We start from the raw sequence: 288,358 nt of genomic DNA, 5'->3' as shown, positions 1-288,358 counted from the left end.
GGACAGGATGTGGTAGAAAAACATTTACAGAAGTTTGGCATGTAAAAACCTGAATGATGGATTAACAGCTTATGCCAGGTATTACCTGCCTTTTATCAGGTAACATTTTTAAAAGCTCAGCAAGTTGCTGCTTGCCTAGAGCTATACTTTTCTTCTCTAGCTGAATGAATCCCAAAGAACTTTGTGCCGTCTTAGGTAGTTCCAAGTTTCTCTGGAATATTGCTTCTTGCCAGTTTCATTGCACTTTAAGGGATGGGAAGAAGAAAAAGAACCCAAAAATGTGAATTTTGTAATATTGAGATCATATTTTTCTGTGGAAAGAAAAATGGATGAGGCAAGAGTTCCACAGAACCTCTGGACAATTGAAAGTGGCCTGAATGTAATCATAAGTCTAGGGAGGCAGGAACTGGATTGCAGAGGATAAAGCAGGATGTAAAACTGTGCAGTGCAATAATTTAAGGTGTGGGAGGTCTCGTCTCATATATAAAAAAGTCCTGTCAGTAAACCAAGCAAGAATCATTAGCCTGCAAAACAGAGCTGCCTTTTGAATCTCTGGTTTCGTTGTTGTATCATGTTCTTGGAAAAGACACATAAAGCAACTCTTTTTTCTAACTGTCCACAATCCAGATTCTGATTGCAAACGGCTACTGTATGTAATGGTAAAAGCCAGGTCTGTCCCACTGTAGCCGAAATAAATGTTCCCTTTTCTGCCTTTTTTGGCATGTCCCATAGTATCTCTCACAGAAATGGAAGTTTATCCTCAGTGTGTTGCCTAATTTCCCCCTACATGACCTTTGTTTTCCCACGGTAAGATTAAGCTATTCTATAGCGGCTACTAGTAGTCATTGAACTTTAAGTGAACTCTAACATCTAGACTCCAGTCATTATATTACCCTAAAAAGTTCGTTGGGTAGCTGAATATTTTAAAATATTAATCTCCTCAGTGAGATCTGCTACTAGTATACACATGCTGAACAGACTGTCATAGGCTGTGTCTAGACTACAGCCCTCTTTCAACAGAGGGATGTAAATTAGACATGTCAAAATTGCAAATGAAGTGGGGATTTAAATATCCTGTGCTTCATTTGCATAATCGCATCATGGCGCTCTTTCGAAAAAGCACCATTTCGAAAGTAAAACCGCGGTCTAGATGCAGTTCTTTCGAAAATTGCAGGCATTTTTGAAAGATACTGTAAACCTCATTTTTTGAACCTGCCGTTTTCGAAAGAACCGCATCTAGACTGCGGTTTTACTTTCAAAACGGCACTTTTTTGAAAGAGCGCCATGACACGATTATGGAAATGAAGCACAGGATATTTAAATCCCTGCTTCATTTGCAAGTTCGATGTGTCTAATTTACATCCCTCTGTCGAAAGAGGGATGTAATCTAGACACAGCCATAGAAGTGGCAATTTCCTCTGAGGACATCCATGTCATGGCTGACTGTTGCGGGGCAGTCTGATTTGTTAATATTATCCCCAAAATAAGCATTACTAATGCATGTAAACCAAAACTCAAGATCCAGATGATCCCCCAACTTTGCAGTATTTCAAATCTGGATCTGATCTAAAATTTGCAGCTTCCCAGCTCCTAGAAAAAGATGAATGGGTGGATAAACAGAATGAAAACCTTTTGGCAGTGTTACGCAGAAGGATTACAGCCACAATTTTGTGGAAAGATTTGCCTATTCCTTATTTGGCCCTTTTCAAATGTTTTCTACCTTCCAAGCAGGTACAACCTGTTTCTCCAAGGTTCACTAAGCTATGCTATTAGCATTATATATATATATATATTTCATTTAAAAAAGAAAAGGCTTCCTAAAAGAGAGCCACTGTGATTCACACCTGCTGACCTGACCATGGATCAGTGATGAGGGCAGTGCAGTAGCCTTCTTTCCTACTCCAGTCATGTCCCATGACCTGGCCAGGGAACTATCTTACTTTATAAATATTTTGAAAAAGTCCAAAACTTAGATAAAGAGACAGAAAGCTAGTTGGGCCTGATCCAAAATCCACTGAAGTCAGTGCTATTCCTTCCATTGACTTCAGTGAGCTTTGGAAGAGACCTATGAACTGCTCCACCTCTATCCAGCTTGTGAATGAAACTTCAATTAAGAATTTCCTGTTCCGTTTGCATGCACTAGTATGGGGGCATTTTATTTGAGCAGATAGCTACATCTCAGTCCAACTGGCTTCAGATGAAAGAAAGACTAGGGTATAGTGTTAAGTACCAGCAAGACTTCGCTTTTGCATTGAAACGTTGACAAAAGATTAACTAACAAAGATTAACTGACAAAATAGCAAAAAGGTCCTTATCATTCCATACCTTTCAAAAAGATATGAGCTGGAGAATTATAACAGTTTGGAAAGTACAATTGTAGAAAACAAAGGAATGTGATAAAGCTCTTCTTGAGACTAAGGGATGAAATCCCTGAACAATTTATTTTAAGACCATAATTTATTATAATAAGGTGGGTGACAGATTCAGCTGGTGAAAGAGACAAGCTTTCAAGCTTACACCGAGATGGTCTTCATAGTCTTACTCTAATATTCTTAATATCATGGGACCAACATGCTTACCACAACCTTGTATACCTTTATTCTCATGACAGGTGTAAGTAATGACATTTCAGCCCCCTTGGTTCCACTTGTGGTATACAATGTAACATGTAATTATAAAGTAACACCAAATGACACATGGGACACGTATTTCTTGCTCCATTTAAACCATGATATCTCCTGCAGGGTCTAGGCCTATGCCCAAGGTATCACAAATCACACCATCTAATGTTCTAAAGGTGAGAAGTGAGCCATAGATGCTGATGCTTCACACCAGATGTAGTAGTGCTGTGGTCTGGATGAGCAAATATCCCATGCCCAGCCTCTGGCTGAGGGGAAAATTCCATTTCCTGCAGTACCCAGGAAAGTTCGCAGCATAAGACTCCTTACATTTGGCCTGGGCAGGGTGGGGATGACATTGCATGAGGTGGGGCTGTTTTGTGAAGAGCAAAACACTGCCACATATTCCAGCCATGTATATGCTTCCTGCACAGAAAAATCTGTCTCTGAACTTTCTCTTCAGGGAGAAATGGACTGTCAGATCTGGTGTTAGTAAGACTAAGAAGAAACTTTTGTTGACAATAGCAAATCCACATGAAAAATTTCCTGATGTTGGAGTTCATTACTCATAGGCTGTGTCTACATTGGCAAGATTTTGCGCAAAAGCAGTCACTTTTGTGCAAAATCTTGCCACCTGTCTACACTGTCCGCGAGTATTTGCACAAGAACACTGATGTTCTAATGTATAAAATCAGTGCTTCTTGCGCAAATATTCTGATACTCCCACTCAGGGATAAGCCCTCTTGTGCAACTGTTCTTGCGCAAGAGGCCAGTGTAGACAGGCAACGTTAATTTCTTGCTCAAGAAAGCTCGATGGTTAAAATGGCCATCGGAGCTTTCTTGTGCAAGAGAGCATCTACACTGGCACAGATGCTTTTGTGCAAAAGCACATCTCTTGTGCAAAAGCACATGCCAGTGTAGACACTCTCTTGTGCAAATGCTTTAACGCAAAAACTCTTGCATTAAAAGTATTTGCGCAAAATCATGCCAGTGTAGACGTAGCTTGACTTTAAGGCCAGAAGTCACCATCGTGATCTTCTTATATTACCTCCTGCACATTGCAGGACACAGAACCTCACCCACCCACTCCCAGATAGACTCCTAACCTCTGGTTGGATTATTGACATCCTCAAATCATGATTTAAAGACTCCAAGTTACAGAGAATCTACCACCTCTTCTAATGTCCCATCTACAACCATTGGGGATATTTGCTGCCAGCAGTTGCAGATTGGCTACATGCCATGAAACTCTAGGGTCCTTGAAAGTTCACCAGGTCTGATCAATATTCCAATTAATCCTTGGTGCACATTCGAGTAACCATGGGACAATTTATAGATTTACACTGAAACAACCTTTTGTGTGCGGTGCTTCATCCTGCTTGCCTTTACAGGGTCGGAAAATGTAGCCAAAATGTCCATCAGTGTCTCATGGAAGTTCTACATTTGACCTCGCATGGGAGTGAAAGCCAAGCAAGCAAATTTCTTCAAAAGTTGCCTCCTTTGTGTTGCTGGCCAGTAGCTGGAAGTGCACAGACCCAAATAGCTTCTCAGCAGGATATGTTGGTGGGCTATTCAAACTTCCTGTACTGTGCAGGGTGGACCATCAAATTTTCCCACACGGTACCATGGTCAAAGGGCCACATTTTTGGGAGGGCACTAAGGAATCTGGGATACAGTTGATTTGACTAGAATCTGTATGTTACAGAGCCAGTGTGGAGGCCCAGGTTCAAACCTGGATTAGAAAATTCTTAACATAGCATTAACAATCAGGGTAGGTGCTTGAGCCTTTGGTTCTATAACTCAGGATCAGCCCACAGGGGGTTCTTTACACTTGATTTGCCCCAGTTGTAAGTGTACTTTCTTGTGGCTCCCAATTGTGTAAATTACATTAACATAGACAGTCTCACTGCTACAGTAGGTGTCAATCGATCTAAGGAAGCCAAGTGTCAAGGAGTCTAAGGGCTTGTCTATAAAGTGGGGTATTAATGTGCCCTGCATATGTATGTGTGTGTGTGTGTGTGTGTGTGTGTGTGTGTGTGTGTGTGTGTGTGATTTCTAAAGCACACAAATATGTTGTGGATTAATTGCTCTGTGTACAGCCAGCTGTAGTGTGGCTTGACAGTACTATGTTAAAGTACACTAGGGACTCTTTAGTGTACATCAGCAGGATCTATAAGTACCAACTAATGCACAAGACATGAGTGCTTTTTAGAAATCACATTCCATAGAGTGCATTATGTGTAGATAAGTCCTAACTTACTTTGAGGAGATCCAAATTACATAATTTATCCATTCCCGTGTATTTGGTACTGAGATTACCAAGTTCTTTTTGCCAGTATTCCCATGTAAATATAGTCAGGCAAATCATTTCAATTAAGGAAAGGTCTGATCGAATGCAACTATAATATAGGACTGCATCACCTAATGCACCTGATGACTTAATTGCACATTGTGACATTGTTACTTACTTCCTATTATGTGCAGGGGAGGCGACAGACTTGCCTCATCCCTGGACAAGGTGAGAGGGCCCAGCTTTGTGCCCCCAGAAGAGGCAGGGCCTTGGGCAGAAGGTGTCGGGTTAGGACTACTAGCCTTCGGCACTGTGCCATGTTGACACCCTCCACTCCCTAGGAAGCCCTCAGAGCTGCCTGGCATGCTCCGGCCATCACTGTTCCTGTGGCAGCGGCAGTGGTGGTGGCTAGGAGTTCTGTGCTCTTTTGAATTGCAGGGCTGTGGGGCAGCTGCCTCCTTTGCCCCTGCCCTGTCAGTGGGCCTGACAATGTGGCCCAGAAAGAAAGACAGGAAATGACTAAGGGTACGTCTACACTAGCTTGCTAATTTGAGCTAGGTAAGCAAATCAGGCAACCGGAGTTGCAAATGAAGCCCAGGATTTAAATATCCCAGGCTTTATTTTCATGTTCCCGTCCGGCCGCCATTTTTAAATCCCCTTAGTTCGAACTGACTGCCCGCGACGACTCGCGGCAGTTTAAAGTTAATCCAAACTAAGTCTTAGTTCGGATTAACTGTTACACCTCATTCCATGAGGTGTAACCGCGGGCAGTCAGTTCGAACTAAGGGGATTTAAAAATGGTGCCCACCTGGGAACATGCAAATGAAGCCCGGGATATTTAAATCCCGGAATTCATTTGCAAGTTCAAATACCTACATTAGCCACCCTAGTTCGAACTAGGGGCTAGTGTAGACATACCCTGATAGAGTTAGTTCACCATACAGAAAACCTTGAGTTGGACAGTAAGGGCCTGATTCACTTCTACATTCCTCCAGTTCTCCAACAGTGTAACTTTGCTGAAAAGAGTGTATAAAACTGGGGCTGTGCAGTGATGACTCAGGCTCAAAGATGAAAGTCAACGGTTTTCCTAGATTTTAAACACACCATTTACAAAACCCCTTTCCAACATGCTAGTTTTAAGTGGTGAGGAAGTATGTTATATATCATGTATGGAACAATTTCTCTTACTGGCCTTGTTTCTCTTACCTTTGTGTGTATCATGGAAATGGCACTGTTTAGAAAGTTATTTAGGGTTTGGTTACTTTAAAACAATGATCAGCCTGACTGACCTTAGGAGGACTTGTTGGGGGTAGAGAGCATGAGTTCCCCTTCTCGAGGATTTTCATTCTCTGATTGGAATGCAGCATACCTCAAAGTTCTACAAAGGGACTCTGATCCTCTACTCTTGATATGCCACCTGTGGAACTTGAAAGCTTGCCATGGCAATCCCGGGAGGGTGGGAGTGGGGCAGGTTGTCAGCACCAGGAGGAAGGGATGAGGCATGAAATGCCAAGGAGACAATATCCGGAACAGGTTGTTTTTAATGCAGATTTAACCTGATTTCCTCCTTTCTGAGAATATCCCTGTTTTTTTAAACAAATGTAACAGTCCTTGTGCCAATATGTCTCCTAAACTTTACAGTTTAGATTAGATAGATAGTAGCATTAAGAATGTTCCTTATTATAATTCATCAGGGAGGTTTCTATGTGGTAGGCATCAAAAAGAAACATTCAAAGGCAACAACAGGAAGATCTCTGCTCCAATTTACTGCTTGTAAAACTTTATTGGAGTTAGAAAGAGCAAGAAAATATATTGTTTTCACAGTGAAATCACAGAGCATTATCTTAGTGTCAAAACAAAAATGTGTTCACATCTACAAAGCCTATCACTTGGTACCAGTTGGTGCAGTATGAGCAGGGTGGATCTTTTCGTTAAAGAATTTCTTTTCTAAATAATAAATGTTGAAACTTACAGACCACCTGTGACTGGAATGCTTGTGCAAAAGTTATAAATAAAGTTATTTGCTAAAAATGTTTCCTGGTGCAAACATAGCAGGTTTTACAAATGTAAATACACTTTGTGTGATCCCATGAACTGTTTTGGTGCTGGTCACTCTGCGGTTCTCTTAACGTTCGCTTAAGATAACAAGGTGTCAGTACACGATTTCTTGCTAACTTTGACTCATACCATGTTTGCACAGTGCCTATCACAAAAGAGCCCCACCCTTAGTTGAATTTAGGTAGTGTCTTCATAAACACGATTAAATATAATAATAGTGGAACAATATTAGAAAGAAAGACATCCTTGAAATTGTTGCTAGTAGCCTGTTTCCTTGTTCATTTATCTATCTTGGTTGTATTTAAACACCTCAGAATCATGAATGAACTCTAGCCTCACAATACCCCTGTGAGGTAGGAAAGGAAATATTGTACAGACTGAAGCACAGGGTAAATTAAGTAGGACTTAAAATTTGCAGATGTCAATTTAGCATGGCTGCTCACACATATTCAGAACACTGGACATTCCAGGACTTCTCGGAACAACATGGGCCCACCCTGCCAATATGTTCTCACAAGCATGGCATGTACGAGGTGTCACAGCTTGGATGACCCTACTTTAAAGAGTGTACCATGCTAATGGAGGTATGATAGCGCACTCTTCAAAATGGTATCCCCCAGTCAGAGGCTACATTTAGACTGCAGGCTTCTTTCAGTAGAAGCTTTTCTGGAAGAGATCTTCCAGAAAACCTTCTTTCAAAAGAGAGCATCCACACAGCAAAAGTGCATTGAAAAAGCAATCTGCTTTTTTGAAAGATAATTGGATGCTATCTTACATTTAAGTTGTGATTACTATGGACAGAGTGGCCAGCGGGGCACCTGTGCTTTTTCCTGGAGGCCTCTTCTTTCAAAAAAACCTCCTCTTCCCTGTCCACACATTCCTTATTCTGAAAGAGCTTTTTCGGAAAAAGGTTTCTTCCTTGTAGAAAGAGGTTTACCGTTGTCAGAAAAACCCCTGCTTTCTTTCAACTTTCTGTCGAAATAACGCAATTGCAGTGTGGACATAAGTATAGTTTTTCCAGAAAAACAGTCGTTTTCCGGAAAAACTCTGCAGTGTAGACATATCCTGAGACTGGACAAAACCAAATCTGATTTTTTTTTCAGTACTGGATAGGGAACAAACCACCCAAAAAGGAGACTATCCAGTTTAAACTGAATGAATGACTTGCCTTTGTGTGTGGCTGATCTGGGAAGTAGACACACATTTCTAGAGGGCCTGTTCCTGTTCCCTGCTAGACTATATTAGGGCCCTCTCAATGGAAGTCTACAGCGTTCATAACAGTTACAGCTACTGGCACTGGTGTACGTGAGAGGGAAGTCAAGCCAACAGTCTCTGCTCTGAAGAGTACACAATCCCGATTAGATAAGAAAAAAATTGTGATAACGTGAGATTAAAGAGCTGGGGAATAAACTATTTGGGGAATACTGTAGGAGTGTTTTTCACAAGGGAAGATCATGTAAGCTGATTTGTTTCATTTGAAGGAATGCATCCAGGCTGCTTATACTGCAGACCTGATGAACACTTGCTAACTATTTGTGAAGAATGATCACTTTCTCTTTCTAGTAGCTAGATGTTTGTCATAAGTAAATTACTTTCCCCTTGTGACCAGTAGCTTGTAATCACGTGTAAAACAACTTGTAATCACTCTCAAAGGTCAAGGTACATGTAACTATTCTATAAGGATGGCAAGAGAGTTTCCATAATGTCTTGCCGAGCTGTAAACCTCTGGCTTCAGTGTGTGGGTTCATGCTTCATCCATAAGAAGTCCCCAATGACTTTGAGGGGTTTCTGCCTAAGCAGAGTCAACTGCAAAAGTAGAGCTTATAAAAGTATTGGAAGCACAAACTAAGGCAATAATCCCCCTAACACTGTCTCCCTTTGTAATCCATGAGGAGCACATGGCAATCTTGCATTTGTTACAATTTTTTTCCCTTCTCCCTAGAATCTGAACATAAGCCTTTGGCCCAACCTCCAAAATCATACAGTCAGATGGGAGGAGTTGCTCATTGAAATGCTTATATTAGCTAATGGAAATCTATTACGTCCTTAAGCAGCACTGTGTTTTCAACCAGGGAGGATTTCATATTTTTTCCCTCAAGTACCAATGATCTTTAAAATATCTTTAGTTTTCTTTATTTTCTTGCACATTCACTAAAACAACCAGAAAGAAATAAACCAATTTTTTAAACAGTAGGGCTGTGTCTACACTGGCACGATCTTGCGCCAAAGCTGCTGCCCTTGCGCAAAAACTTGCTGCCTGTCTACACTGGCCGTGTGTTCTTGCGCAAGAACACTGACATTCTGCTGTATGAAATCAGGGCTTCTTGTGCAAGAATTATGATGCTCCCACTCAGGAATAAGCCCTTTTGCGCAACTGTTCTTGCGCAAGAGGCCAATGTAGACAAGCAACATGAATTTCTTGCGCAAGAAAGCCCTATGGTTAAAATGGCCATCAGAGCTTTCTTGCGCAAGAGAGCATCTACACTGGCATGGATGCTCTTGCGCAAAAGCACGTGCCAGTGTAGATGCTCTCTTGAACAACTACTTTAAAGCAAGAACTCTTGCGCTAAAGATTTTTTGCGTGAGAACGCGCCAGTGTAGACGAAGTAAATGTTGAACCAAGTTAGCTATGGAAGTTTACATCAACTGAGATGTAGGCATTCAGTGCTAAAATTCTTCTTGGCATGTACAACAAAATAAGGAACCAACTGTTCTATTCCAGTCCCTAAATAAATTATTTAATTAATTACATCTGGAGAAATTTTTGTTTTCAGTGATTTGTAACTATTACTCATATACATCGATGACATCTTTATGATCTGGACGTATGGCCAAGAAACACTGGAGATATTTCACAGAGATTTCAACAACCTACACCCCACCATCAACCTCAGCCTGGACCATTCTACATGAGAGATCCACTTCCTGGACACCACAGTACAAATCAACAATGGAAAATTAGACACCACTCTCTACAGAAAACCCACCGACTCATACAGTTACCTACAAGCTTCCAGCTCCCATCCAGAACACACCACACGATCCATCGTCTATAGCCAAGCCCTTCGATACAACCTCATCTGCTCTAATCCCACTGACAGAGACCAGAAGCTTCAGGATCTCTACCAAGCATTTATAAACCTCAACTATCCACCCGGAGAAATAAAAAAGCAAATTGAAAGAGCCAGACGAATACCTAGAAACCATCTACTTCAAGACAGACCCAAGAAAACCAACAATAGAACACCACTTGTCATCACCTACAACACCCAACTTAAACCTGTCCAACACATTATCAATAAACTACAGCTTATACTGGAACAGGATACCATACTCCAAGAAGCTCTAGAGAGACAGACCCATAGTCTCCTATAGACAACCACCTAACCTCAAGATGATTCTTACCAACAACTACAGGACATACCACACTAATACCAACCCTGGTACTTTCCCTTGCAACAAACCCCGTTGCCAGCTTTGTCCACATATTCATTCTGCTGATACCATTATTGGACCTAACCAAGGGTATGTCTACACTACCCCGCTAGTTCGAACAAGCGGGGTAATGTAGGCATACCGCACTTGCAAATGAAGCCCGGGATTTGAATTTCCCGGGCTTCATTTGCAGAAGCGGGGAGCCGCCATTTTCAAAACCCTGCTGGTTCGAACCCCCTGCAGCGCGGCTACACGGGGCTCGAACTAGGTAGTTCAGACTAGGCTTCCAACGAGGTGTACCGGTAGTTCGGAATAGGAAGCCTAGTCCGAACTACCTAGTTCGAGCCCCGTGTAGCCGCGCTGCACGGGGTTCGAACCAGCGGGGTTTTAAAAATGGCGGCTCCCTGCTTATGCAAATGAAGCCCGGGAAATTCAAATCCCGGGCTTCATTTGCAAGTGCGGTATGCCTACATTACCCCTCTAGTTCGAACTAGCGGGGTAGTGTAGACATACCCTCAATGACTTAACCACCTGCATTCTGCTACAAAGACCTTTTACATCTGCACTTGAAAGGGAATCCTCTGAACTGTCATTCATTTTAAAATTCGACACTCTCCAGGAAGGAATGAACAAATACTCAAACTATCTTACCCATTACCAAGATAGCTTCCCCAATTATCACCTCTAATACCATTAGCTCACAGACATCCCACTCTCCCCACCTCTAATATCATCAATTCACAGACACTTACCTTTCTTCCTTCCCCCCCCCCCCCCCCGCATTCCCCTCCTGTTCTGAAATGTGATTTGTCCTTTTCATATGTGTTCATTTTTTTTAATTGTATCCTTTGGTATATATGGTTGTGACTATTTTCTTCCACTATTTGATCTGAGGAAGTGGGTCTGGCCCACGAAAGCTCATCATCTAATAAACCATCTTGTTAGTCTTTAAAGTGCTACATTGTCCTGCATTTTGCTATTACTCATATAATTACTGCAACAAGGAACCATACTCTACCTCAGAACTTTTCCTCTAATTTTGAGTCACTCCTAGCCATTCTGGAGAAGAACTCAGACTCAGGCTACTTCTGCATTACTGAGGTTTTTTAGAAAAACTGCCATTTTTCCCCAAAAAACTTCACTTATGTCCACACTGCAATTGCATTCTTTCGAAAGAAAATTGAAAGAACAGAGGGGTTTTTCCAACATTGGCAAACTTCTTTCTATGAAGAAGAGGAAAGAGGAAAAAGCACAGGTGCCCTGGTGGCTACTCTGTCCATCGTAATCACAGCTTATGTGCGAGATAGTGTCCATCACTTTTTTGATGTGCTTTGGAAGTGTGAATGCTTTCGGAAGAAGTTTTTTCGGAAGATCTCTTCAGGAAAAGCTTCTTCTGTAAGAAGCCTGCAGTCTAGATGTAGCTACAGAGGAAAATTATTGCAGCACACATAAGAACAGCTATACTGGATCAGACCAAAGGTCCATCTAGCACAGTATCCTGTCTTCTGATAGTGGCCAGTGCCAGATGCCTGAGAAGGAATGAACAGAACAGGTAATCAGGTGATCTATCTCCTGTCACCATTTGCAGCTTTTAACAGAGGCTACAGACACCATTCCTGCCCATTCTGGCTAATAGCTATTGATGGACTTATCCGCCATGAATTTATCAAGCTCTTTTTAAAAAACCTGTTATAGTCCTGGCTTTCACAATACACTCTGGCAAGGAGTTCCACAGGCTGACTGTGCATTATGTGGAAAAGGTTCAGAAAAGGGCAACAAAAATGAGTAGGAGTTTGGAATGGGTATAGTATGAAGAGAGATTAAAAAGATGCTTCCTATTAATTTCATTTACTGACCCCTAGTTCTTGTGTTATGGAAACAAGTAAATAACTTTTCCTTATTTACTTTCTCCATACCTGTCATGATTTTAAAAGTCCCAGTCGTATTAATCTCTCCTCATACGGCAACTGTTCCCGCTAATCATTTCAGCTATAGTCAAGGTTAGCAAAATAATCTGAAGATGATTATGGAGCAAATATGTCAGAATTTCCCCCAAAAGCTCAACAAAAAGCTGCAAGAGAATGTAAAATTTCATTTTAATTTTAAGCTTTCTTATGGACAACATTTTCCAGATATATTGAAAATAGAATACAGGCAGTCCCCGGGTTACATACAAGATAGGGACTGTAGGTTTGTTCTTAAGTTGAATTTGTATGTAAGTCGAAACTGGTACATATTGTAGGGGAAACTCTAGCCAAACATTCTCCAGAGCTCAGTTTTATTCTCCCACACCTCACTTCCCTCAGCCCTTTATTCTCAAGCTGAGGGGTCTGCTGAGAAAAGCCGCTCCGCGTCTCCCTGGTCTGCTGGGGGAGGCGCTAGCTTCACGTCTCCCTGGTCTGCTGGGGGGAAGCAGCTAGTGCGGGGTTGCCTCACCCTGTTTGTAAGTAGGGATCCGATGTAAGTCGGATCCATGTTACCCGGGGACTGCCTGTATAGGTTTCAGAGAACTGGAGGGAAAACAGTACAATCCAAATAGCATGTATATAGTATGTGTTTGGAGGTGGGGGTGAGGATGTGTGAACAGATATTTATTTTCCAGTTCAGAAAAGTGCTCAATAATGCTTCCCATATTTGACTTCACATCAGTGGAATTGCACATGATCTGAAATCCCTTGCTGAATCCATGGCAGAGCATGGAAGAGAAACCACATGGGGCATAATTTAGCTCTAAATGTTTAAACAGAAAAGAAGGAGCTCTGAAATAAAATATTTCAACAATTTAACTTAGCCACATTTTCACTCAGCCTCAGACTGTGAATGTATAGGAGCTAACTGTGCTCCGGCACACATATATATTTTAGTAAGTGCTATTGTTATTTTGCATCTGCAGGGCGTGCAGTTGGTTGCCAAACCGACCAGTTATATGTACAAAAGTGGGTATGCAAATATGAAAACCTGATCTGAAAATGAGCTTCACCAAACTGAATTTGGTACCCAGTGTATCACACGGGACAAGACCCTCACCTGAGGCAATCACTGATGCCAAAAGAGTGATATCAGTTTCCATGAAATGAAGATCTAACCTCCATTTTATCTCAGCCATCTCCAGATATGAATCTGATCAAAGGTATTTCTTTTTCATTTGATTGACTATATCAAAGAAAGTTTGGACCAGAGTTGAGTTATAAGCATCCAAATAGAGTAAAAGGTGATTGGATTTTGTAGGGAATTTTAGCCTCTAAAAACAGTATACCTCCTTAGCCATTATAACCCCATTTGGTCAGGAACTCTGGAACTAAAAGCTATGAGTAATTAAGAACTGACGAAAACAAACCCAACTTCTGCTTTGTCTGTTGTCTTCATAGCACTCATATTAATGCTGAGGGAGCTGTTAAAGCTGATATGGTCAATAAGTCACGAACTAATATATTTTCCTCTTCTGAATTGCTCCTTCATGTCAGGAATTTGCATTTTAACAACCCCCCAATTATTTATTTGCTCAGTATGGGCCACTGCATGCAATTTAAGGTGTTTCAACTGTGTGTTTAACTGACTGTGCATAACGGCTATTGGGGAAATGAATGTAATTAGGGAGACTATAAAATGACATGTAAGTAACAGTTGCTGTACTATTTTGGTCTGAGGGTTAGGATTTATATAAAGATAACTCAAAGCTAATCTAATCACAAGAACCCCTACATTTTAAGAAGCTTTAAGTATACAATTTAAACACAGAAAGATCAGGTCCTTCAGAGTTAAACCACTTTGATGTCAGTTTCTCCTATTGTGCATTTTTTTTTATTGCCCATCAGCATGATTGAAGGTTGGAGTGTCAACACAGATTTTCAGCCTCAAATGATTTTTCATGCTATTGTGGTTTTAAGTCAAGCCCTTAATATTACCTTAAACGTACTTTTTGTGGTTGAATTAATGATAGTTGTGAACTCCTTGGCACCTAATACATTTTGCATTAGTGCTTCTTAGTGTCTGAAAATTCCAATTCTTGGCGTCAAGGGGCTAGAAATCACTTCCACCATTTCTGGAAATAGCTGTGACCTGCCTTTCGCACCCTTTCTGTCCTTTCAGGCTAACCTGAGCTGTCTGAATCAGAACATTATTGAAGTAGGTGCCTTTTTAGTATTTACTGCTTGGCAACTTAATTTTTTCTATTTAATTGCAGGTTTCATGTTTACAGTATGAAGAAGGACGTCTTGTAATGCACTTTACTGTATGTGGACAGCCCCTAGAAGTGGGATGGTTGTGGTATCCTTTCCACAGTGGGTGACCATCTGACATTCAGAAATGCCTTGCTGCATAGTTATTAAGTGGAACTGTTGAAAACATACAAGTGACCAACTCCTACTTGGTTTCCTTCAAGTCAGACGCCATTGGGTGTGGGACCAAATGTCAAACTGGACAAAGAAAGCAACTATACAGTGAGATGGGCTATTGTGGAGAAGCAAGAATAAACGCAGTGCAGACAACAGTGGCATTTCTGAAAGTCCAGTGGGTGCAAACTACAGAGCCTTGCTTATTCTTTCTAAAATCTTGCCAAGTAAAAACTAATAGGGGACTGGTTCCAATAGCTAGAGTGGCTGTTACTATAATTGGTGAGCACATGATATTAGTGTACCTCTGGTGGAGAATAGAGCACACACATTCATTTTTAATGTTACCTATCCTTTTATATTGAAAAAAAATACTGTGGCTACGTCTACACTGGCCCCTCTTCCGGAAGGGGCATGTAAATTTCAGCAGTCGTCGTAGGGAAATCCGCGGGGGATTTAAATATCCCCCGCGGCATTTAAATAAAAATGTCCGCCGCTTTTTTCCGGCTTTTAAAAAAGCCGGAAAAGAGCGTCTAGACTGGCCCCGATCCTCCGGAAAAAGTGCCAAAGTAAGAATAAGAGCCTCCGGAAAAGGGCACTTTTTCCGGAGGATCGGGGCCAGTCTAGACGCTCTTTTCCGGCTTTTTTAAAAGCCGGAAAAAAGCGGCGGACATTTTTATTTAAATGCCGCGGGGGATATTTAAATCCCCCGCGGATTTCCCTACGACGACTGCTGAAATTTACATGCCCCTTCCGGAAGAGGGGCCAGTGTAGACGTAGCCCTTATGTCTAACTCGGAAAAGCGATGACTGATTGAAATACATTTGGGTGCATGAGATGGTTATTTCAGATTGAACAAAATCGGCAGCACAATCAAACAAGCTATTCCCAGTGAGAGTCAACATTCTGTAAATCAGTCACTTCATTTGAGTTCTAGACCCGCTTTTTAGCACAAGGTCTCCAAAATGCATTTTGCATTGGCTCGATAATATTCACTTAAGTCATTTGACGTGGTGGGGGAAGAGCACAAAAGCCAATAAACATACAAGACAAGACCTTTCTTAGCTCTACGGGATAGAATTTTCAAGTGTCCAAGGCCTGGTCTTTATCTAACAGTTAGGTTAACCTCATTACGTTACTCAGCAGTGTGAAACGTTCAAATCTCTGGGAGACAGATTTAAGCAAACCTAAGCCCCAGTGTAGACACCTGGGCTGTGTCCAGACTCAGGGTTTTTTTTGAAAAAAGTAGCCTTTTTTCGAAAAAACTTCACCTGCGTCTAGACTGCAGCCGCGTTCTTTCGAAATTAAATCGAAAGAATGCGGCTTTTCTTTCGACGGCGGTAAACCTCATTGCACGAGGAAGAACGCCTTTTTTCGAAAGTGCTCTTTCGAAAAAAGGCGTTCTTGAATGCCAACGGGGCTTTTTACAAAGAGAGTATCCAGACTCACTCGCTGCTTTCTTTCGAAAAAGCGGCTTGCTTTTTCGAAAGTACTGCTTGCAGTCTAGACGCTCTTTTTCGAAAGAGGCTTTTTTGAAAGATACTTTCGAAAAAGCCTCTTTCGAAAGAAGCTTGCATTCTAGACATAGCCCTAGAGGTCAATGGATGAGTTCTTCCATCAATCTCAGTATTGCCTCTCAGAGGGACGGGTTAACTATAGTAAACCTCTTCTGACAGTGAAGCAAGTGTCTACACAGCACTACAGTAGCACAGCTGCAATGCCAGGACTCCACTGCTAAGGCATTTGTTGTGTAGCTTAAGTGATTTACAAAATAAGTAACACTGAAAGCTAATCAGACATGCTCGAAAGTCTCTCAGATGCTTTGCCAAGGTAGACTAGGCCTTGAAGTTCCCTATTGGAGGTCTTGTGGTCCTGTCACATCCCACCCCAGAGAGGTGGAAAGTAGAGAGGTCCCCAGAGCTGCCTCCAGTGATTGTTTAGGAAGCAGCCAATCTGGGGCTAGTAGGTCAATATAAGAAGAGTCACAGGGACAGAGAAAATGCAGCTCCTTGCTAGAGCTGGGGGAAAGCAGTTGGTGCTCTGGGTCTGGCTATGGGACTCCACCGGCTCAAGACTCCGAGGTAAGGGTGAAGAATGTGCTGGAGCCAGGGCCGGATTAAGGCACGGGCTAGCCGGGCAGCTGCCTGGGGCACCAACCTATGGGGGGCGCCTGATGAAAGCTGCACGGGGCACACAGCGCCCCTTATAGCTGCCATCAGGCGCCGCATGCCCGGCTCCCAGATCACGGGCTGCAGCAGCTCCCAGCAGCTACCTTGCAGCGGCCGTCCAGGGCAGGGGCCGCGTTAACCACCGCAACGCCGGCCAGCAGCGCCCTTCCCCCCGTGGCTGCGGGGCCCTGCATGGCCAGGCTCGGACTGCCCTGGGCAGCCCTGGACTGCGCGCCAGCGGTGGTAGTCGGGCTGGACCGGGAACATGCATCCTGCCGCTGCCAGCTCTGCGCGCCCTCCCCCACGTGCTGGCGTGGGGGCGGGGCCGCTCATGCGCCTCCTCCCAACCTGGGGCACAATTAAATTGTCTGCCCGGGATGCTGGAATGGCTCAGTCCAGCCCTGGCTGGAGCCATGGGAACTTGCCCAGGGAATTATAGAAGCAATACAATTATTTAAAGGGACATTGCAGACAGCTGCTATTTAAAGGGTCCATAGTCTGGACCTGAGGGCAGGTCCAGGTCCCGCATCCCCTATTAACCACTGGAGGAAGTGGCCTGGACAGAGAGGCACCCTTGGGTGGAGTGGGGGGGGGGGGGGACTGAAGTATAGTGACCCAGCTGGGGCCAGAAAGGCCCTGAGGGGTGAAAGCCTTGACCTCAGGGAAGGAGCCCTGGGGCATGGCTCTATCCTAGAGTGGAGACAAACTGACAGTCAGCAGAGATCACTAAGAGAGGCTTTGTTTCAGCAGACTGTGTGTGACTCAGCCAGAGAGCTGAGTCACTGAAAAGTTACCACAAACCGAATGAGAGTGCCGGCACACGCACTCAGCCAGTGAGTGCACCCCTTACAAGTGCCTTTATAAATCATGGACCCTGTGGTCCGGTCTTTTCATGTGTTGCTTGGCACCAGCCTCTTCCTGTCTACTTTACAATTTCACAGTGCTCGTCTCATTAAACAGGTAATTTCCCTACTACTGTTTTGGGGGAGCATTGATCTTCATCTGCTGTTTCCCCAGGCCTCTCCATGACTGTCAGGGTGTGTCTAAACTACATGGCTCTGTCAATGGACCCATGTCGATTAGGTAGGACGGCAAAGGGAAATGAAGCAGCGATTTAAATAATCGCCACTTCATTTAAATCAAAATGGCCACCGTGCTGTGCCAATCAGCTGATTATCGGCACAGCGCAGCAGTCTAGACGGGGATCTGCTGTCCCTAGAACCCTTCGTCGGCAGATCCTGTAAGCCTCGTGAAACGACAAAGGGTTCTGGAGTCGGCAGATCCCTGTCTAGACTGCCGCGCTGTGCCGACAATCAGCTGATCGGCACAGTGTGGCGGCCATTTTGATTTAAATGAAGCGGCGATTATTTAAATCACCGCTTCATTTCCCTTTGCCGTCCTGCCTAATCTACATGGCTCCGTCGACGGAGCCATGTAGTTTAGATACACCCTGAGTGTGGGGAATGAGGATGTGCTACTGTGCCTGCCAGTCCTAAGGCGGCACACAGCTGAGCACAATAGGACTGCCTGCTTGACCACTCCACTCATTGTACAAGAGAGTCAACAACCCTGCTCTTATACCCAACCACAATCTCCAGCTGGTCTATGTGCTTGCCTACCTTGTTCCCAGCCTGGATCTTGCCCTGCCCAATCCACTCCAGGTCTGTTTCCCTACTGGCTTTGGCTTTGGACTCCAGCTCCTGCCATTTGACTCTGGCTACTGGCTTCCTGACAGGCTCTGAATCTTGACTCTAGCTCCTGCTCCATTTACTAGGCATTGTGGTCCACAACCCAGTTTGTGGCACTTAGGAGACATCAGGGTTGTGGCTGTTCTCGCCACCTCACAGTAGATCGTGTCCCCTGTAATTTATCTAACTGGATCTCCACCCCTTTGGTCAAAGTCTCTGTGGAGCCATTAAATCATTAAGAGGTACGTAAGTCCAAAGGCTCATGCCAGTCATGCTGTTCTTTTCCAAGTAAAGACTCATCTATACTACAAACACAGTGAAACAAGGGATCCCCTTGTAGCATAGTTGTCACTTAGCCTAGCTACAAAGCACTTAAAGCATGTGGTGGGAATGCGATCTAATCATGTCTCTCATCTGTAAACAATATGATTTCTGTTTATTCCTTCTGAAATCTCTTTAAAAGAAGGTTCCAGAATCCTTTAAAAAAAAAAGGAACATTGTTCCAAATGGAAAACGTTAAGCAAGCTCTTGAGAGTGCTGCTGCTCAGTTTACTGAATGACCCCCGAATCTACTTAATGTACTGTACTGTGCACAATGGAAAGGGATACCTTTTAATTTATGATGCAAATCAGTGGAGATAATATATCTCCCTGTGTTTTCAAGTATGTGACCACAGGGTGTAATACCCAGAGGTCAGTTAGTTTGATGTGTGTAGATACATTTTGGTATGATTTTCTTTTAAGAAATGTAGCAATTTGTTTTATGTATTTTTTAATGTTTTCTTAGGCCCTTTTTAAAAGGCCTAGTGTAAATATGCTGACTTGGGAATGAAAAACATCATCTTTTTTTTTTAAGCGTGGCTTGTTTTCTCCTTACTGTATCACACAATGTTTTATAAGCTAATGGAAAGCAAACAAGAATGACTTTGACTTTACATTGATATAGCACTCTAATTCAGCTGGATCTCAAAGAGCTTCACAAGCTACAACCCAAACCCTGACCTATGTGAGTCATTTGGCTCAGCTGAGAAATTCCATTTCAGTCCCATGAGAACTGTTTACTTGTCTCAAAGATGGGGGCCTATATGTGGGGAATTACTCGTCTCACCATCGCAGTGCAATCATGTTCTGAAATGTGGCTCATCTTTAGATGTGCACGGGAGGAGTAATAGTTTAAGACAGAAAGTAAAGATTTTCCTCAATTATAACTAGATGGGCGTTCTCGGGAAAGTAGAAGGTAGATGACCAAATTTGAATTTGGCCATTTTGCTGCACTTACCCCTTTTAAAAAGCTGCATGTGATTACAAACACACCTGTTGTCAGTTTTACACCTCCTCTGAAAGATGGTATTTCCATTGGCATTTTGTCTCCTATACTCTCAGGCTGTGTCTACAATGGTGCAATCTTGCATCAAAGCAGCCGCTTTTGCGCAAAAACATGCTGCCTGTCTACACTGGCGGGGAGTTCTTGCACAAGTACACTGATGTTCTAATGTATGAAATCAGTGCTTCTTGCACAAGAACTATGATGCTCCCACTCAGGAATAAGCCCTCTTGTGCAATTGTTCTTGCGCAAGAGGCCAATATAGACAGGCAACATAAATTTCTTGCGCAAGAAAGCCCGATGGTTAAAATGGTCATCGGCGCTTTCTTGTGCAAGAGAGCATCTACACTGGCACAGATGCTCTTGTGCAAAAGCACATCTCTTATGCAAGTGTAGATGCACATGCCAGTGTAGATGCTCTCTTGTGCAAATAGTTTAATGCAAGAACTCTTGCATTAAAGAGTATTTGTGCAAGATCATGCCAATGTAGACATAGCCTCATGTTGGGGAATTGGGGGGGGGGGCAGACTTGTTAGGCTCCTGGGCAAGGCAGCGGAGGGGCGGCTCTGTACTCCCAGATGGGGTGGGGCCTCAAACAGAAGGAGAATCATGCCGCTCTGCCCAGGCAGCCCTCAGAGCTTCCCAGAGTGCACTGTGGGGTGCTCTGGTGGGGATTTAAAGGGACCGGGGCTCCAGATGCCATTGCTGCTCCAGTAGTGGCAGCCAGAAGCCCTGGGCCCTTTTGGATCTCTGGGCCCTGGGATAACTGATACCTTTGTGCCCTCCCATCTCCCTCCTATTGGCTGGCCTGGGCATTGGTTCCAGAGGGGGAGATTCACTAGCACCATTCCCAGTGCCATTCCAGATTTTATATGAACCCTCAAGTACAAAGACTTGAGCCAACACTAGCTAGCTGAAAAAAATCACAGGCTGAAGGTGGCAGGCCACGCTGCAATTCCTGATTATTATTACTTTTAGCACTATAATGCCTGGAGTCCCAAACAAAGAGTGGGACCCCATTGTGCTAAGCACTGGGAAGCACTAGCTCTCTCCCTCATGTGGGCTCTGTCTCAAACAGCTTTCAATCTATACAAGGCAAACAAAGGAACGGAAGCAAAAGTGATTTGTTCAAGATCACACAAGAAATCTGTGTCGAGCTGGATACTGAACCCAGCTCTTCCTAGGCACGGTTCAATGCATTAACCACAAAATCACTCTTCCTCCTTCCTAACAAAAAGGTGATTTTGTTACTACACAACTAGGATTTTGAGAGCACGTTTCTGGTTTGTACATAGCATATTAAGTCAAACCAGGTCAAACAGTAAGAGGACAGATGGGGATGTCTTTTCAGATTGACAGACGATAGATTATTTGAAAGCTAGACTTCAGAACTGAAAGTAAATCAAATACGTAGAATATGCAGTCTCCATTTGATACACAAATATTACCATTAGCATTAATATGAGTCATGTAAATCCATCTAGAAGAGTGTATCTATCTATCTGTATGTGTGCATGTTCTCAATACATTCTTCATTTGGTTTATAAAGAATTTGTATTACTGGGAATTCTAAAATTACAAACAAATGAAAAGAACCCCCAACCCTCCTGGAATCATATTTGACTGGGGCCTTTCAGCAGATGTTTAGTCTTTTTTAAAATGTGTGAAATGTACTGTGACTAATGTGACGAGAAGAAAAAAGGAGCCAGAGGCAGTTGTAGAATTTAGGATGGCTGGTTCAGAAGCCATATTATGCCTACTTTAGGTGCTACAGGAAGTAATATTGATGACTTGGGCCCCAATGCTTGAGTGTTTTGATGAATGAACTCAAGTGGTTTGGGGGTTGGATTTAAGTATGTTCTTCAATGATTTCCTGAGTGCAGTTCTTAGCTGGCATTACTCTCCCTTCTTTCAGGGCTGGCCCACAACATTTTGACACCTGAGGCAGGGAGTTCAAATGATGCCCCCTCACGTGGGCCAAAACTTTGGAAGATCTCTTGTGACCTTCTTCCTCCAGCACAGTACTCCACCATCTCTGTGCAGCTAGAGCAGAGAGAATACATATGCACCAGCAGCAGACACAATTTTCTACACTCTGGGTCCTAGTGGCGCTCCCCCACAGTCTGGCACCTGAGGCGGCCACCTCAGTTCACCTCATGGTGAGGCTGGCCCTGCCTTCTTTACATTGTATCAATGTACTAAACATGGGGTTCTCAAACTTCATTGCACCCTGATTCCCTTCTGACAACAAAGTCACTATGGGTATGTCTACATTACCCTCCTAGTTCGAACTAGGAGGGTAATGTAGGCATACCGCACTTGCAAATGAAGCCCGGGATTTGAATTTCCCGGGCTTCATTTGCATAAGCAGGGCGCCGCCATTTTTAAATCCCTGCTTGTTCGAACCCCATGCCGCATGTAGCCACACGGCACGAACTAGGTAGTTCGAACTAGGCTTCCTAGTTCGAACTACCATTACTCCTCGTGGAATGAGGAGTAACGGTAGTTCGAACTAGGAAACCTAGTTTGAACTACCTAGTTCGTGCCGCGTGTAGCCGCGCGGCACGGGGTTCGAATGAGCGGGGATTTAAAAATGGCGGCACCCCGCTTATGCAAATGAAGCCTGGGAAATTCAAATCCCGGGCTTCATTTGCAATTGAGGTATGTCTACATTACCCTCCTATTTCGAAATAGGAGGGTAGTGTAGACATACCCTACATGACTGTGGGGAAAGACAGAGTCCAAGTCTTGTTACCCCAAGTGTGGGGAAAGGAGTCAGAAATTGAGTTGCCACCCACTTTGGGGTCCCAACCAAGTTTAAGAACTGCTGTACTAGACTCCTTACCAACTCTGGTGAGAGCATTGCTAGAGGTGCTGTGTCTTATATGAAATCTGAAATTGAAACTCTACCCATGGACTCAATTAAAAAAAACCCTATCATGATGACTATAATTCTGATTGGGGTCTTGTAGGAAGTTCTTTGAAGATCCATTACCAAGGTTGTTTTGTGGTTCTATTCGCACATGGACTCTATTTTGAAATTGAAGGAATTACAGTGAAATTTCAAGATCCATTGAGATGCTTTAGCTCTTTTTCAGCAACTTCTTGGCATCTGCCCTGGGGACTCTGAATGATGTTAGCACTAAGGAAAATGCTGTTCATCTTCCTTAGCTTCCTTCCTTCACCGCATTTGGTAGAGAAAGGAACCCAATGATCCAAAGGGGAAACTTCACTAAAGAGCTCTGCTATTTATAGTTGTGATAAAACAGTAGTGCTCTTTGCTAAGATAATGATTTCATAGGCCACAAAATGTCAGCCCCGGGCATGTCAAACAGAACCAAAACAATGACAAGGAGCAACACAATAAAGGCCATGAAAAGACAGAATACAGCAGCAGCAACTGCTGTGGAAGGAGAAACATGTCCTGCATCAGTGATCTGTGGTGGAAGTTAGGATCAATGCCTGTGCACATTTTAAAACTGAAATTTGGAGTGATTCACTTCGTTCAGTCCGGTTGCTGGCATTTGATAAGTTATTAAGTAACTCAGTAGAAATCTGTTAAAGGCTGCACATTGCTGCACAAAGAGTGCATTCTTCTACCAGTCTGCTTCCTTTAACCCCTCCCCCCCCCACTTCTCTTCTGTGCATGAGCTCTGCGGAATTGGCAACCAGGGCTTTGCAAACTTGGTGAGAAAACATCTCAATGGGACAAATCATGGCATATAACCCCACCACCACCATCTTCACAGACTTCATTTGTGGGCTTCATTGTTCTCAGTCTAAAGTTTCTTTTCGCTTTCCCGCACAATGTTCATTTATGTTGTGAAATGCTTAGAAATTTCACCGAGAAACAGCCCTAGGATGGAGGGTGTAGGCTTAAGGAAGAAAAAACCTGGTCAGGATACTTTGTACAGTAAAATACTAGTGGAACAGGAAGGGAAAAAGAGAAAAGCAGACTAGGAGAAAGGCATGTTTCAATATTACCACAGGACTTCAGGGAGCGCTTCTCCTCATCACAGTCTAAACAGCAAGGGTATGTCTAGACTACAGGCTTTTGTCTACAAAGGCTTTGTCGACAGATACTGTTGACAAAGCTTCTGTCGACAAAGACCGTCTAGACTACATCCAGTTCTGTCGACAAAGCAAGCTACTTTGTTGACATGAGCGTGTAGACGCAAAGGACAGTGTAGATGCAATAATGCTTTCTTTCAACAGACCTCTGTCGACAAAAGGCATTATTCCTTGTAGAATGAGGTTTACCACTGTCAACAAAACGTTATGTCGACAGAACTTGGCGGTAGTGTAGACGCAGGTATAGTTTTGTCAACAAAACCCTGTAGTCTGGACACACCCCAACAGGCATGAAGACCACACAACAGAAATCTCCAACTTATGTCTCCAAGGTTTTCTCAGGCCCTGCTGATTTCACTGACTTCTGACATCTTCCAACAGAAGTGGAGTTTGAAGGCTTCGAGGTTCTGTATCCTTTCCCTATCGCCAAACAAGGTTTAACATAATTAGAGCTTATGTAGAAACTCAAGAGCAGAGAGACCGGGCTCTATCTTGCCTTCACATATACATATACTCCTCCTGCAAACCCCATAGATGACAACATGTGAAATGTTGCAGCAGAGACTGTTTTTGATACAACTTATGGGTATTTCCCACACATGTATTTTTTTTCTTCCCCATCTGGTTTTGGGTAGAAGGTGTTCTAGTTCTTAGGCTCCAAACAGGCACTCTGGCCCTCTTAAGGGCTTGACCTTCAGGCCAGGTCTGTGCATATCCCAAGACCAAATATTTTCTCCCTCCTCCTTTACCGTCAAAGTAGGCCTTGTGCAAGTTACTCAAGAGATAAGGCATTCACTTGCTTACACTGGTGCCAATAGCATTTAAACTACACCTGTTCAGGGGTGAGTACCTGTAGATGATCTTTTGCAACCTATTTGGGGCAGACTTGACCCATAGCTATTGTTACCTGCTCAGTAGCCTGGCCCAAGGGTGGCAGGTTGTAGAAATGTTGGGGATGCCGAGAATACCCAGTGCTGAAGCACCTCTGCCATCCAAACTCCATCCCTCACCAGCCAAAGGCTCTGGGAGGGAGTTTGTTTAGCAGACTTCCTGCTTCTTATGTACTTAAAAATTGCTATTACTTTTTGAGTTTCTGACTAGCTGTTCTTCAAATTGTTTTTGGGTCTTGCTATTTATATTTTTACATTTCTTTTGCCAGAGTTTAGGCTCCTTCCTATTTTCCTCACTAGGGTTAAACTTATATTTTTTAAACAATGCCTTTCTCACTCCTTCTTTTAATTAGTTGTTTAGCCATGGTGTCACTTTTTTGGTTCTCTGAATATATTTTTTCAATTTGGTTCTCTGAATATATTTTTCTCTATTTGGGGCATTGACTCTATTATGATGTCTTTGAAACATTTCCATGCAGCTTGCAGGGATTCCACTTTTGACATGGTACCTTTCAATTTCTCATCTGATGAAATGGATTTTACCCAGGAAAGCTCATGTTGCTGTGTAGTTTTGTTAGTTTCCAAAGTGCCATAGGACTACTTGTTGCTTTTAATTTCTGTTTAACTGACCTCCTCATTTTGCATAGTTCACCTTTCTGAAATCAAATGCCACAATGTTGGGCTGCTGTGTTGTTTTTCCCACCACAGGGATGTTACATTTAATTAATTTACTATTTCCAAGGAGTCTAGCTATATTCATTTCCTGGACTGGATTCTGGCTCTGCTTAGTACTAACTCAAGAATTGCCTCTCCTCTTGTGGGTTCCAGAATCAGCTATTCCAAGAAGCAGTCATTTAAGGTGTCAAGAAACTTTATCTCTGCATCCCATCCTGAGATGACATGCACCCAGTAAATATGGGGATAGCTGAAACCCCCCAGTATTAACAAGTTTTTTATTTTTACAGTCTCCCACTAATCTCCCTTAGCATTTCACAGTCACTATCACTGTCGGTGGTCGGCAGTATATCTGTATTGCTACATTCTTATTATTAGAGCATGGAATTATTATCTATAGAAAATCTATGGTACAATTTGGTTCTTTTAAGATTTTTACTTCATTTGGTCCTATGCTTTCTTTCACATATAGTACCACTCCCCCACCAGCATGACCTGTTCTGTCCTTCCAATATATTTTGTACCCTAGTACTACTATGTCCCATTAATTATCCTCATGCCACCAAGTTTCTGTCATGCCTATTATATCAATATCCTTCTTTAATATGAGCCAATCTAGTTCACCTGTATTATTATTAATTAGTTTTGTTAATACAGGTTCTGCACTTGACAGGTACTTCTTTTGTGATTATATATCTCTTGGTTTCTGTTATTTCCACTCCAACTCATCTGAGGAAGTGGGTCTTACCCAGAAAAGCTCACAATACTACATATTTTTGTTAGTTTCTAAAGTGCCAAATGACTATCCCTTCTTAAAGTTACAGACTAACATGGCTACTCCTCTGAGACTTTTAATGATCCTTAGTTCTTTTTTTAATGACAATCCTTTTGTTACATTAATCACCCTGCCTCTGTTTATAAACAACTCCCTGCTGCAAAGGTTGTGCCGCTCCCAGCTTCCAAATTCATCACAGTCGTACTCAGACTGAGTTTCAGTAGGGATGTAAGGCTACATCTAGACTGCAAGCCTCTTTCGAAAGAGGCTTTTTTGAAAGATACTTTCAAAAAAGCCTCTTTCGAAAAAGAGCGTCCAGACTGCAAGCAGTACTTTCGAAAAAGCAAGCCGCTTTTTCGAAAGAGAGCACCCAGGCAGTCTGGATGCTCTCTTTCGAAAAAGCTGTGTTTGCATTCAAGAATGCCTTTTTTCAAAAGAGCACTTTCGAAAAAAGGCGTTCTTCCTCGTGAAATGAGGAGTACCGCCGTTGAAAGAAAAGCCGCGTTCTTTCAATTTAATTTCGAAAGAACGCGGCTGTAGTCTAGACGCAGGTGAAGTTTTTTTGAAAAAAGGCTATTTTTTTTTCGAAAAAACCCTGCAGTCTAGACACAGCATAAGTGAGTAGTCAGGTTGATTACTCAGCTACTTGCATCCCCCACCCCCCACTGCCTCTGTACCAGAGGCAGCAAGTGGGGAAGCAGAGGCTGGTGCTGGGGGTAGCTGACTTTAAAGTCAGTCCCCCGTTGTACCATCTCCATGGTGTCGCCTGCCCCCCGCCTGTCCCCTGCCCGTGTTGCTGCCTCTGATAGAGGCAGCAGTGCCAGTGGTGCGAAAGGGGAGGCTGCCATGAAGAAGCCTCTGCCTGAGGTGGGCCCAGGCTCACGGCAAGCAGAGGCTGCTCTGCAACCCGCGAAGCAGCCCCCACAGACAGGGGCTGTTGCCAGAGCAGCCTCTGTTCACGGCCACCCTGCACCACTGCGGAAAGGGGCTTCTTCTGGTTCTTACTACATTTAAACTGCAGAGCTGCAGCAGGGTAGCTCCTGGACCTGGCACAAGCCAAGACTGAATGACTTCCTTTATCAGCTAATCATGTAGTTGATACAAATTGTATCAACTATATGATTAGCCAATTACCCACCTCTTAACATCCTTAAGTTGCAGTTAACATTGCTGGAGCTGATCCCTGGGCACCTTGGGCCCATATAACTCGTGGCCTATGGCCTGCCCTACCCTCTCTCCTAAAATACTTGTCCTAAATCTGATTGCGTATCAGCTTCTGTAACTAAATTAAGGAATGGTAATGGCTAAATGAGTAACAGACAGAGCCTAGCAGTGCATGTAAACAAACAGCTCTGCAGATCATTAACACAAGCAAGCTGCTTGTTTTGACACTCAGTGGCCAAGACTCTTTCCTTTCCCTTTGCTTGTTTAAGCAGCCATAGATGCAACAGGCATTTACAAAGCCCAAATCCAGCACCCAACCCATTTCTTTCTGTTTTGTTTTAGTGAAGAATAACAGCAGCATTAACATCAAGTTCTCAGTTCCACTCTGAAAAGCCAAGTGCATAATATGTGATGGAATTACCAAATAGGACTATTTTTCATGGACACTGAGAAGACTCCAAACTCAGAGCCAGATGTGAATTTCATCAGTGAAGATCCACTGCCATCAATGAAGCTACACAAGTTTGTATCTCCAAAACTTTCACCGAACTCTCTAGTCTCCCAGCAGAAGTGGAGTTTAAAAGCTTCAGGACTCTGTACCATTTCCCTATCCCAACCCAAGGCTTAACATGGAAAATTTAAGGCAGAAAGATCAGGCTATATTTTGCAGCTGGAAGAAGAGAAATTTGATCACAGGACCCAGTAAAATGTGAAAACAGGATGGGAACAGCTGGCTGAGTGAAGTCATGAGCATATTCAGTCATAAGTGTTCAAAATCTTGTTTTGCATGAGAGAGACAGAGAGGATGAAATTAACATTCAGCCAATTTGCTACCCTTTCTTCTTCAGACGAGGTGAAGCTAATCTCAGTATCTTCAGTACATTATGAAGAGGAAGGAGATATCAGAGAAATGTATTTGGCAAGCCATAACAATTACTTAAGAAATGAGATTTGGCCCTGAATAATTTAGCAGTTTGGTCCCTGCATTCATGCAAAATATGTGATTTTGCTTCCAGAAGAAAGAATACCTAATTTGAAATATAAACATAGGTGTCTCTGCCTAATTTATAGGACACTGCATTTCAGAACTCTTTTTTTAGATATAGTATAAATTAATACTTTTACAGCTTTTAAAAATTCATTAATCAGAAAAAGATAAAAAATGTGTACCTGGGAACACCTAAGGTCTAATTGTATCACTAAGGGCACATCTACACAGCAGGGCTAAAGCCAAAATAAGCTACACAACTTGAGATATGTCAATTGTGTAGCTTAAGTCAAAATAGCTTAACTCGACTTTTGGCGCTGTCTACATCGCAGGAAGTCCGAGAAAGAGCACTCTTCCTCCGACTTCCCTTTCTCCTCATAAAATGAAGGTTACAGGAGTCAGAGTAAGAATTCCTCCAGCATAACATTATGTCAAAATAACTGCTTGTAGTGTAGACGCGGACTATGTTATTCCGAAATAACACTGCTGTGTAGACATAGCCTTAGTAAGTCCTCTAGCTGATTGCTTATAAACACCTTCTTAAAGACAACAATATTTGAAGGTCTCTACACATTTTCATTCAAATGTGCTTTCCCCCCCTTATGTGATGAGACAAGAATAATAATTATGCAAGCTCTTGGGTTAGTGCATATTAAAATTAAAGTAAATTAGAAATGATCAGTCTGCAAATGAAAATTAATATTTTTTTACAGAAATGCAGCCAAATTCAACTCTGATGTAACTGGTTGCAACTGCACTGGAGTCAACAGCATTGCCCCAATACTAAATTTGATCCTTACTATCTAATGTAAACTTAAGAAGTAAGCACTGCCACACTTTTGTGTGTTACACTGTTAAGATAATAAAGTTTAACCAACATAATAATGGTTTGATTTTACATTTTAGGTGCTGTAGTGAGCAGGAGTGGCTGTTCACCGATCCTGAGGGGAAAGAAAACCTTCCTTCCCCTGGAAGTCAAGGGGCGGGGTGAGTGGTATAAAAGCCCAGCCCAAAAGCACAGTAGGAGCCCAGCTGCTGGAGGAAGCAGAAGTCTGCCCTGAGCTCCCCAGCGAGGATGACCCTGAACATCTTGCAGAGGCTGCAGGGGCCCTGCTCTGAAGAGCAGACCGTCTACTCTATACCCTCCTTGCAGGAGGAATAATGGTAGTTCAAATTAGGAGCTTTAATTCGAACTACCTAGTCCGTGCCGTGGGTAGCCGCGGGCAGGTAGTTCGAACTACGGGGCATTTAAAAATGGCGGCGCCCGGGAACATGCAAATAAAACCTGGGATATTTAAATCCCGGGCTTCATTTGCAAGTTCGAATGCCTACATTAACCACCCTACTTCAAACTAGGGTGGCAGTGTAGACATACCCAGTGTGTTTTTTAAACAAATAGTGCTATAAATGAGAGAGAAAACCACAAAAGCATAGGAGCATATGATTTGGAGGGATCGCTTTTACTGCAATTCCACATTCTATACATATGATGTTCTTTTACTTTTATTGTGGAAAATATTTACTTCTAAAATAAAGAATGATAAAATAGAGCCTCTTTGTACTGAAAGAATGAATCCTGCTACATTTTTCTCTTGAATGGATTATTTTTAAAGTCTCTTCTTTGAGAGCTTTGTCCCACACTGGGCTCAGTATTTGCACATTGGCAAGTTAAGAGGTAAGCATAGCAAGGTGCCGCGTAGGAAACCCCCCAAGGCAATGTTTAGCACTTATCTAGTGCTTGGTTTTTTTTCTAAATTTTGTTTTGAGGACAAACTAAAGATTTTCTAGTGATAAACAACTGGAACAAACTGCCAAGGGAAGTGATGGGTTCCTGAAGTACTCATCTCAAGACCAGATGCCTTTCTGAAGGAGGTACTTTAGTCAAACACATGTTCTTGAGCTCCATACAGTGATAACTGGCAGAAACTGTATGGCCTGTATTGTATAGAAGGTCAGACTGAGCGCTCTACTGGCCTTAACATCTATGAATCTAAGTACTAATCCTTGCTGAGGGAAAGGACTAAGTGTTCACGTGGGAGAAGAAATTGGGTGAAATCCTGGGAGGTTTCTCCTTGACTTCAGCAGGGAGTGGTAATCACCCACTGTCAGTGTGGAAACAACCAATGCAAAACAAGGAAAGGGTATGTGATACAATCAATACTAGTGAACAAATAGATGGACAATTCAGTGTGGTGCAAAGAGCCTATAAAACAGAAGGAATGTTATCAAGACAGAAATCATATCAAATTCACCTGATCGGTATTATTAATAATCTTAGGCTGTGTCTAGACTGGCAAGTTTTTCCGCAGATGCAGGTGCTTTGCAGGAAAGCTTGCCAGCTGTCTACACTGGCCGCTTGAATTTCCGCAAGAACACTGACTTCCTACTGTCTGAAGTCAGTGCTTCTTGCAGAAATACTATGCTGTTCCCGTTCGGGCAAAAGTCCCTTTTGCGCAAAGCTTTTGCGTAAAAGGGCCAGTGTAGACAGTTCAGATTTGTTTTACGCAAAAAAGCCCCGATCACAAAAATGGCTAGACGTAGCCTTAGATTATTCCAACAGAAGGACTGACTGAAGCAGAAGAGTACATCTCCCTGGCTGCATCTAGACTGGCATGATTTTGCTCAAATACATTTAACGGAAAAGTTTTTCTGTTAAAAGTATTTGCGCAAGAGAGCATCTACATTGGCACGGAGGCTTTTGAGCAGAAGACATCTTTTGCGCAAAAGCATCCGTGCCAGTGTAAGTGCTCTCTTGCGCAAGAAAGCTCCGATGGCCATTTTAGCCATTGGACTTTCTTGCGCAAGAAATTAACTTACCTGTTTATACTGGCCCTCTTGCGCAAGAGTACTTGCGCAAGAGGGCTTATCCCTGAGCAGGAGCATCGGAGTATTTGCGCAAGAACCACTGATTTTGTACAGTACAAAGTCAGTGTTCTTGCACAAATACTCGCGGCCAGTCTAGACAGGCGGCAAGATTTTGTGCAAAAGCGCCTGCTTTTGCGCAAAATCTTGCCAGTCTAGACACACACCCAGAGATAAAGACGTGTTATCATCCCTAGTAGTAATTACAACACAGACTCATTTGCACAGATTCCTCTTCAGTGGTTTTCCATTTCACAAATGCATTGGAGATGCTTGAGGTCATATTCTATGCTTCACTGTCAACAGCTACTCTTCACTGTCAAAATGGTAATCGTCGTACCAAGTGAAAACTTTGCTCCTCCCTTCATAATGCCACATTCTCCATTCTCACTAGAGTGAGGCAGAACATGGAAGTTTGTTGTGTGCAGAATTTAGAAATTTTGAAATCTGGCTGTTTAGAATTGGTACAAAACCAGAAAATAAAAACCTCTATAAGGACATTTTTGACTTTTTCCCCCAGCTGAATGATGTTTCCTTCAGAGTTCAATCTTTTAAAATTTTATATTGCATATATAATGCAAAACAAAAGAAACAAACATTTCAAAACAAAAAGTCACTTCAAAATGAAAAAGCCAAAGGTTTCATTCTGAAAATGTTGAAAGTAGATTTCGATTTGGATAGAACTGCTTTTGCCAATGAAAAATGGTTTTTTCAAAAAAATTTCACACCAGCTATAGTTCTCAGCTTTACATATTGTGAATATATGCAGTACAACAACTTATATATACTACAATCCTCAGGACAGTCAGGGAAGTATATATTTTTAATTACAGGAAACACTAAGGATTTGGCTCTTCCTGAGCATTTTATAGTCGTTTAAATAAAATAGGCTTCCAGCAACCAGGGGCTGACAATGATGTCAGAGATTTCCTTTTCGGAGGAGTTTTAATGAAATTGTGCACCATATTTCTTAGTCCTATTATTCAGTAAAGAAGAAGGGCAGCAGGAAATCATGGCTGAATAAGGAGGAGGAAGACAATGACTAGCTGTCTCTGGTTTTTCTCCCATTATCAGATTGTAACTTCACAGTAGCAGCTTCTATTGCAAATTCCTTGTAACTCTCCAGATTAGCTTTCAAGCTTGCCTCCCTAATGATGGCAAACCTCTGAATGAGTAAGGCAGAGAAGAATGAAAAACCTAAGGCTCTTTCACGTTGGAAATACATGTGTCCTTATTAAATCAATTACCTAAATTGCCCCTCCGGTCTACTAGCACCATTTCTTTTATATCTGTGTCTTCAGGTTATCTTATTCCCTGTTAAAGAGAATGTTTATTGATTTATTTATTACTAAAAGATTTACCCGACATTGCTCAGGTCCTTAACTAAAAAATGTTTGTTTTTCTTCATTTAAATAATTGCTGTGAGGGTGGGGATGAGGGGTTCAGTATGCAGACTGCCTGGGGAGAGCCCAAGTGAGAGAGCCCAGTCCTCTCTTACCACAGCAGTTTGGGGTGAGGTGAGAAATGCCTGTCCATGACTGCTGTAGCTGCAGCGGGCACAGACAGGGGACGGGTGCATGTTCCCTAACTGGGCAGGTCCAGGTTCATCTGCCCCCTGCACTCCCCAGCCAGAGTGAGGAATGCAGCAAACTGTGCACTTTTCCCTCACTCCCTGACAAAGGGGGACAACCAGCAGTGTTCCTGTATGAATTGGGGAGGAGGGGGAGTGTCAGCCTCTCTTTTCTAAAGGGTGCCTGGGGGCGGGGAGAGGCTTGGGACTGGGGAGTCTTTTCTGTACAGTTTTCTGAGAAACAATCCCATTCCAGGCACATCCCATTTTCCTGGCACAACCAAACCCTGACTTTGTTTTAAGTTATGATAAGAGGAAGCTGCATACAAAATTTGGTGGCCCTAGCTCTTAGACTGTGTCTAGACTGGCCAGTTTTTCTGGAAAATCATCTGCTTTTCCGGAAAAACTTGCCAGCTGTCTACACTGGCCACTTGAATTTCCACAAAAGCACTGACTTCCTACTGTAAGAAATCAGTGCTTCTTGCAGAAATTCTATGCTGCTCCCATTCAGGCAAAAGTCCCTTTTGCGCAAAACTTTTGCACAAAAAGGCCAGTGTAGACAGCTGAAATTTGTTTTCTGCAAAAAAGCCCCGATCGCGAAAATAGCGATCGGGGCTTTTTTGCGGAAAAGCGCGTCTAGATTGGTCACGGACGCTTTTCCGCAAAAAGTGCTTTTGCAGAAAAGTGTCCGTGCCAATCTAGACACTCTGTTCCGAAAATGCTTTTAATGGAAAACTTTTCTGTTAAAAGCATTTCTGGAAAATCATGCCAGTCTAGACACAGCCTTACTCTTTAGGAGGAGGTCTTGAACAAACAGAGAGACAGACAGACATATGCTCAGATAGACAAGCTCTCTCAAATATATAGTAGATTTATATTACAGCTGCACATAGAAGCCTCAACAAATATGAGGGTCTCATTGCAAATATTTGATTGCTACCTGCCTGATTGTTTCTGACACCCATGACTTCTAATGCTTTAATTTCAAACAAATTTATCATCAACCCGCACGGAATCATGGTGTACTGAGCTATGTGTATTGTGATATGCATCCCAAATAACTTGGCTGAGCACTTCTTGATGTACATCTGCATGACTGAGATCAGAATTTCTCCATAGAAATGAATGACGTTATTCCGGATATACACCGATTGAATAAAAATGGCAATCTGTCCCGCTGCTGGGATTTGGTTTTTGGTATGTCAGCCATCTAACCTGGCACTTCAACAGTCAAATTGATATTTCCTGATTTAATCCCTCCGTGGGACAATTGATTTTTTCCCCTTGCAGTTCTCAGAGAACTTGACGGGCCCGTGCAGAGTGAATAAAATGGGTGCCAATTGCAGGGCCTCTGCCAGAAAATGTGTAATAAGAAAACCCTGCACCAGCAGGCTCAGACACTGTACGACGTAGAGCACATGCATAGATTTGTCATTTTGCCCTGCTCCTAAACAACATTAGCTCCTTTGTGTATGGTGAGGAAACGAGGTGGGAAAGCCCCTTGGAGCTGAACCATGCACTTATTTGTTCCCAAGTCTCAGAGCAGGCTGGCTGCGGCACACTTCCTTTTGGAAAATGAGGTGAGCATCGGTACCACTTGTTCTGAGAAGTCAGTGCAAATGTTTCATGACACTTGTTGATATGTGACACTCAGGCCAGGTCTACACTAGGGGAGAAAGTTGACCTAAGATATGCAACTCCAGCTACGTGAATAGTGTAACTGGATTTGCCACACCTCTCAATTTCTGTGGTGTTCCTACTGTGGGAGGTTGACAGGAGGAACACCCAAGTGAGATCCCTTACTCCTTGTTTCCCAATGGTGTAGTGGGGTAGATGACAGCACCATCTGTAGTCGATTTAGTGGGTCTTTACTAGACATGCTAAATCAAGTCCCAGGAGATCGATTGCCGCAGCGTCAATCTCCTGGTAAGTGGAGACAAGCCCTTAGACAGGAAGTCTAGCTGTTGCCTGACAGTTGCTATAGGAGAAGCTGTTGACACTTATCCTCCCAAAGCTCAGTGGTTTAAACTGGGTACAGGGCTGAAGGGATGAAAATAGGAGCAAGGGTAGTGGCACTACAGGTAAAATCATGGCATCCTGATAGACTTGAGACCATTTTAAATACCTGTTTTGAACCAAAGATTAGGGGTATTAGTATTTTTACATCAAGGATGGGAACCTCCAGCGCACGCAGTTCATGAAGATCAGACACTTTGTTTACCTGAGCATTTGCAGGCACAGAACCCCACTACTCCAAGTGGCTACAGCTCAATGTTTCTGGCCAATAGGAGCTGTGGGAAGTGGTGGCCCAGCCTGTGCTGGTTCTTGCCTTTCCCATTGGCCAGGAATGGTGAATCGAGGCTACTGGGAGCTGTGGGGCTCTGTCGGAGGATACTCAGGTAAAGAAACTATCTGGCAGCCTGGCAGCGGCTATACCTGATGAACTGCTTGTTCCCATGTGCTGGAGGTTCCCTACCCCCTGCTTTACATGGGACCGTGTCTCTGTTTCAAAGGGAATTGTTTTTAGTGGCTAAACATTGAGGGTCCGTCTACATTATAGGATAAGGTCAAATTAAGCTACGCAACTTCAGCTACATTAATTGCAGAGTGGAAGTCGAAGTACCTTATCTCGACTTTTGGTACTGTCTACCCAGCAAGAAGTCAAAGGGAGCACACTCTCCCTTCGACTTCTCTTAACTCCTCATGAAAGCAAGACTGCTAGCATCGACTAGGGTGCCCCTCTTAGTTTGAGTTAGCGTGTCTTCACTAGATCTGCTCATTCAAATCCTGGAAGATTGACAGCAGCATGTTCAATCTTTGCTGCATGTTTAGCCATCAGTGTGAAGATTCAAGCTCCAGCTGACAGAATTTCTGTGACTTGGGGAAAGAGATGTCTCTGTTGAGTCTGCATCCTTCTCTTTGTTTTGAACACATGCGTAACCATGTTGCAGGGGATATAGTAGAAGACAGTATATAAATGGATTCTGGCCTTGCTACAGTTCACTCTGTTGTAATTACACAAAGCAACACTGGGAACAGGAGCGGCTCGAGGAGAGCTGCCAGCAACTGGCGCCCTAAGTGGAATGCGCGATTAGCGCCCCCGCCTCCATAGCCCTCAAAGGAGTGACGTTATCATTGGGCACTGCGTTAAACACGGTGCCCTAGGCAACTGCCGAGGTTGTCTATATCCACAGGCTGCCCCTGACTGGGAAAGAGGGAGAAAAGAACTGGAGGGCTAAGTGGTTAATTCTTTCTCTCTCAAAGTTGAAATTGTGATTTGTTTTCCATGTACTCCCCACAAGTTACCCAAAATTACAACCTAGAGAGAAATGCCAAGCAAAAAGGACCCGGGGGAAATAAAAGCAGTAGTGTATTTATGCCTTTGTTTATAATACAGCACTACAATGGTGCATGCTTGCATTATTTCCACCCTACGCATGTACTGGAAACAAACCAAGGAGTTTTTAAAGCGCTGTTTTACTTCTCTTTTGTGCTAACAAATAACATCCCCCTTCATCAAGTGGTTTGGGATACCATAATGCAAATATTTGGTGCCATTGAAAAGTAAACTGATTGCTTTCTTGTCCTATACACTCTCCTTTTTTGAGTCTGTTACTTTATTTGAAAAAAGAAAGAAATAGACAAACCCAGAGACTTAAGTTGTCTCTATTTCCTTTTCCCTAACACAGATTGGTAGTGGTTCAAAGTTAGTGACATGGCTGTTTGTGTCCTATGTAAGATAAATTGATGATGAAAGCCCAGTATCCGGAGATAATAGGAACACTAATCTATGAGGCATTCAAAAATCAAAATGCTTCTAAAAAAGGATATCTAGTATCCCTTGGTAAACATGCAGTAAGAGATTGGACAAGCCACTCTTAATCCTGTAAGGTACAAACATATCTATGTCAACTCCTCACATGGTAGGGTATCTGATTCCCTCTGAAAAAATAAAGACACACTCATCTTATATGAATGTTTTGTGTCATCAGCAACTAGTCACATCTAAATGTTAAATAACGGCATAAAAGATGAAAAACATGAGTCATAGGTGTAATTTATTAATGATTAGACAAATCAGTGTATAGTTTTCCCAAAACATTAGCTACTCTGTTTCTTAAGAGTAATCTGCAAAGGAGGAAAACATAGGAGCATGCCTTTTTTGTGGTATACTTTCCCCCATGTGCCTTTTCAATTAAAATTCAGGAATCAGGACTTACTGAACTGGAAGACTACAATGTCTCAAAACTTCAATTTGTAAAGCTCTGATCATGCAGGCTGATCAGCATGAATGGGTCCTTGATCAGCTAGCAGGACGAAGGTCCAATAAAACATATCACTACACAGAAAACCATTTCAATTGCGCTCTACTTAATGCACAAGGAATGTTTAGTCAACCAGTGAAGCTCCTTCTGTAAGACTGTAAGGGTATGTCTACACTACAGCACTAATTCGAACTAACTTACTTCGAATTAGTTAATTTGAACTAAGCTAATTCGAACTAGTGCATCTAGACCTAAAAACTCATTTGAATTAGCGTTTTGCTAATTCGAACTAGCATGTCCACATTGAGTGGACCCTGAACCGAAGTTAAGGCTGGACGGAAGCAGTGCCGGCAGGGCATCAGGTTAGGACTTAGAGTGTGGAGATGCTGTCTCAGGCTAGCCGAGGGCTGTGCTTAAAGGGACCCGACCCCCACCCCGGACAGACAGTTCTCAGGGTTCCCTGCTTGCTTGTCTACCTTGATGAGGGACAGCAAAGCAGTCCTGACTTGGAGTGCCCTGAGTGCCCATACTCAGCATATCACAGCACTTGGCCATCAGCCCGGCTGCACTTGCTGCAGGCTGCCATCCGGGTGGGGGGCTCAATCGGGGGACTGTCAGGATCCAGGAGACCCTGCAGGCAAGCTTCCACCCCGAGGAGCCCGCAGAGCCACCCCAGTCCTCCCCATGGGGGGCTTGTACCCCATTCCTCCATCACCTCCTTCCACTTACCCCTCCGTAGCCCCCCTTCCTGATGTACAAAATAAAGAAAACGTGTGTTCAAAAATAGAAACTCTCTTTATTTAACAAAGCTGAGGGTGGGGGGGGGGGAGGTTAACCTCTGGGGAGACTGGGAAAAGGAGGTGAAAGAGGGGAAGAGAAAGGGTGGGAGAGGGGAGGAGGGAGCTGGAAGGGGGAAGCCAGGGGAAGAAGGAGGAGGGGAAGTATAAAATTATGGTACACCATATCTTCAGTACTGTGTACAGATGTGGTCTCCTCACCTCAAAAGAAATGTTTTGGCCTTGGAAAGGGTTCAGAAAAGGGCAACTACAATGATTAGGGATTTGGAACAGGTCCCATATGAAGAGAGGCTAAAGACACTGGGACTTTTCAGCTTAGAAAAGAGGAGACTGAGGTGGGATATGATAGAGGTCTATAAAATCATGAGTGGTGTGGAGAGGGTGCATAAAGAAAAGTTCTTCATTACTTCCCATAATAGAAGGACTAGAGGACACCAAATGAAATGAATGGGTAGCAGGCTTCAAACTAATAAAAGAAAGTTCTTCTTCACAAAGCAAATATTCAACCTGTGGAACTCCTTGCCACAGGAGGCTGTGAAGGCTAGAACTAGAACAGAGTTTAAAGAGAAGTTAGATAAAGTCATGGAAGTTGGGTCCATGGAGTGGTATTAGCCAGGGGATAGGAACGGTGTCCCTGGCCTCTGTTTGTGGAAGGCTGGAGATGGATGGCATGAGACAAATGGCTTGGTCATTGTCTTCAGTCCATCCCCTCTGGGGTAGCTGGTGTTGACCGCTGTCGGCAGACAGGCTATTGGGCTAGATGGACCTTTGGTCTGACCCAGTACGGCCATTCTTATGTTCTTATGTTCTAAGCTCAGGGCTCAGGGTTGGGGGGCTCACTGGACCAACTTGATTTTCATGCAAACCTGCTCCTGGGTTCACATGTGGCCTTTGGTGGCCAGGCTGGCAGCTATTCTGCCCTAGACGGCCACTTTCCTGTGCCTAGTGCGGAGGTCCTGGACGTTGGAGGCCTCCCCCCAAACCTGGATGAGGTCCACAATCTCCTCACTAGACCAGGCGGGCGCCCACCTTTTGCGGCCCCAGGCAGGCTCCTGGGAGCCACTAGCCTGGTCCCGGGAAGAGGGGAGAGCTGGGGGGCATCGGGTGGCTGGCTCGTGCTGTGCCAGGTGCAGGGTCTGCTGGCTGGGTGCTGGCAGGCTTGCACCTGGCACAAGCACCATAGCCAGCCCGTGCCCTTTTAAGGGCTCTGGGGCCGGGATGGGGGCAGAAGAGTTTCCCTGGTTTGGCCCAGAGTGGCCACCAGGGCAAGCTGGGAAGGGCTAGCCTCCCACTAGTTCGAATTAAGTGGCTACACAGCCCTTAATTCGAGCTACTTAATTCGAACTAGGTGTTAGTCCTCGTAGAATGAGGTTTACCTCGTTTGAATTAAGTGCTCCGCTAGTTCAATTTAAGTTTGAACTAGCAGTTTGTATGTGTAGCGCCTATGAAAGTTAATTTGAACTAACGGCTGTTAGTTCGAATTAACTTTGTAGTGTAGACATACCCTCATTTTTGAACCCCTCTCCCACTTACCTCATAAAATAAGCTGTTTCCAGGGACCTTAGACTTTCAGAATTTCTCACCATCAGGATCATTTGTGTTCCCTGGAAAAAAAAGTAACCTTTCCATTACATGAGAATAAGACTTTCTTTTATTTTTTTTCTTTCAGGTGCCATGTGTCTGCAGAGGGGAATCTGGCTAGCTCTCAACAACTGCCTCTCCTCCAAGACTGCACACTGAGGCAAATTCCCAGTTATGAAAAATAATTTTGTTATTTTGCCATCATTGTTTGTTCTGCTATTCCATAGTGCTTTCCCCCTTTTTTTGTATTTCGTGTCTACTCTTGTAAAACATTTCAGGTGCATCTTTATTTTGCTTTTTTGAATGCCACAGAAATCTCAATCCACCTCCTAGTCTACTCTAGGAATTGTAGGGAACCTAGGTGCCTTAAGAAATAAGGAAGAACCAACTAACGAACAGAGGCCCCTATGCGGCATTCATCCAGTGAAGATAACATTTCCCCCCTTCATGTCTTTGCCTCGTTTTATGACTGCAGGTACTGCTGCCAGTGTTCCTTGCTTTCCAAAGGTAAAACTAATGGAACTGAGGTCCAGAATGTTGACAATAAAACAAAAAGCTGCGCTGAAAGTATGGTGGATTGAACTAACCAGTGTGAGAGAGCTACTGAACTTATAAAGTGACTTGTTTCAAGGTTGTGTATTTTATTATTTTTTTATTATGCTCTGTCCTTTTTATATTTTGGGAGATTTGCCTCCTGCAGAGCAGTAGTGTCTGTGTCAGGTGTTCTTTGGCTATTGGATGGCTGGATTTTATTTAAAAATTAGTGTAAAATGTACTTGTAAAGATTTCCACGGCAAGAAAAAAAAAGCTGATGTGATATTTGGTTGTGAATCTTCAACATAGCACATGCTCTCCCTTCTCCAGCAAACTGGACTGTTACACAGTTGTTTGTAACTTCGGTTAAGGATTTGCACCTGGATTTCATAACTTCCACTTGCTAGTACTGCTTATGTTTTTGAGACTCTAATTGCTTCTTATTTAAAAATTCCAACTCGGCTTCTGAATGTAGACTTTTCAATTCCTCCATGTCTAGCTTGCAACCATCTTTCACCATATCACATATCGGCAGTGCCTGAGGCTAAGATGTCTGAGTAGCACATCCAGTGATACTGTTTGAATAAGGGAATGACACCTCCCAATCATAACACATTCTTATTCTTGTACATAATGCTGTGAACTAAGAGCCTGATTCAATCAGTGACAGTCTTTGGCCTCTCTTAATTATCCAGGCAGCTTTGTTTTTTCATTCTGCATCCATTAAGTCCTCTACATTTTTATTACTCTCTCATAACCCAGCCCCAGAGATGCCCATCAGGCAACTGCTTAACAACACTGATTTGGTAAACTTTTAAACTTATTTGCAGCACTAGAACCTAAGATGGTGCAATGGCCCTGCTTGATCCTAATGGCCTGAATTAATTCAGCCAGGAGCCTGGAATACATGTGATTATGAAAGTAAGAAGAAAAGTGAAAAACAAATCTATTGAGAACCATGATGTCATCCTGATTGCAGCCTATTTCTGGAGTTAAGCTGTGAAACCCATGATTCATTTTGACACATAATTATTGCCAAGTAAAACTGATATATAATTGTTAATACGGTTTCAGCCAACTGGTTTTCAGATAAGGAGTTAAAGAGTTATATACAATATAGTATTTGAGAAACATAGCACCTAGCTGGTTCCATGCTTTCATTGGCTCTAGGATTATTCCCTATCATATTTAAATAAAGAGACTAGATTATTGGGTACTTTTAGAACAATGGCTTGCTTAATGGCTTTACGGCACTTATCTTATGTCAATAGAAAAGTTTTGCGTTCCTAAGGCTATGTCAAGGGCAGTGAAACAAGGGTTACATTCAGTGAAACAGGCATTTATTGGTTTTTTTAAAATGCCCATTTAAGGGCCTGATGTTTGGGTCTTGGACATGATTACACAACTCAGTTAAACTCAGATTAATTTTCAGAAAAGTGTGCCCTTATGGGAAGTTAAATGTGATACACAACATTAAAGGTCATTATGCACAATTTGTCTTAGATAAGAGTAATGGTAAAACTACTTCCTCATCTGTGTGGCATGGCCAAAAAAAAAAAAAAAAGAAATCCCCCATGACAGGATGTATTCTAAATAGAGTTCTATGAGCTTCATCCTTAAATTCTTTACAGAGCTCACTAAAGAAGTCATAGTTGCAGGTGTAGGGAATACCAGAGAAGAAGAAATACTAAGAGGGGCGGAAGAGAATGAAAAGAGACAGGTGCTGCTTTGATTGTAAATGAATAGAGAGTGGTTGTGGCCCAGAGAAAACAGAAGTCTGCTGCAGACAACAAGACCAGCAGACAGGGGAACTGACAGCCATGCCGGGCCCCTGGATAAGGTTGGGGGGTTGGTTCCATGGTCCTGGAAAGGGAGGGGCCTCGGGGAGAATGGGTAGAGTGGTGGCAGCTTTCAGTATCACATGGAGCATGCAATGCTTTGGCGGGAGCCATAAATACAGATCCTCTGAAAGGTGTGTCTTCACAAGCCTAAGTATAGTTCCCACTCTCTGAGTCCTCCTCCACCCACATGGAAGGAAATGTGTGTGAGGTGTTTGGCTTCAGGTATGAGAGAAACAGCTTCTTACAGGGTAAGTGCTGTTTCCACATACAGTGTAAGTGGGAGAGACAGGCTATGTGACTATAAGACTTTGCATAAGATGAGGTGCATATTTTCTTTATCTGACATATCTGTGGTGAGAGGAAGCACCTATAGCTTTTCCTACCCTCGCTGGATTTAGTCCTCAAATAGCGGCTTCATAAATAATAATTGCATGCATCCTGAAGGAGCATCCAGGAGGTGAATGCCTGGCTACGAAGATGGTGTCAGCAGGAGGGCTTTAGCTTTCTTGACCATGGGATGCTTTTCCAAGAAGATAGACTGCTAAGCAGGAATGGGGTTCACCTTTAAAGGAAGGGGAAGAGAGTATTTGGATACAGACTGGCTAACCTAATAAGGAGGGCTTTAAACTAGGTTCAACAGGGGCAGGTAAGCAAAGTCCACAAGTAAGTGAAAAATAATGGAGACCTGGGAGATGAGTCAGAAATGGGAGGGACAAGTCAGAACTAGGGAGCACAATCAAATCAGTATCTAAGATGCTGGTATATAAATGCAAGAAGTATGGGGAACAAGGAGGAAGAACTTGAAGTGCTAGTAAATAAACACAACTATGACACAGTTGGCATCACAAAGGCTTGATGGGATAATACACACGACTGGAATATTGGTATACAAGGGTACAACTTATTCACTCAGGATAGGCAGGAAAAAAGGGAGGAGGCTTTGCCTTACATATTAAAAATGTACACACTTGGACTGAGATTGAGATGGACAGAGAAGAGTCTCTGTATTAGGTTAAAAGGGGGAAAAAACAGAGTGATGTCATGCTAGGAGTCTACAACAGACCACCTACCCAGGCAGAAGAGGTGGGTGAGGCTTTTTTTAGACTATTCACAAAATCATCCAAAGTTCAGGATTTGGTGGTGATGGGGGACTTCAACTATCCAGACATATGTTGGGAAACTAACACAGAACGGCACAGATTATCCAACAAGTACTTGGACTGAATTGGAGACCTTTCAAAAGGTTGAGAAAGGTACTGGGGGAAAGCTGTTCTTGATTTGATTTTAACAAATAGAGAGGAACTGGTTGAAAAATTGAAAGTGGAAGGCACTTGGTAGGAATGGTAGAAGAGAGAACAGCAAAATAAAGACAATGGATTTCAGGAAGGAAGATTTTAGTAAATTCAGAGAGCTGGTAGGTCCCATGGGAAGCAAGACTGAGGGAGAAAACAACGGAAAACAGTTGGCAGTTTTTCAAAGGGACATTTTTAAGGTCCCAAAAGCAAATTGTTTAACTGCGGACAGGTGGCCTGGCCTGTCCGCATTCAGGGGCTGCTCCAGCAGCAGCCCCTGTCTACAGTCAGCTCTGGCTACCACAAATAGGGGATGGTGCCAGAGCAGCCTCTGTCCATGGTGGACAGGGCTGGCCGCAGATAGGGGCTGCAGTTGGAGCAGGTCCTGGTCGCAGCCCGCCCTAGCCGCCATGAACAGAGGCTGCTCTGGGATCAGCCCCTGTTCATGGTGGATAGGGCTGGCCATTGTGAACGGGGGCTGAGGGACTCAGCGTGAGCTGGGACCAAGCAGTCCCCACTCACAGAAGTCCAGGATGCTGCGCCTCTGCATTTTAAATGTAGTAAGAGCCCAACAACTCTTACTATATTTAAAATGCAGAGCTGCAGCGCGGGTGGCTCCCGGAGGTAGCTCAGTCTGGCTCCTGGAGCTACCTCCACTGTAGCTCTGCATAGCGGTCCGGTCCTTATTGACTAGTCGTGTAGTCGGTACAAATTGTATTGACTGCGCGATTAGCCAGATAACCATATTTTAACGTCCTTACACATAAGTACTGCAATTACAATCTGTTTTCTTGTGGGCAGCAATGGTACAGGAGAAAATAATCCGATAAGTCTGCAGAACATTTTTATTGTCATGTCAACAAAATATTTCCTGCCTCCACAGACCATGGAAGTACTTAGCATGCAGCATCCTTTCAGTTTTGGAAAACACTTGAAAACCACTGGCAGAATTTTTGTTATTCCTTTTTTTAGCTCTATAATGAAAAAGCAAACAAGAAATATGCTGATTCTTAAACAGACTTTTTTTTTTAAGCAACTTTATTTCTTAGCTTTGATCTGATACCAGAACCCAAAGGACTTACTGGCTATTTCTAAATAATGAGTCTAATGTTTATGCTCTGAGCCTGAACTTTTCTGGTTTTGGAAAAAATGTGACTTTACATAAAAGTCCTTTTGATGAACAGATCTGCAGTCACAGGAGTTTTCGATACAATAATGAAAGGCCTTTCAGATTGCTAGCTCGAATAGTGCTCAGCACGATATTGCTCAAGAAGAGAAGAAGCTGACAGAACAATCCCGCGATTAGACTTCGCTTTGCCAAGTATGGTGTTAGTCGTGTTCCTGGTGAAAAGTCACAGAAACGGGAATGAGTGGTCCTACATCTTACAGAGTGATGTATGCATCACCAGGGCACCTCAGCTGGGTGGTCTGTGGCACCAGCTCACTCCTTTTTGAAACTTTTCATTGGGATTTTAAGAGCTGATTGCTACTGAGAAGGAAACGGATTCATGTTTCCTGGGATTGTCACTTCAGTCCAAACTTCTCTGCAGCACAGTCTATATAAGGCAGCTGCATGAAGCTCTCATTCAAGAACACGATAGCATGAATCAGAATACTTCCCTCTTATCTCTCCCCCACCCCGGGTCTGCTCAACAAGAATCGCAGGTAAGTTTATCATTTGGCATTATACAGGCCTGCTGACGGGGCGGGGGAGGAGCCAATAGGGCAATTTTCCCGGGGCCTGGCACTTCAAAAGAGTCTGGGGCTCCCAGCCACCTCCGCTGCAGCAGTAGCAGTGGTGACAGCTGAGATCCCCAAACCCTTAAAACAGTTGCTGGAGTGCCATGCGATGCACTCCTCGTGGCTTTGAGGGCTGGTGGGGGAGGTATGCTGCAGCCAGGGCAGTACTGAGGGCTGGCTGCCTGAGGCCCTGCCCCTTCTAGAAGCATGGGGCTGGGCCCTTCCTCCCACTGTGCTCAGGGGCCTGGCGAGGCTGTCAGCTCCCCTGGCATTACATTATCTCAATAAGCATGGCTCAGTGTATAGGGAGGTGGACTAGAAGTCAGAAGAGCTGGGTGCACTCTTGCCAGCTCTGTCATTAATGTGTCCCAGGACAAATTGCAATGTTCCTCAGTTTTCCCATACGTAAAATGGATCTAATGACACTCTCCCTCACTATGAAAAAGCTTATGCAAAGAAAGCACAGTGTGCAATATTGCCATGCTTCATGTGCATAATTAATTAACAACCTCTTTTGTGCAAAAGGGTTTTGTGCAAAAAGGAGCTCTGTAGACGGCTCCTTTTTGCGCAAAACCCACCTCTTGCGCAAGAGCCTTCCTGAAAAAATGAGGAAAAACAGCTCTTGCGCAAGAGGGTTTTTTTGTGCAAAAAGGAGCCATTTGCACAGCTCTTTTTTGCACAAAAGCCTCTTTCGCAAAAGTGGCTGCTAATTAATTATGCAAATGAAGCACGGCAATATTCCATGCTGTGTTTCGTTTGCATAAGCTTTTCCGGAAGAAGGCTACAGTGTAGCTGTAGCCAGTGTGTTTTGAGATCTAAAGGTTAAGTGTTTTTTATTGTTTATGTGGGCTAGACATGTTTCTTTGCCTTGAAACGTCTGGGCCAAATACTAGGACCTCATCTACAAAAAACATTTTACTCATGTGAGAGCTCCTCACTCAATCTTTGGCTCCAGTGGGATTACTTCTTATGGGGAACGTATTCTTGATCTCATTTTATATCACTGAATTATAAAGAAATCCATTGCCTTCAGCTGAGTTGCACCTGTGCAACTGAGATCAGACTTAGGAATGGGAACATTTCTTTAGAGCTTGCATTGTAAAGTTTTCCGGAAGGAAAAAGAGATGTGAAATATATTGCACCTCTCCTTCCAAAGGGCTGTTTCTTCCAGTGCACAATGAAGGTGTCTAAGGAAGATGAGATGTTTTGTGGGTCTTAAGGACAGTGCAGCACATGAGGGGTTAAAACGAGAAAGTACTTCTGCTTTGGAGATTTATTGCTTTCCTCCTGCTATATTTGTGAAGCTCATCATTACAGTCAGACAGCCCACGCAGCTGTCTGTGCATTTTTTGCCCTCGTTCTAGAGTTGTACTTTACTTAGGAAATTATAATTATTAAAACACCCAAGGTCACGCTCTAGATGAACTTGGAAACAGTTCAAATATGTTTCAGGTTTGAAACTATTTAGCAGCTATGGCCAAGTGGTGATTTCAAAACAAAGGAATGGTTAATTTCACACTTCAGATAACATTTCCCCTGGAAAGCAGCAAAGCATGTTGGTACAGAAATTATGAAAGGTCAAAGAGACTGGAGAAACATAATCAGTCATTAGCCCAGATAATTAGATATTAAAGGCAGACTTGTGTGTGTGTGGGGGGGAGAAGGATTCTATTTGAATGAGCTGATGCCTTCACTGTATCATTACATCACCCTTAATATTTTTCCATTTGAGAAAGGTAGCATTTACTTCAGCAGAATTCCTAATGAGGCGTAGCTTGAATGTAATAATAAATATCTGTTTCCACCATTTTAAAATGCTCTGGCCTTGTGTGATTTGACAGACTTTATCATGGCATAACTAGGACTGAAATCCATAGTCTCATACACTAAAATAACACCTCACAAAATGCCCAGCAGTATCTCTCACGGAATGACTTTCCACAGTGCATCATAATTGTCAGAGGAGTTCAGTAAGGGGTGTTTATATCCCTTAAAGCAATCTGGATGCAAATGAACTACTGTCTGTCTCTGTAGAACTGGGAATGGGGTTTTGACAGAAAGTGAATTTTGAAATATCAAATGCCTTTTGTACCAGCAACACTTTGAAATGGGTCTCTCTTTAAACATGTGTGGGATTCATCCTGGTCAAAGCAAATTTTTGTTTATTCAGAGTAAAACAAAACTTCATTAAATTGGATTCCAGGGTCTGAGTAGGCTTATCAGCAAGTTTTCGACTCCCCCCCCCCCCACCCCACACACAACTTAAAAGAGTGTTTCCATGATAAAACAAAACAAAAAAACTAACCCTGCCTTCATGGGCACAGACATTCAGACTTAATATTATGCTTTAAAAATCCTCTCTTTGCAGCCTCCCTTTAGAAACTACACAAGCACAGTCAAGGTCACCCATCCAGCCTTAATTCTGCTTTCATAGTTGTGACCATCTTCAGTCTTCCCAGCTAATCTAAAATCCGAAGAAAATACTTCAGACTTGTGCAGTTTGCAGGGAAGTGTTGAAAATCTGAACCCAGGTAAACTTATTGGATGATTGGTTTTACGAACATGTCTCCAGTGCTCTATGTAATGCTTTGTCATCACACAAACTCTTTTTGTTGCCATGTGACTGCCATAATAGCATGATCTCTGATTAGGACTTTGGATCTGCAGCTATCCTAGCTCTATGACTAATGGAACCTGTCTCTTTGGTGACACACATGCTGTTTGGACCAGTGAGGAGCAGATGCCCTCACTATGCTATTTGTCCAAAAATTATGATTTGGTTCCACACACTGTGCATGGTGATAGAGTCTACACAGTCACTGGGGCCGTGTCCAGACTCACGGGTTCTTTCGAAAAAAGTAGCCTTTTTTCGAAAGAACTTCCCCTGCGTCCAGACTCAAGCCGCGTTCTTTCGAAATTATTTCGAAAGAACGCGGCTTTTCTTTCGATGGCGGTAAACCTCAATTTACGAGGAAGAACGCCTTCTTTCGAAAGTTCCTCTTTCGAAAGAAGGCGTTCTTCAATGTAAAGAGGCCGTCTTCGAAAGAGAGCATCCAGACTCGCTGGGTGCTCTCTTTCGAAAAAGCGGATTTCTCTTTCGAAAGATCCACCTGCAGTCTAGACGCGATCTTTCGAAAGAGGCTCTTTCGAAAGATGCTTTCGAAAGAGCCTCTTTCGAAAGAAGCCCGCAGTCTAGACATAGCCTGGGGGTCAAGTCATAGCTAACTCTTATGGGGATGTGCATGGTGGGGCACACAGAGTCGAAATTTTATTCTGAATTTTTGAACTTTCCCTGGTACTTTTTAAAATTTGAAATGACCTTTTAAAAGCCCTTGTCAAAAAAGATCGGCTGTCGGTTCCTTGCTGTAAATTTTCAACTTTAACTTCACCTTGAAAATATTTTTTCCTTTCTGCTTTAGAATTTTATTAGGCCAGGTCTGCTCTGCACACATAGCTACTGCCTCTACAGGAGGTAGATTAACTAAGATGACAGGAGAGCTCTCTCCCATCTGCTTAGAGCACTTCCTACCTGTGCTGCAGCTGCATCAGTGCAGCTGTACTAGTGCAGTCTTTGCAGTGCAGACCTGCCCTTAGTTATGAAATAATCTCAATACTTGCTCAGTGACAGGGGGCCCCACACTTACCCATAAACACACTTAGGGTATGTCTACACTTGTCCTCCTCGTGCAATGAGGAGTAACAGTTAATTCGAGGGAAGGCTTTTGGATTGGACTACCGTGTCTACACGTGGCGAGTTAATTCAGGCTACCGGAATTTTAAAATGGCGACCGGCCACGAATATGCTAATCAAGCGCAGGATATTTAAATCCTGTGCTTCATTAGCAACTTCAGTATGCTTCATTTGCCTCCCTAGTCCGAACTAGGGGGCAAGTGTAGACATACCCTTACATCTCAACAGCGTGTGCTTGCACAAGTCCATGTTATGCAAAGGCAAACTCGGCAATTCTCATGTCACTTCATCGATGCAGAGGTTGACACATCCACACGTGATCACATGAGCAAACACAAGTGCCCATGTGTGAAATGTTACACCTATATATGCTCATGCACACAGTGACATATTAGCACATATGCTCACAGAAACATACCCAAACATGCTTACAACTCACGTGCAGATCTACATGCACATGCTCATTTGCCCATTCTGGGCTACTCTCACAAAGTGTACTTATGCTTATAAAATCATAGAATTGGAAGGGACCTCGAGAGGTTATTGAGTCTATTCTCTGCCTTCATGGCAGAACCAAGCACCATCTCGATCATCCCTGATAGATGTTCATCCAACCTGCTCTTACATATCTCCAGTGATAGAAATTCCACAGCTTTCCTAAGCAATTTATTCCAGTGTTTAGCCACTGTGACAGGCAGGAAGTTTTTCCTAATGTCCAACCTAAAACTCCCTCACCGCAATTTAAGCCCATTGCTTCTTGTCCTATCCTCAAAGGGCAAGGAGAACAATTTTTCTCCCTCCTCCTCGTAACACCCTTCTAGATATTTGAAAACTGCTATCATGTCCTCTCTCAGTCTTCAATTTTCTAAACTAAACAAGTCCATATTTTCCAGGCTTCTCTCACAGATCATGTTTTCTAGACCTTTAATCATTTTTGTTTTTATTCTCTGGACTGTCTCCAGTTTCTCCACATCTTTCTTGAAATGTGGTGCCCAGAACTGGACACAATACTCCAACTGGGGCCTAATCAGCACAGAGCAGAGCAGAAGAATCTCACCTTATGGGACCTCACTGATGTGAAATACGTGTCCACATGTGAAATATTAAAAACAGTTGCAGAAAAACAATATGCTGTGCAGCAGGACAAACAGAGGGCCCAATCATTTTGACTCTTCCTCAGTCAAGCAGGCACTGAACAAGTCTTTGTGGGTTTGCTCTTTGTATTTCTCACACCCCTTTTTTATTGTTAATATTTGCAGCTTAAATCAGTCTTCTTCCTGCCTCTTTTTTCCCCAAAAAGAAAAGAGAAAAGGAGAGGAACAGAGGCAGAACAAGTCTGTTAATTGGTTTCAGTGGTTCAGAAAGAGCCTGGTTAGATCCCACGCTTGGCTTTTGGAGGGTTGGCGGCTACAAGAGTTCTCCGCAGCTTCCAGATTTTCTTTTCATCCTGAACCTAATGGACGAACGGCAGCAGAGTTCATGAGGTTCTCTCCAAGGAGCTCATAGGAGCTTGTTCATGAAAACCTGGATTTCGGTAGCTCACAATGGCTGTTATTTCCCTGTTTATGGGGGAGTATTTTCTACTCACGCATGATCTGAGCTTCCATCACCACCATGCTGCCCTAATGCTAATTCTACTCTCCTATTTGGCACAGTGTATGAGTTTTAGAGGGACATCTGCCCTTCCCCCGAAAGGTTCCTGGGACTTCCAAGTGGGTCTTCTCTCACTGAATGACAACAAGATCCTACTTGCCTATTTCACTGTAGGGAAAAATCGAGTGTTGTTTCGTAGGTGACTAAATAGAGCTGACACACTAATTGGCAGAAAGACAAGGGTGAAGAACGGTAGATAAGGAATAGAAAATTCGATTACAGGCAAATAAAACTCACAGGAAATCTCACTTAATGGGCTTTAAATCCTAAAGTAAAAAAAAAGGGGGGGGGGGAAGAAGACACATCCTTCACCAGCACATGCCCCTCTAACTCCATTGACTTCTCCTGGAGGGCCATCCGTACCAATCCAGGTACCCTCTGCATCCTGGGCACCGGCACCCCCCTAGGCGTGTGTATGTGACCATTCTGTGGGCAGGGCTATGCTTAAGGGCTATGGTCCTTGGGGGCAAAGAGCTGTGGGGGGCCAGAGCAGGAGGAAGGCTGACAGGAGAGCATGTGGGAGACACAGGTGCCAGATGGGAGCGACAGGAGCTCCAGGCCAAGAATGGAGCAAGGGACAGTCACACAGCCAGCCGGTGACAAGCAGCTGTTTAAGCAGAAACCGCTGGTGAGCAGTGGCTGGCCGTAGCCTGTAGGGAAGAGGGGGCAGCTAGGGAATGAAGCTTGCTGCCAAAGCCTGTCATTGCTTTTGCAGCATGCAGCTACCTAGGGCACCACGAAATTTGGGGTGCTATAGGCAGCTAGGTATTTTGTGTATTGGTAGGGACAGCCTTGTTCACCTGGCAATGACATGTCTGCACCAGGTTTTCTATTTCTCTCATTCAGAATCTTATATCTGATACTTTGTTGTCTGAGTAAATCCGGTTCTTTTAAAAAAAATCTTGTATAAACGCTGGTGCCATTATCTGCAGCACTCATGTCATTGAAGATAAATGTTTTAAAAAGGAACTGCTAAAGGCTGTAGGCTTTGTAAACACCAGTGGACAATGCTATTCATAGTGTGACTGCATTGACCTGAATGGATTCTGGGCAGGAAAGACTTTGGTCCCAGTTTGTCGTTCCCATTTTTGCTCTACCTAACTTTTTACGAGCTTAGAAAGTTGAGGAAGAGGAAGAAGGAGAGAGCTTAGTTCTGATCTGACTTACACTGGTGCAAATCAGGAGTGACTGCATTCAAGTTAATGGTGCTACGCAGGCGTAAATTCAGTTTGGGAGCAGGACCAGCCCCTACAACGTTCGCTGGAGACCTGTTGAAGGCATTTATTTTAAAAAGGACATTGAGCCATATCCTGCCCTAATGTTGCACCTTTCTTGTCCTCCTGACATTAATTGTATGCCATAGGTGTAACTCTTGGGGACAGAATTTGGCCCTTGTTATGTCAGAATAAACTAACTCTATTTATTCTGTCACTTTGGGTGCATCTAGACTGCAGGGTTTATTCGGAAAAACAGCCATTTTTCCGAAAAAACTTCACTTACATCCACACTGCAGTCATGTTCTTTTGAAAGAAAATTGAAAGAACAGAGGGATTTTTCCAGCATTGGTAAACCTTATTCTTCAAGGAACAATGCATTTTCCGACAGAGCTCTTTTGGGAAAAGGCATGTGTGGACACGGAAAAGGAAGTTTTTTTGAAAGAAGAGGCCTTCAGGAAAAAGCACAGGTGCCCTGATGGCCACTCTGTTCATAGTAATCACAGCTTAAATGTGAGATAGCATCCACTCAGCGTGGATGCTATCTTTCAAAAAAGCAGACCTCTTTTTCAACGTGCTTTGGCAGTGTGGATGCTCACTTTCGGAAGAAGCTTTTTTGGTAGATCTCTTCCAGAAAAGCTTCTTCCATCAGAAGCCTACAGTCTAGACGTACGCTTTGTGAAGGCCATGCTGACTCACCACACTGAGTCCCAATCTCTGTCATAGGCAGGGCAGGCAAACAACCACAGGAAGGATGCCAGTCTGCAGACAAATTCAGATACAATTCAAAATGACAAAGTGAATCTCTGCGTCCATACACTTGAAGCTCAGCTCTGCCAACTTTAGATGCGGTGAGAATATCTTAAAGCCCCACGGATGTCATTGGGATGTCTCGGGTGAGTCTACTCAACGTGAACAAAAGAGGCAGAATCAGGCCCTGCTTGGTTACAGAGAGCAGGCCCCGTTCTGATCTCATTTACTCAAGTCTGAATCCAGGTGGATTCACCAATGTACAATTGGCGTGGAATCAGACTCAGGGCCATTTCCTCCCACGTCTGAGAGAGAGATTCAGCAGCCAGTCCCTGTGTCAGGCAAGATCACTTGCTCCTAGATTTCTGGCTCCCTTGGTTGCCAATATCCAACTTCAGAAACGGGCCCCTGTGAATACAGTTCAGTCCAGGACCACCAGCAGTGAGGCCACAGAACTGCTGGGGGGCAGGGCCCCATGGCAAGGTGAGAAGGTGGTTAGCTCCAAGCCCCCAGAAGAGACGGGCCCTCAGGTGGAAGAGGTGGGGCTGGGGGCTAGCCTCCCCCAGGAAAGCCTCAGTGCCTCCCAGAGCAAGTCACATGACACTCCAGCAGTGATTTAAAGGGACCAGGGCGCTGGCTGCTGCTACCACATTAGCAGCAGCAGTAGCCAGGAGCCCTGGATCTTTTTGAATTGCCAAGACCCAGAGCAGTTGCTCCTTTTTCCCTCCCCCAAAGTTGGGCCTGAGAACCAGTGACTGATTGAAGAACATCAAAAGCCCTTGCACCCCTTCACTGTCTCCTCATCTGCTCCACTGCACAAGCTATTAATAGACCAACAGCTAAAGTGCCACGTACACAAATTATATTTCTTGCAGCACATAGTGTGGCTAGCGACCACATCATCCTCAGCCGAACAATCTGCCGCTGACTTGTGAGGGCAAGCACAGAATCTGATGCAAATCCAGACCAATGTTTCAATTCAAGATCCAATGGCTAAATTTTCCCCCTCTGATCTAACTGGGAAGCCCTTGATGGCTCTTCTGCTCTTCATACACATGCAGAATTCCCATTTGATGTTATTGAGGAGTCTGCATACACAGGGAGGGTGGAGCTGAACAGCTTTGAAGGGAACCACCATGTAGATCAGAGAGGAGAATGATGGCTAACTGCCAAATACCAAAGAAGACATCAATGACTGAGGGCCCTCCTCATAGCGTTGCCTCTCTTTAAAGGGGCGGAGGAGGGGGAGAGCAGCTTATGTTCAGGGCCGCCTGGGGGGGGGGGGGCAAGTGGGGCAGTTTGCCCCAGGCCCTGGGCCCCGCTGGGGCCCCCACGAGAATGTCTGAAGTCTGAGGTCTGAGACAGGGAGTGCCAGGAAGGGGCCCCCAAAATTGCTTTGCCCCAGACCCCCTGAATCCTCTGGGCAGCCCTGCTTATGTTCAGTATTCCCAACTATTTCCCCATGGGCTGCAAACATACTCACAAAATACAAGATGTCAATCCAATTCTCATGTTTACATTATTAATGTGCAATTCCTGACTATGGACTCAATGGAGTTAATTAAGCCTTTGTTAAACCAGGGGAAAGGAGAGAAAAAAAATCAGACCCTATATATTTTAGTAGTGGCTACAAAACTACCCATTTGGACAATGATGGTAGATTACTGGTTTGACAGTGAAAACTTTTGGGTGCCATTTAGGCTGGTGAAATATCCATCACATAGCAAATACAATCTACATCCCATGCCAGCTTCTTTAATTCTCATGCAGCATCACTAAGGGAAGGCTGACTGGAGGGACAAAGACCAAAGAGTTATTGGGATTGGTCCTCAGCAGATGTAAATCAGAGTAGTTTCATTAATTTTTCCAAGCACACATCCAAGTAAAATGATTTAATTTCACTGGAGAGATGCTGATTTACCCCTCGAGGATCTGATTCTGGTATTGAGAACATGATCCTCTGCTAGTACTAATAAATGCAGATTTATGCAAATTAATAGTTATGCTGATTCATACCAACTGATGATCTGGCCTCATTCACAGAACTATGGATGAAATCTTGGTCATTAAATTCAGTGGGCATTTGGCCATTGACATAGGGAGACAGGATTTCACCTTATATTCTTAGGTGGGGGTATCAACAAAAGAATGGCCATCTTGGGTCAGACCAAAGGTCATTTAGCCCAGTATCTTGTCTTCTGTCAGGTGCTCCAGAGGGAATGAACAGAACAGGTAATCATCAAATGATCCCATCTCTCTCATCCATTTCCAGCTTCTGACAGAGGCTAGGGACACCATCCCTGCCCACCCTGGCCAATTGATGGACCGCTCCTCCACAAATTGATCTAGCTCTATTTTGATCCCTGTTATAGTCTTGGACTTCACAACATCTTCTGGCAAGGAGTTCCACTGATTAGCTGTGAATTGCATGAAGCAAAACTTCCTTTTGTTTGTTTTTAACCTGATACCTATTGATTTCATTGAGTGGCCCCTAGTTGTCATATTATGGGAAGGAGTAAATAACTCTTCTTTATTCACTTTTTCCACACTAGTCATGATTTTATTGTTACTTTGTAACTCGTGCTTTTAATACTGTTTGAGTTAGTGTTTTCTGCAATATAGCCAGTTTATTGGAAAAAAAACCCTAGTGGAACAAAAACATGTTGCCACTGGACACAAATAAAGTCGAAGTTCCAGCAGGCATGCTGATGATTTCCAAGTCTGTAAGACATTTTGGCAGATGTCAGTCTGCAGCTACTATCAGCCTGCTCTTATGGATGCTAAAGATTTATCCAGTAAACTTTAATTCTCATCTTCAGAGTAAAGAACTTGTGCTAAGTGCTCTGAACTCCATGGTTCCATCCATCATCTTGTCTTCAGGGCTTCGCAGTGTGGAACTGGCTCTTGTTCAGAAGGAGCATAAGCTGCAAGTCTTCAAAAGCAAGATGAAAAGCAGAACTATGGGCTGTCTTGGCTGCGTTCCGATACTAGTACCTCCTTATTTCAAAGCCGGGGGGAATGGGCAAGGAAGCCTGTGCTACTGAATTGAACAATGACATGAAATGGAAGAAGTTATCGAGGCGGAGAGACTGGCTTGGCTTGCGTGTGGCCATGTTTTGAGTTAGAACTTAGCGGCATTAACAACGGATTTTTATTTAGTCTTGGCGTTTTAATCACTTTGTTAATTTTGCATCCTGTACTTGTGTGATTGTGCTTTATGGCCCCTGCAGAAATCAGCACAGGTACTGGTTACTTCCAGTGGAAATAAAATGTAATGCACTATGTGGTTTTGGTGTATTCCTGATCCTAGTCTCTTTCTTTATCACCCCTCTAAATTAAATATCTTTACTCTCAGCAGGGTTACAGCCTTCACGCTGTCTGAAATCATTCTAGTAAAATACAGCCAGGACAAAAAATACAAGAGTAAAGCAAAATTAATAGATATGCAAAAAGGATAAAAGAAAGATACAAACGAGGGAGCTCTTAAAGCCATGTATACCAGCCAATCAGATAAGGTGTTCAGTGAGTTACTGCATGGAGGGGAATGACATAATAACATTGCAGATTGTTACTGATTAATGCTGTTTGATGTGTGAGACATAAGAACATAAGAACGGCCATACAGGGTCAGACTAGTGGTCCATCTAACCATCTAGCCTAGTCTCTGACAGTAGCCAGTATCAAAGCATCTGGGAGAATGTACAGAATAGAGCAGCTGGAATGAATCTCCTCTGCTTTCCTCTCCTGACAATCAGATGTTTAAGGCCCAGACCACCTTGGCTAAAACCCATTTATGGACCAATTTCCCATTAAATTAGCCTCATTTTTTAACCCACTTATACTTTTGGCAACCCATATCCCCTGGTAATTAGTTACACGGGTTAACTGCATTGTGGGGAAAAAGCACCTCCTCTTGCTTATATTAAAGCTGCTGCCTCTTAATTTCATCTGGTGATCCCCGGTTTTGGGTTGGAGAGAAGGGTAAATATTTATTTTTCCCATGTGTAGCAAGGCAGAGTATCTTCCCTCCACATTGGAGGATGAAGGACCACTATACTCCCCTTGGCAGGTGGAACCAAACATGCCCCTTCCCCTCGCTGGAAGTACCAGAGTAGGACAGGAAGTATAAAGGAAGGGCTCCTCAGCTCAGCTGAGCAGTAGCCAGGGAAGGAGACAGATGCCTCCACTCTGCTGCAATGGCATCCCTACAGCTGAACCCGTGCCCTGCAGCTTCCTGCCCCCAGAGGAGATTGGGCCTAAAGAGGAGTTACCGGGACTCACATCCTCTGTGTAACCAGAGGACCTGTGGATTATAGAGGTGCCAAGCCCTAGGGAAGTAGCCCCAGAGGCAGCTCATGACTGTTTGGCTACCTTGCTAACTGACTGTTGGTCAGAATGTTGTGGCTGGATCCCTGATGAGCCACCTGGGGACCCCTCCATCACTCTGAGGGCCCTGGGCTGAGACATGGTGGAGTCAGGTGGGCCTGCATTCTCCTATCACCTACCACCCTTCCCTTGGGGCCGTAGACACACTCCCTAGGCCGGGAGGCATGTGGGGATCTACTGTCTATCATGCTAGATTTGGTTGGTGTTCCTTCCTACTGGAGTCCCTAGATTGCGGAGGTGGCTCCCCCTGCACCTGAGCCCCAAGAGGTATGGATGCTCACTCCTATCTGCACCTCTAGACCATGCTGGCAAAGGCAGCCAGCAAACAACAAGCTGAGGCTAAAGTCTGCTCCCTACTCTGCCCCACTCAAAGGGCTAAAACTCCAGACTGGCTGTTTGCTGTCTGTCTGGGGTAGGAGACTTAGACTACAGGCTGCTCTCTGCTTGGCCCTGCCCAAAGGGCTAGAGTTAAGTATTGGCAGCTCCAGCTGAGGGACTGAGCTAAAGAATACTCAAGGCTCTGCCCTATCTGAGGGTGGGGACAAGAGCAGTAGATTATTATTGTTTGTCTCTGTTAGACAGGCACAGAGCTATAGACCACTTACAACTAGGGCAGAACACCCCACTGCTCAGAAATCTGTGACCCCAGAGTGGTGTCTGACAGAAGCACAATTTGGACTCTACGGCTGTGTCTACACTGGGCCACTTATTCCGGAAAATCAGCCGCTTTTCCGGAATAAGCTGCGAGCTGTCTACACTGGCCCTTGAATTTCCGGAAAAGCAACGACGCTCTACTGTACAAAATCAGCCGCTATTCAGGAAAAACTATTCTGCTCCCGCTCGGGCATAAGTCCTTGTTCTGGAACACTGTTCTGGAAAAGGGCCAATGTAGACAGCCCAGTAGTCTTTTCCGGAAAAAAAGCCCCGATCGCGAAAATGGCAATAGGGGCTCTTTTCTGGAAAAGCGCGTCTACATTGGCCACAGACGCTTTTCCGGAAAAAGGGCTTTTCCGGAAAAGCAGCCTGCCAATATAGACGCTCCTTTTCCGGAAAAACTGAAAACGGAATAGTATACTGTTTTAAGCAGTTCCGGAAATTCATGCCAGTGTAGACACAGCCTACCTGTTTAAAGGGCAGCTGTAAAAGCCAGCAGACTCACCTCTCCTTCCCCACCCGCCAACCATTTCAGCCCTCAGGTATTGTTTCCATGTATGCTGACTATCAGCCTGTTAAATTCGGAAGTTTCACTACAACATTATAGATTTATTTTTCTCTGGATTTTTTTCAAGTGATTTATATTAATTGCTCAGGAAACCCCAGATAAAAAAAGGTCTGTTGCAGTGGCAAGCATACTAGAAATCAGAATGAGTCATTTATGGACATTTACTCAGCTACAACTCAAGTAGCCAATGTCTGAGCATTGAATTCTTTTTATTTAGGGCATCTATCCAGGAACTGAATGTTAAAGGGTTGAGAAATGAAATCCATTGGAGTGAATGATGTGCTATTGTCACTGGAATTGCAGAGAAAGATTTCAGTCAAGATTCCTCCTCAGACACAGAGATCAATTTAACTGATGGCTGTTTTCTTGGACTTGCATTGCATCGAATATTTGAAATGCACACAGCCTTGCCTCTGAAATATAGCATTAGGGTGAAGAATGTACTGTAATTACTACTGCAGCTAGGACCTTTCATTTTACAAGATACACCTCTTGACACTTGGGCCAGCTTTTATACTGGTATAAACTGGCATAGTTCTATCTAGTTCAATGGAGCTATGGCAGTTTCCACCAGTTGAGGATCTGGCCTACAAGGAATGGTCCTTTGAGGTGCTGAGCTCCTTCAGAATTGGGCCCTTCATCAAAGAAAATATGAAATTATGAGATGTGGAAACTTTCAGCTCCAGCTCACTTTTTCAAGTCTGCATTAATACCCAAAATGTACTTACTGTCAGATAGATGCTGAGCGGTTTAGGTAAAATTACTTGGTTGGTCATATTTGTACCCCTAAGAACTTGAGTCAAGGGACAGCTCATTTCATGAAGACCAATGAATTACTATCCAAAGGCTAAGGATGTATGCAAATAAAAATAGCCATACTTGTAGATATCAGGGTACTAAGTTGAGTGCCATATAAAAAAACTGCTTACTGACAGGTAATTCATTTTAAGTGCAATGATGTAGAATTATATTTTATATCCTAGAATACTAGAACTAGAAGGGACCTCGAGAGACCATCAAAGTCCAGTCCCCTACCCTCACAGCAGGAGCAAGAACTCTCTTCATGGGTTCCCAAATTGGGGGACATGCCTCCCTGGGAGAGGGGGGGTGTAGAAATTCCAGGGGGGGGGGCACGAGGCAACCCAGCCACACACATACCTGTCAATCCCACCCCAAGTTTTGCTGCTATTTTTCTGGGAGGGGTGGCATGAGGGTTTCTCAAAAATCAAAAAGGGGGCATGATGCCAAAAAATTTGGGAACCACTTCATCCCTGATAGAGGTTGGCCTAAGCTGCTCTTAAATATCTCCAGTGATGGAGATTCCACAGCCTCCCTAGGCAATTTATTCCAGTGTTTAATGACCCAGACCCAAATGTCCAACCTATACCTCCCGTGCTGCAGTTTAAGCCCATTGATTCTTGTCCTTTCATCAGAAGCCAAGTAGAACAATTCCCTCCACCCCCACTCCCTGTGACACCCTTCTAGATACCCAAAAACTGCTATCATATCCCATTTCAGTCTTCTCCTTTCCAAACTAAACAAGTCCAATCTTTCAGTCTTCCTTCATAGCTCATGTTTTCTAGACTTTTAATCATTTTTGTTGCTCTTCTCTGGACCTTCTCCATTTTCTCCACATCTTTCTTGAAATGTGGTGCCCAGAACTGGACACTATATTCCAACTGAGGCCTAATCAGTGCAGAGTTGAACCAAAGAATGATTTCTCGTGTCTTGCACACACACAACACTCCTGTATTCCTGTTAATGCATCCCAGAATCATGTTTGCTTCTTTTGCAACAGTGTCACACAGTTGACGCATATTTAGCTTGTGGTCCACTATGACCCCTAGATCCCTTTGGGTATGTCTACCATTACTCCTTCTGCAATGAGTAACGGTAGTTCGAATTAGGAGCTTTAATTCGAACTACCTAGTTCGTGCCGCGTATAGCCGCGGGCAGGGAGTTCGAACTACGGGGCCTTTAAAAATGGCAGCACCTGGGAACATGCAAATAAAGCCCGGGATATTTAAATCCTGGGCTTCATTTGCAAGTTCGAATGCCTACATTAGCCACCCTAGTTCAAACTAGGATGGCAGTGTAGACATACCCTTTCTGCACTACTCCTTCCTAGACAGTCAGTTCCCATTCTTTATGTGTGAAACTGATTGGTCCTTCCTAAGTGGAGTACTTTGCATTTGTCTTTATTAAACTTCATCCTATTTACCTCATATCATCAGCATCAGGCCTGGCTAGCATTTGGATGACAGCCCTTCAAGAAAAACGCAAGTGCTATAGGAAATGATATTGCTAATTGCACATGAAGACCCACCCAGCCTTCCATGATGCTAGGTGGCGCTATTATATTGATAGCCCTCTTTTGTATTAGATGCAAATCCAAGTCTTTCATATGTGATGCAGAAGGTAGCATCATGTTTTTCACACAAGTGGGGTATTAATTCTTGGGTGAGTATTGTCCTGTGGGAATTAAATCCTGGCAAATACAACATGAGGGTTAGGATTAATAAGGTTGAATACTATTTAGGGTTAATAAAGGTCTAATACTTATTTAAGCAGATCTTAGGCACTCTGCTTCATACTATGTAATAACTGATTTATGGACTGTGATGGTTGGTCCTACAGACCATACTCTTGTTCTTCGCTTGTATGGTGGCCTTTAAAGATGCAATCATGTCCTGGAAAAATCTGAACAAGAATTGCTATATTCTTTTAGCCTAAAATTTTTTCTGCAGCCAGTTGACTTCTCCTTTCCCCCTACAATTGGAGTGCATTGCCAGTACGACAGAATGGCTATTGCAACAAGGAGTCTGGAGGCACTTTAAAAACTTAAATTTATTAGGGCATAAGCTTTCTTGAGATACAACTCACTTCTTCAGATGCTTGAAAAGAAATGAAAAGAAAAAGGGTGGGGATACAGAGATGGGAGTGCGATATCAGTGCTAATTAAATCGGAGTGGTTGTGGCTTACCTACAACATTGATGAGAAGGTGAGAGTGCCTTATGGGGAAATTCCCTATAGAGATGAGAGAGCTATTTCATGTTTGCCTCACCTTACTCAAGAGGGGGCTGCATTTCAACACTATGATGTTTCTTCAGCACAAAATATTGTATATACACTTGTTATTAATTGTTGGTCAGTGTCTCTGGAAAGAGTAATTGATCAGTGGCACAAATGAAAATTCCATTTAATTTTTTTTGTTTTTTTCTCGCCAAAACAAAACCAATTCATTTCAGGTTGAATGAAACATTTTTCTCAACCCTCAACCAGTGTTTGTTCTGTTTGTTTTGTTTCTGGATATTTTTAAAGCTACATCTCACAATGAAACAATTTCCAAACAAATACATGGACAGGTTTCATTTAGAAAAGGTTAAAACAAAATGTCTTGAAGTTAAAAAGACATAACTTTTTTCGTCTTGAAATTCTTTGCTGAATTTCATCTGAATTGATAAATAGTTGTAGTCAAGCTGAACTATTGTCCTAAAACTTTCACCTAGCTTTACTTAGCACTGACCAGGAGCTTCTGCCTTTATTCATTCATGCCTTGAGTGAAAGAGGAGGCAGGACAGTAGTGCTTTGATGAAATCATGAAAATAAAACTGTTTATCAGCTTGAAGGAAAGCCTGTAAGCAAAATAACTGTCCTTTCTAGAAGTATTGTTACACCACCCCTGCATTTTAAAGCCTTATGCCTTTGTTAGAACTCAAACATTACAGTTCTCTTAGGCTACGTCTATACTGCAAGCCTCTTTTGAAAGAGGCTTTTTCGAAAGATACTTTCGAAAAAGCTTTTTTTGAAAAAGAGCGTCTAGACTGCAAGCAGTACTTTCGAAAAAGCAAGCCGCTTTTTCGAAAGAGAGCACCCAGGAACTCTAGATGCTCTCTTTCAAAAAAGCTCTGTTTGCATTCAAGAATGCCTTTTTTTGAAAGAGCACTTTCGAAAAAAGGCGTTCTTCCTCGTGAAATGAGGAGTACCGCCGTCGAAAGAAAAGCCGCGTTCTTTCAATTTAATTTCGAAAGAACGCGGCTGTAGTCTAGACGCAGGTGAAGTTTTTTCGAAAAAAGGCTACTTTTTTTTAAAAAAAACCCTGCAGTCTAGACATAGCCTGAGAGGGATACAGCAACCATCAGTGAATTCTCATTTCATAGAAACCTGTTCTTTCTGTAATAATATTGGCAGAAAAGAGGTCCAAAAAGTTCTCCAAATCATTAATAGTTCCCAGCCAGATATGGGAGAATGAAAGATGGATTCAGTTTCTATTACAGAAGTTAGAGCAACTGAGGTCTACATGTAGGGAAAACAGAGCTATATCATTCCACACAGCAGCCTGAGCAGTAAAAGCTTATGGAGCTCCTGAGCTTCCAGAAAAATCTTTTGCTTGAAACCTTTAATACTACTGCCACCTCGTGGGGAAATAGAGAAAGGGTTTGTTCCATTGACAAAATGAATGGCCTGGTTCATATCACATTTATTTGGAGGGATTTAAAGGAGGTTACATTTTTAAAAATAACAACATCACTTCTTCCGTTTATTTTGGCTTTCCAAAGCAGGACATGCCTGTGATGGATAGCTCAGGGCAGTAGCCCCACAAAGTTTTTAGTCAGCACATCTATGGTAAGGTTATACAAACAAGTATGTATTTTCAGCAGCATATGTGCGTGCTGATGTCTGGGAAGGGGGAACCTCCAACATTCCTGAGACTTTCCCAGCCTCTTAGTAAATAGCTCAAGCTGTCGGTAATCCCACTTTAGCTAGAGATGTCATGGGTAGCATGCCAACACAATGTGTTTCCGACTGGGGGAACACCCCTAAACTATTTTCCCAAAAGACACAGACAGGCACAGCTAGGAAATGTTACTTTGCTAATTCTCCCTGCCTAATTCCAGGGCATTGGTTTTCAATAAGACTCGAAGGTTTTGCACCCATGTGCTCCAACACCATTTTATGCTACTTGGACAAAAGATTTTGTACGAGAATGACAACATCATGTTAACACGATGCAACCTGAACTGTATAACAATCATTCTGGAGCTGTGGCTTTGGTTGCATCATAGCTTTGCTGCACCAGCTTGTCTATGTGATATGTATAGGCAGAGCATTTCAGGGACATGAATGGCAGTTCAGAGCCTGATTCCTTAATTCCCTGACACAGTGAGCCTAAGTGCATCTGGCCACTCTCGGTACAAGTGTCTCATCTTATGTCAGTTGAGAGAATGAAGACTAGGGAGAGAAGTGATTTCTAAGGTAGTTGGATTCGATCACAGAGATCCCCTTGAGACTGACACTTGATGTGTTGCAATACCACTGTGCCCTCTTACCTGCTTTTCAGAACACCCACCACCCTGTCCTGATGAGCCAGGCCCTCTGACCCCTTCCAGCATGGGCACAGAGATGGAGGTAATAGCTCACAGCAGAGTAGTGCAGACACTGAGATCAGCTCAGCTCAGGGAAGGCTCAGTCAGAGGGTTTTAATGCAGCACGCAGATAAATCCAGGCTCATAAAATGTTCACCCTTTTTATCAGTGGAAGAGAGAGATGCACAGCTGTTCCCCAATCCCGTCAATTATTTACACTGGGTTTATTAATAAAGAAACGTGATTTTATTAAGTGGAGTAGGTCGTGACTCACTGCTGCGGCATCTCTGGCTGGTCTCCTCCAGAATTTGCTCTTCAGCCTCAGAGTGCCCTCTGCTGGCCAGTGTCTCATCCTGTTACCTGTCTTCTGCACTTGTTGGACCCCGAGTCCCTCCCAGACCACAGTGCCTTTCCTCACAGTACTGCCCTGTGGCAGTGCCTCTGTACTCTCGGGTCCTCCCCTCCCAGGGAACCCCAAACCCCTATGCCCACCTGGCTTCAGTGACCCACTGCCAGGCATCATGTAGCCCCTGCCTCAGAGGCAAACTGCAGTCTGAAATGGCCACTTATCATTGGCAAGTGGTGGGCTTGCTGCCTTCTGCTGTCCTAACTGACTCCCTGCAGCCCTAGTACCCTCAAGCCTTGAGATCAAGGCCTCAGCCTGGGAGTCTGCCTGGCCAGAGCTCCCCAGCTTTGCCTGCCCTTCCCCAGCCTGGCTCTGTCTTGGCTACCCTCTCTAGCCTCCCAGCAGCCAGGTCCTTCCTGCTTCACTGCTGGAGCAAGAGTCTCTTTCTCCTTCTCTCCCTATTTATACTACCCCAATTGAGCCCTGATTGGCTGCTACCTGCCTCAGCTGCTTGCTCCATGGACTTAACCCTCTCCTAGGGTTACAGCAATTTGCAGCACTGTAAAGCTCAGTTTAAAATTCGCTACAGTTCTGTGAGCCACACTCCCAAGGCAGTTAGCTCCTCCTCTTGTGGAGGTGGTTTACATAGAGCGCTGAGAGATCTCTCTCCCAGCCCGCTCCTGACAGGGTCACTTTTTCACTCTAAAACACTGAGGCTGTGTCTAGACTGGCAAGTTTTTCCGCAAAAGCAATTGCTTTTGTGGAAAAACTTGCCATCTGTCTACACTGGCCGCTTGAATTTCCACAAAAACACTGACTTCCTACTGTCTGAAATCAGTGCTTCTTGCGGAAATACTATGATGCTCCCGTTTGGGCAAAAGTCCCTTTTGCGCAATAGGGCCAGTGTAGACTGCTCAGTTTTGTTTTCTGCAAAAAAGCCCCGATCGCGACAATGGCGATCGGGGCTTTTTCGTGCTAAAGCGCGTCTAGATTGGCACGGACGCTTTTCCGCAAAAAGGGCTTTTGTGGAAAAGCGTCCGTGCCAATCTAGACACTCTTTTCCGCAAATGCTTTTAACGGAAAATTTTTCCGTTAAAAGCATTTGTGGAAAATCATGCCAGTCTAGACGTAGCCTGAGGGTACGTCTAGACTACATGCCTCTGGCAACAGAGGCATGTAAATTAGACTACCCGACATAGTCAATGAAGCAGGGATTTAAACATCCCCCGCTTCATTAAAATAAAAATGGCCGCTGCGCTGTGCCAGTTCAGCTGATCGTCGGCACAGCGTGACAGTCAAGAAGCAGATTGGTCGACAGGGAATGCCTATGTCTCGTGAAATGAGGTATATAGGAGCAGTCGACAAAGGCGTTCCCTGTCGGCCGATCCGTGTCTTGACTGCCACGCTGTGCTGACAATCAGCTGAGCTGGCACAGCGCAACGGCCATTTTTATTTTAATGAAGCGGGGGATATTTAAATCCTCACTTCATTGACTATGTTGGGTAGTCTAACTTACATGCCTCTGGCAACAGAGGCATGTAGTCTAGACATACCCTGACATGGCTGTGCTTTAAATGTAGAAGTGTAGACAAAGCCTAAGAAACTTGTTACATGCAACATCTTATCCTAAAGGTAGTTCTAATTATTTTTTCTCACAGGCTGGAAAGTCTTCCAGCCTGGGCTAAACCCTTACACCTGCTCAGTCTTAGATGTTTCCAGCAGTCATCTTGGGTAATCAGCTGAGTTGTCTTGACATCTGGCAGTCGCCCCAACTACTTAGTTTCCCATCTTCATATGGATTTTGCCCAAGGTGGGAACTGGTGTTCAGTTTAAACTTTTTCTCCTCTTCAGTGGAAAAGTAGAAGGACCAAGATGGATGCTGGTACCAGGTGACATGGTCACATATCTTTGTAGCACCCCCAGAGCCCATGAGTCAGTAGCAGTGTAGCAGGCCTCAGTTGCTCTTTCTAATGGGCTATTAGCTTTGTGACTGGCTTCTTTGTTGTTGTTCCTGATGGGCTGGTAATAGGTTTTTTCCAACATGAACACATTGATCATAAATCCACAGTCATTCCTAATTTCAGATACAGAAATGAAACATGCATACAAATAGAATATACACTTTCAGCTTTCCAGTGATACCTTATAAGTACTATTTTTCATGAAGCATTTTCCAGTTATGCATATTCATAAGAATATTTTCATAAAGCATAGGGAAGCCCCATTACACAGACAATGTAAGATTGACCAGTCCATGGAAAAGGTGCTGGCGATGTGTCAATAGCTTGCTTTTGTAGGCCTCACTTTTTGACATTGAATACTATAACTATAATGAAGGTGGGTCTAGTTCTGCGCTGAAGCACTGAGCCAAATCCTACTTTTTAAAGTGGAATAGTTTCATTTAGTGCCAGTTTGTATCAGCTAATCTGGTCTGTACCCCAGAATCATTGTGTCTCATGGACAATCTTCTCAGGAAGGAACATTATTAATGAACATAGGGCATGTCCATATTGTGAAACCTCCTCCATAGTCTCAGAGCACAGGTCAGGTGATTTGGGCTCTCAAGCACTGTTCCATCAAATTTTTTTCCATTCAAGTGCAGAATAAATGTTGTTATGTGCACCAAGGCTTGCATGAATGTGCACCACCGATGTTATAGGGTTTTTTAGTCCAGGCTCCAGCCCCATCTTGTATGTCTATGCTGCAATTTTCTTTTAGTGCTGAGCATATATGCTTTCTGTGGCTCTCCCAATTGAAATAAAATTTTTGCTACTTTTTATCAGCTGAATTTAAACAGTTCAATCCATACTTCTTTACCTACACTGTGATTCACACAGTCCCTCCCCCACATATATCTATATCTATATCTATATCTATATCTATATCTATATCTATATCTAAAAACTATGTTAAACTTTAATTAAGAGTGCAACACATATAAAATAATGGGGACTAAATTAGAGAGAGATTTTGGCGTCATTGTTGATTGTTCTCTGAAAATATCCAAACAATATGCAGCAGCATTCAAAAAGCAAACAGAATGTTAGGAATCATTTTTAAAAGAATATCTTATTTCTTCTATAAAAATCCAGGATATGCCCACATCTTGAATACTGCATGCAGACGTAGTCACCTTATCTCAAACAAGATATCTTAGCACTGGAAACAGTTTAGAAAAGGGTAACAAAAATGATTAGGGGTATAGAACAGCTGCCATATGAGGAGAGATTAATAAGACTGGAACTTTTCATCTTAGAGAACAGATAACTAGGAGAGGATATGATAGAGGTTCATAAAATCATGACTGATGTAAAGAAAGTAATTAAGAATAAGTTACGTATTTGTTCCCACAACACAAGAATTAGGGCCCACCAAATGTAATTAATAGCTAGCAGGTTTAAAACAAACAAAAGAAAATATTTCTTCATACAACATACAGCTAACCAGTGGAACTCCTTGCCAGAGGATGTTGTGAAGGACAAGACTTTAACAGTGTTAAAAAAAGAACTAGATAAATTCATGGAGGAAAGGTCCATCAATGGCTATAACCTAGGATGGGCAGGAATGGTGTTCTCAACCTCTGTTTATCAGAAGCTGGAAATGTGGAACAGGGAATGATGATTTGATGATCACCTGTTTTGTTCATCCTCTCTGGGACACCTGGCATTGGCCACTGTCGGGAGGCAGGATATTAGATTAGATGGACTTTGGACTGACCCCGTATGGCTGTTCTTATGTTCTAACACATGCTGTGCCAGGAAAAGCAAAGAAACAGAGAGTTAAAGCTATTACTCTGCTTTAAATTCACTCAATTTATTCCTGGAAGGATGCCAATCCATAGGATTTCTAGAATTGTGCACTTTCATGAGACTTTTCAGCTTAGAAGTAGAGTTAAAAGTAGGGAAGTATTATAAACACTGTTTACTTTGCTTCTCTCTCACCTTCATCTCAGGCTATGATCTAATCAGATCTCATAGCTTAAACAGGGTCAGATATGGCTAGCACATGGTATGGAAACCCTTTCCCTCCAAGGACAGTCTTGGGGGCTTCAGGAGGAGATGCTGGTGACTCAGTAGATGGGGCTCTTAACCTTATTTTGTAATGAGCTAATACCTCAGGAAGTTATTCACTGAGAGTACATCTACACAGCAACATTATTTATGAATAACTAGCGTTATTTCAAAATAATTTAGTCCACGTCTAGACAACTGGCCGTTTTTTCAAATAATGTTGAATTACTGTCAAGCTGAAGGACTTCTTACTCTGACTCCTGTAACCCTCATTGTATGAGGAGTAAGGGAAGTCGAAGAAGAGTGCTCTATTTCGAAATAAGTTCTGTGTAGACGCTCCCAATTTCAATGTCAAAATAAGCTGTGCAATTGACATAGCTCCATTTGCATAGCTTATTTCAAATTAAGCCCTGCTGTGTAGATGCACCCTGAGGCTATATCTACACAGCAGGCTTATTTTGGAATAACTGATGTTATTCCAAAATAATGTAGTGCATGTCTACACTGCCAGAATTTATTTCAAAATAATGTTGAGCTGGAGGACTTCTTACCCTGACTCCTGTAACCTTCATTTCACAAGGAGCAACGGAAGTCAAAGGAAGAGTGTTCTTCCTTCAAATTCCTACTGTGTAGACAGTGTCAAAGCCAAATTAAGCTATTTTGACTTAAGCTACGCAATTGACATAGCTGAAGTTGTGTAGCTTGATTCGACTTTAGCCCTGCTGTGTAGACGTACCTGGACAGTGTGCTGCTGAGTGCTAAAACAGAAGTCCCAGTTGCTGTTGAGTATTGAAGTCTCCCTGGCATTTCTAAAGGAGTTGGTATCTTGAGGGATTACATGCTTCCTACATTCTGCCTAGCTCAGTTCTCCCAGGAGTTTCAGTTGGATGTGGTATTGTCCGTGTTGACCACTCTTGTGATTTTTATTGCCAGTCTTATGATATGTGATGTGTTTCCAAAACCCAGCTCCTGGAATTGTGATTGTGTATAAACTTTAGATTTTAATTGAAAATAAAAGATAAGTTTCTACCCTTTGTGATTGCAAAGTAAAACTTGCAAATGTGATCAAATAGCCCCTAAAGCCTCAGAAACCTAAGAACATAAGAATGCAGGAACATAAGAACAACCATACTGGGCCAGACCAAAGGTTCATCTATCTCAGTATCCTGTCTTCCGACAGTGGCCAATGCCAGATGCCCCAGAGGGAGTGAACAAAAACAGGTAGTCATCAAGTGATCCCTTTCCTGTCATCCATTTCCGGCCCCTGACAAACAAGAGGCTAGGGACACCATTCCTACCCATTCTGGCTAATAAGTACTGATGGACCTAATCTTCATGGGCATGTCTACACAGCAGGGCTAAAGCTGAAATAAGCTATGCAACTTGAGCTATGTCAATTGCGTAGCTTAAGTTGAAATACCTTATTTCGGCATTTGGCACTGACTACACAGAAGGAAGGGTATTCTTCTAAGCTCAAAAGTCTCATCTCGCTCATCCAGGGGCCCCATTAGTTGTTTAGCAGGCTTCCTGCTTCTGATGTACTTAAAAAACATTTTGCTATTACTTTGAGTTTTTGGCTAGCTGGTCTTCAAACTCCTTTTTGGCTTTTCTTATTATATTTTTACTCTTAATTTGACAGAGTTTATGCTCCTTTCTATTTTCTTCACTAGGATTTAACGACCACTTTTTGAATGATGCCGTTTTATCTCTCACTGCTTCTTTTATTTGGTCGTTAAGCCACAGTGGTACTTTTTTGGTTCTCTTTTTTTTGGTTACTCTTTTTTGGTTCTCGTGGTTTTTTTTTTTTAAATTTGGGGGTATTCATTTAAGTAGAAATTAAATTAAAACAAATTAAAAGATCTAACAATGTACTATTTGGAGAATGAGGGATGGAAATCTTAAGATATTAAGGCAAACTCTAACTTTTTTTTAAGCTTCATTCATGAGTTCTGAATGCATGATGTTGACAAAACTGCATTATACTTACCTATCATTCCCAAAGTGTTGCTCATCTCTGTTAAACAGATGACAGTTTCTGCCTCAGAGGTGGCTGCCTTTCAGTAGTGATTCCTAGTTGAAAGTTCTTTGAAAACCCATGATGGAAAAGTGCTAGGAAGTACCTCAGGGCATTTATTTTTTTATTACTCCTCCTTATCATATCTATTTATTTGCAGTTGATCAAAGCTCTTAGTTGTTGAAACTGGATTTATATAAGCAACTTTGGATGAGTAATGTCAATACCTAAAGGCAACCGAATACTTGGGCTACATCTAGACTGCCCCCTCTTGTGAAAGGGAATATGCAAATGATGCAAAGCGGTGAATATCACTGTGCCTCATTTGCATACTTAATGAGCCTCCATTTTTGCACAAAACCACCCTCTTGTGCAAGAGCCATTCTTCCTGAAAAAAAGGAGCAGAACTGCTCTTGCACAAGTGGGGGGATTTGTGCAAAAAGAAGCTGTGTAGATGGCTCCTTTTTGTGCAAAAGCCCCTTGCGCAAAAATGGCAGCTCATTAAGTATGCAAATGAGGTGCAGTGATATTCACCTCTTCTCCTCATTTGCATAATCTCTTGCACAAGAGGGGGCAGTCTAGATATAGCCCAGGAAATTCTGGCTCCTGGGCTGAGTTTCTACAAAATGGTCCCATTCTTTTGTTTTCTGTGCTTTACCTCTAACTACCAGTTTTGCCTTTAGTGTTAGATTTGCAAGAACTAAAATTTCTTTATTGTTATTATTATTCTTGAACATATCAAAAAGGCCATTTTCTTTACTGTTACCTGTTAAAGAGCAAAATGCACTGAAGCCTTGATGATGCTTCTGGTTGGATGAGCAGCACCCTTATTCCCAAGCCTTGGTTCATGAAATAACAGTCTCCAGATTTAAAAAAAAATTGAGTCCAGTTGGAGTTAGAATCCTTCATTGCTTGATACTCCGGGAGAAAGATGCTCCGGTGTAATCAGTATTGTTTTATTTAGTCTGTTTTTTTGCACTAGGGTGAAGCATTTCTAAGTGCGTGCAGGTGGGTGTGATTGCTTTCAGATAAAAAATTATTTCTATCCTTTAATGATTAGTTTAAAAAAAAATCCCTAAAGAAGCTGGTTAGACATAATCTAATTTTCTCACATGAAAGCTCTTGCAGACCGGATGACCCCAAACAATGGAGGAATTTGACACTCTGTTTTCAACAGTTGTTGATTCAGGCAGGTGTCTCTCTAGCTATCCAAGTTGGCAATGGCATCTCTTTGGGCTGTGGATTTAGAGCTATAATCTTCCTGGTCAAACTCCAGCATTGGGAATGAGATTGAGTTAAGGCCAGTAGTGGAAAAAATGTACAGGAAAGAAAGAGATGGTAGGTCAGACTTTTTCACTTGACTAACAACACATCAGAAAGGAAGTCTCATCCAGTGTCTCTTTATCAGCACAGGCTATGCTGCAGGAGAGTTATGTTTCTTCCCTACTGGCTGATTAAATTAAAGATTAATTGAAACATTTTAAAAATAATATTAATTAAGGTAAAATATAAAGCTCTCAGATCACTTAGTGCTTCCCTCTACCCCTTCCTCTGTAGATCCCGGTCCTTGCAGAACTGGCAGAGTTCCTGATGACTGAGATGAGGTATGAGTTAGGACACTGCTGAGGGGTTTTGCTCTCTTTCCTATGCTTAAGAAGGCTTCCGGAGGTCAGGGTGCAGGTGCATTGGGGAAAGACGATTAAATGGTTCCAATGGCTTCTCAATCCTTTGCCTAGGAAATGGAATAGCCATGTCATTTTCTGCAGTCCTGAGGCTATAGTTGCCATCATTGAGGGGGCCCACAATACTCTATCTTCTGGGGACAAGATTCTGAATCCCATGTCTTGTTTAGGCCCAAAAATGACCCCTTAAAACAATACCTTTATAGAGCTGACCATCTAATCTGCCTTCAGTTATCTATCAGGACAGGAAATCTGTCTTGCAAATTCTTGCAACATCACTGACATCTAAATTATGTGGGAAATTCAACTCCCTGCCTTTCTAAATTCAGACCAGTTGTCAGTATTCCACTGATATCAAAAGAATTGTCCCCTCTTACCATTGCCTAATGATCCTAGAGATGTCATCAGCCCTTGAAGAATAAACATAGACTAGGTCTCAGAAAGTTAAAAACTACTAGCATACCTTTGGGCTGTGTTGTAATTCAGATGTTTGTTTTATTTCCTGTTTAATAATTTAGACCAAATATAGGTCTCATCTGTGATCAGTTTATACAATATAATATAGTGATACTCTCTTAAAGCTTCATAACTCCTTTTTGTATTCTCCCTTTCCTTGCAGAAACTTTATTTGTGTTCTTTCTTTATTGATTGATTTGTTCAATCAGAAGTCTACTGTAATGAAAAGTACATATTATGTTCTAAAGGAACATGTAACAGACATTTGTATTAGGGATTGTAGTAAGACTAATGTAGGAGAAAACCCATCATCTTTCATGCTGCTCATTAACTGCACATTTCTTCACAAACAAGGTTCTATTCTTATGAGGGGTTCTACTTGGTCAGTTATCTTTGTTCAACAACTGAACAATCAGTCCAATTCTTTTCTTGCTTATCCCAGTTTTACAGCAGCATAATACCACTGAATTAAATGGTGTTATACTGCATTTATACATTCTGAATGACATCAGACTCAGGTTTATGGATTGTACAGTATTTTGGTCTCTACTGTTTTTATACAAGGGATACAATTTTGTCAATTTAGGATCAAAATATTTTTAGGAAAAATCAATTTTTTTCTTTAGCTGACAGAATCAAGGGTTAGAAACACTGGTTGAAAAAGCTGTGATTTTTCTAAACCAGTGCTCACTCTCATTTAGAAAAATATTAACATTTTGTTGACTTGTTTTAATTATTGAAAATTTTCGACGTAGTTGATAGAAAAAGGGTAATTAAAAACTCTAAACTTAGGAAATTTCAACCTGATTCAGTTCACAGTCATTCTAAAAATCTGACAGGAACACACAATCTCCATCAATTTTCTGTTGTCATCAGGAAATAGAACTGTATTCACATTCACACAGTATTCTACAAACAAAGGAGGATCTTCAATCTTAGTGTAACCGCCCCCCCGCCCTTCCCCGGGAAGGGGGTGGGACGGGGGTCCGGCATCCCTATTCCTTCCCACCCTTTACCCAGTCTTGGGACATCCGGCCCTCTGAAGTCGGGCTACTTAGCCACTTTTTGCTGTCCACTACCGTCACTCGGTCTCCCCACGAGGAGGAGGAGAAAGGGGGGCCCGGACCCACCCTCACTCTCGGGCCCCAGCCCAGGGCCCTAAGGACTCAGACTGCCTGGCAGTCCCAGTCCGGCTGACGGGGTTGCGTCCCTAAATGCGCCAGCCCATGGGCTCGTTCACCGCCCTGCCCTGGGCTGCTTCCTTTCTCTTCCCCTCTCAACCTTACCGATCCTGGGCGACTACCCTCCTCTCTGGCGGGTCCGCCCCTCCTTGTCTGCCCCCTTTCCCCTCCGCTGCCCAGAGGGTTTTGAAACTCCCGCTGCATCGGGATGCTGCCGTACGCCCCGCCCCCTGCGCCGCCCGGCCGGCTGACTTGCCCCTCCCCCTTCCGGCCTCTGCCGTGGCGTTACCCCGCTGTGCCGCGGCGCACGGCCGGTAGACGCTCCCCGGCCGCGTTGCTAGGGCGGTGGCATCCGCTGCGGCGTTCCCCAGCTGTGCTGTGGCACGGGAGCAGCCGGCGCACGTCCTGTAGACACTCCTCGGCCGCGTTGCTAGGGTGCACACCCCTCTGGGCTCAGTGCGGGGTCTCGGCGCCCCGTCACACTTAGTAACCCCAACCCTATCTTTTATTTTTCTTAATATAGTCTCTGCTATACAAACACACAAACAAGAAAGAAGAGAGACTGCTGTAACTGAAGCAAGATCTGGCCTTAACTTCTGTCTGTGGGACAGTAGGAAAAATTATTGAAATTGATGAGGTTCAGATGTCTCTACATTTAACACATATCTCTGAAGTTCACTTTATGTACGTCTTTGTAGTTTTTATGGCAGTCCTTCTAATTAGGATGTTAGTGAACCATATTGTGAGTTTTAATATGATTTCATTTCTTTTGAGAGACACTATCCATGTGAATCAGCAGGACACCTCTAATCTACAGAAAGATTTCAGAGTTGTTGAATTTAGGTATAAAATGCATGGGAACCAGTTGCTGTTATGATGCTCATTATATACTCATTATAATTCTATCATTGAAAGCAACAGCTATTGCGCATTCAATGAGAAGAGTGTGTGTAAGCACATTTAATGTAGATGAAAGTTTTATACACACTAAGAGCTAAAGGGAGGTTGATTTATTATAGCAAAAAGAATCACACTTGCCAATAAAAGGTATTCTGATGTTAACTAGCAATGCATTGGTATGCTGAGTGGGTGTGTGATTGAAAAGTTGATTACATTGCTTCAGATGACCAGAAGGAAGATTTTTCTCCAAGCTTCCAAATGACGCAGCACAAAACTCATACTCTCAGGTGGGGTTGGAAGCTAATGTGTCTTTAAGCCACTTTTGCACCTTCGCTATGATAGGCTTTTCTAGGGGTAAAAGCCGTTTAGTTACCTGTGGAGGGCTAAGTTATGGCAGACTGTTCCCACCTGCCTATGGTCAGCAATGCCACTGGGAATCCCTGCAGCACTATGACCTCCAACAGCCATGCCTGGGTTTGTATCGAGGTCCCCTAGGGCAGCTCAAAATCATGGATGAAGTTTTCTGCTCATGGACTTGAAAGAAATGACATTGAAATAAATGCACCTGTGCCCATTCACATGCGGTGAGAATGTGCTCCCAGGATTCTAGTGTTTTGTCTGGCTTCTCCCATCACACCCATGCAAAGACACCCTTTTTTGGAAGATATCAAAATAAGTACACCCATTTTGCCTATGCTGTGTAGACTGAGATTCTCAACGTCACCTAAAGAATGTGATCTCCTGAGTCCCAGGGGAAATTGGCCACCCAAGTGCCTTCAATGGTTTTGATAACCTCAGCTGTAATTTCCTTACTTGGAAATGCTCAATGCCTGGAAGAGGGTTAGGATGATCTAGAAGTGGATGAACACTCATCTCTTTGTATGTTGCACTATAAGCATTTTGAATAGATTTATACCCACAACTACCTTCAGGAATTTTTTGGGAGGGGGAATTCCTAGCATTCGTAGCAGTGGGAGGGAACCGCTATGACCTTCTACCCTCACAGACGTCATAACAAAACCCATAGCATTATACCCAGAGACTCCTACCTCAAGCCCAAACAATTTATGGCTGTGCCAGAGCTTCTCTCTTTACAGAGATCTCCACTCTTATGGCAAAAATGCCAGACAATACACAATCTACCATGTCCTGGAGTTGTTGTGTAGGAAAAGCTTTGGCGACCTTCAAGCATTTTCAAGCTTTTACTGGTGCTGTTATTGGGGCAGAACTGGCCCTACTACTCATGAGGTGTTTTTCTAAAATTTCCTACATAGATCATGCCTGAAAGGTTTAATTTATTTACTTACCTGGGGACCTGATTCTCATTTACATTAAAGCACTTTTAGACTGCTCTGACAGACTACGTCTACACTACAAGTTTTCTCGGCAAAAAATATGCTAACGAGGGACTCATTTGCATGAGTCACAATCTCATTTGCATATTTTCTGCCGATCTGTTTTTGTGCAAAAACAAGCAGCGTGGACATTTTCTTTATGAGCAAAACCCCCTTTTCCTTTTCTGGAGCATAAGGATCTTTCAGAAAAAGTTTTTTTTTGCACCAAAAGAAAACCTCCACACTGCTTGTTTTTGCACAAAAATGGATCGGCAGAAAATATGCAAATGAGATTGCGACTCATGCAAATGAGTCCCTCGTTAGCATATTTTTTGCCGAGAAAACTTGTAGTGTAGACGTAGCCACAGTTGAAAAGGGACCTACACTCTGGTTATTTACAGTGCCAAATAATGTAAACAGGCCTTAATAAAAGTGAGACGTAGGCCCCTGATGTCAGTCCTTAATAGTCTTTTCTTTCTGTTATTGTTGTTACCAAATCAGTGTATTCTGTTCTGATATAAATTGTGTCATTCTCTTCTCGTCTATGTTTTCATGCCTTCTGATAGTGGCCAATGTCAGGTGTCTGAGAGAGAAGGAACAGAACAGGTTATCATCAAATCATCCAACTTCTGTTGCCCATTCCCAGCTTCTGACAGAGGCTAGGGACACCATTCCTGCCCCTCCTGGCTAATAGCCATTGATAGACCTAACCTCCATAAATTTATATAGCTCTTTTTGGAACCCTGTTATAATCCTGGCCCTCACAACATCCTCTAGCAAGGAGTTCCACAGCTTGACTGTACATTGTATGAGGAAATACTTCATTTCATTTGTTTTAAACCTTCTACCTATTGATTTCATTTGGTGGCCCCTAGTTCTTGTGTTATGGGAAGGAGTAAATAACCATATAAACAGAGAGGCTTTTTAATAGCCCTTAATTTTTTTTAAAATTAATTTAAAATAACAAAGAAACTGCACATTTAATGAAATATTCGAGTAAATGCTGATATGTTCAGGGAAGAACAAAATGTTGCATTTTCCATCTACGATCACATGTACGTCATTGGCAGAAGAATCAGTTGTAAATATTCATTTGCTTTGAAATCAGTGATATATAGCAATCAACATGGAATGAGGTAATCAATCTTTCTATGACTATATAAACAAAACAATCTACTTAATTTGTTTCAAGTTACCAAGTCTCAGAGTCCTAACAGGAACTGAGTGCATTTGTGAATTTATGTAACAACCATATCACTACCAATACCAAATTACATCTCAATCAATGTTAAAAGGCATCTGACATTTCCCTTTGATTTATGGATTAACCTTTACATCTAATACAGTCTAACATTTATTGTTTTCATCAGTTGCTGGTACTGCAGCAACCCCAGAGCTCATTCTAGGGAACTGACTAAATTAATAGCTTTTCCCACCATGATAAAACAGCTAATGAAAAGTCTGTATTACCCAGTTGATGGATGCTAATATTTACACAAATAAATGAAGCCAAAATGAGGAAAAATATAAGTGAGGTGCTGACCCTGCAGCCACTTACGCACATGAATAGCTCCATTGGACTCAATTCATCTATTCACGTGTGTATGTTTACACAAATTGTACAAATTCTTTGCAGGATCTGTCCCTAACTGTGCAAACTGAATTCAGTTCCATTTATATTTGGCATAGCTTTTTAAAAGGAAATGACATGAAAGCAAAATGAGAAGTCTGAAAGGGATCCATTTTTATTCCAGAAATAATTTGCAGAGCAGAAAACAGAAAGTTTACATACCTTCTCGCTTCAGACTTTCTTTCTTTGACATGGAAAAGATGAAAAAAAATCACGTGTAATTCTGCCACGTTCTTGTTCACACCAACAGTGTTCAGATGATGAAGCATCAGAAGTGCAAACTTTAACAAATTATCTACACCATTTTGCAGCTATCATTTAAGGTGGAAAATAGCTTTTTAATTAAAACAACATAGCATTGACTTTAAAATAATCCCCAATGCCTCAAAACTATCCTGATGGATAATTCATTATTTCAAAAAGAAAATCAGGATTTTTTAATTATGTAACAAAAATGGGATTGGTGAAGAAAATCATCCTAGGAAACTGTTGCGGGTTGGTATGCCCATCCCCATTGGGAGGCAGGTGTCAGGCCTCATAAGCCCTGCAAGTGGCACTAAACCCTGTGTGCATACCAACTTGGGGGGCAATGCTTCCCCTCCCAACTATCCCAGTAACTCGTCCTGGCCACCTCAGTCCAAGACCATGCCCATGACAAACCAGCTCTGATTAATAACAACTCCCTCTTTAGTCTGTAACCATGCCCCCCGTTCCCGCGAGGTAAGGTGGCCTAGCAGCCCTAGCCAATAGTGATGCCCTCTTCAGGCAGGGCAGGGTGGCCTAGCAGCCCAAGCCAATAATAACGAAGTGTCGATCCCTACTTGGGGCTGCTGAAGATGGGGTAGGGTGACTGCTTACCCCAACCTCACCCTCTCCACGAGGTCCCAACACAAGGCATGGCAGTGACGGATTTATATGCCACCAGTCATGGGCGTATGGTATGCTAGGCGCGGGAAGGCTTTGCCTTCCAAAACTGCCAGGCATGGTTCTGCCCACACTTAACCCCCAGAACTCCTGCTGTAGGCCTTCAGGAGACTGAGTGTTGCTGCCCCCAGCACCCACCCTCCCCACTGCTCCAGGCCAAAGAAGCTAGGGACATGCACTGCCCACCATCCCTATGTTCTGGGGACTGGGGAGGCGGAGGCTGGTGAAGCTTGGGTTGCGCAGCCTCCTCCCTCTCCAGTGCTCTGGGGGCCGGGGAGACTGGGGCATGCATGCTCTTCCCTTCCCTGTGGTGGGAGGACATGCGTATGCTCGGTGCACTGCCCTGACTCCTCCCCTCCCCCTGGTGGAAGCGGGGCCTCAGCAGAGTGGGTGGGGCTGTAGATGTCTGCCCCAGGGCTGTGGGAGTGTGGCCTCCTCAGCTAAGTGGACAGGGTTAGCCTTCTCAGCCCCAGTGCGTGGTTGGTATGCCCTGTCACAGAAACCTACAAAGACTGATAATTTAGCATGATTCTTCACCCATTGAAGTTAATGGAAAGTTCCCCTTGACTTCTGTCCTGCCAAATCAGCCCCTTAGCAGTCTTATCAAGTAAGACATGATTTGACCACCTTTATAGGGAACAAGTCTCTAGTCAAGCAGCCACAATAGTCTACAACTAAGCTCCCCTTCCATTTTCATCATGATCAGTGTTAGCTGACACTAGGATGTTTGGCTCAGATAAACAGCTTGTTTCTTGAGAACAGCTTGTTTCTTGAGTCTTCCACTATGCCTCATTTTGGCTGAGCTTGAAATCCAACTAGAAGACTAAAGTTCCCAAGCATTTTGGCATTTGTGCTTCCTGATTAAATTAAAACTAGGCAATGTGGACTTACTGGAAAATACATATTTTGTGTTAAGGGTACAGAAGCCTCAAAAAAGTTGGGCTTCATTTTGTCTAAAATCTTATTTTTATTATAACTTGCAGTATATTAATGTCATTAGTGCTTAATGACATCTTGCACTCCAAAGAGACAAAATAGCATTGGTTTTTTATCTCCAAACATTTTATATAATCTTATATAAAGTGATGCCATCAAAATGACTACTTCATTCCTTTTCAGAAGCTGTTGCATTGAAGTGGCAAGTAAGATCTCTAAACACACAATAGGGCTTTGGGATTCAGTATGAATAATGTGTTGTGTACATACATACAGCCACATTTCCAGCAACTTAGATGCACTAGCCACATAGGAAAACTTCCCATAGTTTCTGAAGGCAGGAGAGCAGAGCTCATTAGTAAAAGTCCCCCTCTTACAAATCACACAGGCAAGAAAAAATAGATTTGGTGGTTCAGCGGAAATTTTCTGAAGAGAAGTTTGGCCAGCCAAGAAGCATGACTTCCATGGCAGCTACTGAATCAGGGCTGGCCATGGTTCATTACTTCAGGATGGAGCCACAAACGGGTATGAGAGCAATTACTAAATGAGCTTGCTTTGTTCTGGGAAGATTCTCAAAAGGTAACATTGAAACCTCGTTTCTTCTGGACCTGAATAACTGAACTAATGAATTTTAAGTGCTTCCTGTGCCCTGTTGAGTTGGAAATCCCATATGAAGATGTAGCAACTTACTAGCGGATGATTGCTCTCTTTAAATATATTAGAGTGTTAAATATCAGGGAGGGAGAGGAGTTATTTAAGCTTAATGCCAATGTGGATATAAGAACAAGTGGATATAAACTGGCTATTAGGAAGTGTAGACTTGAAATTAGATGAAGGTTTCTAACCATTAGAGGAGTGAAGTTCTGGAACAGCCTTCCAAGGGAAGTAGTTGGGGCTGTCTTCAAGATTAAGCTAGATGGGTTTATGAAGGAGATGGTTTGATGGGGTAGCATGATCTTGGCAACTAATTGACCTTTCACTATCAGTGGTAAATAGGCCAATGGTGGGATGATGGGAGTTACTACAGAGAACTTTTTCCTGGGTGTCTGGCTGGTGAGTCTTGCCCACATGCTCAGGCTTCAACTGATTACCGTATTTGGGGCTGGGAAGGAATTTTCCTCCAGGGTAGATTGGCAGAGGCCCTGGAGGTTTTTCGCCTTCCTCTGTAACATGGAACACGGATCACTTGCTGGAGGATTCTCCGCATCTTGGGGTCCTTAAACCATTCGAGGACTTCAATATCTGAGATATAGGTGAGAGGATTATTCTAGGAGAGGGTGGGTGAGATTCTGTGGCCTGCACTGTGCAGGGGGTCAGACTAGATGATCATAATGGTCCCTTCTGACCTTAAAGTCTATGAGTCTATGAGCATAGAGTTGGAATCGTCAGGCAGGCCAGACACTGACATGGGAAGCTAATTGGGGCAGTGATACAGTACATTGGGGAGAAAGCCATTTGCGTCTCCTTCAACCACTTCCTGGGTCCAGACTTCTATCTTAGTTGTCTACTTGCCCCTCTATGAGGCAGTTGCTTGAATCAAGAACTTATGGAGAATGGAATGGGTGTGAAATCCTAACCTCATTGAAGTCAATGGCAAAGTTCCCATTCATAGGTTTGCAGATTCTAAAACCAGAAGGGACCACTATGATCATTTCATCTGACTTCCTGCATAACACAGGCAATAAGTACGTCCCCAAAAGATTTCCTTTTTGAAGTGGAGCTGATCTTTTAGAAAATAAAATCCAGTCTTGATTTAAAATTGCTTGTGATACAAAGCCCACCACAACCCTTGCTAAGTTGTTCTAATGGTGAATTATCCTCACTGTTAAATATACGGACAGTGCTTCCAGTCTGAATTTGTCTAGTTTCAGCTTTCAGCTATTGGATCTTGGTGACTTCAATGGAATTAGGATTTCCCCCTGAGTATACTGTCTAGGGGGGAGGAGAAGTACAGGTAAGAAAGCGTCTTTGGCTTAGCTCAGGAAATTAATAGTGTTAACCTCAACTTAAAAATAAAATGAAAGCTACCAGTAATAACAACATAACTGCCAGTTCTTGTGTTTTTGTTATGATTCTCCTGATATTCAGTGTTTTTCAGCCTCATCTCCTAGGGTCAGGAGAAGGATTCTGGTTTTGTTTTTAAAAGTTTCTAGCCTATCCCTCTTTTTGCCCCTCTTTGGTTTTAACTTTGAACAAGTCAAAGTCTTCCTAAATCTCTGTACAGCACCTAGCATTCCTTGTGCTCCACTGCAATAGAATCAGTGATAACGATAAATCTTTCTAGTACCATATTTGTAGAATTTTCCCATTGAGAATCAGGTAGCGCAGAGGATCATGACAATGAAAAATGAAGGGAATTAAATTTGCTTGAACTGCTTTAACCTCAGATGAGGCATGTTTCATAGAATCATAGAATGCGAGAAGTGGAAGGAACCTCAAGAGGTCATCAAGTCCAGTTCCCTGCCCTCATGGAAGGATGAAGTAGCATCTAGACTAGGGCACCACTGCTGTATTTACCTTCAGCTCCACAGGTATGTGTGATTGCAACTCCCATTGGCTGTGGATCACCATTTCTGGCCAATGGGAGCTGCAGGAAGCAGCGTGGATCAGGACACCGCTTTCCGCAGCTCCTATTTTCCAGGAACGGTGATGAACAGCCAATGGGAGCTGCGATTGCCTGTAGTTGTGGAGGTGCAGGTATATATAGCAGTGGCAGTCTGGGGTACTGGATCTGGCCCATGGGCTGATATTTGCCCACCCCTGGTCAAGACCATCCCTGACAGGTGTTTGTCTAATCTCCTCCTAAAAATCTCCAGTGATGGAGATTCCATAACCTTCCTAGGCATCTTATTCCAGTGTTTAGCCACCCTGACAGTTAGGAAGCTTTTCATAACGTCCAACCTAAACCTCCCTTCCTGCAATTTAAGCCGTTGCTTCCTGTCATCAGAGGTTAAGGAGAATAATTTTACTCTCTCCTCTTTGTAACAACCTTTTAGATACTAGAAAGCTGTTATCATACCGCCTCTCAGCCTTCTCTTCTCCAGACTAAAACCTTTTCTAGACTTCAACATCATTTGTTTGAAGGAGTCTCTTCTTTTATCTAAACCCATTCATTAATCCTTGGGATTTTCTGTTTCTTGTCCTCAGCAGTTTATTTAAGACAACAAGAAACATGTGTGATGCATCCGTATTTTATAAAGATTGAAATCAAATGTCTGAATTTACTTCTTGTTATGGGCCTGGAACACAAACCATAGAAATCAATAGAACTCTTTCCCACTGGCTTCTGTGGATTGGGATTGGAACTTTTAGGGAACGTTTATATAGCAGGGCTAAACTCGAAATAAGCTACGCGGTTTGAGCCATGCTAGTTGCATAGCTTAAGTTGAAATAGTTTATTTCAAATTTGGAAATGTCTACACAGAACTTATTTCAAAATAGAGCACTCTTCCACCGACCTCTCTTACTTCTCATGTAATGAGGGCTATCGGAATTGGAGTAAGAAGACCTCTGGCTGGACATTATTTTGACATTATGTCAAAATAACTGCTTGTGTAGACGCGGACTGTGTTATTTCGGAATAATGTCCATTATTCTGAAATAATACCACTGTGTAGACTTACCCTTACTGTGTATGTGTATTAGAAATTAACCTCTTTTCTTTGAAACCATAAGTATTTTTCTCCTGAGTGGCACTACAAACTTAGTAGAAAAAGGAACAGGACCAGGACAGATATTGTCTCTAGAAATGGAAATTCTGCTTAGATCCAGTCAATCTAACTTATGCATCTCGGGGAGGGATAGCTCAGTGGTTTGAACGCTGGCCTGTTAAACCCAGGGTTGTGAGCTCAATCTTTGAGGGGACCATTTAGAAATTGGGGGTAAATCCATCAGGGATGGTTCTGCTCTGATGGTAGCAGACTGGACTCAATGACCTTTAAGGTCCCTTCAAGCTCTATGAGATAGGATAGGATATTTTGTTACCTACTTTTAAATTTGTAGCAGTCTCCCACATACAACATTAATGTTTAAAAATAGACAAGATATTGTCTGGGCTGAATTTGATTAGGAGATGAGCTTTGTTTGAGCTGTCTTTCCCTCCTCAGGCTTCATTAACAATTCTTTAAATGAGATACTGAAATAGAACAAACAGTTCAAAGGCAGGAAAAGCAAGAAGGTTCTTCCGTCTACATATCCTATATCAGTGTCTCCCCGCTGGGCAGCTCCTTTGCTCTTGAGCGTGGCTAAGTAGTGAATTCTTTTTTTCTTCCTTTGACTTGATACAGCATTTTGTCTGAGGCTTGCAAGTCATTTCACATTGGCAAGTCCCTATGAAAACCATTTTGCACATGCATAACTATAGTCACAAAGTATCAGAAGATATGTCTACACAGCAGCATTATTTCAAAAACACTCACGTGATTTTGAAATAATAAAGTGAGCATTTACACAGCAAGCCGGTTATTTCACAATTATTTCAAAAGAACGAACTTCGTATTCCGAATTCTCTAACCCTCATTTCATGAGGAATAACGCCCATTTTGAAATAGTTATATCAAAATAAGGTGTGTGTAGACAGCTCAGCTGTGGTTATTTTGAAATAACTGACCTCCAGGGATTCTCACAGGTGCTCTGGTACCCACTCTGTCCATGCTCATCAGAACACTATAGTTCCCCTTCTCCTGCAGCCTTTAAAGGTTCAGCCTCAGGGGAAAGGGCTTATGGCACACAGAAAGCCCTACTAACCCTGTGCTACACACTAGCAGCCTGCTCTGCCTTCCACACTGCCTTGAGTGTCCCTGTGCTCACACCAAGCCCTCCATAGCTGCAAGGGGAGCGGTAGTCAACTTTGAAGCCCCTGCCTGGGGGAGAAAGTGGAGGGCACCATCCTGGTCTGGTGTGGAGAACCTAGATCTCATTAAGATCTGGGGGGAGAAGGCAAACCTCCAGGATCTCTGCCCCAGGCACAGGAATGCTGACATATACGGATGGATGGCCAACAGCCTGGGCCCAGAGAGCTGCACCCAGGAGCAGGTCAGGATGAAGTTGAAGGAGCTGAGGCAGGCCTATACCAAGGACAGGGAGCACAACTCCCAGTCTTGGGTGGCACCCCACTTCTGCAAGGACTTGGACCAGCTCCACCTCATCCTTGCGGGGGAGGGAGTCAGTCCCTTCCCCCCCACTTTGTTGTGGATTCTGGGTGGGAGTAACCTGTCATCAGCCTTCTGTAGGGTGTGGCTATGGAGATGGAGGAGGAGGTGCAGGAAGAGGAAGACGAGGAGGCCAGCACCGTCACCATGCCTGTCAGTCAAGAGTTCAGCCTGTCCCTGGAGCCGTCACCCCCCACTCCCCTGACCAGGATGTGTCCAGCAGCTCGGACGAGGCAGGGGAAGGTCCATAAGAACATAAGAACGGCCATACTGGGTCAGGACAAAGGTCCATCTATCCCGGTATCCTGTCTGCCGACAGTGGCCAATGCCAGGTGCCCCAGAGGGAGTGAACAGAAAAGGGAATCTTCAAGCAATCCCTCTCCAGTCACACATTCCCAGCCTCTGACAGAGACTAGGGACACCACCACTACCAGAACTGGCATGTGCACTGCATGGAAGGAAGCCGAGCCACCCTGTCACCCCGCTTCAACCTGCGGGCTCCTGGCCTGGCCAGTACCTTCCCATGCTGCTTGTCCCCAGGACATGAGGGTAGTGAGGCTCCCCCCAGTGCCCCCGTAGGGAAGGGCCCATTGTCTAGGTCCCAGATGGCCTTGTTTCTAACACGTCACCTTCATCTGACCTTTCGGTGTCAGCTCAGAGATGAGGGGTGGGCTTCATGCAGCCTGTCTCCTGGGGTAACAGCCTTTCTCTTTGCTCTTCAGAGCTGGACCAGCTGCTCTGTCCCAAGACCACCCCATACCTGATCCCAGTCCCTCTCCTGCTCCTGCCCCTGCCCCTCCAGTGTTTCTCCCTAGCAACCCCCTGGTTGCCAGAGGCCCTGTACACAAGGCGGTGGGACCACCCGAGGCAGACACCAGTCAGAGCTCTATCCCTGAGCCTCATCTCCCTTTTCCTCCCTTTTCCACCTCCCTCCTTCCTCCTCCCAGGCTCTTTCCGCAGTCCCTCCCTTGTTACATTTACCCCCAATTAAAAAAAACCAGAGTTTCTTGTTCCAAAATGAAAAGTGTGGTTTATTGTGTCTGCAAGGAAGAGGAGAGGGAAAGGAAGGGGGGAAGGGAGGGCAGGGGGAGGAATGGCTGGGAAAGGAAAGACACAGAGGGGTAATGCAGAGGCCCCTTGTAGGGAGGCCTAGGGGAGAGTCTCACAGGTGTCCTTGTCTGAAATTCTTCCTTGGGGCCTCCCAGATGCGAATAGCCCCCTGATGGACCTGCCGGATGGCAGCTGTGAATGGCTGTTCAAAGACCCTGGCCAACCACTTGGCCTCTGCCCCTACCCTGGCAGAAATACCTCTCCTTTATTTTCACACAGGTTGTGCAGAACACGGCAGGCTGAGATCACTTGAAGGATGTTCTGCATGCCAAGGACCAGCCGGGTGAGGAGACAGTGGAACCTCCCTTTGAGATAGTCAAAGCCACCCTCCAAAGCAATGTGGGCCCTGCTGAGTCTGGCATGAAAACGTTCCTTGCTGGGGTCCAGGTGTCCTATGTAGGGCTTCATTAGTCAGGAGAGCAAAGGGTAGGCTTCATCCCCCAAAATGCACAGTGGTATGTCCATGGCCCCAACCCGTATGGTGCAGTCGGGGAAAAAAGTGCCAGTGCAGATCTTCTGGAAGAGGCTGGAGTTCCTAAAGATGTGGGTGTTGTGCACTTTCCCTGACTGCTCAAAGTTAATGTCGGTGAACTGGCACTGGTGGTCCATGAGAGCCTGCAGGGCCATGGAAAAATACCCCTTCTGGTTGAGTTAGTCTGCTGCCTGGTGGTTAGAGGCCCAGATGGGGATGTGGGTGCCATCAATGGCACCCCTGCAGTTGGGGAAGCTCCTGGAAGCAAAGCTGGCAACAATGGGGTCTATGTTGCCCAGGATGATGACCCTGCGCAGCAGGATGGTGTTGCTGGCCCTCACCTCCTGTAGAAGGAGATAAACAGAGAATCACAGGGTTGCCAGAACCCTCAGGAGTTCCCTGAGCCCAACCCCCCTTCCCACACACCAGGTCCAACCCCTATCTCACTCCATCTCCTGGCAGCGCTTTGTGAAGGCAGGACTGAAAAACCTTCAAGGGAGAGAGCTTCCCCTTCCACCCCCCACTTCCTTAGGGAACCCCATTCTAGCAGTTCACCACCCTCCTGGGACAATAGTACGAGAGCATCATACCTGCATGACCACAACCTCAATGGTTGATCTCCCCATGTCACACTGGTTCCCAATGTCTCAGAGCCACCTAGACTGAAATACTGAACCATGCTGAGTGCAGGGGGGTTGGACCCGGGTCCTGTGACATGGTAGCTTTTCCACAGGTAGGCAGGACCCAAATCCAGAGATGGGAAAACAGATGAGCAGGTGATAGTAAAGAGCAGAAAATTGAAGTTAATAATAGATGTACCTATAGTGCTTTTTATCTCTAGATCGCAAAATAGTGTCATTACCCCCATGTTACAGATGGGGAAGCTGAGGAACAGAGCAGCACTCTCATCATGCAGTTTAGTGGTACAGACATGAGACCTGAGCCCCAAACTGAGGCTCCAACCAGCAGGGAACACTGCCTCTGCAGAGACAAGGCAGAGGCAAATCAATTCTTTTCTGCTGTTTCAAAGCGTACTCGCATTGCCATTCTTGTTCCCTTACATGAATATGCTATAATCGTAACATGGTTAAACCTAATAAAGGAGTGTGTGTGCCATGAACAGTGATACTCTTTCTGTAATTGCCTCCAGCTATTGCTACTAGTAGTTCAGATTGCAATTTCCTTGTACAGTATGTCAATATTACTAGATCACAGCCGAGAAAACAGGAAGCCTGATAATCAATTTCAGTAGCTTTACGTTCATTTGTCTTGTAAGCCAAGTTGGAAAAAACTTTAAACTCCCACCAGTAACTGCAATCAAGACATACAGCTGAAGTGTCACTTTTGTGCTCCCTTCTCTCCTCCAGATAATAGGGTACAGCAAAATTCATTTGCTTAGAGGAATACCCTTTAGAAATACACATGTACTGTATTCTCTTTCCCTGCACCCATTTGAACATGCATATGGCTCTGCAGTGAAGCCCTTTGAAATGAATACTTGGTAAAAGAATAACAATTATAGCTACAGGTACTACAGTAGCTAGCAGACTAAATCTGTGGCCTTCTCAGGTACTAATGTGGTTCCTGAATGCAGGGAAAGAGTCTGCCACAGAAGGGAAACGGCCCCAAACCTTCAAATTCTTATCTTGGGGAGCAATGGGGAAGCCAAGACCTTGATCCAGCAGACACTTAAGCAAATGTTTATGGGATTTCCTGAATAGGAAAGGGCTCATGCACATGCCTAAAACCAAACATGTACTTAGATGCTTTTCCGAATTGGGTCCAAATCACTCCTCTCTTTCACTGACAGCTTCAGAGCTAGAAGTGGTTTCATGCTAGGGCCATATTGAATTTCTTCCCTAGCTGAACCGTTAGCTCTCTTTTCCTCCCCCACTTTATCAACCCTATTCCAGTGAAAGTTGAGGAGGATGAAAAGATAATAGTTAACAGGATCCTTGAACTGATAGTTAAAACCAACCTGGAACATGGTCTTGCATAATCAGGTTCTCACTGAAGACTATGTCAAAATTCTCTTTGAGCAGAATAGGGAACTGAGTCAGGCGAAAATGTTGTGGCTTGAATGTTAAAGTCTTTCTTTTAATGACATGATTACGTGACCTACCTTTGTTTATTATAAATCAAATACCAGAAGTTTCAGTTCAGCGAGTTCACATTTAATTTGAAAATTTTGTCTGAAGTAGCCTAAAGCTGGTAGAGAAATAATTGCATGGAAGCACATGAGAGCTGCTCAGTTAGAGCAGGTCTACAGTGGAAATAAGCTATTCAACTTGAGCTACATCAATTGCATAGCTTAAGTCGAAATCGCTTATTTCGGCTTTTGGCGCTGTCTACACAACACGACTTAGAGCATTCTTCCTGCAACTTCCCTTCCTCCTCATGAAATGAGGGTTTCAGGAGTCAGAGTAAGAAATCTTCCAGCTTGACATTATTTCAACATTCTGTCGAAATAACTACTTGCTGTGTAGACGCGGGCTATGTTATTTTGGAATAACATTAGCTGAGAAAGGGAATGTGCTGGCCCATTAATGCTCAGGCCCAGCTGCATATCTGTAAATCCCCATTCTCGTTCCACCTGCTAAGTGCTTTTCTTTAGACCTATTAATAAGAAAATTAAGAACGGCCATACTGGGTCAGACCAAAGGTCCATCTAGCCCAGTATCCTGTTGTCCGACAGTGGCCAATGCCAGATGCCCCAGAAGGAGTGAACAGAACAGGTAATCATCAAGTGATCCCTCTCCTGTCACCCATTTCCAGACTCTGACAAATAGAGGTTAGAGACACCATTCCTACCCATCCTGGCTAATAATGATGAACCTAATCTCCATGAATTTATCTAGTTCTTTTCTGAACCTTGTTAAAGTCCTGGTCTTCACAACATCCTTTGACAAGGAGTTCCATAAGTTGGCTGTGTACTGAATGAAGAAAAATTTCCTCTTGTTTGTTTTAAACCTGCTACCTATTCATTTCATTTCGTGATCCTTAGTTCTTATGTTATGGGAACAAGTAAATAACTTTTCCCTTATTCACTTTCTTCATACCTGTCATGATTTTATAGACGTCTATCACATCCCCCATTAGTCTCTTCTTTTCTAAAATGAAAAGTCCCAGTCTTTTTAATCTCTCTTCATATGGCAGCCATTCCAAACCCTCATTATTTTTGTTGCCCTTTTCTGAACCTTTTCCAATGCCGATATATCTTTTTTGATATGAGGTGACCACATTTGTATGCAGTATTCAGTATGTGGGTGTACCATGGATTTATATATAGACAATAAGATATTCTCTGTCTTATTTTCTATCCCTTTTTTTATTTGGAAGCATTATTTAAATAATTTCCTCCTGACAGGCAGAATACTTCCACTTCTTGCTTCCTTTTGGAAATGGTCCTATGTCTTGCTTCACTTTCTTTTCTCATAAGGTAAGAAGGTTTTTGGAGCCCTGGATTCATGACCACAGTGATCAACTGATTCTCCATCATTGAGAGGTGGGACAGAGGCAGCAACAATGTTAGCTATAGCAGCTGTGCCCATAGATGAAGTAGTATTGGCAGCAGGTTTCTGTCCTGTAGCCTTTATGGACCATACCAGTCCATGGACCATTTACCCAGACTGTGTATTAGATCTTCAAGCAATCCTTCTCCAATCACCCATTCCTAGTCCCCGACAGAGGCTAGGGACACCATTGCTACCCATTCTTGCTAATAGCCATTGATGAACCTAACCTCCATGAATTTATCTAGTTTTTATTGAACCCTGTTCAAATCCTGGTCTTTACAAGCTCCTGTGGCAAGGAGTTCCACAGGCTGACTGTGCACTATGTGAAGAAAAACTTCCTTTTGTTTCCATTTACCTAGTCTGTGTATTAGATGTAGGCTGTGACCCTTGCAGAACAATCTTATATTAGCAGGGCAATGAATGGAATAGCCCAACAGATCTTTCTGTGATTCCTTACTTGGGTAAAATCACAATTGACTTCAGTGCATTTTGCCTGAGTTAAAGACTATAGAATCAGAAAATTGCTGATGTTTAAACACGGAACACCTGCAGCCGATAATTAAATATCTTAGTTATAAGATACCTGCTGATTTGGCAAATAGCAGGTCCTGGCAGTACAGAGTGAAATCTTGCCTCCCCTGTCAAAACTCCATTCACTCCAGCAGGGCCAGGACTGCACGGATAAAGGTACTGCCAGATGACATAGGACAGAATGAGGCTGTTGTATAATTACATCCGATGGGCTGACAGTAGCTCCTGTGTTCCTCATTGAAGGAAAGATAGAGACAAAGCAGACAGAGAACATTGCTCATTGCACCACCCTGGCAAGGGAGTCAGTATATTCAAAGCCTCCCACCCATTGCTTATCATGGGAGTTGCTTCTTGTTTCTTGCACTTAAAGAAACACCATAGTGGGAGCGAGAGGACAGGAACAATGGTGCCATTTTAATGTGATATTTACACAGCGTCACACCCTGAGGCAAAGGGATAATGATGTGAAGCAATTATGTTATTAAACTAAATAGCAGAGATGTGAAACCTTAGAAGGGATCTACGGCCACTGTAACCACGCTAGGGGATAATTTCCGATGGACACTGGAAAGCTCATGTTTAAGGTTGTGTCTACACTACAAGGTGGATGTGTGATTCCTCTGTTCATGGACACACATAGGTCTTGTCTACACTAGCAATTTATAGCCCAGTAAATCAGCTCACAGCACTGTAACTCCTGAGGTGTCCACACTGACAAGGCACTGAGTGTGCACTAACTCCATGGTTCCTGTGTAAACCACCTTGAGGAGAGGAGTAGAGCTTTCTGCGCAGTGGCTACAATGCTAGGGGGCCATTTCGGATATCCTGGTGTAGTACAGCACAGTGACAGGCCTCTGGTACCTGTCCCATAATGCCTGTACTCACCACTTCGGTCACCAGTTTGAATTCTACTGCTCTGCCCTCCGGTGACCAACCCTCAGACCTGCCCTTTACATCGCCCTGGAATTTTCAAAGTCCTCTTCCTGTTTTCTCAGCCATGCGTGTTGTGCTGCCAGCCTATGTGTCCAGGTGACCGTGCCTGCTTCGAGCTCCAGGCGATCCCCTACTTGGAGCCGTGTCTAAGTGCTGGACCTCATCAGTGTTTGGGGAAAGGAGGCTGTGCAGTCCCAGCTGCATGCCAGCCATAGAAAGTATGACACCTTTGGGCAGGTATTGAGATGCACGACCAGAACAGGCCATCATGGGAATGCACTGCAGTGCAAGGTAAACATGAAGGAGCTGCAAAATGCCCACCATCAGGTGTGGGAGGCAAACCGCTGCTCTAGTGTTGCACTAGCAATCTGTCGCTTCTACAAAGAGCTGGATGGGATGGGGGGGAGTGACCCCACCTCTACTGCAAAGACCCCCTAGATACTTTGGGGTTATGCTAGAGTGGACTGAGCCAGGACAAAGACACTGTGGATGAGGGTGACAAGCAGGAGGGAGACCAGAGCTAGAAGATGACTCAGTATGTTCAGATGCATGAAGTCAGGAGCTATTTTCTACCCCAGGGATATGTCTAGACTACATGGCTCCGTCGATGGAGCCATGTAAACTAGTTTACCCAGCATAGGCAAAGAAGTGGAGATTTAAATAATCCCCGCTTCATTAAAATAAACATGGCTGCTGTGCTGTGCCAAAGATCAGCTGATCCGGCACAGCGCAGCAGTCTAGAAGTGGATCCCTCACGAGGCATAAGGGATCGGTCAGCAAAGGCTTTCCCAGCCGAATCAGCTGATCGTCGGCACAGCGCGGCGGCCATGTTTATTTTAATGAAGTGGGGATTATTTAAATCCCCACTTCTTTGCCTATGCCGGGTAAACTAGTTTACATGGCTCCGTCGACAGAGCCATGTAGTCTAGGCATACGCCAGAGAAGGTGAGCCAGGTACAGCCTTCAGAGCCTGGGGAAGCACAAACAGCAGAGGATGCACCCGGTAAGTTGCTCTGATTTCTGATAGTGCTGAAATGAGTTGTTGGGGGTGGGAGTGTGGCAGAAAGCCAGCTTGGGTCTGTGTGATGCTTATATCGACACACGGCTCATCACATGCAGAACAGGGTGTTGATGGACGTTCTCACTTCACAGTAATCGGCCTCACAGATCTCACAGAGTCTTGTGCAAATGTTGGGCAATCCACCTCTGCAGGCTCCTTGGCAGAGCAGCTGTGTTCATTGTCCCAGTAAGGGTAACATTCTCATGCCGCTGCCCCATAAGGGAGGAGGGGACCATTGCTGCACACAGACAAGCCGTGTAAGGGGTACGACAGAAGCTGCAGTCTCGCAGAAGACTCTCCTTTGCTTCCCGTCTCACTCTCAGCAGCAAAATATCTTCCAGGATGATATGGGCTGTGGAAACTATGTGGAGATTACAGGGCTCCCAGGCTGTGTTGGCTCTCCCCAAGATGCCCGGCCTACATTATGGCTCTGCACCAATGAATACCCCTGCCCTGAGGCTTAACTCACCATTTAGGGGATCTTGTGTCTTAGGTGCACTCACCCTGGGACAGCCAGACACTGATAAGTATGTGAACAGTGCTTGGGTATAAACGGAGTCATTGCTATGCTCTGTCTAGAGATAACAATGTTCCCTCTGTATAAAGTTGCATTTTGGCTTCACAGGTTTAACGCAGGGATCCCAGCCTTCCTTGTTATCGCTGGGCAGGGCAAGGACAAGGCCTCAGAAAAGTAAAGTTGTCTTGGTCCACGAAGTTATGCTTCAGGCTGCTGTCAAAAAGAAAGAATTGAAGGAGTGGAGGGACAATGAGAGGAGGGAATAGAAGGTGAATACTGAGAGCAGGAGCAAAGCCACATTACGGAGCACCAAGCTGACAAGCTCCAGGTGCTGCTAGCACAGCAGACAGAGCAGCTCTGTAACTGCCTTCTCCTCATAGTCAGTGTCCCCAAACTATTTTCCATGCACCCCCTGTCTCACCACCAACCCATTTTGGCCACCATCCTGTCCCCAGTCAGCACCCATTGCACTCCACACATGCCCCTTCGCCACCCTTCACCACTGTCCTGCAGACTCCCATAGGCACTCAATGCACTCAGCCCCCTACCCCATGCAGTTTAGCTCTGCTGGACCACAGCACCATTGCACAGCACATCAGACAGTAGAGCTGTGTATGATACCTGGACATACCCAAATCTGTAAAGCTACACTGCAGAGTTTTTCTGGAATACCTCAGGTATCCTGGAAACACTCTACTGCATCCAGGGAACACGTCTGCTCTTCTGAAATTTTTTTCAGAAGAGCAGACACGCTTTTTTGGCATCCCTGTAAACCTCATTTTATGAGGAAGAGGGGATGTTCCAAAAAAGGGTTTTTTCCTGACATTTGGCTTAGTGTAGACGGGCCAAATGTCGGAAAAGCCTCTTCTGAAAAAGAAGCAGGAAAAGCTACGCAAATTGCGGTTCTCAATTTGAGTAGCCTTTTCCAGAAGAACAGAGCAGTGTAGACATAACCTAAATGTGCCAAGGCCTCACATATTCATTTCCTTTCCACAAAGTGCAGATGTGTCATGCTGCGTATGTGTCCCATCTTTGTTGTTTTAAATAAATGGCATTCTTGGATTTGAAAACAGTCTTTATTTCATTACATAAAAGTAAGCAAGCATACCCTAGCAAAGTAACAAGCACTTTGGTACTGAGTGCATTATATGGACCAATCACAGTCCCCTTCTAGCATTGCAGCTACTGCACTCCCATGTATGGCAATAAATATTACTGACTTTCAGCACCAAATTGCTGCCTCAAGGAATTCCTGATCCTTATGGTCCTGTACTGTGCTCCTCTAATAGCCCTGGTCTCAGGCTGTTCACACTCAGCCTCTATACACTGAGTCTCAGCAGTCCAAGCTTGAGTGAAGCTTTCATCCTTCCCTTCCCAATTATTATGGAGGGTATGGTACATGCAGGGGCGGCCTGTGACTAAAGGCTGACTTGGCCATCGCCTAGGGCGCCGCCTTCAACGGGGCACCTGGGGCGCCTGATGATGACATCACGAGATGCCTGGGGCACCTGATGATGACATCATTCCATTGACGGTCGTGCAGGCGGGGGTTCTGACCCCAGCTCCCGCAGCCCGCCTGGGGCGCCAGCTCCTGCAGCCCACCTCGGGCCGCTCCTGAGTACATGGCTATAAACATAGAAATGTCATTAGCTACGTCCAGCTTCCCATGCAAACATCACCAGCGGGCTTTTAAATTGCTAAAAGCAGACTCCACTGTCATTCTGCACCTGCTCAGCCTGAGAAATCACTTCTTGGTGCTCTCAAGGTTCCCAGTGTATGGCTTCAAGAGCCATGGCATTAAAGGGTAGGCAGGATCTCCTAGGATCTCAATGGAGATCACAATGGATACTTCCGCTATAGTGATCTAGTCCAAGAAGAAAGTCTCAGCTTGCAGCTTCCTGAACAGGCCAGTGTTTTTGAAAGATACCTGTGCCATACACCTTTCTAGATCAGCCAGTGTTAATGTCCATGAAACACCCACAGTGATCCACAAGCATCTGGAGAACCATGGAGAAATGTCCCTTCTGATTAATGTACTCAGAGGCTAGGTGTTCTGATGTCAGAACTGGAATGTGCTGTATGTCCTCTATTGCCGCTGTGCAGTTAGGTAAGCCCAACTCTACAAAGCCATCCACAATTTCATGCATGTTCCCCAGAGTCATGGTTTTTTTCAGAGGAGGCAATTGATGGCTCTGCAGACTTCCATCAACATGAGTCAAATCGTTGACTTTCCCACTCCAAAGTGATTGGTGACCAATCAGTAGCAATCTGGAGTAACCAGCTTCCACAGTGTGTTTACTACTGGATAGGCAGTTCTCATTCCAGTGTCCTTGCACTGCCAGGTGGGGGCGAGCTTATCACACAGACCAATGAAAGTGGCTTTCCTCATCCGAAAGTTCTGTTTATCATCCCGGACTTGCACGATGATGCAATCCCACCACTCAGTGCTTGTTTCATGAGCCCAAAAGTGGCATTCCACTCTGGTCAGTACCTCCATGAATGCCACAAGAAATCTCGTGTCATAGGTTCTATACATGGCAAGATCAGCTTTACTCCTCATCGTCACTTTGCAGCTCACGGAGTAACTCAAATACTGTAATTGACATGGTAGTGAGACCTATCAGCATTTTCTTCACCAGTTCAGGACCCACTCCTGCAGACCAAGGAGGCAGAGTGCGAAGCACAAAAGCCATTGAAAGATGGTACCAAATGCAGATGGAAGCACATAAGTCTGGGATGCGAAGCAATGCACTGTCGGACATTGGAACAAGACCCAAGACAGCCCACGACCACTCTCTGCCTTCCCACAAGCCTCAGCAGCAGAAGAGGAAGGGGTACTCTGTAGGATTGCTTGCCCATGGTGCACTGCTCTAAATGCTGCAGCAGGTGTCACAGGTACAGTCATGCTACCGCGCTGCCAGCTGACACTGTGGACACACAACAGATGTTCCACTGCTGCGTTCTGGGAGCAGTGCTGTAACTAACAGCGCTTATATGTGCCAGGGTAGACAAAGCTGTAGTCATGCTAGCTCTATGAGCTACAAGCTAGCAGGCGTGCCAATAGCAATATAGCTGCGGTAGCATAGGTAGCAGCAACAGAAGCACAGATGAGCCATGCCAAACACATATCCACTGGTTTCAGGCTGCCGTGCTTCTTCTGTGGCTACATGTGTGACCACAATAACCCTGCTATTTTATACTCATGCTAACTCAGTGAGAGTGAGCCCAAGTACGTGTACATGAGCAGCAGAAATCACACCCCTCATTTGCAGTTTAGACACAGGACAAGTGGGAAGTTAATTTAATTCTAGTGTTTTTTTCTGGATTTCATAGTGTCCCTGTACTAGCAATTATATAGATTCTAGACCTCGGGAGATTGAGTGACTCTCATACCATTTAGTGGGAGAGGCAGTGAGTTTGATTCACAGACCAACCACTTGTTCGGATAAAATATTTAATGTGCTGGGGGGCGGTGAGTGCTGGGAACTAGAAATCAGAGCAGTTGTTTGCTGTGATCATAAAGGTATGATATGGTTATACTATGAAACTTACTTGCTGCTTTAGTCCCCAATATCCATCCTTACTCTACTCAAAGCAGGAAGAGGAATTTTGTACATAGCGTAAACCAAGACTAAGAAAGAGTGGAGGTTTCACCTCTGTTCTTCACCAGCAATAAAATTACTCTGTCCTACAGTCTTCTCTTAACTCTTAGAAATAATGACCACTCAATAGGGACAAGAAGTCTTTCACAGCCCCACGCAGTGAATTTTGCTGCTCTCCCATGAAAATGTGAACACAGAATGGCCCAGAACTAATGGAAAGTTGGTCAGAGCTGTTACATCCTCTGTCCCCTATCGGGGCCGACCGTGTTCTGCGTGTGCTTCTTTTTAGTTTCATGGCTATGGTGAGAAACGTGGCATGTTTTGATTCTAATTTAGAATGTTTATCTTGAAAGATTCCAGGATCTTCATTTGAAAGATAAACTCATTCCTTGTTTTCCCTTTATAGCATGCATTCCATAATAGTAACACCATGTGCCGTACGCCATATCGGGCCAAGGAAGACCATCACAACTATAAATTTAGGACCTTTTGGAACACAAATAACTTCAGGATGGAAACAAGCCAGCTGGCTCATATAGGCAGGTTCATCCTTTAGGGGGGCTGGAACAATTTTTATAGTCGGGGTACTGAGAGTCATCGAACCAGCATCCCTCGTTCTAGCCCTTTAGCCATTCCTTTTAATTAATGGCTGAACATCTCAGTGGGACAAATCCTAAAAGTTCTCTCAGTCAAGGGTTGATTGAAGGACTGATTCCTCTCGAAATGCAATGCCCAGGGAGTAACATGCACAGCTTCATGTATTATTCCACATTAATGCTCTGTATAAAGAAATTAGAATGAATGTTCCTTTGCACTTGGCTCTACCTTGCCTTAAATGTAGTGAAATTGAATAAGCACGAAATGATTATGCTCTTTGAGTGAACTTTGCCTGCATAGGGAGTGTCTGAGGTTCTCCAGGTTTTGGAAGACAGTAATTCATTGGAGTGGGAGCCAGTGGTGCGAAGGGTACGGCAGGACCCCCAAACCTCCATACTAGCACCTGGAGTCCTGGCTACCACTCCGTGCACTAGGTTTTAGGCAGTCAGCCCCACGTGCTTGATTCTTGGCCACTGCCCTTCCCGCCAGGAGCTCTGCTGCCAGCCCCACATGCTGGGGTCCTAGTTAGAGCTCCTGGCATGGACCAGCAGTCAAGAAGCTACTGCCAGCTGCTAGCTCTGTGTGCTGGGGCTTTGCACTCGGCCTCAGGTAGGGGTGGGAGTGGGCAGGGGCAAGGGAGCTCAGCGTGTCCTCTTTAAAAAATGTTTCAGTGTCACTGCAGTAACTCCTCGCGTAACATCCTGGTTAATGTTTTGTTATGTTCCTTATCTAGTAGAGCACATGCTCGTTTAAAGTTACAAAGTGCTCCCAAATAACCTCGTTCAGCTGCCTGCTTTGTCCACTACTTGCAAGATGTTCTGGAAAAGCAGTCTGCCCTTGTGGAGGTTTTGAACCAGGCTGGGCTGGCAGCCGCCATTAGTTCCCCTAAGTTCCTTGTAAAGTTTGCAGCTGGGCAGCAGCAGTTCAGCTGCTACTCCCCACATCACCATGATGCTTCTACCCTCTACCTTGCAGCTGCTCCTGGGAGACCTCCTGTTCGCTGGTGGGGGTGAACCTGGGTACCAAGTTCTGCTCTTGGTTACACAGAGCTAAAACTGGAGTATGGTTGAACCTCTCTAGTCCAGAACTCTCTGATCCAGAAGCATTCATGGTCTGGAATTATTTTAATTAGCCGGATGTTCCCTTTTCATGGGGGTGGCCAAATTTCCCATAGTCCCATAAGGTTGTTTACAGACACCAGTCCTAGCTGTCAGTGTTCTGTGCTGTGGTTTAGCTCTAATTTACCCCTTGATGTTCTCTAACAGCCCAGTAAGCAATGGAAGTGTTGATAATGCTGCTAGACAATATTGACCTCCTGTGGTCCAAAACTTCTCTGGTTTGGAACCAGCCAGGTTCTGAGGATGGCAGACTAGAGAGGTTCAACCTATGTATCCTTTGACTTGTTGGGGGGGGGTCTCTATCACTTTACTTTCTTCTGTAACATGAGGCCTGGGTCATTCGTGCTTTAAACTCTTGGAAATAGTGAATTCTCTGGGACTTGAGGTCAGCCAGGCAGAGGTTATCGGTCTATTACAACAGCAGGTGGGCGAGGTTCTGAGGCTTGCAATGTGCATGTTAAACTAGATGATCAGGATGGTCCCTATGAGTCTATGTACATCATTGACAGGCTGGTGATGGGAGAGCTGAAGCAACAGCATTGGACTGTGTGTGCGGAAAATAACTGGGCATTTTCTCCCTGTGAAAAGGCAATTTACGTAAATGTATCCACAACTAGCATATGGCAATAGCACAAGTTTGTTAATGGAAACCTGGTGATCCATATCACTTGTGTAGGAGACATTTGCTCGGGGGTTAATACAATATTAATGTTAATATCAATGATCGATCAGAGGATTTGCAAGAAAGGCATAAAGTATTTAATTATAATTACATCGAGAATGGCTTTGTAATGGCTACGACATTTGAATAAGGTCACATCTAGCCCTCACCCCTGTTATGTTGTTCTATATTAAATGCCATTCACTTTAAGTGCTGGAAACCTTTTTGAAGTGCTCCGCATAAAATACTCTGGGTAAATTGAAATATGTCTATTCATTTTTAGAAATATGATTGATATCTGTTGCAAAACAAATGTTAACATACATTTGTACACAAATTTCTTTGCTTATATATTAGGGACACTGAAATATATCTGTCTTTCTTAGCAGGCTCCTTGCTGTAAGCAAAGGAAAGGGCTATTTGTGCATATTAATTCAACTTACTGGTAATGGCTTTAGATCACTAATGTAAATCTTTATATTTACATTTCTGTTCTCTGCATTTTTCAACACATTTATCCAAATGTTACTCAGTAAGTTTGATCCTGCCTTCATTGGAAGCAATGACAAATATCCCCTTGTATGCAGTAGGAGCCAGGATTGGGCTCAATCTTTGCTGCAATTTAATGATCTGTTCTTAAAAATGTCACCATGTAACAAAGAATCCATAGCAAGAAGCATGTTTGTGCATTGAGCAGCAGAAAAATATATTTCAAATATACTGTATAGATTTACTGTCACTACAAATTAAACAGCATTGTCACCCTGTTCAAAATTATTAAGAAAAAAAGTTTTGCATATAAAGCAATAATACATAAATGTATGTATAAACATAGAGGTGCACACACACATAACTGAGTGCATACATAAAGATTCCAAGTACAGATATGTCTTTGCATGCCTGCCTATATTCAGGAGTAAATTCTGTTCTCTCTTACGGAGATGGGAATCCATGCCAACTGGCTGCAGTAGCTTTATTCTGTTTTTACATTAGTGTAAAGGAGAGATGAATCTGCCTTCAGAGAGCTGTACAGAATATCCATTGATTCAAAATGATTGACATGCTTCCATCTGAAGGCAGAATTTGGTCTTTGAATTTCTGGATGGCGTACTGCGATGTAACTTCTACATATTTTTGCCATTTTCTCATTTAAAGAAGTATTCAGCTGCGTTCAAGCTATGTGTTTGAAAAAAATCGCTATGTATTGGTCATATATTATTATTGTACATAATTGTAATTATACCCAGTTTTGTATAATCTTATCTCAGTTGCCTTTGTTTACCTGGAATTTGGATACTAAGAAAGACTTTTATCCTTACTTTATATAATTGCCTGTAACACTTACTAATATCGTGGGGGTTTTGTTTGTTATGAAAATGCCTAGGGATTTCAAGTGTTATATTGTTGAAAACAAGTAAATTTATTACCCATTTGTGAGAAATACTATTGCTGGTAAATTGTAGATACATAGCAATACTTTTAACACCAAGAAGATGTACATCATGCATTTTTACAACATTAAGTGCAGTTACATTGCTCCCTTTTTTCTATAAGAATATATAGTATAAATGTACAGTATATATTAGCAACAATGTAAAATAAGTTAGTGAAATGTCAAAGCTTCTGGATAAAAATTCAAGTCATGTCTGAGCGTACCTTTTGCACAATTTTGCGTAATCTTATCATCTCAGCTGTTTTCATTTACCTTTGAATTTATGTTAAGACAGACTTTTGTCCTTACTTTATATAATTTCCTATAACACCAACTAGTATCTTGGGTTTTTTGTTTGTTTGCATGGTTAAGTCAGGCCACAAATAAGGGTTCTGTTGAATCCATTGTTAGGGAATGGAAAATAATTAATTATGCAAAATGTGCTTGAAAAAAAGCATATGTTGGTCATATTGTACATACTTGTAATTTTTGTAAAATACCCTTTTAGACAGTATAGGATAATCAGGCTACTATAATGTTAAATGGAGCACATGATCTTAACGTCAATGTCTCTAAATTATAAATCTCACCAGTTTTGCTGAGATTGTATCAAATACCACTTTGGTGATTGCTTGCAGGAAGAATCAATAAAAATCCACTTAATAGGAAAGTATAAACTTGTCTCAAAGCAGGTAAGGAGACCTTATTTTGTCCCACATTTTGTCAATGAATACAGTTCCTTGCAGGGTTGAACCTTTCTTTATGCTAAGTAAATATGTGCTAGGGCTTTCTTACATCACAGGAAATTTCTGAAAGAGCAAGGGGAAAATAGTTTTAACTAAAGATATTGTGAGTCTACTAGTCTCTGGCATATCCACCATCAAAGTGTATCAGAGTTCAGCAAACCCTGCAATAATACCTTTCATGAAATGAATTGGAATACTAGGTCACTTCCAATGGCTGTGGATTTGAAACAACAAATTCTTATAATCATGCAATGAATACCCATATTTATCAGAGAACATAGTGACTGACCTCTGCTACACACTACCCAAATAATCTGAGCCATAATACTGAATGTAGCAACAAAAAATAATAAATAAATAAACAAGATGAAATAAGCGGTTTTCTTAACCCAATTTAAGAAAGAAACCCACTAGATTCTCAGCTGGTGTGATCCATGGAGCCACACTGGATTTCCAACAGCAGAAGGTCTGGCCTATATAGTGGCCAGATTTACACCAGTGCAAGTGAAGTCACATCTCCTTTGTCGCTAATAAAGTACAAGGTGATAGAAACAAACTGAAAGTAGGTTGATTTAAATGAGAGGATAATCCATGCAATGCAGATACATGCCAGTGATACTTTAGAAAATAAAACTGCAGTTGCACAAGATGTCAAGATCATCAACAGCGTTACTAGTTAGATTTTATAATGATTGCATGGACTATAACCTCAGAAAATAAGTTCTTGTGGTATAAATAGCTTCTCAGCTGGCTGATCAAGTTACTCGTCACCCTTTCTGAGTACTACATGGAAAAAGACAGCCAACTGATGTTACTCAGTGATACCAGGCTGTTGTATAGACTGTATCACAGAATTTGTTACCAGGTATGAATAATATCACATTGTCCAGAGCTGGAGATTTAATTTTTGGGACTCCATGAATTGGTATTTATTATTTTGCATATTAAACTGAGATCTCAGAACAGGCAAAGGATCTGGGGCTGAAAGAATGTAATCGATGCTAAATTTAATTTCAGAGTCAGATTTTCCTAGGGAGGAGTTGTTTAGACTGTGTCTGTTGGAGGTGTTGTTTGGAAAGAACCCATGAGGCTCCAGGAGTCTGGGTCCAGATTCGGTTGGCTCGCATTTCCTTTCATGACAGGAGATGCTGTATAAACCAGAATCCATGGAAGATGAGTCAGGGGAGGAAGGATCTTTCCCTTCATTTGGTCTCTGCTCTGTGTGTTCCCTTTTCATGTTCCTTCTTCTCCGTCTCCGCCTGTAATTCCCATTTTCAAAAAGGTCCAGCATGGATTCACATCCAGATGCAAAGCTCCAATAGTTTCCTTTCCCCTTCTCATTCCCTTCTGTTCTGGGAACCTGTATTCATTTAAAGGCAGTTCAGTGTTTGTATGTGTTACAGATGCAGCTGCTTAACATCTGGGTTCATTTACATTCAAGAGTGGTGTAAACATACATGACAAGCCATTTAAGCCTATTCTCTTTCATTACATTACTTGTAGGCAAAACCCAGCCTCTTCAATTTGCTGTAAATTAACATACATCAGAAAAGAACATACCCATTACTTTCTCAAGTGACAACTTGTAGTCTGCAAAGAGATTTAAAATTATTTGTAGCTTCCCCTCTTTTCTAACATTGCTTTGGGAGACTATTCCTGCACTGAGATATTTTTAGTTGCACTTAATTGAAAATACCCAGTTCTTGCTCTTACCTTTACAAAACAACTGTTCAGTGATAAGTTATGTCGGATGGAGTTCTGCCAGGCTCTTTGATTTGATCTGTAGTAAGGAAATTTCTTCATTATAAAATCATAAATGCCTGACAAGGTTACTTTGTTTGAAGGACTTTGCTGGATGGCCATTGCAATTAAGGCGATGTAGCTGAAAAAGGAAAACTCTGTGTTATGCCATTGTCTTGTATGTGTGTATTTTATAACTAGGATCGCTCTCTCACTCACTCATACATATGTGCAAATATAATTCTTATAGAATTATAACATTCCTCCTTGTCCTACATTTTGGTTGTGTTACTCCTTGACCTGAGATGGCTCTTAGAGACATCAAGCAGTTTGCTCAGAGTCCTTTTGCTTTTGTCTAAGAGCAAGAACTCTGTTTAACTCTCATTGATTGATACAGCATGATACACAGGCATTACTTACAGACAATTGAAACCCAATCTGTCTGCTTGTCCTTCCACTCGGCAGGCAATGCTTAGATTAAAAAACAAAACAAAAACCACACCAAAATCTCAAATCGCTCAAGGAAAGCTTCCCTGAACCATTAGGCTCCCATGCAATGTACCAGACTGTGGGACTCCATCACTTAACTGGCTCTCATAACTTCAGGGCTGGTGAGCTCATCACTGTGGCTAATTAGAGGGTCACTGGATGGTATCTTTCTCCAGACTGACTCCTGAACTCATATTCTGCATCTTTATTCCAGTGGGGGAGAGGAGGAGCAGACACATTTATTTCCTTAATGAGCATCTCACAAATTTGATTAATTTTCCTCTGTGTCCTTAAAAGTGCAGAAGAGGACAACAGAGGTCTGATGACACAAAGGACTCCAGGACATTAAAGGCAGATAATACACTTTCCCTAAAGTGAAGAGGTGAGGAAAGAAGGGGAGAAAAGAGATTTCCTCGAGCGGAAAAAAAAGACACCCCCGCCCACAACCCAAGATTTCTGTGCCTTGAAGAAATCACCCGCAAGGATGCCTGTGCTGGTTATTAGAGGAGGAGAGGATTCCCAATCCATTATCTGACAGTGCAGACAATCTCCCAGGAGAAAGGAAGACTTTGAAAACTTAATCTTACCTGTATGCTGGTCTGGTGAATTTTTTCTCTTCATCAGAACTACAGGTTGGATAGTCATCCCCATCATAATTAAAACAGTTATAGGGGTACTGTGTGTTATCAAACATCTTCCTGCTTTTGGTTCAGCTCCTGCGGAGTGAGAGAGATGGAGTGATGTTTCTCTTTCTCTGTGCCTGGGCTCCCTCCTCCCTTTTTCCCTCCCCTCTGTCTCATTCTCTCTCTCACCACACACACACACACACACACACACTTCCTCAGTGTTGGGGTGGAGATTGTTTTTGTAATTCTTGAGTCCCAGACAGCCAGTCTGTGAGGATATTCCTTTGGTCGGTGGTGTTTTTGCATCCAATCTGCTTATAGGAAAGGCAGCTAATAACTGATTAAATTGGTGAGTTCTCCCATGAACCTTTGAACTTGGGTGTGTACAGCCAGTAGCTTAGCTTCGGCTCTCTGGGTGGTCTGTGCTGGAGAGGGGCCAGCCGTTTTGCCATCTTTACATACACAATGTGACAAAAGCAAACACCATGATGTTAATAAATCATGCTCCAAGGTTTGTTCTTGTAAATTAAACTTTGAGAACAGAGTTTCTCCCCGCCCCTGATTTTTTCTTCTCCCCCTCTTCTCTGCTCAGCAGGGTGGCTTTTTATTTATTTATTTTTAGAACCCAGCATACAATACACAGACATACCAGCCAATAACACATGCTGGCCCTGATCTGTAATCTATAATACAGTATAATAGACATAAATTATATTTCCACGACTAAGGGAAAATGTGTACATTCAAAGGGAGCAGAACAGAGGAATCGGAGGGACCACTGTCAAGCAGGAAAGTAAAAGGAAAATAGCTGTAGGCAGAAGAGCTGCCTGTGTGGGCTTTGATCTGAAGGATGAATTAAACTAATAGCCCTGTATGTTGGCATCCAATACAGTAACAATGTAATAGTATTTCAGTGCTTTGGAGTGTTTTCCAACAAGTGACGTCAACCAAAAACATGACACAATGTTTCAAGGGGAATAGAAAGGTGTATGCTACATGATAATTATATGATTTGAAAATGGCTATTTCCTCAAGAACTACCTCAGGGAGGAGATACAGCCTGGAAGGGAGAAAGCAAACTGGTATACTGACAGTTACCTGGATAGAAATCTAAAAGCAGAACTACTATCGTTACAGTTCAATGCAACTTTTATTTTCTACAGCATCTTTGATACAAAGTCTTTACTGAGTTAAAGTGTACAATTAGGGTGAAATTCACCCAAGTGACAAGGAGAGACTGAAATTGAAGTTTTAAGTGGTGTGTGGGGTTTTGCTCAAGCACTGGGTATTGGAATGAACTTTGCACTCACGGAATTAAACAATAAGCAGATACTGATTTATCTTAAGAGTATCAAGACTGACAGACCAGAGAGGTAAGTATCGAAAGAGGTAAAACCATGACCTTTCTCAGGTATATAACAATTTATAATAGCAGAGGGGGGAGAAAATATGAAGAGAAGTGATGTAGTCCAGAGATCTTTCCATGCAAAACAAGAGAATAAGCATTAGCATTTATACAGAATCATGCACACATCTACCCCAAACTAGAATAATAATCATCAAGTGCATGAGATGCAGATTCCAAAAAGCCCCTTAATGCAAAGACTCACATTCTGCTGTCATAGGATTCCATGGGACTTGTGCTGTTGAGGTAAACAGAAGCAGATTCAGGCACAAAAGCGGATAGCAGATATAGACTTGATTTTAATTTACTCCCATATGAAGAAGGGTGGAAAAGGGCCTTAGTGTAAAGAGAACCAGTTCCATTCATTTCCATGGGTTTTCTCATAAAAGTCAGGCAAGAAGGATTTAAGGCACAAGTAAATGCCCAGTTCAACTTTGAGCAGCACTTTTTCCCTTTCAATATATCTATTTCTGTTAAATTCCATTTCCATTGGCAGAATTACTTCTGATTTTTGCCATGTAAAAGAGAAGAGAGTCAGGCCACAGGGTTCCAAATTTGTGTTTTCGGCTCGTTAGTGTTTAAAATTGAAGAAGGTTTTAATTATAAAAATGGTCTTGGTTAAAAAAAAGTTTAAACAATCTATTTTAATCAAAAGGCTACTTCTCATCTCGTTACTTGAAGTATTTAATAGGTAATGGTTTCTATAAGGGCATTAAGGAAAAGTAGTAAAACTTGATTAGCCTGATAACATTAGGAGCCCTTTTTATTTTTACTTAGTACTTTTTAACAATGTGAAAGCAGGGCTTATGGTCCCTTTGTTTTATAGCTAGGAAGATTGCTGGGAAACTGTTTGAAGGCAATAGATAGCTTGTATAGGTTGAACCTCTCTAGTCCGGCAACATCCGTGGTCCAGCATGATTTTAGTTAGCCAGATGTTCATTTATCATGGGTATGGCCAAATTTCCCACAATCCCATAAAGTTTGTTTACAGATACTAGTTCTCTGGGGCTCTGTGCTGTTATTTAGCTCTAAATGTCTTCTAAAAACCCAGTAAGCAGTAGAAGTGTTGGTTATACTGCTACACAAGATTGACTTCCCGTGGTCTGGCAAATTCTTTGATTCGACACCAGTTAGATCTCAAGGGTGCCAGACTAGAAAGATTCAACCTGTATAAGAAAAGGGATTTTTTTCTAATATAGAAGTGTATAGACTTCAGTTCTGTCTTTGTGTTTGTTTTCTCTGTAACTTGTATGTTTGCTTTCCCTGTTTCATCTTTGAACATGTGTTTTTTCTATTAGGTAACCTTTTAAAAAATGTTTACCCAAGCAGATATGTGGTGTGGTGTGCAAACTGGGTAGGGTGTGTGGAGAGAGAGAGAGAGAGAGAGAGAGAGAGAGAGAGAGAGAGAGAGAGAGAGTGTGAAAGAGAACTGACAGCGGTGGGGCTGGTTTCATGTCTTTGGGGGCAATGAATCCAAGGGGAAAAGTGCTAGTGTCTAGTAGGTAAGAACTCAGAGCACAAATTTGAGGAGACTTGGGACTGGAAGGACTGTTGATATCACCCTAAAAAGAATAATTAGGCTGGCGGAAGCCAGGGTGAGACTGTGCTTGTGGGCAGAGATCTGGACCACAGTTGTCTTGCATAAAGGCCTCCAAGGATATGAGGCAGGTGGTGACACAACCTTCTTACCAGTCTGGATGATCACCAAAATGTCGCTGTGCCTAAACATGGAGTTGGCAGCCTAATTTTAGGAAACCAGTTTTTGAAAATCTAAGTGAAAGAGGACCCAAAAGAATGGATGGCTCAACTTTGGAAAGGGGTCTTTCTCCTCCAGGATGCCAATTTCAATCCAGTCCAGTGAGTAATGACTGGAAGTGATTACCATCTAATTGGTTGTTTGGAATGCCTTAAATTCAAAGAATGGGTGGTTCCAGTCCATCTTCCAAGAGCTCATAATAAGACCCAGCATAGTTGGCATCCTTAACAACATTCTCAACAGGACATAAAAGAAGAACGAACTCCTGTCTCACTTTCCGATGTAGTCAGAATTAAGGAATGTTAGCCAGGCATGTGTGGAAACTGATATCACTGCTGTCTCTTCTGTATTTTTTCTGTTGAATATGTATTTTTATTATTTATTATTTACTGAAAGCTAGATGATTTCAATCTCTGGAGCTGCAAATTGCACCAAGTCTAAATTCACTCAACATATAAGAACAAAGCAATCCATTTTTGAGTCCTAGAAGAGCAAAAAGAAGCATAAATTAAATCTAGTAAACGTCTTTTTAAAATCCAAAAATGTCAAAATAGTTGAATATTTTTCAACAGTATTTTAAGTCCCTACATGCTAACTTTCACCCCCAAGTCAATGTTTATGGCTCAATTATAAATCCTTGAAAATATTGTTTACAAAAGAAATCTTGACTAACCCCTAAATGTGCCATAGCAGAGTTAGCAGGTGCCATGATTATGACAAAACATGTTAACAATGATTTTGTCTTAGCATCTGTATAGACATGAATTGTATTACTAGTGTAACTATAACTTATCCAAGGCGTTATCATAAAACATATTTTAATAGGCTAGTGCTTTCATAAGCTGTATATTTCTAGAATGCCATGCTGTAAACCTTTTGATTTGAGAGATTAAAAAGGCAATAAAAATGTTGCATCATTTACTTGGTTTTTTTAAAACTGACATTGAACATTATTTGATATTTGTTACAATTATTGACACAGAGGAAGGAAATTATGTCTGAAATGGAGATCCTTCATGAATTCAAAGTGGGTCACTTTTACTGATTGTTGCAACATGTCAGAATAGGAGCAGGTATCACTGAAGATTACACAGGCAGATTTCAATCTAGCTGTTGAGAATGATTGTGACTTTAGACCCTGCCCTGAGAAAGGGGAGACACGTAAATTGTACCACCGCAGGGTACCACCAGGAGGCACTAGCAATCAGGCACAGGTCAACTCACAATTCTTATCTTTCAACCTCCTGGAGGTGGGCCAGGTGGAAATATACGGTCTAATCCAAAGACAAATGAAACCAATGAAAAGACTCTCAGTTATGACAATACTTGGAGTCGGGTCTTCTCTGGTGACTTAGGTGTAAAGCTAGGGTGACCAGATGTCCTAATTTTATATGGTTTGTCTTATATAGGTGCCTATTACCTCCATCCCTATCCTGAATTTCACACCTGCTATCTGCTCACCCTATCTATAACAATAGTACCTTACTTCTCCCTCTTTGCTCACTGTACAACTCTAGCCACTGAGAGGGAGGGGCAGAAATGCAGATCTACTATGCCTTGTCCTTTTCTACCCCACTAGCTTTGTGGAGGGGAATAGACAGATATAAGTGGAATTCTCTTTCCTTGGAGGATATGTCTACACAACACGCATATTTCAAAATAAGCTATTTTGGAATAATAACTGTTTCAAAATAGCTTGTCCATACCACAAATGCCCATTGAAATAGTGCAGAATTATGTTAAAATAGCATGGCCACACTGATTGGAGCCTGAATCGCCTTTAAAGCCCTCCGGAAGCACTCAGGGCAGGACATAAGGACAGCAGTCACTTCCTGGAGCTGCTGCCTGAGGCTAGCTGAGGCTCGTGCTTAAAGAGGCTCCCTCTCCAGCCGTGTCTCATTCTCCTCTCCATTGCCTGCCTCCTCGAGGGACCACAAACTCTTCTCACTGCCTGTTCTGGCTGCCCTTGTGGATGCCACAGCACTTCTGCCATGGAGCCAGATTTGCCGCAAATCACTCACCGGCTCTTAGACCTCATGCTGCACCAGCAGCTCACTTTGGGCACCTCCTCACCTCTCTCCATGTGCTGCTCATGCAGCACAACCCCTCCCAACTTCCCCTGCGCACTGGGCACCGCCGCTTCTGTTGACAAGACATCAGTTCCAACTAGTGGGAGTGGATGGTCATGGAGCGGTGGGACGACCAGCAGTGGCTCCAGAACTTCTAATGTGGAAAGGACACCTTCCTGGACAGAAGCGTATTGGCAATCAAAATAGGCCCAGGAAATGGGTTGAGAATGGCCCGCCCCATGATGTCACCCCTGCGTGCCCCTCAAGCCCCACTCCCTGCGTCATGTCCAGCACGCAGTGCAGGTGGCGGGTTGGGCTCTGTGTGCTGCATACAGCGTGGACGCAGAGCCACTCAGAGTGAGGGGCAACGGCGTGTGGACACGACAGCCCACTGGATGATGGCCTACCGGGAAATTCCCGGTATCCCGCTGGGCCAGTCTGCCCCTATTCCTGGAGCTATATGAGTGGCTTGCCCCTTCCCTCAGGCAATAGGACACCCACATATGACCCAACCCCCCCCCCCGGAAGTGGATTGCCATCGCTATTCGGAAGTTTGCCATACCGGACAGCTAACACTCCATTGGGAACCAATTCGGCATGGGGAGATCGACCATCAGGGCTGTGATCATGCAGGTATGACTCTCTTCCTGTTGTTCCAGGAGGGTGGTGAAGTACTGGAATGGGGTTCTCTAGGGGAGGAGGGTTGGTAGACTCTCTCTCCTGGAGGTTTTCAGTCCCACTTTCGCAAAGCCCTGCAGGGATGGGGTATGTGAGGTTGGTCCTGCTGTGGGAAGGGGGATGGATTCAGGGACCTCCTGCAGGCTCTAGCAACCCTGTGGTTCCATGATTCTATCATTCTATAGGTGGCAAGGGCCATCCATGCCATCCTGCTGTGCAAGGCCATCATCCTGGGCGACATGGACCCCATTTTGTCACCTGCTTTGCCGCCATGGGCTTCCCCAACTGCGGGGGGAGGGGCAGGATTGATGTCACACACATCCCCCTCTGGGTCCCTGACCACCAGGCATCAAATGACATCAACTGGAAGGGGGACTTTTCTATGGTGCTGCAGCCCTCGTGGACCACCGAGGCCATTTCACCAACATTAGCATCAGGTGATTGGGAAAGGTGCATGACGCCTGCATCTTTAGGAACTTCAGCCTGTTCCAGAAGTTGCACGCCGGCACTTTTTTCCTCAACTACACTGTCAGGGTTGGGGACATGGACATGCCCATGTGCATCGTGGGCGATGTAGCCTACCTCTTGCTCCTCTGGCTAATAAGGCCCTGCACGGGACCCCTGAACCTCACCAAGGAACAGTTCAACTCCAGGCTCCACAGGGCCTGCATCATGGTATAGGGCCCCTTCAGCCATTTGAAGGGAAGGTTTTGGTGCCTACTCATCTGCCTGGACCTCAGTGAATAGAACACCCCCCCCAGGTGGTGGTGACCTGCTGTGTCCTGCACAACCTGTGTGAGAACCAGAGGGAGCTGTTCCTGCCAGGGTGGGGGAAAGAAGCTGAGCTGGTCACCAGGGCCGTGCACCACTACCATCTGGCAGGCCCATCGGGGACTGTGTGAATCCTGGAGGCCCTGAGGGAGGATCTCAGCCAAGGCCAGCTTGAGACTCTCCCCTGGGCCTCCCTACAAGAGGCCTCTGCATTGCCCCTTTGTGCCTTTCCTCCCACACCCCTCCCTTCCCTCCTCCCCCTTGCAGACCAAATAAACCAGACTTTTTGTTTTTGAACAATCAACTGTCTTTTTTTTTAAAATTTGGAGTAAATATAACCAGGGAGGGACTGAGGAAAGAACCTGGGAGGAGACAAGTGGGGGCAGGGGGGAGAGGGAGGAGGAGGGGCTCAGGGCTGGGGCTGAGTCTGATGCCTGCCTTGGATAGTCCCACCACCTTGTATGAGGGGCCCTCAATAGTCAAGGGGGAGGTGAGGGGAGGAAGCCAGAGGGGCAGGAGTGGGGATTTGGGCAGGAGCTGGAGCAGGAGCAGGTGCAGGGGGGACTTGGGAAGGAGGAAATGTGGGGGTGGGTGGCTATTGGACCACTCGATCCCGGCAAGCAGGCGGTGGACGGCAGCAGTATGTGCTGCACTCTGGGAACAAGCAGAAAAGGGGAAGATTCCGGCCAGGCCTGGAACCTGCAGACAGGAAGGAGGGTGATGGGGTGGCTCGCCTTCCCTCCATGCTGCACACACGCTGGGTCTGGCAGTGGTGGCATCCCACAGAGAGAGGACTTCTATCCCTGACCGCTGGAGGGGGGGAGGATGGAGAGAGTGATGGGGGAGGTGTATGTGGGCAGCAGACCCTGCTTGCGGGGGAGGGTGCTTCTGGGGTCCTCTCCACTTCCTCCCCCTGGCAGGTTCCCTGCAAGAGCTCGGTGTCCTCTGCCTCACCATGCTTGACCAGGAGCAGATGCTGGCCCGAGAGTGCAGGCATGAGCCTGTGCTGTGTGCGGCACTGCTGTGTGTGGCCATGACCCCATCCTCCTTAGTGGTGGCTTGTGGTGGCAAGATGTCCCACCACAGAGCTGGGAGTAAGGCAGGCCTCTCCAGAAACCCTGCAAGCAAGAGCACAAAGTTCCTATGTGGCAGCCTTATTGTGGCTGAGTGCTCTGGACTGGCACTCCATGTGCACCCAACTGCACAGGCTGCTGAGTGATCTCCGGGCTGAGAAGGCCAAGCGAGGAGCATGCAGCCCCTCGCTGCCCACCGCCTCCCACCGCATGTGTCTAGACAAAGTAATAGAACTCACCTGATGGGCCTTCCCCAGCTTCATCTGAACCCTGTGAGACATCCTGGGAGAGTGGGTGCCGGCTCCAGGGACAGGATGACCTCCTGGCTGGTGGACATCATGTCCTGGCTGGCCTCATCTTCCTCCTCCACCTGCTCCTCCTCCTTTTTCTCCTCATGCACAGCCCCACCCTCTGGGATGCACAAGATGGTCATCTCCAGGCTGGAGTCTACAATGCGGGGAGGAGAGGGAACCAACCCCCCCCCCCCAGGATGTGGTGCTGTTGCTCATAAAAGTGACAGGTCTGGGGTGCCACTCCTGAGTGGGAACTACATCCCCTGGCCTTGGTGTAGGCCTGCCTCAGTTCTCTTATTTTCATTTGCACCTGCTCCTGGGTGAACATGTGACCCTTCTGGCCCAGGCTTGCAGCCTTCTAGCCATAGACATCAACGTTCCTGCACCTGGTGCAGAGATCCTAGAGGTTTGCCTCCTCTCCTGAGACCTCAATGAAATCCCGGGTCTCCACACCAGACCATAAAGGGGGCCCCATTTTTCAGCCTCTAGTCAGGGGATTGGGAGCTGGCTGCTGGCTCACTAGCAGTTGTGGGGGGATTGGTGGAAGCACTGGGGTCACTCATGGCAGCACAAATGGGTCCTGCAGTGTGGCACAGGGCTGACAGGGCCTGCTTTGTGTCATGAGACATTTCACCTGTGGCTGCACCATTAAAGGCTGCAGGGGAAGGGAAACTATAGAGTTCTGAGGGATGTGGACAGAGTGGCCACCATGGCAGCTATGAGAAGCACCGGAGGCCAATTATTTCAAAATAGCCACAGCTGCATCGTCCACACACACCCTAATTTGAAATAGGTGCTATTCCTCGTGAAATGAGGATTTATTGTTCCGGAATGAGAAGCCTGTTATTTCAAAATAATTTCAAAATATCGGGCTTGCTGTGTGGATGCTCACCTTTTTAGTTGGAAATAACGCTGCAGTGTAGGTGTCCCCAGAGTGAGCATGTAGCCAGAATCACCTTCTAGCCTGCTGTAAACATCTTAAGAAAGCAATGCTAATGATGTTTTGAAAAGGACAGAGGTGGAGCTGTCTCATGCTGTGGATACCTCTTTTTTCTCTATTTTTCTGTATTGCCTCAACCTTTTTTAAGATCTGCATAATGCTGCAGAACCTCTCTCGTTTTCTGACATTTATGGGCAGATCCACCCCCAGGATCTAACTGAAATAAGTGTCACTGAATTCGTTCACACCATCTGAGGGATCTGGCCTCCGATGCAGGTTCTTGGACTGATCATGATGGAGATGTACCAGGGTGCTTTGACACCTCTGCCACCTGCAGCTCTCCTTTGCTGTTATCTGGTTCGATATTTCCTGTCAGCAACTAATGTTCAGTTCTGTGTTTTGTTTTGTGCAGAACCTTGTTGAGCTGAATGTGCATCCTCAGGTTCCCTGTTGCTATTTTGTGGAGGTGACTCAGGTTTCCTAATTAAATGTACCTCCATCTCTTCCCCATTTTGTACCCAGCCCTTAGCTCTGGAGCTAGGGCTGATAGCATCACTTTGACGTGAGCTATATTTCCCATTGGGCAGGCAAGGAAGTTTTCTTCACACTTATCATCATTCTCATTGGCAAGCCCTGGTGCAGAGATAGGACTGGAATGCAGAATGTCTCCTCACTAATGTTATCTCCAACCAAAAGTAATCAGGAAAGCATTGAGCTTTTTTGCAGTGTTATTATCCTGAGTCCTCCCCGAGGGACTCACTTCAGAGGCTCAGATCCCACCCCACTATAGATGCTGAAGTGTCCCAACTAAGTGAAGTTATCACAGAGGAATGGGCAGGATGGTAGGAGCTTGTAAAGGGGGACCTGCAGCATCGAACACAGCTCCACTGTGGCTAGGGGTACAGCAGCTTAAGGGAGGCTGACTGGGGATAGTATCAGAGGAGCTGCCCCTATGCTGGTCATCATCTTTTTCTCCAAGGTCTCAAAGACTATGGAGGCTACTCTAGCCTTAGGCTAGGGTAGGATTTGTGGCACAGTGACTGCATTAAAAGAGAAGTGCGATAGTTTTACTCTATTAGTTTTCCCAAGATTTTGAGAGCGCCCAATGAAATAATTCCTGGGAAACTTAAATTCTTTCCCCCAGCTCACAAATCTCCCCCATTACAAATCCCTGCTCCTTCTTCTGCATCCTCTCTAAGGCCTTGGCTCTTTCCACCAGCCTGTCAAGACAACAGCAACAGACACTGCAATCCACTTTAAATTTGGGACTGCCCTCCCTCGCCAGAAATCAAGGGAGCAGAGCATTTCAGCCTTGCAGGCATCTGAGAATGATTTTACTACCTACAAAATCCATCTCTGCTCCTATTTACTTTCACCTCTGTTGTTTCATGCATCACAGGAGATCAGAGGGTTGGTGGAAGTTAGGGCTTCTCCAGGACCAATATCAGGGTCGTCCTTAGGATTTATTAGGCCCTATACAGCACTATTAAACTGATGCCCCTATGCCAAATGGTGGAGGAGACTATTTTTTAGAGATATGATTTTATAATCTTCAGCAACATGCTAATGAAATATTTTAAAGCACATTTATAAACTAAGAGTAAATTCAGAAAGAGACAGTATATACCTCGAGTGGGCAAAAGCCTGTTAAATGGCTTCATTACCACTTGAATGGCTCTTTCACAGGTTCAGGCTATGTCTACATTGGCAAGATTTTGCACAAAAGCAGCTGCTTTTGCGCAAAATCTTGCCACCTGTCTACACTGGCCGTGAGTACTTGCGCAAGAACACTGACGTTCTAATGTAGGAAATCAGTGCTTCTTGCACAAATACTATGATGCTCCCACTCAGGAATAAGCCTTCTTGTGCAACTGTACTTGTGCAAGAGGCCAGTGTAGAGAGGCAATGTTAATTTCTTGCGCAAGAAAGCCCAATGGCTAAAATGTCCATCGGAGCTTTCTTGAGCAAGAGAGCGTCTACACTGGCATGGATGCTTTTGCGCAAAAGCACATCTCTTGCGCAAAGGCACATGCCAGTGTAGACACTCTCTTACTCAAATACTCTAATGCAAAAACTCTTGCGTTAAAGAGTATTTGCACAAAATCTTGCCAATATAGACGTAGCCTCAGTGTTCTGCTAATAGCTCTGGCAGGCTTTTTCACTGTTAACTAGATTCTCTGCGGAGGAAGCAGAGCCACAGAACAGGGATCAAAGGCAGAGGGCTCCACACTACCAGAAGGGGTGGGGCCTTGGGATGAAGGGGCGGGGCTAGGGCAGCGAATGTGCCACACAACCGCAGTGCACAACTCCCTCCCAAGCCCTCAGAGCAGGACACAGCCCCGAGGTTCCCCCTCTACCAGCAGCAGGTCTGTGTAGGAGGTGACTATTCTGGACTTTCAATCTATGCATGTGATCAATTTCTCCATGTTTTTCAAGAATAAGATTTTGTACATGCTGAACATCCTGAGAACCCCCGTTTAGAAGAGAAGTTTTATTACCAGAGCTAGATGTCTCAAATTCTTTAGTTTGCTTGGGACCAATGGGGAAGAGATTCAGAATGCACCAGTGTGTTATTTGGGTATAGCTCTGTTAGCAGTGATAGGGGACTATAATGAGCCTGGGACAGCAACATGGCTGCCTGCTGACCCAGAAGAGGAAGCGCCCTCTAAGACCCCTTGGTAGGCAGGCCCAGTCACACCTAGCCCCACTCACAGGAAGCCAGAGGGCGGGTCTAGTAGTGTAAGAGCCACGGCCTCAGTCAGAGCCAGGCAGCCGACCTGAACAGACATCTGGCTCTGGCTCCTGCAGCAAAGGGTTCTGCCATGTTGCCCCCGACTAGAGGACTGGGTTGGGCTGCCAGGACCCCTGCCAACCCTGGAGCCCTGGCCCGGACTGCTGAGACACCAGCCACCACCTGGACCCATGCCGACCCCTCCGTGACCCTTGCTGGGCACCAATGACTGGGCTGGCCCACTGGGACCCCTGCCTGAGCCAGAGCCCATGGACACCCTGCCAACCCCTCCATTTCCTGAAGACCCCCAGAGCAGTGCCAGAGTCTGATAGGCCCGCAGGAGGGATTGGAATGTGGCCCAGGGATAGTCGACCTCAGGCCAACTGAGAACATGGAGGTCAGGTGGGCAGCGTGTTGTGACCTGGACCCCCACTGATCCTCAACCTCAGTGGCGGGTAATGGCCCAGATCCCTGCTGACCTAGTGGCTGCCATTTTCAGGGCCCTGGGCCAGGACACAGTAGAGTGAGTGGGCCTTTGTCCCCCCCGCCACCCTTCCCGTGGAGTGGCAGGTTCACTCTGTGGGGCAAACCCCCCTGCACTTGTTGGCTCTCCCGGAGTGAGGAGACCTGACCTTTGCTCAGCTGGAACCTGGCCGGAGCTTCAAACTGTTCCCGCATTGCTCATCGCCCTGACCCAGGACCGCGTCTCAATCTGTAACCTTAAACTATCTGGCTGTGTCTACACTGGCATGAATTTCCGGAAATGCTTAAAACGGAATACTATTCCGTTTTCAGTTTTTCCGGAAAAGGAGCGTCTACATTGGCAGGCTGCTTTTCCGGAAAAGCCCTTTTTCCGGAAAAGTGTCTGTGGCCAATGTAGACGCGCTTTTCCAGAAAAGAGCCCCGATGGCCATTTTCGCGATCGGGGCTTTTTTCTGGAAAAGACTACTGGGCTGTCTACACTGGCCCTTTTCCGGAACAGTGTTCCGGAATAAGGACTTATGCCCGAGCGGGAGCAGAATAGTTTTTCTGGAATAGCGGCTGATTTTGTACAGTAGAGCATCGTTGCTTTTCCGGAAATTCAAGGGCCAGTGTAGACAGCTCGCAGCTTATTCCGGAAAAGCGGCTGATTTTCCGGAATAAGTGGCCCAATGTAGACACAGCCCCAGTGTTCTCCTGCTGCCTGGTGCCTTGACCCCAGGCTGGGCTGTAAGGGGTTGTCGCTCGGCCAACAGCAAGGCTGAGGCATGCCACACAGACTTGTGGGCACCCTAGGGAGTCAGTGGTGACCTACCTACGGACAAGAGACCCTTTACAGCAACCAAAACACTTTGTGGATTCATAGGATGAAAATTTGTTGTCTCTACGTAAAACTGCCCAAAAAACCTAGGGGCTGCCTCAGTGGCATTGTTCCAGCTCTGTAAAGTTCCCTTGAAGCTTTGGATGGGGAATCTTGGAGGGCGGAATTCTAATTTCTCCTCTTCCCCCAAATTTTGTACTGGGGTCTACTCACCCTAGCTATAGACAGAGCTCTTATCTGCATCACAGAGATATGCAAGGAATTTGGAAGCTGGGAGCAGCACAGCCTTTGAGCCCAGAGTTGGTTTATATACAGAGGAAGGGCATATAACAAAAGGCTTGTCATTAAAGTGAATGAAGGATCATTAGATGATCCTCAAAGCATTGCCAGGCATTCCAGTTAAAAGGGTAGGAATAACTGGAGACAGTGGGGTCTCCCTGGGATCTGTACTGGGACCTGAGTTGTTTAACACATTCATAAATGATCTGGAAAAAGGGTAAATAGAGAGTAGGCAACATTTGCAGATGATACAAAATGCATTCAAAGTAGGTCAGTCCAAAGCAGACTGCAAAGAGTTACAAATGGATTTCACAAAACTGAGGGTATGTCTACACTACAAAGTTAGTTCGAACTAACGGACGTTAGTTCAAACTAACTTTAATAGGTGCTACACTAGCGCTCCGCTAGTTCGAATTTGAATCGAACTAGCGGAGCGCTTAGTTCGAACTAGGTAAACCTCATTTTACGAGGACTAACGCCTAGTTCGAACTAGCTAGTTCGAACTAAGGGCTGTGTAGCCCTTTAGTTCGAACTAGTGGGAGGCTAGCCCTCCCCAGGTTTCCCTGGTGGCCACTCTGGCCAACACCAGGGAAACTCTATGCCCCCCTCCCGGCCCCAGACCCCTTAAAGGGGCACGGGCTGGCTACGGTGCCCGTGCCAGGTGCAAGCCTGCCAGCACCCAGCTAGCAGACCCTGCACCTGGCACGGCACAGAGCCACCCACCCGATGCCCCCCAGCCCACCCTCTCTTGCCGGGACCAGGCTGGCGGCTCCCGGGAGCTTGCCCTGGACCGCAAGAGGCGGGCACCTTCCTGGGCTAGTGCGGACATCGTGGACCTTGTCCACGATCTCCGCACTAGGCACAGGAAAGTGGCCGGCTAGGGCAGGAGAGCTGCCAGCCTGGCCACCCAGGAGCAGGTGTGCATGAAAATCAAGGGGGTCCACTGAGACCCCCGACACTGAGCCCTGAGCTTACAATGGCCGTCCTGGGTCAGACCAAAGGTCCATCTAGCCCAGTAGCCTGTCTGCCAACAGCGGCCAACCCTAGGGACCCTGGAGGGGATGGACCGAAGACAATGACCAAGCCATTTGTCTCGTGCCATCCCTCTCCAGCCTTCCACAAACTTTGGGCAGGGACACCACTCCTACCCTCTGGCTAATAGGACTCCATGGACCCAACCTCCATCACTTTATCTCACTTCCCTTTAAACTCTGTTCTAGTTCTAGCCTTCATAGCCTCCTGCAGCAAGGAGTTCCACAGGTTGACTATTTGCTTTGTCAAGAACAACTTTCTCTTACTAGTTTGAAGCCTGCTACCCATTCCTTTCCTTTGGTGTCCTCTAGTCCTTCTTTATGGGAACTCAGGAAGAACTTTTGTTTATGCACCCTCTCCACCCAACCCCTGCTTTTAGAGACCTCTATCCTGTCCCCCCTCCGTCTCCTCTTTTCTAAGCTGAACAGTCCCAGTCTCTGTAGCCTTTCTTCATCTGGGACCTGTTCCCAACCCCTGATCATGTTAGTTGCCCTCCCCTCTCCCAGCCTTTCTCTTCCCCTCTCCCACCTCCTTTTCCCAGTCTCCCCGAGTTTTTTTCAATAAAGACAGAGTCAATGTTGGAAGAAACGTTATCTTTATTTTGTTCATCAATAAGAAGGGGGGCTAGGGAAGGGTAAGTGGAAGGAGATGAGGGAGGAATGGGGTACGAGCCCCCGATGGGGAGGACTGGGCTGGCTCTGCGGGCTTCTGGGGGTGGAAGCTCTCCTGCAGCCCCCCAATTACTCCCTCTCCGCAGATGGCAGCCTGCGGCAAGTGCAGCCGGGCTGATGGCCGAGTGGTGTGATGTGCCCAGTGTGGGCACTCAGGGCACTCCAAGCCAGAACTTCTTTGCAAGCGGGGCACCCCTTAGAACTGTGTGTCCGGGGTGGGGGTCGGGACCCTTTAAGCGCAGCCCTCGGCTAGCCTGAGACAGCATCTCCATGCTCTAAGTCCTCCTTTTATGCCCTGCCGGCACTGCTTCCGGCCATCCTTAAGCCCTGTTCAGAGTCCACTCAATGTGGACTTACTAGTTCGAACTAGCAAAACGCTAGTTCGAACTAGTTTTTAGTTCTAGATGCGTTAGTTCGAACTAGCTTAGTTCGAATTAACTAATTCGAACTAAGTTAGTTCGAACTAGCGCTGTAGTGTAGACGTACCCTGAGTGACTGGGCAACACAATGGCTGGTGAAATTCAATATAATCTGAAATACACATACAAAATGATGGGGTCTAAATTAGATGAACCCATCATTAAAGAGATCTTGGAGTCAATGTGGATAGTTGTCTGACAATATCTACTTCATGTCTAACGGCAATCAAAAAACCAACAGAATATTGGGGCTCATTAGGAAAAGGATAGACAATAAGTAGAAAATAGCATAGTGCCTCTATGTGAATTCATGGTATGCCTGCTTATTGAATACTATGTGCAGAGTTGATCACCCCATATAAAAAAAGATATACTGGATTTGGAAAAGGTACAGAGAAGGGCCTCTGAAATTATTAGAAGTACTGAATACATTCTATACTGGGAAAGTTTACAAAGACTGGGACTTTACAGTTTGTAAAAGAGTTGAAAAGATATGACAGAGGTCTATAAAATCATGAATGATGTGGAAAATTTGAATGAGGAAGTGTTATTTACTCTTTTAAATAACACAAGAACTAGAACTCACTCAATGAAATTAATAGGCAGCAGAGTTAAAACAAACAAAAGAACATATTTATTCACAGTCAACCCAGGGAACTTTTTGTCAGAGGATGTTGGTGAAGGCCAAGACCATAACAGGGTTCAAAAAAGAACTAGATAATTTCATGGATAATAGGTCCCTCAGTGGCTAGTACCCAGGGTGGGCAGGGATCCAACACCCTGTTTTGCCTGTCCCTCAACTCTGTTTGCCACAGCTGGGAATGGGTGATCAGATGAATCATTGAATGACTGCCTGTTGGGTTCATTCCTTCTGAAGCACCTGGCATTGGCTCCTGTTAGAAGATAAGGTACTAGGCAAGATAGACCTTTGGTCTGACCCAGTATGGCCAATCTGATGTTCTTACATAGAACCCAGACGTATTGGCCCCTGCTGTAACCCATTGAACCCCACTCCCTTCCCAAAGCTGAGAAAGAATCCAGGAGTTCTGACAGGGTCTCTCTGGGTATGTCTACACTACAGCACTAATTCGAACTAACTTAATTAATTAGTTAACTAATTAATTAGTTAATTCGAACTAAGCTAATTCGAACTAGTGCATCTAGATCTAAAAACTAGTTCGAATTAGCATTTTGCTAATTTGAACTAGCATGTCCACATTGAGTGTACCCTGAACCAAGGTTAAGGCTGGCTGGAAGCAGTGCCGGCAGGGCATCAGATTAGGACTTAGAGCATGGAGCTGCTGTCTCAGGCTAGCCGAGGGCTGTGCTTAAAGGGACCCGACCCCCACCCCGGACAGACAGTTCTCAGGGGTTCCCCGCTTGCAAAGCAGTCCTGGCTTGGAGTGCCCTGAGTGCCCACACTTGGCACATCACAGCACTCGGCCATCAGCCCGGCTGCACTTGCCGCAGGCTGCCATCCAGGGGGTCAATCAGCGGGCTGCAGGAGAGTTTCCACCCCGAGGAGCCCGCAGAGCCACTCCAGTCCTCCTCATCGGGGGCTCATACCCCATTCCTCCCTCAGGGTATGTCTACACTACCCCGCTAGTTCGAACTAGCGGGGTAATGTATGCATACCGCACTTGCTAATGAAGCCCGGGATTTGAATTTCCCGGGCTTCATTAGCATAAGCGGGGAGCCGCCATTTTTAAATCCCCGCTGCTTCGAACCCCGTGTAGCACGGCTACACGGGGCTCGAACTAGGTAGTTCGGACTAGGGTCCTATTCCGAACTACCGGTACTCCTCGTGAAACGAGGTGTACCGGTAGTTCGGAATAGGCACCCTAGTCCGAACTACCTAGTTCGAGCCCCGTGTAGCCGCGCTACACGGGGTTCGAAGCAGCGGGGATTTAAAAATGGCGGCTCCCCGCTTATGCTAATGAAGCCCGGGAAATTCAAATCCCGGGCTTCATTAGCAAGTGCGGTATGCATACATTACCCTCCTAGTTCGAACTAGGAGGGTAGTGTAGACATACCCTCACCTCCTTCCACTTACCCCTCCCTAGCCCCCCTTCCTGATGTACAAAATAAAGGACACGTGTGGTCAAAAATAGAAACTCTCTTTATTTAACAAAATTCGGGGAGACTGGGAAAAGGAGGTGGGAGAGGGGAGGGCAACTAAAATGATCAGAGGTTTGGAACAGGTCCCATATGAAGAGAGGCTAAAGAGACTGGGACTTGTCAGTTTAGAAAAGAGGAGTCTGAGGGGGGATATGATAGAGGTCTATAAAAGCATGAGTGGTGTGGAGAGGGTGCATAAACAAAAGTTCTTCATTAGTTCCCATAAAAGAAGGACTAGAGGACACCAAATGAAATGAATGGGTAGCAGCCTTCAAACTAATAACAGAAAGTTCTTCTTGACAAAGCAAATAGTCAACCTGTGGAACTCCTTGCTGCAGGAGGCTGTGAAGGCTAGAACTAGAACAGAGTTTAAAGAGAAGTGAGATCAAGTCATGGAGGTTGGGTCCATGGAGTGGTATTAACCAGGGGGTAGAAATGGTGTCCCTGGCCTCTGTTTGTGGAAGGCTGGAGATGGATGGCATGAGACAAATGGCTTGGTCATTGTTTCGGTCCATCCCCTCCAGGGTACCTAGTGTTGGCCGCTGTCAGCAGACAGGCTACTGGGCTAGATGGACCTTTGGTCTGACCCAGTACGGCCATTCTTATGTTTTTATGTTCTACACTCAGGGCTCAAGGTTGGGGGTCTCACTGGACCACCCTGATTTTCATGCACACCTGCTCCTGGGTGGCCAAGCTGGCAGCTATCCTGCCCTAGACAGCCACTTTTTTGTGCCTAGTGTGGAGGTCATGGATGAGGTCCACGATCTCCGCACTAGACCAGGTGGGCGCCCGCCTCTTGTGGACCTGGGCAGGCTCCCAGGAGCCGCCAGCCTTGTCCTGGGAAGAGGCGGAGGGCTGGGTGGCAGCGGGTGGCTGGTTTGTGCCGTGTCAGGTGCAGGGTCTGCTGGTTGGGTGCTGGCAGGCTTGCACCTGGCAGGGGCACCGCAGCCAGCCCGTGCCCCTTTAAGGGCTCCGGGGCTGGGAGGGGGGCAGACGAGTTTCCCTGGTGGTGCCCAGAGTGGCTAGCCTCCCACTAGTTCAACTGTGTAGTCCCACTACACAGCCCTTAATTTGAACTAGTTAATTTGAACTAGGCGTTAGTCCTCGTGGAATGAGGTTTACCTAGTTCGAATTAAGCGCTCCGCTAGTTCGAATTAAGTTCGAACTAGTGGTTTGTATGTGTAGCGCCTATCAAAGTTAATTCAAACTAACGTCTGTTAGTTCGAATTAACTCTGTAGTGTAGACATACCCTCTCTTCACAGTTAGTAACAAAGTAAGAATATATATTAAAATTCTAAACAGTGTCCTGTGAGTGACTTGCCACAAGATGTCAGAACATATTATTAGAGCTGGGTGGGTCTAATATGTGTGTCTTTCTTTTGTGTAGGAATTAGATACAGGGTTCCTGTCAGCTAACTGCTAAATTATCTGCCAGAAAGCTAGAGTTTTCAAGTGTCTAAGTAGCCCATGGTTAAAGATATGACCCAACCAAAATCTGAAATAGCGTCCTTAGCTCTGCATGCTGGAATGAGGGCAGAGGGCGTGCAGATGGAGGATCAGAAGAGTTATTTGGATATATATCTTTACTAATGGACTGTTTGTCTTCTAAACTAAAAATAGCTAATGATTGGTCCAAGAAACTAGCTCATTGCCTCAGTCTGCATTAAAACTAGCATCACACAATTAAGCACTGATTACTTATAAAATTATTTTGCTGGGAGGATTAATCCAGAGAAAGAACTAAGACAGGTTAGAGAACAGTTTTTCATGCATTGTTAATTATGGAAGCTGGCACAAATTCTGTCATGCTTTCTCTTTCAGACCTATGAATTCTTGTTGCATGGACAAGCAAGATTTGACCCAGGGCTACATGATATTGACACCGGCATGAATGTGGAATAACACCTGGGGCTAAGTCCCCATTACTCTAAAGACCTGGCATTACAACACTCTTGGGGTACGTCTACACTACAGCGCTAATTCGAACTAACTTAGTTCGAATTAGTTAATTCGAACTAAGCTAATTCGAATTAGCGCATCTCGACTTAAAAACTAGTTCGAATTAGCATTTTGCTAATTCGAACTAGCGCGTCCACACTGATTGGATGCTGGGGAGCACTTAAGGGCGGCTGAAACCGGTTCTGGCAGGGCATCAGGTCAGTAGTTGCTTTGTGTGGCTGCTGTCTGAGGCTATCTGAGGCTCGTGCTTAAAGGGACCCCCCTAGACAGCCAGTTGTCAGCTTTTCTGCTTGCTTGCCTACCTTGCTGAGGGACAGCAAAGCGTTTTTGTCTGAGCCCATCTGTGTCGGTGCTTCCCTTCGGGGACGCCGCCGCAGGTGGCAACATGGAGCCAGAGCTTACCCTGCACTTTCTGGTGCAGTTTCTGAACTTGCTGCTGCAAGCCTGCCAGCAATGGCTGGAGACTGCCTGGCACCCTTGGTGCATGTCAGCCCCCTGCCTCTCCGCCGCATCTGGCGTCTGGACACCAGCAGCGACTGGTGGGACCGCATCATCCTGGAGCGCTGGGGAGACAGTGGACCCAGAACTTCAGGATGAAGAGGGCCACCTTCCTGGAGCTCTGCAAGTGGCTCTGCACAGAAGGGACACTCGCATGAGGCCCGCCATCCCCCTCCAGAAGCGTGTGGCCATTGCCCTCTGGAAGCTCTCCACACCGGACAGTTACCGATCCGTCGGGAACCAGTTCGGCGTGGGGAGATCCACCATCGGAGCAGTGCTCATGCAGGTACGGCACTCACCGGCCACTGGGCCGGAGGCGAGGGGGGCTGCAAGGAGGGGATGGGCCGCCCCAGGGAAAACGGAGGGATGGGGAGGAGGAGACAAAAGTGCCCTGCACCGGAGGGGCCAGTCTCTCCCGGCCGTACTACATGCCACCCGGGGCGGTTGCTTCCGGGAGTGGGGCGCGGGGCACTGCCAGGGCACGAACAATCCCAGCCACCAGGGCGCCCCACTGATTCGCGCTTTGCTGTGTCTCTCCGCAGGTGGTCAAGGCCATGAACTGGGTGCTGCTCCGCAGGGTGGTCCGCCTCGCCGACCTGGACGCCGTCATCCGGGAGTTCGGCACCCTCGGCTTCCCCAACTGCGGGGGGGCCATCGACGGGACGCACATCCCCATCCGTGCCCCAGAAAACCAGGCCTCCCAGTATGTGAACCGAAAGGGGTACTTCTTCGTCCTCCTGCAGGCCGTGTGTGACCACCGGGAACAGTTCATGGACATTAATGTGGGCTGGTCCGGCAAGGCACACGACACACGGGTGTACCAGAACTCCTCTATGTGCCAGAGGCTGCAGGCTGGGACCTTCTTCCCTGACCGCCACATCAGGGTCAGGGACGTGGACATGCCCGTGTGCCTGGTGGGGGATGCGGCCTACCCCCTACAGCCCTGGCTGATGAAGCCCTACACGGAGCACCTCAACCCCTCCCGCCAGGCCTTCAATGCGAGGCTGACCAGGGCCTGCATCATCATTGAGGGGGCCTTCAGGCGACTGAAAGCCTGATTTAGATGCCTCCTCACCCGTCTCGACCTCGCAGAGCACAACATCCCTCCCGTGGTGGCAGCATGTTGTGTGCTGCACAATTTGTGCGAGCGACAGGGGGAGGCTTTCCTGCCAGCCTGGATGGCTGAGGCTGACTGCATGGCTGGCCACTATGCTCAGCCCCACACCGCCGCCGTCCGGGAAGCCCAGCGGGGGGCCGTCCGGATCCGGGAAGCCCTGCGGGAGAGCTTCCATGTGGAGGAGGAGGACTGAACTCTCCCTGCATGCCCCACTGGGGCCTTCTTCCACCCTTTCCCCTTCCCAGCCCCCCTTCCTAATGTCAAATAAAGACACCTGTTTTGGCAAAAAAAAATCTCTTTTTATTTTACATAACTGGGGTGGGGGGAGGGAGGAGTGAGGGTGGAAGAGGGGAAGGGAAAACCAGGGAGGAGGGAGCTGGAAGGGGGTGGAAGGGGAGGAAGGGAAGGGAAAGCTCAGGCTTGGGGGTCGGGCTGGCTCTCCCGTCTCGCAGCACTGTAGGTGCGGGGGCGTCGGGGGGTAATGAATGTGGAGGGTGGGACAGGAGGGACGGGGGGGTGCGGAGGAAGCAGGAGGGGGAGCAGGGGCAGCAGGGGTGGGAGGAGGAGCGAGAGCTGGGGCAGCCACAGAAGCTGGAGCAGGAGGAGGCAGGAACCAGTCGACCAAGGTCTGGAGGTGGCCTCTGAGGGCATGGCTCTGCTCCTCCAGCGCCTCCAAACTCTGCTGGTGCAGCCGAAGGTCCTCCCGGACCCAGTGCTCCTGGTTGCAGAGCAGCTGCTCCATGAACCGGAGGTGCCGCCGCTGGTAGTCCTCCTGGTTCCTGGCACGCTTGCTGGCCCGGGCGCGGGTGGCTGTTGCAGGCGGGGTGGTGCGTCCTGCAGTCCCAGGTGCTGCGGCTGTGGTGAAACAAGAGCAGTGGTCAATTCTCCCTGGGGACAAGGTGGGTGAAACCCAGCCCCCCTCTGCAAGGCCAAGGCCCCTGCATGACACCCAGCTGGTGCTCCATGGTGGGCAAGGCCCAGACGCACAGTCCCTGGGCTCCCTCTCGCCCCACCCCTCCGTACACATAAGGGGAGCATGATGGTACTCACATGTGGAGCCCTCCCCGGCCTCGGACGACACAGGTGATGTGGTCTGTGGGGTTCCTCGGGGGTCCTGGGTCCTGGGCAGGCTCCTGGCAGGCTCCTGGCTCGCGGCATCCTCTGGCTCCTCCTCCTCGGTGTCCAGGACCGGTCCCTCTGCCCCGGGGTCTATGACCACCCAGGGGGCATGGATGGCGTGAGCCCCCAGGATGCGGTCCAGGGCCTGAAAGTGGGGACAGGCCTCCGGGTCAGCCCCTGGCTGGCAGGCCTGGGAGTAGGACTGCCACAGGTCCTTGATTTTACAGCGGACCTGCTCCCGGCTCCACTGGTGGCCTCTGACGGCCAGCCTGGTAGCCATGCGGCTGTACACAGCCGCGTTCCTGTGGCTAGTGCGGAGATCGTGGACATTGGAGGCTTCCCCCCAAACCTCGATGAGGTCCACGATCTCCGCACCTGACCAAGCAGGTGCCCGCCTCTTGTGGCACCGGGCAGGCTCCTCGGAGCCGCCAGCCTGGTCCCGGGAAGAGCGGGAGGGCTGGGTGGCATCGGGTGGCTGGATAATGTTGTGGTAGGTGCAGGGTCTTCTGGCTGGGTGCTAGCAGGCTTGCAACTGGCACAAACTGTGTAGCCAGCCCGTGGCCCTTTAAGGGCTCTGGGGCCGGGAGGGGGGCAGAAGAGTTTCCCTGGTGTTGGCCAGAGTGGCCACCAGGGCAAGCTGGGAAGGGCTAGCCTCCCACTAGTTTGAATTAAGTGGCTACACAGCCCTTAATTCGAACTAGTTAATTCGAACTAGGCTTAGTCCTCGTAGAATGAGTTTTACCTAGTTCAAATTAAGTGCTCCGCTAGTTCGAATTAAGTTCGAACTAGCGGATCGCTAGTGTAGCGCCTATCAAAGTTACTTCGAACTAACATCTGTTAGTTCGAATTAACTTTGTAGTGTAGACATACCCTTGTAGATTTCCTCAGGGAATATGTGCTGTGTAATGGGGCTTCCTTACTGTCATAGAACTAACTGACAGAGCAAACCTATGAGCTCCACTCCCGGCATTTAAGAGTTTCTGGGGATCGGAGGGTGTGTGGCCACTGTGCTTCTGCTGTTCTCTGCTTTCCATGGAACTATGGTTAACTAAGGCTGATATAAGTAACAGTGGGGACTGATTGGCCCCTAAACACAGTGTGCCTGCAGATGGCTTATCACTGCCCTCCCCATCTGCTCCTGCACCCAGCAGAGGGACAGATTAATAATCAAGGCCATTGCATATGCTCTGGAGTTCCATTACCGGGAGCACAGTCTGCAGGAGTAGACATATTTCCTCTGACTCACCAACTGCCGGGGCAAACAAGCACAGCGCTGGGTCCTTTCACCAGACTCAACCTGCCTTCTTACCTTGCAGCCCCACGTCTGCATTCCAGGTCCATTCCTGCCTTTCTCCTAGGTAAACTAAATTCCCTGGCTGGCTGCGTATTGCCTCTTTTGCATTGCAGGGAATAGGCTGGCAGCCAGTGGACGCTGACTGAAGACCTGCAGCTCTCTGCTTCACATCTCTCCAGACTTCAACGAACTTTCTCCATTACGAAGCATCATACGTTCACCCCATGGAATACTTAAAATAGACTCGTGTGTCTAACTCTGAGGTCATGGCCACCAACCAGACCATTTGCTGACATGCAGCAACGGTGGTAAGCATGGCAGGACCCCCTCCAGCCAGCTCCTTTGAAAGGCCTAGATGCATGGCTAGTCCAGAGGTAGTTTGTTACAGAGCGCCCTCTGTACTGATTCACAGATGAGCTGGATGTGTCATAGCCAAAGATAAATCACTGTGGCTCGCGCTATCTTGGGTGGAGGGAGGGGGGTTTGTGTGGTTTTTTTTTTTTGCCCTGGAGGTCTCCGGTTCAATCCCCAAGCGGTCAGCCAGAATGGCAACTGTCACACACCCTTCTTCTGCTTGCACCCCAGTTGCATCATTGCACAAATATCTCTATCTGAGGGAAACCTGGCTGAGAGTGAGACGTGAATATATAAGAAAAAAGGAGGCGAGAAACACAGCGAGGACCTGAGACTAGCCACAGACGAAAGGCGAGCATTTTAGTTTCCTTTCTTCAGTGCTGAGTGGAACAGCCTCCAAGCGGGGGTATCAATAACTTCAGTGACTGGGCCCAATTTACCACCCTTTCCCATGGTCACTAGTATTTTCATCCAGAAAAAGACCCTTTCTTTTTAGGGGAACTAATCCTAGACTAAGGAGCCTTTCAGTGAGGCTACCTCTTTTTCTCAGCCCTGCCATTCCTCTAAGACTGAAAGGAAAATTAATTCTCTATGCTCGTTACTTCTAATGCTGCCAGCAAGGGAACCACTGCATGTCACGGATCCAGTAGAAACTGGACAGAAATCAACACATTTCACATAGGCCATTCATAGTAGGTGAGCCTGGTGCGCTTTTTAAACCAAGTCACACAGCGCAAGCACAGGATGGTAGGAAAGTACGAAAGATAAACAATTCCTGCAAATAAGGCTCCCGCATATTGGGGCTGGTTTATTGGAATAGAACCACACTACTAAGAGTTCACCTAGCCTCAAAGGCACAAAAAATTCCTTTCGTGGTCCATAGCTTTCCTGCAACTTTCCCGCTAGTGCCTGCAAAACAGATCTCTCCTGGGCCATTTCCCTCAGATTGGCTAGTATGGAGACAGGCCCACCAATAGGGATAGGGTGGGGAGGAGCAAAAGGGGCATGGTGATTCAAAAAGGCCTGGGGCTCCAGCAGACAGAGCCCCGGGCCCTTTAAATCACTGCTGGAGCACTGCGCCATGTGCTCCTGCCAACTCTGAGGGCTGGGTGGGTGGGCACAGTGCACTTCATGTAGCACGGAAGACTGGCTACCTCCAGCCCCGCCCCTTCTGCATGAGGTCCTGCCCCACCTTGCTTCACACTGATCCCACCCCCTTTGACTGTGCTACAGCCCTGCCTTTTAGCCTACAGTCCTCTCACCTGGCCTCCCTTCCCCCCTTCTCCATACAACAGGCTGCAGGTTGATCATGTCATCCGCCCAGGAGTATCACGAGTTCCAGCATCCCCGTTCATAAAGGGGCTAAACAGTAGAGCAGGCTCTAGCCTCCATGAAAATGGACAGACTGTTATCACCAATTGAACAGCTTTCAGAGGGTAGTGACATTTAACCATTTCCAACCAGCATGGCTGGAAAGGTGGTGATCTTCTATCCCATAGCCACCTCTATTTACCTGTAAATCTAATTTGCTATATTTTTCTTGCAAAAGTTAGCTTATTGAGATTTTTTCATTTTGGACGAGTTTCCTTTGTCGATATTCGTATCAATGGTAGCACTTAGTTTGCTTGCAGTATAAATACTCCGTGGCTGGTATGTCAGGAACATCTCATTAAATTTTCCAATGCCAGACGCTTCAGCCATTCTTCTGTGCCACTGAATTAGAATAATCACTTACAGATAATCATTTATCATCCTTCAGGCATTTGATCGTCTATCAAATGAAAGTGACTCGCAACAGAGAACTCTCTGTTAACTTTGTATTTTGAGGCTGGTACTGGTGTTTCCTTGAAAAAGTTTGTATTCCTTTCTTGTGTAGCCTTTCTTTTGAAGATAAGTGATGTTCCTGCAGGTTTCTGAAGAAAAATAAGATTTATTCTCTGCTTCCTTCAGAGAATGTTCCCATAATTCGTTTAACTGTCATTCAAGAATATGGGTTACGACGTGACTGGTGGAAGATTTTGAAAGGCACAGAGGGCTCTGGGAAAACCAGTGGGAGCTGACTGTCTAATTCCCATTTGTGCTTGTGAAAACGTTGCCTCTAAGGGTGCCTCTGCACAGCAGGGCTTAACTTGAAATAAGCTACGCAAATTGAGCTATGGCAATTGCATAGCTTATTTTGAAATAGGGAGCATCTACACGGCACTTATTTCAAAATAGAGCAAACTTCCTCTGACTTCCCTTACTTTTCGAACAATGAGAGTTATAGGAGTCGGAGTAAAAAGACCTCCAGCTTGACAGTATTTCAGAATTATTTTGAAAAAACTGCCTGTTGTGTAGACAAGGACTAAGTTATTTTGAAATAACACTAGTCATTTCGAATAATGTTGCTGTGTAGATGTACCCTAAAGCTTTACTGGGAGATCCAACAGGGGCACCATTTCAGATTCTGGGGTGGGGGTGGGGGGGGGCGGGCAGGGAGGGGGAAACCTGTGTATGCCATGTGGGGGGAGGAGAGTGAGAGCATGGGGGGATGGATTGAGGACAGAGGTTTCAGCAGTGTTACTGAGCATGCTCAGTGCAAGCCAACCACCAAATGAGGAGAGGGGAATCAACCCCATCCACCCTCCTCTCCCCCCCGCCCCACACACACACATTATCTCCATCCAGGGGCTAGCAAGGCACTGGAAAACTCTACATTTTTTGGCAGACAAGTTAGCAGTTAGCTGACAGGAGCACTGTATCTAATTTCTATATAAAAGAAAGAACATTAAATATATATTAGACCCACTCAGCTCTAACACTAACACAGTCTGACATCTTGTGGCAAATCACTTAAGGGTCACTGGTTAGCTTTACAATTTTAATATATATTTTTACTCTGTTACTAGCTCTGTGGAGAGAGACAGGCACCATTAGGACTCCTAGGTCTGTCTCAGCTCAGGAAGGGGAGTGGGGTCTAGTGGGTTACAGCAGAAAGCAGATACATTTCAGCTCTCTATGAGAACATCAGAATGGCCATACTGGGTCAGACCAAAGGTCCTTCTAGCCCAGTAGCCTGTTTTCCAAGAGTGGCCAATGCCAGGTGCTTCAGAAGGAATAAACAGAAGAGACAATCATCATGATCCATCCCCTGTTGCCTATTCTTAGCTTCTGGCAAACACAAGCAAGGAACACCATCCTTTCCCATTCTGGCTAGTAGCCATTGACGGACCTATCCTCCTTGAAATTATTTTGTTCTTATTGGAACTCTGTTATGGTTTGGGCCTTTCCACCATCTCCTGGCAAAGAGTTCCACAAAGGCCTTTTTGTGAAAAAATAATGTATTTTGTTTTTACATATGCTGCCAATAAATGTAATTGGGTCAGCTTCTTGTGTTATGTTAGTGAAGGAATAAATAACATTTCCTTATTCAAACTCTGTTGTATTTAAGAACTGCCTCTGGAATCAGGGGATGCAGCTTTAAGCAGACCTCAAGTATGAAATTCAGGAGTCCCAACCACAGGAGGGAGTGTTACTGCCTCTCTACTCTGTCCGCCCCCCCCCCCCACCCCCCACTATAAATGGCATCCTTGAGATCCAATACTTGAGAGAATATGATTTGCAAATTTCCTCTTGGTTATACACAGGTGTCTTAGTATTAATATATCTGATGGGATCCATGGTTCTCATGTCTTTAGCACAGCTGTGAGCTATAACTTATGTTTCTGTTACTGCTGTAGTACTTTATATCTGAACTGCTTGAAAATGTGGGGGGAAATTGTAAGCATTTAATTCAATTTCCACCCACTTTTCAGCTAGATTTCAGAAAGTGAAATTTTGCTTGCCAGCTGAACTTTATCATTTTGATACTTAGTTTTCGTTGAATTTTTTAAGATACCTTTAGGAGCCAGATTGCAGGGATGAGGCATGACTTTGTTCCATTTACACACGGCATGACCTGTTCAGGCCTTTCTTAGTAAGCTCACATGAGCCCACATTCCAGGGTGGAAGATCTCTTTTTCATCCTTAGTATCAAATTCTGTTGTGCTATCTATCTAACCTGCTTATATGTCTCAGTATGGGTCAGGTATGGGGCCTTTGAGTATGCTGGCTGCTTTGGTAATATTTGTTAGACTATTTTGGGGTTAGTGAATTGCTTGCGAGCTTTGATCCTGGTTTTCTTCTAATGTCTCCATTATTCACAAGCATTCACTTACCAGTTGAGAGCAGTTGTTTTCAAGGTTGTTCATGAATAGTTTGTTAAATATTTACCATTACTTGGTCATCTAACTCACATAATTTCATTTCTGAACCTTGATTTGTTGAATGAATCATTTTTGGCAGGCATAACATATGACAAATAGCAGATATTGAATAAGGAATGATACCTTCCTGGCATGAATTTCTGGACAATTACAAATCTGTAAATTTTACAGACTCATGGACTCAGCTTTTGTTAGTCTATTCAAAACTTAACACATAACACAGTCCTCTAAATCATAATGAAACAATGCTAACAATTTTACCACAAAGATATTCACAAACCAGATTATTTAAGATTTAGCCCCAACAATAGTGAATGCCAGCTACCAAGATGAACAATTAAAGTTATTACACAACTGTAACCTGAAAACTTTAGCACTGATGGTGGAAGCAGTCAAAGTTACAGTGTGAAGTTATATGGCTAGTCAAATAGTGTTTGTGCCCCATTGACTTCCCACAAGTACATAAGGCATGGCCACTAACCCATGAAGATGGCCAAACAATATAAAAACAAAAGACAGCTTTGAAAGGATGACAGGCAGCAGATGAATACTTGGAGATGGAATGAGAATGACTCAGAACGTGATGAATATGTTGGTGGCTGACAGAAGCAATCCTAGGAACCAGGAAATAACAGCAGTGTATCGATCTATATATTTTAGAAATATGTGTCTGTCTGTCTGTCTGTCAGTGAGTCCCTTTGTTCGAGAACTTCTCCTAAATGACAAGAGCTAGGACCACCAAATTTGGAATGCAGATTCCTCTTTTACCTAACTTAAAGCAAGGTCAGGGGTTTGGCTGTGCCAGGACAATGGGATGTGCCTAGAATTTGATTGTTTCTAATGAAATGGAAAGGGAGCAGCCTGATAGGAGAGAGTTATACTGTGGAATGACCACAGGGGGGCATCAAGTGCCCCAGCAGGAAGCCACTAGCTAGCAGCAGCCGAAATCCTGGCCTGTCCAGGGGAGCAGCTACCGACTGCTGTGCGACCCCCGTCAATCTTGGGCCAGCCTTGGGGAGTGCTGGTGGGCAACCTGTGAAATGCCCCACATTGGATCCGGGCAACACCAGGTAGATCTTCTAATCTCTATATATTGCAAAAACTAATACTAATAATCATTTCAAATAATCTTTGTAACAGTTTGGTTTTCAGTGCTATGGAGCACAGGTTCTCTGCTTGGGGGTCATCTCCAGAGAGGAAACATAAACTGATTTCAGGGGCTTGTATTCACTCTCCTATCCTTTACGACTAGCTGGCTGGGGGTCCTGTTACTTTTTTCTCTCGTAATATGCAGTCACAGTATGGAAAAGGTTGGAGTCACTGATATAGAGTCCTTTTAATCATCCCAGGCCTAACCCTGAGGATTGTATTCATCTTCAAAGGTACGCACCATCACACCCTGCACTGTCCACTGATATTAAGGAGAGTAATAACTGAGAATAGTCCTGACTATTTCCCTTCATTCCTATAGCTTATAGAAATCAATGGAGTTGGATCAAATACCTAGAGTGCACATTGTGAGATCAGGAACAAAAAGCCCTGCTCTGCCAGCACTGGTCCTCTCTATGCAATGTCTAGATTAGGAGAAAATCCAAACATTTGTTCGTGGACTCTTCTGGTTTTTGCAGCACTGCAAGCAAATCAGTTTATCCGTGCACAAGTCAGAATTATTCACATACCAATTGGCTGCAATGAAAGCAAGGAAACAGCCAGTTAAGCGGGAAATGAACCCTATCTCCTCCTGAAATCCCACACAATTCAAAAGAGTTTTGGTTATATATTGTCTTGTCCACCTGAGCTTTCTGGCAAAAATGAGTTGCTGGATTAAATTTATACACTTCTGTTTTAGGGGCTCAGATATGCCCACCTGCTTCCAAATTCCACTTAGCAACTTAAAGGCCAAATTCTGGTCTCAGACACATGGGCTAAATCCTGAGTTCACTTAATATAACATATGGAGATATACCATCTCACAGAAGGGACCTTGAAAGGTCATTGAGTCCAATCCCCTGCCCTCACAGCAGGACCATGTACCATCCCTGACAGATTTGCCCCAGATCCCTAAATGACTCACTCAAGGATTGAACTCACAACCCTGGGTTTAGACAGTTAATGGGCAAACCACTGAGCTAGCCCTCCACTTACATCAGTGGAATCTCGCCACTATAGAACTGGTGTGGGTGAGGTCAGACTGTCTACATGTGCTGCTCTCATTGTTGCCATTGGTTAGAATTTGGCCTTATTTACAATCAGGGAGCTGACAGACTTGCTGGGCCCTTGGACAAGATTGTGGGGGTGAGGCTCCTGGTAGGGGTAGGGCCTGGACAGAAGGGCTAAGGCTAGGGGCATCCCCCAGGGCCATCCAGAGAGCACAGTGCTGTGGTCGTCCCATGCAGTCAGCCCTCAGTGCCGTCCATAGCATGCTGTGTGGAGCTCCAGTGGTAATTTAAAGGGCCCGGGTCTCCCGGGTCTCCTGCTGCAGTAGTGGAGGTGGCTGCTGGAGCATCAGGCCTTTTTAAATCACCAGGCTTGGGGCAATTGCCCCTTTCCCCTTCTTTCCCCCATTGGCAGTCCTGCATAGCATACTTGCAAAATGCAGAAAGAAGCCTCCAACTGATTCTGGACTCCAGGTTGTTGATGGCAGCTGAAATTTCAGAGGCAACGTATAATAGAAACAGTCTTGGAAATCACTTAGAAGTGAGAGGTAAATTATGAGGGTAGTTATGAGGGATAAATATTGACATTATGACAGAATTATGCTGTTCAGGAAACAGGAATTGTTAGTAACAGGACTTAATACAGGCAGAGACTCCTGTCATCATGTATACTGCACAGTCATTGCTGAGTATGTAATTCTCTGTTCTTCAGGGGGGCGGGGGGAGCCAGAGTACGGAAGTACCAAGGGTCCTGCTTTTGTGCATTACAAAGCCATTTTGCAACAGTGAAGTCTGGAAAGAGTCCATTTCTGGTCACCTTCTGTAATCCCTGCCACTGTAACTGGATCTAAATCAGACCTGAGGATCTGAACATGTTAGAACATACTTGATATTAGAGCATAGATCTGAATTTTGACCTGAACTTTGTCTTGAGTGAGAGTGAACACAAACCTTGGGGCCAAATAACCCCAGGTTTGAGGTGTTCAAAACCCAGGCTTGGATCTAGTGTGTGAGAGCCTATCAGGGCTGAGAGTCTTTCTAAATAAGTCTCTGGTCTCACAACTTGCTCTTCACTTGCTGTTCCATCCTGTAGCATCAAGTGACAAGCCAGAGATTTATCAAGAATTACTCTTTTCCCTACAACTCTAGGAGGGGAGATGTTCTCGATTAAGTCCCTCTGTGTTTGGATATTTTTGGCTGTTGCAATGCAGATCTGCGGTTTGCAGCTTAGTTCCATCCCTAATTTATTTGCTTTTGTAATGGATGATTTGGGAACACTGGTTAGACAGGCCAAGATTTCAGCTTTATTTGAAGGCACAGAAGATGTTCTGTCTACAATGCAAAACAGAAGCTTGTTTTAATTGTGTCAGGGTATCACCAAGTTGCAACCACAGTTCCCAAATGTGAGTTGTATTTGTGAGGTAAGAAGAATGGGCTTAGAACACTCACTTGAAAGCCACATGCTTAGTTCCCTGTTATGACACAGACTTTGTCTAGACAAATCTGATTCAATTTAGAGACTCTTCAAATAGCCCCAGAACAGTGTAATTCTGCTCCTAACACTGTATCTTCATAGCACAATCTGGCCTCAGAATCTCCTCAGCATTTACCTCATAAAAGAGGGTTATTCTGTGATAATGTCATCTGCTAATAGAATGTACAGTTTTTATAGTGTGTGGCTAGGATGGCCAATTAAAGGTCTGGTTTTTTTGGGTGCGAACCCATCACCGCCACAACCCTTTGCTGAGGGAGGTTGTGCAATCTCTCTCACTGGAGATTTTTCAGAACACAGACCCCTATCAGGGATGGTCTAGATGGTGTCTCATCCTGCAATGAATGCAGGGGACTGGACTTGATGACCTCTTGAGGTTCCTTCCAGTTCTACAAGTTGAACCTCTCTAGTCCATTATCCTTGGGATCTGATTGGTACTGAACCAGAGAATATGCCAAACCAGGGAAGGTCAATATTGTGTAGCAGCATTATCAACATTTCTACTGCTTACTGGGCTCTTAGGAAGACATTTAGTAGTTAATTAGAGCTGAATAACAGCACAGAACACTGAAAGCCAGGACTTGTGTCTGTAAACAAACTTTATGGGAAACTTGGCCACACCTATGATAAGTAGACATCCAGCTAAATAAAATCATGCCAGACCACAGATGTTGCTGGACCAGAGAGTGCCAGACAAGAGAGGTTCTACCTGTCGTATTCTATTATTCTATTTTCGTAGTTCCAATTGAAAAGATTAATCTTCTGGATCACATTTTAAAAACAGCGTGCCTGCCAGACATGTTTCCAGTCATTAATGATAGGTGTCTAGCTAGTAATAGGTGCATCCACCTGTGCATCCACTTGCTGCAATTGTATGCACTGTGTACATGCATTTTGCATATACAATTAAAACAATTTGCATATGCAGTTATTCACAATGTTACAACTTTTGGATTATGGTTCTGCTTTCTTTTGCTGTCATTAACATTATTTTTTCATAGTTGTAAAGCTTTCCAGTGTAACAGCATAATTTGATATCAAATGACAATAAGAAATAATGAAAAATGAAATGGTGCTAGTTTGGAGTGTGAAAAGGGGGCTTGGCTGACAGATCCAGTAGCTGCAGTGATATGTAAAATCTCTGTGACTGCAGTAAGAAAGCAGTTCACAAATCATTCAGTTGGCAGCATTTGAAATTTACAATTGAGTATCCATGTTCTATTTATTTGATGTGCTGGGAAGGAGAAGGGCTGCCTAAACACATCAAATAGCTGAAGGAAACAAAATACTCAATCGGATTTGATGAGACTAGCGCAATAATGACTAATGAAATAATCAGCAGCCTTGTAATTACATGAGATCATTGAGAGCTATGTCATTTTTCAAGCATCAGTGTTGGATAGAATTCAGGACTTTGCGGAACTTGCAGCCTTTCTGTAATAGCTCTGCTGTGTCTATGGGAATGATGAAGAATTGGATTCTGACCAGCCCCTCCCCCCTCGGTAAAGCATCCTGGAATTGTGTAGAATGCAAAACCTGCTAAACCCTATGCAAGTGCATGTGCTTCTGTTTTGGTGTTGGATTGGAAAGAAACATCCCAATGCCCCACTCCTTTCATGCCCACTATAGTAAGTCAGGTTGAACCTCTCTAGTCCGGCACCCTAGCGACCTAACTGGTGCCGAACCAGAGAATTTGCTGAACCATGGGAGGTCAATATTGTCTCGCAACATTACTTACACTTCCACTGCTTACTAGGCTCTTAGAAGACATTGAGGGGTAAATTAGAGCTAATAACAGCACAGAACACTGGGAGTCAGGAGTGGTGGCAGTAAACAACTTTATGGGACCACGGGAAATTTGGCCACACATGATAAATGGACATCCGGCTGACTAAAATCATGCTGGACCACTGATGTTGCTGGACGATAGAGGTTCAACCTGTACTAGCCCAATGCTTGTCACTAGGTCTCATGGTTTGTGCTCAGAGGAGTGAAATGGCTAGAACTGACTGAGGAAGAAACTGAGGTTTCTTAAGCACACTTTCCCCATTACCCATTGAGGCACACTATTGTTGTTGACATCTGACAAATCCCCTCCCACCTCCTTGCAAGTGTAATCCACACACCTCGGTGTTGTGCACTGCCCCATCCAGTCGCATTGATACCACTTAGAGAGAATGTGTCTGCTCTACAGCCTTTGCTAACAGGGAACTGGTTTTTAGCTCGTGTGGTAGAGGCTCATGCACTAGGATCGAGGTTTGATTCCACATGCAGACAGTGTCAGAGTCTGTCAGTGTTACACAGGCACCGAGGACCCTAAATGCTGTGTGGTTAGCTCAGCTACAGAGAGACAGAGCAAGGACACTGCACACCTTGAAGGGAAACTTTGGGGGCAGTCATGTGGCTCACTTCAAGGGCTGTACTAGCATGATGTTTCATGGCCTATTATGGAAAGTACTCTTTGCATAGTCCTTTTAATTTAGGCGGTCCAAGGTTTGGTCCAGTGCATATAAGCCAAATTGCTTCTTTATTATTAATCGAATTCCCATTTGTGGTGACAAAATGATGCTCCCCTCCATGCAAACTACCACTCCTCCTACTGAGAACTTCGGTTAATACATGAAATATGTGTGATCATAAAAACAGAACAACCCCCTCCCCCCCATACACACAACTCCCCGTACTTTGGAGCTGTACAACAGCGGCAGATGAAACTAGCTGGAGCTTGCTCACCTTCTGAAATTTTGTTCCTCCGATAAGCCAAGGGAAGATGAAGATCTGATTTCAGGCTGGAACAATTACACTACAATAAATCAGGGAGAGTTTCTGGCTTTCTCTTTCCTTGATGTGGCTCTGGCATTAAGCTTCAACCCACTGTTCAGTTATTGCTGATTTTACATGGGCATTTTGCTTTGATTGAGAACAGGATGTTGCTCATAGTGATTACTGTATGCGCTGATGGTAGCCAAGTCCTGTCAGTAATCAGATGAAACTTTGATAAGTACTTGGAGGGTTAAGGGGTAGACAGTGCTAGATTGATATTAGCACACTGATACTAACACAGTGTCCCTGTCACTCTTATCACTATTTTACCTGTATGTTTTGTCCTTTCCCCTCACTCTCTGATTTTTTGGGTTTTTTTGCCCTTTGCGACAAGGCCCATGTCTTCCTGTATATTCCAAGCATGTCGCATGCTACCAAAACAGAATGGAGAGGATAATTCCTCATTGCCCCATTCAGTTCCCCAGTGTTCAGCTCAGCTGCGTGATCCATGGTGTGGGAACTGGATTTCCCTCTTTGTATTCTGAACATTGTTGTGCTGTGCCAGCACTTGTGGTATTCCCTGATTCACAAATGGCCTCAAGCTTTATCCAAGATATCCTGGTTCTCCCCTTGTCCCTCAGCTGAAGAGCACACTTTTTAATAAAGTAGCTAATGCAAATATCATCATCATCAACAATAATGATGGACTCAATGCCCGTTGGTGTCCGATGCTTCCCTCACTATTTCCTTCCATCTTTCCCTGTCCAGTGTGGAATGGCTTAGTTTCTGTAGACTAACTCTGCACCAATCTACTATATCATCTACCCATTCTCTGTGGGGTTTGCCTCTCCTATTCGGACCATCCATTATGCTGAATACCAGGGTCTTAACTTCTTGCTCGTCCTTCATTCTGCAGACATGCCCGAATAGCTGGAACTTGCGTTGTATAACCTTTTGCAGTAGGTTCTCTTTCGGCTGTATCTTCCTATATAATTCCTCATTGGTGACCTTCTGTAGCCATCCTGTTCTCAGGATCTTTCTATAACAACTCCTCTAACATGCCAATGTCCTTCTCTTCGAACCTTTTATCATCACCCATGTCTCACATCCGTACAACATGCTGCTAAATACACTTGTTTTCAAGACACTCAGCTTCATTCCTAAGCTAATCGCTTTACTTTTCCAGATGCAAATAGCCTAGTAATAAATGGATGAACAGCTTGATTCACCTGTTGTCACACTGCACAGAGAAATGTTTCCCTACTGATTTAAAGGTTGCTCTTCAGCTGAAACATTAATATTCAATAAGTAGGCACAAGGATTTGCATGCAAGCACTGGCTCCATTTCTGTCTACTCAAATACAATAATTAAGCTGGAAAAGTCTTGTGTTGGGTTGTGTCGTTAAGAGACTGGCAAGGACAGGGTTAAACCCCAGCCTGCCCTGGGTGTAGGAAGGAACACAGTTGTTTGGCCTAAGTAAAGGGTCTTCTCCAAAGTGCCATAGTTGGACCTTCTGTGGGAAATGAATCAAATTTCCCCACTGGGTTCTTTGAGAGAGATGGCTTGCTGGAAGCAGGGCTGTGAAGAGCAAGGAGGATGGATCTTTCTAGGAAGGTAACAGGGGTGGTGGGAGGTTCTGGCTGCTGAGGCGGGTGGCGTTAAGCTGAAATGAACCTCGTGTGAGATCTTTGCTTTGTACTTGATTGAAACCAGCCACCCGTTAACTTTGATTTTTGGCAAGAAATCATTCTTAGTAATACCTCCCCCCTCCCCGGACAATGAGCTAGCTTCAAGGTAAAAAACCAGAAGTCTTTTCTGCTTCAACCAACCTGTCACTGGCCTATAAAATGAAGATTTATCTATTCTGCATGCACAGCAATGCTGCTTGGGCCTTCTAGGAGAAATGTGTTGCTCAATTAACGAGGCAGCTTTTCTCGCTATTAATGGAAGTAGTTTTGCCTAGTGCATCGGGCACTAGAGCAGCACCCAGGAGATCTGGGTTTCATTTCTTGCTTTGCCCCAGGCTTGCTGAGTGACTTTGTGCCAATTAATTTCCCTCTCTATGCCTCAGTTTCCCCTGTACTGTTGTTTAATAGGGATAATGCTATTGATTCCTTTGTAAAGCACCCTGAGCTATGAAAAGATAAGAGCTAGGTGTTCTTAATTATTGCAAAAGGATTTATCTAGTGTTGCTCAGGTCCTTAACTCAAATAATTTTTGTTTTTCTTCATTTAAATCTGTGTTCTGGGGTGGGGCTGGGGATGAGGGGTTCAGTGTGCAGGTTGCCCCTGGGAGAGAGGAAAACCCCAGTCTTCTGTTACCGCAACAGCTTGGGGCCAGGTGAGAAGCACCTGTCCATGGCCATTGCAGCTGCAGCAGGCACAGCTGGGGGAGGGAATGCATGTCTCCTAGCTGGGGGACAGACAGACAGACACAGAGCTGGTCTTAAGGGTGGGTGAGACAGGCGGTCACCTGGGGCTGCCATTTTCAAGGGGCCGCCGACAAAGCCGGTTTTAGGGGCCATGACCGCATTTCAGCCCAACCTCCCAAATCGTCCCTCCTGGTTACTCCCCAACTGGTTTTTTTTTTTTTTTGCTTGACAAATTTTTGTCCAGTATTTTTTTTAAACCATCTGGCAACCCTATGGGCAAGCCAGGTGGTCGCTCAGGGCCACCAATTGCTTAGGACCAGCCCTAGACAGACACACAGACAAAAAGACACACAGACAGACTTTCTTAAATATATAGTAGATAGCTGTCCCTTTCTCTACTCCTGCCCCCTGCTGGCCCATTGGGGGTAGAGATGTCCCAGTGCCCATCTCTGGCCCCTTGCTGGACTCCTTATGGTCATACTACAGTTCAACTGTCATTGGTAGCAGACCCTCTACCCTTTCCAGGAACATCCCATTTTTCTGGCACAACCAAGCTCTTACTTTGTTTTACATTATGATAAGAGAAAGCTGCATACTGAATTTGGTGGTCCTAGTCAGAGGAGTTCTTGAACTAACAAGCACACACACACACACACACACACACACACACACACACATACAGTCTCAAATATATAGTAGATTAAAGCACCTTGTCCAGAACAGAAACAGTCTTCAAGCAGAAACATGATCTACTGGCAGGAATAGATTTTTTTTAAAAGACTAGTCTGAACCAGATTCATACGTAGAACCTTCAGGCTACTGTACTACCTTTCGAAAATAAAATGGCCTCTTACTCAGTGGGGAATCAGTGACCACAAGCTAGATGTGGATCCACACACTACAGTGCAAAGTCAGCGGAAATTGATTTTGCAACAAGTGTTTAAGGAAAGATGAAAAACGACAAGTCCATTTTAACACTATGCCCCAAATATGCAGGAATGTGAGAAATACGTTTCTTCAGACAAAAGCATAGCATAATCAAATGGTTGGAAGATGAAGCTAGAGACATTCAGACTGGAAATAACGCTGAGATTTTAACAATGAGAGGAATGGAATATAAGAACATAAGAATGGCCATACTGGGGGTACGTCTAGGCTACATGCCTCTGTTGTCAGAGGCATGTAGATTAGGCTACCAGACATAGGAAAATGAAGCGGCGATTTAAATAATTGCTGCTTCATTTAAATTTACATGGCTGCCGCGCTGAGCCGACAAACAGCTGATCAGCTGTTTGTCGGCTCAGCACGGCAGCCATGTAAATTTAAATGAAGAGGCGATTATTTAAATCGCCGCTTTATTTCCTATGTCTGGTAGCCTAATCTACATGCCTCTGGTGACAGAGGCATGTAGTCTAGACGTACCCTGGGTCAGACCAAAGGTCCATCTAGCCCAGTAGCCTGTCTGCTGACAGTTTTCAGCACCAGGTGCCCCAGAGGGGGTGGACCGAAGACAATGATCAAGCGATTTGTCTTGTGCCATGCATCTCCAGCCTCTGACAAACAGAGGCCAAGGACACCATTTCTATCCCCTGGCTAATAGCCTTTTATTGACCTAACCTCCATGAAATTATCTAGCTTCTCTTTAAACTCTGTTATAGTCCTAGTCTTCACAGCCTCCTCTGGCAAGGAGTTCCACAGGTTGACTATGCACTGTGTGAAGAAGAACTTTCTTTTATTAGTTTTAAACCTGCTACCCATTAATTTCATTTGGTGTCCTCTAGTTCTTCTATTTTAAATAATTTTAAATATTGGAGCAATTTGGCATGTATTGGCCATCACTGGAAATTTTTAATCCCCAATTGTAGTTTTCCCCTAAAATATTTGCTCTATGTCAAAGAGGAACAATTTCAGTGAACTTCATTGGCCTGTGCTAAACGGGAAGTTAGATGAGATGTTTACCCTGGGCCCGCCTGGCCTTGGAATCTATGAAAAGCAAGTGAAATGATCTAACTCTTTATGTAAATATTACAAAGAAAAACCACAAAACACAAGGGCTACGTCTACATTGGCAAGATTTTGCGCAAATACTTTTAACACAAGAGTTTTTGCATTAAAGTATTTGTGCAAGAGAGCGTCTACACGGGCATGTGCTTTTGTGCAAGAGATGTGCTTTTGCGCAAAAGCATCCATGCCAGTGTAGACTCTCTCTTGCACAAGAAAGCTCCGATAGCCATTTTAGCCATCAGGCTGTCTTGCACAAGAAATTCATGTTGCCTGTCTACACTGGCCTCTTGTGCAAGAACATTTGCACAAGAGGGCTTATTCCTGAGCGGGAGTGTCATAGTTCTTGTGCAAGAAGCACTGATTTCTTACATTAGAACATCACTGTTCTTGCACAAGAACTCGTGGCCAGTGTAAACAGGTGGCAAGCTTTTGTGCAAAAGCAGCCACTTTTGCACAAAATCTTGTCAATGTAGACATAGCCAAGGAGAAAGAAAAGAAATAACAAGAAGAGAAGCATACTATAGAGCAGGCGTGGGAAACCTTATTTTGGTCAGGGCCCCCTGAACAGAAAAACGAGTCAAGGATAGTGTGCCTTGAAAGATGTGTGCTGGTGAGGTCACGCAGGAGAGTGTCAAATGCCACTCAGGTGATTAGCCAAGCAACCACAGCTAGATTTGTGTTTGTTGATGGTGCACATTCACATATGCCTTGGTGCACATAAAATTATTCCACACATGGATGGAAAAGATTAGAGGGAACACTGGTCGAAGGCCACAGAGAAGCAAAACATAAACAAAACCAAAACCCCTCACTACTCACCCGCTCCCAAATGAGAAGAAAAAAAACTAAACAAACCAACACAAGAACACTGCTCATGTGCTCCCAAGATAGTAAAATAAAATAAAATAAAATAAAATAAAATAAAATAAAATGGAGACTTGGGTTTTCTGGCACACCACCTGCTGTGGGCTTGATCACATTTAGCCAGAAGCCGGAACCGGCCCGTGGCCCAGAGTTTCCGGCTATAGTGAAACTTGTGATTTAATCGGAACAGAACAAAAATATGAACATCAACCCATATGTGAAGTCTTAACTTTGTGTGATCCCTAGATGGAGTTTATGACTTTATACAGTTCAGAAACACTTACATCGCTGTCATGCCAGTAAAGTCTTCTGAAATGTACACATTATTTTGAAGCTGATGAATGCTCAGTAATATTATTGCCCCAAATAGAACAGGAAGACAGTAATATTCTGTAAATAGCATATTTTCTGTGTTTACATACTTTCAAAACAGGTGCAGTAGAATCCAAATGATTCTAATCTGTTTTTAAACAGTGATTTATATTTATACTAGCTGGAGTTACCTGGTGTTGCTCAGGGCAGGCGGTGGGGGTCCTGCCAGAGGTGCCCTGTGTGAGGAGTGGGTGAGAGGGGGTGAGCACGGGATCTAGGGTGGGGTGGCCCAGGTTGCGCCTGAGGCTGCAGGTGCCACGAGAGGCAATGACCCCACCGCCCGCCCCGAAAATTTTGCCCCGCTACCTGCTGTACCATGGGGCCATGCTGGGGGCTTCCCTCTCTTGCAGGCCACGGCAAGGTGGTGCTGGGCTCCCCACCACACGACCAGCAAGCTGTGCTGGACCCCGGGCTGCTCCCAGCACTGCTGCCACCACCTTCCCACTGGGCTCGCCCCGCTGTGCCCACAACCGCCCCCTAGCGGCGACCGCAAGCTCCAGCCCACCACTCGGCAACTCTCGGCCACTGCCAGAGGGGAGGGACTTGGGCCGAGTGACATCCTGGGCGGGAGGAAGGAGGGGGCTCCCCCGCCCCGGATGTACCTGTGCAGTGCAATGGCCTGGTAGAGGCAAGTGGGGCAGCTGCTGCTCGGCACGCCACCTCTCTCCTCCCCTCGCACCTCCGCTGCCGGCCTAAGTGAGTGACTGTCCCCACTGCTTCCTCCGGGAAGCCACAATTCCTTGCACTGTCAAAAGTACCTTAAAACCTTCTCCTGGAGGAAAGGTTACCCCATGCAAAGTTTGGCTGCGGTAGCTCTTATAGTGCCCAAGTTATTAGCGCACAAACATACAAACATTCTGATTTATGTATTAGATTGATACCAGTTCAACACTTAGAGGCTGTGTCTACACTGGCATCCCTTCCAGAAAAGGGATGCTAATGTATCACTTTGGAATAGGCAAATCTGCGGGGGATTTAAATATCCCCCGCGGTATTTGCATTAACACGGCTGCCGCTTTTTTCCGGCTTTGAGATAAGCCGGAGAAAAGCGCCAGTCTAGACGTGATTCTCTGGAAAATAAAGCCTTTTCCGGAGGATCTCTTATTCCTACACTTGAAAGTAGGAATAAGAGATCCTCCAGAAAAGGCTTTATTTTCCGGAGAATCACGTCTAGACTGGCGCTTTTCTCCGGCTTATCTCCAAGCCGGAAAAAAGCGGCAGTCATGTTAATGCAAATACCGCGGGGGATATTTAAATCCCCCGCAGATTTGCCTATTCCAAAGTACAGGCAGTCCCCGGGTTACGTACAAGACAGGGACTGTAGGTTTGTTCTTAAGTTGAATTTGTATGTAAGTTGGAACTGGTACATATTGTAGGGGAAACTCTAGCCAAACATTTCTCCAGAGCTCAGTTTTATTCTCTCACACCTCACTTCCCTCAGTCCTTTATTCTCAAGCTGAGGTGTCTGCTGAGAAAAGCCACTCCGCGTCGCCCTGGTCTGCTGGGTGGGGCGCTAGCTTCGCGTCTCCCTGGTCTGCTAGGGGGAAAAGCAGCTAGTGCGGGGTTGCCTCACCCCGTTTGTAAGTAGGGATCTGATGTAAGTCGGATCCATGTAACCCGGGGACTGCCTGTACTACATTAGCATCCCTTTTCCGGAAGGGATGCCAGTGTAGACTCAGCCAGAATGTATTGCAGTAGGAGCCCAAATTTGTGCGAAAGTCATGCCATTCCTTTATTCTTCTCTAGATGGTGCACTCTGACTAAAAATTCAATGGAGGCCTCTATATTACAAAACATGAATTGATGTGTGTTGAAAGAGAGAGGCTTTCATTTGCAGGGGCAGAAGGATATATTGTTAAGAGCTGAGGAGTAGAAATGCTGTTATGTTGCAAAATTCCTCGTTAGAATGAGAACCAGAATCTGGCTCAGAATTTCTCTCACAGTTTGAGAACCCTTCTGAAGGGCCAGTTGGAAAATATCACAAATGTAAAGGATTTTTTTTTTAAACAAAGCTGGATCCAGTTTGCAGGTGAAAATAGATTTTGAATCGTGTCATGCACAGATTTGTATTTTCACCAGTTTTTTATGCCCCCCCCCCCAATTCTATATATAGTTAAAGCAACGTTTATCCAGCTGTAAAATCATAAAATGAAAAATGGCCACATAGTCTATCGGAAGTCCTATGAAGCAAAACTTCTTAGCAAAACTCAAATCAGGATTTACTTTCTGATGTCAAAATCAGGCTCCTCCTTTTGCAGTATCCTTAAAAACCTGCCACAGATTTCTAAGGTTTTTCAGCGATCCCATCGGTCAGTCACATCAGGAACATCCAGAGGTTGTTTCACCTTTGGACTAGGAATTGCTGTTGTTCCAAACACAACGGGCAATAAATAGATGATGTCTTGGAAAAATTGGGGCATTTGGTATTACAGAAAAGGAAAACCACTGACATCTCTGAAGAAAGAAGGGGAGAGATAATAGTTGCGCCCAACAAGATAGGTCAGATAAATCAGAAATTTACTTTGCACATGAAGTTTGAATTTAGATGCTACCAAACTCAGGTCTGGCACATTTCTAACTCTCCTCTGACATGCTATCATGGTACTGTGAAAACCCTGATATTTTTACATGAAGTCTATGATGATTCACTAGGAGGTGTTAGAAGGCAATATATGCCCCATAGTACGATAATGTTTAAGGCTGCATAATTGACTGGGGAGTTATGAGAGTTAGGTTCTATTCCCAGGTCTGCTGCTGACTTTTTGTGCATTTTTGGGCAAGTTGCTTGACGGCTCTCTACCTCACTTTCCCCTTCAATAATATTTATGTACCTCACAAAGGTGCTATAAGGCTGAAATAGATAACAGTGATTTGAGATCCTTGGAAGGAATGTGAGATATTAGCATTAATGAAAATTAAAATTAAGTGGCAAGGCCAGATCCTGGCTTCAACAGAATTAAACCTATTTATATCAGCTTACGATCTGTCCCAACAGGAGTGCCTCAGGATACCTGGTGGAGCTTTGTTGCTGTGATAGTCTTTGGCCATGTCTCCACTTGCCAGAGGATCTATGCTGTGGTGATTAATCCTCCGGGGTTCAATTTCTTGGGTCTAGTAAGGATCCACTAAATCGAATGCTGAAGGTGCCCCATTTGGCCGGTATTCTTCACTTCATGAGTAAAGGAAGTCAATCAGAGCATTTCTCCCATTGACCTCCCCCTATGGGGCTGCCCCCCCAAAAATCGATGAAATGTATGTGAACCAGAGCTATGCAATTCATGTAGCTGGAGTTGCATATTTCATCGATTTTCTCTACCAGGGTAGACCTGGCCTGAGATTAAGCTCCTGAAAACACAATTCCTTGTAGATGTGATAATATGCCAAGCAAAAGAGTGTTCTCTTCTTGCCCTTCCAGTGACCTGACCTCAGCCTGGATCTATCTGAACTATGTTCATCCTGGAAGAGACTTGGTGAGAGGAATTATTTCGCCAAAGCATCTGGGAATTGCTTCAGATCAGGGAATGCAGTAGCCAAGCATTGGTTGTTTTTGCAATAGCTCATAGACTTCAGTCTAGTGGGTTTAAAAGTGTGTTATCAGGGGTGAAAGGCTGCTTTTAAAAATGGATAAGTAGAGGTGTTCCACTCTGTTCCCTCATTCATAATTCACCCATGCTCATTTCCAAAAGAAGATTTAATATTTTTACAAGTTAAATGTAGATTGGATCCATTCTTCAGTTTACAGTGAATATAAGATTTTCTGAGCTTACCCGAAAACAGAGTGTCTGCAAGGAGAACTCCCTCAGGCAGGTAGGGACCAATGAGTTTTTTGTAGCTTAACCAAGGGTGTGCAAAATTTGCTATATTTGGCCCCATAGTTTAACTATATATTTTGTAGGGCTGTCAATTTAAAAAATTAATCATGATTAAAATTTAAACAGGATTAATTGAGCTTTTAAACAATAATAGAAATACCATTTATTTAAATATTTGTGGATGTTTTCTACAATTTCAAATATATGAATTTCAATTACAACACAGAATACAAAGTGAATAGTGCTCACTTTACATTTATTTTTATTATAAATATTTTCATGGTAAAAACAAAATAAATAATATTTTTCCATTCACCTTTACAAATATGGTATTGCAATCTATTTATCATGAAAGTTGAACTTACAACTATAGAATTAGGTACCAAAAAACTGCATTAAAATAGAACAATGTAAAACTGAGTCTACAAGTCAACTCAGTTTTATTTCTTGTTTAGCAGTTGCTCAGACAAACAAATTTGTTTACCTTTGCAGGAGAAAATGCTGTCCATTCTTATTTACAAATGTCACATGAAAGTGAGAATAGGTGTTTACATAGAGCTATTGCAGCAGGTCTTGAAAGATGTTTACATGCCAGATACACCAAAGATTCATATGTTCTTTCATGTTTCAACCACCAGTCCAGAGAACATGCATACATGCTGATGAAAGATTCTGCTCATTAACACTGCAATGCAGTGAGGTCTAATGCATGTTCATTTTCATCATCTGAGTTAGAAATCACCATCAGAAGACTGATTTTCTTTTTGGGATGCATCTTTTTTGGATGCCCAAACAATTCCTCCTGGGACTGTTGTTCTTTTAAGACTTCTGAAGGTATGCCCAACGCTTTGTTCCTCTCAGATTTTGGAAGGCACTTCTGATTCTTAAACTCTGAGTCGGGTGCTATAGCTATCTTTAGAAATCTCACATTGGTACCTTCTTTGCATTTGTCAGATCTGCTGGGAAAGTGTTCTTAAAATGAAAATGTACCAGGTCATTATTCAAGACTACTAAAACATGTAATATATGGCAGAATGCAGATAAACCAGAGCAGGAGATGCACAGCTCTTCCCCAAGCACTTCACTCACAAATGTAATGTATGCATTATTTTTTAGTGACCATCTTCAGCATGGAAGCATGTCATCTGGAATGGCAGCCAAAGAATGAAAGGGCACATGAATGTTTAAGATCTCTGGAACATAAACACTTTGCAATGCTGGCTACAAAGGTGCCATGTGAATATCACTTTCAGGTGCAATTTTAAATAAGAAGGGTGAAGTAATAAGAAGTATTATCTCCCGTGAATGTAAACAACTTTGTTTGTCTTAGTGGTTGGCTGAACAAGAAGTAGGACTGCATGGACTTGTAGGCTCTACAATTTTCCATTGTTTTGTTTTTTATCACTGTTATGTAACAACCCTCCCACCTTTGTAAGTTCACTTTCTTGATAAGAAATTTGCACTACAGCAGCTGTGTGAGGCTCACTGAAAAATACTTTTGTTTATCATTTTTATAGTGCAAATATTTGCAATAAAAATACTATAAATTGAGCACTGTACTCTTTGCATTCTGTATTGTAACTGAAATCAATATATTTGAAAATGTGGGAAACCATCCAAAAATATTTAACATACAGTGCTATTAAAACGGCGATTAACCACAAATTTTAAAAATGCAATTAATTTTTGAGTTGGCTGGGCTCAGCTCTGAATTAACTTCCCCCAGAGAGACTATAGATCTGTCTTGAGTCACTGCAGAGCTAACTTGGTCTCTGATCTCCTCCCCTTCCCCTCTCAAAAATCCCTCATCTAAGTTTATTCATGACTTCAACCCACCTGCTGGTGTGGCTGAGGCTAAAACCCAAATGAGCATATGCTCATGCCAACAACCTGCCCAGTATGTAGTGAGGACCCTGGCTGCCTTACTTGAGTGCTGCAAGTCCATTGGTGTATTCCCATAATTCCCCCTGTGTGTCAAGGATAGACAAGTTCTTCCACAAATTGCTGGGAAGGAATCGTAGCACAATTCCTCTAACTGAAAAACAAAATAGGTGTGATACGTCCTCCAAAATCCTTGCAGCACCTGTAGAGGAATGCAGCACCAACGAGGTGGCCATAACTTGGGTAGCACGCTGCTCACACTCAGGCTATGCTAACTTGGGCATCCAGATTATGTGCTGATCACCTGAGTGAACTCTGCAGTGAAGACATACCCTGATTTATCCAAAGCCACGGTCATTAGTGGAGTCAGGAACAGCTTTATAGTCTAAGCAGGACATGGGCCCCACCCGGAGTGTTGCAAACTTTAATACATCATATCCACTCAGCAGACCATCTGCCTTGTGAATGGTGTGTTTGTGGAAGTGTGGGGTCAACCTGGTGGGCAAATGGCCAGTCCCTTTGCTGTCATCCATGCCTAGGCAGGTGTGATAATGGGGTGGGGGACACAGGGGACAGTTACCCTGGAGGCCCGGTGATTCAAGAGGGCCTAGGGCTCCCACCTGCATTTGGCACTACACGGCCAGAGCCGTGGACCCTTTAAAATCACCAAGGGAGCCCTGGGCAGTGTGGGCTGGATGGTCCAAGAGGTATAGTGGGCTGGCTGCCCTGGCCCCACCTTTTCTGCCCAATGCCACGCCCCTTCTAGGACCACAGAGCTGCCTCTACCTTGCCCAGGGTTCCGGCAAGGCTGTCGGCTCTGTGCCTAGGAGATCAGCTCCCGGGATGCTAGGGTCTTTCTCAGGCTGTGGCATGAACTCCGATGTGATGATGTTTCAGTGATGTCAGCACAGAGTTATGGCTATGTCTTCTGAACTCAGTCCTGTAACATGAAGTCTGGCTGATAGGAACATATCCAATCTAGAGTGGTGTACACTATCATTGTTCAAACCATCCAGGCCTAGTTGTAGCCCTGCTTATAAATACGTGCATGTGCATGTGCGTGCATGTGTGTGTGTGAGATGTTTACTTTTCAAAGAGAGCCCCATTGTTCCAGCCCCCACATAATTAGCAGTAAAGTACTATGAAAGCACCTTCCCTGTACCTATTATATAGCCACAGTGTGAGGTGCAGCCATTAATCAGACAAACTGCTGGAGAGAACTACTAATTGAGAGAGATTTGACTCGCTGAAGTTCCTTTCCCTTTTTTCCTCGGGTTTAAATATATAATTAGTTCTGTATCATTGGTTCTCATCAGTACATTGGGGGGCTGTAGTTTTATCCTTCTGTCCTGTGGGAGGCCTTGGGGTGTTTGATTATGTACATTAGCTGTTGCTTACAGGAGTTGTGCACATAGGGTAAAGCTTCATAAAGCTATGAAAGGCATTCCAGTTTGGCTGGGCTCAGTGAAAAGTGGGTGGCTAATATTGCACAGCCTGGACCTAAGGTGCCATGTAGGAAAGCAAAGAGTGCGTGCTCAATGGCCCATGTTACACTGCTCGGGTTTACAGTATTAGCCACAATCAAGTTTCTTTTCTTTGTTGGGGCGACAGGCGCGAACACATCGCAGTGCAATTGAGGACAACTGGAGGGATCGCGTGTAAAAAAGCTGGTTCCGCTTAAAGCTCCAAACCAGAATGTGTTCTTTTTCTGTGCTGCTCATTTTTGCCCCATGCTTTAGGCATTGTCTAGAGCTTAACGATGAAAGCCAGCTTCATACCCTCGAAGGATCAAATGCTCTTGGCCTGTTTTCAGGCTTGATTGATGTTTATATTTATTAATTGTTTTCCTGATTTCCTACTGATATCACAGAAAATGCCAAAGAAAGAAACGTTTGATGGAGAGCAGCATATTTCAAAGGATGGCATACCACTGCAAAAGTCTGCAGATAAGTAGAAGATTGAATTTATCTGGCTGGGGGAAGCTGTTTATTTTCCTTTCAGATATCATCCAAGATACGTTTTTCCCCCCCCAACATGCATTTGAAAGAGTCTGAGTCCAAGCATGTGAGCTCCCATCTTTTGGCTTTAGATATTTCCTTTTGTTTCTTGGGCTCTGTTCAAGTCTTGTGGGTCCTGCTAACCTTGGCTTTAATTAACTTTAATTTTCAGAATAGCCAACGTGACAATACTTCTTAACATTCACATGAGGCTTTGCAGCTACAGAGCACTGCCCAAGCTTTAACTAATTATTTCTCCCTATTCCCCAGTAGACAAGTACTTCAAATATAATCCCCATTCCATTGATGAGCATAGAAGTTAAATGACAAGGCCAGAGAAGGAGTGGGGGTGAGTCTCGTCAAACAGAACTCACAGATGAGTAGATTCCAAGGCCAGAAGGGAACACCGCGATTGCTTAGTGTGACCTCTGTCTAGCATAAGCCAGAGAGTTTCCCCAGAATCATTTTTAGATGATATTTTCAGATAAAATACCAAATCTTGGTTTTAGAATTCGTCAGTGATCAAGAATCCAACATAACACTTAGTAAATTGTTCCTACAGTTAATTGCTCTCACTCTTTAAAATGCACACCTTAATTCTAGTCTGAACGTGCCTGGTTTCAACTTTTGGCCATTATACCTTGCTACACCTTTCTCTACTGGATTGAAAAGTCCATTATTCAATATTGTTCTCCATGCATGTACTTATGGACTACTGTCAAGTCACTCCTGAACCATCTCTTTCTTAAACTAAATCAGCGGTCTCCAACCTTTTTAACCACAAGATCACTTTTTCAATTTAAGTGCAATGTAAGATCTATCTCAGACCCAAATATCCTGGCCCCACTTCCCTCCTGACCCTTCTTTGAGGGCCTGCCTCTGCTCTACCCCTACTTACTCCATCTCCCTTCCTTCCCCCATCCTCACTCACTTTCACCAGGCTGGAATAGAGGGCTGGGTGCAGGCTCTGGTCTTGGGCCAAGGGCTTTGGAGTGTGGAAAGGGCTCCAGGCTTAGCCCAGGGTGGGGTTTTGGGGTCGAGAAGGGACCCAGGTGCAAGCTCTAGGGAAGAGTTTGGGTGCAGGAGGAGGTTCAGGACAGGGGACAGGGGTTCAGGAAGCAGACTCTGGCTGGGCATTATTTAACTGAGACAGCTTGCAGGTGGTGGAGCAGTGGGTTAAGGAAGAGTTTCTGTGTGGAGAGTGAGGGGAGGGGAAACACTCTGACAGTCCCTCCCACACCCTGCACAGCAAGCAGGAGGCTCCCAGGGAAACAGCTACAAGGCAGAGGGAAGAAGCAGCAGGACAGTGGGTGGAGGGGCAAGTGAAGTGTCAGTGTTTGATAGCTTCCTGGCCAAACCTGTCAGGATCACTTGTCAGAGGCTTCAAGATCTACTGGTAGATCCCAATCTACTGGTTGGTGACCACTGAACTAAATAGATTGAGCTCCTTGAGTCTATAAGTATAAGGCATGTTAATTATTCTGATGGCTCTTCGCTGAACGTTCTCCAATCTATCAGCATCCTTCTTGACTAGTGGGCGCCAGAACTAGAGATGCCGTCATCCAGAAGCAGTTGCGCCAGCACAAAATACAGAGGTAAAATAACAACTCTACTTCTATCAGAGGGGTAGCCGTGTTAGTCTGTCTCTGCAAAAACAACATAGAGTCCTGTGGCATCTCAAAGGCCAAACACATTTATTTGGACATAAACTTTCATGGGCAAAGACCCACATTGTCAGATGCAACTGGACTCCTTATTGTTTTCACTCTACTCCTACTTGAGATTCCCTCTGCTTACACATCTCAGTATCACTATAACTGTTTTGGCTGCAGAATCATTCTGGAAGCTCAGGCTCAGCTGATATCCACATGACCTCAAAAACTCAAGGGCTGTGTCTAGACTGGCAAGTTTTTCCGGAAAATCATCTGCTTTTCTGGAAAAACTTGCCAGCTGTCTACACTGGCCGCTTGAATTTCTGGAAAAGCACTGACGATCTCATGTAAGATTGTCAGTGCTTTTCCGGAAATACTATGCTGCTCCCGTTCGGGCAAAAGTCTTTTTCCGAAAGACTTTTGCGCAAAAGGGCCAGTGTAGACAGCACAGTAGTGTTTTCCGCAAAAAAGCCCTGATCGCGAAAATGGCGATCGGGACTTTTTTGTGGAAAACCGCGTCTAGATTGGCCACAGACGCTTTTCCGCAAAAAGTGCTTTTGCGGAAAAGCATCCTGCCAATCTAGACGCGCTTTTCCGAAAATGCTTTTAACGGAAAACTTTTCCGTTAAAAGCATTTTCATAAAATCATGCCAGTGTAGACGTAGCCAAGAATTCCTGGCTCCCAGTCCATCATTCAGAGATGCTCATTCCCAGTCAGTCTGGTTCCATTTACAATACCAGCAAAAGAGTTTTGGTAATGAGCAATCACGTTTCAATGTTGTTTGGGTTGGTATAAACACAGGGTTTTCTAACAAAGACAAAGACCTGCCACACCACGTACATCATATGGGAGACCCGCATCACAAGAGAGGTTGCACATTCTTTAAAAATGGAGATACTTGGACTGATCACTGATAAATCTCTCTTCTGTCTTCCCTTGGTTTCCTGGCATACTGAGGTTCCACAAAATAGCATTTTCCTGTTAGTTTTATGTGGCAATATTAGACCTTTCCATTTCCTCTCTCTCTCCCCTTCTTCATACTCCCTTCTGGCAATTTTCTGTCCTACTTATGGATAAAGCTCTGTTTAGCTCAGTTGGAGTGTGTCTCTCACACAGGCGATTGAACTGAAAACTTAGGTCATCTTGCTTTAGTTCAAATTAATGTCACATTCTCCATTATGTACCATCAGACTCCTGCTAAATCAGGAAAATGCAAATGAGGTATGCTCTCCTGTAATCTCCAGTAGAACAGTGATTTAAATTGCACTGCCCTCTCCTCCTGTCTTTGGTTAAATAACAAATTCTTGGTCTGATACTCGAAAGCATGCTCCTCTTATTGTGACAAGCTCGCCACACATGCATACTCATGAGGAGAATAGAGTTGCACAAATGTAAGCCGGGGTAGAATTCGGTCCAGCATATACAGTGGGAACCACACTGAAGATCTGACCCAAACCTTTAAACACATTATTGGACAGAGCAGATGTTTTTCTCCACAGAGTTCTAGATCCCAATTACTTCTCTCAGGGCATTCTAAGAAGAATAGGTGTCAAAGTGTCACACTATACCCTTATCTAAGATCTATCTTTTCAGCATTTAGAAGCAGATGATTTCATTCTGGCCTTGATTCATTATAGTGTCTATAAGACCATTGTGCTATACAAAAAAAAAGTTGCTCATTAAATATTAGAAAGGACCTTTCCTCTGACAAGTTTGAGAGGATGAATGAGCTTCCAAGAAAGTCTTGCTTATAGGAAAAAATACGATTCTTGTAAAGACACAATTGACATTTTTTCTTCTTTTTTGTACATAGGCTTCTCTTTTAAGCACTGCAACTAGTATTTTGCATAAACAGGCTCTTGCACTCATATGATTAATTAATGCTGCTGTTCAGTTTTTTTTATGAGGTACATCATCAGGGTCTAAATACCTCTTGAGGATCTCGAGTAGGCCTTTATTCTGCACAGTGTGTCATACCAAATCTTGTTTTGTCTACTTTTAGTCTCAATTAGTGTGTTTTGCTATCTTTTCACATTTATGTTTCTAAAAAAATATTCAAAAATAAGGAATTATTAGTCAATTTTACTGATACCATAGCTGCATACATCATTTGTGTGTCTGGCAGAGAACGATTCATTATGTTACTGCAAAAAAGAACATCCTGGTTATGGATTACATATATGTGTATGTCTGAAAATCTTGGACAAGTTGAAAACCTACAATGTGAAGTTGTTTTCCAGTGAGATCCTGAATCACAGATACTTGGAGGCAGCTATTCAGCTGGTGCATATTGTCACGCTGCCTTCGAAAACCAAGACTACTCCCTCCAATTCCCTGGGAAAATAAAACTTTCTAACACAATGGTAGAGCTTGGCATTCTAGGAGACAGAGCCTTCTTGGGGACCATCCTATGGAATGAACTTGTACAGGAACCAAGGACCACAGCTCCATGCCAGGTGCCTGTTTGTGACTCTGCCTTCTGCAGTATAAACAGAGCGCAACATGAACACTTAAAAAATTCCTATACCCAAATCCTACCCAAATAAAACACTCCACTGCTCAGATAATTCTCCCCTTGGGGAGAGAATGAGCCACACAAGACAGATGTTACTCACATCACATCATGCATTGCTGGGAGGTGCTCAGATACTGTGGAGATGAGGCAGTATAAGAACCTGAACAGAATAGAAGAGAATAAAATAACTTGCTGAGCAGAACTGGTTGACATTTTTCAGTTGAAGGACAAAAATTGTAATGACACGGCCATTTCATGAGCAGAGACATTTTTGTAAATACATCTCGACATTTTCTGGTTTTTGATGAAACTGTGGTTTTACTTTTTTATTTGCGATTTTGACTTTTGATTTTCATTCTTCATTTCATTTTGGAGTTATGCTTCCAGAGAGCTTCCTTGCCAGTTTGGAGTAGGATGGTGACAGGATGGGATTGAGCAACATCAAAACGCATTTAAAAAAAGAGATAAAATGGATTTTGGAATTATAGCTGTTGGGGGTGGGGGGGGAGGAAGAGTTCATCTGTACCACTGAGCTCCCATTGCAAAGTCCCCCCCACACATCCACCACATCTTCAGCAGAATGTGGACACCTGGATCACGTTTCATGCATTTTTCTGACCTTGTCAATGTTCCCACCTATCCACCCTTTCAGTTTCTATCCTATGTCCTCACCTGTTCCCTAGCTCTTTATTTTCAATATTGGAACTGGGATAGGAGTGTGAAGGATGGATTCAAAATTGCCAATAAAAGAGGTAGTCATGGGCATAGCCAGAGTCTTCCCATTGCAGTTTGATGGAGGGTTATTTATACTGAAATAATTTGCACAGCTTTGAGGGCCATCAGGATTTTTCCATTAGAGTGTAAAAGACTGATTTTTTTCCTATCTACAAACACTGCACAGATTACCACAACAAGGCAAGGAATGACTCTATCATGACCAACCCTTATTTTCAGCATTATTCATGCTGAAATTAAAATTGACCTCTTTCTCCACAGTAGAATACGTCTTTGATTTATTTCAGGGTATGAAAGGCTCCTATCTGGTGCTCTAGGCACCATGCAATCATTAGAAAGACATCTAATTATCAATGCATCATTTTAGTCTTGATTAAATGGTGGTAATGATGAATAGCCCTATTTATAATGTATGCCAGGCCCCTTGTCATTTTCTTTGAGGTCCTCAGATGGATAGTGCTACAAAAACGTAAAATGTAACTGAGCAAAATCCCACACTTCGCAGCCAATGGTCATGAGATTAGCAACGAATTTTAGAATTTGATCCAAAGCCTTTTGAAGTCAATGGGAGCCTTTCCATTGACTGCAATGGGTTTTGGATCAGTCTCCAAATTTGAAATGTCGAAGAATATAGCTTTAATAGTTTGTTTTTCCACTTACAATAGACTTGATGCTTGTAGATACAGCCAAATCAAACAGATACATATTCAAATAAGAAGACACCATCGGGGGAGGAAGAAAAATTATAATCATACCCAGTTTTGCTGTTGCAGTTGTCCTCTAGGAGCTAAAACAAGATTTCTAATATATTTATTATGAATATTTGCATCTGCTTTGCCATTTTTGCATAATGAGCACATTCCTGATACTTAAAAATTAGCTTCCTCGCTCTCTCGCCATGAGATAAACAAAATGAAGCATGCTGTTATTCATGTATTTATTTATTCATTCATTATTTTTGCACTTGAAACATACTGGGATGTACATCTAGTTCCCAGGAACACCCCAGGGGATAAGAAAAGACTTGGCTTTCGGTTGTGAACTCAATTACCACACATCTTATCCCATAAATTAGAACAGTTTTTCAAAGCAAGGAGAAAATGAAACTCCCAGTTTCTTAAGGGTTATACATTCTAAGAGAGAGAGAGAAAGAGAGAGAGTAAATACTAAGGATGGTAGCCTGGTGAAACACAATACAGGGAATGTAGGAAGATCCCCCTCTATCGTTGCTACATCAAGATGAGATGCTGCTAGGGGCAGCTCCAAACACATTTTGCCCTGTCCTGATTTGTTACATCAAGCTGAGATCAGCATGGCAGCAATAAGCTTGCTTGACATAATCAACATCGGCATTCATATCTGGGACACACACACGATCCTCGCATGTAAGGAAAAGAACTTGGCTCACTCTCGAGAAGTCATCATCTTTATTTCTAGTCAGCACAAAACAGTCCCAAAGGTTATTTTCCAAGTTAGCTAAAAGGATACAAGGCGATTAGAAGATCCTGCATTCTGATGAGTTGAGTGTCACGGCCCTGGTACCGTCCTGACACAGGATGTTGCATCTACGTTTGTGTGCAGAACTATATTGCCTGAAATGGTGGTGCATGGCTCCAGGGCTCACCTCCCCCAAAACTCATTCTGTGATCGCCCTTCACCAATGTGGCAATGGGCCTCATGGCTTTAATCCTAGCCTTTGAAAAGTTGTGTCCTTGAACTGAATGCGTGTGAAGACTGACTTGCCAGTATCAGGCCCAGAAGCTGCATGAAAGCAGAGGCATGTTTTGCCCCAAGCCATCTGGTGACCCAACATCGATTTCTCTTTTTTAAGCCTCCCACTTTGAGGTTTGCCTTCTGAGGGGCTGCAAAGCCACTTCCCCACAGTTGGCTTTCGAGAAAGCTTCACACAGAGGTACCCATTCCTGTTCAGCACCCTTTGCTTCTGACCAACACACTCAAATCAGGAACCTCCTCATTCAGACATTCTCCTCCCTTAGAACATAAGAACATAAAGTAAAATATTTATTTATGTCCAGCACAAAAGGTTTCAATGTTTTCTTTAATTATGGCAGGGATGGGGAATCTTTTTTGGATCAGGGGCCGCTGACCCATAGAAAAATCAGTTGGGGACCACACAAGTGAGAAGCCAAAAAACTCCTCCAAAACCCCCCAACCCTCACTGATGTGGCCCCCAACTGAGACAGCTCACCTCTCTGGTGCTCCAGTCCCACCGGATGAGGGAGAGAGAGAGGGGGGGAGGGGCAGGGAGGACTGAGGTTCAGGGCTTCCCATGGGTTGGATTTACTCTTCTGGGGTTCCAGGGTTAGTGGATTTTTTCTGTATTTTGAGCGTGCCTGCTCCTACAGCACCATATGCCTGAGTAAGAGAGCACATGCCTTCTACTAGGAATATGGACAAGATCCAAAAATAAGACCTAGGCTTTCAAAGCCAGCCCATTCCTCAGCCAGTGCATCACAGCATAGATCCTATCATTATCCTCCTATGAGGACTCCAGTCTCCTGTTAGCTGGATCTCCGTCCGAATGGCCTCAGATTATTGGCACACTTCTAGGAAAAATAACGCCACATCTTTTAGTTCTGTTATCCGGAAGAGGCTGGGGCAAGAATGTTCTTATGCCATATTCTACAGATATAAAACCTGCATTAGCTAACAGACATGATGATATGTGAGCTAACCACAGTTTCTCCCATCATTGGCGAGATCACTGGCAAGTGTACAGTCATGGGTGGCAAATATGGAGTTTTTAATGGATTAATAAGGCTGGGGCACACAGGGGACTCTGATGATAGGGAACGTCATTTCATAGGAATCTTAGTCAAGTGCACTCCATGTCTGCTCCTAAAGTCTCTCTCATGAGACAGTTTCCTTGACCCTATCTATAAGATAAAGTCTTGGCCATGGAGGAAAGAACAGTATTTCAGACTAGGGATGTTAGGGTATGTCTACACTACCACCCTAGTTTGAACTAGGGTGGTAATGTAGGCAACCGGAGTTGCAAATGAAGCCCGGGATTTGAATTTCCCAGGCTTCATTTGCATATTGCTGGGCGCCGCCATTTTTAAATGTCCGCTAGTACGGACTCCGTGCCCCGCGGCTACACGCGGCACGGACTAGGTAGTTCGGATTAGGCTTCCTATTCTGAACTACCGTTACTCCTCGTGGTAGCCTAATCCGAACTACCTAGTCCGTACCGCGTGTAGCCGCGGGGCACGGAGTCCGCACTAGTGGACATTTAAAAATGGAGGTGCCTGGCAATATGCAAATGAAGCCCGGGAAATTCAAATCCCGGGCTTCATTTGCGACTCCGGTTGCCTACATTACCACCCTAGTTCGAACTAGGGTGGTAGTGTAGACATACCCTGAAATATCAAGTAATTGACTAATCAAATAGTCAATGTATTTTTGCATCGACTATTTGATTAGTCAATAGGGTGCCTCACTGACCCAGTACTTCAAAGCTGCAGCGCTGCATGGAGCCCGGGGTCAGTGGGCGAGTCTTCAGCTGATCCCGGGCTCTACACGGTGCTGCCGCTTTGAAACACTGGGCACAGCCTGGGGACATCCCCGCTAGCCCTGGGCTACACGCGGCGTTTCAAAGTGGCAGCGCCATGGAGCCTGGAAGTTTGGCTCCAGGCTCCAAGCAGTGCTGCTGCTTTGAAGCAGGAACAGCCCTAGGCCGCCTGCAGCAGCTGGCGTCCCAGGTGGAAGGCGCAATTGGCACCCCCGCCTGCATGGCCATCAATGGCTGTGACGTAATCATCGGGCGCCATTGTGTATTGAGGGCTGTGTGTGTCCTTTTGCATGCTCCAGTATGATATGCCTCTTCTGGTCCATCTTCTAGGCAGGCCAAATGCATGATGACTACTAAATTAATGGGCCCTATTATTGCTGCAATGAGGGTGCAGTGATGTGGAGGGAAAGGTTTTGATATAGTGGCCAAAAAGAGTTTCTATATTGCTAGGTTCTTGATATTTTAAAAAATTAACTCCATTTTTCTTAATTTAAAGGATGGCACTATTCTAAAATATATTCTAATTGATTACAGGTGGTTTAATTGTTTAAAATTATTTAAACCGAGTTTTTTAGAGGGCCACCATTATTTCCTTTGTTATATTGGAAGATCATTACTTCTTGGGTGGCCGACGCTAAGAATAGAAGGCCGAGGGACTGGACAGGAGACCCAAGAGATGTGAACAATACCCCCCAGAATGACATATATCAGGCTGTGTCACGTTGACTTAGGCCACTCCAGGGTCCATTGCAGCGGAGTTTGTCCACTGAACAATTGAGAGATAAACAAGAAGTGTGTTGTCTGAAAGGAACGGTGCTTAATGAGTCAATTCAGCACAATTTATAGCAAAATAGATGAATGCATAATAACGAGGCTGTCATGCTGGCGTGGGATGTTGTTAGACAGGAAACATACCCATGAGTCCTCTACACTGAATGTCTGAATTAGCCATTTTGTGGCACAAAGGGTGGAGACCGGATAAATAAATGTCTGAAGCTTTTAAAATGCTAATCAAACATGACAGGTCGGAGTTAGGGTTCTGTAATAAGAGAGAGGACATGTGCAATGCTCTAATAAATATGCAGTAGCCAGTTAGTTGGTTTGTATTCTTTCTCCACACTAGACAAGACTAGATGCCCTATGTATTTTTCCTCTGACTTCTTGGCCTCATTGCTTGATACCTATTTTATTTATTCTCACTTCTGCAGCACTTTGGACCCCATACAAATCACTAACAGGTTATTTTTCCACTTGTAACTACAGAGAGAAACGCAAGAGCAAATAAACTGCTGTCACGACCATCAACCCTTTTACAGGCCCTGTAATTCTCTCTGAGGCTTTAGCCTGTTCTATGTGGTGTTACTGTAAATTCTGGCCTGGATAAATCACTTATGGCATATGCTGATCGATCGATCAGATACATTTTTGATACATTCAGTTCTAATAAGATTTCTCTACCTCAGAGAGCTTTTGAGAGGCTCATTTCATTAATAGCAGGTTCTTTGGGAATCTTAACCAGAAGGCACTAGAGGGGCACAATTATATCCAGACTTTTTCTACTGTAAGGGAGATCTAATCAACTTATCAAAAAGTGACTTCTTTTGAATACAGGACAGTAGTGGATCACATGCGGCCCATCGGGGTTCTGTGTCTGGCCCGAAACACATTTTATTTTTGCTCACATGCAGGGTTGCTAGATTCCACTGGTTTCTGTCCAAGTAGGGTTTTTTCCCTATCAGTGTTGCTAAAGTGACATGCAAGTACAATAAGGGCACGTCAAGTGAGGTGCATGCTGATTGCACAGAACATTGAATGTGAAAGCACCCTCTCATTCAATCAAAGTGCTGCTATGGTTCAATTGGTACCCTCCGCAAATTCTAATTGTGCAGGTGCAGTTAGCAAAACTACCCTCTCCTGGAAGACCATCATGGTTATGACAGTCTTGTGGCTCACTGAGATGAAGGAGGGCCACTCATGCAGCCCACTTGCTAGCCTAGGTTGCTCAGCACTGATATAGGATCAAGATAGAGAAACTTGTGACTAATTTCATTTCACTACAATTGTCGTCCTTTACATGAAGTTGCAATTACAATGCAAGGGCTCAGCCGTGGAGGCCTTGATTTATAAATAATACCTTTAGGAAAATTTATTCAGGCCTAAGAAACACACCAAACCAAAAAAGCCCCTTTAAAAAAGGCAACCTGTGCAATGAAGTGAAGCAAACAGGAGTACGGGTTGGACCTCTCTGGTCTGGCACCAGGACCTGACCCATCCTAAATGAGGGAATTTGCCAGATCAGGGGTAGTCCCCTGCCACCAGCCTCCTAGCCCTCCTTGTGGCTAGCTCTGCTCCATTGGGCTGTAGACCTACTACTGCCTGGCTCGATCTCGGGTGCAGTGGGCTGGCTGGGACTCCTCTGGGATGGGGCTCGCTGGCTGCCTGCCCCTGCTGCTGCTGCACCCCTTGCCAGTCCCGCCCGGCCAGGACTCCTCGGGGCCGGGGCTTGCCGACTGCCCCACTGTGGCTGAACCCTGCCAGGGCTCCCTAGCAATGAAGCTTGGCTGCCCTGCTGCTGCCCTGCCTGGCCTATGGTCCTCTGGGCTGGGGCTTACTGGCTACTGGCAGCCTTGCTGTAGCACCACCCAGCCAGGGCTCACTGAGGATGGAACTCGCAGGTCCTCTTGCAACCCCATGCAGCCGGAGCTCCCCAGGGACAGGGTTCCCAGCTGCATCTGGCCCTGCTGGTGGGGCTTCCTGCTGGCTCGCACTCCCAGCCCCAAGACTCTCTGGTCCAGCAACATCATTGAGCCTTCTAGGCTATGGATGTGGCCAAATCAAAGAATCCTGGATTTAGGAGGTTTAACCTATACAAGTATCCAAGGATATATAGAAAAGACAAACAATAATAAAATCTTTAGGCATACAGCTAAGAAGTCCATGATCAGTCATCTGTAAATAGGCAGCCAATGAGGAAATTGGGCCTAATCCTGCTTCCATAAACTGCCATTGACTTTACTGATTAAGAAGAAATGATTTACAATCAGGAGTCGGGCCCTTTATATGGAGAATGGTACAAACATCACTATGGACTGACACCAAGAGATGTTTATCTCAGTTATTTGTAAAATTCCCCTAATTGCAAAGACTCTGGGTACAAGGATAAACCTTCCAATCCTCTCTCCATTCCGGGAGGCTCTAAAGAAAACACTGCTCTTTAAGGAAGGCTGTTCCCAGTTCTGGAAAGAATATTTTATAAAGCCAATCTCTGACAAAAATATGCATTTATTTTTTAGCTTCTATGCAGCGTGTCTAAGGCTAGAGAAACAACACCATGAAACCTGACACCTTGGTATTTCACATTTATTCTTCAGCAATGACTTGCTGATCAAATTTGCTCAATTTACAAGTCAAAACAAGATTTGTTTCCAACTGCCAGGGCTGAGTCTGACATCAGGACATCAAGCTGTGTTCCTGGCTTATACAGCAGCCTGTAATAAAGATTCTTGAATGAGCTTGCTATACTAGTTTTTATTTCTGCTCGATCTTCCACAGCTGTATATCTTCTGGGCTGCTGACAGCTTTAGCATTCATCTTTTGTCCACTATGCGCTATTCATCCTTTGAACTATGCACAGAGGACTGAAGATGCACACAGAGTGGAGGTATTAAGTGATATATGGAGCCTGTTGCAAATATACAGGTGCATCTCAGAATTATATATAGAGAGAGCTTGTTCCATTTCAGATATGGAGCCGTCTCTGGAGTGGTAGCAGGTTACGTTAATTGCACTGCTTTTACTATGTATTTTTAAGCTACATTCGGGTTACCACAAATACATGGGGTGGCATCCTTTGTAGCATTGTAGCATCTATACATCTAATATAGTCATCAATAAGTATCTTCTATCTGGAAGGGGAATATAAGTAAGCCAAATACTTCTGTTGTAGCAGGAGTGTGGCTAAGACACAAACATAAGTTAAACTCCCAGATCACACCAGTCATACTCGTGGAAATTTCAGAACCAAATCTGATGCTTTCCAAAGTTTCCAAATGACCAGACGGTAACCCAAGCTACCAACTCCAATCTGAACCTGGATCCAGAGCTGAGATTTTGAGCCTGGGTCTATCTTTAGCAAAGACCCCACTGGTTAACTATCCTGTTCTTGTGTTCAATGTATTTGGAACTTTGCTGACCATAGCTAATCAGGACCATCCTTACCCATATCTAGAATATGCAGTTGCATGGAGCACCCAAAAATCTGGGGAACCACTGGATCTTAATGTCCACCCACTTGCCTCTTCCTGGCCTTGTTCTGTAGCTTCACTTCCTCTGGAAAGTATCTGGCTAACTTAAAAGTGAAAAATCCTGCCAGACCTTTGAGCATAACACGGACCCTGTGAAAGAGCCTGTCACAAGGCAATGAAGCCATTTAACAGACATTTGCCAACCCTAGCTGTATGTTGTCGGTATCTGAATTTACTGTGTTCGTCCACAGGACCTACATTTAAAACTTGCTTTAAAATATTTTGTTACTGTGTTGCTGAAGACTATAAAATCACATCTCTAAAAAATTGTCATTCCCCCTGGGGATGCGGTTTAATAGTACTGCTTAGGACCCCATAAATCCTAAGGCTATCCCTGCAACTAATCAAGGTATAAGCCATAAAGCTTGGCTGAAAGACAGCACCTCTAGCCACCTTCTGGCCCTTTAACACAAGTGTTCCTAACTGTTTCCACAGCATGGAATACATTTGAATACAGACACTGTCTAGTAGGCCTTCCTCCCTTCCCAGTTTCTAGCATTCATGGAGCAACTATGTCAGCTACATGAATGAAAAACAAAACAAAACAGGAAAATAGTTAACATTTTAATGCAATTTAGCAGTTGGAAATAAAGCAGAACCAGTAAAATGGTACTACCCAGCTCTCTGAAGACAAGTGGCCCCCAGAACAGAATTTGGCCACCTGTGCCCAAGTACAGTACCAGGCTGGCATATTGGTTCAGTATTGGAGGGAAGAGTGATAGTCAGTGAATCAACACCACCAATGCCTGCTTGCACACAGATTTTTCCCCTGGAGGCTGTCTAACCAAGCCCTGACCCAGCTTAGTTCTTTTGACCTATCAGGCTGAATTGCTTGTAATTTTTCCACACAGTTCCCAGAGTCGTGGATGGGTGTTTTAGAGATGCAAAGACAGAATCCAATAGCTAATTCAGTCTGACAAGTCCACAGCCTGAGGTGCCATGGCTGCAAGCTATCGATGTGCCCCTCTTACAGGCACATTTCCATGTGTGACAATACTTGCAAGTAGCTCTGGAAGCATCTAATAGGCATAAAATCGAAGACCCCGATGCTAACTTGCGCTGTGCTGCTAACGAGTTTCCTCCAGGATTCATTTTGCATTTTGAAACAAGTTTGTTTCGACTAGGTCTGTGACTGCCAAGCAGACGAGCACACTGACAGGAGAGTTCACAGACGCTGAAGAGTTTAAGGTGACATTGGGAAAAAATTCATAGGCAGTGATTCTTTAAAAATCTGCAAATATGTTAGCCCTGGAAATCTGATGCGAAGAATTACACTGAGTTAGCCCCCAGTGCAGGAAGGTCCGTAAGCATGTAGCTAACTTTGATCAAGTGAGGCAATACATTGACATCACTTGGGGGCTGCAACACATACTGAGGTCTCCAGTCACAGCAACGAGAGTGCTCATGGTGTCTGTTTAATACTCCTCTTTCTCTTCATCTCTTACATAAGGACAAGCCTGACCTGAGCTCCGCTCCTGCCGGCTCATCCAATGGAAGACTGGGGGAAACAAATCCCCAGAGTTACCTCTCATGTCCAAACAGTGTTTACTTCCAACATGTAAAACGTTTTGTGCTGATTGAGTCAGTGCTGACCAGATTGACAGCATACGACACATCATTCATATTAGAACAGTTGATTTCTGAATTTCCTTGGACGATTAAATAACAAACAAGTCTCTCATATCTTGATTACTCAAGGAAACAGCATCCCTTTTCCAGGCTGTCAGGTACATTTGCAGTTAAATTTCTCAGCCTGAGAAAGTCAGAGCAGGGGGTCTCCACATGCTGTCCTTGCCTGCGGATACCACTCCTGCAGCTCCCATTAATCAATAACTAAGAACCGTAGCCAGTAGAAGCTGTGGGGTTGGGACCTGTAGATGAGGGGCAGCACAAGGAACCATAGAGCCACTGCCTTACATACCAGCTGCATTCAGGAGTGGTGCCAGCCAGGGTAGGAATAAGCCTGCCTTAACCAGGGCTAGCCTTACTATGAGGCAAACTGAGGTGGCCGCCTCAGGTGCCAGACTGGGGGGGGCGCACCACTACAACCCAGAATGTAGAAAATTGTGTCTGCTGCTGGTGCATATGTATTCTCTCTGCTCTAGATGCACAGAGATGGTGGAGTGCCATAAGAGGAGTAGAACAGGAAGAAGGCAGAGTTGAGACCTTTCAAAGTTTTGGCCCAAACAAAGGGATACGGGGGCATCATTTGAGCTCCCCGCCTCAGGTGCCAAAGTGTTGTGGGCCAGCCCTGGCCTTAACTCTGCTGCTCCATTCCCAGGATGGATGGGGGGTAGTTGGGACTGGAACCCACAAGCCTTGCTATTTACCTTGTTACTTAAAGCCATGTTATTTATCTGATCAAATATTTACTGTGAATACCAAGAGCATTTTGCTGAATGCATTACGTCCTCCATAGACAGTTGCGGTTTCTTTGAGTGTATTCTGCACATATCTTGTTGCACATACTAACGTAGGGTATTTTGAGTAAAACTGCATTCCAGCACTTTTTTTCCTGCAGTGGATGTTTGGCCCAGTAGATGTGCAGGATTCCAAAAGAAATGTTCCGCTCTATCATGTTAATCCTCCTTAGTTCATGGATTATTGACCTAATCAACAATGACAGCCCCTTCAGAGCCATTGCATCTCATCGCATTAATCTGGCTGTCACACGTGTTGGTAAGGTGAACAGCCTCCATACAATGAGCGTGTATAACTTTCTTCAACGTTAACAGTAGCTACACAAGACCAACCATGGAGAAACCCATCCTGTACAAAGGGACAGCACAAGGCCAGTTAAGTCCCCAAAATAACTTTAAATGGGATTTAAGCGGTTCATAGACCTTGTGCTGGCTCTCTGCGTGGGGGCAGATTTCACAGCAACACAGCAAATCCCTTTGTCTGAATGGAGAAAAAAAATCCTAATGTATTTTCAGTGTCGAAAGATAGGGAACCCAAACCTCCGTCTGCTTTGCACCACCAGAAAAGAGGCACAGATCTGACCTAGCAGGCTGCCCTGAAATATTCAGGGTACTGCTGTGGGCCTGAGCATCTGGATAACAGAAAGGTGGCTTTGAATCACATCCCTCCCCCCAGGTGTGTGTACAATTTCCCTCACAGATACCTAGAAGTAGGCTAAAATTCTAATACACAGGCTGAAATTCTAGTTCGTAGCCCAAGCTCCTGCACACTGATGAGAGCTTTTTGTAAGACACAGGCTGAAGAACTCATCTGAAGGCCATTGCAGTTAATTAATAAGAGTCTTGCCAGTGACATCAATGTGCTTTAGCTTGAGTCATGAGTGCCCACAATTGCCACTGAAACAAAGTTGAAGGTGCTCCATAGTTTGCAGAACTCTAGCTGAGGTATTTATATGTCTTCCACTACCAGAGTGTTTGCGTATCACACAATTTTTAATGTGCTTATTCTCACAATACCTTTAAGCAGAAGGGCAGTGCTGTAACACCTGTTTGATAAGAAATTAAGGCATAAAGAAACTAAGGCTATGTCTACATTACAAAAGTTTTGCACAAAAACCCATGGAGCATCCACACCTCAAGTATGTTTTTGTGCAAGAAAATCTACAGTCAATCAACAGAACAGAGGGCTTTATGCGGTATAGGTATGCCTCCTTCTACGAGGTATAACTCCTTTTAGCACTACAGCTCTTGTGCAAAAAGGCATGTGTGGACGCTCCACAGGGGTTTCTTGTTCAGAAAAAGCCTATCCAAAAAAGCACAGGTGCTCTGATTGCCAATCAGAGCTTTCTTGCACAAGAGCACCAATGCAGTGTGGATGCTCTCTTGTGCAAAAGTGCATCACAAAAGCAATGTGTGTGGTGTGGACACGCTTTTGCGCAAGAACTCTTCCTCAAAAGACTTCTTATGTAAAAACCCTGCAGTGTAGCTGTAGCCTAAATGACTGGCCAAAATACAAGGAAAAAACAGTAAGGCTATGTCTATACTGCACTCTAGTGCGCAAGAAATATGCAAATGAGGCAAAACATGGAATATCGCCATGCCTCATTTGCATAATTAATGAGCAGCCGCTTTCTGTGCAAAAAGGAGCCCACTTGCGCAAGAGCTGTTCTTCCCCTTTTTTTCAGGAAGAACGGCTCTTGCGCAAGAGGGAGGTTCTGTGCAAAAAGCAGCTGCTCATTAATTATGCAAATGAGGTGCAGCAATATTCCACACTTTGCCTCATTTGCATATTTCTTGTGCAAAACAGTGCAGTATAGATGTAGCCTAGCAGAGCAGGAACTTGAACCCTGGTATCTAAAGTCTTAGCCTGTCCACCTGCCCATGGACTAGCTTTTCTTTCAATTGGTTAATTGATATGTGTATCCTCAACAAGCAACGCTATTCTGAAGGTGGAAGCACTTCTGGTTTTTGTAAGCATAATAGATTTGGAAGGAAGGCCCTCCCCTCCATACCCTCTTTCTGTTTTGTTTTTTAAACATAGGAATGCATGAATCAGGTGAAATCGCAGCGTTGCAGAATTGTCTCACTGTGATCATACTATATGGTCAAAATGTAGGGAAGGAAACAGAGTAAGGAGTCAGGAGACCACTGACATACAGCAATAAGGAGTGAATTTTAGCTTAGTTTAAGAGAGGATAGAAGTAAGAGAGGAAAGCTATTAGTTTAACTTACAGACCAGTAAGCTGCTTCATCTTCATGAAAAGTAAAACCTGCCTTCATAGATTTTTCTCTCCCACCTCATACACATAATAAAACCTTTTAATAGAAGCCCTTAACTAGACTCTACCAGCTCACAGAACTGTAGTAGGTGCCTAAGCTACTCCACACTTTCAGGAAGAAAAGACCTTCTCAGTTATTCTATTCTCCCAGGCTAAACTAAACTCTTGAGGTACACTAAACTCTCACAAGCAGGAATCAGCTTTTTTTTTAAGGACCAAAGCAGACTTCTAACACAGCTGAGCTCCTATACTGAAGAAACCTCACTGAACTGAACCAGCACTCTAACCAGACACAGCTCTGTAAATCAAATCAGCTCTTCCCCCATGGAGCAGACTTTATAGTCTTTTAGGCCCAGGTGCTAGCCATTTGGGTTCCTCCACCTGATTCAAAATGGAGTCTCACAGCTAACAACAAACACTGAAGTTTCTCCCCCAGGTAAATCTCACTGATACATTCCTTACATCTCTGTTATTTCAGGATAAAGGCAATTCAGAGAAGGCAAAGAATAAAATAACAATCAAAATATACTTTGTGGCTATGTGTACACTTGTGGTTTCTTCTGCTAGAAATATGCAAATGAGGCTAAGCGTGCAATATCACTGAGCCTCATTTACATACCTAATGAGCCACCATTTTTGCAGAAGAGGCTCTTGTGCCAGAAAGAGCTATCTACACTGCCCCTTCTTGTGCAAGAAAAACCCTCTTGCACAATGCCGTTATTCCTGAAAATAATCAGTGTAATGGCATTGTGCAAGAGGGTTTTTTTGCACAAGAAGGGGCAATGTAGACAGTTCCTTCTGGCGCAAGAGCCTCTTCTGCAAAATGGCAGCTCATTAGGTATGCAAATGAGGCATGGTGATATTCCATGCTTAGCCTCATTTGCATATTTCTGGCGCAAGATGCCACGAATGTAGACATAGCCTGTGGGTGCACTCATTGGAGGATTTGAATTTCCACAGGCAAATAATAGGTCCAGGGAAAGGGGGCATGGAGCCTTCTGTACCTCACTCACTTTGTGGCTATTGGTATTTTGTGCTTGGGAAGAACAAGCTTCTATACAGGAATAGGGGGGAATATAGCTTTGCCAAAACTTCTTTTCCAGTCTAGACAGCTAACCCAGTCCAGAAGGGAAAGCAGCTGAGCTATATCAAGGGGAATTAGGAAAATCAAAGAAGCATAGTGTTTCTAAGAGTCATGTTAGCTCCCAGAGCTCTTCCTGGGGTAGTAAGCCCCTGCTTGCCCCCTGTACTCAGAACTGTGGCTAAATATTACAATTGCCCACATAGTAGCAAAATTGTTACAGCATTTCCATGTACAGTACCCATCAGTGGCCTTCTCTGGCACAGCCATCTCTGTCTAGACCTGCCAAATGTGATCACAGATTAAACATCTACTTCTGGGATATTTAGTCAGTATACATTTTTCTTTTGAAATACATTTCCAATTTAAATGAATCCATTCCGACACTCTGGCTACACATTTGCCATATCTTTATTGCACTTTTACCACATTGCAAACGATTCCACAAAAATGCTGCAAAAGTAAGCCTAGAAGCTGCCCAAAGCAGCTTTTACCCATATATGTATATATTTACACAAAACTATCAAAAGCAACGTTGGAAAAGTAACAGCCCTACTACAATAGTCTAGAAAGATCAGAGCTGCTGCTTTCTTATGGATAAATAGTACAACTTGTCATTTTACATCACTCTGTAAAACCAACATTCAAGTATTCTTGTCAATGCACAATTATCAAAATCCCCTTTCAGCTAAACACTGTATTTATTATTATTGTTGTTATTTTTGCTTTTAAAAGTTCATGTGTCTTAACCCTTTAAATGCCGAGTAGCTGAAAAACAAAGCAGTCAATTTAAATTAGGTACAGTGAATGAGAGCACTTAAAGGGTTAACACAAAATACCAAGTGGACTGTCACCAAGAATAAATTGTGAGTCACAAAACTATGCTGTCCTTTTTTTGTTAAATTTGGTAGGTAGGTCTGTGGTTTTCATAGATATATCATATATAAATACAAAATATTAAATAAAGGCCTCCTGTCTATACAAAAAGAGCAGGAAGTGTTTTGCCACCAGACTAGAGTCGCTTGTCAGTGATCTCAATATATTCCAAACCTTTTCATATTCTCATTTAAGAACTATTTAAAAGCATCACATTAGACTTATTTTTCTTAATTAACTAATCCTTCACAGATTCTACACTTTACCTACTTTGGGAACAATTATATCTCATTTTTGAATTCACTGAATTCACGAAGTTGCATACACAGTCTTTTGCAAGACTTTTTATCTTCTTTACTTAGCTAGTAAAAATGCATTCATGTGATTTCACTACCTCTTGGTTGTAAGAGTGTTAACCTCATTGTCAAAGTCATTTTCAACCACATTATCATAACCATCCTTTTCTATACAGTCACTAACAGCTTTGAGAACAATCCGTAGCCTTCGGTCCATTGCCTCTAGGTGCAGCTGGTAAAGGATGGGTGCAACTTTATCTTTTAGTAAAGATTCTTCCATCAAGTGACTTAGTTTGTACTCCTCCTTGGCTAATAACTGTAATCGCAGATAGGTAGACTTCCTTATCCTAGGAGTAAAGGAAAAGGAGTAAATCAGTATTTGAATTATGCTCCATTACATGTGGCATAAAAGACTAAACTGAATTAGGGTACAGCTACACTGCCACTTTTTTTCGAAAAAAGCTACACAAAATGTGCTATGCATTTTGCATGGCTTTTTTCTATACTTTTGTCAGAAGAGGCTTTTCTGATATTAGGCCCATCTAGACTTGGCCAAATGATGAAGAAAACTCTTCTTTCAGAAGCTCCCTTATTCCTTGTAGAAAGAGGAATACAGGGGCTTCCGAAAGAGTGCATTTTCTCTTCCGGAAAAAATAACGAAAGAGCAAACTCGTCCCTGGATGTGAAAGATTTTTCCCAGGATACCAGAGTGTAGTCTAGCCATACCCGGAGTCCTTTTCATGATAACATGGAAGATATTAACATAAGGAAACATGGTACATATGTAACATGTGCAGATATTCTTAACAAATGGCCAAAATTTTCAGAACTCATCAGTGGGTTTATGTGGCTCAGTTTTTAAATACCTTCCTAAGATATATTAAAAGGCAAGATTTTCAGAAAGTGCTGAGAACCCACCATCTGAAAATTAGTCCTCTTTCCAGTTTCTCAGGTTGGGCATGCAAAAATTAAGGCACCAAATATCACTAGTCTCATCTGAAATTCTCAGCCAGTGATATTAAAGATAAAATTTTCAAAACCATCTAAGTGAGTTAGGATCCTATGTCCCATTTGTCAAATGTTACTTAGGTTGATTTTTATGATTGTAAGGTTTCTTTGAAGAAATCAACTGTAAGCAGTTGAAACAGTTTTCCTGAAAGTCTCTTTCTGCAGATGCAAATCGGGTATGTACATGAAAAAACCTGTTGAATAACATTTTATAGTGCTTAAATGACATAAGAGTCCAAGTCCCATTTTCAAAAGGGAATTGGGTGCCTAACACTCTCCAAAATCAGTGAAATTTATGCTCCTAAGTGCCTTAAGTGCAGAACTTTCTAAGCAAGAATACTGTATACCACCCGCCATTTTTAGTGGTATTTATGGAAGACAGGAAACAACATTTAGAGACAATTTCTATGTCCAATAACCTAGCATTAACCCCTCCCCCAAAAAACAATTAATCCGGAGAGATATGCAGTACACATGCAATGATGTACATACAATCTGCATGAAATCTCCTTTTCTAGTTTGAGCTCAGCATGGTATACCTCTAGACAGGAAATCCATAGACAAAAGCCCTATTGCATCTGTTTTCACCACATTTGACTGTGGTCACTTCCTTAGCTTTGCAAGCACCAATTAAACAAACAGATTGTGTTGGTCAACAGCAGACATCCAACAATATACAAGGCACTTTAAATGAATGATTTATGCAGTGCATGGCTACTAAACATTTCACTCCTGGCACCTTTAAAAACAGGGCTCATTACAAATTAGGAATAAATACCAAAATAAAACATACCTGCAGCACTGGTTTAAAGGCACCAATATGGAGAGCTCATCATGGGAATATTTTCCAAATCTATTGAAAAATAAAAGATGAAATGACAAAGAGTATCTCAGAGACTAATGTGCGTCTGTGAATTTTGATCCCAGAAAATTAAAAAAGATCTTTAGAAATCTTGGGCCTGATCAATTCAGGCAATGGAAGGTTTGCCACTGGGTGTATGATCAAGCTCAGAGCAGATAAGAAGGGGGAAAAGAGTAGATAATGTACCATGTTCCTGATCTTAACACCCCCACTCACTGTAAATGGGGTAAAATCGGAGTGAAGTGGGGGGGGGCTGGGGCCTCAGCAAATAATGCACCCGGGCTTCACATTTCTCTCTACAAGCCTTTTCAAGTCAAAAGAACAAAACAAAGATTGTGTCTTAAATTGATGGGGATTTATTATGCTGGGTTAAAATTGAATGTGGGTAAATTATATTACCAGAACAGAAGAATGGTTTTGTGATTAATGAACAGAATTGAGGCTAAGGACATCTGGATTCGATTCCACCTCTACCAAAGCCTTCCCCGTCAGCTCAGGTAATTCATATAATCTCTCTTGGTCTCAGTTACCCATCTGTGAAATGGGGATAATAATACTTCCTTTCTCACACTCTTTGTCTTATCTATAAATATTCAAAGCTCTTTAAACTGAGTGGCTGTGTCTAGACTGGCCAGTTTTTCTGGAAAATCAGCCACTTTTCCGGAAAAACTTGCCAGCTGTCTACACTAGCTGCTTGAATTTCCGCAAAAGCACTGACTTCCTACTGTAAGAAATCAGTGCTTTTTGCAGAAATATTATGCTGCTCCCATTCAGGCAAAAGTCCCTTTTGTGAAAAACTTTTGCGCAAAAGGGCCAGTGTAGACAGCTGAGATTTATTTTCCGCAAAAAAGCCACAATTGCCAAAATAGCGATCGGGGCTTTTTTGCGGAAAAGCATGTCTAGATTGGCCATGGATGCTTTTCCGCAAAAAGTGCTTTTGCGGAAAAGCGTCCATGCCAATCTAGACACTCTTTTCCGAAAATGCTTTTAACGGAAAAGTTTTCTGTTAAAAGCATTTCCGGAAAATCATGCCAGTCTAGACGCAGCCAGACAGTTTTATATCTGTGTTCATACAGTGTCTTATCCTATGGATCCTTGATTTCAGTTAGGGTTTCTCAACACTGCTGTAATATTAATAAATACTAATAATTAATAATGTATATATTGAAACACATAAAGTATTTCCGTAGATGTATTGTCATGAAGTTAGCGTGGCCAAAATTATTTCATTGATCAATAAAATTATTAGCATATTTACCCTCTTCCATTATCTAAGTGGATAATAAATGTTTCATTTCCAAACTTTTCAAAGGTTTCATAGTGATGTCGATCCATGTTTCCTAGAGAATAAATAAATAATAATATTAATAATATAATATAATGATGACAGAATAAATCAAAACAATAAAATTCTACACTATTATTCCTAAAGTTTTGTTGCTGCAAATGCAAATCAGAAAGTAGTTCAGAAATTGCTTATTTTGACCAAGATTAAAATGTTTCTGATTTTCTTAGTTATCTATGAAAAATTGTTATAGTTAGTCATTATTTGCTCAGAAAAATGCTAAAATATGTGGCAAATTACAGAATATATTCGTATTCAATAATTTTGAGCTTGATTCTATAATATCTTCCAACTGTGGACTTTGCACAATTGGGACCTTTTTAATATTTATTTCTTTTGATTTATTAAAAATATCACTATTCTTCTGCTCTACTCTGCACTGATTAGGCCTCATTTGGAGTATTGTGTCCAGTTCTGGGCACCACATTTCAAGAAAGATGTGGAGAAATTGGAGAAAGTCCAGAGAAGAACAACAAGAATGATTAAATGTGTAGAGAACATGACCTATGAAGGAAGACTGAAAAAACTGGGTTTGTTTAGTTTGGAAAGGAGAAGACTGAGAGGGGACATGATAGCAGTTTTCAGGTATCTAAAAGGGTGTCACAAGGAGGAGGGAAAACTATTGTTCTCCTTAGCCTCTGAGGATAGGACAGTAAGCAATGGGCTTAAACTGCAGCAAGGGAGGTTTAAGTTGGACATTAGGAAAAAGTTCCTAACTGTCAGGGTGGTGAAACACTGGAATAAATTGCCTAGGGAGGTTGTGGAATCTCCATCTCTGGAGATATTTAAGAGCAGGTTAGGTAGACATCTATCAGGGATGGTCTAGACAGTACGGGGTCCTACCATAAGGGCAGGGGACTGGACTCGATGACCCTCCAGTTCTAGTATTCTATGATTCTATGATAAATTTACCTCCCAATGGAGCTATCACTGCCTGTCCATCCAGCCCATAGGAAAAATAGGCCGTGATACTCCACCTCCCAGGCATCCAGTCAGTTCACAAAGCACCAATATTGTATTCTTTTGGTGTCAGTGGCATGAAGCTCTGCTCAAGGAGCCCTGTGTTTGCATTGGGCAAAATGGATCCTGTTAGAAAAGTCATTATCTAATATGACTTAACTAACGTGTTATTAAACACAACTTAGCGTCCAGCATTTACCATTGCCAGTTAAATCCAGTGTCCTTATCTATTATAAGTGTGAAATAATATTTAATGTCATGCTAGTTAAACATGTTACTTAGCATATTTCCTAACATCTTGCACTCAGTGAGCAGCTGCAGTTTACACTAGCTTCAGTTTCCAAGTGGTCTCAAGCTGTAGCCCCACAGTCAGTCCATTACAGTAGGCCTAAGATTTCTTACTCTTGTCTCATGTTTGTAACTAACTATTTTATTTCTGAACACATAAAAAATACTGTTTCTAAGTGTGTTCTGCAGCTGTTCCAGGGTGGCTGAAACAGTGGCTTTTGGTGGCCCCCATCAGGGGTCCTGCGGCAGATGGAGAAGCTACTGTCGGCAGCCTTTGGCAACTGGTGTCACTGGCCCGTGCCCCTCCCTTAAGAGCAGTGCTCCCAGCAGGGCATCCTGGCCCAGCAGCAACCCCACCACAAGATTCAGTCAGGGTATTTATAGTGAGTCATGGGTGGATCACAGACCATGAATTTTTGCTTACTGCCTGTGACCTGTGCATGACTTTTGCTATAAATACCCATGACTAAATCGTAGCTTTGCCAATCGTGTATAGTCTGGAGATGTACATTAAAAAGCATCCATTTACAACGGAGTGACATTCACTGTAAACTATATTGCAGAAGCTCTGAATTTCTGTGAAGAACATTTCAGGGAACTAACAAGAAGGACATTCATTGCTGTGCTTATTTACAGTATATTCTTCCTATAAAATTTTGTTCTTCTAATCTGCTCTGATGCAAATTTATGTCCAAACAAAAGTGCAATTTTTCAGTTACCCAAATTGCACATACACTATTTGCAGTTGCAGCTGTGCATCAGAAAATTGCTGAACTACACAATGCACTGTATAGAGAACTGATTCTTATTGTAATTAAACATTGCATTTAATTTAAAAACATCTGAAACATACCCATTAGAAAATCAAAAATTGTCATATCCATGATATCCAAAATTCTGGTCCCACTGTCATAGGGTGGTGTTTGTTTAACCTCCTCACAATAATCTGGATCAACTTCCCATCTGGAAAAGAGATATTGTAGATGGCTTATATCTGATTGAAAGGTTACTCAGAGATTTCAGAAATGTACTTGTACTGCAGTGAGTTAGGTTTAGCACATGCACAATCAACTTTACAGGCTGTTTCAAGCAATACAAATTCTGATAAAGGTGGGGCCTGATGAATTTTCTAGAATTTCTGGAAGGATCACGAGTTTAAGGAAAATATGTGACCAAAAACTGGGAGATGAGCTGTGCCTTCTAAGTAATTACATGGCCAGATAGCTAAACTATTCTACACTTGTTTAGGACTGACTGTGTCTCTACTGGACAGAGATATTGCTCAGTTTTATCCTACCCAAAAGCTGTTACAGGTTTTAATACTGAAAAGACTCGTGCAAGTGCTTGTTTTTAGACATAGTGGCATAGTCCCACTGAAAGCCCATTCAGCAATCACATGTTTCTTCCACATTTTAAATATTTTTTTCCAAGTACCTCATTACATAGGGGGCTGATTTGATGCCCACTGAAGGCAATGAAAAGGCTCCCACTGATTTCAATGGGCTTTTTTAGACCCCTGCAGAGTTTGTGGATGTTTTAAATTAACTTCTGCTCATATTCTACCCAGCAATACATGAGCTCTGCTATTGGAAAGCCCTTTGGTCTCCACTACTCACTCTGCTTTCTTGCGTTTATGGTAGGAGCGCCGCCATGGATTTCTCCAGGTTTTCCTTTTAGCTAAAGACAGGTCAGGTAGGAAAGCAGCGAGGGACCCTTCAATCTGATCTGGCTTTCCACAAAGAGCATGCTCGGTTGAGCAATAGTATGAGCACTCGCCGTAGAAACAGATGTTGTTTGCTGGCAAAGGAAGGGAAATATTTGAAAACTTTCTCTTTTATTCCTGTTTTAGAGCCAGTAAAACACACAGAAATATACAAACAACTATGAACAGATAGATGATCTTGACTCAAAGTCCACGGATGGCTGTGAAAGTCTTTCCATTGCCTTCAATGAGCTAAAAGGGCCTGATTTAGTAGGGTCCACTCAAGTCAATGGAAAGGTTGCTATTGATTTCGGTGGGTTTGGAGCAGGTCCTCTGTGAATATTTCCAGTTTATATATACTCAAGTGAAATAAAAGAGGGTTTCTGCCACACTTTTCTATCATCAATGTATCTTGAGAGCATATATTTGTTGTTCTGAACCCTACAGACACTGATGGTAAGTTCTAGAGTTAACATAGCTCTCCTAAATGCAAAACCTGATCATTAGACAACAGGGGAGCTGACAGCCATGTTGGGCTGCTGGGCAAGGTGGAAGGGGTTCCTGGCTCTGCATTCCTGGAAGGGGCAGAGCCTCATGTAGAAGGGGCAGGACCGAGGGCAGCCAGCCCCCTAATCAGGACTGCCTTGAGTGCATCATGCAGCACCCCTGCCTCGCCAGGCAGCACAAAAGGACACTTGGACTATGCCGTGCAGTGCTCCAGCAGTGATTCAAATGGGGCTAGAGGCCACAGTTCCTATGAATCATTGGGCCTCAGGGCAGTTGCTTCCTTTGTCCCGCCTCTCTCCCGTTGGCAGGCCTGTTAGACAATGACTAATATTGTGAGGAGTTTGCTCAGCACTTTCTGAAAACTGTGTCCCTTTGATATGTCTCAAGTTGGGAACTCAGAAATTAAAGTTGTCACAATCAATAGTCACTTTTTAGAATTCTTTCAGCACGGATGGCCTTTTCTGGGTATAAGATGTTTTCTTTTTTGCAAAGGAGAATTGTTTTTGATACACACCCAATTGTTCCAGGGAATCATGGAGCTAGCTCTGGCGGTAGATATCTTATATACACATTTCCTCTCCGCGTGCTGTATTATTCCATTAGCCAACAAACCGAATGCCTCAACAGCCACTTCTCATATTGTACAGGGTCTATTACATCACAGTCTCACAACCACCATAACGTATTGGTATTAGAAATGGCAAGCTGTTTTACCAGCTCCAATCCACTGCCCAAGTGAATACTTTAGAAGGCTGAAGGATGAATACTTCATCCCACTGAAGAAAGCAGGTTATTAAGATGAAAAGCAGAGAGAAGTTCCTATTATGGTATTACTATAGGGCTTTTAAACATTTGCTTTGCACAAACGTGTAAAATATAAGTTGTGCCAGATCGTGTCTTCTCCTTACACTACTGTGCCACAGGGACAAGGAGTAAAAACTCCACTCAGCACTGCTCCCCCCAAGGCCATGCAGAGTAGCCACAGCTGTGCTTGAGTGCTGCGTACCGAGTTGCTCTTCCTGGGAAGAAAATCATTGGGAATGTGGCAGGGAGGGGTGAAGCCATGGCTCAGCACACACCCTTTCACTGGCTGACCTGCAGAACTTGCCGTCTGCATGGACAGCACCATGCAACAATGTAAGGAAGTGTGGCTAGTTGCTTTTCCCCTCGTGCAATAGGACAGCTCAAGGTCTCCAAAGCCAAAGGCTTCTTGGTGCTTGCTCTGGGGTGGTGCAGCTATGCTTAACTGTTTCATTTGAGCTCCATGCTAACAGCATGATTTAGCTCAGAGCAAAAGAAGCATCCCAAATGGAAACAGAACAGTGTATACCAATTAGGCAGGTGCTGCGTTGAGGAGAAAAGATGGGGCGGAAGAATGGTCCTTGACAGTACAGTGCTCTCATATTGCATGTGTAAAGAGGATACTCCTTCAGACACAGGCATAAGCTACAATGGTGCTGATGTGTCCTTTTGTAAAGGATGGTTGGATGTACTGTTAAATTCAGGAGCATATGAAAGTGCAGTAAGCTGTGATGATGCTTTTTACTGATTGGAATGGCTCAGGTCTATTATTTAGAGGGCAGACTGATTACCATGAAATTGTCTCAAACAATCAAAGCGCAAGGGTTGAGGGATTATTACTTTAGAGTTTTTCCTAGTTATCTATTTCCCTGTACTTTGGACATGGGCATCTGATTTGTGCATTATTTCTATGGTTATTATTCAGTGGCCACAGAGCATGCAAATCCTTGTACTCTGATAGGCTGGTAACTATTATTACCCAATGAGGGTACAAGACATTTGTGTGTTCAATGCTTACTTACACAGGCTCCTGATCTGGTTCCAAAATACAATGCAAACAAATATATATTACTTTTATCCTGGGAGCAAGAGCCATTTTGACCAGGAGAATGAGAGAGACAAAAAAACAGCAAAAGAAAAACATGAAGAGGAGAAATTATAATAGGGGGAAAAGAAGGACCAAAAAGAAGTTTTGAACTTTAAATAATAATAATAATAATAATAATAATAATAATAATAATAATAATAATAATAATAATAATAATAATAATAATAATCTTATGGCAATTTGAGCAAACTCCCTTTAAAAAATGTTTCTTTTCATTTAAAATGTGAGCATTGCCTCCACATTTTTAGGATAAGAATGATAACTTCAGGAGATTTCCCATAACTCAGAAAAATAGCCATATCCGTGGCTGATAAACCACTTGTATTGATTTTTCTTATAATCACCTCAGCCTTCAGTCTTGGTGTTTGTTCAACTAAGGATATGATTATTGGATTTTAAACAGGAAACACACTCAATTTATCCTTTAAATAACTTGGAACATTCCTGTAACTCATGTTTATACTGTCACCTTTAGAAAACATCTTTCAAATTGCATAGGAAAACAACTCTATCTATTTGTCTATTTATCTATCTACTTACTTACTTACTACCTACAGTTTAGTTTAAAAATAAACTATTATTGGCTATAAATCCAGGACTCCTCAGTCTGAAATGTGTAGGGGTTTTTATTTCCTCTCAAGGTTCTTCTCCAAACAGTCATAGTAGCCCAAGTCTGTCTGCCATTTCCCACAAGACTATGCAAGAACTGAAGCTTTTCAGCTTTGTCTTTGATCACAACTGTTAAATCAGGAGGGTTTCATTCATCCATCTGAACCTGTCTCATAATCCATAATGAAGGGGGATGTGGGCTGCACTTTGGCTGAATGCTATGGTAAGCTGCAGTTTATAGGGAACCTGGATTATCGCCTTGTACTAAGCAGTGGTACTATTAGACAATAACTCCTGAGGAAAAACATTTGACATTATGCCTTTGAAAGAAATTTAGCTAGACAAAACAGTGCAATAGACTCCAGGCTAAACACAAAGGAAGATTTATATAAAATCACACACAGGGTCAGATTGTGATCCTTGCTGCAGGATAAAATAGGGGAGTGAGGGGACTAAAAAGACCACTTCCCTTCCCCAGGCTTCCTACCCATATTGAAGGGGGCAGGGCAGTGGGAAGAGCAGCTACCTTCTAACCATTGCTCCTCATCCTGTACGGGTGGGTGCGGAGTGGGGAAATCTGTAGGAGGGATGAGGTGGAGCCTTGGCACATCTGATGTCTGCGCTCTGAGATGTAGTGCTGGGCAAAATCAGACTAAGCAATTTCTTAGGGCCCCAAGCAGATTAAGGGGGCCCTGTTGTAATATTACTTTTCTCCTGCCCATACCCTTCGGCTACGTCTACACTGGCCCCTTTTCCGGAAGGGGCATGTAAATTTCACCAGTCGTCGTAGGGAAATCCGCGGGGGATTTAAATATCCCCCGCGGCATTTAAATAAAAATGTCCGCCGCTTTTTTCCGGCTTTTAAAAAAGCCGGAAAAGAGCATCTACACTGGCCCCGATCCTCCGGAAAAAGTGCCCTTCGAAGTAGGAATAAGACCCTCCGGAAAAGGGCACTTTTTCCGGAGGATCGGGGCCAGTGTAGACGCTCTTTTCCGGCTTTTTTAAAAGCCGGAAAAAAGCGGCGGACATTTTTATTTAAATGCCGCGGGGGATATTTAAATCCCCCGCGGATTTCCCTACGACGACTGGTGAAATTTACATGCCCCTTCCGGAAAAGGGGCCAGTGTAGACGTAGCCCCCATGTTATTTAACATGGACTTTTTAACAAGTGTATTTGTATGTGTTGGTATATGTTGGAAGGGCAAACCAAGTGGGGTTCCGCAGGGGACCGGTTCTGTTCAATATCTTCATCAACGATTTAGATATTGACATAGATAGTACACTTATTAAGTCTGCAGATGATATGAAGCTGGGAGGGATTGCAAGTGCTTTGGAGGAAAGGGTCATAATTCAAAATTATCTGGACAAACTGGAGAAATGGTCTGAGGTAAATAGGATGAAATTTAATAAGGACAAATACAAACTACTCCACTTAGGAAGGAATAATCCATTCCATACATACAGAATCGGGAATGACTGCCTAGGAAGGAGTACTGCAGAAAGGGATCCAGGGGTCAGAGTGGATCACAAACTAAATATGAGTCAACAGTGTGACGCTGTTGCAAAAAAAGCAAACATGATTCTGGGATGCATTAACAGGAGTGTTGTGAGCAAAACACAAGAAGTCATTCTTCCGCTCTCCTCTGTGCTGATTATGCCTCAGTTGGAGTATTGTGACCAGTTCTGAGCACCACATTTCAAGAAAGATGTGGAGAAATTGGAGAAGGTCCAGAGAAGAGCAACAAGAATGATTAAAGGTCTAGAGAACATGACCTACGAAGAAAGTCTGAAAGAACTGAGTTTGTTTAGTTTGGAAAGGAGAAGACTGAGAGGGGACATGATAGCAGTTTTCAGGTATCTAAAAGGGTGAATAAGGGCCCCCCCTTCATAAAATTCCCATGTAGGGATCCCAATGGCCTAGCTTCACATCTGTGCTCTTCTCCGGGGTCAGCAAAATTGCATGTTGCCCCATATTTGGGGCAGATAGTAAAACTGCCATCTAGCCCACATACTTTAATGTAGTCAAGTGCTGGTATTGCCTGTTCATTTGCAGAGGTGGATGATCCACTGCTATTTGTCTTGACAATTCGAGACAGTTTCTCTTTAAATCTCTTTGAATCTGTTTACACCTGGCGGGAGGAAGTTCACTATCCTGAGCCAAAACTGTTTTGTAAAGAGCAAAACACACACCAGTGACACTGGTCTGTTGTCATGTCCACTGTACATTTCACCTTTTTTAGAAAGGAATGACATTAAATGCAGCACTTTGTACCTCTGGCTAAGTGGGAGCAATAGTTTGTTTCTGACTTGGAATCAACAGAAAGCAGTGAGGGCTTTCCATACAGTTAGTGAAAGCACCCGGAACTAATAATTTGGCATTCGTCACATAATAGTATCTAAATAAACCCACGGCAAAAGTTTTATGGCACAACACCACAATCACATCAGCTGTGGTAGGGGATGACAGAGCTAACATGATATGTGCTGGCTGCACTGTGCTTTCCAATTAATCATTGTTCTTATTGGGGCATATCCAGCTATTGATTTTTACACAGAACTCCCATTGACTTGAGTGGTCCCACGCATTGAAGGATGGCCAGATATGTCCTGTTGTTAGGACAACAAATCTGAAGCAAACCCACAAGAGTATTTCTTGGTGATAAGTTACAGTCAATAACAAGGCCTTTACTGCTGCCAGCTGCATGCTCTGTTGGCCCAGACATGTGGCCTGGCGTCCTATTGGCTTCAATAGGATTATACAGAAGACTGAAGGATTTGGGCACTGTAGCTCACATTTGGGCATCATTGAAATGAGAGAAATGGGGTGTGCATATTTCTTATGAATGGGTGTTATGCCCTTAAAAATATTCCTACCAATTCCTGCTCGCAGGGATTGAGGGCAGCTTGTATTATTATGGTGGTCTATCTCTTTCAATTGCATTCTTCCAAATAATTTCTTAGCCAAAAAAATCAAAATCACCGATGCCGAATATTTGTAAAAATCCACAAGCCCAGGTAAGATAAATTCAATTTTTTAAAAAAGTCTCTTTTAAATGAAAGTAGATCAACTGCATTCTGCCATGACACATGGATAGACCAAGGCCATGTTCATAGCTTATACAGGACATCAGAAATAGCCCCATGTGGGGATCAAGGGCAGTATTTGGTTTAATAATATATTATGACACCTCTTTATACCAAAAGGACCAATTTATGGATATCCTTGTGGGGGGATGCAGACATAGGGGAGCACATCTGCAAAGGATGCCACCCTGGGGCAAGCTGCTTGCTCTTTCCTAGTGCAAAGGATGGTGGACACATCAACATGAGGACTATGTCTACACTACACGTTTTTAGCGCAAAACCGGCCATTTTTACGCAAAAACCAGCGGAGCGTCCACACCTCAGACACGTTTTTGTGCAAAAAAAAAAAAAAAAACAAAACAGTAACTCGACAGGACAGAGGGCTTTTCCCAGTAGAGTTATTCTTCTCCTCATGAGGAATCACTCCTTTTTGCGCTACAGCTCTTGTGCAAAAAAGTATGTGTCGACACTCTGTGGGGGTTTCTTGCGCAAAAAGAGCCTATCAGAAAAAGCACAGCAATGTGGACACTCTCTTGCACAAAAGTAGATCACTTTTGCGATGCACTTTTGAGGCGTGGATGCACTTTTGTGCAAGAAGTTGCGCTTTTGCGCAAAACTCTGCAGTGTAGACAAAGCCTAGAAGACTGCATGCTGGAAAGGGAGGGGGTATTTCGGCTGGGCAAGTGCACTGGAACACTTGTAGTATGTCATGTACCAATGTGTAAACTTCCATTGAATTGCCAAAGACCATGAGCAGCAATGTTTTGAAGGGCTCACGGAGATACTGCAGTACATTTTCCCTACAGTTGAGGCATATGAATATGAATTGACAAGATCTGATAGCATGTCTTGCAATCATAATCAAGTGATAGAAAAGTAGGAATAGTAAGGGTTTGGCCCGAAAATTACAATTAAAACCCAAAAGGCGTCTGCATCTATCCATTCATCTGTCGTTTTCATAATGTAAGCGGAACAATAATTCTACTCAGGTAGAAAAGCAACGTGTCAAGATTCTTTAAAATCAAATGTCTTGGCTGTATCAGTATTTCACTGAAAGTAGAGTTAGTTTTAACACTGTGCATTTAGCTGTCCCTTAGCAATCACAAGTTTTGAAAGAGGATATAATCCTGAATACTTATTAAAGCAGCACAGGAATTAATCTACCCATTCAGAATAATAATGGGCTCAGATTTGCTATTGTTTGCTGGAAAAAAAATCCACAATCCCCTGGAATGAAAGCACTAATGGTTGTTAGCTGTGTAACAAGGATTTCCTTAAACTGCTGCCCCAATCCCTCCTAAAACTGTGGCTGACAACATTAATATGTCTCTTCTGGCTACGTGAATAAGAGCTCTCTATAGCAGTGTTTCTTAAACTGTGTTCCATGGCATACCAGTGTACCGCGAGGCAGTCGGAGGTATGCTGCGAACAACAGAATTCAAAATGGCCACCCTTAAAGGGACAGGCAACTTTTTTTCCTTAATAACGTTTCCCCGATGCTTTTTCTTTGACGTATGTTTGTTTTTTTAATTTTTTGCTCAACCAAAAATCGTTGGTGTTCCTCATAAAAAAATATTGCTTGGTGTTCCTCGGACTTAAAAAGTTTAAGAAACACTGCTATATAGGCTTGAAAGCTTCTCTCTCTCACCAACAGACAAGGTCCAATCAAAAATATTACCTCGCCCACTTTCTCTTTTTGATAGTAAGTTACTATTCATTTGAAAGAGCACTAGAGTTTCCATAGCCGCCTCTGTTACAAAGGATGTATAATTAATTTAAATGATTATTTATCTATTTCCATGTCTTATGTTTAGTCCAAAATGCCTGAAAGTGCACTTTTTCTGCAATATGATTTCTCTTGGAATGTCACACAACATATTGACTAACCCTACAGCCATCCAGTTTCAGGGTTTTGCATTTCTCAGAGTTTTCCTGGTGTGTAGTTCCAAACAAGAGGTGCATGCCAGTTATTGGCATATGAAGGCCAGAGAGCCCTGTCCCATGAGACATCACTCAGGTAATAAAACTCTGTGAGGTTCTTTCCCATAAATTATTCCATTGCAGGGACTGAGATTTGCTCACTCCACACATCATAGAATAAACTGAGGATTTAGCCCTAACATCTTTTGGTGTGATCACAAGCCATATAGCTTCATGTGGTACAGGGCCATTTGAGGCTCTGTAGCTTTCTCCACACTCCTGTAGCTGGCTGGAAGTATGGGTCCATTGGATCCACACAGCCGGAGATTCCCCTTTCTGGGGTAATTTCTTTATCTGGTGGAAGCTTTGTGCAAAATTAATGCAACTACTGCTGCAGTGACTTTAAGGGATGTATGTAGGGACTTGGAAGTTATATGTATGGAGGAGACACTATGGCTGCATCTAGACTGGCATGATTTTGCAGAAATACTTTTAACGGAAAAGTTTTTCCGTCAAAAGTATTTCCGCAAAAGAGCATCTAGATTGGCACGGATGCTTTTGCACAAAACGGGCTTTTGCGCAAAAGCATCCGTGCCCAGCATAGACGCGCTTTTGTGCAAGAAAGCTCTGATGGCCATTTTAGCCATCGGGCTTTCTTGCGCAAAAAATTAAGGTGCTTGTCTACACTGGCCCTCTTGTGCAAGTATTCTTGTGCAAGAGGGCTTATCCCTGAGCAGGAGTGTCAAAGTATTTGGGCAAAAAGCACTGAATTCTTACATTAGAACATCAGTGCTCTTGCACAAATTCAAGTGGCCAGTGTAGACAGCTGGCAAGTTTTTGTGCAAAAGCAACTGCTTTTGCGCAAAATCTTGCCAGTCTAGATGCACGGTATGAGTCGCCACAACCCTTTACTCTCCCCATGCACTGCTGCAGAGACAATATACTCTCTAACATTCAACTACTGAGGGAATCCCATGAGATCTTGAAGACTCAATGTGACTCAGAGATGTGAACTATTCTGTGGTTCCTTATTATGCCTGTGTTGTATGTACTGAATCTAGTCAGTTTAGCACAAAATGCGGCAAGGGAGACCCTTCTAGAGGTAAATCAAGCCCCCCACCCATGCTTCTGTAGAGATAACCCCTGAGAGCAGAGATGGGGAATTTCCAATTGGGCAAGCTGAGAGATGGCTTTGATATGGTCAAATGTTTTACCACATCATGAATGCTGCAGCAGGTGTGCATCAGGGCTGTGTTAGCCCCAGATGACACCTGAGGATTTCCACTTGTGAAGCTAGCACTGAAGTCTGTGGGATCAAATGGGAGATCTTTAGCCTGCTGTTTGGGCTCGGTGTTAGGTCCCTGGATTTATCCAACAATACTTAATGTAAGACCATTATTACTTCTGGATCCCACATTAATTAATGAATGCCTTTTAAGGTCAGTATGAAATACAAGATGCAGGCTTTTCTTACAGTAATGCGAGTCTGGCTAATTAAACAAGGGATTTGCAGAGAATGGTTTTGCAATTCACCAACATGCTGTAAGAAAGGTATATTGATTTTTTATTTAGAAAATCTATAATGCAAAAACACACAGGTTAAGCATTTTATTCTCCAACAAAGCCTGATTCACGGTTAATCAAATATTTTAATTGGATTTATCTGAATCACATAATAGATGTAGATTAAGGATTATGTTGGGACCTTCCTTTGAATGTCCAAAATTGTATCATGATGAGACAAAGATCTTTATCTTAACTCAAAGTCTTATTTCTGAATTTCATTGCTTCAGTTGCTTTAAACTGCTCAGATATTGTATCATTGTTTTATGATTCTACTTCCAGAATTTATACAAGGTTTCCCTTAAAACCTTGGTATGTAAACTGGAATTTTTTTTTAAAAAGGACTATACCGCCCTTCCATATCTTGTTCACAAACACGGGAATACAGTAGTTAACATTTCAAGTGAGCAAAGCAAACTTTAATTTAGCATTATCCACCAGATATTCAGCCTGGGTCTGATCTTTAAATTTTACCCACAGTATTTACATCCATAATTGATGCAGTGATTGTGCACACATTTTGTCCATGAAAATTCACATTTGTCACTCAAATGCTTAACTGGAGTACCCATATTTCTGTGTGCATGCACAAAGTGGCAGCATACATTATTTTGTGAGCATAGTCGATTACTTGTATATGCAAAATTGGGCATTCAAAACTTGGGGGCAGATTTAATGCTTTGCAATTATGCAATTTATCTTACAAGTAAAGTTACTGCTATAAATATCTGTATGCTAAAAATGTACTTAGAACAATATTGAGAGTATTTCATTATCTCAAAATGTAGACTCACAAATGACTCTATTGGTGATTTTATGTGCAGAAATGCAACGGACAATAAATAGCTATTTTTGTTATAAAAACCTCAAATGAAGAGTTATGTTTTCCATTTGATGCAGGCATGTAACAATTATGTTCATAGAAACAGAGAGGAAGGATTCTTTTGTGATTAAGATTTGGGACTGGGACTGAAGAAATCCTGGTTCGATTCTCAGCTCTGTCACAGATTTCCTGAATGACCTTAGGCAAATTACATACCCTCAGATCAGAAAAACACTCCAGCACACTGTACATCATGTAACATAACATAAAGTCAGTGGGAATTAAGCACATGCTTCTTACTCTGTGTTTGTGCAGAGAGTAGCCATATGGGGAATGTGGATTATTAAATTCTTAAAAATGAGCCTTTGAAAATTCAAACGTTGCATTTTATGAGGCAACTAGAGGTGGGCAAATACTGAAGAAAGCATTCTGAATCATACCGTGAATAACACCCACAGATTCATTGCAGTGATAGTCCCCTTTTATTGGTTATTCTCAATATGCAATTTTATTATCTACAAAAATATTTATGGAGGTTAATATTCTCTCTGGCCCAGGGGGCCAGAACAAGGGCTATGCATTGTCTGTATCACAAGTAAGCCTTATTCTGGGCATATATGTAGGATTTAAGTGCTGTCTAGGCCTTGGAATAGCCTTCAGAACACAGCTGGATTTCACCTGGAAGGAGTGTCCTTCATACATATTTGCTCAAGCATCACATTGCCTTGTTATGGATACTGATGTAAGTACTTGTCCATGAGAACATTTGGGACTGACATGATTTATTAAGCTTCCCTCCCACTTATAAAGGATTCAGTCATCCCATCAGAGAGCAGAAATGATAGCCTGTAACCTATAGTGGAAATCAATCACGTAGCACCAATAGCCAAGCATAATAAATAGCAAATGTGCTAAGTGACAACTGTTTTGAATAATCTACAAATAACTGATGAAAATGCTTTACATAAAACCCTAGTTGAATAACTGGTATTTACAAACTAATGCCCACAAATCAAACTCACTGGATATGTGACAGGCCAAAGGACTAAGGGGGGTGAGGTTATATCCTTTACTGGACCAGCTGCTGTTGGGAAAAGGTACAAGCTTTCTGAGGAAGCAGAGAATAGAAGAAGAGCTTTGTATAGCTGGAAAGGTTGCACCTTACACCACCAAAAGCTGGTCCAATAACAGATATTACCTCATTACATTGTGTCTCTCATATCCTAGAACCAACTCAGTTTCAACAATGTTGAAAAAAGACACTCTGTTCAATGCAAGAGATGGTTTGCCGTCAGTAGAGCATGACCTGATCCAGCAATTCCCCAGACAAACCATATTTGTTATTATTTAAAATGATATAAAATTAAACAACAGATGTCTCTCGTGACCTAGGAAGAGGGCAATGTAATGCATAAAATTACCTGGTGAAATGAAAAATGTCCTCCACAATTTCTTGTCACGAGTAACATCTCTAATTTCCCTGGTCATATTAACCAATCTACCGGCAACAGGTGGAACACGACGAAAATCCAAGATCCTGGAAGTGAAATAAAAGGGGCAGTTTATCTTTAAAAATTTTTAAACAACAACAACAGAGCAGCAGCCAACCCTCTGATAATTCTTACTCCTAAATATGTAATAGTGATGGAAACTAAAGAGGTACATTATTCCTAGAAGGCAACAACTAAATTTATCTGTGGCCTTTATAGTTCAAAAAGTCTCATCAAGTTTAACAGATCATCCATGCTAAATAAATAATTTTTAAATACAAGTCCTGAATTAGCTTTACAGTGTAAAAGCAGGGGCAAATAGAGTTTCATGAAAAACATTATGGAATGTAAATTCCTAGAAATCTGAGAGATAAAAGACCTGCTTGCTAATCCAGCTCAACTCCTCACCAATGCAGAGCTGTTCTCTAAAGTATATTAGCCACTGCTTTTTCATTCCCAAGATGTAAAGTTTCAGTGTCTTCCATTGATGACCTATTGTCCCCATTCTGGGATAACCAGAGGAATTAAGCCCTGACCCTAGCATGCAACCAAAGTATCAATGTATGCCTAGACATAAAATTACCTTTAGTCGAAGCAATGGATAATATACTTTAGAGAACAGCTCTGCATTGGTGAGGAGTTGACCTGGATTAGCAATCAGGTCTCTTATCTCTCAGATAAGACTCCAACCCTAACTCCTGGTTGGATATCCCTAAAAGCATCAAACCTAACTCTAAGACAAGGACCTATGTTTTACACGAGGCTGTAGATCCTTAAGGCTACATCTACACTACAGGCTTTTTGCGTAAGAAGCTTTCTGTAGAAGAGATCTTCCGCAAAAACTTTTTGTGCAAAAGTGCGTCTACACTACAAAAGCGCATTGCAAAATTGATGCGCTTTTGCGCAAGAGAGCGTCCACACAGTATAGACTCTCTTGCGCAAGAAATCTCTGCTGGCCATTCTATGAATGGCCATCAGAGCACCTGTGCTTTTTCGCAAGAAACCCCTGTTGAGCATCCACACACACCTTTTTGCGCAAAAACTCTTGAATGAAAAGGAGTTATTCCCTGTAGAAAGAGGTATACCTACATCGCAAAAAGCCCTCTGTTCTGCCATTTTACTGTAAATTTTCTTGTGCAAAAACACGCTTGAGGTGTGGACGCTCCACAGGTTTTTGCGTAAAAATGGCTGTTTTTGCACAAAAACCTTGTAATGTAGACGTAGCCTAAGTGCCCCAAACTAAACTCTAAAAGAATAGTCCCATAGGCACCAAACCTAATTCTAAATTAATTAGTCTTAGGGTAGGTCCACACTGCAGCTTGGAGGAACTCTCCCAGTCTGGTAGATTTGAGCTAGCCGGGGTCTTGCTAGGACACTAAAAATAGCTGTGTGGTAACAGAAGCACCAGTGATGGCTTAGGCTACCCACCCGAGCGCAGATTCAGCGTGCAGGGTAGGCTTGAGCTTGGATGGGCAGATCAAGCCTGCGTTGTGGTTGCAACATCCCCACTGCTACTTTTAGCTTGCTAGTGTTGGTTCCATTAGTGCAAGTTTCTTTATTGGACTGAGAGGTTTGCTCCAGATGCACTGTTGACATATGCGTTGGGGCCCTAAACGTAGTCTTGCCATATGGATCTCAATCCTATTCTTACTGCATGGATTCCTAGGGACCCCAACCCTAATTCCAGGATCCAATGCAAATTCAGGGTTGGGAAGCAAAATGAGCCCCAACCCTTAGACTAGGTCAGGGGGTTATACCTCTTATTGGGGTTGCGGAGCCCATCAGATCCAATCCTAGCCCTAGGTCTCAGAGCCCTATGGATTCCAATCCTGTCCCTTACTGGAGAAGCCAGCTTTAGGCGTAGAAGCCTTATGGTCCTCAACTTGTCCCTAATCCCTACCATCCACTACTTTAATCTTAGGCCAGGAAGCCTATATATTTCAACCCTAGCCCTAGGATGGATAGTGTTTCCAGATTTAACTCCAATACTTTACCAGTCCTGACTCAAACCCTAGGCAGGGTTACCAGATGGTTTCACCAAAAATTCTGGACCTCCCCCCCAATTAAAAAAAAGAAGCTGGGAAAATTTTGTTGGGGGGGAAAAAAATCTGCCGGGCCGCCAAAATGCAGTCATGGGCCCTTTAATTGCTGTGCTGCTCCCCTCCTACTCCTCCCACCCCCACCGCGTATCCATTGGGCACCATTTTTTATGTCCGATATTTTCTCCTTTTCTTTACCAGACAGAAGGCACAAATACCAGACTGTCCTGGCAACCCTAACCCTAGTCCAGGAAACCCTACAGGCCTGGCAACCCTAACCCAAGGCCAGGAAACCCTACAGGCCTTAAGTGGGTGGCCCTATAGCTCCCAGCCCTAACTATAACTTTAGACTCCCAAAAGGCCCCAATCCAACTGGCTACGTCTACACTGGCCCCTTTTCCGAAAGGGGCATGTTAATTTCACAGGTCGTAATAGGGAAATCCGCGGGGGATTTAAATATCCCCCGCGGCATTTAAATAAAAATGTCCGCCGCTTTTTTCCAGCTTTTAGAAAAGCCGGAAAAGAGCGTCTACACTGGCCCCGATCCTCCGGAAAAAAAGCCCTTTTCTGGAGGATCTTATTCCTACTTCAGATTTTTTTCCCCCCAACAAAATTTTCCCAGCTTCTTTTTTTTAATTGGGGGGGGAGGTCCAGAATTTTTGGTGAAACCATCTGGTAACCCTACTTAGGGTTTGAGTCAGGACTGGTAAAGTATTGGAGTTAAATCTGGAAACACTATCCTACTTCAAAGTAGGAACAAGATCCTCTGGAAAAGGGCTTTTTTTCCGGAGGATCGGGGCCAGTGTAGATGCTCTTTTCCGGCTTTTCTAAAAGCCGGAAAAAAGCGGCGGACATTTTTATTTAAATGCCGCGGGGGATAGTTAAATCCCCCGCGGATTTCCCTATTACGACCTGTGAAATTAACATGCCCCTTTCGGAAAAGGGGCCAGTGTAGACGAGCCCACTCTGTATATGGATCCTACCCTTAATCTGAGGCTGGCAGCTCAAGAGATTCAATCTTAAACACTGATCTGGAAGTCCAACTGGCTCCAACCATTACTCTAACTTGAGATGCCGTATGGGCTTCAATCCTGACGTTAGCCTAGGATGACTCTCTGGCCCCAAGCCTAGTATAAGCCGTGGTATCCAAATGGTATCAAACCATCATTTTAGCTATAATTCTCACTCATATCTGAACTTTAACGCTAGTCTGAGGCGTCTCATTTGATCCGACTGTAACCCTTTCTCAGGATTCCCTACAGGTCTCTACTCTAGCTCTATTATGAATTATCAAGTGGCTCCCCCACTTAGCTAAAGATGTTTCATGGCCTGCAACTCTGGCCCTAACCGAGAATGTGCAAGAATCTGAAACCCTAATCCTAACCCAGACGATTCCATGGTCTCTAACTGTAATCCTAAACTCCCTGGCTACGTCGTAGTAGGGAAATGCGCGGGGGATTTAAATATCCCCCGCGGCATTTAAATAAAAATGTCCGCCGCTTTTTTCCGGCTTTTAAAAAAGGAATCCATATCCTACTTTGAAGTAGGAATAAGAGCCTCCGGAAAAGGGCGCTTTTTCCGGAGGATCGGGGCCAGTGTAGACGCTCTTTTCCGGCTTTTTTAAAAGCCGGAAAAAAGCGGCGGACATTTTTATTTAAATGCCGCGGGGGATATTTAAATTCCCCGTGCATTTCCCTACTACGACTCATGAAATTTACATGCCCCTTCCGGAAAAGGGGCCAGTGTAGATGAGCCCCCTGTAAATTCACCCATAATCTCTGCACGGGAGGCTGAATGGGCTCCATTCCAAAGGCTACCCACACACACACAGCCCCTCAGGCTCCAGACCTAATCCTGTTCTCTCCCAACCAGTGGGCCTAGCTGTGATCCTAACTCTCAATTTTGTGCCTTCACCTGCCAACCACCATCTCTTCTCTCCTCTCTGTTTGTCATATATTTTACTCTTCTCTGAGTGCTCTCCTGTTTATTGATATCTATCTCATATTCATATGCCTAGATCTAACTATAGTAGGACAGATTTAGTCATACCAATGTTATGCGTTCCTCATGCCATAAAACCTCTCCATTTGCAACTCAAGATCACATTGTCATGTATAGCATTAGAAGCTTCTCTTTAATCACCATGATCAATCCATTCTTCAGCCCTCATATACATTGCACCCATCACTACACGTCCTTCCCTCTTTTCTTCTGGCCTTCCTTCTCCCTGTGCACTCAATCTCTTTAATATCACCTCTAATTCTTTTTGACTGTTACTTCTTTTCAGGTATCTTCCTCCCAAAATAAACCTTTGTTTCTAATTATTATTCACCAGCTTCATTCTGTTCCACTCATTTGTTCATGTTGCTTGCTCACCGTTTTTATATTGTTTTCTATTTTTAAAGTAACTCAATTTTTGCAGGGAAGGAGGAAATAACATCCACGTCATATTTATTTTTTCTTTAATATATTATTTCATTTTACTTACCTGTCCAAATGAAATGCTGCTATTTCTGCATTATGCCTTTCATAGTCTGAGAAATAAAAGAAGTCAGGTGGAGTTTCCTGTTCTCTGGTTTGCCTGCAAAGAGAAACAGGCACAACAAATAAGGGTTTGTATTTATAATGAGCGATGCGCAAAAATCAAGCCCCTTATTCAACAGCTCGGTATTGGTTGCTTAATCAAAGGCCCTTAAAATACTTCACGTGTGAATTATTCACCATACATTAATTTGATCTTTCTTACTTCTGTCACAAAATTGTGAATTCTAAGCCCATCCTCATGCATGAAGGCTGCTGTCACAAGTTCCACTCAAGATGCTCGCTCTATTTAATAAGATCTGTTTTATCACTCAAACATTTCATTAGTGATAGCAGTGAAGAGAATGTCATTTCATTAAATTACCATTAACTGTAATTATAAAATTTCCAAAAGTAATAAAATTTCTCTTTCATCCTTGGCAGTTGTGGAGCTGCCATCTAAAATATGACTCTTCTTTTGTATTACTTGGATCCAACAATGACGTGTTTTCTTCACTTCCAAAGAAATGGAACCATTCCAGTCTGACTGCAGTGACATATGTCACATTTCAGAGAGCATTAACAAGACTCCAGAGAAGTGTCAATAATTTGTTGTTCCTACAGTTTAAGCACAGATAAAGGTTTTTTTAAATAGAAAAAGAAAGCTCAAGTATCAAACTCTGCCAAAAATGGAACGATCTTTACATGTAACATAGGGGCAATCTCCAGACCTTGTGAAGTCAATGGGAGTTTTGAATGAACTTCAGTGTATCCAGGAACTGTCCTTGGGATGAAACCCTGTGCAGTTGACCAGCAAAATGAAGTATACTTGCACAGTGGTGTGGCAATATTTTTCAGAGGGGGGTGCTGACACCTCCCTCTTACCCCTGTTCTACTCCCCTTATCAATGTTCTCTCAAAATATTTTCGATCCGTATGCAGAATAAATTTTGTGATGTGCCCCAAGGCATGTGTGGATGTGTACCACTAGTAGAAACACATGTTGCTGGTTGTGGAACTCTGTTCATCAGCTGGGTGGCATTTGAATCTCTTCTGACTGGCTGAAAAAGTGTACAGCTTTCAGGGAACACTGCCCCTTGCTAAGTCCAAGAGTAGAGCCTTGGTGTGTGAGGCCGGCAGCTGGGATCTGCGGCACAGGGCTGGCAGCCAGAACCCCAGGTGCAGTGCCACCACAGAGCCCCTGGAGCCTAGGGCACCAGCTGAGTCTCTGGGCAGGGGGCCAGCAGCAGAGCATGTGGTATGTGGGGCAGTGGCTGAGACCTCAAGTCCTAGGCCAGGAGCCCGGGAGTGCTCCAGCATCTCCTATGCCATTAGCTCCCACATCTATGTAATTGTAGACACACTGAGACCATCAACATATTTATTTTCTTGTCATGTGCAGTTCAAATTGTGGCTCTTTGGGGGCCATCAACACGCCTACTGAGGGTACAATACTTAGCACTGCAATTGTAATTTTCACACATGTGGTCCCCTGCTTAGCAGAACTGCTGTGGTGTAGCAATCAAATAAGCAATCACAGCTTTCCATTTGCTCCTGTTGTTGCAAAAAGGCAGTAAAGGATAGAAGCTAGAAGTGAGACCAGGGGAAAATGAAATTAATGTTTTCCAGATAGGAACAAAGAAAAAGGTGGAATCGCCAGTGATGGATAAAGTTGTGCCAGCATATTGTACAGTATGTAATGAAGAAAAAACAGCCAGGCTAGCTGCAGCCTCATTGTACAGTTTCATGTCAGTGTATACTGTAATTTCAGAACTAGAGAAAGGAGTTTTGACTGTTAATTCCCAGGAGAAGGAAATTAACATATTTCTATTAGGTAGATAAAGGTTTTTTCCCCACAATTTTAATAAATGTTGGTAACTAATTCAAAGAAAAAATATCTCCAGTATTTTGCATCATTCACTCAATGCAGCTGATAAGCTTAGAAAATATTATTAATTAGCTAATCAGTACCATCTGCTTTTTATCTTCTAGAGAGTTTAAAGACATCATAGTTGTTCCTTGCCAAAAACAAACAAGAAAAATCATCTTGATCAAGAACATGAGTTCCAAATAAGGGGTAGATCTTAATCTTGAAAATGCAACTATCCTTACTATTGCATATCTGACATACGGGGAAGCCAATTCATTACATAGCTACAGGAATAATATATGCTCTCCAATTTCACTTTTCTATTGGCTCCGTGAAGCTCCAAGCAAAGGTAAGGAAGATTATTAATTGTAAAATCAGTACCTTTCCTCCTGTAGGCTTAACCTTGCTTTTATGGGGTTCTGTACTGTCATTATATGTGTTCAAATGGCAATGCACTGACCTAAAAGGCCATGAACTTACTTATGTAGATAAGCAAGACATGCTTGGAAATCCTCAAAAGACAACCTTCTAAATCTTGACTCGATGTCAGAAATGAACTACAGATGCCAATTATTTAAAATCTTGTTGATCATCCAACTCACCTATTCTACTCTAGAAAAATACCTCATCAGTACATGTGACCAGCACACCTATCCTCTTCCTGTGTTTTCACAGAGAGAAACATTGGGTGCATTTTGAATTAGGTCCTGATTCAATATCAATCAGAATTCCACATTAATCCCAGAATTTTTGCAAAGCTATGCAAGCCAAGTTGGGGCAAACATAGAAGACCCCAGTTAAGGGCCTTAGAATGAAAATCTTCCAAACAACTTCAGAAGGGTTTTCAAGCCACCTGTGTGTTCCCTAGCATCAGAGTCTCCCCAAGATGCTAGCATTCTCTAGTGACCTACGAGAGCAGGGGTGGCCAACCTCTGGCTCTGGAGCCACCTGTGGCTCTTCTGAAGTTAATATGTGGCTCCTTGCTCAGGGACTGACTGTGGACCTGTAGCTATAGGTGCCAACTTTCCAGTGCTCAACTCCTGGCTCCACCTCCTCCTCCAAGAGTATTGTGCCCTCGCGCCTTCTCTCCCCCACAGAGCCCCTGAGTGCCATGAAACAGCTGATTGCAGTGGGCAGGAGGCGCGGGAAGGGAAGAGGAGGCACTGATCGTTGGGGCCGCTGGTGGGCAAAAGATGCTGGAGACAGGAGTGGAGGCACCTGATGGGGACTGCTCACAAATTACTATAGCTCTTTGGCAATGTACATTGGTAAACGGGCTCAGGTTGGCCACACCTGTACTAGAGCTTTATGACCCAAGCTGGAAATCACTTTTAAAAAACCCAGCATCCTTTGGGGCCTGACCCCAATCTAGAACCCACCTGGCATCTTGAGTCCTTCATCTCTGGTGACCTATTATAATGTCCTATGGTAAGAACTGACTACTGATCCATAAGAAGGGAATAACTACAATTCATATTGTAAACAGACTGTTGAGCTGATTTTGATATGAATCACTTTTATTAAACAAGGGTTTACAGCTAACTGAAGTTCGTTCTAGTGGCTGAAAGATGTGTTGACATCTCCTCAGCCACCAATGAGCTAGATGCCACTCTATGGCCTAATCTATATGACTCTGTTGATTTAAGATAAGCAACTTCAGCTATGTGAATAGCACAGCTAAGTTGACGTACATAGACCATTGTGTCTTCCATGCGGTAAGATTGGTAGTTGATGTTCTCCCATCGACTCTGTCTACTCTTCTCATCCTGGAGGAGTACCAGAGTCGACAGGAGAGCTCTTGGAGGTTGATTTATCGTGTTTTAAGCAAACACGATAAATCAACCACCGGTGAATCAATCGCTGCGGCATGAATCCACCATGTAGCGGTGACGAGCCCTACAGAAAAGGTGTAAGAGGAGGTATGATGTGCATGATACTAGGTAAACTACACAATTTTAAAAGCTGCTTGGACCTGGCACAGTTTTCTGAGAATGCTTTCTTAAGAACAGGGCCAGCCGGAGCCATTCGTGCTCCCCGGGCCCCGGGAGTGCAGTGGCGCCCCCGGGAGTGTGATGCCTGTGCGACCCCGCCCCCAGGCGCACGGCACCCCTTGCCCCCGGGCACTCAGTGCATGCGTGGCCCCGTCCCCAGGCACCCAGTGCATGCATGGCGCCGCCCTGGGCGCACGGAGCATGCGTGGTGCTGCCCTCGCCCGGCCCGGAAGCCCTGCGCGGCGCCCCCTACAATGGGGTGCCCCGGGCGGTAGCCCAGTCAGCACATAGCTTGGGCCGGCTCTGCTTAAGAAACAATGGTCAGTGCCCAGAGACTGCATTTATCTATTTTAGGAAGGCACAAAAATCAAGAGGGCCCAGAATTTAAATATTCTGCCTATCCAGTTTTATATGTATTCATATTTGAATTTATTTTACCGACAATTCAAAACCCAAAACTGTCTAACTAGTATCTGGTGTGTGCATTCAAATTACTTGGCAGCATGGTTACATACGAAATCTCTGGGCCAAATTCTATCTGGTTTTATACAAGTGTAGAGTCAAAGGATCAAATTCAGCGCTCAGTTCACTGATGAGATCCCATTTAGCCCTATGAATTTGCTCTGGCTTTAGATAGTTGTACATGAGAACTTAATTTGTTGCACAATCTCTAACTAAAGGGCTGAGAAAAGGAGTCCTGATTTCTGAATCCATTCCAGATCAATTAGAACATTACATGAAACCACACTGGACTTAATCCCTCCTGTAGCAGGTTTTAAAGCAAAATTGCATCTTAAAATAAAAGAAAAAAGTATGTTGTTTCTAGTTTATTAAGTGATGGTTATTGAACAAAGACTAGCTAATAAAACAACAAAAGCAATTAGGAATTTGAGCAAACAGACCAAGAAGATAAGACCACAGCAGAAATGTAGACCTTTGACTGATAATAAATTAAAACTCCCACAGAAGCTACTCAGTGCCAGCAATAAAATCACACTCCATTCACTATTTCAGGATCTACTGGTTGCAGAGGGTGAGAGAGAATTTATGGCTGATCGTTCTGTTTTGCAAACAGTTGGAATCTAGTATTCCTCTCTTTGGGGGAAGATCTGGCAGATTTCTGTAATGACCAAAAGGGAAGTTCTGGAAGAGAGACAGATGGAGTTTTGCTTATACTGCGTGCAGTTACAATTTGTTCAGTGGCACTAGACCAGACAAATCACAACACTAGGAGAAGACAAATCAGAACTAGCAACATTTGTATTGGAGAAAAAAGAAATATCATGAAAAAAACAAAGCCACTGAGAATCCTGAATATATCTGTGAGAAAAATAAGAGGAAAGCAAAAAGTGGAATTTTAACGTAATGGGAACACATATGATTTTACATAAGATGAGTTTTATCCATGATCTGAACTTCTGTTATAACAGCAATTCACACTAAAGTAGGGAATAACTATTCAAATTAATGAATGGTTTCTGGGATAATCAGAGTGCTAACTCCATTTTTACTATTATTGCCATGTGATTTGGTATTCAAGAACATTTTGACATTGAACATGACAATTTATGTGTGAAAATATTTGCAGCTCCCCCCAAATTTCTACAACGTTCGCATAATCATTTTTTGGTTCATAATTTTTTAATTTAACTGTGGTGTTCATTGTTTCCTGTTCATTACTGGCAATTCATGAATCTCATCCACATAGTAAGATCATAAAGCTGTCCCTGGCTAATTGGCATAGAACTTAGAGTACTTCAGAGGATCCTGCTAGAGAAATCAAGCCTTTAACCTGGTAAACTATGGTTAGTTTCCAGGACCTCTCTTCAACACCTGCCTGTTATCAGTAGAACTAAAACATAGCATGCCTGAGTTCCTCCTTGCCTCTCAATATAATTTGTTGTAGATAGTATACTTCCATTAGTTTCAAATCATATGCATAGCACTCCAAAAGCAAGTTAGATAGACAGACAGACAGGCAGGCAGGCATACTTGTTGGAGATCCAGAGATATTTCAGAAGCATCTTCATATCCAAGCAGCTGTATTTTAGCCAAAGCAATCAAAGGACTTGTCATTGGTTAATTATTGTGGACTCAATTATTGTGGACTCTACTATTTTTAAGTTGACCATGCTTCCAACTTGTTGTTTTAAAGGAACACCCAACCGGGATCAGAAGAGCCAACTAAAAGGATTGCAAGGACCAGTGGATTACAACAGCATAAAACCACAAGGTATCAGTATGGCTGAGTGGATGAGTACAGTAAACAGATGCCTATCTCCTTTTGTGTGCCTGAGCTCCGGGAGGGCAGCAACTATGTCTAGCCCTAGCCCTGGCCCTGACTGGACATGATCACAACACACATGACAACAATAAGTATTTTGGCAGCAGAGAATAGGACTGCGTGAAGGGAGTGGTATTAATTCTACAGCAGCAGGACTTGTAAGAAATTCCACAAACCAATGAGCATTAATAAGAAAGCAGTTTGGGCTTTCTAATGGATAACTGGAGATTATCAGGGTGTACCCACAGGTATCACTTTGCTACTGTTCTCCTTTTAAAAAGCAATGCTCCTTTGTCTATTCTCATTCCCTGTGAAATCTTGTTTCCTCTTTGCGGCAGTCACTTTGGCATAACATAAATACACTAAATAAAGCGATAAAATACAGTATACTAAAATGAGCCACTTAATTCTAGCTTACTGCTAACTATACTACCTTTCAGATTGCAAGGGCGATGGCATTTGCCCTTCTTATTTGCCAGATAAAGCCCCTAGCATCTTACCACAAAAATGGACATATGTGAAATGTTACTATTTTTCAGGATCTTAACTCTTCTTACTAGCTGAAGAAACTGAATGGAAGTCCAATGATGGCTTGCAGTTTTTTCTTTTCTTTTCTTTTTCTTTTTTTGTTGTTATGTCAAATTGGATTGTATAGCACTGGAATCTAAAGTGCCCTGAGATAATCTAAAGCTTATTATTCTAAGTGAAGGAGGCAACCGATAGAAAAAAGGATGTCTCTGAGGCAGCTGCAGTCCTTAGTAGGGCACTTAAATTTTGCATGCAGAGTCCTATCACCAGGGAGAGCTTTCTATCAGCATTTGGCATCAGCTGAAACAGGTGGAAAAAATGCCACTTAATTTTATAATACATTTTAGGGGCTTAGTATGTCTTTAGGAAGATAAATGATGTTGCTAATGCATTGACATCTACAGTAGCAAAGATATCTGGCGCCTATTTCTAGCTCCTCATGGAATCTTGGCAGCTGATAGCTTTGGCTTTATCAAAGCATTTGGATACAAAAAGCACTCTTAGGGACTATCTGAGCTGTTTACAAGAACAGAATATGGTCCAGAAAATGAATGTTCAATCCAGAAATGCAAAGACATGCAATTTAATGTACTGCAGAAAGGATGTTTGGCCCATTCGGTTGTTCACATCCAAATGACAATAGGACTTTTGCAAGATGTTTGGGATTTTTTCATCTCACTGTAGTTTTATGCCTAGAAAAATGGAAGAATATTTACCATGGCAGAAAGACAGAAATGTACACAGGGATGCAACAGTACAGGAGTAAATAATAAACTCTTAGAAGTATAAATACCAAGACCATGCAACTGCATACTAGGTGTCTTTTTTTTTTAAGTATACAGAAAAGGAGAGCTTAACTGCAACACATGCTCAGACTAGCTAACTTAACATGAATAGTAGAACTGCAATCAGATGAATGGTGTCCAGCTAAGAAGTAAGAGAAAATTGTATATAGAATCCTTATGGTTATAGGAAGAAGAAAAACATCCAAAAGAAGTTATAGAAACTAACCTGTCATAGGAAGCATTCTAGTTAAGGCCATGTGTTTCTCTCCTTGTGTTCTGTGCTCTGCAATATTTGGACTTGATCTTTCAAGGTGCTGAGCCAAATGGAAGTAGGGGTGCAACACCTCTTAAGATTTTTCACCTTGTGCTGGGGTTCCAGACACCAGCCTGCACCTCAGGGCCCTGCTGCTGCCTGAGGTCCAGCTCCAAGAGGTCCTCGCCACTGGCCCTACTATCAGTCCCAGTGTCTCAGGTACTGGGGGCTCTACTGCCACTCATGTTCCCGCCACTTCTGCTGCAGGTCTTGGGGACCCAACTGTTGGCCCTACACTCATGGCTCCACAGCTTCCCCCAGCTGTGGCCCCAGCCTCAAGCAGTGAGGGGAGGGGATGGGATAAGGTGGGATGGGGTTCAGCTTTGCTCTCCAACCCTAAAAATTGTTCCAAGGCCACTGGGCTGAGCAGCATCAGCTCCCATTGCCAAAGTGGGACTGGGGTACTCACCACCCTGGAGACTGCAAACATTTCAGAGCAGGGCCGTGCTCATTCTTTAGCAATGGTTCAGTCACTGTACAGAGCTGTGCATACGGGGTGTCCTGTCTACATATTAAGCCACTGGGTGTTTTGTTTTGTTCATTAGAACATTACAAAAATATCAGAACTGGGACAAAGCCAGGACCATTTACATTTGCCCTTCCTTCTCTCCAGATGTTAGTGGTTGGGATAATGTGGAATCCAGATGCAAGCAAGCCCTGATTTGGGTATACAGAACCAAAATGCAACCCAGGAGGTTTCGCAATATCCATACCTCCTCGGGCATAGGCACTGAGTTCAGTGGACGCTCCGGGGCTGAAGCAGTCATAAAAAAAAGGAGAGTGTTTAGCATCTACCGGCAGCCAGGCCGATCTGCTCCTCCCTTCCTTCTCAGGGTACGTCTACACTACAGTGTTATTTTGAAATATCTTATTTCAAAATAGTTATTTCGAAATAAGCTCTTTCGAAATAACGCATCTACATACAAAATGCATTTCGAAATAGTGTTTTGCTATTTTGAAATAGCGCGTCCACACTGAGTGGACTCTGAATAGCATTTAAGGTCAGGAGTTACTTTGTGTGGCTGCTGCCTGAGGCTATCTGAGGTCTGTGCTTAAAGGGCATAGACCCTCCCCCCCCCCTTCTCCCCATGGGTAGCTGGTTCTCAGGTTTCCCTGCTTGCTTGCCTATATTGATGAGGGACAGCAAAGCATTTTGTCTCTGCATGCTCTGGTTGCTCTCACTCGGGACACCACAGCACTCTGCAACAAGGAGCCAGAGCTGCTCATGGGCACTCTGGTGCTTCTCATGGACACGTTGCTCCACTATTAAGTGCTCCACTATTTCGAATTTATTTCGAAATAGCGGTTTGGCTGTGTAGACACTAGTAAAGTTAATTTGAAATAACGTCTGTTATTTCAAATTAACTTTGATGTATAGACATACCCTCCGTGACTCCCGCCTGCCAGTCAGGTCCTTCTTCTCCCCACTCCTCCAGTGCCTCCTACCCACAGGTAATCGGTTGCTCAGTAGTATACATGAGGCACTGGGGGGAAGAGAAGAAGCGGGGGCAGGGCATGCTCAGGGAGGGGGCAGAATGAAGTTGGAGGAGGCAGGAAAGGGTCCAGGAGAAGCAGGTTGGGGGTGGGAGCCTGGAGAAAAGAGTGGAGTGGGGGCAAGGCCTAGGATAGAGCAGGGGTCAAGCACCCCACTCCAGGAAATCTCAAATTCAGCACTTGTGTCCACAGGCCAGTAGTAGTAAAATGTTACTCGAATCTTACCCAATAGAACAGCAACAAACAAACCAACAAACAAAACCTAACAAACCAGAAAACCCCAACCCACAAATATTATGGGGTACGTCTACACTACAACGTTAATTCGAACTAACTTAGTTCGAATTAGTTAATTCGAACTAAGCTAATTCGAACTAACGGATCCAGACTAAAAAACTAGTTCGAATTAGCGTTTTGCTAATTCGAACTAGCATGTCCACATTAAATGGACCCTGAACCAGGCTTAAGGATGGCCGGAAGCAGTGCCGGCAGGGCATCAGAGGAGGACTTAGAGCGTGGAGATGCTGTCTCAGGCTAGCCGAGGGCTGTGCTTAAAGGGACCCGACCCCCACCCCAGACAGACAGTTCTCAGGGGTGCCCCGCTTGCAAAGCAGTCCTGGCTTGGATTGCCCGGAGTACCCACACTGGGCACATCACAGCACTCGGCCATCAGACCGGCTGCACTTGCCGCAGGCTGCCATCTGGGGAGAGGGGGCAATTGGAGGGCTGCAGGAGAGCTTCCACCCCCAGAAGCCCACAGAGCCAGCCCAGTCCTCCCCATCGGGGGCGCGTACCCCATTCCTCCCTCACCTCCTTCCACTTACCCTTCCCTAGCCCCTCTTCTTGATGTACAAAATAAAGGACAATTGTGTTCAAAAATGGAATCTGTCTTTATTGAACAAAACTGGGGGAGACTGGGAAAAGGAGGTGGGAGAGGGGAAGAGAGAGGGTGGGAGAGGGGAGGGCAACTACAATGATCAGGTCCCATATGAAGAGAGGCTAAAGAGACTGGGACTTTTCAGCTTAGAAAAGAGGAGATGGAGGGGGGACAGGATAGAGGTCTCTAAAAGCAGGAGTTGGGTGAAGAGGGTACATACAGAAAAGTTCCCATAAAGAAGGACTAGAGGACACCAAAGGAAAGGAATGGGTAGCAGGCTTCAAACTAGTAACAGAAAGTTGTTCTTCACAAAGCAAATAGTCAACCTGTGAAACTCCTTGCTGCAGGAGGCTGTGAAGGCTAGAACTAGAACAGAGTTTAAAGGGATGTGAGATCAAGTCATGGAGGTTGGGTCCATGGACTGTATTAGCCGGGGGTAGGAGTGGTGTCCCTGCCCAAAGTTTGTGGAAGGCTGGAGAGGGATGGCACGAGACAAATGGCTTGGTCACTGTCTTCGGTCCATCCCCTCCAGGGTCCCTAGGGTTGGCCGCTGTCGGCAGACAGGCTACTGGGCTAGATGGACCTTTGGTCTGACCCAGGACGGCCATTGTAAGCTCAGGGCTCAGGGTCAGGGGTCTTAGTGGACCCCCTTGATTCTCTTGCACACCTGCTCCTGGGTGGCCAGGTTGGCAGCTATCCTGCCCTAGCTGGCCACTTTCCTGTGCCTAGTGCAGAGGTCGTGGACGAGGTCCACGATGTCCGCACTAGCCCAGGCGGGTGCCCGCCTCTTGCGGTCCCGGGCAACTCCTGGGAGCCACCAGCCTGGTCCCGGGAAGAGGGGGAGGGCTGGGGGGCATCGGGTGGGTGGCTCGATCTGTGCCAGGTTCAGGGTCTGCTGGCTGGGTGCTGGCAGGCTTGCATCTGGCACGGGCACCGTAGCCAGCCCGTGCCCCTTTAAGGAGTCCGGGGCCGGGAGGGGGGCATACGAGTTTTCCTGGTGTTGGCCAGAGTGGCCACCAGAGAAACCTGGGGAGGGCTAGCCTCCCACTAGTTCGAATTAAGGGTCTACACACCCCTTAATTAGAACTAGCTAGTTCGAACTAGGCTTAGTCCTCGTACAATGAGGTTTTCCTAGCTCGAACTAAGCGCTCCGCTAGTTCGAATTAAATTCGAACTAGCGGAGCGCTAGTGTAGCGCCTATTAAAGTTAGTTTGAACTAACGTCCGTTAGTTCGAACTAACTTTGTAGTGTAGACATACCCATGCTAAATAGAACTGTGATTGTAAAACCCTATAAAATATAACTGCACATATAGTCAAGGTTACTAATGTGTTTCAATGTCAGAAAAGCAATGTAATGTTACTTAAGTATCTCCAATAAATCACTGAAAAAACCATGATGTACATTTTTCCACACATGAGATTTTTATTTTTGCTTGCAATGTTCTAGATTTGGTGCCCAATCCTTCTCTGATTTATACCCCGTGCATTCTACTGACTTTATGGGATCGCAGAGCATATAAAATCAGAGCCCAAATTTGGCATACAATCTCTAGGGTAAAATCCTCTGTACTTTATAAAAAAAGGGTCATTAAAGCAGAAGATAATTCTGTGAGACTGGGCAGTTTTTCCATTCATTCTACATTGCTTTCAGATACATGGAACAGGAAGGGAATTTTTGATCAGAATAAGAAGCATGACATGTGACCTGTTTTGAACATGCCCTTCTATTTCAAGATCTGCCAAACAAATAGCTGCACTTCCTCATGGCAAAAGCAATAGTAAAATAATAGTATTAAGTGCATTCAGTGAAGATGTCTAATATGTTACTTTTGGGTATTAGCATGGCAATCTTCCACACTCAGGGTATGTCTACACTACCCTCCTAGTTCGAACTAGGAGGGTAATGTATGCATACCGCACTTGCTAATGAAGCCCGGGATTTGAATTTCCCGGGCTTCATTAGCATAAGCGGGGAGCCGCCATTTTTAAATCCCCGCTGCTTCGAACCCCGTGTAGCGCGGCTACACGGGGCTCGAACTAGGTAGTTCGGACTAGGGTGCCTATTCCGAACTACCGGTACACCTCGTTTCACGAGGAGTAACGGTAGTTCGGAATAGGACCCTAGTCCGAACTACCTAGTTCGAGCCCCGTGTAGCCGCGCTACACGGGGTTCGAAGCAGCGGGGATTTAAAAATGGCGGCTCCCCGCTTATGCTAATGAAGCCCGGGAAATTCAAATCCCGGGCTTCATTAGCAAGTGCGGTATGCATACATTACCCCGCTAGTTCGAACTAGCGGGGTAGTGTAGACATACCCCCACTCTTTCTGGAACTCACCTGATACTGGTGTACACACCAGCAAGATTTTAAAGCCAAAACAAAAAGTTAGCTTGATGGAAAATATATTGACAGGTCGGTGAGATTTTAAATTCAGAAACTAACTAAAATGGATTCCCCTCCTCCCAAAGGAAGTTGCAAACTACTTAGGCTGCACACTAAGCAATTATGGGGAAAACTAATGGAATATCATGATGCCTAACTCTATGCCGACGTATGTGTAAACATTAGCTGTACACACTGCGTGTACCACAAAACCAAATACACTGTGTTCTGTGGTAGCTTCTGACATAATATGATCAGACACGTACATCTATTTCTTAGATCATTTGTCTATACCACCCTTCTTTTCTGCAGCAAAGATTTCAAATCTCAGTCAGGCATACAGTGTTTAACCACGCATGCAAGTTGAAACAGTTGAGGTGAAGTGAGTTTTTCCAATGTCATGGTCTAGAGTCTGCCCTGGGTTATTATTACAAGAGTGGACTTCTGTTCACGACTGCTATGACTGAGAGCAGGTGCGCTGCACTCCAGACGGGGGGGTGGAGGAGGCAGTCTAGGTGGCACTGAAGTTTGGTTGCCCTGGCCTCCACTCCTTCCGCCCAAGGCCCAGCCCCTTCTGGGAACGCCCCTCCCCACTTTGCCCAGGGTCCTGGCGAATCTGTCATCTTCCCTGACTGAGACCAATATTTGGTCCAGTGCTTTTTTAAATTACTATTTTGTAGTTATATAGACATATATAAAACACCATAATAGAGGCTGATTTCCTTACTTTTAAAGGTCCCCAGGACTTTCCCCTTTGGTGCATCTCTACCTTCATGTCTGTCTACTTCACCCTCCCATATTACTCTCTGTGTTCCACTCATACATAGTTGGAACCACCAAGGAATACAGAGTATATGATCTTGTTGTACAGGAAGTGTATACAGCTAATGTACATACATACATCTTAGAATTAGACCTCATTATATACAAACACCATAATAAAACGTATGCTCAAATTTAAAAAAAAAAGGAAAAGGAAGAAGAGCAAAAATATGCCCCCAGGCCTAAACAACAGAGTAAAAGTGGTGGTTACAAGTAAAATGGCATCCTCTAAAAATTGGAAATCAAATCATACTCAAGGAAATAGAAAGGATCATAAGCCAAGTGTAAAACAATAATTAGGTAGGTCAAAAAAGGATTTGAAGAGAAGAGTAAAAGAGTCACAAACTAACAGAATTTTTTGTTAAGTATCTGTGAAGCAGGAGGCCTGCCAAACAATCAGGCCACAGCATGACTGAAGGGCTAAAAGAGCACTCCAGGAAGATAAGGCCATTTCAGAGAAGCTAAAAAATCCTTTGCATCCATCTTCACCGCTGAGGAGGGGAGGGAGATTCCCACAACATGTGAGCCACTCTTTTTTTAAGTGGTACTAGGGGCTGTGCCCCCTGCTTGCTGCACTCACCAATCCCCCTCTTGTGGGGAAAGGCAACCCTATCTTTCCCTCCTCAGCCACCAGGAAGGGCTAGGCTGCAGCTGTGCCAGCCCAGGTCCCTTCTCCCTCCCCCCTTGCCAGTCCAGGCCCCTTCTCCACCCCCCCTTGCCAGCTCAGGCTCCTTCTCCATCCCCTCCCACCCCGCCAGCCTGGGCCCCTTCTCCCTTCCTCCCTGCCAGTCCAGGCCCTTTCTCCACACACACCCCTCCCCGCCAGCCCGGGCCCATCTCCCTCTCCTCCTCGGAGAGCCAGGATCCCTTGTCACTTCCACCCCCACCAGCCTGGGCCCTTTCTTTCCCCTATGCCACCCACCAACTCTGGCCCTTTCTCTCCCCCCAAAACTAAGCCCCCCTTTTCCCAGCCTAACTCTATCCCCGGTGGCTGGGGAGGTGCAGGGAGGCCTGCCCACCCCATGTAGGCACAGCAAGGCGCAGGTAGTGTCGTGTGCATGCGGTGCTCCGGGGCACTGCAGCCTGCTGAGGTGGGGAAAGCAGCGGTGTGTGGGGACCTCCCCTGTGCAGTCCCACCTGGGCATACTAGGTTGCATTAAGAGGAGCATTGTCAGTCGATCCAGAGATGTGTTTATTCCTCTTTACTTGGCTCTGCTGAGGCCACATCTGGAGTATTGCATCCAGTTCTGGGTCCCCAATTACAGGAAGGATGTGGATGTGTTGGAGAGGGTCCAGCGGAGGGCAACCAAAATGATTAGGGGGCTGGAGCATATGACCTACGAGGAGAGGCTGAGGGAGTTGGGTCTATTTAGTCTGCAGAAGTGAAGAGTAAGGGGGGATTTGATAGCAGCCTTCAACTTCCTGAAGGGAGGTTCCAAAGAGGATGGAGAAAGGCTGTTCACAGTAGTGATGGATGGCAGAACAAGGAGCAATGGTCTCAAGTTGTGGTGGGAGAGGTCCAGGTTGGATATTAGGAAAAACTATTTCACTAGGAGGGTGGTGAAGCACTGGAATGGGTTACCTAGGGAAGTAGAGGAGTCTCCATCCCTAGAGGTGTTTAAGTCTCAGCTTGAAAAAATCCTGGCTGAGTTGATTTAGTTGGGATTGGTCCTGCCTAGAGCAGGGGGCTGGACTTGATGGCCTTCTAAGGTCTCTTCCAGCTCTATGGTTCTATGATTCTATAAGCAGTCCTGGGATAAGAGGGAAGATCCTTTCATGGATCAGTAATTGTTTAAAAGAATGGAAATAAAGTGTAGGAATAAATTGTTAGTTAACATTATGGAAATTGCAAATAGCAAGTTTCCCCAGGGATTTGTCCTGAGACCAGTGCTTTTGAATATATTCATATATAATCTGGAAAAAGGGCTAAACAGTGAAATGGCAGAGGTTGCAGACAATACAAAATTATTTAAGAAACTTAACACCAAAGCAGACTACAAAGAACTACAATGGGATCTCACAAAAGGTGAGAGGGCATTAAAATGGCAGATTAAATTCAATGTTAACAAATGTAAAGTAATTCAGAATAGAAAATATAACTCAAACACACAAAATGATTGGATCTAAATTAGCTCATACTACTCAAGAAAGAGATCTTGACTCACTATAGATAGTTCTCTGAAAACATCTGCTCAATGAGCAATGGCAGTCATAAAAGCTAATAGAATGTTATGAATCATTAGGAAAGGGATAGATAATAAGACAGTAAACATCATAATGCTACTGGATAAATCTATGATACACCCACATCTTGAATACTCACTGAAGTTTTGGTCACCAAAACAAGACATAAATTAGAAATGGAAAAGGTACAGAGAAGGCCTACAAAAATTATTAAAGGTATAAAACGGATACTGTACAAGGAGAGATTAAAAAGACTGGTACAGTTCAGCTAGGAACAGAGATAATTAAGGGGGTATATGATAGAAGTCTAGGGTTGCCAGATGCTTTCACAAAAAATCCCGAACATGGCAGGGAAAAAAAATTGGTTGAGCAAAAAAAAAAAAAAAAACCAAACTTGTTTTCTCTGGGTAAGAACCGGACACCTGGCAACCCTAGAAGTGTTATTTATCCCATCACATTATACAGGGACCAGTAGTTACCAAGATTCCCTCTAAGCTGCACGATAGAATGGCTGTGCAGCTGCTTCATAAGCCCCGCCCAGCCTGGGCAAGAAATTCTTCCCCCCGCCCAGCTCCTCTGGAAAGCTGCACAGCAATACTTGCACAGCAGATGGCTGTTCCAGCGGGTGGGGCCGGCTGAGACAGTGTGGTGAGGGTGCCATTGGGATGGGGGGGCTGAGACCTGCCACAGCTGTGTGGTAGGGTGGGGAGGCCTGTTCCAGTGACTGGGGCTTCCACATAGGTGAGAGGGCTGGGGTCTATTCTGATAGCTGGGGCCAGGAACATGGCGCGCGCGCGCGCGCGTGTGTGTGTGTGTGTGTGTGTCTGCTCTGGCAGCTGGGATTGGGAGCTGCCACATGGCGGGATGGGGAGGTCTGCTCTCTCGGCGGGGAACAGGACATGCTGCATGGTGCGGGGGGAGAGAGCAGGGGGTCTGCTCCAGTGGTCGGAAACGTGTGTGTGTTAATAAATTGGGTGCCATGATGGCACACATCCGAACCAGCGCACGTGACCTTAATATGGGTGCAGAAGCCAAAACTCACTCCCCTCATGGTTGGAAAATCTTAGCGGGAACACTGCATGCAATCCTTCTGCAGCCAATCAAAGAGATGCTACAGTTCAATTGGCACACCTCACAAACACTAGGTATGTAAGTGCAGTTAGCACAATTACCCTATTCTGAGAGACTGTCTTGGTTGTGACAATCTTTCAGCTCACTGAGATGAAGGAGGGCCACTCATGCAACCCATTCACTAGCCTAAGTTGCTCATTGCTGCTCTACAGCTTGAGTTAAACTCTCAGGATGAGAGTTGTAACATACCCATATCCTCCTTTCATCAGGCACAGAAGGTGATGCCTAACACACCAACAGCTTATATGTACACACTTAAATGGTGTCTATTCTTACCGACAAAAGAGTGTATGCATAGCGATTTACTGCAAATTCTCTTTCATCTTCCTGTTTTAGATGGATGGGGGAAAGAGGATCAAGTGGTATCAAAGTCACACAGTCTAACTGGCTATGCATTAGACATAAAGGATTCTTAGGCATCAGCCATAAACTACAGTGCTTGTATAGAAAATGAAGGACTCGTGGTATGAAAAGAAAGACAAGTACTGGGAAGCTCCTGTCACTAATTTACTTTGTGGATAAGAAAAACCTTAACCCAGAAATAGCATTTGATGAATCTTTGAGATAGAAACCTGGCTTCACACACACAGGAGTAAGAAGATTAAGAGGCACTTGACAGCACTACAAAACAGTTCTCTGTAACCACATTAATATGGTCAATGTTGTTGCCACAGCAGGGAGAAAAGAGTCTCGTAGCAATTAAATAAGCAGGAGAGATCATTAATGAGGGGATGTAAATGATATTTTGTACATCTATTCAATGCATTTCTATTAGGAAATTGTAACATATGCAAATCCTTTTTGCCTATATAATTGGCTTTGTCTTTTAGATGATTTCATTTTATGAAGAGGGCGGTGTGTGCATTTTTGCCACGACTAGCCTATGAAATCTGTCATTTCTACTCCCCTTTCTGCCAAGCCATCCCTTGGAGGCCCTAGTTATATATTGTCTGCTCACCATAAACAGCTAACATGAAAAATGATATAGCTGCAAAAAAAAGTGCTTTGCAAAAAATTGCCAGTGCAAACATAAGCTTAGTTTGTGCTTATGCAGTCTCAGACTTCCTTCAGATAAGGAAATATAGAATATTTTGTACAAAGAAGGGAGTTTGAATATTTAAACATTTGTGTACTCTGGCATGTTTAGAAGAAAAGCACTTACAAAATCAGAAGTTTAAAGCTGTCCTTCAGCACAACAAATGTTGTATAATAATGTTGTCCGGGTCACTCAGGGGTAAAGATTTAAAGGAACAAAAACATTAAATGAATTAGAAATATCAAATAGCTCGTTTCCTTTGACAAAAAGTGGGAGATATTTTTATTTTTGCAGAATAATGTATGTGCCACAGATACATAAGATATATAACTTCTGGCAACCTATTTATGAAGCCCCTCAAGTAGCCCCCATCTCATCTTACACTGTCACAAATAATAATGAATTTATCTTCAAAATGCCTTTGTGAGACAGAAAAGTGCTATTATTATTTTACAGGCAAAGAACTGAAGCACAGAGATAATTAAGGACTCAATTCTGCTATGAGTAACCTAATTTAGAAAAGCACCTAAACTCATACTTAACTGTAAGCACCTGAGTAGGCAGTGGGACTAAACTCATTCCTTCGAATTAAGCACGGGCCATATTTTCTTATGGGTGATAACCAATATTTTGGGTGAAATCCTGCAAACGCATGAAAGTCAATGGTATTTTTTGCCAGGATTTCACCATTTAGATTTCATTCAGGTTTTTGTGCAGGAACTCTACCCTGCACACGATAAACCCAAACACTCAGTAAAATCAGAATAATTGCGTGCTCACAAAATTCCTCTTCAGCAACGTTATTATGACAGCTTGTGCAAGTAAGGTGAGCAGGATTTGGCCATATAGAAGAGTAAACTCCTGGCTCTCATGCTGTCTCATGGAGGGATACATATTATCATTACAATGGCCCATAAAATCGCTACACTGTCCTCTGAGTGCTAGAGACATGTAGACACCGCAGGTGAATAGGGTGTAGCACAAGGACATGGAAAATAGCCCTAACCAGTAAGCTGAAGCAAACGCCTCTGCAGCCTGACACACAGAAATTCCATGAAACAAGTGTTGGAGAAAGCAGAAGTGGGAAACAGTATTTATACTGTATGACTCCTATTGGCCTGAGCCAACCCACATTCCGCCTCAAGCCTTGACCTCATACACCCTGCCCCAATCACCCACCCTTGCCCTGCCTCCCACCTGGAGTGTACCCTGTCCCTGCTCCTCCCCTCTCTACCGAAGTTTCCTAAATCCCACAAATCAGCTGTTCGTGGTGCTATGGAAGCACTAGGAGGGCAGGGGATTAGCACATCAGTGGGGACAAGAGGCATGGGTGGAGAGGGGTTTGGCCATGGTGGGTGCTGTGCACCCACTAATTTTTCCCATGGGTGTGCCAGCCATGGAGTAGCTACAGAGTCAGCATCCATGGCCACAGCTTTTGGGGTGTATTTCAAGATATAGCTCAAAGTCAGAATTTCTACCTCACTCTGTCTCTCACTGTAGACGTATCAGATGAAGTGCTTGTAATTCTGAGTGCTTGTATCTTTTGGATAAGGTCTAATAAGAACAGATTTCTGTCTCTATGAGCTGCAACATGCAATGAGAATCTCAAAGTTACCTTTTATGGTATCATTGCAAAATCGATCCATAAAAAAAAGACCCTCAGATCCCGGATTAGTAGTACAATATCCATCTCTCCTACTACATGGTACGTCCATCATAGACCAACAAACAGCTGCACCAGGTATGTTCCCATTCTCAGTGACAGGGTGCATCTACACTGTAGCATTTTTCTGGAAAACCAGCTGTTTTCCGGAAAAACAAAACTTGCGACCACACTGCCATTGAGTTCTTTCAACAGAAGGTCGAAGAAAGGAGGTTTTTTCCCGACGGCAGTAACCTCATTCTATGAGGAAGAAGCATTTTTCCAAAAAAGCTTTTTCAGAAAAAGGCGTGTGTGAACGCTGAAGGGGGAGTTCTTTTGAAAGAAGAGTCTTCCAGGAAATAATACAGGTGCCCTGCTGCCCACTCCATCCAGACTAATCACAACTTAAATGCGAGATAGCGTCCAATCAATGTGGATGCTATCTTTTGAAAAAGCACATCGTTTTTTCGTTGCTCTTTTGCTGTGTGGACGCTCTGGCTACGTCTAGACTACATCCCTCTGTTGGCAGAGGGATGTAAATGAAACACTTTGAAAGTGCAAATGAAGCGGGGATTTAAATATCCCACGCTTCATTTGCATAATCACGTAATGGTGCTCTTTCAAAAAAGCGCCATTTCGAAAGTAAAACCGCTGTCTAGATGCGGTTCTTTTGAAAACAGGGCACTTTTTCGAAAGATCCTCTAAACCTCATTTTTTGCACTTTCAAAGTGCTTCATTTACATCCCTCTTCTGACAGAGGGATGTAGTCTAGACATAGCCTCTCTTTCGAAATAAGCTTTTCCAGAAGATCTCTTCCAAAAGAAGCTTTCAGTGTAGACATAGTCTGAGTTCCATCAGCTGAATATTTTGCAAAACAGAATATGCTGGGCCTCTAGGTGAGTAGTTGGTATTTATAGTTTCCGGCAGAGCTAGCTGGTAATTGTGTTGTATTGAGCTATGATATTTATTCTGACAAAAACCAAGTGCCTGAGATTTTGCAAATATCTCTGTGATGAAACATTATTGCTGTGTCTACATTGGTGCGAGTTCTTGCGCAAGTACACTGACGTTCTAATGTATGAAATCAGTGCTTCTTGTGCAAGAACTCTGATGCTCCCGCTCAGGAATAAGCCCTCTTGCGCAACTGTTCTTGCACAAGAGGTGCATGTAGACAGGCAACATGAATTTCTTGCGCAAGAAAGCCCTATGGTTAAAATGGCCATCAGAGCTTTCTTGCGCAAGAGAGCACCTACACTGGCATGGATGCTCTTGCGCAAAAGCACATCTCTTGCGCAAACGCACATGCCAGTGTAGACACTCTCTTTTGGAAGAGTTTTTGCACAAGGACTCTTCCACAAAAGAGTTCTTGCGCAAGATCATGCCAGTGTAGATGTAGCCTATCAGTGTGAAACTGAATGTCCTGTCCTGTCCTAGCCTGAATATACAGTAAAATCGACCGATATACAATTACAATTCTCCTTTGTGAAGAATGCCTACCCAAGGTTTATTTGCCACCTACTAGTAATGCACACTGCTTGTGTAGTGCTTTTTTAGCTACAGATCTGAAAGTGCTTTACAGAGATTGTTAGTATTGTTATCCCCCTTTTACAGCTGGGGAAACTAAGGCATGAGAATGATTCCCCCAAAGTTACTCAATTGACCACAGCAAGAACTAGAGACCAGATCTTTGGCTGCCCACTCCAGTATTCCATCCACTAAGCCATGTTGGCATTTAAGTCCTCTTTAAATCCTTAAATAGAGCTCAAGTGAGACTGGGGTAGCACACGGTCCTAGTGCTGGTCATTTGCCCAGGGGCGAATTTCACCCTTACAGAATTGCAAGTTTTTCTTTTCAAGGTTGTCTTTGTACCACATGCAGAAAAATCTTCAATAATTATGCCATAGATGAGAGCAGGCCTGCAGTTACTGCAAGATAATCACTCCCTAGGGCTAAGCGTTTCTAATTCTTCAGAGGTGTGATTGCCCAATAAAGCACACACACCCTTGAACTTGCTTTATTAACATGCTTTAATGTGTGGCAAAGGGTGATGTGCCTCTCTGAGCTGGAAAGAAGATGTAATTGCCTGTTTCAGACTCCCTCGTGATTACAAAAGAAATGGGAATTGCTTTGATATGGTGTGATATTTCATTACTCTAATAAAACAAACTGTTCCACCGCCCTCTTTTTATTGTTACTTTAAGTCTGCTGTGCTATTGCTGTTCTTCTGCCTTGCAGCAGATGTGATCTCTGCAAAGAGTATCCACCCTTTTCTGTGCTTTTGACTCACTCTGTGATTCAGGGCAAATCTCCATCTCTTCCACTTCTCATTGAGGAATGTGGTCTAGCGCCCCCTTTAGTTCATTACTTCTCATGTCCACGAGGGTTGATTCTAAAGTCAGGCCGAATCTCAGCAGAAGCATGAAACTTCCACAGAGCTTTAAATACTTGTAAGTGCCTTGGTCATCTCTTGCTATTGAAAAGAAAGTGCTATTGATCTTTTAGAGAGCTGTGTTTGTTTAATGGATGGTAACAGAGCCGGTCTTAGGGACAGGTGAGCCGAGCAGTTGCCCAGGGCCACCATTTTCAAGGGGCTGCCGACAGAGCCAGTCTTAGGGCATTTCAACTTGACCTCCCGAATCCTCCCGACAAGTTTCCCTGGTTACTCCCCAACCATTTTTTGTGTTTTTGCTTGACAAATTTTTGTCCAGTATTTTTTTTAAACCATCTGGCAACCCTATGGGCAAGCCGGGCGGTTGCCCGGGGCTGCCAAGTGGTTAGGACCAGCCATGGATGGTAACACACATCATCTACCAGGGCTAAGCCATTCTGTTCACAGTGTTACATGTTCAGGAGTATCTCATGACCTCGCTAATTTGTCATTTGAAGCATTACTGATTTAGGAGCACAAATCTGACTGACCTCCAAAGCCTTGCGCTCCTAAATCATGTAATCCCCCTCAGAGGTATTTAAGTGCCTAGGAACCTTTAAGGATCTGGGTGTAATGTGCTTTTGACAATCCCACCCCACATCCTATCTGTTCCAGGCTAGCATAAATGCCACTGCTATTGTAAATCAGGTGAGTCACATAACTTACAAATTAGACTGGAAACTGTACTAAAAATGCTTTCAGTTTCATATTCTCTGTATAAAGGGCTGGATCACCCTCTGCTGGCCTTTACACCTCCTTGTACCTGCAAAGGCCTTTGCCATATGAAGAAGCACTCTTCAGAGAAATTCAGGCAGTTTTGGCAACACAAACTCCTTTGATTTTCCACTGGGGTATTGTGACTTCTTTGAAGGCTGCAACAGTGTTCCCTGTAAGCTAAGTGCTTGGGTATCTGCCCAGGAGAGATTCAAATGCTGCCTAGCTGATTAGAAGTGTGCCCAAAGCTTCCTACAGCTGGAAGCAAGAGTTTTTATTGGTGGTGCACATACACACAAATCTTGGTGCCTGTAACAAAATTTATTTTACACATGGATGGAAAAAAATAGAGGGAACATTGGTGGGGTGAGTTAGTACTTTCCTAGTTCACCAAACAGAACAGTTTTCCAAGGGTCACTGGAGCACTTTTAAATCAAGATTGAGTGTTTTTCTAAAAGATAATCTAGGAATTATTTGGAGGAAGTCCTGTGGCCTGTATAAACAGACTAGATGATGACAGAGGGCCCTTGTGGCCTTGGAATCTAAGATGGTATGGCTTTGTACATTTAATCCTAGTTAGAGGACATTGCCTCCATTAGTCAATTGAATGTGAAGGTGGAAAAAAAATTTAAGGAGCTACAATCCTTTTCTTATTAGAAGCATCCCAGAGGTTGGATATTCCAAAGGTGCTCAGTGTTAGCCTAATTTTGTCCCCATTGAAGTCAGAGGAAAAATGACTGAAACCCTTAAAAATCTTACCCTATAAAGAATAAAGAGCAGCAGGATGCCAGAATCACTGCCAAGCAACACTAGGTAGGAAGAAATAATCTTTCTTCCTGTGTTTCAGCAGGAACTCTTGAGGCGATTGCTATTTTATATAAATATCTGCCAGCAACTGAGAATGTGTTCAGTGAACTCCCATTCTCAAAGTGCACAGTAGTATATTTATTCATGCTCCATGGATCACAAAATGTCTACACCTAGTCCTCAAGCAAAGCTTAAGAAGAGTGGGGGAAAGAGGGCAGATACTTACACGGAGATGACTGAGGTCCATAAATGTAAAACATGATACCAGTGCTCTGGTTTTAATGAGAGTTAAAATCAGGTTAGGCCAATTTAAAATTAAAGTGCTCCAGTATAGATTGGGGGTGGGTAATAATTTACGCGGGGGAGGGGGGCACTTTATTAATTTTGGTACACGGTAAAGGGCTGGCTTCAGGGCCCCCTGAAAGGGCATCGCCTCAGGTGCAAGGGGTGGGCTTGGGCTCTAGTCTCCCCCCAGCATTGCCTGGTTGAGATGCTTTGAAATAAAAAAGCAGCAAGGGCTCGTGGCTCCCAGCTGTGCCCCTACCACATTGCCTGGCCACTGCCCAGGGTTGCTGCAGCTATTTCAAAGGCTCCCAGCTCCAGCCCCTGCTGAGGTAGCACTGGGAGCCACCAGCCCTTTAAACAGGGTCCTGCTGTCTGAGCCATCTCCTGGAAATTCAGTGTCCTGGATAGCAGAACATAAATAGTAAGTGGCCAGTTGCAGTCTGCAGGCCAGATCAAATTGTTAGGCAGGCTGTATACACCCAGTTTGTTAAAGTTGTGCAGTAAAACATTTTTAAGTAAAATGCCTGGTATGCCATTGTTGCCAGCATTTTTGTAGTGAGCAGATTTACAATATGCACTGCTTTTCAATAACAGCGAGTGTAACCCATATACCTTCTGGGCCTGGTGCACTGTCCCATCAAGTGACACAGAAACTACCTACAGAGGAATAATGAGTCTGCTCTACAGCCTTAGCTCAGAGCCAACTGGCTTTTATCTCATGTGATAGAGACTCATGCCAAGGGGTTCCACACGCTGCCCTGTCCTCAAATGCTGGCTCTGCAGCTCCCATTGGTCAGGAACCTCATCCTCAGCCCTGCCTCAGAGCCCACATCCCCGCCAGAGCCCTGGCACCTCATCCCTCTGTCCCAGCCCTGAGACCCTGCCCCCCACAGCCTCACCCTAGAACCTACAACCTCAGCCAGAGCTCTCAAACTCCTGCACCTCAGTCCTCTGTCCTTCCACACTCAGAAGCCCTTGGCCTGTCTCCTGTCACATGAATTTTGTTATGGGCACCAGTATGAAGATGATGTGTCACACAGCACTTACATATAGATGCATATAAAGAAAATTCATTCTGCTCAGGTGTGGAGAACATTAGAGGGAACATTACCCCCTCCCACCCTCCAAACTCCTAGGCCCTTGTCCAGTGCCCCTCCTGCATCCTAAATCCCTCATCTCTAGCTCAACCGGAGCCCTCACCTCCCCACACCCAAACCCTTACCACAGATAGATCAAAATGAGCAAGTGCATGAGTGAGGGGCAGGTGGGGCATCATAGGAGGGGCAAGGCAGGGATGGGCAAAGATGTTCAGTTTTCAGGGAGTAGAAAGTTAGCAAGCCTACCTGGCACTTACTTAATTCAATGAAACTACTCATGAAAGTAAACAATATATAAATACAATTCAAATATGGCTCTGTGCCCATGATCAAACATGGTCATACGCAGGGACCATTAAGTGACTAATATAAATTTGATTATTACACAAATAATTATTAGATCCTACTAACTAACAGGCTGTATGCTGTTAAAGTGAAACGTAAATAAGAGGCATTAAATTGATTCTCATATAACAATTAAAACTGGAACTTAGGCCCTGCCTCACAATGCATCAGGCATTTTTAAGGCTGAGCTCTGTGGACTAAAAAATAATCCACAATTTGTATGTATGTGACTTCTAACAGGTCACTCACTCCAATAGTCTCCTTCACACAACTGCCCTGGCTAATTCCATTAGAGCTGGGTGAATATCTTAAGTTTAGCATTAATATTTGTTTTAATAAACCACTGAATTTGCTCTGGATGCTTTGTTTTCCAGGAACTTTCTTGCCAATGAAACAAAATACAGGACTATGTAGCACTTTAAAGACTAACAAGATGGTTTATTAGATGATGAGCTTTCGTGGGCCAGACCCACTTCCTCAGATCAAATAGTGGAAGAAAATAGTCACAACCATATATACCAAAGGATACAATTTCAGCTACACCAGACTAACACAGCTACATTTCTATCACTTTCTTGCCAATGAATTTGCTGGCAGGAATATTCAAGGAAACAATGACATTTAAGCAAACATTAGACAACTTACTTGGAAAGTAAATTACATGTTTGTAAATACTGAGTATTTGCTTTGCACATCTGGTTTTAGGAGAACTCTCATCCAGTCAGGAGGCGAGAATGATACCACATGATCTGCTCCAGTCAGAACTAACCATCGCATTTCAACTTTTGAACAGCAGGCTTTCAGAACAAATTGTTCATGTCCACTCTAACAGACTGAGGTGTATTCAGGGAAACTATCTGGCAAATAATCTTTCAATAACAAACTCCTCAAAGCTGTAATCTGCTTACTGTCAAATTGCAAATAGAAAAAGAGGCTAAACTCATTGAGAAAATTATCCACTGCATATTATCATCCACCCTTCGGAGCATGTCTTGAGCCCTTCTTCACACACTACCTAGTCTATGGTCCTTCTCCAAGGCCTAGATGGGGCTCCACAGATCAATTTACCCACCTTTCTCTGACAGTTTCTCCTTGATTGCACTGCCTGCCAGAGCTTCCCCTCTCCATGAACGAGTTTGAGCCTGGCTGAAGGATGACTTAGTACAGTGTTTCTCAACTAGTGGTATGAGTACCTTTTGGGGTACTCAAGAGAAGTCTGGGGCATATATCAACAAAACTGAAATTGGAGAAAACTGAATTTTTGTGTTAAGTTTTACAGCGCTTTATTACCCAAAAATTTCATCACTTGCTCAGCTACGATTAAGTTGCTTAAACAAATGTGTTGCAATGGTAGAAAAAAATGTGTGTCTGAAAACTGTAGGTACTGGGGGTACTTTTTTTAAAAAGGGGGGTACTTTATAAAAAAAAGATTGAGAACCACTGACTTAGTACATTCTATGGATATAGATGAAAGTCCAAGATCACCTGATTTGAATGGCCAGACTCCTGCAATAGAGTAAGAAACCAGCTGAGCCAACAGTAAAACCTTCAGAAAGGTTTTTAACGTTATTTAATTTAAATTCCTACTCTACCAATGCTTGGCTTGGGACTGTGGCACTAAGGACTTTGTCACCTGCTCCTCAACCTCCCCTCTCTAGAACAAACATAGAGCCACGTATACATGAAAAAAAACCCAACAACAAAACACTCACAAAACAAAACCCTACCACAGCGGTTCTCAAACTTTTTTGGGCTCCGGAGCCCTTTACATGCCCCAGCGGTCCACTGATTGGATGTGTTGCACTTATGCGGAGCCCCAGCGGTCCACTGATTGGATGTGTTGTACCTATCGATGTTTCCAGTTTGTCAACCTTGCGGAACCCCTGGAGATGTCTTGCGGAGCCCATGGGACTCCACGGAGCACAGTTTGAGAAACACTGCCCTACCAAAACAGCTGCATTCACCATTCTTCGGTGGAGAGGATGAGGAAGCAAAAATGAACCACACATGATGCTTAATGCACTACTGGATGGTGTTCAGATATTATAAGGCGGAGGGTGGTTATAAGAACCTACATCGAATCAAAAAGAACAGCACTGCCCATTGCGCTGTCTGAAGTCAAGACTTCCTGCTGTTATGCACTAATTCAAACCCCTCTATAATTTACCAGCAAGCATTCCAGAGTGATGGCCCCAAAGGGTCAGTCTTCAGAAACTCCCTTTCAATAAAGTTATTTCTTAAACTGTGCAGTCCAGTGTGAATTAGTGTATCTGAACAAAATGCTCCCTATTGATTTCTATTCATTTTCATGTACTGTGAAGATCTTTTAAGGTAACATTTCCAGACATAACCTTTCCAGCCCAACGTATGGTGATTCTTGAAACTGTTTCTAACATCAGATTTCATTTGTTACAGTATGGTAAGCTGCTAAGTCAAGTTACTGGGAAAATTGCACATCTGTTTTTAATGCAACCCTATAGGCTAAATTCTGCCCTTAAAAATTCACACAGAGCTTCTATTGACTGATATAAGAGTTGCCTCTTCAAATAAGGGTAGAATTTTTTTCTGGTGATTAATGTGATATAGCTTCATGAAGTTTAATTAAAACGTTGTTCCAAATTATTGAAAAGGCAGACAGTGCTTGCAAAACAAGTTACTTGCTAGAGGGATGGAGGCTCCCTGCTGAAACAAATGATTATTACTGCATATTATGCAGTTCCAAAGACTTGGTCATACTAAATTATTTACTTTTGCCTTTTAATTTTATGCTTCTGATTGTTTCCCTCGCCCTTGTGCTTTTCCATTTGAAAGCAGAAGTTAGCTACAATGCATTGTTAATGAAAATCAAGACAATATTGCATGCACATTTCTTTTGTTTTTGAAACCTTTGTCTGCGAAAGTCATCCAAGAGCAAGTGACTGAAGTAATTGATTTGAATTAGAAAAAGAAAAATGAAATATCAGACGCCTTTTAAAAAAATTAGCAAGTCTTTTGGGCTTCTGGAGTCATTCTGCCAGATCAGCAGAAACTCTTGAAACAACAGTAAAAATTAAAGAGGTCCTCAAAACCTCCTTTTATCACCCCTGAGTAAAGGATTGACACAGGGTTTATGTACTAACTAAGTTCTACTCACGCTATAAAAATGGTGAGTAGAATCTGAGGAAGTGGGTCTGGCCCACGAAAGCTCATCATCTAATAAACCATCTTGTTAGTCTTTAAAGTGCTACATTGTCCTGCATTTTGCTATAAAAATGGGTCTGTTACAAAAACAGCTTGCAAAATCACACATCCAGGACTGAAAAGAAAAAAAAAAGAAAAAGCTTCCAAAAAGTGGACATGGTCCACTTACAACCAGAATAAGTGTGTCCTGATTGGCAAAACTGGTTAAAGTGCTCTTTGCACAGCATCCAAGTAAGCTGCTCCACATTACTGATGGAATAAGCAAGGCACATAGATACATTTATCTGTCCTGTGAGGGTTTTAAGTGGATCACTGAACCTCATCGCCTTGTACAAGAATAAATATGCAGCCAAATGATCGTCAGAATACAGGAAATAGAATGTGAACTGGATTTTGAAAATGGTGGGACCAAGAAATCTCAGGGAATTGCTTTGTATGAGAGGGCCATAAAGGAAGACTGCCACTTCTTCATAAATGCAGCTCCGGTATTGTTATTGAACTAAAAATAGCTGTCCATTCTAACCCAGAGTTGATCATCCCATAAATAGGCAGATAACAAGTTAGCTACATAATGTATTTATTTTCTATTTGCAACATGCATTTCAACTCTGCTCATGTGTAAGTAGTGCACATGTATTATAGACACTCAGTTCCTTTCTATCCCCAACTAACAAATAAGACATTCAGGGCACAACTTTATCTTTATGTGTTGATCTTTGTCTTCTTCACACTGAAACAATTAGCAATTCTGTTGTGAAAAAAATTTGCATGTAGTTAATAGGGGAAGGACGAGGTTTTAATTGCAAGATGTGTTCCTAAACAAAGACAGAAGTGGATTGTGCCCACGAAAGCTCATGATACCATCTACATGTTTTGTTAGTCTTTAAGGCACTACTAGACTATTTGTTGTTTTAAAAGTTTTTCCAGAAACAAGTATGTCTGTGATGAATTCATCATGACCAATTAATTAAAAAATAGTGTACTCTGAGCCTATGTCTACATTACGGGAATATCCTGCCATATCCCAAGAATACATCTGCTCATCCCCCATTTTTTTGCGGAAGGACAGACACGCTCTTTTGGAATCCCTGTTTTCCTCCTCCCATTAGGAAGAAGGGCTCTTCCAAAAGAGGATGCTTTTCTGAAATTTGGCCCAGTGTAGATGGGCCACATTTCAGAAAAGCCTCTTCCGAACAAACGATCAGAAAAAGGTATGCAAATTGCGGATCACAATTTGCGTACCTTTTTCTGATAGATCATTGTAGTGTAGACATAGACTGTCATTCTTATCATGGCTACTGACTAAAAGATATAGCCAACTAACTGACTATACTTGCCTTCAACATGAAGAATGGCCAAGCAACCAGGTACCAAGGTCAGCCAAAGTTATTGTCTAAAGGAAAGCAATATGATACAGGAGAGAAAGAGTTAGTGCATCACCAGTCCTTCCCAGGAAGAGGAGTCTTGCAGTGTGTTCTCTTTACCTTATGTAGAAGACATGCTTCCCAATTGCCCTCTTAAACTAGCTATCTTTGATAGCACTGCCCTTTATAAGTTACAGATCACTGTTCACATTACTTAAAGTTTACATTTCACTATGCCAGCTTATGCCAGCTTTGTCTTTGGTGCCTCCCTGTACTCTCCCATCTTTTGCTGGAAAATTAAATTTCAATGTTAAGGGTGCATCTACATTGCACCGTAATTCGAAATAAGATACACACTTTGAGTTATGCAAATTATGTATTTTATTTCAATGCTATTTCAAAATAGCTTATTTCGTCATTTGGCACTATTCTGACATGTTCCTTACTCCTCATAGAATGGGGTTTACAGGGACATTGGAATAGCAAGCCCAAAATAATGGGCTTGCTGTGAAGATGTGGGATAGCTATTTCGGGGTACTCCGATATCCTAAAATATTGTTGCAGTGTAGAAGTAGCCTAAGCGCTATGATATTTCCTACTACAAAGCATTCATATATCTTACCTTATTTCATGGCACCAGATTGTATATTTGTTTCATAACACTCATCCATCTAACTTTTGACTGTTTTTGTACTTGCTTAAACCAAGTGCTGCTCTATATTTAATCTGGGGCATTGTAAGATATATACCTTAGCATACATGTGTAAGAATATGTATGCATAGAATCATTTATCAAAATTACCCAATACACACACAGACATCATCTGCATAATACTTATTGATGCAGTGTGTGTATATAACCTATATGCATTGGTTAATGTGGCTATCAATTGTATGTATTTGGAATGTAGTAGGGAAAGCAGAGACTATGTTTGGTTTAGGATATAAATAAACATCTCTGCTTATTTTACCTCTCCAAATCCCAGTACTGGGTTTATAAATGCAATGCAATGCCTGTGTTGATGGATCACAATTTATATTTAAACCACCATGTATTAAGTTAAATGCCAATCTCATTCCTTGCAATAATTACTGCAAACAATTTCATTGTATTTCACTGAATTGTGGCTTATGTATTAGCTGATGCTGCTTCTGTCACTGTTCATCACATGAACATTATTTTTACCTGCTGTGTGCGTATAGCAGAAGGAACCCTGGGATTTTTAATAGCATAATATCCTAGGAAGAACTGAAAAGCAGCACAGCATGCTTTGCATTATTTATAGATGGAGTCCTACAAATGGCTAGAAAATATTGTAGATTTCCTGGAAGATAAATATATTCATTACGCCAGAGCCTTTCATGTAATATACTGCATGTCACCGAATGAATGTAATTACTATCAAGAAAATATCTCCAGTTCACTAGATTTGTAGCAACAAAAGTTGTGATAAGACACTTTCTAATTCAGGTGCACAAGAACCCGTACCCATCCAGAATAGAAAAAAAAAAACCCATGCTGATAGCTTGAGCAGTATATCCCACCGGTGTTGCTAATCAGTAGAAAATTCTCAGCATTTTTACAGTTTGAAATGAATTGTCGGCCTTACCAGTTGGGAATATTAATGACAAGAACTATAAACTATTTTGTAACACCAATTAAAGCTGAAGGGAAAGGAGAGCTTTATCATGGATCAGCAGAATATTTTGGTACTGTGCTTGATTTAAAAGCAGGGTTTCCTGTATATGATCTGGGAGCACATTTGAGAAGGATGTTCACAAATTTATAACTGGCAGTTTCTTAATGGTGGTAATCCTGTAATGCACTTGTGAGGATACATGATTAGCTTGGAGTTTGGGTGCAAGTTCCATTTGGGTTCTACTCTGGCTAATACCGGTGATTTGTTAGAACAGGCACTGAGTGAACTTCTGGGGTCTTCCACCAAAGCCTACTGAAACCAACGGAAACATTTCTATTGACTTCAGTGGGCTTTGGATCAGGTTCTGAGCCAGTCAGCTATATGCAATCTGGCCATAACAAGAGATCTGATAATTGAGAGGATACCTTTTTCCTGAACCTCAAATACATGAGCCTTCCAATCCTTACCACCCCAGACCAGAGCGGCCATCTTGACAATGCCAAACAGCTAGATCCCATGCTAAGTAGCCATATTGCTATCTGACCTAACAGATTATATGCTACAGCATTCATCAGAAGAAGTGGCCATTTTTTAGTTTTCACCATCAAACAGAAACTACCCTGAATTTCAGGGCAGTGATGTAATTTTATCAGACTATTTTACAACCGTACTCTTAGGTGTTCCTCTTAGTAATCTGTTCTGAAGTGCCTGTCATTTTAAAAATTCAGAGGTGAGAAGAAAAACTGAGAGCAGGAGGAAAAAAGTACGTTACTAAACATAAAAGAGCGAGAGAAAGAGAGACCCCTTTCCCTCACCCCTAAATTAAGGGTCAAATTGTGCTTGTCTTTCTCACAGAAATAAAGCCATTGACGTAATGAGTGAATCTCCACTGCACCTGTAGGTCAAAATAAGATACACAATTTGAGCCATGCAATTGCATGTCTTATTTTGATCTAATTTCGAAAGAGCTTATTTGAAATTTGGTACTGTCTACACTATAAAGAGCTGTTTCAAAATGCCCCTTAGCCCTCATGGAATGATGGTTCCAGGGACACTGGAATAGCACACTCATTATTTTGAATTCTATTTCAAAATAAGAGCACATTTAAAGACGCAGAATAGCTATTTCGGGGTGTTTCGAGTATCCTGAAATAGCATCGCTGTCTAGACATAGCCAGTGGGACTAATCATAAAAGGAGATGTTAGTATTGATAACTGCAGAGTATTCATCATGAGTCTTGTGATATTTGCTGATTTCTTACAGCCCCGCTGTCTGGAATGAAGAGATTATGGCCATGTCTTCACCACGGGCAAGATCAACACTGCTGCGATCGATCCTCTGGAGTTTAATTTAGTGGATTTAGTAAAGACCTGCTACTACTCCTGTCAGCGCTGGTACTCCTGCTCCTTGCAAGGAGTAAGGACAGCTAATGGGAGTATTTGTTCCCATTGGTCTCCTGCTGTGGAAACTGTGTGGAAACTTGAATTAGAGTATGCCAACTCCAGCAATGTGGTAGCTGGAGTTGCGTATCTTAATTCAGCCTTCTCCATGTGAAACTTGGCCTACATGAAAATCTCAGTTTTCTTTTATTTTTGTAAGTACGTTTCTAGTCCTCATGGCTGCAGAGAAAATCTTAAGAACACAGTGCACTCTGAAGGCTCAGAGCCAAAAGTCAAACAAAAAGAACCAAAAATGTATTTTTCAAAAACCCTCATGGCTTTTAACACAATTTCATGAATTTGGGAGTGGAGCTGACCCAGGATTTTTGTATGCTAAAGGTTGTCAATATTGGATGAAATTCACCGTTGTACAGATAGCTAACAGAAGACCTATGAAAGCCTTAAATCCCATACAAGTCCTCATAGTAGGTCGTAAGCGAGACATAAGGAATGCAGTTCTTGTGCCAGCCGTCTTTGTAGAATTTCACCCTAGGCAAGCAACATTTTCCCATAAGTTGGTTAAAATAAATCTCTCTCTTCAGCACTGAGAAAGTTATCAGTGCTCAACTGACAAGGTTCCAGCTAAATAGCGCTTTGCTAATGATGTCTGCATTTAGATGACAAATCACACTATTTAAATTGCTTCGGCATACACATCCTTTACAAGCAGGGTATCTAGGTAACCATTCTAATGCTGTTTCTAGGTGGGAGGGAGAAGGGAATAGCTAATTTCTTCAGCTATGTGGAAAATTATTTCTGAAGAGATTTATCTAGCTTGTTATGGTCAATTTGAAGAAAATCAATTTAAAAATAATTATTTAAGATGTATTTAAAATTTGTGGTTATGCAAGAAGGAACAGAATAATCACCATTTAAACTACTTTAATGTTCAGGCTTACATGTGCAAATATTTTTTAAAAAAATTTCTCAGCATAAAGCCTCTTGTATTTTAAAATGTTTTCATATTAACACACTAAATAGACAAGGCACCACTAAAATATTTTTATGGCAAAACCTGGACATTAAAAACATAAATGTTGAATTTCAGGTGTATTTTTAATTACTTTTTATTTAGTTTAACTATACAATTAAATCTTTTTAAAATACCAGCTTTTTCTTTTCTCCAATGGCATGGCAAGGTAAAAGTGTTAATATTTAGCTAAAGATGTATTTGCATTGATAAGCTAAAAACAAGCTATTTGCTTCCATTAGAGAACCATTTGGAATTCTGAGTTACACTTGCTTCTTGTTTGTATTACTGTCAGACAAATCTTCTGAAAAGCTTTGCTTAAGTATGGCGACATTTACCTAGATGGGGACAGCTGGTCCTCTACAATACTTGAACTCTGCATAGGGCCTGTTCATAAATCCATTCACTAAATGATCACATAGACATTCTTACACACCCTTTATATGTTGAAGAATCAGTCTTTCTACTGGTCACTTGTAGGCCAGGATGGCAAACCACCCTGGCGGTGGGTCAGAAGAGGGAAAAGGAGCTGTGTAATAGACTCAAATACTGATGCTAGCTTTGAGTTGGTAGATTTCTCTTATTCTGCACTCCATCAATATAGAGTCCTACAACTTGGACTTCAGGCAGGTGGAGCGGATTCTTGTGGGATTGGGCCCAATCTTACAAGGTTGCCTATGAGTAAATATAATAGATGTTATCAACTTTGGCTTTCCAGATAGCGCCTGTTGAAATCCAAGAGAATCCATCCACCGTTTTCAAAGGGAGCTGGGTCCGTTCCCAAATCCCTGATTGTCACAGCCTTTACATTCTGGTGACTAAAGGAGGAGTAAGGCCCCTGCTTCAGATTGCAACTTTGGTCATGATAAGGAGAAAAGACCTGCTCCTTCTATTCCCCTTCTCCCCACGCCTCCTACAAGCATGTCAGAAGAGAAGGGGTGGAGGTGTAAGGAGTGAGAGAACCCCTGAATCCACTGCCCTCTCCCTCTTCCAGCTCACCTGTCTGAGTGCCTGCAGTGGGAGAAAAACTGTTTATGAGAAATATCTTAAGTAATCTACTCCCTCTGCAAATTAAAGGGGGGGGAGCGGCTGGGGAGGAACTCACTTTCCCAGTCTCAGTTTGCACCCTTGTCTGGTCCTGGATTGGCCCATTTATGCCCTGCCCCTGATGCAAGGCCGACTGTAAAATTATTATGCATCTCTAAATTTTCATTCCCTCACCAGAGCAATGATAATGTTTAGAGTCTGTCTTGTTGCTCTGCTTAATCTGGCTCCCTTTTGTAATGCTGTAAAATTTTAAAATACACATGAGATCTATTGTAATATCAACTGCACAATACAAACAACTTCTGATATCCCTTTCAAAACAATTTTGGAAAAAGTGACTAAATTACTTCTCTCCTAAACAAGAGAAGTAATATTTTCCCGTCTTCCCTGAGGATACATTTAACCAGACATAGAAACGCCTGCAAAGCTTTTGATTTTCTCCATAAAAAAAGCTGCAGAGCAAGGGAATAGGTATTATTATGTTTTAAAGAACTGTTAGCCTTTTGGTTGGCCTTAAAATCAGATCATATCACATAGAAAACAGCATAGGACCAACTAAAGAAGGTCACATTGAAAAGGAATTCAGGTGGTCTCATTTTTAACAGCTAACTTAACAGAAGCACAAATTCTAGTCACCACCTGTTTCATCAATTGCTATGTATAATGTGTGATGAACTGAAACATCTCGTTGCTACAGGATCAACTCCCAGCAGGCTACAGCTGAAGGAATAGTCACACAGTTAGGGGGAATCTTACATTATTGCAGCCGCTGCTTACTTTGTTCATCAGAATTAAAACCTCTTCACAGATAAAACTAGGGGCTTCTTTTCACCCTACAAAGTAATTTTAGATTTCTATAGAATCTTTCAAAAGCAAGCTAATTAAAATCCTGCTCCTGGAGTTGGATTCAGATCCCTCGCAGTCAGAACAGTGTTTGAAATTCAGGGCTGTTGTGTTTAGTTCTTTAGGGCTCAGAGGGCCAGAAAATTCCTGCCACATGATCACAGATATGAAAATGGATCTGGTAACACCAAAACACCTTGCAGGCCAGCAGGTATTCAGATTTAATGAGCCACTGCTATGAAGAAACAGTGTAAGATAATGGTTTTAAAGAGGTGGTTCTTTTTTCTGAGGATAGAGAAGCTAATAAATACAAGAGCAATACAGTTAGATGAGAGGGTTTAATGTGTCCACCCTACTAAACTCAGGGATATATATATATGCTGGGTGACCTCTCTGTGCCTCAACTTCCCCAGGTATAAAATGGGGATAATAGTACTTAGCTCCTATGCCAAGCACATTGGAAGCTGCTCAGTCAAAGAGCCAGGTCTTCTTACTGCTAGTGACCATGCTTATTCAGAACCAGTTTTGTAGTGTAGCTGGAACTCTTCCTGCTCACTGATCTAAAACCTGAATCTCAAGTGATAAAGGAGTTTTTCAAAGAGTCATCCTCACCAACCTCAAAGGTATGTCCCGGGGGGAGCAAATAGAGCAGTTGTCCCAAAGCCTGGGGTGATTTAAAAGTGCTCGGGGCTCCCAACTCCCACCACAGCTTCAGCAGCAGGTGGAGCCCCAATTCCTTTAAATCGCCACTGGTGCCTCAAGTAGCATGGTCCAGATGGCACTGAGAGCTAGTTGGGGGAGGCTAGCCTCCAGCTCCACCCCTTCCATATGAGGCCCCGCCTCTTCTAAGGAACTGAGCCCCCCCCCCCCCACACACCTTGTCCAGGGCCCCAGTAGTCTGTCACCAACCACGGATACATATATATACATTATTTGCATGGGCACAAAATCATCTGTTTGTATAGAGATGAATGTGGCAGAAGAGAGGGGCTATAAAAGGTTTGCATACCAGCTCTGCCCTCTTTATGAGCGCCTTTGGTCCAAAGGACGACATGACATGACATGGTAAAGAGCAAACAGACTCCTGGGTACAAAGGAACTGTGGAGTCCAGGCCAACAACCACAAGAAGTTATGTGCTCTCCCAACCCTTCCTGACTGGACGAAAGCCGATTAGTCAGCTGTCAGTCAGCACAGACAGCACATAATGGGTGGGAGTAACTAAAGGTATGTCTACACTACAACGTTAATTCGAACTAAGTTAGTTCAAATTAGTTAATTCGAACTAAGCTAATTCGAACTAACGGATCCAGACTAAAAAACTAGTTCGAATTAGCGTTTTGCTAATTCAAACTAGCATGTCCACATTAAGTGGACCCTGAACAGGGCTTAAGGATGGCCGGAAGCAGTGCCGGCAGGGCATCAGAGGAGGACTTAGAGCGTGGAGATGCTGTCTCAGGCTAGACGAGGGCTGTGCTTAAAGGGTCCCGACCCCCACCCCGGAAAGACAGTTCTCAGGGGTGCCCCGCTTGCAAAGCAGTCCTGGCTTGGATTGCCCACACTGGGCACATCACAGCACTTGGCCATCAGACCGGCTGCACTTGCCGCAGGCTGCCATCTGGGGAGAGGGGGCAATTGGGGGACTGCAGGAGAGCTTCTACGCCCAGAAGCCTGCAGAGCCAGCCCAGTCCTCCCCATCGGGGGCTCGTGCCCCATTCCTCCCTCACCTCCTTCCACTTACCCTTCCCTAGCCCCTCTTCTTGATGTACAAAATAAAGGACAATTGTGTTCAAAAATGGAATCTGTCTTTACTGAACAAAACTGGGGGAGACTGGGAAAAGGAGGTGGGAGAGGGGAAGAGAGAGGCTGGGAGAGGGGAGGGCAACTAAAATGATCAGGGGTTGGGAACAGGTCCCATATGAAGAGAGGCTAAAGAGACTGGGACTTTTCAGCTTAGAAAAGAGGAGACGGAGGGGGAACAGGATAGAGGTCTCTAAAAGCAGGAGTTGGGTGGAGAGGGTGCATCAAGAAAAGTTCTTCATTAGTTCCCATAAAGAAGGACTAGAGGACACCAAAGGAAAGGAATGGGTAACAGGCTTCAAACTAGTAACAGAAAGTTGTTCTTCACAAATCAAAGAGTCAACCTGTGGAACTCCTTGCTGCAGGAGGCTGTGAAGGCTAGAACTAGAACAGAGTTTAAAGGGATGTGAGATCAAGTCATGGAGGTTGGGTCCATGGAGTGCTATTAGCCAGGGGGTAGAAATGGTGTCCCTGCCCAAGGTTTGTGGAAGGCTGGAGAGGGATGGCACGAGACAAATGGCTTGGTCACTGTCTTCGGTCCATCCCCTCCAGGGTTCCTAGGGTTGGCCGCTGTCGGCAGACAGGCTACTGGGCTAGATGGACCTTTGGTCTGACCCAGGACGGCCATTGTAAGCTCAGGGCTCAGGGTCGGGGGTCTCAGTGGACCACCTTGATTTTCATGCACACCTGCCCCTGGGTGGCCAGGCTGGCAGCTCTCCTGCCCTAGACGGCCACTTTCCTGTGCCTAGTGCGGAGGTCGTGGACGAGGTCCACGATGTCCGCACTAGCCCAGGCGGGTGCCCGCCTCTTGCGGTCCCGGGCAAGCACCCGGGAGCCGTCAGCCTGGTCCCGGGAAGAGGGGGAGGGCTGGGGGGCATCGGGTGGGTGGCTCGAGCCGTGCTAGGTGCAGGGTCTGCTGGCTGGGTGCTGGCAGGCTTGCACCTGGCACGGGCACCGTAGCCAGCCCGTGCCCCTTTAAGGGGTCCGGGGCCGGGAGGGGGGCAGACGAGTTTCCCTGGTGTTGGCCAGAGTGGCCACCAGGGAAACCTGGGGAGGGCTAGCCTCCCACTAGTTCGAATTAAGGGGCTACACACCCCTTAATTTGAACTAGTAAGTTCGAACTAGGCTTAATCCTCGTGGAATGAGGATTACCTAGTTCGAACTAAGTGCTCCGTTAGTTCGAATTAAATTCGAACTAGCGGAGCGCTAGTGTAGCGCCTATCAAAGTTAGTTCGAACTAACGTCCATTAGTTCGAACTAACTTTGTAGTGTAGACATACCCTAACTGAGCCTAAAGTAGCTGTTTGGTTGGTGTCTTTGACAGGCCCCACTCAGAGCCTAACTTAATTGCAGGCACTGGGCAGTGAAGCAGGTTGTGGTAGGGAGCTGCCTTGGCAGTATGAAGTCAAACGCTGCTGAGCCGCAGGTCCTTGGGCAGATCTGCAGAGACAGGCAGGCTGGTGTCAGTTGTGCACTGTGTAGCTGAACCTCCTGGATGGTCTCCAATCCATTGGGCATCAAAATGGAAGGCAGCCATGCCTCTGACTGAAAACGGGTGTGGAGCTGCTCTGGACTAGTGCATGCTGGGAGAAACAGCTAATCCTAAAAGAAGCAGCCACAAGCACTAGCTGATTTTTCAGTGCAAAATACTTCAGTAAAAAAAAAAACGGGAAAAATAAAGGAAAACTCATTTCTGTGGGGGGAGGGAATCTCTCCTAAGAGGCTCTCCCCATAGAGCACAAAAGAGGAAAAATCAGCTTTCCGCAGTAGAGAGGGAGACAGTGGGGAAGGTGTGGTTAAAAATTTAGAAAGTATGCCAACAGGAGGGTCAAAGGGAGGGAGAAGAGAATTCTCTGTAGTACCTCCTGTATGATATCTAGGGTTGCCAACTTTCCTGACTGGCTGGATTTGACACTATTCATGGCAATTGTGTCCTGTTCATGCAGATGGGAAAATCAGCAACCCTATATAATTAGATCTGCACACAGCTAGCATAGACACACAACCCAGAAAGTTCCTTCCCTGCTTCATGGACTACACCTAGATCTAGAAAGCTTCACTTCCCAGTGCGGGCATTCACCCATCTCTTAAAGGGACAGTCCTGTACTCTCCCTCTAGTTTGATTAGCTAGAAAGCCCCATGACTTGTTACTTTTGTCCTGAGCAGTGAATCAATGGCAGGAGACAAACATCTTGTGACCATGACTGCTTGAATGTTCTTCCTGAACACAGAGCTGGTAGATCCAAGTCAACACCTGAATCTCTATTTTATTTAGTTTACAAATCATTCAGATTGGTTACAGGACATGTTTAACTGGTGTTTGTGAAATGTTATCGTGCCTGTGCCTGAAATTATATGCTTGGCACTATAGTGCCATCTATGCTGCCAAAGGGAAAACCAAAATAAATAAGCCCAATATACTCTGTGTCCAAAGTGGATTTAAGCTGTCCTTATTTCCTTCCATTCCTCTTCCTATATAACTAAAGACATATAACCTAAAGATGGACAGCCATTTGGACAGTCACAGCTAGAAATTCTGCCCTCATTACCCACACAAGATGAGCATGAACGGTCTCTTGGCAGCCAATACATTCATGCCCATCTGTTTGCATGGCATTGTGCCTGCTCACAAGTTGTCAGACGCTTTAATGGGTGCCAGAAGAGCATGGATTTGTATAGGTAGCCAGAATACATTGCAAGAGCCATCGCTTCTGCACAGAGCCCAGTGTCTCTAACGGGACAGAAACATTGGCAGAAAACACGCCTCCTTATGCTTATGGTGTTACTGTCGCTTTACACTGGTATAAGAGGAGACGCAGGCCCATGGTACTGGAACAGTAAATGCAGAGACTTTGCACCTTCTTCTACCTGCCAAAATAGCAAGGCTGTAGCTAGTGCCACAGTAGTAGATAAGGAGCAGCTAAGTTAAAACACGAAGTAGGGCAGGTAACACCAACTCTTCATGCTATAGCCTGAAACCCAAAAGACTCTCTAGCCATCTCTTCACTAAGTGGAAGTTCAACACTGCTGCTATTGATCTTCCAGGGTTTGATTTAGCAGGTCTAATTAAGATGCGCCAATTCAAACTCAGAGGACACCCCCATTGGCAGCTGGTACTCCTGCTCCTGTGAGGAGTAAGGGAAGTCAATGGGAGCATTTGCTTCCATTGTCCTGCTGTGGGGAAACTCAAATTACGTACTGCCGACTCCAGCAATGAAATTAACATAGCTGGAGTTGTGTATCTTAATTCGACCTTTGCCTTCAGTAAAAATGATTTTAAGACATTTGAGCTCCCGGAATTCTGGGGCTGCACAGGATCTCACTCAGCATCTCTACCATTCATGTTAGACCAGCCTCAGTGCTGCTGTAAATGTTGCTCTGCATACTACATCCCTCTGTGAGCTTTGAGAAACAGCACAGCTATAATGCAGTGCACTCTCGCCACACCTTCAACTTGTAGACAGCACACCTCTATTTCACCCCCTCTACCTGGAAACAGAGATGTCTTAGAGCCTTATGCCAGCTCTGTGCTATCAGCAGCCTCTGTGCATGGGGAATTCTTGGTAGGGAGGAGGCGCTGCTTGTGCCCTTTGGTTTACATGGACAGAGTCCTAAAAAAGGCCTTACCATATCAGAAAATCAGGCCCCTTGATTCTAGAGAAGAAACAACACTGATAGTTGGAGGCATAGCAAAAGGTCAGAACCCAGAAGACTGACAGCACTGTTCTCTTTCTGAGCACACTCTGTTGAAAGCTCATGATGGCACCACATGGGTCTTCTTTCTATATCTAGGTCTGGGGGAAAGCATGGCCTCCTTTTTGGTGGAGATGCCAAAACTTAAATGTTCAGCTTAAAGTTGTGCTGGGAAACATTTAGCTCCTAAATGTAACTTGGCTTGAAGTCTGACACTCTGTGTAAACTCTGTGGCTTAAATGACAAGAATCAGATTTTCTGCAGAATAAAGCTCTAAAGAATCAGATGAAAAGTATCCTTATCCAAAAGTATCCTTGATCTATGCCATCAAGTGCCAGCAATGCCCATCTGCCAATTATATTGGCCAAAGTGGACAATCTCTATGACAAAGGATAAATGGACACAAGTCAGATATCAGAAATGGTAACACACACAAGCCTGTAGGGGAACATTTTAACCTGTCTGGGCACTTATTTTAAAGTAGCCATTTTTCTACAAAGGAATTTCACAAGCCAATTACAGAAAGAGAGTGCAGAATTGATCTTCATATGCAAATTTGACACTGTTACTCTGAGCCTGAACAAAGACATTAACTGGATGGCCCGATATAAAACCAGCCTTCCTTACATTTAATACCTCATTGATATCAAAAGCTAAGTATGGAACACTTCCAGCCCACTTAGTTAGCCTCATTAGCACTGGAACTACATCTGACAGGTATTTTTTCTCTCTCTTCTTTTTCTGATACAAATTCTGGACCTCCCCAATTTTCTCCACTCAACCTCATCTGAGGTCTATCCATGAGGATGCCCATGAAACCTCATGGTACTACATATATTTTTGTTAGTCTCTGAGGTGCCACAGGACTACTCGTTGGGGCTTAGCCAAATCATATGGTTCTCTATACATAGTAATGTAACTGACAATATATTATATTTCCTTTTGGACATGAGGGTAATGAGTGGGTAACATGGCAACAATAATAAGCTGGATGTGAAATGTTCTTACCTTGCATCACAAAAAAACCCCTGTGTAATACATCAAGACAAAGGCTACAAACTAAAGAAAATGTAATAGTTATTAGATTTGCCTCTAAATGAGAGAATTAATATAGTATTTTCATCCCCTTTTTTTGTGGCAGCATACCAAATAGGTCCAAAATAAAAGCTATGGCTATACTGACAAATTCAATTATTTCTAAAGTAAGTATTTCTGCCAACTTTTATATATGTCCCCTCTGACTCATCTCCTTAGTATTCCACTGACCAGATGATTACCACTGCAGTTGGAAGTTGGATCCCGGATTAGCCAGGTTTACAAAAAGGAACATCCTGATTCTACTTCTATGAGTACTGTTTGCCTTGAGTGCCAATGTGAGATATTTTATCATTCATATGGCATGATACAGCCAAATACACAACATTTATTTACAACTGTTCATGTGCACACATGTAGCGCCCCCTCTCCACCTGGTTACCTTCTTTTAGAGCCAATCTCCTTTCAGGTTCGGATGGATAGGTCTGGGTTCTTCTGGATCCCGCCACCTACTCAATTTTATTCTTTCTGATTGATGTACTTGGCGGTGCCTCCACCCCCCTCACTCCTTCCTAGCAGGGTTGCCAGGGCAGCTTGGGAGGAAAATTCTAGCCCAGGATAATCCCCACGTATTCGCCAGATAGTTGGAGACTCCCAGAAAATAACACAAACACATACACTATAATAAACACAATTATATTAAACAGGAGACAATTATAACAGAACAGGGTAAAACATTATTTTTAGGGTCACCGGTGCCCTGCAACTGTGAAGTTAGTGTCCCGTTGGTACGCGTACTTTGTTGGGGCCCTTGATGACTGTTGACCACACAATCCTTCTCTGCAGAGGTTTAGCAGTGGGGCTGACTAGGTCCAGTACAGCCCAAAGGACTCACAAATGGGAGAAGGCAGCAAATCCCTCCACAGTTTAATAGGCTGCAGGTAATAAAATCCCCAAACAAATTCCCTGACTTACTAACTAAAAATTGGTGCACTCACACACTCCATGAATGAGCCTCAGGTTGAGAGATGACTCAGTCTCTGCAAAGGGGCTGCTCTCTTCTCACAGGGGTCCTCTTCAAGCAGGAACCAGGCTGCTTCGGTCCCAGAATTTCCCCTCACCGTGAAGGGGTGCAGGGCTCAAGATGCAGACCACACAACTGCACCAAAATTCAAAGCTATAGCCTCCCAGGCCAGCCTCCAGACCCACACAGCAGGCAGCAGCCCTGAACTTGCTGCTAGAGCCCAGCTGACCATGCAGTGACTCTCTCACCCAGGGAGCTGGAGAGCCAACTCCGCCTGGCTGGGGAAGCCTCCCAGCAAACTCCACAACTGGGAATCAACAGTGGAGACATAAACCCAGCTGAGGGATCCTGCCTTCAGGTCCCTAGAGGCCAGTTCTCAGGGGGAACCCTGCATGCAGGCCTGGGGCTTACTAGCTCCCACACACTCAGTCCTCCCCTTTTCCTGGCTGGCTCCAGACTCCCCTCAACAATGGTCTCTCCTTCCCCCTGGGAGGGGCATCTCACTCCCTGTGGGTTGCCGGGCAGACTCTGGCCCTGGTAGGGAGGGGGAGCCAAGGCAAACTCAGAGTGCCTCTCCCTGAGCTGCCAGCAGACAAAGCCCCGGGAATCCAAGCAATCTCCTTGGGGGTTACACACAGAAAAATTACGTAGGGATTTTTATTCTTGCCTGCAAATTGGTTTTCAGGCCTTTTCAGTTTTCTCACCTATATGCAGAACATTATCACAGAGTGGCAAATTGTAAACAAAAATTTACTATCATTATTGAGACAGACTATTAACATGACAAAAATGTCCAGAAAGTCTTAAAGATATATTTTAACCTATTACTTAGTGAGATTATTAAATGAACATTTTTGTTATGAGAGTCACTGGCAGCATAATTTGGGCAGGCACTGTCAAGCTCTCTCAGCTTCTTAGCTCTGCCAAAGCCCTGCTATCTTGACTTATATTAGGGATGTAATAGTGTAGTCGATTAACCAATGAACCGATAATCAAAAGCTTATAGGTTAATGCTATAAACTACACGCATTCTGCCACGCACTTGCCAGTAAATTTTTTAGCAATCTGGCCAGCAGTCTGGCTCAGTCCTGGCTTGAAATGTGTTCGGGACCTACCCCTGCTGCAGTTATGCATTTAAAGTGTATTAGGAGCTGGGTGGGCAGTCAGCCCGGTTCAGTTCCAGCTCTCACTGGGTCCAGGAGCACAGACCTCCACTACCTCTTTATCAGAGTTAGCAACACAGGGTGATAGGCAGCTGGTCCACAAGGGGAGCTGATTTTTAAATTGGCTTCCCTAGCGGACCAGCTCCCCCTTGGCACCCTGCACTGCTGCCTCTGATACAGGCAGAATGGCAGGGGGCTCCTCAGGAGTGAGGCTGCAGCACATTGGCTGCCGGCCCCGCCCCCGGGGACTATAGAATAGTCGACTAACCAATAAGAATTCATGAGGTTACTCGACTATTCACTTAACCGATATTTAACATCCCTAACCTATGTCACCCTCTTATTTCAGATCCGGGTCTCTCCTGAGCGGAAGCTACCACTCATGCCACAATTGCAGGTTGTTTTTTGTGTTACCAGCCAGACTGGGACTATGTCAAATAAACTCATCTGGCTCCTGACCTTTGAACCCGGATCTCCAGAACCTATAGATGCTGTCTCATCCCTGCTGCGCTGACTGCTTTCCCATCTCCCCTCCCCTTTTCCTCTTTTGAAAAGCCACATGCAGGGTACTGACTGTTACTAAATAAAAATGCAGAAATGGAAAATGTATCACGGAAGATGAAAGTTTAAGGCACAAACAAGAGGCTAAAATAAGCAATTCAGAGACCCACCTCCCCAACCGCCCCATTCACCTCCTCCACCGCAGTCCCACATGCAGTTGAATCAGTGCAGTTCTATTGCGTGAAGGGACAGGATGGAGACAGCAATGGTAGATTTATAGATTCTGTGAAAGGGTGCCTGTACCTGCAAGCACTGCTCCATAAGGATTCCCTGCATGTCAGTATGAATTGTGGATGCAGTGTGGCCTAGTAGCTAGAGCACACACTCACCTTTCATGAAGTAAAAGTGCCAATTATGGTCTGGCAAATTCTTCGGGACTTAATCATACGACATAATTTTAATTAATGACTAATCTTTAATTCCTGGAGACACCAGGTCAAGCCTGGAAGGTTGGTAACCCTGTAACAACATGGAGTTAATTAGTTAGGATCTTAATTCCTGACAGTAAAACTGTCATTCAAAGCAGCAAGGAAAGCAAGTAGCAAACACCATTACCTCTTCACTACCAAAGACTAATTAATTAGAGTCTATAAACACCTGTGATGGAGAGAGCTAATCAATGGAGTCCTAAAAAAGGCCAAAGGCATGCTACAGTGTAAAACTAGGCTACCCGTTTAGTTACAAACCAGAAGGCAAGCAGCTACTATCAGTTATTTAATACTATAGTGATTGGTGCTACACAAGAGCAAGAAATAAGTGTTGTAGGGTTCCTCGGTGTTCCTCAACAATTAACAGATCTTTCTAAGCTTGCTAGAGGGACTAGGGTGAACCTCAGATTTGCTGTGGGCATTGTACAAGGCACATTTCAGGATAGATCATTTTGAAAAGACCTTTATGGTGTGAGAAGACCATCACTTTGGGGATACATATACATTGTAATCCTGCATCCTCTAAATCCCTATGAAGCTGAGGGGCAGACAGTTAGCAAAGGAAGTGCTTATCCTGAGGACATAAACATTTGTAACCCCAGAAGACCCCACTCAAAAGCAAGGTATCCTTGTCCAAGACTAGGGTTCCTAAGGGCTATGATAATTACGAAGAATAAATAATTAATAATCATAATAATTAATCAGGAAAAGCCTTGCACACAGGCACACTCCTCACACAGGCGCATTCCAGCCTTGACTTTGCAGATGCTGTTAATTCCCCTGCCACCTGCCTAAGTTGCAAAGATGCATCAGGCCAACATTTTACTTCTACCTCTTGCTGTCTGCCGTTACGCCCACCTTTGTCAAGTAGCGCTCATTATACTGCAAAGGTTGCCAGAAGGAAGCAAGATGCAAGAGAAAGAAATTGCTAGTGTTCAACAGAAAACTATCCACTTGCTGAAAAAACACACTCCCTGAGTGATCGTTAAAACAGTCAGCCGGAATGACTTGTAGTATGTTCCTGAATAATGCCAGCATGGGTTGAACACAATATTGGAGGTGTGGAGAGCCAGGAAAAAGTGTCCCATTTTCCTTTTCAGGGACACCAGCCAAGTGAAATGGTCCAGCTCTGATCTTGCCAAGAGGATCTTAACCAATGGGGCTCTGATCTCATTTAGACCCTAGGTGCTATGGTGCCGTGACTACGACTCATAACAGAAAATATATGTGCTGTGATGTCATTCCTCCACAGAAGAACATTACAATGAAAACCCTTCCTAATGATGCTCAAAAAGAACAGATGGATCTCGGTATTACATCGTGATGACATTACAGTGAAAAATAAACATCCAGAATGTTCTCTTGAAGGTCATCTGACTGCACTGAATAATCCTCCACTCAGTTAACTTGAGTAGAAAAATGCTTACATGGGAGTAAAGAGCTAATGAGATTTCTAAAAATCTTAGAACAAATTGCACTGTGACTGTATGGGTCTATACACCAACCAAGACTTTCATTTTCAGAGGTCAGTCTCCACTAAATGAACAATATGGATACACTAAATGGACAATATGGAGGACACTACATTCCTCTCTGCAATGCTATGCGTACTCTGAGTGAGAAGAATTTTGTCTGAACGGGGCTGTCAACTTGGGTAGTCATCAAACTCTCATTGAAAATGATGGATATTCTCCAGTTCCACTGAAAATATTGGAAATTCCCCAGTTGGCTTTTATGGTCCTTGGATTGGGTTCCCTCATGATTGCTAAATCCATTTAAAATTTGTTCTCAGATGATGTTTTATATGGAACAAGTACAATCTGATGAAGATATCATAGGGAGAGAAAGTAACTTAAGGCCTGTTCTACACAACACCAGGCGTGTCTATTTTAAGTGTGCAACTCCAGCTACGCAAAATACGTGGCTGGAGTCAGCTTACCATAAACCGAGCTGTGGTGGCATCCACACAGCAGGTGGCTGATGGGAGCACACACTCCTGTCAGCTTCCCTTACTCCTTGCAGAATGAGGAGTAACGGACGCTGACAGAAGTTGCCCTCTGTATTCGATTTACAGGTCTACATTAGACCTGCTAAATCAAACACTACAACAGGCCTGCACAACTTGGAAAGCTTCTGCCTTCCAGTTTGCAGGGCTGCCGGAGCCTTTTTTAATCTGGCGGTTGCCGGCTGTGATGTCACAACGCCACATCACACCAGCGTCCTGGCGTCTGCTGGCATCCCACCCTCTGGCTCGCGCCCTGCCTCCTCGCGCTGCAGCTGCATGCAGGCAGCCTAGCAGCGAGAATCGCGACACTTCCCCCTCCCTGCTGGCGCTCCGCTCCTCTGCCCGGCCAGCGGATCGGATGGGGCTGCGCTGCCCGTAGTCAGCACGGGCTGCACAGTGAGCCCCTATGGGCCACATGCAGCCCACAGGCCATATGCTGTGCAGGCCTGCACTAGAAGATCAACCTCCAGAGGACTGATCTTCTCCCTAGTGTAGACATGCCCTTGATATATGGTATGCAGGCTGTACAGGTAGAAGCTTTGTTTTATGCTATTACGAGTGTTGGAAAATTGACAAGCCAGGGGCCAAATCCTGCTGTCCTTACTCAAAGTCATAGTCACATCCCCCTTGCACTAGTGTAAATTTAGCATAACCCCCTTAGATGCCTCTAGATTTACACTGGTGCAAGTGAGATTAGAATCAGTCCACAGTCATATCAGTCCATACTCAGGTAAAAGTCCCACCAGGGACTGGAGAGGTAAGAACAGTAGGATTTGTCACCAGAGAGCCAGTAATAACCTGTATGAGGCCCTTGAAATATCAGTTTATTATCTGATACTTGTATGCACAAAAAGAGGTGCTTCCTTTTCATAACGGTGTGAGATGTGATGCCTGTTTATTTGAAGCAGGTAGATGAGTGCTGCATATTGTGATTATCAGTTTCAACCTTTCATATCACTTTGTCACTCTTTCCATCTGAAGCAACACCACCTTACGTGATGCTGGATTTCTACAGTGACAGCCACAGTAAAAATTGCTCTGAGCAGATTCACCAAGCAGCGTGGTTTGTTTGTGCCTAGGTCATGGATTGCTTAGTAGGTCTTTATGGGATGCATTCCAATCTGCCAGAGTGATAATCCTGATAGGCAGAGAGGAAAGCAGCTACTGCATGCATATTTTACTTATGTAGCTGCTAAGAAAAAAAACCCTACTGCAATTTGATCTAATTGCTATGTTGATTTATAATAATACAGGGACATGCACAGGATTTTAAATTTGACACCTTTTGGAGGGGCTTCTTCTCTGCCCCTCCTGCAGCCTCCAGCCAGGAGGAGCTTGCTTGCTCTCCATTACTCCTGGAGCTTACTTTCCTTCCCACCCCACCCTCTGCCACCTTGGTCCTGGGGCCAAGAAGGTCTGTGCCCACAACAATTGCAGTTGGTAGACAAGCCCCTGTAACACTATGCTTATATTGGATGCCTGCTAGCTGAAACACAACAGGTTTGCAACAGCAATATGTGCAATGTGGTAAGCCAAACCAATCATGAGGTGTGTATCAACAATTGGCCCTAATTCTGAAGTTCACATATGCCAGTGTAAAGCAGAAGTAATGACAGTGAAATCAATAGAGTTACACCAGCGTAAATGAAAACATAATCAAGCCTAAAGGCTGTATTTCACAGGTAAGTAGTCACACTGCAACTTCAAAAACTGGACATAATTGAAGAAAATTAAAGCAATAAACAGTTATTTTGGTTAGAGTGTTTTTATGTCCTATATAATGCCACTATCATAAAATTCGGTATTCATACAGAACTCTCAAAGGGCAGATGAAAGAGAAATTTAAAGAATGTTGCTAATTGTTTATTGCTACTTGTATGCAATTTAGAAACCAGTAAAATAGCTGTCCTTTGCCAGCTACAACAAAAATATTCATTTCTCTACTACTTTGTCTGAAATAACCTAAATTTAGTGACCATCAGACAATGGTGCAAACCCCCATTCAATGAAAGGAAACAGAGGAGGTCTGATAAGGTAGCCTTTCTAAGGAATATGAATATGCATTTATTTTATTTTATTTTATTTTATTTTATTTTATTTTATTTTATTTTATTATTTCTACCTGGTTATTTTTTTCTTCTGTGGGAGCTCCCATCATTTTATTTCATCTGTTGTTACAGATAGTTTCTTTAATTAATGCAAAGTTATTTGGGGCATGTCCACACTAGGAAATTATTTCAGAATAACTTATTTCAAAATAATAACTCCCGAAATAACTGTTTTGAAATAGTGTGTCCACACTACAGGGTAGCCTCAAAACTAGTCTAAGGCAGACTCCCTTAATGTGGATGTGCTACCTCAACTTAGAGCCCCAGGAAGCACTGGAGGGAAATTACTCTGAATGACTTTGGGGAGTAGTTATTTCAAAATAGCAGCACTGGAGCGTCCACACTACTGCTATTTCGAAATAACTATTTCAAAATAAGCATTTTTGCTAGTGGAAAGCAGGAGTTATTATTTGGAAATAACCAGCCCACTTGTTATTTTGAAATAAGGGGAGTTATTTTGTAGACCAGGGCTTAGCGCTTGTCTAAAATGAGAAAATGAATTATGTTAAAGTGCTAGTTAAATTATGTTACTTTACAGATCTCTAACCTGGCACAATTTTTCCAGTAAAGAAAAAAATGCTTAGACTCCAGGACTGCTATTTAAGTTGTCAAATTGGAATAAGTAAATAATTAAAAATAATAAAATTCTTGCACTTGGAGAAAATGAGAGTAATGGACGCTGATTAACTCCTACGTTTTATGGATGACTGTACTGTACTGGTACTTACAAAAACAATGCACTTTTTATCTATCCTGCATTAGTTCTTACAAAATGATCTACTTATAAGAAAAACATGTATAAAAAGCATAAAAGGCTTGATTTCAACTTCCTTGCACCACTGTAAATCTGGAATAAGATTCTGGTTTTATCCAAGTTTAAAACCAGAGTGACTACTGATTTCTAAAGCATTTCTCTGGATGAAACCAAAGAATAGAGTTTTACTGATTTTATTCTAAAATTCATAGATTTCATAGTGAATGGGGGCTGATGACAGGGACAGAGCAAAGGGGGCAGTTGTCCCGAGGCTGGGTGATTTAAAAGGGTGTGGGGTGCTGAGCCCTTTAAATTGCCGCCAGAGTCCTGCATGGTCCCGACGGTGCTCAGGGCTGGTTAGGGAAGGGGCAACGCTGTCCTTATGGTACAGAGGGATGGCTGCCCTAGCTCCACCTTTCTACCCAGTGCCCCGCCCCTTCTGGGGGACCCAGAGCTGAGCTCCCCCCAACATTGCTGAGGGCCCGGTGAAATCTGTCACATGCCCTTTGTATAGGTATTGTAGAAACTACCTGTAAAATTGTACAGGAAAGATATAATTCTCTATTAAATTCTATAGGATGGCTCCAAAAACTATAGAAAAGATATTTTATGTTCTGTTGTATCTGAGAATTTTGCCATTGACTTTGATAAAGCAGGATTTCGCCCTTCAAAAAAAAAAAAAGCGCTTGCAAGAGAAAAAACCTCACCCTTTCATTGCTAAGCCAGCTGTTTCACTCCACCCCCGTTAACAATAGCAAAAATAAAATAAATAAATACAAATATAAAAAGGGTAGTTTTAGCGAGATAAGCAAAAAAAACCAAAACTTTTACATTTATGACTGCTCCTTCTCTCTATCAGAATAAAGGATATAAATAATTTTGACTTGAGACATTGTTGGGCATCTCAATAAATTTTGTTTACAGAGAGCTAATATCGTAACACAAATTAGCATTGCTTACAGAGAGCTAATATCGTAACACAAATTAGCAGACTGGTGCCATTTTGAGGTTTTGTGACAATGGCTGTAATACAGTATATTGTATAGTACAAAAAAGTAAGAGGCTGAACAAAGTTACATATTAACTTCTAGACACATTACAAGCACATTCACACTTCCCTTATGTTTTAGTAGGCACTGTGATTCATTTCTATGACTTCACTGATTCCTTTGGAATTAGCTTTGGAACTTACATTTGGCCATGGGATTTATACATAGAATTGGCTCACCTTGTACCGCTTTATGTGCAATTATTTCACAGTAGAAGATGCAGAGCCCCAAATGAATAAAATAATTGTAAATGATCAGACTTTATTTATCACAATAACATTCTCTTGGCAATTAAATTCCTCTTTTCTGATTTTGCTCTGCTTGCCTAAATAAATGACCCAATGGTATAAGATTTGTAAGGCAATGTCAAACATTTAGCACAGGGGACCGCCAAGAAGAGATTCTGGTTTCTCCATTTCCAAATAGTGGTTGTGCTGAAGGATTCTTTCATGAGCTGGCTCACTTTATAGATTTAATCAACAAAGAATTCTTCAGTTGTGAAATGAGAACTAACCAAGTCCTGCTCATGAATTCTCCAGGAGTTAGAACAATTTGCCAGAGAATACATTTCACTGTAACGCCGCTGCAGAAGCCATCTCTGAAGTGCTATGGAATATCCATTTAGTTAACAGATAACTGTCTGCATCAGTAAAGAGTTAGCATGTTCTTTTCATTCCTCCTTATTTGCACCAATATAATTGCAACTCTGAAGAATACTGAGTGAGTGTACATGTGTCAAGAAAGGTTCACTTCTGTGACAAATGGAATCAAGTGCTGGCTGGGGATTATTCCCTCACACTACCTGAATCTGAGTCCTACAGAAATAAGGGATTTTGTTTTAAACCAACTAGAATAATGGATAGATAGGGACACTTTTGAGCATGATTTTTTTTTTTTAAAGAATCAAGTTCATTATCCTGCTGGCTCCAGTCCCCTCTAGCAGGTTCAAGAGTAGCTCAGTTCAAATTTCAGATAAGGAGCTGCAACTTCACTGACTTCATCTTTTTACTGGACGGCTTGAATTGAGGTCGTAATATGAATTCACAAGACAGAAATGCTCCATTACTGAGCTGTGGTTCACACTGGGCTAGAAGCAAGGCTGTTCATAGGGAAAGACATAGCCACTCAGATGGAGACAAATGTGTCAATGGCCCTTCCTGTGTTCCATCTCTGCTGCTGGGAATATGCATCCCACAGGATTTCCTAGAGGCTAAAAAAACTCCACAAATAGAAGAAGAAAGGGTCCTGGATGACCTATGGGACTTCTTGTGTAGTTCATATGCCTCCTACGTGTTGTGCTGTGTTGGTACTACAATCATGGAAGAAGAGAGCTAGGGCCCACAGTGCAGGTGACTTTCCTGACTGGTCAAGTGAGAGCCTCTTCAGCTTGCCAGTCCAGAGCTAGAGCTAGGGAGATTTTTTAAGGTCCATAAGACGTCTTTCAAGGTCTTCCTGGCTGTGCCTAAGGTAGGGAGGAATCCGCCCACTGCATTAGCCTTAGCATGCCCTGAGAACATGATGGACATCCTTTGACATTATCCACATGAGTATCATTGCCATACGATGCCCTTTCCAGGGAAGGTGTCAGGATTGGGTGGCTCCATAAAATTGAACTCAAAGTGATATCCTCCCAAAAGGGTGTGCAGCTTAAATGTAAAGATGGCTCCTTTTCACAGGATAAGGCCTTTCCCTGGGAATCCAGGAGATTTAACTACTTGTATTTTTACAATTTTAGAATGTTCAATTCTTTGGAAAGAAATTTCTCTGCGCAGTTCACCAAACAACTCATGGGAAATAGATCATAAACTGGAGGAAATGAATAGAATCCCATTGAACTCAATAGTGCTACACTAATTTACACCAGGTTAGCATCTGGCTCCCTGTTCATAACGAAATCAAATATTCACAAATGTCCCTAATAAAAATATTAACATATTCTGCAGTGATCATCTGTAGCGTAGCTGCTATAAGAGGCAGGATTTGGGAACACAGTTGAGGAATGCTGTAGTGGTTCTTTTTCTAAACATGTATTTAATGCAAAATCAGTTAGAAAATTGCATTTTAACACCCTCAAAATCAAGCTGAAGGGATGATTAAGATAGAGTTATTTTCTGTGACTGTCACCGTAGATGGCGGTAATTGCTTCTGTATAGGAAACTGATCCATTGCCATCCATCATCTTGCCAGTGGTGTATATAAAGCAGTACACATGGTAAACTTTTGATTTAACCTCATTAGCATGCCCAGAACTACAATGGTACAGCAACGATAATGATTTTAAATACTTACACGTAGCTAAATGGAGGCGGGGGAGGGGGGGAGGCGATAGAATTGTCAGGACCCTGGGCAAAGTGGATGGATGGCTCTGGAATGGGGTGGGGCCTTGGGTGGAAGAGGTAAGGCTGGGAGCTAGCTTCCCCCCAGCCAGCTCTTCAGTGCTGCCCTGAGCTCCAGTGACAATTTAAAGGGCCCAGGCCTCTGGCCACCACCGCTGAGGCAGTAGCAGCAGTGGTGGCTGGCAGCCCCAGGCCCTTTTGAATCGCCTGGCCCTGGGGCAGTTGCCCTCTCCTACTCCCTCTCTCTTGGCAGCCTGAATAGAGACAAAGGGAATTTTATGCAATGTGGAAAGCCACCAAGTCCATCACTCTTTTACCTAGTAATTAAAGACAGCTAGGCCCTGTCACGGTCTCAGAAATTTCCCAGGGAGGGTCAGAATGATTTGGAATAGGGATAACCTGGGTCCGATAAAATGTGCAGGAAAGGAAGAGGAGGAAGGAGTTGAGCCTCTGTGGTATCATCCAAACCAGTGGTCATTGCTTTTCTAGTTCTGGTGGTTTGGGGATGGTCCATTTACAGCATTCTTTAGCAACATCTCCCTCCAGAATTGTCTACATAATCTTACGTAGACTCCCTCTCAGGGTACGTCTAAACTACAGGGGTTTTTTGAAAGAGGAAATGCAAATTCCGCAGGAATTTACATATCTTCTTCCGACTGCTTTTTCGAAAGCGGGTCTTTCGAAAGTGAAAGTAGTCTGGACGTGGGGTTTTTTGGAAGAAAAACCCCTTTTATGAAAAACCACATAAACCTCCTTTTTAAAGGAAGAGCGATTTTTCGAAAAAGGTTTTTTTTTCCCCCGAAAAAAACACATCCAAACTACTTTCACTTTGGGAAGACCTGCTTTTGAAAAGCGATCGGATTTGCATATCCTCTGTTGAAAAAAGCCCGTAGTTTAGATGTGCTCTGAGAGAGCTGAGCTTCCCACCCCCACAAGGGAACTAAGAAGAATGTGAATCCAGAGGAAGCCAGCCTGAATGGGAGGAATTTGAGAATAACATTGGACCATGGGGGCTGACACAATTTACTGGGCCCCTAGGCAAGTTGGAGGGCCAGCTCTGTGTTCATAGAAGGGGTGGGGCCTTGGGAAGAAGGGGTGGGATGGGGGACAAGCCTCCCCCAGCCAACCCTTTAATACTATAATGGAGATGCCTATCTCCTAGAACTGGAAGGGACCTTGAAAGGTCATTAAGTCCAGTCTCCTGCCTTCACAGCAGGACCAAGTACCATACTGCATGGTGCTTGCCATCCAGTGCCCTGGCAGTGATTCAAAGGACCCAAGGCTTCAGCCACCACCACTGCCATAGTATCGGTCAGCCGGAAACCCCAGGCCCTTTGGAACTCCCTGGTGCAATTGCTCCCTTTCCCACCCACCCCCCTTTGGAGGGCCAGGCCTTTGTACAAACCCCTTGGGTTTCTGTGCTCTGAGATCCATGGGATTTCCTCAGTACATGTGTGAACAAAGAGGTTGATGTGAAGGATACTCGGTTACCTCTTCTTTCTGAAGTCCCTGTAAGGCCTGATCTGCCTTAGGCACTTATCTGCCCTCTGTTATTGTAGTAATCTGAGCATTTCACAGTCTCTAATATATGTATTATCCCAATATCCCTGTGAGGTAAGGTACCTTCCTTTATTATCCCCATGTTACAAATGGGGAACAGAGGCACAGAGATATTAACTGAAATGCCCAAGGTCACATAGGAAGTCTGTAACAGAGCAGGAAATTGAACCCACTGGAACCTCCTTCCTGTTCGCATGTACAATACAAAACAAATGGCACTTATTCGATGATATTTGTTTACAGACCACCTTAAAGGAAAACAAGTGAACATCCTTATATGGGGAACAAAGAAAGGAAATGAGTTTATTATTCCAGTGATACCCTGACACAGTCAGTGAGTAGCTTCATTAAACATTCTACAGCCTCAAAGGATTTTACTAAACCCTGTACACTAAGCACACTATGATTTTTGTTATTATAGTACACATATTGGGTCTGGTTCAGAGCTCACTTAGCCCTGTCTACACTTATTAAAAAAAAAACAAGTGGAATGTGCACACTACCAAACCCGTTAGTTCAAAATAAGGGGCTGGTTATTTCAAAATAATAACTCCTGCTTTCCATGAGGAATAACGCTTATTTTGAAATAGTTATTTCAAAATAACGGTAATGTGGATGCTCCACTGCTGCTATTTCAAAATAACTACTCCCCAGAGTCATTCAAAGTAATTACTCCCCAGTGCTTCGTGGGGCTCTACATCGAGGTATGGTGTCCATATTAAGGGAACCTGTCTCAGGCTAATTTCAAGGCTTCCCTGTAGTGTGGACACACTATTTCAACATAGTTATTTTGGGAGTTATTATTTCAAAATAACTTATTTTGAAATAATTTCCGAGTGTAGACATGACCTTATATCAGTTTTAAACCTGTGTAACTCCAGCTGACCTCAATTCCTGATTTATGCAGGTGTAAGTTAGAACAAAATCATTCCTGTTCCACCAAAGTCATTCTCCTCATTCATCCTTCATTTTCCTGATATAATCTTCTCAAAGAAACTTATTTTCAATGCTGTAATGCAGACTTAGCTAAGATACATCAGAATACAACTCTAATACCAGGAGCAATAAGTGAAAGGATGAAGTTATAAGTCATCAGACAAACACTATTAATGTCTTTCTCTCTAATAAATCTATTCTGAAAACCTGACCACATCTCTTGTCTGGTAACATTTCCAAAACAAGTTATGCAACATAAAATACAAAATGTTGGAGCAAGTTTGTTTTGAATAAAGGTCCACATAAGAAAGGAACTTTGTGCACATACTGTATTTTTGTGAGTGGAAGAATTCACCGGGAACTGTTTGCATGACATTTCTTATAAAACCACAATATATCTGGTGTCATCTAAGGATCTAATCCAAATCCCACTGTAGCAATTCAAAGACTTCCATTGATTTCATGTGGATCAGGCTCGAATACGGCTTAAACTCCTCATGCTTTAATATGCCTCCTCCTCTTACTATGTCTACAATTTACTTTTAGTGGGAAGCTCAGATAAATAAGCACCACAAACTTTGAAGTGATTTTTTTAATAGCTGTCAAGAAGGTAACATGCCAAGGCTGTGTAATTCAGCTTTAAAATGTACCAAAACATTTCTTACTTACTTCATTGGTTTAAAAAGTGCTTGTCCATAATTTTGGAATGTCATGATCAGCTTTAGCTGGGTGCCTCCTGATTTCATTGCTGTGGGAGAAAAATAAAACAATTCAAAATCACTGTGTGCATTTGTACATCCAATCAGCAGTCTTAAACAGAAAGAGCACATTTCTCTCTGTCTCTCTATCTGAGCTTTTATAAAGTGCTCAACATGGCAGGCTCTGAGCATCTACATATATGTGTACAAGGCACTTTGAAACAGGGATAAAGAATGAATTAGTGGATGCACAGGGGAAATGCAGTCTAGAGTAGCTGCTCAAACTCATTGAACTGGATTAGAAAGGAAATCATGCATCCTGCGTCAGCTTCTCCACAACTGGCCCATTCCCACAAGCACAGAAACACCACTGGCTTCAGTGGGAGTTGGGAATGCTAAGCATATGTTAGTACAGGTCCCCTAAATTCTCATTTACTTTATTCCTTATGTTCTTTCGACTTGCAACCATGAAAAGGGTGCATGATGGAAAAAGGGATTGAGTGTGTCTTGGAGAATACCAGAACGTTGGCTGGACAAATGGGTGAGTTGCTGCCAGTAATAAAGCCATGAACAGATACAATTGCAACTCCTATACTGTGCTGTGATTAGTTTAAGTAGTTATTATTCCATATACAGTGTGTGTATATATAAGCCCATCAGGGCCGGCCCACAACACTTTGGCACCTGAGGCTGGGAGCTCAAATGATGCCCCCATTCCCCTGGCTTGGGTCAAAACTTTGAAAAGTCTCAATTCTGCCTTCTTCCTGTTCTACTCCTCTTATGGTACTGCTCTGCTACCTACATATGCATCAACAGCAGACACAATTTTCTACACTCTGGTCCTGGTGGTGCCTTCCCCCCCACAGTCTGGTACCTGAGGTGGCTGCAGGGGCGGCCTGTGCATATAGGCAGACTAGGCAGTCGCCTAGGGCACCACGTTAAACGGAGAGCCCAATGATGACGCACCGCCGTTGAGGGCTTTGGATGCGGGAGCACCGATTGCGCATTCCGCCTAGGACTCCAGATGCCGGCAGCTTATCTCAGAGGCGGAGGCGCTGATCGCGCATTCCGCCTGGGGTGCCAGTTGCTGGCAGCTCATTTCGAGCCGCCCCTGGGTGGCCGCCTCAGTTTGTCTCATGGTAAGGCCAGCCCTGAAGCCCGTGGTGTTTTTGTGCTTGCTCCCTGTTTAGGAGTGTCCTGTACACATGTGATATGGAATAATAAATACTTAAACTAATGCATAGACATCCATTGATCCCATGGGAAATATAAAATCTATTCTCCATTTCTCCAGTGGCCATGGGTATGATCCAAAGTCATTGACGTCAATGGCTGTCTATGCATTGATTTCACTGGGCTTTGGATCAGGCCCTGCTTTAGGCGAAAAGTACAGAAGCAAGAGGACTGAGTAGGGACTGAAATTCAACTCATGCTGCACATTGCAGACCATTTTTGCTTGACTCTCAAATACTCTGTGATGGTGAATTACTGTTAAACTGACATTTATTCCTAGCAAACTGCACCATTTGTACAATATCACTTTAACAGGCAGATTATTGTTTTTATGAACCGGGACTAATTGTGTGTGTGTGTGTGTGTGTGTGTATATGTGTGTGTGTATATGTGTGTGTGTAAAAGTGGGGAAAAAATGCCACTTAAAAAACAAGCATTAACATGAGTAGAGGAGGTCTCAAAGAGTGCATCTTATCTGATGATATGGTTAGTCAAGGGAGGTAAATATATGCTTCTGCAAACCATCTGCTCACTTACACCAGCCAAAAACACTTTGAGTAAATGAAATGTCCTACACCCAAGCTTTTTAATTCACTTCTGCATTGTGTGATGATGGTCATGTCAGTCATCTCAGTGTGTGCAATTTAGTCTTTTTAATGCTTCCTTTGACTGATCAGATAATCCCCTTCTTTAGAAATCAGACAAAAAAGGTATAAATTTAAGAACTACGTAAAATGTCATGTTATCTTTTTCATAAATTTTGCCTCAGAGCTAGGCTTGTTTGACCTGCCCAATATCTACATTTGCCTTCTCTAACCAATACCATGAGCTACAAGTCCTATTAATTATTCTTCTCTGTGCCATATTACCGATGGGTCACCAGCTCTCTTTCAGTACCTGTAATCCATATATTTTTGCAACAAAATGCTATGCAAATCTGGTCAGTTTAATTATTCTTCCTCTGGAAGAAAATCCCTCCTGCATTGCTACTTTGCTGACCCCTGCTTTTTATTGCATTACTCGGCTATCCCAATGGAACAAATAAATAATTAGAAATTAAGGGGCATTAAACAACACACACAGAACAGTTATATCAGAAACATGGGGTTTTCATATATTAGGCTCATTCTGCTGCACGGAGTAGGTCAGAACCTCCTGTACACCCGAAGGAATGGTTTTCCACCCACAAACGCCTTGAATCCTGGGGACAATGGCAGCCGTTCAGCCCCCAGCATAAATTAGAGCAACCTCAGGCTACTGTAATATTTGTTGTCAGTAACATTGCAGGGTCACTGGCGCACACCTTGCCCTGGGAATAGCTCTGCTACACACCTAGATTGTCATCTATACTGAGTGGCTAAAAGCAGATGGTAGATAATTAACCACCCCACCTTTACTCCACCCAGGAGTTCACCTAGCAACTAGGAATCCCCACAGAGCTGTTTACACTAGCCTTCCATCACATTTTCACTGCCAGAATAGTGTCACGAACACAGAATGGGTCAAGGCTGTGACTCTCATTGGCCAAGTTCTGTTGTCACATATGTGGAAACCATTTCATATTTAGCTAGAAGCCATTCTGTATAACAAAAGCCATTTCAGTTTCTTGTGTCTGCACGTATACTAGAGGGAGTGAACTAGCCTTAATCAATATGAGAAAGGCCAGGAGGATGGGCTGTTGGAATGTGTTAATGAACTATTTTGAGCTGAAGCTCATACTCCCTAAAAACCTGTTTCTTTCTTTGCTGATAATAATTCTTCTTTGAAGTTCGCTTTGATTTCTTGTCCTGACGTCAGACTTGTTTGGTTAAGTTCTAAAAGAACTCAAATGGGAAATTGCTGAACTATTATCTGTGGTTTGTAACCTATCCTTTAAATCGGCTTCCGTACCTAATGACTGGAAGGTAGCCAACATGACACCAATATTTAAAAAGGGCTCTAGAGGCGATCCTGGCAATTACAGACAGGTAAGTCTAACTTCAGTACCGAGCAAATTAGTTGAAACAATAGTAAAGAATAAAATTGTGAAGCATGTAGAAGAACATAATTGGCTGGACAAAAGTCAACATGGTTTCTGTAAAGGGAAATCCTGTCTTACTAATCTATTAGGGTATGTCTACACTACAGCGCAAATTCGAACTAACTTAGTTCAAATTAGTTAATTCGAGCTAAGCTAATTCGAACTAACGGAGCCAGACTAAAAAACTAGTTCGAATTAGCGTTTTGCTAATTCGAACTAGCATGTCCACATTAAGTGGACCCTGAACCGGGGTTAAGGATGGCCGGAAGCAGTGCCGGCAGGGCATCAGATGAGGACTTAGAGCGTGGAGCTGCTGCCTCAGGCTAGCCGAGGGCTGTGCTTAAAGGGACCCAACCCACACCCCGGACAGACAGTTCTCAAGGGTGCCCCGCTTGCAAAGCAGTCCTGGCTTGGAGTGCCCTGAGTGCCCACACTGGGCACATCACAGCACTCGGCCATCAGACCGGCTGCACTTGCTGCAGGCTGCCATCTGGGGAGAGGGGGCAATTGGGGGGCTGCAGGAGAGCTTCCACCCCCAGAAGCCAGCAGAGCCAGCCCAGTCCTCCCCATCGGGGGCTCGTACCCCATTCCTCCCTCACCTCCTTCCACTTACCCCTCCCTAGCCCCCCTTCCTGATGTACAAAATAAAGAAAACGTGTGGTCAAAAATAGAATCTCCCTTTATTGAACAAAACTCGGGGAGACTGGGAAAAGGAGGTGGGAGAGGTGAAGAGAGAGGCTGGGAGAGGGGAGGGCAACTAAAATGATCAGGGGTTGGGAACAGGTCCTGTTGTATATTGGGTTGTAGATATAGATCTTGTTGTTATGGTAACTGAGTAGGTCACTGGGGTCAGCCCAGCTAGTCTGGGCTTGTTCTGGTGAGTTCTGTGCTATGCAATAAAATGGACACTTGCACCTACTCCAGCTCTCTGCCTTTCCACTGATTTCTTCCTATACTCTGAAACTCCCCACGACATAACACATCCCATATGAAGAGAGGCTAAAGAGACTGGGACTTTTCAGCTTAGAAAAGAGGAGACTGAGGGGGGATATGATAGAGGTCTATAAAAGCATGAGTGGTGCGGAGAGCGTGCATCAGGAAAAGTTCTTCATTAGTTCCCATAATAGAAGGACTAGAGGACACCAAAGGAAAGGAATGGGTAGCAGGCTTCAAACTAGTAACAGAAAGTTCTTCTTCACAAAGCAAAGAGTCAACCTGTGGAATTCCTTGCTGCAGGAGGCTGTGAAGGCTAGAACTAGAATAGAGTTTAAAGAGAAGTGAGATAAAGTGATGGAGATTGGTTCCATGGAGTGGTATTAGCCAGGGGGTAGGAGTGGTGTCCCTGCCCAAAGTTTGTGGAAGACTGGAGAGGGGTGGCACGAGACAAATGGCTTGGTCACTGTCTTCGGTCCATCCCCTCAAGGGTCCCTAGGGTTGGCCACTGTCGGCAGACAGGCTACTGGGCTAGATGGACCTTTCGTCTGACCCAGTACGGCCATTATAAGCTCAGGGCTCAGGGTCGGGGGTTTCAGTGGACCACCTTGATTTTCATGCACACCTGCTCCTGGGTGGCCAGGCTGGCAGCTCTCCTGCCCTAGCCGGCCGCTTTCCTGTGCCTAGTGCGGAGATCGTGGACGAGGTCCACAATGTCCGCACTAGACCAGGCGGATGCCCACCTCTTGCGGTCCTGGGCAAGCTCCCAGGAGCCACCAGCCTGGTCCCAGGAAGAGGGGGAGTGCTGGGGGGCATCGGGTGGCTGCTCGAGCCGTGCCAGGTGCAGGGTCTGCTAGCTGGGTGCTGGCAGGCTTGCACCTGGCACGGGCATCGTAGCCAGCCCGTTCCCCTTTAAGGGGTCCGGGTCCGGGAGGGGGGCAGTAGAGTTTCCCTGGTGTTGGCCAGAGTGGCCACCAGGGAAAGCTGGAGAGGTCTAGCCTCCTACTAGTTCGAATTAAGGGGCTACACACCCCTCAATTCAAACTAGTAAGTTCGAACTAGGCTTAGTCCTCGTAGAATGAGGTTTACCTAGTTTGAAGTAAGTGCTCCGCTAGTTCGAATTAAGTTCGAACTAGCGGAGCACTAGTGTAGCGCCTATCAAAGTTAATACGAACTAACGTCCGTTAGTTCGAATTAACTTTGTAATGTAGACATACCCTTAGAGTTCTTTGAAGGGGTTAACAAACATGCGGACAAGGGGGATCCAGTAGATATAGTATACTTAGATTTTCAGAAAGCCTTTGACAAGGTCTCTCACCAAAGGCTCTTGTGTAAATTACATGGCCATGGGATAAGAGGGAAGGTCCTTTCATGGATTGAGAACTGGTTAAAAGACAGGAAACAAAGGGTAGGAATAAATGGTAAATTTTCAGACTGGAGAGGGGTAACTAGTGGTGTCCCCCAAGGGTCAGTCCTAGGACCAGTCCTGTTCAACTTATTCATAAATGATCTGGAGAAAGGGGTAAGCAGTGAGGTGGTAAAGTTTGCAGATGATACCAAACTGTTTAGGATAGTCAAGACAGAAGCAGACTGTGAGGGACTCCAAGAAGATCTCACCAAACTGAGTGACTGGGCAACAAAATGGCAAATTAAATATAATGTGGATAAGTGTAAAGTAATGCACATCGGGAAAAATAACCCCAACTATATGTACAGTATGATGGGGGCTAATTTGGCTACGACAAATCAGGAAAGAGATCTTGGAGTTATCGTGGACAGTTTTCTGAAAACTTCCACACAGTGTGCAGCGGCGGTCAAAAAGGCAAATAGGATGCTAGGAATTATTAAGAAAGGGATAGAAAAGACCCAGAATATCTTACTGCCCCTGTATAAAACAATGGTATGCCCACATCTTGAATATTGTGTACAGATGTGGTCTCCTCACCTCAAAAAAGATATTTTGACCTTGGAAAGGGTCCAGAAAAGGGCAACTAAAATGATTAGGGGTTTGGAACGGGTCCCATATGAGGAGAGGTTAAAGCGACTGGGACTTTTCAGTTTAGAAAAGAGGAGACCAAGGGGGGATATGATAGAGGTCTATAAAATCATGAGTGGTGTGGAGAGGGCCGATAAAGAAAAGTTATTTATTAGTTCCTATAATAGAAGAACTAGAGGACACCAAATGAAATTAATGGGTAGCAGGTTTAAAACGAATAAAAGAAAGTTCTTCTTCACACAGCATGTAGTCAACCTGTGAAACTCCTTGCCAGAGGAGGCTGTGAAGGCTAGGACTATAACAGAGTTTAAAGAGAAGCTAGATAATTTCATGGAGGTTAGGTCCATAAAAGGCTTTTAGCCAGGGGATAAAATGGTGTCCTTGGCTTCTGTTTGTCAGAGGCTGGAGAGGGATGGCATGAGACAAATCGCTTGATCATTGTCTTTGGTCCACCCTCTCTGGGGCACCTGGTGCTGGCCACTGTCGGTAGACAGGATATTGGGCTAGATGGACCGTTGATCTGCCCCAGTACGGCCGTTCTTATGTTCTTATGTATGGGTATAAAATACTAGGATTGATTGTATTAGCCAGCCTTACTGGGCCCAGTTCTGCTGGGGTCACATTTGGCTCACTTTGCCTCATTGATCAATAAAGCTGTTTGTTAGCTGCCAAAACAGAGAGAGGCCTTTGCTTCAATTTGGAGGTTCCACCGAGATTCCTAACGCGCCACTTGCCCATATGGACGGACCGCCACTCCACCTCCAAACCTCTCAGAGAGCTCAATAGAAGGCAAGGGGATACCTGTTATGAAATCTCCTGGTGAGGGCTTGGGAATTGGAGTGACGGACGGCTGTTGGAGTAAGGGGAGCCTCATGACTGTTTGCAATCTCCTATGCCGTCTCTTTTGGAACTGGTGCTCCTGCAAAACCAAGCCCCAGAATCGGAAATGCAAGAGTGGAGACTGGCAGGGTGCATCTTGCACCCAGACCACTTGTGGCGCAGCTCTGACGGCCGCATTGTTGCCCCAGTGGTCTTGCTACTTCACCTTGCCTCCGTGCTTCATGGATTGTCGCACGTTGGCAAAGGGGGGATGGTAGAAACCGTAAACAAAATTGGTTTGCTCCCAAATTCTCCCAAGCAGCCAAAGATTACTGTCTGGCTTGCCCTGTCTGCCAAGCTCACAACGTGTAAACCTGGAAAGACAGTTCCAGCAACCAGGCCTCTGCCTTTGGGACCATTTCTGAATTTACAGATGGACTTTATTCAAGTGCCTAAATGTCAATCCTTTGAATATGTGCTGGTTATTGTTTCTTTGTTTTCAGGATGGGTAGAAGCTCATCCCTGCAGGAAAGCTGATGCCATCACAGTGGCAAAGAATTCTAAATCATTACATCCTGTTATGTGGAATACACCTTGTGATCTCCAGTGATAGAGGTACCCACTTTATTGGACAAATTGTTCAAAAACTGGCAAAGTACTACTCTATCAGATAAGCACTGCACTGCCCGCGACACCCGGAGAGTGCAGAAGCAGTAGAGAGACGAAACGGGATTTTAAAGAACAAACTTGCTAAAATATGTGAGGACTTTGGCTTAATATGGGTAGAAGCACTCCCGATTGTCCTAATGAGCATGAGAGCCACTCCTAATTGGAAAACTGGACTTAGTTCACATGAAATTGCATGTGGCCAGCCTATGAGACTGTTGAGCAGCCCAGAAATTGACCTGGCTGATGCCACACTTGTTAAAGGAAGCATAGTTAAGTATTGTCAGGAACTTATGAGTTGTGTACATTCCTATCATTCACAGGTTAAGGACGCCTTCCAGGAGTCCCCGACTGGGCCGTGCCATAAACTACAACCAGGAGACTGGGTTTGCATGAAGGTTCACCAGCAGAAGACTGCCCTGGAACCCAGGTGGAAGGGTCCCTACCAAGTCCTTCTGACCACCCATACTGCTGTAAAGTGCGAGGGATTTCCTAACTGGATTCACGTGTCCCACTGCAAACCGGTTCTAGCGCCTACAGTGGTTGGCCCCACCCAGGAGCACCGCAGACCTGGTACCAGAGACCCAGGTCCAGAAGCAGACGGGGATCACCGCAGACCTGGTACCAGAAACCCAATTCCAGAAGTAGACAGGGATCAGCGCAGGCCTGGTACTGGCAATCCAGGCCCAGAAGCAGACAATCCTGAGAGACCGAGGCCAAGGTACCAGCTGCGGCCCAGAAGAACCTGCCAGCGATAGGTGAAGCAAACTACGAAGTCCTGAAGAACAGCCAGCATGAGGCTGGACAAACAATTCATGTTAAACTTATGCTTAATTTTGTTTTTAATACCTTGCTGTTACAACCTATATGGTTCAAATGTGTTTATGCTTTTAATGAACCAAGTTTCCCAAGAATTTAATTCCACAGGTTGCTAGATATGTGCTCACAGTCCTGTACATTCAGAAGGAGACATCCCAATGATTCCAGTCCCACTAAACAACACTCAAATGAATGGCGCACTGTTTAGTGAACTAAAGCCAAATGTTACTTGGCAGGATAAAGGGTTCACTAACCTAGGGTATATCCGTCTAGCCCTGACCCCAATTGGAGAGTACTGCTGGACATGTAATGGTTCAGGAGACAGGGTGGGAAAAAGCCAAAACCGAAAGGCCCTAGACTATGTCCTAGCAAGTAAGGGTGGGGTTTGTGCCTTAGTGGAAAGAGAATGCTGTGTGTATATTACTGATACCAGCAAGGAAGTAGAGGAAGATGCCTCAGAGATTGAAAGAACTGTGGAGATCCTAAGACAGGAGGAAGCTGGACCCTCTGGGGTTGGTTGGGAGGCTCGTTTGTACATTTGGGAACTTGGATTTTGCAAGGTGTAGTTCTAGTATTGGCTAAATTCTTTTGTGCTTATTGCTGTTTCTTGTTAATCGAATGCTGTATTTCTTGTATTCTGGAAAACACAAGACAGACCCTTACTAAAGTGAATGTGGAAGTAATGATGTTAAAATATGATGAACAAAGAAAGGAACAAAAAAATGTACATACATACTCTGCTAAAAATGGAAGCATGAAATGGCTTCAAAGTTAGCCTTTAAAAGGTTAAAAGGAGGGAGTTGTGGAAACCATTTCATATATAGCTAAAAGCCATTCTGTATGACAAAAGCCATTTCAGTTTCTTGTGTCTGCACGTATACTAGAGGGAGTGAACTGGCCTTCACCAATGTGAGAAAGGCCAGGAGGATGGGCTATTGGAATGTGTTAATGAATTATTTTGAGCTGAAGCTCATACTTCCTAAAAACCTGTTTCTTTCTTTGCTGATAATAATTCTTCTTTGAAGTTCGCTTTGATTTCTTGTCCTGACGTCAGTCTTGTTTGGTTAAGGGTATAAAATACTAGGACTGATTGTATTAGCCAGCCTTACTGGGCCCGGCTCTGCTGGGGTCACGTTTGGCTCACTTTGCCTCATTGATCAATAAAGCTGTTTGTTAGCTGCCAAAACAGAGAGAGGCCTTTGCTTCAACACATACATGGGTTTAAATCCAGAATCATGGAGTGATAGGACTGGAAGGACCCTCAGGAGGTCAGCAAGCCCAGACCCCTGCATTCATGGCAGGGACTAAGTATTCTTTCCATTCAGTCTCTCCATTGAAGCCAATGGCCTTGCTTTGAGCAACAAAGATCAGAATTGCCTCATTAAACTTGGATCCTCAGCTGCTGTAAATCAGCCTAGTGCCTTTGTCATCAGCAAAGCTACATGGATTTACACTCATGGAGGAGCTGGCCCCTAGCTGCTAAAATTTTCAACATTTGTCTTCTTCCTACACATACAAATGTGGGGACAATTGCTGCAGCTCTACTCACTCTTCATTTCTATTATAATCAATGAGAGTGTTCTCCAATTAATTTTGGTAGGATTTAGACTTTCACTCTAGGAGCAGTGTTGAGACATCAATTACTAATTACTCCCTGTTGATTTTAATGAGGTTGTCATACAACAATGTATTTTCAAAAAAAAAAAACCAACCCAACCCACCCCAAACAAACAAAAAAACACAACCAAACAATCAACAACCCCCCTCCAAAACAAAAACAAAAACAAACAATAAAAGAAACTACCCCACCACTTGTTCCCAACTTTATCTAAAAAATATTGATTTAATTGGCATACAGGACATATTAAAAATTCTTTAGCCAAAAGAGGCTGTGGACAAGGCATCAAATACAATATGGAAATGTTATGCACAAAGCAAAATCAGTGTTTGAACACATACCAACGGCCATACTGGGTCAGACCAAAGGTCCATTTAGCCCAGTATCCTGTCTTCCAACAGTGGCCAATGCCAGGTGTCCCCAGAGGTAATGAACAGAACAGGGAATCATCAAGCGATCCCACGTCTGTCACCCATTCCCAGCCTCTGACAAACAGAGACTAGGGACATCCTGGCTAATAGTCATTTGACTGAACTATCCACCATGAATTTATCTAGCTCTTTTTTGAATGCTGTTAAAGTCCTGGCCTTCACAAAATCCTCTGGCGAGGAGTTCCACAGGTTTGCTGTGCATCGCATGAAGAAATACTTCCTTTTGTTTGTTTTAAACCTGCTACCTATTAAAAGCAGTGTCTAGTTTCATAGTCCTCCACATAAAGCTGATTTTGCACTATTTCAACAGAACATTCCCTTTTTTTAAAAATTCAGGGTTCTACACTGGCATGACCTGGAGCTCATACAACCAGTAATTTCATTTGTAAACAATACACCTTTGTGTGTGGTTTAGTGTCCCATCTAGCGTCACTGAGGCCACTTACTAAGGGTATGTCTACACTACCCCCCTAGTTTGAACTGGGGGGGTAATGTAGTCATATGGAGTTGCAAATGAAGCCCGGGATTTGAATTTCCCGGGCTTCATTTGCATAAAGCTGGCCGGCGCCATTTTTAAATGCCGGCTAGGTTGGACCCCGTGCCACGTGGCTACACGCGGCATAAACTAGCTAGTACGCCTATCCGAACTAGCTATCCGAACTAGCTGTACGCCTCATGGAATGAGGTGTATAGCTAGTTCGGATTAGGAAGCCTAATCCGAACTAGCTAGCCCGTGCCGCGTGTAGCCGCGCTGCACGGGGTCCGACCTTGCCGGCATTTAAAAATGGCGCCGGCCGGCTTTATGCAAATGAAGCCCGGGAAATTCAAATCCCGGGCTTCATTTGCAACTCCGTATGACTACATTACCCCCCCTAGTTCGAACTAGGGGGGTAGTGTAGACATACCCGAAGAGAGTAATGAGTACACTCTACACCCTTAGCACTTGTAACACTGGCAGGCAGAACTGAACCTGGGAACCTCTGGAGCTTAATACATGAACCTCTACTGCATGAGCTGAAAGCCAGCTGGTGCTTAGCTAAGGCTATAGAGCAGACTCATTAGTCTCTCTGTAAGTGGTTTTGGTGCCACCGGTTGGGACAGTGCACCATACCCAGAAGGCATGTGGGTTACATTGTGCAGCTACAGGATCAGGAGAGCCTATATTGATTGGGAAAGGGAGATTGTTCAAGACCAAAAGGGTGCGGAGATGGCAGAAAAAGAGGTGTTTCCCTCACACCAGTTTCTAAATTCACACCTTGGATTAATCTAAATTTACTAGGATGCACAGTATGTGAAAGCAGCACAACAGATTGTTATTTGGCTAGCTATCTCACTGGACAATGACTTTAGCAACTGGAAAGGGGAAAACTTTATGAAAGGTTTGTGAAAAATTGCTTGGATTAGTTACACATACAAGACAGAACCTGTCCATCCCACCCCTGAGAAAATTAAAGGATCCCTCTAGCCAGGTCACAGTCAGATTATTGTCAGTACAAGCTGAATTGGTTGCAGTAACACTCTGGAGCAGATGGATGTTTGGAGTTTTGTGCCATTCTTGGGTTTAGATGTAGGACTTTATGCCTCCCATGAGGGGGGCAGGCTGGACAGACACATGCTACACATAGGGAGGGTGGTCCAGCAACCACACTTCCCCCTTGCTTTTGGAGGCACTGTGCCTTGCCAGCGAATAATCTGCCTGGGTGCTTCAGGAGCTATGCAGCTCCACACTGTCCCTGACTACAGCACCCAACACTTTTAACCCAAAGGCTCTACGTCCAGGAGCCCACCTTCATATGCAAAAGTGAGGCTCATGAGCATTAATGGTACAATGTGGTAGTTGTGCATGACATGGCACAGGTGAGAGTGCACTTCAGTCAAAGATCTTGACCTGGCACTTAGTGACATATGTGCCTAACTCTGGGATCGGGTGCATATGAAAAAGCCTTGATTTGCATGTGCCTATGTGGTAGTGTATGTCTAAAGAAGGACTCCCAAATGCATGGTGATTCTGTCTGAACATTAGACCTAGAGGTTTTTTTCCTCCCTTTAATCTCAAGCCTGCTTGCTGGCTTCTTTTCATTTTCTGACACATATGAATCTGACAAGCAAAATTCTCCTTTCCACTTACGTTTCTCAGTTCAGACATGTTTCTCTTTCTATGATGCCAAAGAATAAGAGTCCAATCATGTTCTAAAGCCTTGTTTGCTTGTTTGGAGATGCCCTTGAGACTTTAGCTGCTACCCAAATAAAAATTTCATAAGGATTTATAATACACTGGATTAGAAGATACAGTATTGAGAGAAGAACATGTAATGACACTAAGCCATTACAGGCTGCCACGTCTATGATGAGCATACTAAGACAGTCCTAAGAAGGCCTTAAAGTATAAGGCTGTTCTAACTCCAAAGGTGTCTTTCAGCCAGGGTCAGAATCCACATTTTTAAAGTGTCTGAATAAGTTACAGATGATGAGCAGCTCTGGAAAAGTTCTTAAAAACTTGCTGACACCATATAACACATCTTAAGTCATATAATACGTCTTAAGTTCAACAGTTCTTAGGGATATTTATATAATGGTAAAAGTAAATTCTAATACCAAGATTTCATGTAATATTTAGGCAATTCAAATTATCAAAGAAAGAAATTGAAAGCTCTATTTTAATACATTCCATCCTTAACATCCTCTTTCATCTAAGACAGTGGTGGTCAAACTTTTGGACCTGAGGGCCACATTTGGATAGGGAAACTATATGGCAGGGAGCTGGGGGGTGGGTACATTATGAATGTGCGACTGGGGCAGGAGTTTGAAGCTAATTCGAAGTATCCTCCTGGTGGGAGGAGGGATAGGCGGTTCCATGCTATGCCCTTGCCTGCAGGCAATGCCCCTGCAGCATCCGTTGCTGGGTTCCTCATTCCCGGCCAAAGGGAGCTGTGGGGATGGTACCTGCCAGTGAGGGCAGTGTGCAGAGCCCTCTTCTCCTCCCCTCTCTGGGGCTGCAGGGATGTACCAGCTGCCTCTGAGAGCAGAATGGGGCCAGAGCCAGGGGGAAGCCTAGTTTTGCCCCATTGGGCTGATGGACTGATAATCCTGAGGTAGACGTGACTCATGGGACATAATTTGCCCATCCCTGATCTAAGGTATTACTAGATTTTTAAGGCCTCACTTTCAAAATTTCAAGAGGCTCAGTGAGGTTGACTTTACTGTTGGCATTTGGTGACTCAGAGCCTGATCCATGAGCATCTTTCCACTGATTCTTGTAGGCTTTGGATTAAGCTTGCAATGATCTTCTCCCATGCTCACCAGTCATCTCTCTCCCATGTGCCTCTGGTGTCCCCAGTCAGCAATGCCTCCAACCTCTCCTCTGCTAGTGCGTTCTGAAAACACATGTCCATGTTTTCTGCAAACCCTACACCATCCCTCTGAAGAGTTAAAATAGTGAACCCCTCTATGGAACTTGTGAGATGTAAGTCACCATGATCACTCTATCATTCTTCTGCCCTACTCTGCGCTGATTAGGCTTCAGTTCTGGGCACCACATATGAAGAAAAATGTGGAGAAACTGGAGAAGGTCCAGAAAAGAGCACCAAGAATGATTAAAGGTCTAGAGAACATGACCTATGAAGTCAGACTGAAAGAATTGGGCTTGTTAAGTTTGGAAAGGAGAAGACTGAGCACGGACATAATAGCAGTTCAGATATCTAAAAGGGTGTCACAAGGAGGAGAGAGAAAAATTGTTCTCCTTAGCCCCTGAGAATAGGACAAGAAGCAATGGGCTTAAACTGCAGTAAGGGAGGTTTAGGTTGAACATTAGGAAAAACTTCGTAACTGTCAGGGTGGTTAATCACTGGAATAAGTTGCCTACGGAGGCTGTGGAATCCCCATCTCTGGAGATATTTAAGAGCAGGTTAGACAGACCTCTATCAGGGATGGTCTAGACAGTACTGGGTCCTGCCATGAGGGCAGGGGACTGGACTCAATGACCTCTTGAGGTCTCTTCCAGTTCTAGTGTTCTATGAGTCTATGATTTTTATAGCTGTCCATATTGGTTTGTTTTACCATCCTCTAAGGGCAATTAAACTGGATGAACAGCTGATGTGACCTAATATATAATTTCCTAGCTTTCGTTGCAAACTAGCCTTTAGCCTTCCAACCCACTTAGGGCATGTCTACACTACAGAGGAAGAGAGAAACTGCTGCTGTCAATCTTCCAGGGTTCAAATTATTAGTCTAGTTAAGACAGCTAATTCGAAGTGAGACGGACACTCCAGTCAATGTCTGTAGTCCTGCTTTTATGAGGACTAAGGGAAGTTGAAGGAAGAGTGTAGACAGTGCCAAAAGCTGAGTTAAGCTATTATGTAGTGCAAGTTGTGTATCTTATTCTACTTTGTCCTGTGGTATAGACATACCCTTAGACTGTAAGATCTTCTGTTGGGGGTACTTGTCTTTGTAAAGTGTGTACTACTGGTGATTTTTTAAATCAGGGATGGGGAACTAGCCTGAGCCCCCCTAGACTCTTATGTGTGAGGGGACTGTAGGGAGTGGTTTTCTCCTTCCCAGTCGGGGGGGCCACATCAGTGAGGGTTACAGGTGTTTTTTTTTAGGGTTTTTTTGCTTCTCACTTCTGTGTGGCCCTCGAGTGATTTTTCTGTGGGTCAGTGACCCCCGATCAAAAACCAGTTCCGCACCCCTGTTTTAAATAATAATAATCATCATGACTATTTTAAACAATGAGAATGGCAGGTCCCTGAATATCAAGTTAAGATATTTTCCATAATCTTTTGTAATAGCAATAGGACAGAATAAAAACAATGAGGAGCTCTTTAGCACTTTAAAGACTAACACATTTATTTGGACATAAGCTTTCATGGGCACTTTAAAGACTAAATTTTTCTTTAAGGTGCCACAGGGCTCCTTGTTGTTTTTGCTGAAACAGTCTAACAGAGCAACCCCTCTGTAAAAAGGGCAGAGTGTTAGCATTATGTCTGAACTTCCTTTCTTTTGACAATATCTGACACAGGCTTGCTGACAGGAGGGGAAAAGGGGCAATTATCCTGGAGCCCAGCAATTCTAAAGGCTCTGGCAGCCAGAACCTCAGGGCCTTTAGAATCACTATGGGAACGCCACACCATGTGCTGCAGCTGGCCCTGAGGGCTGGCGAGAGGATGGGGAAGAGGGAGAGGCAATGCTTTCCAGGTGGTGCTGTGCACTGGCTGTCTTAGCTCCACCCTTCTGTCTGAAGCCCCACCCCTCCCAGGAAGACGGAGCCAGAATGGGTTCCCTATGTTGCCTAGGGGATTAGCAATCCTGTCAGCTCCCCTGGTCTGACATACAATATACCATATACCTATGTGCTGCTGATATAGGAGAGAGTTGAGACTGAGCAAAAATCTGTTATAGGATATCAGAACTAGGGTAAGTTCAAATCCAGATCTAGATTCCAACTTTGTAAATCAGACCTAAGTCTGACATAAACACCTCAATTTCATGAGCAGATACTAGTCTGCATAACCTAGATGCTTGTTTCCATACAAGCTGTCATTCAGAACAAATGTCAAAACAAATGCAAGCCCCAATCACTTACTAAATTTTTCTTGCTCACCCACTGCTGCTAACTCATTTTTGAAGGTCTTCAAGATGATAAATGCAATTTTAAAAGGTGAAGAGATCTGTTAAAACATCCAAAATCTTTGTTGTATATTTTTAAGGTCTTCGCCTCCCTCCCCGCTTCCCCCCAGCCACCCTGTCCCTCAGCCCCATTTAGGCCCATAAATTTAATCAATCTGTTGATTCTTGGCAGATTCACTGTTTTCTTATAAAGTAAATCAGTGGTGCTACATTACATCATGTTACTCACACCTTCTGTCCTTGCTTTTTGACAAGATATTTATCATTTTATTGAGAACCAGCATCTCAGTTCAGTATTCAGAGCACTGTCTTTTATTTTGCTGTTTAGCCAGTGTCTACCTTCGTTAATTGTACCATTTATCTACCACATCAGTAATTTTGTGCTCTAGCTTTCTAATTATTGCCTGCACAAATTGAATGCATCATAGACTTTAGAAATGAACTGAATCAGGTAATGTTCCCAGGGCCTTTCAGCCAGGGAATTAAAAAAAAAAAAAAAAAAAAAAAAGCCACAGAAGCTTGATTTGCTCACATGCAAGCCAGTGGCAAAATTCCTGTTGAAAGTGGGATTAGGCTCACCGCTACTGAACTGATGTATCTAACTGCTCTATGCCATACAGCACTTCTAGTTAAACTGCTCACGCTGCTGCTGTGATTATGCACATACCTAAATGTTCAAGAGAAAGGCTAATTACGGTAATTGGTGCAGGAAGTGAGGGTAATTCTGAATGCAAGGCAGGTGTGTAGTTACGCATGCATGTGTGCACCCACCTTTTCTGAAAAATGGGCTTCAATATTCATCAGAAAACATTAACCAGTCCTGCTCCCTTTTAAGGCATCATACATTTTGCATTGAATTCAATGAGAACAGGATTGAGCCCTTTGCACTGAATTGAAAAAATATCAATCACAGGAGTTTGGACGTATATTTGGCTTAGTTATTCTTAACCCTGTCCTTTTCAAGGCCACCTCTGGGTGTCGCTGTGGGAACTAATTGTAATGTTCATGTTCCCTTTTCCATAGTGCCATCATCAATGGATTTGTTCCATTTAAACTTTAACCTCAAGAAAATGTCACCTTAATGCCCTCTGCTCTTATGAACTTAGCAGTAATTGCTTCTCCCGCTATTTTCATGTAAGGTAACTGTCTGGGTTACAGAATCTTGAAAGCAGTTTTGATTGATCAAGGGTGGTCTTTTTGGATGTGACACTTACCAATTAATAATAAAATTAAGAAGATAAATCTGACCTAGTTAGGAAGATGGTTTAGCTACAGTTCCACTTCCAGATATCAAAACTTGCATATCAAAACTATACAAGCCTATTAAAACCTATACTGAAGATACCAAAATATTAGAAAACTTGTAGACAATATTCCTTGCATTAAAAGGACTGGACAAGTGAAGGGGTCTTTTCCATTTAACTTCTAGGATTCTGTATATTTAATTGCACTGAGTGTCAAAATAAAATGATCATTCTCAGGCAGTATGAAGATTTCAATTTGTTTTACATTTCTAACCTTGTAGTCATCTCCATAACTGCCTTTCAAAAGCAAACCAGCAAAAGACTCATGGCAATTAACTTGGAAGATGGGCAGGATTATATGAGGCAAGGTAGTGATCATTCATGTGTCCTTTGATAATACATGCCAGACTTTATTCATCCATTTAAAAGTTCTAAAGTCCCTATTGCTCCTATACACTACACATGAAAAATGAGCAGATGTTCATTTTAAAAAAAAGCCTTTAGTGTTTGCAGTGTAAAACAAAACCTACTGTACTCTACAAAAAAATTAATAACATAATATAAAGTTTGTCAAACTTTGCTAAAACTCTGTTCACAGAGGATCAAACATGGCTTGTATTGGCAGTGGTTTGGGCATTTTGATGCAGACAATCCTCTAACTAGGATCAGGCTCTCTGATTTTTATTAGCTCATTTTAAGTGGCTAGCTTGAATTCATTTCTAGGAATTGAACTTTATTTATCTTTTTAGACAGCCCTTTGATTAAGGAACATCTAATGAGATGCATTGTTTAGCATGTGTGTACATTCAAATTGCAAGGTATCATTGATGTAAATTGCTCTTATTTAGAATTTTACTGCTGCCTCACCCAGAGGCCCCCAACGCCATTGTGGAAAACACTATAAAAGCATAAAACAGAATATCTCAAATGAAATGCGTAATACAATAAATATGGAGTTGTGCCTCTCTAGCACTTTTCCCTGAGGATCCCAAAGCCTTAGCAAAACCTTAATTAATTAAGGCTTTACAAGACATTTCTAAGATATACAGGGGGAAATCAAGGCCTCCATGAAGTCAATGGCAAAATTTCCACTGGCTCCACTGGAGCTGAGATTTTTCACTCAGAATTTTGTATAACCATTTTGCTGAGAGAAAGCAACATATCCAAGAGTACAGGACAAGTCCATGGCTGGGTACTTCTGATTCTCATTCCCCTCCTTCATCCACTAGCCCACAGACTATGACAAACTTATTAAGATGTTATTATACCATCTATTTGATAAGCATTACATAATGTTCACATCTGAGCATGCTGCAAGCAATGGTTTTCCTCTGCATTAGCAACATACACTGTAGTTTGATCTTGGAGAAATAAAAGTAGTTCAGTAAATTTTGAAGTGTGGCTATTCAACAGTGCAATATAAAAGGCACTATGGTCCATATGCAAAGTGGGAGGACTAGGAGAGGGCACAGTTTACATCTCTTTCTCTTCCATCTCCTGATAGATAAATGAGGTGTGCTTAAAATTAACGTAATAAAGAGCTGTTTCCATTCCACAGTCCAATAGCAAGATGAATATTCTGTACACCATTTTTGACGGAGTGAGTGCATCAGGAAAGAGGACTTTTATTTCCCACCCCAAAATAATGAAAATCATCTAGAATCTGTTCCACTGACTGTAGATTATCCTTGTTCTCTGAAGCCTAGACTGCAGGCAGATGAAAAGCATTTGTGATTGTCTAAAGACAATGACCATGATTCCTATTATGTTAGATGTTATCTAAAGTGGGCATATATACAGCACAATTCTCAATCTAGGCTCCTTAATAAAGCATCTCAGTTTAGGGGTGGAACAGAAAAGCAGCACACAGGCTCATGCCACTGGCATTCATTTATGCACCTAACCTTCAATTTGATCATCCAGTACATTGGATCTGGACAGCTTGTTAAAGCAACATGGTTTGAAAACTGTTCTCTTGAGGTGAAACTCCCCTCTAAGCAGAGCACAATATCTAAGCCTCATTTAAGTTCCACTTATGTTTCTCTGCATAGGGCTGAATTTCATCCAATATTCATTCCCCAAATCATGGCTCCTGCTGTTTTGACCAGCTGAATCAATCCATCCTTTCTGGTCAAGAATACCCCTTAATCCTAGCACTGCTTGGAGAAATCTATGGTTCACAGGCTGGAAAATATAATCATTATGCCCACTGATGCTGATTTACTTGGACAAAATTCCCATTGAAGCTTTTACTGAATAAAGTTGCAGAGCCAAAGCCCGGAGACCTAATCTGCTCATAGAGATACTGATTATCAACCCTTTTGTAGAGCTTCTATGATTTCATCTTTGTGAAAAGGTGAAGACTACTTAGGAAGCTGGTGTAATAGAAATTGCCTAATTCTGTATGTGCCTCAAGGCACATAAAAACGTCCTGACAAATTACAGTTGCCAGCCACTCAAAATAAAATTACATTAACTGGTTTAGAACATCAGGGCCCTGTTTTTGGTTTCTTTTGTTGGTAACTATAAAGCCAGAGGCAAGGGTACCTAAAACTATCATTAATCGACTTCATAGAAAATACTTCCATGTGTTCCAGATCATTACATGTACTGAGGGGTCAACATGGTATCATCTCAATCATGGGTTTATAAACAGAATAAACAGAGTTGAACTATGGACCCTATCCTGCTACCCTGGTACTTGTTTCACTCTCTTTGAAATCAGTGGTAGACCTGCAAATACAGCCACTGCAGCTTTGGGGCTTAAAGCTACAGCAGTACTGGAGCACAGTGCAGCCTGATAAGATGTATAGAGACACTGCATTGTGTGGCTTCATGCTTTAAATGTCTTCTGCAGATGAACATGTTGCTCTTCATTCCCTCCCCCCACTCTGGATTTTTTTTTAACAGCAAACTCTTTGTTGAGAAAATTAAAATACAAAAAATCAGACTTTTGAAAAAATCATTTTTTTTTTTACATTTTAACAAGCAATACTCTAGTGTGTTGTCACTGTAACCCCTCAGAAGTCAGTAGATTTACCTCAGGGATAAATCTGACCTAATATGCTTTTGCTGCTAGAATCTTGCTAGCATCCACAGCAATACAAACGGCTTTTCAAACATGCATGCACCATGAAACTGGCAAAGTATCTTTATAAACCCTCTTTCATATTTAACAAGGAAAATAAATGCAGACTTGAATGTAGCCAGGAAGCAATGCTTTAGGAACATCAGATAGAAGTAATGGGAAATAGTCATTAATATTAAAACAGCAATGAGGACTTGAATAAGTAAATAGTCATAAAAATATGTATCTGAACCTACCAACACTGGTTATCTTCTGGGAGACCAGGTCTTGTAGCAAAGCCTCAATTACAGGATTGTGTCTGGAATATAACTCATAGCGATTAATACCAATGTGGAATTTTAACCAGTTTGGGTAGGAATCTACAGATGTTTCTCCAGTGGGTAAAAATTCCTCATCTTCATTACCTTCATTTTGCCTACCACAAAAGTAGAGAGAGAGAAGTATTAATATTTTTTCTGCTGGTTCTCCACAAAGCAACTTAAAAGAGGGCTTTGAAATGCAATGATATGAAAAGCAAACAATACAGATGTGAGAGAAGGCTTTCCGTTTGTCCCTGCTGTGGATTAAAGGCCTGCTTCCATTTCTAGAGAAGCCATTGGTAGCTTTGCTGTTGATCTCAATGGGAGCAGAATTGTGACCTAAATTATTAGTACTTGATCCAAAGACCACTAAAGTCAGTGGCAAAGCTCCCATTGACTGCAACAGACATTGGATCTGACCCTTATAAAATATAAAAAAATGTTGAACTCAGTGTTACATTGCATAGCACTGTTCTAAAACTCCAAAAAAGTTGATTTAATTCAAGGTAGCTGTGTACATTTTGTTTTATGGTTTTTTTTTAAATCCAGGGTACAATGTTCAGAAAACTCAGTCTTTAAGATTTATTTTAGAGTTGTCAAAAACAACTTAGACAATTTTGAAACAAAAATATAAATGTTCCCCACATCTTTATTTAACAATGAACAGATCCTGAAATTATTTGATAATTGTGATATTACATTCAGAATCTGTTTGTTTTATTATTCCTATGGGATCAAAAGGAAGTGGAATAACTTTTGACTACTTTCTAAATGGAAATTCTATTTCCCATGTATGCAAGAAAGTTTGCTTAGCTTTAAGCTATTGTTATAACAAAGAATTGTATGAATTAATGTAAACTGCTAAATTTGATTTTAATTATTTAAATCTTGTGGGCAGTAACTAGTAGAAACAAGTAGAACAGCAGTTGTATTGTAGATCACATTGCCATCACATGCCTTGATTGCAGGAGTCAATTGTATCTTTAGCCATTTCTGGAGTATATTCCCTACATTACTGACATATACTGATGACAGATTTTCCAGAGAAATTGGAAGTTTTCTAAGCTAGTGAGTTTTAAGTTTGATTTTAATTATGCTACATTAAGGGTCTTTGTGATTCATAGAAACTTGAGGTTGAAAATGAAAACATTTATACAACATCATTAAAGATTCAAATCCAGGCTGGCTGCTCTATCGCTTGACAGAGTTTTTGCATGGTACAATGAAGCTGTTTAAACATTACAGTGTCACTGTGTTTGAAAGAGGGTGCTGTTGTATTAGAGACAAGCCTTTTGATTTTTCATCCATTCAAGTTTCTAAGCAGTGGGGGCAGGCAATTCATAGATGAAACCAAATGCATTAAAAGTTAAGGATAGAAGCACTGGGCTTTAGAATGTCAAAAAATAATTCAGAGCAGAAAATGCTGTGTCAAAAGTCAGACCCTGAAGGTTGAAATCCCATTTATATCTGTATATTATGGACGGTTTTATGACCTTTGAAGTCAATCTCTCTGCTTCTGAGAGAAGTTAATATTTTACTGCTCTGTCTTGTGTTCTTTATTTTGTTGGCTTGGGGGAAAATAACAAGCCTAGTTTAAACATGTTATTTTGTTATTGTCTTGGTGACACCTGAATTATATCACGGAAGCTTTCATTTAATCTAACATAGCTCTTACTCCAGTCTTGTAAATGACTTGTTAGAACCTATATTCCTCTACCGACATAAACATATTAATTTTATTTCCAGCTACCGGCTTTGACATACCACCATTGACACATATAATCTCTTGTTTTCTATGTAATGATCTTTTTACTCTCTTCAGGGTTTTAATAAGAAACAGCGGTGCTTCTTAAACTATATGTGGTCATTTAAAAAACAACCACCACCAAAATCCAAGTCTTAACATACACATTGGCTACTATTTATAACAGCTGCTTATCTCACTTATAATTCTGCATTCAGGCAAGAGCTGTCATTTCCTTTTTTAACGCTGAAATGTAAAGTGAGCTGCAGTGCCTTTTCAAACCCGGTGTGCAAGCAGCAGCCACACTGTTTCCTGCAGACTGTATAATATTTTTAAATGTACTGTAATTAAGAAGAAGAACCCAGATCCACTGGTCCCACGCCAGTGGCTCCTGCATCCATCGCTTCGCTAGTTACCTCTCTCCAGACCCAGAGCAGTGTTGCCAGTCTTCAGGGGAATGCCACATGAGCATAACCCAAATCCCCTTGCTGCTGGGTCTGGGGAGAGAAACGTGCTCTCCGGGGGTGCTGTGTTTCGTCGCGGGCGCGGCCGGTGGCATGACTCCCCTTTGCTCTCAGTGACAGCCCGTTGGGGGCCCAGAGTGGAGGCTCACACCCTGCCTCCCCTCCCCCCGCCTGCCCTACTTACCAGTCCTGGTTCTCGGCCGCTTTCGGGTTAAATCGGATGTCGCTGTTGACATTGAACAAGACATCCTCCTCCGCCAGCTCCGGCGTGGCGATCTTGTACAGGGGCTGCTCGAAGAGAGCCGCCAGCTTGGAGTACCCCTTCCCCAGGGGCTGGGCGCCCGGGCTCCCATCTTGGATGAGCGGCTTGTGCCCCAGATCCTGGCTCCTGGCGCTTTGTTCCAGCCTCTTAAAAGCTTCGGCTTTCTCCGAGGCCGCGCCGAGCTTCTCCAGCGAGTGCGAGGTGAGGTTGGAGCCGGGGTCGCTGCTGAAATCCTGCAGGATCCGCAGCGTGTGCTTGTTAGGCCAGCCGGCTTCCGAGCCGCCCTTCGCTCGCGGCTTCCCCCAGCCCTGCGCCTCCTCGCTCGGGGGCTGAGCGCACGAGCAGCCCGCCTGGCCCTCGGTCCTGGCCGCTCGCTTCTCCAGCTTGGGGAGCAGATCGATCATGATGTGCATGGTGCAGGCGATCAAAAACACCATCAGGATCAGCACCCTGAATCTCCGCACTAAAATCATCTTCATTGTCAAGGGGGCTTCTAATAAATTATAAAGGGGGGGGAAGCAAAGGGGTGATTTAAATATTTAAAGGAGCCCTTTCACAGAAAAAGCTCGAGTCTCGATGTGTTTTGTCTTTTTTGCCCCCCTGCTCGGAGAACAAATCAACCCGGCAAGCGAAGAAAGTAAATATTCTGCAAGCGCTCGGTCCTCGTTCCTCTTGGTCGAGTCTCATCCAGGACTCGGCCAGACGAAAATCCCCACCGCACGGAGTCAAGGCTTTGCACATCAATGGGAACACAAAGCCAGCAGCAGTTCAGCGTCTAAACCCGTCTGCCCAATTGCCCCGGTCTTTTCCTTGAGGCTGATGATGACAGGGAGCACAAGGGGAAAGAAAAAGGGATGATTGAAGAGAAACCAACCTCTGAAGCTCTGATGGGGAAAAGGGGGGGGGCATTAAGATGGGGAATAAAAATTATAATAAAACCTGTTTAAAGAGAGAAAGGCGTTCAGCGGCAGCAAAAATCATCCATCATATTTCGAGGTGCTGGAAACGCTGCCCCCCATCCTTTGAAATTGACCAGTGATGCAGCCGTGGGACACACGCGCTCCTCCGCCAGACTGTTTAAAAACATGGGCTGGAAAATGCTTTTCTTAGCCTGTGTCCAGAGTCTTCATCCATCGCATCCAGCGCTGGGGAGAGATGAGTAGTCAACTAGGGTCCAACTCAGTGTGCTGGCTGGATCCAGGCTGGGGCTCCGCGGGGGTTTTTTTGGGAGGGGAGGGGAGAGTTGTTTTGGTTTGGCTTTTTGTTATTTTGTTTTGTTTTGGGGTTGCAAAACTGCCCGATGGCGCTACGGCAAGGTAAAGCACGCACCGAAGGAGAGAGAGAAGAGGAAAGAAACTAGCACAAAACAACAGCGGTTCTTCTTAGCGAGGGAGGTGCTGTCTTTGATCTCTGCGGGGTCGTACAGATCTGCCTTGCGAGAGAAAGGGAGAGGCAGAGAAAGAGGGAGAAAGGTCTTTGGCAGGTGCAGAGTGAAAACCCCTTTCAGCTACACTGACTGGTTGGACTAGTAGCGCTGCAACTCCAGCCTTTAGTGGGTGTGTTAAATATTATGAGCAAGCCATGGATCCAGACGTCATAGTTAAGAGATTGGCTAAATAAACGTTACAATGATAGTAACAGGAAAACCTCAGCCACAAGCTTTTCTTTCTTTCGGTCTCCCCTTTCCTCCCACCCCCTCCCCATTCTGCTGCAGCTCCAACTGGGGCAAGGAGAGGGCGTCTGTTTCTCAAAGGGTTTTTTTTGGGGGGGGGGGGGGTTGGAATCTATGCTAATAACATTGCAAAGTATTAGTACAGTCTGGCTGTCTAGGCTTAGGGACATGATTTCTGCTATGTCATTGTCTGGAGAGGAGAGATCATTTTCGGAAGCAAATCTACTGCTTTCCCTCCCCATGTCACCCGTGTATAACAAGGTCAAAACGTAAAACTCGGCTTCTCTTCCTTCTAAGAAACAGATGAATAATCTTGATTTTGAATCTGGATGCTGCCGACCGTAACAATCTTTAAAGGTGTTGCAGTGTAACAATCCACCCGTCTGGTTACATTAGCTGCACATGCTTACAATATAGCCGGATGAAAAAGGAGATTAGGCTGCCAATATTGTCCTCCAGCCAGGAGAGATTCTGAAAACTGACCCAGAGTTTCCAATCAGATAATTCAGAGGAGATGGAGAGTGGTTAAAGCACTGGATTGAGACTTGGGATCCCTTGATGGCTCTGCTGTGGATTTTGTTCATATCTTTTAATATGGAGATATACCATACCATCTCATAGAGCTGAAAAGGACCTTGAAAGGTCATGGAGTCCAGTCCCCTGCCCTCATAGTAGGACCAAGTACCAGCCCTGACAGATTTGCCTAAACAGCCCCCTCAAGGATTGAACTCACAACCCTGGCTTTAGCAGGCCAATTAGGACAAGTACTTTGATGCAGGCATTTAGATCCCATTAACATTAGGAGTTAGCTTAAGTTCGTGGGAGGATCTGGGTCTTCATTCTCTCTTTGCCTCTATTCTCCATGCATAAACTGGAAATAATCATATTCTTCTTGCCTTGTCTTGGGGGTAGGGGCTGTTTCTTAATCGGGGTTGAACAACAGGGCCTTGATATTAGTCGAAGGCTCCTGGTGATACTGAAAAGTAATGAATATAGTAATAAGTTAAAACCCATATCCCCCATTTATTGTCTTTACAAGGAACGCATAAAAGCAGTACCTACATATTTGGACCTGCAATGTGTGCTACAAATGCATCACACTCTGAACCCTCATTGTAAGACTGTTAAGCCGTCACGATATATTGCAGTCATGTTTTGTGCTTGCATTAAACTTACACCTGTGCTTTCACAACATGGCCACTTTTGTTTTCAAAAGTGGTAAATGACCCTGAAAAATGCAAGGCTATATAGGCCCTGATCCTGCAAGCTGTTCAAGGCAGGCATGCTGCTCTGCTTTTGCATCACCCTGTTGACGCCAGTGGGCTTGGAGTGAGGGCAGTGGTCTGGCCTCATGCACCCTCTTGCAGAACTGGAGTCGTCATTTGCATAGAACGTTTTTAATGCCTTGCTGCCACATCACCAGCTGTGCCGTGACAATTTCTCACTTTGCATGTGGAGTATGGAGCATAATGTTTGGTAGACAGTTCACCCCGTTGCTACAAAATGCGGGCAAGGGTAGATCGGTCTTTCAGAAAATCTTATTGAAGTCAAGAGTATTGAACTCAGGCTGGGAACTGGGCATTATCAGTTTTCAAAGAACAATACCTAAAGCCATGGTGTGTGTGTGTGGGGGGGGGGGGGGGGGAGTTGACACAGCGAGTACAATACAAACGGGATATACATTCTGGGTTACATCCTGCTGTGCTGTCCTCATTCAGGCAGAATTCCCACTGAGAGTTGGAATTCCTGAACTTTGCCACAGAGATGTTGGGCAAAGCACGTAGACCTCTCAATGCTTCATTTAGCCATCTGGGGACAAATAGTACTTACCTATCTCACAGGGATGTAATGGGGTTTAAATAACTGAATCCAGGTTATACCTCCTGGGATTTACTTTTAGATCTGCTAAGCCACAGTTCCACTGGCACTGCCCACGGCTTGCCTTAGGCTGCCCTCCACAAGCCCAGCTGGATCACATTATCTCCATGATATTCAGTGGAATCTGTCACCCTCAGACCATGATGGCAAATCATGTTTTGAAATGAGTATCTGGTGATTTGTAGCCCATGGTGTAAGTAAAGGCACTGGGGAGCAGGGGGAGGGCAGGAGCACGATGGCAGGAGAGTTAGGGTAACGGAGCTATCTCAGCCTCTGAATATGAATGTCCATACTTTGAAAGGTTTGTGTTTCTCGTGAGTGCAACCCTGCAGAGGATGGTGGGGCATGAAGATTCCCCTTCTCCCTTAGCTCTATCATGAGCTGCAACAGACTCTTCAGCACCATGGGCATCTCTAGTCTCTGCAGCCTGCAGGTGCCAGAATGCGACTCAAGGCACCAGTGCCCCAGAGGTGCTCCATTTGGGCTCCTCTTAGACAGCTCATCATCTCCCGCCATGGGTGTTTTGCTCTTCAGTGGAAAAGATTTTCAAGTGATCTGTTGCCACTTAGCGGTTTAGGGCCAGAACTCCTTTTATTTTAAATACTCACTGAGGTTTCCAGCAGTCCTCTGGTTTCAGTCTGATCTTGACAGGCCCAGCGTTCTCTGGAGTCATTAGTAAAAGAGAACTGTTTTAATTCTTTCATCACCTTTCAGTTACAGGCCCCGGTTCTGTAGTGAGTTATGTGAGATCCCACATGCTTGAAATTACACCCACGTGTAAGTGTTTGTTGACTCAGGTCCATCGAGATATCAATATTGTCACCAACATAAGCAGCCTCTGCTTTGAAGCTTTCTGATGCAACTTCCAGCAGGGTTGTATTTTACTAAATCCACTGCTAATTGCTTTAAGAGAGTTCCCACTATGGACAACAGTCTCTTCATCTTAGACTCCTAATTAAATGTGGGCGCTTTTAATGGGTCTGAATAAGAACAGAGAGGTGGGATTCTTTAAACACTATTCTTCAGGTCCTTTATGGTTGTAGCTTAGCCCTGCTACTGCTCATTCTGAGGTAGAGTAAAGGGAATGCTGTCCTCAGGAACAAGGAAATACCGATAGTTACTGCTTATCTCACTCACTTCTGTATGTCCTGGGCTGTTCTTATGAGGGAAGGAGGATATCCGTCGTCCCTGACATCATGCCTTTCTCAGCTTCATCTGACCTTTAGGGGACCTACTACTTCCTCTTGGTTCATGGCCCCATTCTACGTGCTGGACTACGCCTTCACCTTTTGGAGTCTATAGGCTCCGAGTGCACTCATTTCCCCTTTGAGTTGCTCTGTGCCTTTCGTGCTTAGATCTTTCATCTTTGGGATGACTCAGCAGGGCTGTCCAAAGGAGATCTTTAATTCGTATCTTTAGTCCATGGAATAAAATGGATAAAAAAGTCAAGGGTTTCTTGGTGTTCCCAGGCAATGATACTCAGAACCCTGTCTATCCAGAGAGGAACCCATCTCCTTTGTGTTACTCACAAGGCATTTGTCGATGTCATTCTCAAAAGACAACAGGGCGGCATCTGTGCTAATAGATGAACTATTGAGATAGTCTTTGCTCTAAGGCAGGGGTGGGGAACCTCAGGTTCATGGGCCAGATGACCCCTGGCTTGCTTGGATCTGGGCACGGAAGCTCAGAGCCCCCCCTGCATTGGGGAGTCAGTGCTAGCACTCCAACCTCCCTGCTTCCCACCATGGGGCTGGAGCACATAAAATATACTAGGTTGTGTCCCCCGCTCAGGCTCTGGTGTATGAGGGGAATGTGGGGAGTGTCTTCCTCCTCATTTGGGGACCACATCAGTGAGGGTTTTCTGTGTGCTGCCCTTGACTGATTTTTCTGTGGGTCAGCAGCCCCCAACCCAAGAAAGGTTCCCCACCCCTGCACTAAGGCAACTGCAAGAAAAGTGTCAAGAACAAATAAAACCTCTCTCCGCAGATCAGACCTGGTCAGCAGAAAACGTTTCTCCCAGTTGTTAAGAAAACTGGTTACACCCAAAGCCTTATCTGCAATGTTCCCTCTATTTTTTACCCATGTGTGGAATATATTTTGTTATGTGCACCAAGGTATGCACAGATGTGTATCACCAATAGAAACACATGCATCTGGCTGTGGGTGGCTAACGGTACTCTGTTAGTCAGCTGGGCAGCATTTCAGTCTCTCCTAGGTGGCCGCCCAAACGCCCAGCTTACAGAGAACACCACTTCTCAGTCTGATTCAATCCTTCCAAGAGAGCATGAAGATAACAGTCCACTATGATGGTGACCTATGTGATATCTTTGAAATACATAGTGTTACAAACAGGGATGTATTTTGCCACTGTGGGGGTTTCAGGGTGCGATCACCCCCTCTTGCTCCAAGAGGGGGGGTCAGCGAACCCTCGTGCCCCCTTTTTGTGCCTAGTTGGCCTCAGGGCCCCCAACGGGGAACTCCCGGTAATGGGTGCGATCACCCCCTCCCAGGAGGAAGGGGGGGTCAGCGAACCCGGCGACAGTCACCCGCCTATGCGGGGTGGGGCAGCCGGCCCCTGGTTCAGCGTTTCCCCTTGCGGGGTCGTGACTTACAACGGCTCGCCGCTCAAGCCGCGGGGAGTAGTATACTCCCTTCAGGGAGGGAGGGGGACCCGGTCCCGCCCTCTCTCCGGGTCCCAGCCCAGGGCCCTAGGCGCCGGGGCTTGCTAATGCCCCGACGCGGTGGACGAGGGAGCTAATCCCTCCAAAACTCGTCCACCCAAGGTCGCCAAAAGCGCCCTGCCCCGGACTCCTTCCTCCCCCCGGGCGGCGCCCGCCAATCGGGCCCGCCGCATTCACACCTACCCTGGTTCGGGGTCTCGTGGTGTCTCACTTCCCGATGTAGCCTCGGGGGATCGCTCTGTGGCGCTGTTCTGCCTCCGTGCGTCCCGCTCCTGTTGGGCGCGACGCAGTGGGGTACGCCCTCCGTCTGCCGATGGGCTGAGGGACCGCCAGGGGCAGTGGCTGTCCTGAAGACCCCGGGCCCAGCGCCGGGCTGGCAGCCGCGGGGTATGCTGCCCGGGCTCCGTCCTGCCTCCGGCTCGGCTCCTGTGCTCCCACCGGGAGCCTGCCTCCTTCTCCGCCGGCGGCCAGCCCTTTTGAGCTGGCCCGCCGTATCCGCCGCTCCCTGGGACCCCGCCCCTTCCGGGCACGCTGGCGTGCAGCGTCCCGCCGCCCAGCTGATCCGCCCCCACCGTCCGGGGACGCGGGGAAGGAGTCGGCACGGCGTAGCCGGCGCAGGCGCGGGGGGAGTTCCCCCGCCCGCCGCCGCCACCCGCTCGAGCTGGGGGAACACCGGAGAGCCGGTTCCCCGGCGCCAGTCTCCTGGGGACCGGGGTTCTGGCCGCCCTGCCCCCCGACCAGTGACAGGCTGTCACACCACCAACAGTCTTTAGTATATTTTTCTCTCTGCTGCTTGGTCATGTTTTTCATTTAGTGTCAAGAGTGTACATATGCTTATGAGATCAGATGGAAAACTCTTAAATATTGTCCACCTAAAGTTAATCAAAGTTAAACGCCTGACGCTAAGCGAACTTCTTGCAGCCAGTGATGTCATGCTTGTTGTACACAGTGCAAGGAACTCTAGCAACTTTGTAATAACTTTACCTTTGTGATGCATTTGCATGCACCATCTGTTCAAAGGAGACCATGATTATGGCACAGGTTGTGTGGGCAGTATCAGAAGTTTTCATAGCTAGTACCCTGCAAGAAGTTGTGCACAAATTATTCTCCTTTGGATCATCTATATCACAATCATTTATCTCTAGCAGATGGGCTGGATTCTTGGATGGGCCAAGCAGCCTTCTGCATTTGGACAATGACCAGAAATGTGGAATAAGAGGAAACTAATGCTGAACACAAAGATACGGGTCTACCAAACATGCATTGTGAGCACGCTGCACTGAGGTGAGAAGACATGGACCACCAACAGCAAATACAAGAAAAGTGAAAGCACCTTTCACACTCATGTTCTTCGCCACGTTCTAAACATCACATGGGAAACCAAAGTGCCTGACACCAAAGTAGTTCAGAAAGCAAAATTGCCAAGTCTGACCACTATTCTTAAATACAGGCCTCTCCACCAGGTTAGTCAATGCACTGGATGGATGATGGATGCATTCTGAAGGGTTTTGTATACAGAGAACTTCAAGATGTTCCAAGGTCAATGAGCCAACCTAGGTTTAGGTCACAAGCTGGAAAGAAGATGCAGCTAGAACAGGCCATGCTGAGGGGGCTGTATTGCACTGGGGAGGTAAAGAACTGAAGAGAGGTGGCTGAGAGGGAGGAAAGGAAAAGAGGAAGCTCAGCAGGTCTCAAGGACATGTCATGAGCTGGCTTCATCCTCTGGCTCCATGCCTGTAGCCTACATTGCATTACAGGGAGTAAGGACTGTTGTTTGCAAATTGATCTTTCTAGCTGCAGCATGGCACACGATAGCTGAACTGCTTTGGTGTTTATGCCTTTGTTGTTCAAGATGGATGGCAGTTGTTGATTGATAGATCCAACAAAACGGTTATCTACTAAATACACAGGACTGGCAAATAATGTGATCAGCAAATACTCTATGAGCTAAATGATGGCTTTTGGGCTGAGTAAGAGTCAGTCCCTAGCTGGGCCTGCCCAGGAGCAGATCAAATGGGGAATTGTGACTCTCTGGGTTACAGTTCTCTCCAGGTCTCTTTTCTTACTCCAAAATTATATCTTAGTATTCAAGTAGTCTCTAATCTCTATATTTTAGAGTGCACCTGTCTGCGTCTGTCTGTCTGTGAGTCCATTTGTTCAAGAACTATTATACGGTAAGAGCTAGGGTCACCCAATTTGGTATCAGCTTCCTCTTCTCCTGACTTAAGACAAGGTCAGGGTTTGGTTGTTACAGGATACCTGGAAGACCTGGGAAAAGAGCCGTTTTCCATTACATGGAAAGGGAGGGGCTATTCAAATGGACACAGTATGAATCCCCCTCTGCACCAGCTAAGGGCCAGACTCCTTGGAAAACCCAAGGAGCCAAAAGCCCCTTGCCTACTTTTCTGCCTGGGCTTTGTCCAGCAGGCTCTAATTCAATGGGGAAACATCCTCCCATGCATAGGAGGTAGCGTAACGGCTCTTCCAGGGGCTGCTTTCCCCCTACAGCTGGAACCTCTTGGTTGAATAGCTTATGCTGGGCATGGAAGGGGCTGCCTACACTCACTCACTGTCCACTGTGGGTGTGTAGGGCTAGGTGTGGCTTTGGCTTATGTTTGTATTCCAAGCGTCTGCTATACCTGTGCCTATGGGACTGAGGCTACATCTACACTACGAGTTTTCTCGGCAAAAATATGCTAATGAGGGATTCATTTGCATGAGTCGCGATCTGATTTGTATATTTTCTGCCGAAAAAGGAGGTATACCAATTTTGCAGAAAAAAGGGGTTTTGCGCAAAAAGAAAATGTCCACGCTACTTGTTTTCATGCAAAAACTCCTAGTGCAAAATGATTGGCAGAAAATATGGAAATGAGATTGAGTCATGCAAATGAGTCCCTCATTAGCATATTTTTTGCCAAGAAAACTTGTAGTGTAGACATAGCCTGAGAGAAAACTAAGATTGCATTTACTGTTCTCTCATTCAAACTCATGCATCAAACAGGCTTTGCGCAAACAGCTGGTCCATGTACAGCCACAGGACCAATCTAATTTAAATCAGAAATTTGTTAAGATTGTTTGTTTCGGGGCGGCTTGATTTTTTTTATTTTACTTTGGAGGTGCAAAGCTCAGTACAAAAAAATTGTTTATGTTTCTCCCTGTCTAAACTCCAAGACTGCAGCTGGAACTTTAGTACGGGGCCAGCAGCTCTTCATTTCTGCTGTATTGCTTGTTAGAGGAACATTACCCTGGATAATTCCTAGCATTATGTAAACACGGAAATAACGAGCTGTTAATGGAATATTATGACATTAATACATTATTGCATGCAGATCATTTCAATGAACTGGAGTCCCCTTCCATCCTTCCATTATCTTCATTTAATTTTTTTTAGGGTGGGGGGAATTTCTCAATAAGAGAAGTCCTCTACTTTCTCTGAAGTATTGTTTGATTTGTATTGAAATGTCACATGAAATACCTAACATCGCGATGTTCAATTGATTTGCATACAATATGTTTTGCATCATCTATCATGAATGAATACCAAACAGCTCTTATTTAAAATTCAGGGGTCTATCATCTTCATAAATCATAGCATTTTCCTCCTTCTTGTTTGGAGACTGAATTAACAGTTGCTGATAAAGTCGAAGGGGAAACTTGATCCATCTCATTTATCTGTTTCCATTACTAAGCTATGAGAATGGCTGCAATATAGTTAAGCACAGTTTTTTGAGAGTACACAGACTGAGTCACAAAGTTTTCAATTCTCAAAGGTATTTAGGCTCCTAACTCCCTTTGGATTCAATAGGAGTTAGGTGCCTAAATACCTTTGAGGATCAAGCCTGTTTTGTTTTTTTGCTGGCTTCTTTACAAGCTTGCAATGTCAAACATAGTGGGAAAGATTGCAAGCTAAGGTGGTTGGTAGAAAATTTTCTATCTACAACTTTTTTTTTTAAACTGGGAATTAAAGTTTTCGGCAATATGAACAGAAAAGTCTCAGTGGGGTAGCCCTGTTAGTTTATTGCGCAAATTGCTCAGCTTATTTAGATGCTATTTCCAAATAGTTTATTTCATAATTTGGCACTGTTTACACAACACTGCATTTCAAAATAACTTGCTATTCTGAAATTCCCCTTAATCCTCATGGAATGAGGTTTACCCGTATGTCAGAATAAGCTGCCCATTTTTTCGAAATTTATTTCAAAATAACAGGCTGCTTCAATAGATATGTAATAGCTATTTCGGGATACTTCTGGTATCCCAAAATAGCTCTGCAGTGTAGATGTACCTTTAGAGAGACTAATCAGGTCAGGGTAGATGTGACTTACTCACAGCAGTTGATGGGGAGATGTGAATATCAAGAGAGGGGAAATTGCCTTTGTACTGTGTTAACTGGTTTAAATCTTTATTCAGTCCTAATTTGATTGTATTGAATTTGAAAATGAATTGCAGTTCAGCTGTTTCCTTTTGTAATTGGGTTTTGAAATTTTTTTCAGGAGGATGGCTACTTTTAAGTCAATTACTGAATGTCCAGGGAGGTTAAAATGTTCTCCTACAGATTCATGTACATTAATTATCTTGGGCCGTGTCCAGACTCAGGGGTTTTTTCGGGAAAAGTAGCCTTTTCCCGAAAAAACTTCCCCTGCGTCCAGACTCAAGCCGCGTTCTTTCGAAATTATTTCAAAAGAACGCGGCTTTTCTTTTGACGGCGGTAAACCTCATTTCACGAGGAAGAACGCCTTCTTTCGAAAGTTCCTCTTTCGAAAGAAGGCGTTCTTCAATGTAAAGAGGCCGTCTTCGAAAGAGAGCATCCAGACTCGCTGGGTGCTCTCTTTCGAAAAAGCGGATTTCTCTTTCGAAAGAAGCCTGCAGTCTAGACATAGCCTTGATGTCTGATTTGTCCCCATTTATCCTTTGGCACAGACACTGTCTGGTTTGGCCAAGGTACATGGCAGAGAAGCATTGCTGGCACTTTCTGGTATGTATCACATTAGTGGATGTGCAGATGGATGAGCTCCTGATGGTGTGGCTTATGTGGGTAGGTCCTCTATATTATATATATTATTGTGAAAATATATTCCTGTGTCTATTCTTATCAACACAACAGCAGGTAACAAGCATTACATATTGGGTTGCTACATCAGAACCTGAACATTTTTAAGGCTGAACCATCAGTCTCCTGGTTTTCAAAAACAAAATCCCACATACGCATCCTTATAGTAATCCTGATTGCTGTCTTATTCGTAGAAGATCAGCTCCAAAAGTTTGCCATCTTGTATAGTTTATAGGAAAGCAAGCATACCCATTGCTTCACTTGTATTGCCTTTCAGCATAGTACCTTATAAGATGCTTTATATTTTCTGCCATCACGTCCAAATCTCCCAGAAAAATCAAATACACTGCCTGGCTAGTCATCCCTTTCCCCTAATGGCTTTGCTAAGGTTGATTGCAGGTGCATTGAGCTGGGAGCCTGAGCTAAATAGTAATGAAAGGAGTGACATACGATAGGCTTTCATTGTTATAAGCCAAGCGGGGCTGTCCTGTCTCAATGTCACAATAGCAGGCAAAGGTTAGCCTATCATGGGAACACATCACTGACTTTGATTGATTTCAGGGGGCCAAAATGTCCATGCTGCGGAGATCTCATTTCAGGTTTACCCTTTCTGGTACATATGTGTGCAAATATTTTGTACAGCCTAAACTCTATGTGCAAATTAAGAAACTGGTGGAAAATGGGACTCAGAAAACCCACTTGCTTGACTGGGTCAATGAAGCAGAACCCTTATGGCGGTTTGTTAATTACGGAACTGCTGTGACAATTGCAGAGCAGGTTAGATCCCCAGCTACAGTAAATTGGCAGTGATTTCAATGGTCTAATTACACCAGCTAAGGATCTGGCCCGAACTGTTTCATTCTTGACTTGAGCAGAACAAAGAATTAGCTGGCTGTACAAGAACAAGAACTGCTATTGTTGTTTCTAAAGCAATTTGGACTATGCAGGTATGCAGGTATCCACATTTCATTCTAGTGTAGCCGTAATCGTATGTATTACTATAAATCAGTAGGTCTGAAAACTTCACGTTTTAAGTAATAGGATGTCACACAGAAGATTGTTAGGAAAATGTGTTATCTAAAAAGATATTATTTTAAACGTAGTCAAAACAAATTATCTTGACATGCCTGACATAATAGCGTATACAATTTGAATGATCAGAGTTACATCCTGCTATATTAAAATGAATTCCCATAAGAAGGTGTGAAATCATATCTATTGCATTCCTTGTGGACTTCCTTCAAACTCAAGCACTAGTTTATGTGTGTAGGTATATAAATAACAAAATGTAGCTCAGTAAATTACACACAAAATCTTTTTTTGCAGATTGATTGATGTCAATGGAGTTACGTTAATTTATACCTGAACAGAATATGCCCTTTTGTTAAATCAGAATATATAGATACGCACACATATACCCGCACCTTACTCAGTGAAGGGTTGTTTTTTTGTTCATTGAATAATCTCTAAAATTCTGCAAGCTTTCCCCCCCTTTTTTGCAGTGCAGTTTTGGTTTATTATGGATGTTTTGACTTCTGATTTTGAGTTTTCATTTTATTGACTTGAATTTTCAATCAATCTGTTGGCTTCTAAAAAAGCCAACAAATATTTTGTTACATTCAACGAAACCCACAATGTCATATCCAGAGTGCTATAGCCTAGAATATAAAAATGAGAGGCACAGTCCTATGACCCTTTTATCTTTATCCCCAGTCATGCAAAAATGTATTCAGATAATTTTAACCAGAATAGTAGTTTCAATAAATTAAATGAGACTGCTTATGTTTACCCAAGTTTGAAAGACTGGGACCTTAGAGTGAATATATTGATACTGATTAAGGAAAATAGTGAAGTTGTGCTTCATTTTGACTTCAGATGTTCTACTCACATGCTTAAAGATGAACATGTGGTTAACTGTTTTGCTGAATTGGGTCCATACAGAACCATTCCTGTTGGAGAGGTATTGTTACTGACTAATAGAACTGGGTGGGAAATTTTAATTAGAACAAAATGCTGACAAAACATTTTTTATATTTCAGTATTTTTGTTTTCTGATCAGCTCCCTAGGCAGGCAAATTCCATTGACTCCTCACAAATGGTGGGCAATTTGTGGCCCACAAGCCACATGCAGCCCATCCAGGATTGTGAGCCACAAGACATTTTGCAGATGTTGACCAGCCCCAGGCACTGCCCCCCACCACCACTCCACCATGCATCTCCTAGTGGCCGTGGTTTGCCTTTCCCAGCCAATGGGAACTGTGGGAAGCAACAGTCCCTGTGGCCTCTTTTCCTGCAGGTGCTGCCTGAACAGCTACCATTGGCTGGGAACAGAGAACCACAGCCAATGGTTAGCTATGGGAGTGGTGCCTGTGGACAATCAATGTCAGCAAAATGTCTTGTGGCCTTCAGTCAGATTACTTTGACAAGCCACATGAGGTCTGCAGGCTGCTGGTTGGCCACCATTGGTCCACAAGGCCCATCTGGAAAAAGGGATTTTGAAGCCACGTACTTACAATGTTTGAACTAAAAAATACTTCCCTCCTCCATTACACTAAAGAAAGGATGCCAACCAAAACACTGTTTTTAACACAGTGCAACAGTTTGCAACACTCTCTCTCCAACCCCCTCACAGCAAATAATGACAAGAAAAAAACAAACAAACCTGTATAATATAATTAACTTGGTGTGAGTTTCCTTTCTGATGCACTTGCTCCCACCCTTTGCTTCAGCCTCTTCTTTCTGTTGTTCTAGTGGGTAGATCCTCATAGCACTGTAACCCAGAAAGTGTATGAGTGTCTATACATTCTAATTCAACATAAGGACACATTCTTAATGTCACAAATTCTAACCCATGCCTGCAAGATAGTTTTGTAAAAAAGAGCTCTCCTTTGATTTCTGAATTAAACCATTATGGCCTGTGTTAAGATGTGCCTATTAGTGGCCTGCCTGGCCCTGCTCTCATTGATTCCGTGGGAGTGTTGCCACTGGATTTTAATGGAAGTAAATTCAAGTCCCAAATCTTAGGCTCACTGTGAATTAGGGATGTTAAAATGCATTGAATTAAGTAACTGAGTAACCGCTGAAAATGTCAGAGGTTACACGATTACACACAAGGCGGCATTCGGCTCCCCAGGAGAAAGTGCACACCTGAGCCAGCTTTTAAGCCAACTCCCTGCATGTACTAGGAAACTATGTGTAACTGTGAATGTTATTGATTAACCGTGAACATGGTTACTCTTTCACAGCCCTACTGTGAATGGGAAGTGAGTTTTAGAAAACGTATTCATTTTATTGTCAATGTACCCAGCTTTGTATTATGGGTTTTTTTCAGGGGGAGTCATCACATTCCAAGTCCCAATTGTGGCATTGAGCTGTTATAATGTTCTACGTGAGCCTTTCTGTGTAACATTCTTGCCTACTTTCCCTGTTACACTTGTATGCTTTGTTACAAGGAGACGCTGTATGTGGTTTTCATTGCAAAAGGACTGTTGTAATGAAGGAAGGGCGGCTTAATGGTTAAATCACAAGATTAAAATTTAGAAGATCTGGTTTACTTTCTAGTTCTGTCACAGACTTTGTGTGGGACCATGGTCAAGTCATGTAATCTCTCTGCAGCTCGGTACTCCATTTATAAAATGATCATTACATAATAATTTTTTTGTGGTGTCCCCTATTTCTTTAGACTTCTAGCTTTTTGTGGCAGGGATGGTCATTCACCACATGTTTGTACAATGCCTAGCACAATGAACCTTGGTCTAAAATTAGGCTACTTGGCACTTGCTATAATAATAATATATGCAACCACTCTATATACCTTACAATGAGTTCTTTGGTCCATAGTGAAAACAGTTGCTCCTTTACATTTTCTATCAGGAAATAAAAATATCGAAGAGTTGCCAAGAAATGTGTGAAGATTTAACATTGGGGTGGGCCATAAACATGAATATTAGAAATGCAAAATGAAAATGATTTCAAGTGCATGCCTGTTCCCCTCCCCAGGTCTTTGATGATCTAAGTAACTTTTTAAAAAAGGGTTGCCATGGATATTATGAAACCAAAGAAGA

At 43.8% G+C, this 288,358-nt stretch overlaps 2 protein-coding genes across 4 annotated transcripts; both read right to left on the bottom strand.

The window, feature by feature from the left end:
* Nucleotides 1–98,824: 98,824 nt before the first annotated feature.
* FOXL3 (forkhead box L3) lies at nt 98,825–103,299 on the bottom strand. 2 transcript variants are annotated; one of them, XM_025178611.2, is made up of 4 exons: nt 103,164–103,299; nt 102,914–103,042; nt 101,811–101,979; nt 98,825–101,457 (listed from the first exon to the last, which is right to left on the bottom strand). In XM_025178611.2, exons 2-4 carry the CDS (start codon nt 103,018–103,020, stop codon nt 100,975–100,977), a joined length of 759 nt encoding a protein of 252 aa, XP_025034396.1. In that variant the 5' UTR covers nt 103,021–103,042; nt 103,164–103,299; the 3' UTR covers nt 98,825–100,974. The 2 variants fall into 2 exon arrangements, with proteins under 2 accessions (XP_025034396.1, XP_075755646.1); XM_075899531.1 differs by having other exon boundaries at nt 103,156–103,280.
* A 66,399-nt stretch (nt 103,300–169,698) lies between these two features.
* FAM20C (FAM20C golgi associated secretory pathway kinase) lies at nt 169,699–274,647 on the bottom strand. Of its 2 annotated transcripts, XM_006112825.4 has the most exons (11): nt 273,953–274,647; nt 272,936–273,829; nt 270,481–270,659; nt 249,724–249,802; nt 193,075–193,167; nt 188,479–188,594; nt 176,557–176,737; nt 175,794–175,903; nt 173,606–173,687; nt 172,279–172,338; nt 169,699–170,824 (listed from the first exon to the last, which is right to left on the bottom strand). In XM_006112825.4, exons 2-11 carry the CDS (start codon nt 273,490–273,492, stop codon nt 170,572–170,574), a joined length of 1,710 nt encoding a protein of 569 aa, XP_006112887.1. In that variant the 5' UTR covers nt 273,493–273,829; nt 273,953–274,647; the 3' UTR covers nt 169,699–170,571. The 2 variants fall into 2 exon arrangements, with proteins under 2 accessions (XP_006112887.1, XP_075755645.1); XM_075899530.1 differs by having other exon boundaries at nt 272,936–274,647.
* Nucleotides 274,648–288,358: the final 13,711 nt, after the last annotated feature.

Source organism: Pelodiscus sinensis, chromosome 16 (assembly GCF_049634645.1).
Source record: "Pelodiscus sinensis isolate JC-2024 chromosome 16, ASM4963464v1, whole genome shotgun sequence".
In the NCBI taxonomy this organism is placed as follows: Eukaryota; Metazoa; Chordata; order Testudines; family Trionychidae; genus Pelodiscus; species Pelodiscus sinensis.
Note: the sequence above shows the minus strand (reverse complement) of the source record. Positions and strands in the feature narration are given on the sequence as shown.

What these genes read in the sequence shown, in the direction of transcription:
- FOXL3 (XM_025178611.2), bottom strand. Translation starts at nt 103,020, where the DNA reads ATGTTTGATAACACACAGTACCCCTATAACTGTTTTAATTATGATGGG. An exon ending in TTCACCAGACCAGCATACAG is followed by an intron (nt 101,980 to 102,913) that starts GTAAGATTAAGT and finishes TTCCTTTTTCAG; the next exon opens with CTACATCGCCTTAATTGCAA. An exon ending in TGAACAGTTGTTTTGTAAAG is followed by an intron (nt 101,458 to 101,810) that starts GTAAGAGCAAGA and finishes AAATGAATACAG; the next exon opens with GTTCCCAGAACAGAAGGGAA.
- FAM20C (XM_075899530.1), bottom strand. Translation starts at nt 273,492, where the DNA reads ATGAAGATGATTTTAGTGCGGAGATTCAGGGTGCTGATCCTGATGGTG. An exon ending in GCGGCCGAGAACCAGGACTG is followed by an intron (nt 270,660 to 272,935) that starts GTAAGTAGGGCA and finishes CTTTTGTGGTAG; the next exon opens with GCAAAATGAAGGTAATGAAG. An exon ending in GACATTTTTCATTTCACCAG is followed by an intron (nt 176,738 to 188,478) that starts GTAATTTTATGC and finishes TTCCTTTGCCAG; the next exon opens with CAAACAACATCTGTTTCTAC.